The sequence below is a fragment of the Epinephelus lanceolatus genome, chromosome 1, assembly GCF_041903045.1.
Source record: "Epinephelus lanceolatus isolate andai-2023 chromosome 1, ASM4190304v1, whole genome shotgun sequence".
In the NCBI taxonomy this organism is placed as follows: Eukaryota; Metazoa; Chordata; class Actinopteri; order Perciformes; family Serranidae; genus Epinephelus; species Epinephelus lanceolatus.
The window spans coordinates 33,102,759-33,391,116 of NC_135734.1; the positions used below are offsets into that span (position 1 = coordinate 33,102,759).

The following is a 288,358-nucleotide window of genomic DNA, read 5'->3' on the forward strand; positions in this document are numbered from 1 at the left end:
TTTTGAAGCGGCTATGTTGAATTTTTTTGTTTCTAAACAAAACCGCTGCGAGGGTGTGGTTGGGTTTAGGCACAAAAACGACTTGGTTATGGTTCCGAAAAGATTGTGTTTTGACTTAAAACTCACGATTGGTGGCTATAATGGCGCTGGGAAGCGCTGCGATGTGTCACAAAAAACACCCAGGTTCAGTGGCTCAAATTCCCCCAGGAAATGCCATAATGTGTCTGTGAAAAACACCCAGGGTTTGTGCCACAAACACCGGTGGAAACAACACAAAAGGTCACCAAAAAACAACCGGTATTGTTTGCTGGTCTCGAACAATGGTCTGCAGCTTGGCAGGCATCTCACCTAGGTGTCACACCATCAACTTTCCCCTCCACATCCTGATAACAAAGTCTGCTCATATACTATGTCACTTTAGAAACGTTGGCGTGATACGTATGAAATATACAACTTTAAAGGCTCTCTAAGTCTTCCTAAGCTTGAAAAATTTTTGTCATGTACAGCAAACATCTCCTCACGATCCGCTAGCTACATGTCCTCTGAATATGCTCTGAAAAGGTCCAGTCTCTGTAGGCAGCCCAGGCTCCGCAAATGGCAACAAAAGCACTTCACTCCTGTTTACGTTCAACAATGTTATCAAACACAGCGGAGCTAGCTCGGCTTTTAGCCTCATTGTAGCCTGTAGCTCAAACTGCCTCTCTGGGCACCGCGTTCATGTGTGTGTGCTTGCTTTCGTTGGTCTGGCGCTGGCTGGTTGGTGCAGCCTGGACCACAATGTTTTTGTTGCCATTTGCGGAGCCTGGGCTGCCTACAGAGACCGGACTTTTTCACAGCATATTCAGAGGACATGTAGCTAGCGGATCGTGAGAAGATGTTTGCTGTATGTGACAAAAACTTTTCAAGCTTAGGAAGACTTAGAGAGCCGTTAACAAATCAATAGTTTGTAGAAACGTACAAAGCGAACATATTTTTCCTTGTGACCCGGCTGTTTGACAGGTTGGAACAGGCTCATTTTTGTCATTCTCCCTAGAAAAATGAACGAAAAATTGACGAATAAAATCGTTGATTCATTTTCTTCCAGTTTACTCATTAAACAACTGATCACTGCAGCTATAAACTCCATTGTGCAGGATGTTATGAACTTTTGTGGCATGAAGACAAAGTATGAAATTTGCTCTTTTTTTAGACTGATCTCAGGTGCTTACCTGTTCTACTACGTGACCAAATGTTAATATATGTACAACTTAAGGTGACTGTAAGTTAACTTTTATAACTTTATGGACTATTAAGTGTGCGGTAACCACATTAACTAATATTTCTCTTAGTATTTAATATTGAGTTGTGGGACTTCAAAACACTTTTTTCTATCATTATCATGCAGCAACTGCTATGCATCACTTGTGTATTTAAACACATATACCCTTATCATAAAGTATTTGTGGTGTAAGCTCATTGTCGCTTTCTGTCTTTTTTATTCCTCACATTAACATTTTAACATTTTGTTTGTGTCAGCGAAATGAGATTGCTTATCCTAAAAGTAACTTTTTGTGTCTGTGGTAGTGTGTAAGTTTTGTATTTTATCATATTTCCACAACCTAAGAACACTGTCTAATGTACATAATCACCACACTTATGTACCCTTGTAAAACATGACAGTGTCTGTTATTTTTCTGCACAGCAGCACTTGTTAGAATACAGGGTATAACACTTTGCAGCAGGTTATTTATTGTGCACAGGTCACAGACCCACTTGGCGAATAGAAGAAGCGCCTTCAATTAGCGGAACGAAGTGATTCTGACATCGCTATGCTTTCGATGAACAAGGCGGGGGAGAAAGTGGGATGGCACCAAAGTTAGAAGGGGGGTATTCAGTTTTTTTGGGTTCAGTAGCAGCACGTGGAGAAAGGAGTGGTCTGGGACTGGAATAATGGAACCTGGGAGACAGAATGGGAGGGAAACGGGGCTCAGATTTCAGCCTGACGGGGGGTAAGGGGCCGGGCTGATATTTGGGAATATACGAAGATTCATTGAAGGCAACGGGGACATAAAACTACAGCGTCTGGCCCGAAGCGGTCGGTGCTGACTTTCTGCTGCAGGTCCGGGTCCTGCCGCTGGATTCCCCCCATCGGTTTTTGGGAACTGTGAATGTCGAATTCGGCTTTGTAACTGGGGACACACACACTAAATACTGAGAGAAGCCTCCGATAACTTCGCACCTTTCTTTTTTCCCTCACGGGCCCTGCATGTCTAATATTTAGACATGTTGAGCTTTATGGATTCCCGGACTGTACTGCTACTTGTAGCAACCCAAGTCTGTCTATTAGCCGTTGTAAGATGTCAAGAGGACGACCGTAAGTGACAGTTTTATTTCTCTTACAGAGCTGTAATCAAGAAAGTTGTCCTAAGGTGCATAAAGAGAGTTCTTCTGCAACTGGTTTATCTTTGCGCACAGCACCTGAGCTTTAAAGAGTTCAGTGCTTGTGTTGGTACTCGGAGTGATTTGGTTATTATATCGCAACTTTTACGCATAGAAAGTTCATGATCGTTTGGATATTCTGTTGTATGAAAACTTCTCTGATTAATGATAACTGTGGACCTTCTGTCTACCAAGAGTGCTGATCTTACTGTACCTGCAAGGTGTGATAAAACTGCATATCAGAGCTGTGGACGTGCGTAAAAGTGATGAAACGGATGGGGAGATGTGGCAAGTTTGCGCAAAATGACTCGCACAGAGCTGGAGCTGTTTGTTTTCTGGCTTCTGTGGAGTTATTTTTTATCTAAGTCATTTCATTGTTGCAGTATTTATTAATTGTCCTTGAGGTTTACATTCTGGAAAGCGAAAATAATACGATTTTGATCCCTTACTGTAGAGCTCACTGCCTTACCCTACCTCCCCCTTCTGCCTTAGGTTAAGCTGCCGGACACCTGTGGGTGCTTTAGAGGCCTTGACAGACTCCTTTTAGCTGCAGATTCACTTAATATAGAGGGTGAGAGGGGGAGGGGATGCGCGAAAAGTGAAAGGTGGTCAGGCTCAGGGGCCTTTGGTGAAAAGTGTTCACATTCCATTGCTGTCAGAGGGCATCCAGGCGGATCGTGGCTTGTTGGGGCGGAGAGGTGGACTAATGGGCGAAATTTCCATAATAAATTGTTTTTAAAGTCATCATTTTAATATTCTCCCCCATTAAGAATCCAAGAGCCCTTATATAACTCTTCATACCTGCAGACTGTCTACTGTCTCTGCGGGTTTCTTTTTTGGAATAAAATTGGGATTATTCCTCATCATTATTGATTTTAGTATCCACAAGAGACATTTGAGACATTTGAGAGTGAAGGTACGCCAGCAGATTGGAGCCAGAAATAATGTTCCATATGATTTCAGGATTTCCATCTGCGTAAAAGATTACCCATAAGCTGTGACAGTCAGCCCAGAGAGAGACAGAGCCAAGGTGCCAGAGATAGGTGATTGGAAAAATATAAGCGACCTTATTATTGCAACTCTGAGGAATCCTAGCTCCAGTGAGTCAAGCTTAGCAAACTTTTAAAGCAAAGAAAATGTGTATTCTCAAAGAAGAAGGAGAAAAATGGTGGAAATACTCTCAGGTTATGCTTTCAGCAGTTTAGTCACCTGGATATAATGCTCTCATTCCTCAGCGTTAACTGGAGGCAGAAATGTATCTGGGGGACACTGAGGTGGTGAAGAGGTCTGATTGTGACCTCAGCATAGCAGGCTTAATGGCCTAAAATCACTCAGAGGGGACAGGGGTCAGTTCTTAAACTCAATTTTGAGGCCACTGACTGAGCATTCACGCAGGCAAGGAGGCCAGAAAGTTAATCTGATGAGGGAAGAAGAGATTTAGGGCCTAAAAGTCACTTAAACACAGTGAAAACAGAGATGACTCCACTGTCCTCGGAGTACACCTGGATTCACTTTACAATTTCATTGTTCATTTTACTCCCCTGGAAAACAGCATGGCTGCCAACACATGGGAGAGAGGAGACTTACAAATTATCCTCAGTGACGAAAAGCCAGCTTTCTATCAGCTCTGCAGCACACAGAGGAGCCCTTGTCCCCAGAATATCAGGAGAATCTTTCATATTTGAGTCAATGGACAAAGGACAGGTGCAGTCTTTTGACAGAGCATCCAGGCCTGTAGAACTAAATGTCAAAACCCACAAGGTATGAGCATGAAAGCTGAGCATTTTTATTTTCTCCTACGTGTTTGAATTGGCATCTGACACAGCTATGGCTTCCAGATGGGGTTTAAAATGTGCCCCATGTTTATACAAGGCGATAGTTTGTGAATTGCCCACTCTGTCCCGTTCCAGAAAGACCTCTTTCATTGCTGCTGAGGTCCGTCAGGTTACCTAGACTTAAGCAGTGCTCAAAGGTAAATATAGCTACTGTACTTGCGCCTTCTCCTCTCACACTCTCAGCAGTCTGAACCCTGAGGCCTTTCTTTTGGTGCGTCGACCACTCTCACCCCTCGGTGCAGGTTCAGTGGCTCCAATCAGAGCATTTCTTTGAGCAACTGTTTGGCCTTCTGTTGACTTTTTAAGGAAGCTGTCAGACTGGAAAATGAGCAGGAATATGGCTAATTACTGAGTTCATTGTTAAATTCTCTTGAGTGGTGTGATTTAAAGCGAGTACAGTACCTGTATTGAAACAGGCCCCACCTCCATCACGTTCAGCTTGGCTCTCTTTGCCAAGCTGTGGACACAAAAATCCAAACATTTTTCATGTACTGAATGCAAACTCTGTCTCCTTTGCAGTGAATTAGGGAGTCTCCCGCAATGTAAACTGGCCCTATATTTAACTTGTCGAGGAATTTGGGTCTCTCCAGCTCCTGTGAAGTTATTGGAGGTTTCCTGCAGCTGCACTGTGATTCTGTGATGTTAGACTGCCACCCTGAGGCTGTTTGAGAGGTTGCATGATTGTGCATTAATTCAATAACTGGACTCAGTGTTGGTTATTGATAAATGGAATGATGGCTAGATTTTTTTTTTAGTTTTAAGATGACTTTTGGGACATTTTAGTCTTTATTTGATAGTGTATAGTCGAAAAGAAGACACAAAAGGGGGTGCAACAGCTGGATTTGAACAGCAAAAGTTGCGGTTTACGTAGAATAAAGCTGCAACAATTAGATGATAAATCCATTAGCCAATTGGCAAAACATTATCTGCAACTATTTTGTTAATCGATTTGTTATTTTAGTAATTTTTCAAGCAATAAACAGCAAATAACCTCTCAGATGTGACAGTTTGATGCTCTTATTTTTCATAATAGTTATGTGAATATGTTTTGGTTTTGGACTGTTAAACTGTTGCTGAATTAAACAGGCAAATTAAATACATCACTTTGGACATTTTTTCACTATTTTCTGACACTGATGGACAAAATCATTAATGGATTAAATAAGAAGATAACAGGCAGAATAATTTGCTAATGAAAATAATAGTCTGTTGAAGTCCTAACGTAGATGCTCCTTAGCCCATAGGCCACTGTGACACCCCAGAAGACGTATTTGTATTTGTATAAGTTATATTGACAAGAAGATATCTAAATTAAGCATTAATAGATTTGTCATCTACATGAAATGGGTAGATTAGTAATACTCAACATATGGACAGTGGGCCAAATCTGGCACACAATGGGGTACCAGGTTGCCTGCTGACCATTTCATAATTCACATTAGAAATAAAATTCATTATCAAATTTTTTTGTACTTTGATTGTATATAAGGTGCCAGAGTACATAAAAAGACATAGAGCTTGTTTATTGGAAAGAAAAGTGCCAGAGGAGGATTCCTCGGACCCCCAACAGAGGTCCAGGCTGAGCCCCGAATATCCACAAATCCTAGAAGTGCCCCTGTACACACCTGACCTGCAGGGAGCTGCTGTAACTAGATTTGCCTCCTGACAAAGAGTGAGGAAAGCCAATGTCAAAAAGTTTGTTCTTTATTAACTGGCCCCTGGATCCCAGTCATTTTGCAAAAGTGGCCCCTGGGCAAAGCAAGTTGAGTATCTGTGAGGGTGATCACAGTCAGGGTTCCTTTGTAACCTGCCTATCCTAACCAGTTCAGTGAAATATCAAATTCAATTCTTATTAAGAGGAATATGTTTTGGGGTTATTTTTTTATTAAAGTCTAAGCTTTCAACATGTTTAACAATTTGGATACCTGCTGATGCACTCTGTGTATATTTAACACCTAAACAAAACATTATTTGCTTTGTTTATATATGTTTATAAGTTACTTTGCTTTTAAACAACAACAGTAGTTGTTGTTTATGAGCAACACATTGCAGTGACTGCTATTCATGCCTGATGCATAATCTCCTTTTTCCTCCCACCATCTACCTGCCTGGGCCTCTGTGTGTCCCTCGCTCTGACCTCACACACAGAGGATGAGTTTAGCTGTATACAAGATGGACAGCGCTATAGTGACAAGGACGTATGGAAACCAGAGCCTTGTCGCATCTGTGTGTGTGACACTGGAACCGTCCTGTGTGATGAAATTGTCTGCGAGGAGCTAAAAGACTGCCCCAAACCTGAAATCCCATTCGGAGAGTGTTGCCCCATCTGCGCAGCTGACCAGCCTCCACCCATTGGTCGTAATTTATTTATCTCACACCTCTTCATAAATAAATTACTCTACGAGATCATGTTGTTTATTTTGGGGAGAAAATGACACAAGGACGATTTGGTATTAATCAAAGGTTGGCCATTAACTATTTAACATGTTGAATCAGGCCGTTAGTGTACGTGAGCCTTTGATTTGAATACAGTTTTCTGTCCCCAAAGCAAACAAATGATGCAAAATCAACAACAACAGTGACACATCTGAGCAGATTTCAGTGAAATGCTACCTCAACATCATTTTTCCATAGCTGGCTCACCTTGGCCCCATCTTGTTTGAATACTCTCTCCTTCCCTGAGTATCATGAAAACATGTGGGAGTCATTAAGGAAATACCTCAGTCAAGCAGACACGGCCTCACATTTCTACTCTATATCCTCTCTGAGGATTTCTGCAGATCTGATGGCAACAAAAACTGTGACGCTCTGCTATAATATTTGCCACACTTTAAAATGGCCATTTTGTCCAGATAAAAAAGGAACTCTTTGGTCAGCTTTGGAAATATAGGCACAGCCAGTTGAGGAGCATACGTGAAATCAGATGTCTCACTGTTTGCAATGCATGCTTGTGGATTAAAGTGCTTTATAAAATGCTTATCTTCATAGAAGTATATAACATGTACAGCCTCTTTTTAAAGTCATCAACCACCTAAAAATAGGGCTGGCTATTGAACCTCAATACTTTACTCAATACTACCTGAAATGTGTCCACTGACCACTGACAGTGGAACACTGTCAAGTGCTGAATGCTGTTTACACAGTGTGTGACCAGGTAGTTCCTGGTTAACATCAAAATTTTGCTGGTTTTAGACTATTTTATGGAGATATTTGCCTTGTATGGCTGTTTGAATTGTTATGTTATCAGTCCTCAATAGTAAGAATCGTATCAGCACCAGCATCAAGAATTCATTTTAATTCTCAACGATACCCAGCCCTGCCTAAAACAAATGTCATAACTTATTAATACTGCTACTTAACAGAGCTTATTAAAATGATTTAAAATATGAAAAACAAAAATCCAACCGTGGTCTACGTCAGATTTAATATTCTGAAATCCGCTATTACAATTATTTTGCTTCCTATTGTTGCCTTTTACCTGCAGCTGCTTTGCTTTTGCTTTGCTTAAGATGGTGATTCACCCAACACTTTTTTCAATCCTGATGGGCTCTTTGGGTGCAACACATATGATTTGGTGGTGGTCGTTAGAGTAGGTTAAGAAAGTACAATTGGCAATCAGCACGTAGAGACTTTCTGGGGTTCTATGAAAGACTGTATAGCGCTCATGAATTGCTTGTGTGTAAACCACTGTGCTAACTGTGATCTGTTTCTCCCCTCAAACCTGCCTCTCCACATAACAGGAGTTCCTGGAGCCAAGGTAAGACACCGGAGGGTATTAATAAGATGCTCTGTGTGTTTGTATGAATCGAAGCTGTCCAACACCTGCAATTAAATCTGTATCTGTCCCAGACTCGTATCAGTGCTGCAGGACTTCCCTGTAGTTTATGGATTTAGATGATGCTTTGATATGAACGACCTTCGCCAGACAGATAATGGTTATTTCCTCCTCGACACTGTGTGTGCCATATTTATGTTTCTAACGATACTGTGGGGGATACTTATTTTCAACCTTTGCTCTTGACCAGTTCCCTCAAACTTATCTTAATGGTCACTCAGGAGCAGGGTTGTAAAATATGTGTGAGAAAAGACGTAACTGAAAAATGTTGGAAAATCTTTTCATACCTCTAATCCTGATGCATTTATGCTTTATCTTCTCAACACCAGGGTCAGAAAGGTGAACCCGGAGACATTACCGATGTAAGTACAACACCACACAACACTAAATCTTTACTAGTCAATAGTTGTGGACTTTAAAATCTGCGATAAAGATCTCTTTTAGCCTCACATGGAACACTTACAACCTCTTAACAGTGGCCAGTGGTGGACGGAGTATTCAGATCCTTTACTTGATGGTGGAGAATGTGATTCTGGAGAATGATAGTGGATTGTTCAGGCTCGTCCTCAGGGCGTCAAATGCAGATGCTTTGAGTTAGTGGTTCAGTCCAAATACCAACCAAAGTGTTGGTATTTGACGAGCTGGGAATGGCAATCAACTATCTTTGTCCAGACTCGCACAATACATGAATACACCATTACAAGTAAATGTACTGTCACATAAGTATAAGTATTATTTGCAAAATGTACTTAAAGTATTAAATGTAAGAGGACTAAGTGCAAATAATGGACTCTGTGAGGGTTATTTTATTAGATATACTATTGGATTTTTACCAATACATGAATGTGAAAGTATGCTAGCATGCTACTGTCAACTTTTTAAGCACTGATGGGCATTTTAATATAGACCAGTGTATCCTATTTTATAAACTCATCATATGCTCTGTGTGTAAAATCTGAATCTGAAAAGTAAGCTGTCAAATAAATATATTGGATAGGGGTGTAAATCACAGGTTTCATCATGATGCGATATTGTATCAATTTTTTCAACAACAATACAATATTTGCTGATATTCCAAAGTCTGCTACGATACGATTCAATTCAATTCAGGGGCCTGCCTGCGATATGAGACGATATTACTATATATCGTCATTGTCTTTTTCTTGGCTGCTCGTCATTGTCTGCCTGATGCTTGGTCTCTAGCACTGTTTAAATGTTAAGGATGCAGGTGCGCTTGGACGGAAACGGCGACACAGATGTGCCATGGAAATTACAAAACAAAGGCGTATCTTAAAGATGGCGATATGTGTCAATGTTTTCACCATCAGTGATATTAAGTCAATATATCAATCCAGATTGATTTACTGTTACACCTAGAGATGTTCCGCTACTGTTTTTCCTACCCAATACTGATTCCAATACCTAAACCATTGCGTTAATAAAAAAAATGTAATCAGCTGTATACCAGCCCTGTACGGATGTGAAATACCTGCTATCATTGTTGTATGGCATGAATCAGGTTGAACCCTTTGTGGAAAATGAGTAAATACATGTAAGGGATGAAAGCCATGGAACTTTCTTTTTTTCCGGTGTAAAATATTGCCAAATTGCTGACATGTGCTCACAGCTTATGTTACACTATTTACCGGAAATCAATTTGTCTTTGCCACTCTAAGACAGCAGTTGTCAGTGACTGTTGGTAACCGTTTTAGAGCAGCAAAGAAGAATCAGTTTCTGGGAAAACTGCCTTTTTATCCAAGTGTGACACTACTACAATTTATTGATAAATAATGTGGTATTGGATCCATGCATAGACTTGCATACCAGCTGATACCCTATGTAGCATTTAAGGCATTACCGGAGGCATTTCCAATACTGGTATAGGTGTCAGAACACCCTAGCTACACCCCTAATACTGGAGTAGAAAGTACAATATTTCCATCTGAAATGTAGTGGAGTAGAACTATAAAGTAGTTTGAAATGGAAATAGTTAAGTTCCTCATTTTTGTAAATGCACTTGGTCACATTTTACCACAGTTGGCAGCAGATCATCCCTGTCTGTGGATGTGTGTACACAATGTTTTTAGTAATTAGAGAAATACCTTGAAGAACTCAAAGCGTAAATACCAGCAGTCTAAGAAAGTAAGAAGGCTGAGTCAGAGAGAGAGAAGAGGCAGGTCTGTTAGCCCACTCATCAGGAAGACAGCCAAGCACAATAAGGCCTCCATACAATCCTCCATAACGAGCTCCATAGTGGAGAGAGAGAGTAAACTCCCTGCTCCTGCTGCTGCTGCTGCTGCTGCTGCTGCAGAGCTGCACCTGGAAATGCTTTACCCCTCTGGGGGAATACAAGTTCATGGCAGGAAATAAGAAGGCATTGTTTATTGTATGTTTCTTATAATGCTTTGCCCAAAGAGATTAGCAATTAACAAGCCTGCTCTGATGGGGGAAAGATAATGTTTCCCCTCCGTGTGCAAAGAGAGCTAAACCTCACGTGTGCAAATACATCTGGTGAATGTAAGCTTTAGTAGCAGGATGAAATTTAAAGAGGATTCAGTTTGCCCAACGAGCCTATATATGCTATGTTTACACGACCTCAGAGATTAAAGGTAACACTTTCTAACATCTTACATTTCCTCTGTTTTCTTTCTTTTGCTTGACCAGGTTGTAGGACCAAGAGGACCAGCTGGCCCAATGGTATGCACCAATTTCTCCATTTCTATGTCTTTCCTTTGAAAGCTTCCACAGTTTGCTTCATGCATAGTTGAATACAGATAGAAAAAGACAGCATTTACAGTGGAGTAACCATATTAAATATAACTGGCAGTCAGAGTGACGGAATATGGAATCTGATCTGACAGAACAGTAGCGGAGCTCACAGCAGCTGCTGCAGCTCACGTGTAGATGAGGTAACACCTGAAGTTACTGACTACTTCACTGTCTCCTGTCCACCAGGGCCCACCAGGAGAGCAAGGACCCCGCGGATCAAGAGGAGACAAGGGAGAGAAGGTCAGTTTGAAAAATAAGAAATAAAAAAAATCACTCCCACTCATCCTGTCATTTTCACGCCACAGACGGGATCCACACTGCGCTCCCCTTAAGTAATACAGTATGTCCTGTTGAATCTGATAGCTCTAGGTCTTTGGAGGGTGAGGTGGGTGGATGGGGTATCTGCTACAGCTTGCAGGTTTGCAGAATGGGAGCCTTTCATTGAGCAGCTCAGTCTAACTAGTCATGTGTCATTTCCATTAGGCTGTGTGGTCTGGGTTGTTTAACAGATGTGGGACTGTCGGAGACTCATAATGTAAACCCTCCACTTCTCTCAAAGGCCTCAAGTCAGTCAGTGTGGGAAATCAGCGTCGCCACACTTACCAGGCTTTGATCATTGCATTAATGTAACAACACTTAGATGTGATAATGGCTGCAGGCGAGGAGTTTATGTCTTGTAGTTATCTTGTTTATGCAGATTTGAGCACAAGGCGGGCTGTGTTTTGGCGAGCACAGGTTGAGCAGCCTTTTAGGTGTTCAGCACATTCTTTGCTCAGGATCTCCTTGCAGGGTAATTTGTCACTACATGCACAGAGGTATGCCAGGTAGTCTGATTTGGTCTGATAAATCATCAGCATGCTCTACAACCTCTGTATCTTGTTTTGAGTTGGATATTTGGCAGTGCTGTAAGTGTCTAAGCTCTTTTTTTGGGTTGTTTTCACCTTTAAATGTCCAGTTGTGTTTGAGACAGACTTCAGCCCTGATGGTTCTCTGTGTGCCACCAGCCGGTCAGGTGTAGTCCAGTTCACTCCTGTAGGCCATCAGTGCAGTTTGGACAAGGTTCAACTGAGCATTAGGCTTCTGTCAACAAGATCTGACAAATGTAGTCCAGTGGTGCATCGTCTGCCAACAACCGTGTAATGATTTATCCAAAGTACTTCTCAGTTCAAATATTGGCACAAAGGCCTGACATTAATCAATGGGGACTTGAAACATTTATTATTTAACACTTTCCTGTGCAAATATATACTTATAAAGTCAGTCGGATTTAGCTTGGTGTGTTTGAAGTTAATATAACAACAAATTGAGATGATATTTATTTAATGAAATGTGATTTCCATTTGTGTTTTGTATGAAATCGGTGGTCTTAGTCGTCAAAAGCACATTACATAATCTGCATATTTGAGTAAAGCTAAAATTATTGGTAGTAATCAATAAGTTGATCAACAGAAAATTAAAAAGTTATTTTTTTCCTTGTGTCCTGTGATACAAACTTAATCTATTTTGGTTTTGGACTGTTTTTGGGACAAACAAGACATTTGAAAATGTCAACTTGATCTTTTGGAAATTGTCATTTCCAATTTTTTTTTATATTTTTCCCACTTTTTATATACCAAATGATATTTAGATTTGACTTATTGTTAAAGGAATACTTCACCCCCAAAATGACCATCAATTACAATCAGTTACTCATTGTGTGTTACTTTGAATTTGTGAAGAAAACTGTGTTTTTTCACTTGCCTCCACAGTGACTGGAGAATCAAAAAAAGGCAAATATTCTTCATGAATTGAAGTCAATAGGGACCACGTTTAACAACAGCAAAACTATATCAGAACATCAGTTTATAAACGTATACAACTCGTGCAGTATAATCCAAGTCTCATTTATCCAGTCGTATATTCAGTACTTCCCAAACACATGCATTTTTCCTAAATATTATGATTTTTTAAACAGAATAATGCAAACAGTCTCATGTATGGCTGCTCATGTGTATGCACATGCTCTTGGGTTGTGTTAGTATGAGATTTTCACAGTACGATAACCGACCGTCTTAGAAAATATTGCAGTTTCACAATATCATGGTATTATATAATTGATATTATTAACAGTCAGAGTGACCCTAAAAGAAAAGAAAACAGAAGGGTTATTTTTGGTTGAACAAATGTTTTATTACTACAACTAAAATTTGAAACAGTTTTGCTAATAAAAGTATGTGTAAAAAGTTTCAACTACTCAACTGCTACTACTGTAAGTGGAGATTCTACATCCGGTTGCATTTTTTTTTTTTTTTCAATATCGTAAATGTGAATCAAATGTGCACGATATGATAACCATCAACTTTTATATCACGGTATACCTTATATCGCTGCAACCCTAGCATGCTCGGACACGCTCAGGCGCCCTGCTTGTTGGCGGAAGTGTTTTATATTGTAACATTTTAGTGAAAATGTAGTACTGAGTATACGACTGGATAAATGAGACTTGGGTTATACTGCACGAGATGTGTGAGAGTTTGTAAACTGATGTTTTAATGTTATTGTTTAACATGGCCCCCTATGACTTCAAGACATCAAGAATTTTCTCAGTTTTTGGATTCTTCGTTCACTGTAAAGGCATGCAAGAATAACACATTTTTGTTCACAAACTCAATGTAACACAGGGTGATTAACTGATGTGCAAATGATCATTTGGCAGGTGAATTATTCCTTTAAGAGCTTACATTATTTGGTCATGTCAGTTTACAACTCAGACTCAGATTGATCATGTGGTATGAGTCACAACAAAAGCCAAGCGCTCACACTGATGTAACTTTGGGTCGCATTCCTGTCCTTTTAATATATTTTATGGATTCTAATATTATCTATCCATTTCAGGGAAGCCCTGGTCCCCGTGGCAGAGATGGTGAGCCTGGCACCCCCGGAAACCCCGGCCCCCCTGGACCTCCAGGACCTAATGGACCCCCTGGCCTTGGTGGAGTAAGTATCCCATGACAAGTAGGGGTGGGGTTGCATTCACTGAAGGCATAGGAGCTGACAGGTTGAACACTGATGCAAGGCCAAGAATGGGTTCGCTCTGACTGGATGGAATAAGCAGAGAGAATGGGAAAAATGGAGCAAGGAAAGAATCCAAAAGCACAAAAGATGTGGGAAATCGCTGGCGTTGGGAGGAGGCAGAAAGACAACAGCGAGTAGATGCAGAGAGGGAGAATAGATCGAATGCCTCTCATTCTTTGGAGGAGAAAAGGAGGGAGGAGGTGGATTGTGGGGAGGGGAGGTGGAAGGGCAGGAGGCGGCATGATAGACTTGGGGAGGGGAGGTGGGGAGGACTTTTTAGGGGGGGAGAAACAAGGAGGCTCTTTGTGAAGGAGAGAGAGATGAAAAGTGTCCACATACCCTCTGTCTCTCCTCTGTCTGCATCAGGATTCACTTAATAAGCTCTGCTGCTCACTATATATTAAAAGCTGATCCTCTCTCCTACCAGAGTGACACAGCATCCTCCTGAGTCTGCAAATAAATGACAGGCTTCCAAGATAAATATTTGAATTTTGCATTATAAACACTGAAACAAAAGCTCAAAGCTTACAGCTGGTGCAACCACACTGCTCACTTTCTGTTGGCCTTCTGTAGGCAAGAGAATGAGATTTCTGGATGAACATCAGACAGACTTTTTCAACTCAAGTTAATTATTATTATTATATAATTTATTTGTAATTTTGTGTGTAGCATAAAGGGACCACAACTACTAGCATTTCGTTATACAACCCTGTGTTGCAGAATGATGAATTAATGAACCTTGTATCCATAGTTCCTAGGGCTGCCTCCGACTAAGAATTTTTCTAGTTGACCAATAGTCGTCATTTAGGGCCATTAGTCGACTCGTTGCTGGCATGTTTACGATATTAATTTGATTATTAAATGATATATTTTGGGCGGGGCAACCCAATGGTTTGAGTTGAAGGTGTGAGAAAGAATAGTATCAGTAACATTGTTAACACTGTGCTACATCACAGAGAAATACCAAACCGTACTAATGAACCTTCATTAATATAGGCCTATATTTTATCTACAAGTGCACGTCACACACTGAGTGAGCCGCCTGTTAATGACGCTGTTGGCAAAGCAGTAATGATTGTGCTAAGTGGCTAATGGGCATGTAACTACTTCCATGTTTCAGATGATACGTCATGTTTGTAGTCGACGAATGATAGGCAAATATTTGCGGGCATATTTTACCTGTTGGCAGTTTTAGGTATGCAGCGACCCCTGGCGGTTCTCGTGTTAAAAGCTTAATGTCACTGAGATGTTATAATATGTACGAAAGACACCTAAACAAGCTTTGAATATCTGAATAAAAATTCTAACGATCTATTTTCTTTTGTCCTTTCCAGAACTTTGCTGCTCAGATGGCTAGTGGCTTCGACGAGAAGGCTGGCGGCGCACAGATGGGTGTGATGCAAGGACCAATGGTGAGCGAGCGACGATGAGGCCTGCTGCCATTTCCATGTTATTTTTTGTTTTTACAGCCGGCTGCTCACGCACTGCCTGGATGCTACAGTCTCAGACGGGTCAGAAGTAAGAAGAAATTACTGCACAGTCAGTCTTTTCACTTGAAAACCCAGGTTTAAGATCTGTGCTGGCACGCATCTGCCCTCTGACCCTTCTGAAGCATCTTTAAACAAAACTCTGAATTCCTACCAGTTTCATTTTTTGTTAATTTTACCTTTCTGGAAAGGCACATAAACTTTCTCTTATGAGGAAAAGAAGCATCACATGGTTATCAAATATGAAAACTGCAAGATGGATGTCATCATCTTCATTCTTCACCAGGAGAGAAGAGACCCATGTAGGATTTAAAAATCATGGAAGACGACCAATTCAAGACTAACCCCAGTAATTTGTAGCAACACCTATGTTTTTCTCCCCTCCTTTGTTCACTGTTTTGGGAGATATCAAGAGATCAACAGTCATCCCCCCAGTGTTGGAGACAAGAAACTGCAAAGTTCTGGGTCCTGATGGAAAATAAACACCTCACACGGAGTACAGAGGGGTAATTTTATAAATTGAGGAAGCAGCCATTGATCATCATTATATTTCAAGCCCATGAAAAACCACTGCTGCTGTTGGTTAGCTGGCATGGCAGCCTGCCCGAGACGGAGCGAGGAGCACACTGGGAGCTATTTTGGTTGAGAGAGCCGCAGCGCAGCTTGGCAGAGTCTCAGCCCAGCAGAGGTTTGAGAAGCCAGGAAGGGGGGGAATGAGAAGGGGGGTTGATCAGATCCTCACAGCTAGCAGCAGCCTGTGTGGCTTCACTCCTGTCCTGTCCTTCCACATGTCTGTCTGAGAGCTCACCACAATACTGGGTCCTTTTGATGGCGGCCCATGTTTACTTTGGCGTTTTTTTTTTGGGGGGGGGGGGGGGGGGGGGGGGGGGCAGAACAGACTGGACTGATGTTAAATCACAAGTCGAGCTTATAACCCCTTATACACCTCCCCAAATCCGTACACCTCCATACCAAACAACGCTCCTGTTGAAATGTATGCACATATACATATACGCACACATTCAAAAGACCTGCATATACAGTATAGAGCCCCATTGATAGGTCTCTACCTACTGTGGTTAAAGGCTTCCCACACCCACTGAAAGGTGACTTTCATTCATTTCTGAGAACCCCTGTGCTGCGCTGTGACGTTTTCTTTGGCCGCCATCCCTGATTTTTTTTTTTTTTGGTTAAGTGTAACCATGATGCTTAAAAAGCGGGTTTATAAAAGCAAGCCAGCTGAAATTAATATGTTTTTATCCAAGAGGAAAAGCTGTCACAAGTAATCTGCATCATGGCATTTTTCACTGAAACTTTTAACAGTTCCTGTCGTTCCTTGAGCAGCTGATTTTCTCTGTGTATGTGTGTGTGGGATAGAAAATAAGAGAGAGGGAAAAAAGCAATGAGGATTTGGCTCATCACCTCCACAGAATGTTATTTTCTCTTGTTGAGTGGTGATGCATGAAGTTGAAGCAAAAATGACTTTGCCGTGTGACTTCAGTAACGTTCAGTCGCAGAGGAGTTAGTTGAAGAGATCTCGATTCCTGTTTTGATGCCTCAAGTCTAAAATTAGTGATGAAAAATTTCTAAAACACTTCAGTTGTATGTTGTTTTTCAATCCATCTCAAAGTGTAAGAAGTCATGTAGAGTTCAAACACTCCTCTTAAGAGTACAGCGCTACTACTGGTGACCTTTCAACTACAGAAACACACAACAGGTGGGAAAAAGCTGAGAGGAAGAAGAAGGAGGGGGCTTTGACACTGAAAAGAAAGAGGGAGCAGGAGAAAGTCTAAATGCTGCTGAGGAATTTTAAACGATTTATGGATTTGACAAGTCGAGCCGTTAAGTTTTGTGTAGCTTCAGGCAAAAGCAGGTGATTTCTTTTATAGCTTCTCACAGAATTCAAGTAGACAAAAATTCGTCCTTTCCCCTCAAAACCCACACATGCAAAATGTAGAAAAAATAACTCAAGCCTGTTTTATGTGTCTATGTGGATTAAATGTGTGTATTTGTGAAGGATGTGATTATATGTTGTTAGACTGATGTTGTGTCTTGTCTCTTTTCTATCCTCAGGGCCCTATGGGTCCTAGAGGACCACCTGGCCCCACCGGATCACCTGTAAGTACCTCCTGTTCACCTCAGACAACACACAAGCCGGGTGCACCTGTAGACTAGAGCCTGTGTCCAGCCACAGACAGGCTGAGCTAAATCTCATAATTGTAATGTGCTTGCTGTTGTGTACATACACCACATTGTCTACTTCATAACAGTAATGACCCCAAAATGACCGCTGACTTTGAAAACTCCAACAAGGCAAGCATACCACAGGCTGTCAGAGATAAGTGTTTACACACAGCCATGTTTTAACTGCAAGCGTCTGACACAGCTGCAGGCTGCGGGGCTTTTTCCTCTGCCTGGGCAGACTGTGGAACACCTGACAATTTACCTTTCACAGAGCTTACTGGGTTTACACACTGCGCACACACACACACACACACACACACACACACACACACACACGCACACCCCGCCTTTTCCTGCTCTTGCCCGCAACCAAGATCTACCTGTAGTTCTTTGAGCCCTCCCATCCTCTTGAGGAAAGCTATTAAGTCGTAGGCGATGCCAGCTGACGTGCCTCAACTTGATGGTTTAATCACCCTGAGCCGACATTTGTAGAGAAAGATTTTCTGCTTGGACACCTTTGACTGCTTTAGAAAGGATTCAAACAGGCTAGACTCCCTCAAAAGAGATAACATGACATTTGTAGAGAAGTAGTGTAATTCGAGTAGCTGCAGTGTGTAACAGAGACAAAACAGACACCAAGATACAGTGTTCAGTTGTATAAAGAAATAATTTTGTAAACTGTTGGTGTAGTTTTACTTGTTACTGCCACACATACTGCATATATGTAGTATTTACTGCATTTTAACTAACTTTCATTTCAATCAAACTGCAAATTAAGATATACAATTCAATTAGCTACAAATTAAACAGATTTACTACAAACCAGTCTGTAATATAACCTTTATGCCAGTTGTCACACAATAACATATGTCATTACGAGTAAGATTTACAGCTGCAACTAATGATTTATTTTCATAATCAGCTGCTCTGACAGTTATTTCTTTACTGATTATTCACTGATAATAGGTTTCCTCAAGCCCAAGTTGACTTACCGGTATTCAAATAGCTTGTTTTGTGTGACCAACAGAACAAAACCCAAATATATTAAATTATCTATTAAATCATAGCAGACAAATTCTGAGAAGTTGTAGCCAGTAAGCTTTTTTCTTACTTTCTGTCATATATATAAAGTTACAGTGTCAGGTGTTCGTATTAAACATGGCCAAAGTTTCAAAAAATAAGATAGAGCTGGGCAATATATTGTTATTATATAGATATCGTGATATGTGACAAGATATCATCTTAGGTTTTAGATATAATATCGTAAGTGTTGTCTTTTCCTGTTTTTAAAGGCTGCATTACATTACAGCAAAGTGATGTGTAGCCACTTTATAACTTGCTGTCAGTCATTATATCCACATTACTAATGATTATTGATCAAAAATCTCATTGCATTAGAATTTTGTGAAAGCACCAACAGTCAACCTACAATATTGTTGCAATAGTGATAAGAGGAATTTGGTCAACAATATTGTGATATTTGATTTACTCCATATTGCCCAGCCCTACCATGATGTAAGCAAAGTAATCCCTGTGAGGAAAAGCCTCAGGCTACAGAACGTTCTGAGTACTCCCTTTCTGACGGTTTCCTCCTTTCATGACAAGGTGACATCAGATCATGATTGATTACTTTGTTAGGTAATCTGCTTCAGGCATGTGACTAAAAATGTTTACATTACATAGCCTACATTGCTACATGTAGCTACATGCTAATGTCAGGGAAATACGTAATCTTGGTTACAGATGTTTTCCACTTCTCCTCAATTATAGGTCATATCCCTGCTATTATTGGTGATTTTTCACAATAGATAGTGCCGCTATACATTGTTACAGTAATACCCTGGGCTGCAATGACGGTGCAGAGACACTGAGATACAGAGGACCCTGCAACAATCACAGCAGACTGGGGTTTTTGGGTGGGGGGCTTGAAGAGACAGGCGCTTAAATGGAGCGTTTCAGACAAAGCGGTGAAAACAAGTGTTCCAGCATAGAAAATTAAGTGTTTGTTGCACATTAAAGCATGTAAACATGTGCTAGGAGAAATCTAAAATACAAGTATGAACCAAAAAATTAGCATAATAGGTACCCATTAAAGTTATTACTTAAATGATAATTCAATTATCAAAACAGTTCGTGATTCATTTTCGACTAAGTGACCTATTGTTTGAGTTTTAGTTTTAATTTAGCTCCTCTCGGGCACTACATATTAAAAAAGCTTCGCTCTCTTCAAACAGCCTCTCTCTTCTTTGTACATCACAGGGCCCACAAGGTTTCCAAGGCAACCCAGGAGAGGCTGGAGAGCCCGGACAATCTGTAAGTATCCCACACAGTGCCAGTCCATCCAGTCCTCACTTTTTATAAATACTACTCTAAAGCCTCTAAACCTCCTCTCCTTTTTTAAATCATTTCTTCTTCATGTGGAAACTTCAGCCACTCACTACCTCACTGTAGCTGAACTACATCTCCATAAAGTCTCCTAACACCTTCTAACCTTTCATTGCTCACCGCTAACTTCTATATCCTTCTCTTTTTGACCAGACAGCTCCTTCAGTTTCAGCACTCACAATCCTCTAGAGTCAGTTCTTACAGTGCTCATGTCTCAAACCCAAACCTGACATCTAATGGTACAAGCTCAGGGTAATGAATTAGCCCTCTGCTGTTGGACTTGCTTCTTTGCAGTTTTCTCATGCTTCTCTTTTCCTGTTTTTACCCATCGTCTCGCTGACAGTTTCTAATGTTAATCATAGCTCTCCTGCTCTGTTATATCGTCCCTCAGATAATCTCTTACCCTTCACATAACTCCTCTCTGACTGAAGGCCAACTCATTTCCTTCAGTTTTCATTTTCTGTTCTTCCTACAAAGTTTTACTTGTAGTTTTCTACCTGCGCGCTGATCCTTACTCACCTCTAAGAGAAGCTTCCAGAAATCATAGCACCACCCTCCCCTGTCCTTCCCGTTCCCTCAGCAGGTAGACAATGCAGGGTCACTGCTGTGTTAATCTGCTCCTGTGGAGTTATGCAGCCTCTGAGGTGCCTTCTCTTTTTAAAGCGTTCCAGTGCATCATTATGTGTGATTAAAATCAAGCCTCCTTCCAGAAAATAAGTTGACAGTTGTAGAGGGGTCACAGAGGTGTTGGTGAAGACCAGAGATGATTTGTTTAGCCTTTGAGTTCACAAGAGCAGAAAATTACCAACAAGATGCCTTTAATTATCTAAATCAGACTGGTATTGTTAATATAACATCACTTGTACTGCTGCAGGTCAGTGTTTTATTCAATATTAGCAATTTAAAGATGTTTTTTGTTTAGTCAATGACAGACTAACACAGTGAAAAAGAAAGACTAAAGTGGTTCACCTGTATTTGACATTTGATATCAACACACATTAAGTGAAAATGCTAAAAGAGAAACTAGCAGACAGAAAAAAGATGGACACATCTAAACTTTGTAGGAAGGATTTTGGAGGAGGATACTTAAGTATTTGTTCCAACTGTTTGGCCTATCTTGCCTACACATGTTGCTGACTATGATTTCTACTCATCAAAAACATACTGTCATCTAGAATCTTGCTGTTGTTATTGTTTAGGAATGTTAATTCCTTTTATGAGCTTTTGTGCAATTAGATTAACAAATTAGAAATCCTGGTTCAATCTGTTTCAGATTCAGGTTGTAAAGTTAAAGGGAGCAGGAGTTGTCACCACCTGCTAAGACTTATGAGTCAAACTGTGTAACGCTGCCCTCTGTTGGTTATGAATGGAATCTTGTGTCTCACCTTTGCTGTTTTTGCTTCACTTCAAGGGCCCCATGGGTCCCCGTGGCCCCCCTGGACCTTCTGGAAAACCTGGCGATGATGTAAGTGCATCTGTCACAACTTTATAAAACTGTAAATACATTCCCAACACGTATAAATTGTGACAAGGCTGATACATAGTGAAGCTTAACTACTGTCCTCATATCATCTGTTCTGGGTTTATCCTTTAAGATATCAACTCAATTTGGCCCAAAAATAGATAAATGAATGCTTGTGGCCTTTTCTGACTCCACCCACAGACATACTATGTCACTCGTGATTATTATACTGTAGGGGACTTATGATGAGTATTAATTACCCTCGTGAAAACCCATTTTTATTTTTGTCTGTTTGATTAAGGATACTATCATAAAGTATAAAGCACAGTGTTCCCATTATAAATTATTGTATTGTCCTCTATTACCCCCTCATGTAGTATTTTTACAAACATAACTACATTATTCTAGTTTACTGGTCTACCATTTTGTACCTTTGAGTTTTGAATACTGAAATACTTTCAACACCTTATTGGTCTTTCTAAGCCATATCTACAGTGTCTGTTTTTTTTCCCTTAGTGTTATTGCAGCTTTAATTCCATTGACAATATGGGGCTTAAGTAAATGTGCAAATGTTCTTTTCATTATACTGTCAAAACAGTTTAAATCCAAAAAGAACAGTCCTCACATAACAACTATGTAGGAATTTTTGGTTGATGTTTGCAAACAGTAGCACAAGCAAAAGTGTAACTGAGTCCGCACCATTATCATGCTGGCGTACACCTGTGTTGCGCCAAGTAGGTGGAGTCTGGACACCATTTGACAGTTATTGTAGCTGATATATCCGCTAGATCCACTGTTTAGTTTCAGTGGCGGGAGCACCATTTGCATCACAACATGGCCCATACAAACACAAACAAGTCAGTGTCATTCAGTCTTACATAAAATCATTTTTGAAAATCACTGCACATGCCGGCAATTGTTTGTCAACTAGGAAATTCACTATGGCTTTTTCCCTGTGGGCGGACGTTGTTTATCAGCTGATAAACACTGGCCACTGGCTGACAAATTACACTCAGTGGAAGCCAACCCGATTCACTCTTGCTTTGGAACGAGCTTCATCCGCTTGCCATTTCACCTCGCTATATATGAGTTTTTTCTGCGCTGTGTCCACTATTTTCATAGCTTTCTCTTGAATGAGTGCTACTTACAGTTTGGCACCAGGTCACTACCCTTTTATAAAGTTTAAACCTCACCTGCGCCCAGGAATGTCCAAAACACAGCAAAATAATAAGAAAATGAGATACAGGCAGAGGGCAGAGTCTCTGCAGATAAATACACTGCCACACATTGTGGGTGGTTTATAAGTAATGACTGAGAGGAATCACCTTTGTATAAGTCCATACACTATTTTTTTTTTTTTTATGAAAATCCTATATAGTATACCTTTAAATTATATATTACTTGCCAAACTGTATCAGTCAGTCATAGACACAACCTGCCATGTTACTTATGTCTCTTGCAGCTGGTTATTTTGACCTAACACAGCACTCAAAGTTCACTAATGGATGGATCTTTAACATATTTTTTTAATTCATTTATCTGTGTTTGAAATGCTACAGTAAACTGACACATTTACTGCTTAGTCATCTGACGCAGAGATCAGACTTCAAAGTGTAATTCCTACTTTTAGCCACATGATGGCAGCAGACAAGACATGTCACAATGTGTCCACTAGGAGTGCACACTCTATCCATCACATCAACTACAACAAATACACTGCAGAGTATTTTCTATTTCGAACATTGAACACTTACAGGAAATTCATTAATTGATAATTTCATAAAATAATAATCTGTTTCTGTTTTTAGGGTGAGGCTGGCAAACCTGGCAAATCAGGCGAACGTGGACCTGCTGGACCTCAGGTGAGATTTCTCAGGCTGTTGATTCATTCTGGTTGTTTTAAAAGTTTGTTTAATTACTGAGCTGTTTGCTGAAGAGGAGTCACATTTGATATACTGTAAGGTTTTATTTTGTTTGTCTCTCTGGTGGACAGCAACCAGCCTGATAACAGGCCTGATTTATCTGAAGTTCTACACTCTAATGTACTTCACATGCAGTTACAGTGATGCTGTCACATGAGAATAACATAATCACCTCACATTTCCTGAGCACTTTTACACTTTGCATTGATTATACAATAAAGCAGCTCACATAACTGACAGAAATAATGGATCACTGTATAGACTGAGCCTTTCTATATTATTAGAGAGTTAATATCTGTAAATGACTTTAATGATAATTACATTATGAGTTACAGATGGAGTCATTTATCATATAAAGCCAGGGATCAGAGCTTTTTTTTCTTGGTCTGAAGATCCCATGTGTACAGTATTAGAGAGCCAAAACTGGAAATAGGTTAACTGCTTTTAAATGTGTTAAATCTTACTTAACCAATGTGGAGGGGGATATCTATCCTGATTTAATATGTCTCACTGGCTCCTACCTAGAGGAAGAAATCTTGATAGCTTATACTCCTAGCTTTACCTGCTTTCCTTCTACTGCCCGGCAGTATGTGACATCATGTCCCTGGCCAATAGGCTTGAGTGGTATCAAGGTACTACAGTACGCGGGAGTATTTACAAATCCCAAAAATATGATTTACAATACCGTCAAAAATACAAACATTTCTTTTCCTCTTAAACTGATACATAGATGCTGTATAGACAAAATATATTGTAGTGCACAGCATGCGCCACCAGAGGTCAGTCTCTACTGGTGAAACAGGCAGCTGAACTGAGAAAGATGGCTACTGTGAGTGGTGAGGAAAACAGAAAACTGCCTCAGCCCCTGTTTGGGAGTATTGCCACATATAACTTCATCTTGAGATGAATTCTTCCATCTACAAAAGCAGTTTTTAGCCACATTAATTTACTCAACACATCATCACTGTTCAGTCCAGTGATGTGTCAGTATCCGCTGCAGCAACAAGTGTTCGAGGTTCTACAGCAAGAAGAGCAATGTTTTTCTATCTATTCATTATTATACGGGACATAAGTATCTAAGGGATGACTTCTATCATCAGAAAGGTATGAAGGTATGAAAAAAGAGATACCGCCCAAGCCTACTAGCCAAAAATGTTCCTGGTCAGATGCCAAAAACTGCAATGCAGTTATGATGCAGACGGACAGGTGGCGACTTTGTTTTCAAATGCATGCAGATACTTTTTTGGTTTACATATAACATTTTATTGACAATTTGTCTATCTAATTGTGAAATGGTTGTGATCAGACAGCCACACTGTGACGTCCACTCCACACCCAAACACTAGTATTAAGCAACAACCATTTTTTAAACATAAAAAAGATGTTTATGGCATTTATGTATTTCTACATGATTAATAATCCTGTCTCATCATTTTAAGTCTGTGGTGTGTGTAAGAGTCAAAAGTCTTTATCCAAGCTGACTCTGATCGCACACTGGAGGATAGCCTTCAGGGCTTTTTGCCAGAAAGTTAGGTAACGTACTACAAAGATAAGGTTGTGGTTGACGAATGGATAAAGCAGTATTTCACCCAGGGGACCGGGAGTCTCATGTGGGTCAATATTTATGTATTTAGAAGGACATCCAGCTAACAGCCATGTGACATCTGCAAAACATTCATTTTAGAACTATTTTGAACCATAATGGGATGTCTTGATTGGACATTCAAACAAAGGTCATTCAGCATGTCAGTGTTTGCTGTCTCTATATTAATGTCCTGCATCCTGTCTCCTCTTGAATCATAGGGAGCTCGTGGATTCCCAGGAACTCCTGGCCTGCCTGGCATCAAGGGACACAGAGTGAGTTTGTTTTTCTATTAATGTTTTCCAGGAATATTAGCTGGTTGTTTATCATTTTCCTAACTGTGCATTGCCTCTCTGCTTTTTCTTTCAGGGCTATCCAGGTCTTGATGGTGCAAAGGGAGAGACTGGAGCTGTTGGGGCTAAGGTGGGATTTCACTTCTGCAGTTAATTAAGGCATCACTTCTGTTTCTCTTTCCTCCCTGTGTTGACCCAAGTAGAGAGGGTTTAGCAAAACATCAGCAACAATTTATATGAAATGGTATTTCATTGATTCAAGGAAGAGTAATTGTTGCCAAGATAACTAATTAAAATATTTCTTTCTGTCTTTAGGGTGAGGCTGGTGCTCCTGGTGAGAATGGCGCTCCTGGACCAATGGTGTGTAACTGTGAACATTTAACAACAACACATGAAAACAAAAATGACATGCAAATGTCGTTTCAGTTATGATGGTAAAGTGATTGATAAGGTTTCTTGTTATCTCCCTCACCTACACAGGGACCTCGCGGTTTGCCTGGTGAGAGAGGCCGTCCTGGACCCAGTGGAGTTGCTGTGAGTGTCGTCTCTTATCTAAAAATTATCTTCTGATTCACAATAGATGGATTAAATCAGTGGTTCTCAACTTTTCTTGTGTTAACGACTCCTACATTGATACACATATTGGACCCCCATTTGATAAGATGTCACTTCAAAGATTTTGGTTGTTACAGTAGATATGATTTAGACCAGAATAGAATACTTGTCACCTACAGTTGAGGAGATAACTGTGGAGGAAGTGAAACCTATTATCATAATACTCACTATGAATACTAGGGTTGGGAACCAAACTCAGTACTTCTAAGGTTATCAACCAAATTATGTTGATTCTACGGAGTACAGATTCACGTTAAATCCATCGACGTTTTTGTACCTGAGAGCGCGTCTAGGTGAAAATGGTGGGGTTGAGGGTTAGCTATGGAGCTCTGTCGGCCACTGTCGGCCATTATTTTAGTAATTGCCTAGTAGCACTGCTAGATCAGCACACACACATACACACATATATACACAATAGGGTTGCAAGTGTGTGAGATTTTCATAGTACGATATAACCATCTCTGAAGATATCCCGGTATCACAGTATTAAAGAATTTATATTATTATCAGTCAGAATGAGCCTTAAAGCAATGAAAATGGAAGGGTTATTTTTGGTCAAACAAACTTTTCATGACTATAATTGAAACTCTAAGCCATTTTGTTAGTGGAAATATATGTGAAAAGTGTCCTCTTTGAAAGTAACTAAAATAAAGGGGAGATTTTCCATCCAGTTGCAATTTTTTTTCAATATCGTAGATGAGCAAATGTACACAGTACGATAACCATTAACTTTTATATCACAGTATACTTTAAAACCAGTATATCACTGCAACCCTAATACACAAGCAGACAGACAGAGACAGAAGATTATCTGTATGTGTGATACACTGCCTCTGCAGCTAGTTTGAAACTTACATTTTGATTATTACAAAGAAGGTAAAGTACCAAAAAAGGTGCTGCTGAGTAATGGTACCAAATTACAGGTCCTGTACTGGTTCAAATGTGAACGGTACCCAACCCTAATGACTACTACTACTTGACTGTGACTTTTACTGACAATGGTTTCACTTTTAGAGCGAATTATATAGTGAAAACAAACCCCTGGTTGAGAACCATTAGATAAGATGTTGTGGAGCATATTCTTTGAGTATATTCTAAATCAGATTATTTCTTTTACTTGTTAACTGGCACTTGCTAACAAAATAATTGCACTATAATTCAAAGGACTTCAATATGTCAGGTGTAATAATGTACTCCCCTGTAAGTGTCCTGATCTGAATAGTTTGTCTAAAACAGGGCCAAAGTTTTTGATGCCATGTGTTGCTAATGTGTTTATTTCAGGGTGCACGTGGAAATGATGGCTTGCCCGGTCCTGCTGGTCCCCCTGTAAGTATCATTTTTATCTTCATTTAATTCATTTTAATCCTTTGAGATTTAGTAAGAAATGCTGCATATGAAATCTATCCCCATGTCTTCACACACAACCCCCACTGCAGTATGATTGTAGTCTCTTCACCTCCACACCTGGATGTGTCAGTTATTAATAGCTGAGCTGACAAACTGTCTTTCCCTCTCTGTAGGGCCCTGTCGGTCCCTCTGGAGCTCCAGGCTTCCCTGGCTCTCCTGGCTCAAAGGTAAGTCACCCTGACTTCCTCTTCCTCTTCTCCTGTGTTGTGTTTGTTCTGTGAATCAGAGTAAGTAACCGTGTCTGTATCTGTCCCTTCCTTTCTATGAGAAAACTAACCACACAATTGATCTTCCGCCCTCTTACCTTAGACTTTTTCACAACAAAAACAAAGTTGCGTGTAAAGCAGGTGCAAAATCGTGGGTTTTATGAATTCTGTGTATAAGACTTCCTTCAATCAAATTTTAAAAAGTTAATATCTCAGAAAATGGCGGCACGCAGCTCAGGGAGGATTTTGTGGGGACAAGTTGAAATGCTTAAGTGAAATCTGAGACGGCTGCTCTGCATTGAAAAGTGCTTTAAGCCTCCATCTGTGTGGAAAATTAGGGAGGAGGGGGGTTTAAAGTGTTACTCTCCCTCTCTCACTCCCTCTTACTGTCTTTTTCTTCTTTTCTCTCCCTGCTTTGTACCTGATTTATTCCTCCTGCACTGGCAGACAGGCTGAGCTCTGTGCTCCAGGGCCCAGAGCTGGTGGTTTGTTTTCTTCTGCAGGCTCCTTGATAGTTTGGGAAATCTTTTAGGAATTACAAATAGAGTATCTCTTTACAAAATCCAGGAGTTTCCCTTGAAGTAATCGAGGCAAGCTACACTCAAGATGTGAAAATGTGTGTCTGTGTGTGTGTTTATGTATAGTATCAACTTACAACCATAAACACTTTATGCCTGTCTGCAGGAGAGTTTGTGAACCTGTGTGTGAATGTGTGTCTTTGTGCGACTTGCTAATATTCGAGGAAGTGTCCCATGGTGAGATATGTTAAAACTCTCCTATAACGTTATTGTGTTGTACCTTCAACAGCCTGAGAGCTCATGAAAAACAGCCTCGTTTTAGTCATTTCCTTTCTGCTCTCTATGAGCGAGGCTTTGCAGTATAAACAAGACCCAAGACTAACACAGTAAAAAGCTAGTTAGACAAAAACAACACGCCTATTTGAACCTCCACTGAATAAACTGCGCTCCTGAACTGAGAGGATGTAACCCAACTGTGAACCCACTGTGACATCACCCAACCAACCACCCGTTGGTTTGTGGACTCCTGTTTTTAAGCCTTGAGTGTGGCAAAGAGACAGAGTGCAATTAAATCCCACCCACACCAGAGGGGAAAACAACTCATCGCTTTCAGTGACCTTGGTATTATGTGAATGTGCTTCCTTGTCACTTTCCTCTGCAAGCAAACAACAGAAAATGCCTAAAAGCTGCTGTGTGGTGGGTAAAGAACCCAGAACTAAGATTTTAGCTTTTAGGAAGACAAATGTGGATACAAGCTGCAATAAGAAAAGTAGCACCAGCAGGAAGAATGGGAAAAGTAAGGGATCCTGACACTCACAAAAAAGTTAATTGCTAAATTGGCCAGACAAAGCAGAGAGTTTGATGCAAGGCCTGGTTCTGATCTTACATGATCTTAGCAGGTGATTTGATCAATAATTTCAAATTCTGACCATTCAGTGGGATCATTCCTTCAATATAAGCGAGGCAGGGAAAGGGGACACTGAGATAAATTGACAATATTGAGTTTGTCAATATACATTTTCCTCTCTGCTAGACATTTGTTGCTTAAATAATGGCATGCTGAAATCTGATGTTTTAGCTAGTGACAGACATTTAGTTAGTGTTTCAGCCCCTTCCAGTGGGCTTGGTTTTCAGAGTATGAAAGTGTTGCACTCACTCTATTTTGGCCGTTGCCATCTTGTTTTTTTTCGGAGCCAGAAGTGACTGTATTTGGATGAGAGGGTGGAGCTAGGGAGGAGCTGGGTTAGATCTGACTGAGAACCTGAAGACACCGCCATGGTAGCAACTTCTCACGTGAGACACCTAGAGATGAAACGATATGAAAATTTCATATCATTATAGTGACCAAAATTATCACGTTAATCAGGATTATCACAGTGTAGTTAAAATGTGCATAAAAGGTACTGATACCCGGGCAGCGGTAGCTTAGTGGATAGTGCCTGCGCCCCAAGCACAGAGGCACCACCTTGCTGATGAGGCCGCAGGCTCGACTCCAGCCTGCAGCCCCCTGCCACACGCCATCCCCCACTCCCCCTCCCCCCACCCCACACCGTCCCATCCAATAAAGGCAAAAGGCCCAAAAAATAATCTTAAAAAAAGGTACTGATATCAACACTGAAATCATTTCAACAATTTTTACTCCAAAACCACAAATAAAATTAGAAGCACTTTTTGGTTTGCATAAACATTATAATAATAACTTACCCCCAATACCTTATGTAACCATGTGAAAACTATATCAAGTGTGCATTAACATTAGAAATGTTTTTTAAAAGCTTGCTTGGGTATTTTTGTCACAGCAGGGGACAAGAAAACAAGAGACAAGTACAATCGCTGGGTTTGCCTGCTGCATGCCTACTCTAGACACAAGGGAGTAGCAAAACAAACCTGTGTTGCTGCACCTGCGTTTGCATCTGTTTAGACTGTTGCTAACTTTGATTGATGAGTATTTACCATCAGTTTTTCAAAGCATGGTAATTAAACACGATTTTATTGTTTATTAAAATTGAAATGGTAATACTAATTGACAGGAATTACACTACAGTGGTTAATTGTAAAACAGGTACCTGTTTCATCCCTAGCCACGCCCTATGGCATACCCCGCTTTATCATGTATTTTTTTTACTTTAAATGGGATCAAAATTTCCACATCCTACTGTATTGAAGAAGACTTGAAACTAGCAACTGAGACCATAAACTTCACATGTTTACTAAGGTAATAAATCAAGTGAGTCATTTTCTCATAGACCTCTATACAATCTGACATTTTTTGCAACCAGTGGAGTCGCCCCCTGCTGACCATAAGAAAGAATGCAGGTTTAAGGCACTTCACATTGACCTCACTTTTCAGACCCAGATGCATCCACTTTTTTTGACAGTCTGTGATCTAACCAAGACAACTTTTGCCCAGCTCCTGTTGTTATTTATAAAAGCAAAGCTACTGTCTCTAAGATTTTTTCCATAACTTTTCATAAAACTGCCAGATGTTCCTTCCAGTGTCCCACATTTCACCTTAGTCTCAGAGCCAGTAAAATACTGGCCCTGACAGTGAGCTTAGGGAAAAGACCAATTCAGTTTACTACATCATCATTTTTGTTAACACTCTATTATGTCATACTATTGAGTCTGAGAAGTCTACAAAGCTGCAGCAACAGCAAAGGAATTCCATTCACCAACATGCTGAAAAGCTGCACACCACCTGTGTGGTAACATCTGTGGCTGGGGTCCAAAGGGAGGCCAGAGCTTGAAATATCGACCTCTGAATGGTGGATCAAGTCTTACTGTTATACTGAACCAGAGGGTCTGCAAAACATTATGCACCTGGCTTTGGATAACACGCTTTGTAACGACATTAAAGAGACAGTCAGTACATTATTTTGTCCACTTAAAGGTGGAGTCAGCAAATCTGGAGACAGTATGTTGATATTTGAACCTAACACCCAAACAAATACACCACTCCTGTTAGAACTCCTTCAGAAGCTCCAGTAATAACTCCTATGCATTTCATAACTCTCATGGTACAGCTCCACTCCTCATAGGTGAGGGCATGGAAGAGGGAGACAAGCTGGCATAATGTTGTTTAGCTTGGTCCAAGCCACTTTACTTTACAGTATATTGTGTCTATGCTAAGCCCTCATTGTACAGTACATAGTAAACTGAGATGGACCTAAATTCATCAGTGGGCTAAAAAGAATATAATTATGACTTACACTTTAGGTAGCAAGCAATTTCTAATTACAATTATGAAAAGCAGCATATGGAAAAAATAAGGCTGTCACTGTGTGCAGCAGCAGTATAAACCATAAACAGCATAACTCAGATGCAAGTAGTGCGGTAACTGTCACATCATTGAAATCATAAAGCAAACTGTCACATCATTGAAATATGCTGTCTAACAGCATGGCAACTTCGCAGTTCACATAACAAACAGCAACCACAAGGTACATCACATAGGATGATGACATTCACACAAGATTAGAAATTAGCCAACAGCAGCAGAAGCTAGCACTCTAAAGCAGAAGGCAGAAACACATAAATTCATTGAAACAGAGCCAACAGACATCTACTCATAACTTACTGTGTAACAGTTCATGTTAGTAGAAATAGAAAATAGTGTTACTAACCTGCTGAAGTGAAACAGAGCGCTCCATGTTGAGTCACGTCAAAGTTGCAGCGTCCTCAAACTGTCCACACTTGACAGGGAAAACATAGCTTCCGGTAACACCGGTGTATGGCGAAGTTTGTTACCCTGCCGATATCTGTATCTACCCTACCTCAACTCTCGCGACATTTAAGGTGGAGTTGCAGCAGGGAATTCGATTAGCTCCTTAAGCTAAACCGTCATATTGAGCCAGCTAGCTAGCTTGTGAAATGCTACATCAGCAGGTGTAGGCTAACGGTAGGTTAGCATAAATGTTTATAGCAGTTAGGCTAGGTTAAAAGTGGACACTACAGAAAAGCATTAGTATATTTTACTTCAGTAAAAGTAGAAATAAAAATTAAATTAAAAATACTTTGTGACAAATTAACATTACTTAAGTAAAAGATACTAAAGCTACTTAAATAGAGTATGTAGGTTAGGCCTAAATATTATCAGGGAAATGTACTTTAGGTGTAAAAGTAAAAGGAACTCACTATAACGTTACCGCCAAAGTGGTTTCTCTCAGTGTTGCATTGAATGCATTGTTATTGTTATTATTATTATTATTGATGCATTAACATGGAAGCACAATTTCAATATCGTAGCCACTGCGCTACAGCTAATTTTTAGTCACTTTATATACTTCTCAGTTGGCTTCACTTAGCCTACTGTATAACAATGCCTTGTATTTATGTAAATTCTTCATCTGCAAAGTAACTGCAACAAAAAGTAACTCTTCTATTGAAGTGGGTAAAAGTGGCATAAATTTAAAATTTTCAAGTAAATAATAATAATAATAATAATAATAATAATTAAAAAAATGTGAAAGCTCTCTAAGGCCCTTCTTGCCACTCAAAGACACAAAATGGTTTATGCCCCCTGCTGCACTAGGATTTGTCTCTAAATGCAGCTAGAGCTGAGTGAGTGATCACCAGTGTGCCATGTCTTTTATCAAGAAAGGGAAACCTGGTTTCCAAAGAAAAGAAAAGAAAGAAAGCAAACAGACTCTGTTAAAAAAAATTCAAAAGGTGTGTGAGAGAGATATGGATCGAGAGGAAGGGTGGGGACCCCTCAGGGAAAACTTATGCATAGGCTCCAGAATTTGGTGCTACGCTCCTGCTGAATGGATTTATCATGTGGCAACATTGATATCTCACTTCCTGTTTTAGTAGCCTATCACAACCTCTTCATTTATCAGAGTTCAAGTTTGTTGTTCTTGGGCTGCTCTTCTTTCTTCACTTATTTACAATATGGGGGGTGTCTTTGATTCTATACCTTATATTCACACTATATTTGCAGTATTTACACTTTTCTGACTCTGCACCCTTGCAGCTAATGTTACATATATTTTTAATACCCTCTTTCATTCTGTATGTTTTAAGATTTATCAAACCTATTAGATGAGCTCCTCTTTGACACTTAACTCATTTTTAATGTGGTGATTTTCAAAGTGTTTTGCTGTTTTCTTATTTAAAGTTTAGACACTTATAAATACTTTTGAGCAAAATTCAATGCTAGAAATACACATGTCATATTGTGTATTACAACTTTCTAAGACCTTTGCTTAAATGTCATCTCTTTTCTTTCCTCTCTTTTGCTAACCAGGGAGAAGCCGGTCCTACTGGTGCTCGTGGACCTGAGGGTGCTCAGGGACCCCGTGGAGAGTCTGGCACCCCTGGATCATCCGGACCTTCTGGTGCTTCTGTAAGTGATGCCATAAACATGGATTTAAAAGGGAAAACATAGTATATTAGCCATAGGGGGGCTGTGTAAGGTTGAGTTTTTATCCATACAATGCCCAACACCACTGTATTCTATTTGTTTATATATTGGTGGTGTGCATATTTCTTGATGTATTTTTCAGGCTTTTTAATGCACTGACACCCCTTTTCCACCAAAGCAGTTCCAGTGCTGAGAGAACGAAGCTGTAGAAAGGCTGTTAATGATTACGTGATTTAACATTGTAGATTAGGACAATCACTCACAGTACAATAACTGAATCAGGGCCAGTTATGATTTTTGCAGTGCATTCACTTGCTTTGTCTTTTTTCCTCTACAGGGAAACCCTGGTACTGATGGTATCCCCGGAGCCAAAGGATCAGCTGTAAGTTTTAAACTCTTGCTTGTCTGTATTTCAAACTTTCACCCACCTACAGAGGTGCTGATAATCTGCCTTGAGCACCTCCGTGATCAAGTCCAGCCACTGCTTGGTCCTCTTGTCCTAAATATTAATAGCACTGCTGTGGGTTGTTATCTTCTATATTGAGCCAAGCTTTGGACATAACACAAAAACCATGGTACAATCATGTCTCCACCGACTCAGGAATATTCCCAAGATCAGAACAATGTGATGTTTTAGCAGTACAGAAAAAATGCTATTATTTCCTGACGCCTGGAGTATTTTAACGGCTTGTACTGCGTCAGTGCCTGAGATGTAGCTCAACATCAGACTGTGCAGAATTCTGCAGCCAGACTTCTGACGAAGACCAAATGTTCTTTTGACATCGACCCAGTTTTAGCCTCCCTGCACTGGTTACCAAATTGCTTAGAAATCATTTTGAAATTTTACTCATCACTTATAAGGCTTTACACGGACAGGCATCAGAGTACATCACTTAAATCTGAACTCCTTCCTGTCCAAAAAGGCCTCTCAGATCTGCTGGGTTAGGTCTACTAGCTGTTCCACAGTCCAGGTTAAGGTCAAAGGGTGATAGAGTGTTATACTGTCACAGCTTTGGATCAGTCTCCCAGTTAGTATTCTATCAGCAGACACTGTTTCTGCATTTAAAGCTTGTCTTAAAGACACATTTTTACAGACTTGCCTTTTCACCTGACAGCTAGTCTTATTCATTTTACATAATACAGCTCTGTGGTGCAGCCATCTGATTTTAAGTTTATTTTAATATTATATTATATATTATATTTTCTCACACACTCTGTTTTAGAGGTATGCATGAAGTTAGTATGCCTAAGTTGCATATCTAATACGTTTGCTTTTAAAATACAGAAGGCCAGGACTTTTGTATCATAAATGATCGTAATACATTTCAAATCACCAAAGTACACACTCCGCAGTCTTGCAAGCAGCAGGCTGGCACATGAATTACGAAAACCTGGACAGCCAAAATCAGAGGCACTCTAATCATATCTGTTCGATGAACAGTTCAAACTCCATTCAGGCTTCTCATTGCATCTTGAAAACTTGATATGAGACTCTTCTTCACTGCCTAAGTCAGTGGTTTTGAGTTAAACATTGCAGTTTTAGACACAGTTGTCACTGAGGCTTTTGTAGTGCAGAAGTTAGACCATTTCACAAACCAGTGTCTTCTTATGTACACCGATCAAAGGATAATTCTGACGTCATGTCTCTTCCTGTGTAGGGTGCTCCTGGTATTGCTGGTGCTCCTGGTTTCCCTGGACCTCGTGGGCCTCCTGGGCCTCAGGGAGCGACTGGACCTCTTGGGCCCAAAGGAACATCCGTATGTTCTCACTGAATCATTCATTAACTGCAGATAGCCCCTTTTATTACAGTTGTGTGCAAACAGTCTGGGTCCAAGTTTGCAATTTGTTGCTCATTATATGTTCCAGATAATACCATGGCACAGACAACATGACATCAACGTGTCTCTTTGTCTCACTGTCTTTTGTTTGTCCTTCCATCGTTGTTTAGGGAGACCCAGGTATCCCAGGGTTCAAGGGCGAGGCTGGACCCAAAGGAGAAATTGTGAGTATTCCGTCATTGTTCATCTAGTCAACTTCCCTGATGTTATTCAACTTGGATGAGTGGGCAGATTCAAAGGCCTGGACCCAGGCAACTATTCAACTAAATCCAAACATGGATATCCCCCATACACTGTATCTAGCAAAATAATAAGTGTCACTTCAGTTTGAAATCAGTGAGTTAAAGATACTTCAAATTAAATTATGTGAACAAATCTGGTACTTCTGAAGCTTTTTCATTTATTCTGAGAAATAAAAAACATGTGAACCCAAATTAATGAGCTTTTCTTAATTAGATAGTATTCCTCACATAATTATTTGCATGTGCAGGAGTTACAAATAGTCAGACTCTTCTTAAAATTCACTTTCTTGTTTGGCTTTTTCTTAACTGATGGTATTAATTGTTACTCTTTAAACTATTTTATCCTGTTTTGCATCTTGTACATGTTTTTCTAGCTTTATTCTTGTTTTTATTGTGAAGCACTTTGTAACCTAGTTTTGACAGGTGTTGTATAAAGACATTATGACCATTGGTATTCATTTATATTTAATATCTGTATTTTTTTTTTTGTAAGTCTTTCTTCCTGTAGTAACGTGGTCATTTTCGTATGTGTTTTCCAGGGACCAGGTGGTGTTCAGGGACCTCCTGGCCCACAAGGAGAAGAGGGCAAGAGAGGACCCAGGGGTGAGCCTGGTGCTGCTGGACCACTTGGACCTCCTGGAGAGAGAGTGAGTACTATTGAACTGGTTAAAAACAAGTTATTTTATAGCTTAAGTAAATGTATGCTGCTTGGAAACACTCTGCTGTAGCACCCCAGTGAATAACAGAATAGCAGGTTTCCTCCTGTGTAGATTTGTATATCAAAGGCGGTCAAATATTTCAATATTGTACATCTCTTACTATACACATGGAATGGCCCATTTATTAAGTCTTTGTCCCAAAACAAAAATGTTTTTGTTGCTTTTGAATCAGCAATGAGCTGTTTAAATGTGTATATTACACATTTGGAAAATGTTGGAGCGTGTGAAGCTGTTTCTCCATTTTTAATAAGGATAATTTCAATCAAATTTTAATTTGAATAAAATGCGTTTTTTAATAAACTTTATTTTCATGGTCACCACCTGGGAACCTGTTTAGGGACCACAGTGAGATTCAGAGACTTACAGATATTGTTGTTATAATCATAACAATGACTGTGGTTTTGTGTTTTCTGTAGGGAGCCCCCGGTAACCGTGGTTTCCCTGGTCAAGACGGTCTGGCTGGTCCCAAGGTGAGTATCATCACAGTTACACTCGTTCCTGAAAGATATCTTTATTACTGCTGTTGGAGCAGAGAATATGCTCTGAAACAGAAAATAAACACGGATGTGTTTAGAGGAAACAGACCTGGCAGAGGAAGAAAGAGATAAGGAAATTTATGCAGCTGATGCATCAGTAGTTACTGGTGTAAATCTGTGAAACAGACAATTAACTTACTCCATCTGCTGCATGTTGCATTTGGAAATTACTGTTAAGAAAGGCTTGGTTCCATATTGTGATTGGTTTCTATTTATTCTTGACTGCTGCAGTGAGATGATAACATTTCTGAATCATCTAATAACAATGTTGTCACACACTGTAGGACTCACACTGCTTAAAAATCACATCACCATGAATATTTAAATCCAACCATGGAAAAGATAAGGCTCTCACAATTCTAGCACAGTAGTGTACTGTTGTGTCATCACAACGTGCAAATCCTTCTTTGCAGAATATGAGAACTGACATTATTCTGCAGTGGCACTTTTTAGAGAACAGAGAGTCAGCACTCTTTGGGCCTCTAACTGGCCGGTGTACAGTTCTGTAGGCTCTCCTTCTCGCCAGGAAATGAATCCACTTCAACACAACTTTACAGCTCTTCGGGTGGTGAGCCTCTGCAGAATAGGGTGGGACTTTTCTTTTTGTCAGTTGCAGTTGATCCTGTGCAGCCCACCACTTTAACACAAACTGGGCAAAATGTTTCCAAAATGGAGTATTTCCACCTTTAGGCACCTTTAAAGTACAAACAGTAGCGGCAATAACAGAAACTGTAAAAAGTCATATTAATTTAGTTAAAGGTCCAGTGTGTAGGATTTAGGGGACATATTGGGAGAAATGGAATATATTATTTATAACTATGTTTCCATTGGTTTATAACCACCTGAAAATACAAATTGTGTTTTTGTTACCTTGAAATGAGCCGTTTATATCTACATACGGTGCACACTCTTTTCCACAGAGTCAGCCATCTTGTCTTACAGTAGCCCAAAACGGACAAACTAAAAATTGCTCTCCATAGTGCTTATAAATAGTTTACAGTATTCCTTAATAATAAACAATGAGCTCTACAAAATTGTAATGTTTTGCATAATTTAAAAAAAAAATGCATCTTATTGTAAAACCTTGATTTTCCCAATTTAATGTGTCACTGATATGTTGTAATTGACAAATGTCTTTCAGAGGCATATTCATTGTTAAAGAATACATAGATATTGAGCATTTCAAAGCACAAACAGAGTTGGAGATCTATCTTATTTTTGGGAATACAGAACGGATAATTTGGGAATTACTTAAAAGCAATTTCATTAGTCATTAGTTGTTTCTAATCACACTGTGGAAAGGGAAAACAAAAAAAATCAAATGGCAAAAGCTTTCACTGAGCATTTTATTGACTCATTTGTCCCTGATGATCTCTAGAAGTTAATTTTTCTCTAATTAACTCATAATAATTCTCACATCAAGCTTAACTGCACAAAGTTTTGATATCATTTGTTCAGTGAGGTGCATAAATTCATCAGCACACTTGTTTCCTCATCACTTTATCTGAGGATCATTTTCAGGCAGCAGTGATACATGTAATTCCACCTTTTGGCCACAGGATGGCAGCATAGCTCAGTACCCCATCATGCACCAGTGACCTACATGTCCCATATTACCAGACCCAGTACCTCATTTAACGTTATCTTCCCCGACAATTTCCTTTGTACCAAAATGAATCTGTCAGACTTTAATCTTCTCATCTCCTGCAGGTCAATGAAACTCCTTCGCCCTGTCTAAAGGGAAACTTATTTCCTCTGTGGTTTGAGAATTAAAGTGTCACCTCCTTGGTGACTGACTGAGTGACCAACCCATGTTTTCTTTCTCTCTATGAACACAGGGAGCCCCTGGTGAGCGTGGACCCTCTGGTGCCAGTGGTCCTAAGGGTGCTAACGGTGACCCTGGCCGCCCTGGAGAGTCTGGTCTGCCCGGTGCCAGAGTAAGCACTTCACTTATTTACAGTACCACAGATCTGGATGTTGATTACCTGCCAAAATATGCTGCAAAACATGCAGAAATAAGAAAATAATATGTTTTTTTAGATGGATTCCAATCACCACATCAATGCATATCAATGCTTTTTAAATACACTATTTAGCTTCGTTACCTAGTTGTGCAGCTTTTGTATGCATCAATGTCAAAACAACACATACAATGTCAGGCGTCATCCATTCTGTGGAAACATTTAATATATTATTATCTAGCTGAAGATATCAGCCAGTCATATCTTGTTGCTGTGTTTTAACTCTCAGCTGATAGAACCATTGCTGTCTTGTGAAAACCATCTGTCTCCTTAAAGTAATTTTTTTCTGAGGCCAAGGCATGGATATATGAAGCGAACTGGATACAGTGTCGGAGGCAGGGCCCCGTTCATTCCTATGAAAGTTGCTCAGTGGTGCATGAAGCCAAAAAAAAGTTCAACTGCCGCATATGAAATTACTTGGATGATCAGCGCTGCTTCCATGCCGTGTGGCCCAGAGGAGGCACAATAGAGCCAGCTACTTCCGATTTAGCGCTTCACCAACTTGAATGGGGATAAAATAATTCAACCGTATGGCTTTTTCGAGACTCTCTAAATGTTACTGGACTGAACAGATCACATTCTAATAGTAAAATGAGTCATTTGGCAGGCGTTGTGACACTCCAAAAAATTATCCACTAATTTACAGACATCTCTTTCACCATGTAAATCAATGGGGAAAAGTCTTCTTGGGCCACAGGACATCACATGATATGTGATATTACACTGTTGGGTGACAGTTTTTGAGTTAATCCAATAGCTTTTTGAATTGTTAATTTAACTTAATGAGTAAGAACATTTTCTCAGCTCAGAAATTAACACTTAAAGTGGCGCTCCAGTGATTTACTGTTGCACTTCCTTAAAGTTTGGAGACTCAAAAGAGATTCAGAGAAAGAGTTAGAATTGAATCAGCGAAGGCTCAGATATCCTTAGTTTTAGTTCCTTGTTCCAGAAAACGCTGGATCCTACATTTGGACAAAGCAACTGACTTCATTTGTCCATAAAATCCTACCTGCCTGATAAACAACCTTTCCAGTTTGCAGCGCTACCTCTCTGTTAAAAGAGTATTCCATCAATTTAGCATTGCACCATAAGATAACACATAAGAAGTGGTGAACCAGAGATTTAATCTCTTTTATTCAACATGTTCTTCCTTCTTGCCTGGTGCCTGTGTTACTCACTATGCAACTTGACCCCTTGACAGTTTGGTCAGTGATAGGGCTGTATTATGCCAGTGGCAGATAATGTAGCCTTGAGTGGCTAGCCTCCAGCAGAGATGATGGGTGGGCTACACAGATGTCTGATAAGCTCACTTCTTTCTAACTTTTTTCAAACTTGTAGTCCTCAGCTGCATCCGACTCTGATTCAAGTGACATATGACTTCATTTTTCAGACTTTGTGGAGCTCCCTCTGGAGCCACAAAAGACTTGAGGCTATACAACTTTTTCTGCGTATGCACTCGTACCCCCCCAAGACCTGTAAACAGACTTTGATGTTTAAAATTGGTGGAGATCCCCTTTGAACTTTGAAATCTCTGTCCCCAAGTTGAGATAAGACTTGACAAAGCATCTCCAGAGCCACAGAAAACATTATGCAACTGTTTTCAGAAGGTGTGTCATACCCCCATGCGGAACAAACTGATGTATAAATTTGCATTACCCTTTAAATTCACCAGTCACCAGTTTGGGAGATGCATGGTTTTCACTCACAGCATTTGTACTTCCACCTGGAAGGATTTCGTTTCCCAGCAGCAATATAATTGGTGTTATATCACCACAGAGGAAGTTTGAACAAACCACCTGTAGAAAACAGAGCCCATTTACGTCAGTAACCTAAAATACGCTCTCATTCACATTTTACATTTCCATTAGGAGGCAGTGAACAGTTGCTTGTGGCACACAGGGCCAATTGGAGGTGTAAATTCAGTCTCCCAGGGTGCCGTATGTTCCCACCTTCCTCTGGCGTTTGTCTTCATAGAGGTGTCTGATGACTCGTGGATTTTGTCTGTGTTTCCGTTCTCTCCCTCTCTGACAGGGCCTGACTGGACGCCCTGGTGACGCTGGTCCTCAAGGCAAAGTTGGACCTTCTGTGAGTGCACATTTCTTTGTTGTAATTCCATTGTTTTGTTTTTGTGAATCAATAAAAAGCATCACACCGCATGTATCCACCCTCAGCATGTCTCCTCACAGGATAGGAGCTGTTTGCTTTTTTAAATATCACATGCAGAACAATCAGGGAGAGACTTGTAATTTTACCAAATGTGCTTTCATCACGTAATGACTCATAAGTGGTTTCATCAAATTGAATTGCAGGAGATTTATCCACCCATTATCCATCAGGCTCATCCCCAGTGGTGTTTGTGTTTCAAATAAGTGCAACTGTCTCATTTTTTAGAGTGACAAAGTCTCACATACTGTAGATTGATTATAGATTTGTTTCCTCTTGGAAGGGTTCCTGTTGTCATCATTTCTTATCTGCGTGTAAAGTCCTCTAAAAGTGTTTACACCGAAACTGAAACCTCTATAAACAGGATTATTATTTAATCCATACAATTTCTTGTTAAACTTGAAACTAGGGATGCACCGAATATTTGGTAACCGAATATATTCGGCCGAATATTACAAAAAAACACACATTCGGTATTCAGTAATAAGTTAAAAGCAAGGCCGAATAATAGCAGTGTGTTTTGATAACGCAATCAAACAGCGTGCCGTGACGCGCGGAGTAAAATGTCGGCAGTGTGGTGATCCGCCCAATCACTGCACTCGCATTTGCGACTAAAAATAGTTTTGAGCGAGCAAAATAGGCTTAAATCATTCAGCACGCTGTGCGAGCATCCTACAGATTTCAACCAGCAGCAGAAACGAAAGGCGAATCCCACCGATTGTGGGTTGAACGGGGGTCACAGACACAGACAGTAATGTATTCCTGTCAAATACGGTGGCCATCGGCTTACCGGCAATGGAGAAGTCGGCTCCACTAATATCCTCTTCTTGGCGTCATGACTGCCCAGAAGTACCTGAACAGCCGAGCCAGCCAAACACAGGTATGTGATGTGTCAGAGGAGAAACGAGTCGTTCACGGCCCACAAACCTCACTGCAGTTTAGGGCCTGTTCTTTACTTATGAAGGGACTTGTCAGGGGAGGAGGATGGCTGGTTGATTTTCATTTTATTTATTTATTTTATTTTGATCCCCCCTGTGTTCATCACTAATTGATGCTGCTTTTGAAGTATGAATAAGTCAATAAGTAATTTATTCCATTGAAATATCATTGATGTAGCCTATAATAGAAAAGTGATTTATCTTTTCATAAATGACAAAAGGCACATCTGCCTCATTTTCGCTGTGGTATCGTGATACTACTCAGAACCATGATATTTTCATTGGTATCGTACAGTGGGATCCAATATTGGTACCGTGACAACACTAATCTGGAGGGGGTTCATCTGCAAAAACTAATGAAAAACTAAACAACGATATTTGCTATTCGGTACTCGGTATTCGGCCAAGCGTTTAATATTATACAGCTTTGGCATCGGCCACAAATTTTCATTTCGGTGCATCCCTACTTGAAACACTGATAATAGAAAGCAGTGCTGTGTTTTTTCATGTTGGCAACGTGAACATTTGGCTTTTCTTTGATTATATTTCATTTAAAACATCATGGTTTACTGACAGACTGACTGAGGGACTGGCATGTGGTCAGGCTGATTATGATCGACAGATTATTTGATCTGTTATTTCTTTGCTTCCTGACTTTCCTAGTTTACTCCTGTGGGTTTTTAAAATGTGTTTATTTATTTATTATGGGCAATGAACATTTCAACAAATTGACTAACTGTTGCGTATCCTTGGGCCATGCTGGACATTTCTCTGCTAGACCCAACTCCATACCCATTTACCAGTTGAAATCCAAGTGTGATTTAACATTCTTCATGGCTGGCCCTTACCGCTCACTATCACACTCATATTTTTACAACTGCCTTTACTTTTCACAGATGTTATTATGGCCACATGGTTGCTCATAGACTGCTTAAGGACCAGACACACCAAACCATCATCAAATAACTAGCAGGGACAAAGGCCAGCTGTTAAGTTGCCTCACGTCACCTGTGTCTCAGCCAAAAAATGAGCACTTGAACACATTGTAAAGATTACAGCTAACAGCCAGCTAGCACATACATTTAGCACCTGTGTGAGAGGACATAACTCTCCATACCAGCAGGCAGCAGTAGTCTATTCATCAGTCAAAAAGGGAAACTGGTTAGACTGTAAGGGTGGATTCAAGATGCTAGTTCGCCAGTAAACACATCAACAACACAACCTGGTGTGTTGTCAGTGGCTAAAAAAAAATAATCACACTTTTTATTACAAGTTTGTTCCAATGTTACACCCTCTTGACTTTAGCTGTTTGTTTGCCTTCCTCACTTCTGTTTCCCTTGAACTGCCAATCAGAGTGATTTCTCCAACTGACAGGCTCCACCGTCTCTGATGCTGATTCAACATGCTTAGTCAGCCAAAAAATTCCTACAAGGGCCAACACGGGCCGACATAAGTGCCAACGATGCAGGACACACTGCAAAACTAGGGCCACAGACACTCACCGATGGCTGACCGTTGGCCTAGTGTGTCAGGGCCCTTAGATTATCTTGTTAGATTTTTCCGTAAAGCAATTTTTGGTCATCATTTGCAGTTCTTAAAGTGAAAACAGTTTACTTTTTAACTCTTAGCCCCCCTTAGTGTTTCCAAGTGGTATGACTGTTAGCGCAACTGTTGCAAAGACAACTGGATCACTTTCTGTTCTCCTAAAAGTCTAGCAACCTACACAGTTTCCACAGTTACTTCGGTTGTTCCGCTGTCCGCCATTTCCACCACTGGGGATAGTAACTGCAAAGAACTTACATTGGTGTTCTTTGGTACCTGGGGATAGCTAACGATAGCTATCAGGGAAAGCAAAAGTGCTATCCTATTCCCGTTTTGGTTGAGCAATGGTTGACAAACTTCCTTCGTGCCACAAATTGAGCCTTCATTTTCCCGGATGATCGTCCTTGGTGGCAGACAGAATAATGTAGTGAAAGCAAGGCTTATAGGGAACTGATCTAAATGAAGCAGATTGCATTATTCTTTAGCCATAACATTGTAAAATCAGTACTACTTCATAATGATAAGTTAAAACAAAAGATGTCTATTTCACATTCACTGTGTTCCATAATTAAATTACAATACTTTACTTGACCAGGGAGCTGCTGGTGAGGACGGTCGCCCAGGACCCCCCGGCCCACAGGGAGCCCGTGGACAGCCTGGTGTGATGGGATTCCCCGGACCCAAGGGAGCAACTGTGAGTAATTAAATAAAAATAATGAATTGTGAATGTGCAACCAAGATAAAGGTGATATCTATATAGGAATAAATCCACACCTGTTTAAACATAATAGATTTTGGGGCCAGTAGAACTTCTTTTGCTGTCTTTGTTGTTTTATTTGTCCTTTTCTGAAAAATAAGTCCCTGAATCAAGAATAGAAACTCCACACGATCAACACCTGGAGTACTGCTGAACAATTTCATGCCATTTGGTGTGCACGCTTACATTCACACTCCGTCCTCTCGAAATAGATGCATGACCAAGCAAATCAGCAGCGGCTCTGTGACTAACGGCTGCATTTCGTTTCTGTCGTGATTAGGGTGAGCCTGGCAAGTCTGGAGAGAAAGGACTGGGTGGAGCTCCTGGTCTGAGAGTAAGTTATTCACCTTTCCTGCCTTCAGATGGAGCCTCACTTTGAAAATGTGAAAACCATTCAGCTGATATCACCACGTTTCTGAATATCCTATTTACACATTAATTTCATTAATACATAGTCATATAAATCGTTAATTAATCAGGTACATAACAAAAGGCTGTTCTGGAATATACAACATAAAGAAAACACTATAAAAAACTGGAAAAATAGACGTAGCTGCTGAAGAAGCGTAGACTGTGTTTTTCTGTGATTATATTAATATCTGAATGATCAAACAGATTAAATATAATCATTTTCCAGTGGGTTGTTTTGTATTCTCTGGTTACTGTGACTCACCACTGATCTACTGTTATTTCTGTAGTTCAGCTTCCACATGAGAAGCTTAGTTATAGCTATCAGATATCTATCTACTTTATAGCGTCACCTTTGGCTTAACTGTTGATATCTATCTGTTTGTTTTCTCCCCGTCCTGCGTCTTCCCCCCTCCTCCCTCTCGTCCTTCCTCTCTGCAGGGTCTGCCTGGCAAAGATGGAGAAACCGGCCCTGCTGGACCCCCCGGCCCCGCCGTACGTATCTCTATCTCCCCCCATCCCACTCCATATAGCGTCAACACTGATATTATCTTTCTGCCTTTTCTCAGTCTGCACTTAGAAGCCACCCTCGGTATCTCCATTTCCCAGACTGCCTCGACTATAGCTCTGTCTGGAAAGAAAAAAAAAGTCCTTGACACTAATCTCTGGACATTGTAAGACGGCGTCACTGACTCACAGACTGTCAGTTTGTTTTCAAGTGTGTGTTTCAATGAGCTTACGAAAATAAAGCTTGTTTACCCTGAAAAAAACAGCAACATGTAAAAATCCCCTAATTATCCCCATGTTGATACATAAAATCAAACCAATAATTTTCCACCATCTTAAACATCTAAATCATGATATTCCTAACATGTAGTGTATGATAGAAGTTGATTGTGATTATTATTGATTATCTATTTAGGGCCCTGCTGGAGAGAGAGGAGAGCAAGGACAGCCCGGTCCCTCAGGTTTCCAGGTGAGTCTGTCTGCACAAACCTTTACCTGAAATGACCTGTTCAGGTTTATATATAAAGGCAGACATTTCTCCAAGTATGTCTGTAAGTGCACTGAAATGTTTCAGGCTGCATAAATATTCTGTTAACCAACACGTGCTGATTTATTGGTGCATGTGAATTTGTTACAGTTTTTGTTTATTTCTGACTCAGTGTTGGTTTTCGTTTACATCTTTTTTGTTTCTTCGCTGTGCTCAGGGTCTGCCTGGACCTCCTGGCCCCCCTGGTGAGGGAGGCAAACCTGGAGACCAGGTGAGTGCACTTTTTTGTGAAATATAGCTTATTCATTCTTGAGAATTGGGACAAAACCTACTCTTTTGGAGGGTTCAATTTTTACTCTATAATTAGGCAATAAAATATTTTTTAAAAGATCAAAGTCTTGACTATTAAACCTTATAATGGGCCAGCATCCCAGTGATTCAGTTTTTTCTTGTATAGCTACATGATTGATGTCAGAGGTAAGATCTTTGACGAAGTTGACGTCTTACGGATTTGACAAAAAGAGTGCCCATTTTGTTTTTCAAAGTTTGCTACGAGTTTTCTTAACCCTGTTCAAAATACTCATTTTAAACCTTATTTCTTATTTAGTTTTGACTTGAAAGGGCAGCAGAGTTGACATGTTATGGTTGAGACACATCTGATGGCAATATTATTTAATGGATTTATCAAAAACTAGAAAGCTTACCTGTACTTGAGCAACATTTCTGCCTTTTTTGGAAACCAGGAAGTCAAACAGGAGTCCTTAGGATATAGCTTACCCCTTTTATGCCTGATTATATAATATTTTTGCAGAAATCTGACAGAGTTGACAAAAGGCCAACATTTTTACCATTTATTATACTATCACATAAAAGTGGAGTTCAGTTGTGAAGATTATCTTACTGAACAAATCGTGCAAGTATCACAAATGTTTGTGTGCCACGGAGCTTATTCTTTACAATAATCCAAAATCCAATGGAAAAATCCTATAGGCTTTTTGACGAGAGAACCAGGGCGACGCTAACTTCTGCGTTGGCTGACAGAAATTTGTGTGTAAAAAAACAATAATTAAAGTTTGTAAAAAAAATAAATAAATAAATTAAAAAAAAGTTTGCTAAAAATAAAATTAGTTCTTTGCTCCACCATTTCAATGGTGCTGAACATTTTATTCCATAAATTAAATTAAATTAATAAATTATTATTATTTTTTAATGAATTAATGATCAATAAATGAAATTATGAAATAAATAAATTAAAATTAAATGCTACCTGAAATATTGTTTTGTACTGAAGAAACATCTTCCTATTAAAACATTTTCATTTATTTCCAGAGTCATCTTACCATTCAAATCATTTCTGCATTGCTGTGAATGGAAAAGTGTAGCATTGAGATGTTTATATCCAGGTCCATGGTCCCTTTAATATATGTTTTTATACTTAATACATCCTGCTAATATCTTGCGCTTTCTCATACTTTCGGGTTAGCTTGGCCACTGCTGTAACCCAAGAAACAATAGTATGTAGTAGTAGTAGTCGTACATTCATGGCCTGATTTGTCATATACTGATCCTGCACGTCTTCCTTGTCTCCTTTAAGGGTGTTCCTGGAGAGGGTGGAGCTGCTGGTGCTACTGGACCCAGAGTGAGTTGACAGTCTGTCTTTAACCTCACTTTTGTTTGACTGACTGATTGTCAAACATGCCGCTGATTGTCACTGTGTCGCCGTTCAGGGAGAACGTGGTTTCCCTGGAGAGAGAGGAGCTGCCGGCCCCCAGGGTTTGCAGGGACCTCGTGGTCTGCCAGGAACTCCTGGAACTGACGGACCCAAGGTGAGTCCAGCATCTGGTGGAAAACCATCAAATTATGAAACGGTATCGCCTGAGGTGCAATCACACTGCTGGCAATTAATCCTCTGTGGTCCCACTGCCAGTCTGTCCTTATCACATGCAGCAGCAACAATAATGTGTGTGTGTGTGTAATTAAATTATTATACCTCAGGTGTTTGTGAGTTGAGCTGTGTTGAATGCATTCAGTGTTCTCCCAAAAAAGTTTTTTATTTGAAGTGGTTAGCTGCCCAGATCCTCACATATCTTGTCTGTGATTTTTGGCTAGTAGATGATAATCTAATAAAAGTTTATATGGGTTTTTTTGTATGAAATAGCACCTCTGCTCAGTTAAACTGAAGGTAAATGTCAAATTTTTATGATAGTGTATTAATTTTTGGGCGTCTGAGGGATGTCAAGATGAATACAGCATAGAAATAAGTTTCTGCTGCAGAAATTTACGCTTATTCTTTTCAGACTTTGGTCTCATTTTTGCTTCTTTTTCCTGTAAATTACTGGATTTAACTCATTTTTTCAAGACTTATGTTGAACTGGTTACAACCCTTGGATATATGCAACATGTGACAATCAGGCATTGCTTTGTTTTTGAGTGCCAACTATGAACTAAATACCCTCAGTCTGATTCTGGCCAGAGAGCTCAGTTGCGAGTCACTCCCATCTCTTGCCCCTCATTTCCTGTTGGGTCTCTACTGTTCATAAAGGCATACAAATGACACTGAAAAGTAATTTTTTAACAAGAAAATATAAGTATACATGTGAGCATACAGCACTGTCACCAGTGTGGGAAAGTTATTTTTAAAATGTATTTCACTACAGATTACTGAATGCATGCCCTAAAATGTAAGTGATGTATTCTAAATACTTTGGATTATTCTCCCCTCAGCCAGCTGGAACCTTGTTTAGGTTTTGCATTTAACTGATGAGGTGTCATGTAGATAACTTCTCATTTGAGCTTCATAAATCAGCCATTCCTCATCCTGCAAAGCTTTCAGATCAAGCAACAGGAATTAACAGACAGGGCTTCCCACAAAAGTTCAGTTCAAAATAGCAGCACAGCGTCGCTCATGGCCAGTTGGAACATTCCTATAGAAAAAAATGCAATCAAACTGACACTCACTTATGTTGCATTCAGCTAGGACACAATGATAGAGCAAATAAACACAATAAATAAAGTAATCCCTTTGAGCCATCTATTTTGACAGACAGTAAAAGTAACAGAATACAGTTACTCATATTTTGTATTGTAAATGCGTCATTTACTCACTTGTATTCCATTACTTACCAGCCCTGCTAGTCACATATACATATAGATGATCAGGCTTGGTCATTGTACAGTAGGGCCGCAAATACTGATTATTTTCATTGTTGATTCATCTGTCAAATATTGTCTCGATTAATCACTTAGTTGTTTGGTCTATAAAATGTCAGTAAATGATGAAGAATGTCGAACGGTGTTTCCCAAAGCCCATGATGATTTCCTCAGAAGTCTTGTTTTGTCCACAACACACGAAGATATTCAGTTTACTGTCAGAGGAGTGAAGAGATCAGAAAATATTCACATTTAAGAAGCTGCGATCATAAAAGTTTGGCTTTTTTATCTTAAAAAATTGCACAAAGTGATTAATCTGTAATCAGATTAGTTGCAGATTAATTTAATAGTTGACAACTCATTTATTTATCGTTGCAATGCTATTGCACAAACAGTTTGTATATAGAAGCATACACACTCGGCACACACATATCTGGACATAAACATTACTAAATGATGGATATTGTACATATAAATAAGACAAACAAACAAGAGCAAACAAAAAGTTTTGTTGGACTGGTTGTTTTTTTTGTTGTAGGTGTTCATTTTTTATGACATTAGCAGATACAACAGTCTTTATTTCAGGCGAGGCTTCTTACCTCTATTAAAAACATGTGGGAAACCTTGCGCAGAGTATTTATCATTTTAATAGAGGACTGCTTTGATACTCACAATCAGAATTAAGTTTATTGCCAAGTAGGTTTTCACGTACAAGAAATTTGCTTTGGTGTTTTGCTGCATGACATAAACATAAAGATGAAATTAAGAATAAAAACATATCAAACAAATCAAGAAACATAAATGTAGAACAGAATAAAATTACAATAAAAATATAGATCAATTCGGTTGTTTCTCTTTATCTGCATTCAAATGCTACATTTAGTGAGTTTATAAAATGTGACTATTTTTTTTATTTTTTTTTTTTATTAAGAATAAGATCTTCTGGTACCTCGGCGTATTTCCAATCAGGCTAGACAGTCACCTGCTTATCAGCCATCAACAAATTCCAGTCAGTGCAGGTAGTCGTCCCAACTGCACTGTGAGTGCAGGAAGAGCTCAAAGTGGCTAAAATTCTTACTTTTGGTCTGTTATCTGGTCAGATTTTAATCCCAGTTCATAGGTTTTCTACCCTGAAGGTCAGACAGGAGGGGATAGAGAAGATGAGGATTATAGAGCTGGCATGATGGTGATGGCAGACAGACGAGCAGACAGTTTGAGGATCTCGATTCTGAGAAAGATGCAGAGATGATGTGTTGCAAAAAGCAAATTGTACATTTGGCCGCTGCATTAGCAATGCAGTTTGAATGTGTTCGCAGCCAGCGTGCCCTGTGGTTACAGCTAAATGAGTGGAGACAGACAGCTGAGGCGGTGTTTGTGTGTCTGATCTCCAGGCTGAGGCTGCAGTAGAAAGCACTGCTGATAAGCCTGACAACTTCTGACCAGGAGTGGGCCCGCTGGAGCCACTTAAAAAAAATCAAAGTCTGTTTTTCCTTTCAGTACCTTGGCTTTGTTATGATTTTTTTTTAAAAAATGATTTCTTATTAAATTACTAAATTAAATGTCAAAATGTTGAATCAAAAGGAGTAAGAGGGATTTGAGATATTTTTAATGTCTGGCAAAGTTTATTTGTCTGCACTTAAATTAAATTGATCTGGTCAACAAAGTTGGCAAAAGGTTATTTTAGTCCAGCAACTGAACAACCTGTGTCAGGTGAATAATATTAAACTGAGCTGTTTTAATTCTGTCAGTCCTCTGAGCAGAGCACGCTTAAACAAAGATGGCTGTAGGTTGAATAAGTCGAAGCCTTCTTACTCTGTGGCAGCACCATTTTTGTGTTTTTGACTCATGTATAAGTAAACACAGAATCTCTGCAAAAGCAATCTGAAAACACCCTCACACACCTGAAGCAGGCGCTTGCACACAGTTATATAATAGAATACAATGACCCTGAAGTAACTTGGCTGTCACTGCCTAATCATTTACTCCTGCTCCACATTAGGGAGCCATCGGACCTGCTGGTGCTGGTGGAGCTCAGGGACCCCCCGGCCTGCAGGGTATGCCTGGAGAGAGAGGAGCTGCCGGCATTCCTGGACCCAAAGGAGACAGAGTAAGCCACAATGGGAGCTAATGATTGAATATTTAAACATTTAATATGCAGAGTTTTCTCTCTTGATGTTAAATTGTGTGTCTATGCTTTTGTCAGGTGACTGACTTGTATTTATGTTCCCATAGGGTGACATTGGAGAGAAAGGACCCGAAGGTGCTCCCGGCAAAGACGGTGGTAGAGTAAGTGAATGTCATTGTGATAACAATAATTTCTCAGTGTGGCAGCAGCTCCACTCACATATTCATAAATGTTCAATCCTTTAACATAGTTAGAATATTTGTTCCTACAAAGGGGAGTGTTACATTTTTACACTCATACGGTTTCCTGTTTCAGGGTCTCACTGGTCCCATTGGTCCTCCTGGTCCTGGTGGTCCCAATGGTGAGAAGGTGAGTGTTATATCATTTTGATTATTATATATTTATTGGCAGTTTCTTGTATTAATTTATTATTAAACATGGGGCTTATCCAACTGTTTTTGACTGCACATCTATCTGAACCCACTGTTCACAGTTTAGCATGTGTTCCTGATGCTACTGTGTTTTCTATAGGGTGAAGCTGGTCCTGCTGGTCCCTCTGGAGCTCCTGGTACCCGCGGTGCTCCTGTAAGTGACACAGTTTAACCAGTATCAATTCATTCATATAATGGGATGCCATTTCATTAGATAAAAGCTTGAAGGAGGATTTTTTTATATACAATGATTAAACCTGATTTATAAGTAGGTTTTTGCGTAGAGACAATCATTTTGTAAGAGTACAGATTATAGGTATAAAATAGTAGCTGTCTGTGTTGAATTTTTTAACCCATTACCTTCCTTTCAGTGAGCACTGCAGCGTGAACTAATGTCTGAGTGTTTGTTGCCTCTCTTTCCTCCTCTTTCAGGGTGACAGGGGTGAGACTGGACCTCCTGGGCCTGCTGGATTTGCTGGACCTCCTGTAAGTAACACTAACAACACCAACCAGCACTCTGCTCTGCAGAGGTCTGAAGAGCATGACTCCAGGGCTGTAAACTAGGACATATACATGACGGCCCTGTAGTCTTGTTCTTGACATGTCTACAAATCTTGAAATCTTAATTTTAAAACAAATGTTATATTGTAGATATCTTTGTAGATTTTCTGTTCAGTCATAAATATTTCTAAGCTTAAGGTGGCATATATAACTCTGGAGAAAGATAAATGATGCTGAGTCTCATTCCAAGGTTGTCAAATACCAAAGCTGTGAGTTAACGGTTCAATCCGACTGCCAGCACAAACCATAGACATTTGACGACCTGGGAATTTATTTTTTATTTTACCAGGAAGTCCCATTGAGATCAAAATCTTTTCAAGAGAGACCTGGGCAAGGTAGGAGCTGTGCAGAATCACAGCATAAAATACAACATACACAACATGATATTAAAAAAAAAATCAAAATAAAACAGGAGAACAGCTGTGATCCCTCAAGAAGAGCAACCTCATGCCTCCATCACCAAGTTCTTTATGATGGAGGGAGACTCGATGATAGACCGTTTATCTCCACAGTCACAGACAGCACCTTAAAGGATATTTTACCAATACTCTCACCTTACTTTTTATGATCTGAGGTGAATCTATTTAGAGGACAGAATATAAGAATTGCATCTTATAAATACTGCTAAGTAACACTCAGTATATGTGTGAATTCAGTTAGAATCAAATGTACCTCAAGCCCCCCAGTTGCTCAGTGGGTAGGGTGGTCGTCCCATGTATAAAGGCAGCATACTTGCCACAGTGGCTGCAGGTTTGATTCCAGCCTGCGACCCTTTGCTGCAGGTCATCTCTTCTCTCTACCCCCATTTCACACTTAAAATACTGTCATGTTTAATAAAGGCAAACACCAAAAAAAATGTAAAAATACTTTTGCATGAATTAAACCTAACAATACAAAAAGTTGCACACTTTTTAAAACTATTAACATAAAAGGAAAAATTAAAGGATCTGATTAAAGCACAGCGGATATATAAAACATAACCTAAACACTAGACAATTATATTTATTATTTCATTCTCTCGATAAGAAAATGGATGGAAGACCTCACCTCATGTTTTGTTACCTGACAAATAAGACGCCATCTTAAATGGATTATTTTCTTTCATCAAAAGAGTTATGAGCTGAGAGACGACACACATCAACATTACACAGCTTTTCTTATTTCAGACCTGTCTATTATTATTATCTGGAACCACCTGGATATCTAATTGTCTTTACTTCTGTTTGAGGCCTCTGTGAGTCATTTTGTGTGTTGAAATATGTCTTGTCATCCTCAGTGTGTTAGTCTGTGGAGAGAAATTAGAGTGTAGACAGTTGGAAGTCTTCACATCACTCATCCATTTAGTTCCTCTCCAAAAACTCCAGGCAGACACTGAATAAATGTTTTTAATAAGCTGCATCCTTTCAAATGGATTTTCATCAATAGTTTTGTGACAACACAATTTATCTTTTTTGTCTCGGTCGCGCTGTGATTAATTATTGAATTTATGTCAGGATGAATAACTCCACAAGGTGTCTAAATCATTTTTGGTTCACAGCTAACAGACTGTAACATCACAGCTCATCACCACACAGACTGAAAACAGACATGAGTGCTACGTAAAACATCGGCAGCTCTTATTAAATATTTTGAAATCAGTGTTCACACTTCTGTCGCACTCACTTCATCCTCAGTCATGTTTTGTGTGAAAGAAAAATCACCAGAGAGGGAAAAGGAAAAGAAAGTTTATGAGTGTATTTCCTCTACAGTAAACAGCTGCCACTTTGAAGGAAGTGTGTGTAACTTATGCTGAAGTGAACTGCCCATTGGTTCGACATCCCATTGTTCCGACCATATTAAACTCATTGTTCCGAAGTCTGTTCCGAAATCATCATGATGCCCTGTGGTTAAGGTCTGGTTAGGTTTAGGCACAAAAACCACTTGGTTAGGGTCAGGAAAAGATCATGGTGTGGGTTAAAATGAAAAAGAAAGTGACACATAAGCCGTGAGCCTGCTCCGCCTCAAGCCGGTCGCGGCGCACCATACGCCCGCCGCGAGCCGTTCAGCACCGCGGACAGTCGGACTAATGGGATGTCGAACCAATGGGCTGTCGAACCAATGGGCTGTCGAACCAATGACATGGACCCATGCTGAACACCAGCCGCTCAGGCCACAAGTAACAGTCACACAATAATAATAAAATTCACAGCATGTTTTAACCTGACAATATATTCCACTTCAGTCCACATTTGCTCGTGTTTAGCCTTTCAAAAGAAACATTTTACCACAGTCCAAAAACTTTGCTCTCCCACTTGCCACCCACAAAGGGAGGCATGCACCTGGGGGCAGCAGCAAAATAACAGCACAATAAATTACTTTTATTCATTAAAGTAAATTGATTTAATTTTCTTTTTAAATAAGGAGGCTAACTCATTTAATCCAATGAATCACTTTATTCAAATTGAGGATTTTGTTCAAGGATTTTTTAGGGTGGTGACATAAAATATGACAATAGACACTGGAAATTTGAAGGTTCATTCGAAACCCTTAATACAACTGTCAAATGAACTGTCAAAAAACAAACAAACTTGTATTGCACCTTCCTAGTCTTCCAACCACTCAAAGCGCTTTTTCACTATGTTACATTCACCCATTCACACACTGGCAGCCGAGGCTACCATACACGCTGCCAACATTCACATACTCTCACACACCAATGGAACAGCCAATCGAGAGCAATTTAGGGTTCAATATCCTGCCCTATCCTACTTCAACATGCAGACCAGAGGAGCCAGGCATCGAACCCCGGATCTTCCAATAGGTGGACAACTGGCTCTACCTCTGAGCCACAGCCGCCCTATGACTGTAATCGTAACTGTACAGTATCTAACTAGTGTGTAATAAAGTGAGCATGAGTTTGTTTTATTGCTCATGACTCCAGCTTTTTTATTTAGAAGATTTAGAGGAGGAAGAATATGTTATTTCTTCTTTCAAAATTTACATAGTCTCACTTAAAATTTCTGAGAGTTCAAATCTTCAGTGTAGATTAGTAAAATATGATCTGAGTCTCATTTATCAGTCGTATGCTCGGTACTTCCCAAACATGCATTTTTGCTAAAACTTTACTACCTAAAACTGAACTGAAAATTAAACTTTTCTATGCTTTCTTCAAAGCCAGACTCCAGCACCAAGGTTTTTAGCAAAAATACATTGTTGAGGAAGAACTGAACACACGACTGGATAAATGAGATTTAGATTATTCTGTCACCGTTTTCCGTGGAGTCATGTGAGAAAAACAAAGTTGCCGTTACAAATTCAACGTAACACGACAGTTATTGCTTTACAAATGGTCATTCTGTGGGTGACTTATTTCTTTAAGAGATTTAATGTGTCTTGGCTTCTTATTGGCCACTGATGATTTGATTGGGATTTAAAGGATACATTTCTGTATGCATAGCTCAAGCATTGCACTTCTACAAAGTTGGGAGGCATGAGGCAGAAGGTGCATTAAAACAACTGAAAAAGCAGCAGAAAATAAGATATCCTGACTTTTTGTCCTTTGAATATGTCATGCCCCAAACTCAAGCATCTTTCCAGGGCCATTGAAGACATTATATTAGTGTTTTCACAGGCTGAGCTGTATGAACAATCACTATTAAACTGACCTTTATGTGTAAAATCAGTGGTGTCCCCTTATAACTTAAGTTTTGTAGGGAACCATGAAGAACCATCAACCTCAATTTTAAACAAACTGCTCAAATATTTGTTTTGTTAACAGCTGAATTATTAATATTTAATTTATTCAGCTCTTTCTGTCTTGTTATTTCAGGGTGCTGACGGTCAGCCAGGACTCAAGGGAGAGCAGGGAGAATCTGGACAGAAGGGTGACGCTGGTGCCCCTGGACCCCAAGGACCCTCTGGTGCCCCCGGACCTGCAGTGGGTGTTTTTGTTTTCTTGCTTTGCCTAAAACCTAAATTATCAGGGTTTATAACTTATGTGGGGTTAAAATTCAGATTTATTATTAATAAAACATAAAATAAATGCCAGACAGTAACCTACAGTTTTCTGTTCCAGGGTCCTACCGGTGTTTCTGGACCCAAAGGTGCTCGTGGTGCTCAGGGACCTCCTGTAAGTGACCTTTTAAAATTATCTTTATTGTTAGAAGTGTTTTATTTTTGTCTCACAGTCACACATGCAGTGAATAAAGTAGCTGAAAGCCATATTTGAGTAAAAGCACAGATATCTTACCAGAAAATGACTCACATATTAGAATATTACTTGAGTAAAAGTCTTAGAATATCTGATATTTACTGTACTTAAGTATCATAAGTAATTTTATTATATTAAATGTAACAAAGTATTGAAACGAAAAGTACAGGTAAATGCTGGTAATAAGAAAGCAAGCAGTCAGGATTCTGAGGATTATGAAGTTTATTTCTTTTTAACAGGTACACCACCATAAAAATGGAGTGCACATTACACTTTAAGAAAAACAAGGTCTTTTTCACACCTTAAAGGATTTGAAGTAAACCTTTGACCTCCAGGGCTGACACACTGCAGTGGAGCAGTCACCCCGTAGTTACCTGTCACAAATCTTTATCTCCTTCAATCATGACTCAGCACCTCTGCTGTGGGACGCCATTTTCTGCTTCCATCATGACGCCGGTCTCGTTGTCAAGTGGAATGTAGTCGCTAGCGTGTACCAGCTAATCTGACATGCAGATCAGCCGCCTGGGCTCAACTGCAAATCCAAATTTAAGTCTTGTTTACACCTGCCCTTATGTGATTAACCTTTGATCTGACCAAAAGACCAAAGCTTCCGGTCTTATTTTGTAGCAATGAGTAACAACAAGCCTTAGGAAGTAGAAATAACATCAGCACTGGAGTAAGATGCTTTTACTCCAATACATAGAAATGTTTTAGAATAAAACAATATATTTTATTTAGGAAATATAGTGAAGTAAAAGTGAATTTTGACTGAAATATAAAAACTCAAGTAAAGTATAGATACTCAACTTTGTTTCATATCACTACTGAGCACATGCACAATTTGTTTCTTTCTGGCTTTTTGTAACGAACCTTTCTCTTGCAGGGTGCCACTGGTTTCCCTGGAGCTGCTGGCCGAGTTGGACCCCCTGGTCCCAATGTAAGTTCACAAATACACCCAACTGCTTTGGCCTGGTCCATGTCCATAGAATAGATAGAGATGCTGATATTGCTACATATTTTTTAAAAAAAAGTTTGTAGTCTACCATATTTTAACCTGGACTTCTAGAATAGGTAAACATAATTCAACCTTCAGTGGGCTTCATTTATGTTTTGTAAGCAAAGGTGCAGCAGAGCAGATACAGGAATGTTTTCTAAATGCCACCTGACTTACTGTCACTTAAGATGTCTTTTTAATTTGCACCTGTGCAGCATTTATTCATGCAGTTTCAACACCTTCACACTACCAAAACAGTATGTCTGACACAGTGGCAGCTGTTCACAGTTAATATAAGATATGTGTTATCAAAAGTAATTTAGAGATGCACAGACACCCAGGAGCTCATTAAGGTTATAGAAATGTAACATCTGTGTTTCAATAATCCCGCAGGCTCTGTCTGTAGACACAGTGTGTGGATGTGTATGGAAGCTTGTGCACAAAAGAAATTACATGTATTACAATGTAGACTTATTTCATGCTTGTCATCTCATTTCATGTATGTTAAATTATTCTCCTCACATGTTCTAGGGTAATCCTGGACCTGCTGGTCCTGCTGGCCCCCCTGGTAAAGATGGACCCAAGGGTGTGAGGGGTGATGGTGGACCCCCAGGCAGACAGGGTGACGCTGGGCTCCGTGGCCCTGCTGGGACTCCTGGAGAGAAGGGAGATGCTGGAGAGGATGGTCCCCCTGTGAGTTTGTCATGACTTAATCATATTCCTCCGTATAACACTTGAGACGCTTGTAGGCTTTTACATAAGCTCTAACTTCTTGACCTTGTGACACTTGAAATGCCACTCCAATCCCTCCAGCACCCACATATTTACCCACTCGCTCTCTTCCTCTCCAGACAGCACATCCCCTTGAACAAGTCAAGGTGAACATAGGTGTCCATTATAGAGAGGGAAAAAATGGTTAAATGTGTTTGTTTTCTACATTTCTGTCGACTTTTACGTAGCCCTGTCAGCCGAAAGAGCCAATTTCATCAGTAATGGACAGCAGCCGAGCAAACTCTCCATTAATACACAGAGCTGTCAGTGTCCATCACAGGCTGTAATAGCAGACCAAGACATATGACGACACAGGGCAGCACAGGCTCAGTGACAGACTAATGACAGGACCCCAGGCTTTTACCTTGCCATGCGACACACACACACACACACACACACACACACACACATATACACAAACATACCCCTCATAAAGGCATGTCGAGTCCCTGTCAAGGTAATGACAAACCACAGATGATTGCATACTCACACGTGAAGATAGCTGCTGCGTTGACACGCTCCCTATCTATAGATCACATATATGAAATCTTAAACCATTTATCAGCACATCAAGTCTTTGTCAGTTGAACGATCACATCTCAGGTGTCAGTCAGCATTTATCGAGATCATGGGTTCAGGGAGCTTTCACTGTGCCACCGCAGGATGTGTGGCAGACTGTGCCGTGGTGTTGATGAAGCAGACCTGAGAGCTGACTGAGAGATCAATGTTGATGTTTGTTGTTGTGAAAATCTCAGGTGAAGCGAATAACATGAGATATAAATCAAGTACAGAAAACAGAATGACTGAAGCAGAAATTCCCAAAAAAAGAACAGAATGAAAATAAAACACAGTCATAAAGTTGGCTACACTCTGTTGTGTTGAGCACATGTCAACAAATGTTGCCTGGCAACTGACGACAAAACTCCAGGAAGTCACTGCTCCTGGCCAAGAAATAGTCTGGCACATAATCCCCTTTAAAACCACAAATTATAGTAATTAAACTACAGGATTTTTACAGATTAAATGAGCGGGATGTAACATGTTAATCAGTGAGGTTTACAGGTGCTGGTAGGTACAGAGTCATACTAGCTGTTTCACACATTGAAATAAATGGGATAGAGAGGACACTGAGCTGTTTCCTGTGGTCATTTGTCTAGTACAACAGAAAACAGTGACTGTTGTTAGCTGTTATGGTGACATCTCACGTCAGTCAGGCCGTAAAGTGTGTCAAACTTACTAGTTTGAGAACACTGTGTGCTGAGCGGTGGCTGTCCCTCCTTTTTCAGAGGCCAGGCTTTTAACTAGAACCAAAAGACTTGATGACATCACTCCAGTTTTAGCCTCTTCACACTGGCTCCCAGTATGTTTTAGAATAGAAAAAAGATTTTACTGATTACTCTTAAGGCTCTTCATGGTCTGTGTCCCAGCTATATCTCCGACTTCTTAGTACCATACACACCAGGATGTACTTTGAGGTCCTCGGGCAGAGTTCTTTTGTCTGTTCCAGAGGCCCGGCTTCAAAGTAAAGGGGACAGTGTTTGCTGTCAGGGCCCCGAGGCTCTGGAACAGTCTGCCCGAGGAAATCGGGTCAGCTGAGTCAGTGATCTCTTTTAAGTCCCTTCTTGAAACATACTTTTATCGGAGAGAGCCTTTCCTGATTTTACTTAAGTTTTAAGATCATTTAGTTTTAGTTTTAGTGTACTAAATTGTTTTTATCAGTTCTTTTAAAAGTTGTTTTAATGTCTTGTCTGTTTTAATTATTGACATGTAAAACACGTTTTAACTGTTTTGAAAAGCACTTTTAAGGCAGCTACAGCTCGAACACACATGAAATTAGTGGCAACAAAAGAAACAGGTCAATAACAGTTACAGTAATAAACTGAAAGAAGCAGAATGCTCATTTTAAAATGTACTACTTTACAGCTTGTTTTGTTGTCACTGTCAAACCCTCACCTTAGTGAGTTCACAACTTGCTGCAGTTTGGTTTGTTTATACCGGAGTTTATAAGAAACTTTGCCCGCTACAACAGTTGCAGTGGTGAAATATGTGCCCTGACCACCTTTCTAGTCCGTTCTACTCTCATTTATTTCTATGATTTCCCCTTAGCTGTCATTAGTCTTTGTGCTAAGCTGAGCTGAGACTGTAGCTTCATCTTTATGTACAAATGAGAGTGGCATTGAGTGAATAAGCGTCTTGCCCAGAGTGTCAAACTGTTTCTTCAAGATGTGGATACCTTCTTGTGTTAAAAAATGTCACACTATTATAGGTATTAGAAAATTGTGTGTGTTAAGGTTAGGTCCAGACAGCTGTGTAGTTACAACATTAGTTTTTTTTATCATTTATATTTATTTGAGTTATTTGTGTTGTATATTGAAATGGACCGAGGGGGTGTATCGTCTTATATTAGCTCATCACAGATACATTGTACAGAGCATCTGTGTCAGTGACAAGATATTTCAGTACAGAAATGCCACAGAGGTAATGTAGTAATGAGAGGTCGTTTAAAACTGTTTCAGTACAGTACAGTCCACCAGAAAGCATTCTGGCTATCAGAATTTGTCAGTATAGTTGTATATTATGTCTGTAATAACAAGACTGTTCTATACATGATGAAAATAAAGACAAAAAACACAACCATTGATAAATCATACCAAATATTTTTACTGTTGATACATTTACCACACATTAATTCCCCCTTTTCTTCTTCTCCTCTATCAGGGTCCCCTGGGTCCTTCAGGTCCTCAGGGTCTGGCTGGTCAGCGTGGTATCGTCGGTCTGCCCGGACAGCGTGGTGAGAGAGGTTTCCCTGGTCTTCCCGGACCTTCTGTAAGTAACATGCTGTTTGCGTTGTCATTTATGTTGATGTCCAAATTAGGGCTGCAACTTATATTTATTTTCAGTATTGATGACCTCAGAGCCCAACGGGGCATCTTCAAATGTATTGATTTGTGGGAGTGTACAACATATTCAATTCAAAATAATTGAGCTAAAACATTTTGATTAATCAATAGAATACTGATTCAAGTCATCCAAATGATTGACAGAATATTGTAACAATTATTTTGCTGATTAATTTACAATCTCACAGTACGTTTTTTTTTAGCAAAAATCCCAAAATCCTCAGCTTAACTGTGCGTATTTGCTGCTTTTCTTTGTCTTACATGACTGTGACTTTAAGTTCTGCAACTGAGGATGTCCACTGCCACTTTAACACTTCATGGATCAAAGGATCAATGACTAATTGAGAAAATGACAGAATAACTGATGCTGAACATGATAGTAAATTGCAGCCTAATACAGTAATATGATGTGGTAAAAAAAAGGAGAAAAGCAGGCAGTTATCACAGTTGAGAAACTGGAACTCACAAATATTTGGCTTTTTTTTGCTTGAGAAGAGATTGATCGATGACAAAAACTGTTGTCAATTATAGGGCTGCACGATATAAGGAAAATATATACAATAATATTTAATGTCGTGATCATGATATTACTTGCAATCAGGGCTGTCAAGCGATTTTAAAAATTAATCTAATTAATTACATGCTCTGTGATTAGTTAATCTAAATTAATCGCATACATCAACTTTTGCTGTGAAAGTATTTAAAAAATGTCAGTTCCAATGAATTTTGGCAGATGCGTCGTAGTACAGCTGCTGGGTTTTGGACACAATTGTTCCCCCTTTCCTCCACCAGGTTGGCTGCTAAATGCTTTGCGTTGAGGTGATTATTTCAGGCCTGAAGTACTCCAATGGTACAAGAATTCCTTACTGCAGAAATTGCAGAGAACGTTGACCCTATTAACAGTGTCATTTCAGCATTTTTTTTTTTTTTTTTTTAAATTTAAACGTTCATTCACATTCATTCATTCAGCGTTGTCTCGTCTATGTCCATCATGTGACAAAGCCACTGTGGCACACATTATTGTTTCTGTGATTAATTGATTGAAATGAGTGCTTTTTTTGATAGCCGTACTCGCGATATAAATACATATCTTAAAATGCACTCAGTTCTGCCTTTATCATGCTTTCAGTATACTGCTAAAATACAATAAATTGCTAGCTGAATTAAAAAATGAAATTATTTTCAACATTCTTTTATTGAACTAACTGAAAAGTGAACTGAAGCACAAAAGGCACCAATAAAAAAATTATATGTTGAAGTCCAAGCGAACTCAAAAAATCTCTTAGTGCAGTATTGCAGCCTTTCACAATATAAAAACAGTATTTTGTGGAGCCAAGTTGATTACGTGTCTGCCAGCCGCGTGTTTCAGCACTAGAGCAAAGTACTCCTACTGACATCTTTATTGGTTGAAGGGAAGATTTCTAAACGGTGGACAGTAAATGCAGAGTTTATTACAACATGAGATGCTTCTCTTTGCAGCGAGTGACACTGTCAGCTGCTAACCTTAGATAACAAAAGAGGCTGTAAACTAAAAATGTACTCATGAGTCTACCCTAAGTGCACAATGCCTAATGTTTTGTTACTTGGTACAAGAGAAAGTAGACACAGACGGGCCCTGGACTGTCAGTCTGCTGTGGCCTAATTGGATCACAGTTACATCACGTCACGCATGAGAGCAGCCAGGACTTTTCTCCTGGTGAACTGACTCTATTTGATGTACAGTGTGACATGTGACAAGAAGGCTCCCTTGCTCACATCTCACACTATTTGATATGTGACATGAGCCACGTCCCCGACTTACAGCATCTCAGTGGGCATGTCCTTACCGTTAATTATTCATCAGTACGCATAAAAGGGATGCCAAGAAAGAAGCGATGACACCAAAAATTACTCAGGAATGTTTCAAACAGAGAAGATGCTTTTAATAGCAGAAGGTTTAACTACAGATACACTTAAGGTTTTGTTTCCTCCCTCTGAAGGAAGCAGGTGCTGCGAGTTTTAGCCTGTCCTCAAACCACTGTTTCTTGATTGAGGAAATATTTCGTGCTATGTTCAATAAAGCAGTCTGGCAATCAATTTTCAGGTCACTGACTGTCATCAGGCTCGGTCATGGCTGAATTTGCATTTCAGATGAGCTGTGTAAAAGATAATTGATGGTTTTCTCCTTCATTAAGGCGTCAACATGAACTTTCCAACACCTGACTGGAAGTAAACACCACCAGAGCTTTGATTGATTGATAAGCCAAGCAGTTGGCAAAATCATACTGTATATTATATCATAATAGAACAGCCTTTGGGGCTGTGTGGTGTCTATGTTTTATTTACCTGGCGAACATCCGACTGGGACCAAAATGTTTATGCATTTAAGTAACTTTGCTGTTTGGAGTCAGCCATTCGTCGCCGCTCTTTTCATCGATGATCTGGATACGTATCCAAAACTACTGATCAATATGTTTCTAAATAAATCTGGGAAGACTAAAAGGCCAAGCAGTTTCAAAAACATGCTGCATTTCTACCTAGTTTTAATTGCTGTTAACAGGGAGTCTAGGGAGGCAGCAGTGGTGTCCCCATCTAAATGTTTGCTGATGGATCTGGTACTAGGGATTGGAACTGATAAGACTTTATTGATACCAGTGCCATTATCAGTTCTGCTTATCGGTTTGATTCTTGATCAGTTTACTTTGTGGAAAAAAAGTAGGCCTACAAAAGTTTTCTACGTCAAAGTTTCCTTGCTTCATCTCCCTCCCTGTGCAGCAAGCATGGAAGGTCAAGCTAATGGCCGAGTCGAGCTGGCTGTAGCAACAGTCATCATCTAAAATTAATTAAATGAGAGAAAATTTGTACAGCATTTGTTTTCATGTAGGTTTTGGAAGCAGTGGCACTCTTGCGTAGAGTTCCTGGAATTAAAGCCCATGATGTATAGAAAGATGTTTTGGGATATTACTGTTGTTTCCATCCTTACCTGGAACATTACAAGCAGCATTGTTGCCATCTTTTTTTGCAAAATGAAGCCACGCTTTGGACCGTTTCTGTCTTCCCGCCATGACTCCTTGTTGCAAGTTTCCAGCATAGACATCAGTTTGACGTCATTGTTTTGCAATGTGCGATTTCAGAAAAATTACGGCAGAATCAATAAAGGGAACTGATGAGCTCGGACCCATATAATTCCGATGGATCCGACTATCTGGAAGCGGTTTTTAACAGGAACCCGTTTTGATTCCCAGAATCTGATCGGCCTAACTGAATATATCTGATGTGTTGTTTTCGGATTTCAATTTTGCAGCAAAACCTAAGCTTTTAAGATGTATACAGGCTGTGCAACAACAAGGCTTTTTGACATGAATTTTATTGTTGTCATTGTGGAAAAAACTCTGAAATGGATTAAGACCATCAGATTTTCAAGCTGTTCTGTTAACCTGCGGTTATAAGTGTAGCAGGTCTTTACCCAGGGGTCACTGCTGATTTTACAGAAAGCAACCACTCAAAATGTTTAAAATAATATATGTTAGAAAAATGTATATATCAACCAGTGGGTGAGGTGATCTGACCTCAGCTAGTCACTGAGACGTTTCCAAAACCAGGGATTCACTCGGATGTTAGACTAAATATGTAATTACAAAAGTGTCAGTGGGTGAATTACATGATGTCTTAAAATTTAACAAATTTAGTCTATGTGTCTAAATGAGTCCTCTTCTCTCCTTCCAGGGTGAGCCCGGAAAGCAGGGAGCTCCTGGTGGCAGCGGAGACCGTGGACCCCCTGGACCTGTTGGACCACCTGGACTCACTGGACCTGCAGGAGAGCCTGGCAGAGAGGTCAGAGAGTGGGCAACACACACCCTGTGTGGTTCACATTTGCCACATTGTATTCAGTCTCTTTGTATACCACGACTGAAACGGTAGAATTTTGGCCTGGAGGCCAAGTCGATTAAAATTCAGAGCTATTTGCATCATGTATACATTTGCATTGTGTTTACACTGTATTATGAATGTGTTTCGCTGGAGCAGGGTTCATTATGCAGCTGATCAGTATTCAATAGGACATCTGGCTTGGTGGAGGTGGAAGCTATTAACACTTGAAATTGTCATGTGACAGGGCAACCCTGGATCTGATGGCCCTCCTGGTAGAGATGGTGCAACTGGAATCAAGGTGAGAAAAACACAATCAGCTCACATAAGACACAGTAGATCAGAACCTCTGTGCTGTAGGATACTGCTCCCGTTCTGTGGCATCAGTTTTCAAATAAGCTTTTGCTCAGGATAGGGATTATGCTCTTATGTGTTGCAAATGTGAAGAAATTTGAATTGCATTAGTGACAGAAATAGGTTTGTAATTGGACTGGCTGACAATACCATCTGATTCAAATCACGTAAACCTGCTGCATGGAGAGTTTCCATTCAGCGTGTTACGCCTAATTTCCCCACATGGGTTGAATATTAGTATTATTTAAGTGTGAAGCCAATCAGCACTGGTGGGATTGAATATCTGAAACTGCCTGTGAAATACGTGACTTGGTATTAATAACCATTTTATTCAACTATCTGAGCAAAATCTTAATTTCATGATCATTATACATCTGAATTGATACACAGTAACCGTGTACACAGGGATGAAATTAATATTCTCCACAATATTATTATTGTTATCTCAACATTTCTAAATCTCTAAACCTTTCTGCTGTCCTGCTCTCTGTGCTTCAGGGTGATCGTGGTAACACCGGTCCTGCTGGTGCTCCTGGTGCTCCAGGCGCTCCTGGTGCTGGCGGCCCAGTCGGTCCCACCGGCAAACAGGGCGACAGAGGAGAGGCTGTGAGTAGGAACTTCAACACTTGTGACACAGTCTATAAAAATACAGCGATGTCTCTTTCTGAGCATGAAGTTTGTTTCTTCCTGTTTATTAAAGAGCAGGCATCATTTATAAGAAGTAGTTTTTCACCTGCTGGGGATAGCCGACATACAGAGGAGGATGTCTCAAGTGTTTCATCCTTGACTGACTGGCCTGAGGTTAAAGTGAAAAAATAGCCCCTGTATTTACTTTTCTCATTTACATGGCATTTATTCAGGGTATGTCTGCAGAGGCGTACCACTGTTTCACCATTTTGTTGTTACTTGATTATGCACCTTATTGTCTCGTGTAAATGTTTCTTATTCTAGAGGACATGATTGACCTTAAGGGTTAACCGACTGCTTTTAGAAAGTTGCACTCTGTTCTTAAGTTACAGCGGAACTGACTGAGTCATAGAGGTAGATGACGACACCATCTAAACACTGACTTAGCTGAGAAAATATTAATAGCCAATTTAAAAAGGGAAATTATGGGAGCAATCCACAGACATATATAGTTCATTTTAACAGCAAACAAGGGTCTGTCAGTAATTTGTGTTTGTACTGTAACATCAAAACCTTCAATTTGTTTCTCTCTCTCACAGGGTGCACAAGGACCCTCTGGACCTCCAGGACCTGCTGGAGCCAGAGGAATGCCTGTATGTATCTTTCTTAACAGGAACACACACAGTTTTAAATTATGTATAAAACAAAAATGAAAATAGGATTGATGTATGCATTGTAAAAGTGAAATTAAGCTTCGAAAGTCAGCCTGCCAATCTAAGGCCTAGTCCACAGTACACGAGTGTTTTTGACAACAGGGTTTTTCCTCTTTTATTAAAAAAAAGTATCCACACAAGGACTGTTTGAGAAAATGTCTGTCCAATGAAGATGCAAAAACACAATTTAAGCACTCTCAACAGCAAACATACATGCGATGATATTACTCTAACCCTAAAACAAGTTTGGCCAATCCCGTAAAGAAGAAGAAGATGATGCTGGCAAATCAAAAACCTGAGTAAAGTGTAGCAGGGGCCTCCATGATGCATTCTGATGTCTCTGTTCCTCAATATAGTGGAAGAGTAACTGTGCAGTTATGTGTAGACATGTAAGAAGTCCTGTTGGCGAGGTTAGAGCAGGCACTGCTTTGACCATGTCCACCACTGGCAAAATGTCACCTCATTCGCGGCACCACACAAAGGAGAACCAAAGCGCACACTCTGCCGTCTGAAGCCAAAAACTTAGTTTCCCCTGTCTACACATCAACACTGAAAACAGTCTCTGAACATCTTCTTTCAAAAGGTCAACTTTCAGTGACTTAAAACAGTTTGTGTGTGGATGAAAGGTCCAAAATGCAGAGAGACAGCTACGTTTTAAAAGTACCCGTGTACATGTGGACTCTGCCTAAGACAAAATTGCTAAAATCGTGCTGTTGGAAGGCAACAAGAGAAATACATTACTGTAAGTTTTCCTAATTAGGTTGTTTTCCACTTGTTCTCAGGGACCTCAAGGACCCCGCGGTGACAAGGGTGAGGCTGGAGAGTCCGGTGAGCGAGGACAGAAGGGACACAGAGGCTTCACTGGTCTGCAGGGTCTGCCCGGACCTCCGGTAAGCATCCAGGCTGAATGTAAATCTATCTATGCTCAGACCTTTTTGTAATACGGGTCAAACTACTGAAGATGATCCTTGTCTTACCTTTAATGGATTAATTTCTTGTCGTCATCACTTTGATAGTAATAATATAGTATTTATCAGGATATCTGCCTTTGTTGTCACTTACCCAGATCCAGGTTGCAGGAATTTAATGAATTATATCATTAGAATTTGTTACATACTTCTGGGAAGTGCCACAAAAAGGTATATAATAATAAGTCAGAAATGTTAATGTATGAATGTCTTTATTATCTGTTCAGGGTCAAGCTGGAGACCAGGGTGCTACTGGACCTGCTGGACCTGCTGGACAAAGAGTGAGTACTAACGCCAGCAAAATATTTGGGTGTAATATTCTGAATATTACTTTGAATTAAACAAACTAATGAAATGTTTCCTCACACGCGGTGTCTGTGATGCTTAACATCAAGAGTTTTGCTCCATCTGTGTGTGTAGGGACCACCCGGCCCTGTTGGCCCTGCTGGAAAGGATGGTGGAAATGGTCTGCCAGGACCCATCGGACCCCCTGGACCTCGTGGTCGCAGTGGAGAGACCGGTCCCGCTGTGAGTAACCTCTAGAGCTGTTGCATTGATCTTCCACTGAAAACAGGCTAAAAATATCTCTTAGCCAGCAAATGTAGCTCAAGTAATATTTTTTGAATTACCGTTGGTTACAACCCGACACTGTGTATAATATGTTACACGTATGTTACATGCACATGACCAATTATGCATTCAGGAATTTGAAACACCCTTAGACTAAGCAAAATCAGTAAGCAGGTCTAAGTCATGCTGTTACAGGATATGAATTGAACGTAGTGTTTAAATACATCCCATGTGATGGGACCTGCTAACATACTGAACATCACTGAGTCACCTTTATAAATAGATCCGATTAAAGCAAATACAGAAATTAAAAAGGTGATATTTAAATGGATACATAAAAACAGGAGGGAAGGCAAAACTTCCTTTAAGGTTAAATTAAAAAGATGAAGGAGGGACTCCAGTTGGCAGCACTTGAGCTTGTTTGCGACATGTGCATTGTTGAAACCAAGAGTGAAGTCCTAGACAAGAGAACAGATTGCAGAACAGATTGCAACGTTTCCTGCACCCACTGTGGGAGATGAGGGGGACTTTTCGAGTCTGACTGTGAAGACAGAATTATCCACCGTTTGTGAGAAATGAGACTACAACCCTCCATCTTCTTCTCCTCTCAGGGTCCCCCCGGAAACCCTGGACCCCCCGGTCCTCCTGGCCCCCCCGGCCCTGGCATTGACATGTCCGCCTTCGCTGGACTGGGTCAGACTGAGAAGTCCCCCGATCCTCTCAGGTACATGAGGGCCGACCAGGCTTCCGGAAACCTCCGTCAGCACGACGCCGAGGTCGACGCCACGCTCAAATCTCTCAACAACCAGATTGAGAACATCCGCAGCCCCGAGGGATCCAAGAAGAACCCGGCTCGCACCTGCAGAGACCTGAAGCTGTGCCATCCTGACTGGAAGAGCGGTGAGTGACACCGAGGGGAATTGGTCAAATTGGGATGAGGTGATAAAGTTGGCTGGAGTTAGGTGACATTTTACATCAGCAGCTCAGATTTGGTGAAGTCATTATTTAGGTTAAATATAGTTTGTGTAGTCTGGCGGTGTTTGGATGTGGCTGATTCAGAGTCTGTTTTTGAGATATGAGGATTACACAGCATTCCATAGCGTCATGTGATAAGATGTCAGCTTTTTATGCAGCCAAAGAGAAGGTTTAATACGAAACTGATGTGTTTTTGTTGTTTTCCTCCTGTAGGAGAGTACTGGATTGATCCTAATCAGGGCTGCACCATCGATGCAATCAAGGTTTTCTGCAACATGGAGACAGGAGAGTCCTGCGTCAAACCTAAGCCTGCAAGCATCCCTCGCAAGAACTGGTGGTCCAGCAAGAGCAAGGACCGCAAACACATCTGGTTCGGAGAGACAATGAATGGAGGATTCCACGTAAGTGGCACCATAGTATTTATCTTTCTGCACAGTTGAAATACACCCTCTTCTACCATTAGTACTGTAATGTAGTCACAGTCTTGCACACCAAGTCCGTATTTTTTTGTATGTATTAAGTCTGGTGCATGTTTTTGTTTCATTTGTTGCTAAAATTCACAATATGAGACAAAATAGAGCTGTAAAGCAGTGACGATGATCTTATGGTCCTCTTACTTCTTGAAAGTAGAAAACAAAGGAAATCTAAACCAGAAAATGTGTCCAGAGCAATGAGAGTTGTACCTGCTGATAACTGAGCTGCAGAATTATCCCGATCATTTGCAGGTGACTGTTTCACAATGTCAGTGGTCCACTTTGATACGCTGCTAACATTCAAAAGAAGACCACCAGTTTCTGTGATCCAATTGGTCCTGAACAGGACGGATGTGAAAAAATACAGAAAATCAAACCTGTTCTGAAAACTGAAATGCCAAAGTGTAAACACTGTGTAAACAAATACGCAACATGAGGTTGTATTTATTTTTAAATGTGCAGCAATTTCTGACAAAAAATCAGAAAAACAGACTTGGTGTGTGAAGGCTTTAACTCTTGACATTAGGCTTTTTATTGGAAATATGGCTCAAGTCTTTTTTACAAAAAGAAAAAAGGAAATTTATCCATTTCAATTTTGATTATTTATTACCACCTAATGTGTGTTGGGATCAGCTTTGTGACCCTACACGATAAGTGGGTATAGATACGTTTCTCTAAAGACAAAATGTTGAAACCAAAAAGATAAGCCTTACTTGTCAAGGAATCCATAACAATTTATATATGCAAAAAAACATACCAACAACAAAGACATTAACTATTCTTCTCACTTCCTCCTCTTTACCTGCGGCCCATTGCAGTTCAACTATGGTGACGACAGCCTGGCACCCAACACCGCTGCCATTCAGATGACTTTCCTGAGACTATTGTCCACCGAGGCTTCTCAGAACCTCACCTACCACTGTAAGAACAGCGTGGCCTACATGGACGCCTCAGCGGGCAACCTGAAGAAGGCCGTGCTGCTGCAGGGCTCCAACGACGTGGAGATCAGAGCCGAGGGCAACAGCCGCTTCACTTACAGCGTGATGGAGGACGGCTGCACGGTAAGACTGGACAGAATCAACACACACGTACAGTGCACACAATATCTCATGTGAATTTTTTATGTATGTACTGAATCAGGCGCACATCAGCATAGATACAGCAGGTGTCTAGTTATTGTTAGGGAGTGGGATCACCAAGGGGGAAAACTGTCCTCTCACCCAGGCTGTAAATGCTTGGAAAGCATGGTTTTTTAAACTCACATAAGAAACACTTACTTAAGATATAATTAATTAAACCTACCATAATATCAGTACCCTACAGCCATTAGCACTATGATGTCATAGACCACCCTGTTTTAGTGAATCCCATGCATGTTGTGAGATGGTATAGCAGCACTAATGTTATGTAATGCCTTTAGCGTATGTTTTGATGATGTGCTATAACGTTGTCACACAGGGATTTGCAACCTTACAAACTACAGGTCCTTTGAGGCTCAACAATCTAACACTGTTTGGATAAAGCATTAGATCATTTTTGTTGAACCAGACAGAGCCCCAAAGTTAAAGTAGCCTTTAACTCTGGATTTTTAAGTCTATTTGACATGCAGAAAGCCACACAGCAACTCTTTAGCACGGAAGTGAAGGTTTTTCCCCTCGGTGTAAAATATTATGTGGCGTTTTGTGAGCATTTCCACAAATACCATCTGTATCTTTGATATAATCATATTGAAATTACTCAATTCACTTTCCCTTCATGATGGACAGCATCCTCTCTCTCTCCAGTGTTTAGTCAGCTCACAAAACCAATTAATTCTGTGCAATTTTGGAGAAAGTCATAGGTTATCTAACAGCCAGTGTGTTTCCTCCCTCTGCACAGAAACACACGGGACAGTGGGGCAAGACAGTGATTGAATACAGATCGCAGAAGACCTCTCGTCTGCCCATTGTAGACATTGCCCCCATGGATATTGGTGGAGCAGACCAGGAGTTCGGAGTGGAAGTCGGGGCGGTCTGCTTCTTGTAAAGAGCGAGGGATCGAAAAGAAGACAGAGAAGAAGTGGAAATTTGCAAGAAATGAAACGAAAGAGGAGCACACTTCAGAAAGAGGAGGAGAGAAAAAGAAAAAAATCAAGACACTTTTTTTAAAATGGGACTTTTTTTCTAAGTAAAAAAGTGCTTTTTCCAAGTCGAACTCCGTAGGATATCTGCACTGAATGGCACCAGCAACTGTCATCTGTGATCCATCCAGCATTGCACCCTGCCCCCTATGGACTCCCCAAAAGCCCCCACTTCACCCTGGGTGAACAGCAACCCCCATCAACATCACCTCCCCCACCCCATGAACAAGATGGAGGAAGTATGAGGAGAGTAGGGGAACATACCAGGGAACTAGAGAGAGAAAAATGTGCTGGTGTTATTTATTTATTGTTTAGGTTTGGGTCCCCGGTGTGATAGGACTGAATTTGTTGCTAAGTGATAAAAAAGCCCACTTACACATATTTAAACAAATAACCATATCCACCAGCTTCCTCTCCTACTTCCTCCTCTTTTCTAATCACCCCCACCACTCCTGTACCATCTCCACTAAAGCATACATATCTCTTTGAAACCAAAAATCTAGCTTCATAGAAAGTGCAGGTGTTCCTATTTCTACCACCACAGTGTGTATCAAAAAGTTACTGTGTATTATAATAAAAGTCAATGGTGCTATTGTTGTAAAACAGTCTGTATTTTTTAAAAACAACCAGATACTCAAATGTAGTGATCTGTATATATGTATATATATGTATATGTGTGTATACATATATATACAGTTTCTCAGAGAGAGCATTTCGCCCTGGGATTTTTTGATTTCAGGGTGATAAATGTCCCTGCCTCGCCCCACCCTCCTGCTTCAACCCCCACAAATGTGCCCATGATGATTTTTCACGATCACGCCATGTCCAATTTTGAGTTAATACTAAATTTCCTTTTTTAGTTTTGATATTTTAAAGCTACCTCACACTAAAAAAACATGACAAATCAAACTGAGGCCTTCTCCCCCTGAAGCTTTGTATACAAAACCCTTCATTTTCATATAAATATGACCATTAGGAGCTCGGTCATGAAAGCCCACTCTGCTGCCCCCACCCGCCTACGCATTTGCTGTGACCCCCATCCCTCTCTACTTCCTCCCATCAGTCCCCTCACACAGGGCGTGCCCTCTGCCTCGGCGCACACACTCTCACTCACACACACTTGAAGAGATCCAGTGTTTGACTTTGTTGCTCCAGTTCCGCAGCCAGCGCAGAGGGCTCGTTTGTGTGAGGTTGTGTATATTTTTTATTATTAATAATAGTATTATTATTAATAATAATAGCATTATTATATTATTATTATGATCATGACTTGTTTTTGTTACGTTTTAATTAATGTAAATTGGAAATAAAAGACAAAACCAAGTAACAGGCTGAAGTTGCTTTTTATTTATGTCCTGTTTTTGTTCTCCCCCCTGTTGAAAGATCTGGGGCAGTCAGTGGTTTGGACTCATCCCTAAGGAAATTCATTTTGAAAAAAAAAAAAAAAGTCACATCTAAACATTTCACTGTGCCCTGCTGCCACTGTGTTTTTGTGGTGATGTCCGGATTATATTTCCAGGGGGAGAAACACCTCGGAGAGATGAATAAATGCGGGGGCCATTTTTGATTTTGTTGGTGATTTGTGGAGCCAAAAAAAAAGGAAAAGTTGAAGGTGGAGGTGGTGAAAGTCTATATCATGTACTTCTTTTATATATGTAAGATAGTTCTTCAATCATTTCCTTTAGCTTTAACGCATGGTAGAGTAGAAATAGGAAACACTGCCGACCATGATTAGCTCGTTCTGTGAATTCATAATGTCTTCCTGTACTTCTACACTTCTCTATATCTTCCTGCCTTTTTTCAACTTACAGTAGCAATAAAAGGTAGAAGCATTTCTATGAACAAAGTAGAGCAATGTTTCTTTTATTTATTTTTTCATATATTTGTTGTTTTTCCTAAAATCACCTTTTGATAGCTCATTTAATGCAATGGTTTCCGATCTATGACTTTATCCTTGTTTGAATAATTATTGGCATACAAACAGGAGAGAAAACATCACTGGGACAGAAACACGTCACCAATAAAAAGAATACCTGCAGAAAAATCTACACACAGAGGGCATGCTTGTTTCTTGATCAGCATCGATGTAGTTTAAAAGCCAAAGTAGTTTAGAGATTGTATTAAAGGGTCTGAGATGCATTTGGAGAAACTGACACATTAACATTAGATGTTGTGACAGACAGATAAACATTCAGGAAAGTATGTAAAGTTACACCAACAGTGCATCACAAGTTTATCCACAGAGACAGAACAAATATCCAACTTCTTTTTTCCACTCTTTTAGCCTGTGGTCTACCAACCAAAACCAGGTTTTAACATGGACCAGTTATCATAACAACATCGACATTTTTGTACTCACAGTTGAACTGACTCTAGCTCTAATTCACAGTATTTCTTCATCCTGAACAACGTTAACTTCAACCAGTCTTTCTCTGTAAATTACAAAGCACACACACACATTTAGCACAGTACACTACACAGAAAGATGTCTTATTCTAGGTTTTGCCTCAGCTCACCACTTTCCCAACTCAATTTTTGATAAAATGGGGCACTAATGTTTTATTACATGTATGAACATTTATAAGTTTGCAAAACAAACCTGTCGCGGATTAAAGACACACGGCTGAGAGTCTACAGCCATGCTAGCGTCCCTGTGACGCTGCACTTCGGCACCATGGTGCACTGAGCTAAATGCTAATGTCAGCATACTAACATGCTCATGATAACAATGCTAACATGCGGATGTTTAGCAGGTTTAGTGTTTACCATGTTAACCAACCTAGCTTGTTAGCATGCTAAAGTTGGTTGTTAGCACTAAATACAGAGAAAAACAAAAAAAAGACATCGCTGAAGTTATTAGAGTTCATCTAGAGGGGAACATTAACATCTGTACCAAATTTAATCCATCCAATACATGACCAACAGTTCCCCCCTATAGGGCCGCGCTGCTAGCATGGCTAAAAACATGCTGGTAAACCAGTGGTTCCCAATCTATTTGGCTTGTGACCCCTTTAAACAAAAGTTACGATGGCGTGTGACACTCCTATAGCCTTATGCCGCATTTGTTTGGCAATCCAGGCCGGTCGTTCCTTGTCGAATTTATATGAACGTATGACACGTCTGATCTGAATGCGTTTCATTGCAACAGTTCGGAAAACACGGCGGCCTGCCATAAGTTTGTTTTTGTTTGCATGGTTGCTGAGCAACGGAGATTTTGCTGGTTCAAACGACTTTAGGCTACAACGGGCTTGCACAGACTTTTTTTCCAACACAAATCAACAGTGGAAATAGAAATGCCATTGCAAAGTACTTGTATGATTTTTACAACACAAACGTTTAATTAAACAGCATATATGAGGACAAATTGAGGACAAATAACTTTGTTTACCATTCACAATGTGTGCAGCCATCTTCGTCGTGACGTCAATTCTACCGACTCGGTCTACCTGGACCTTGCCCGAGTTTGATGACGAGACCTCCGGGTAGAACGGGTGTTCTTTTGTACCTTTCCGGACTGGAAACCGTATCAATCCTAGTTCCGGCTACCAGTAGAATGCAGCATTAATCTCTTAGATAGCCAATAAAGTGGTGCAGGAATGAGTCCTAAAACATTAAAATGAGTTAGCATTTTAGCCCTCCCAAATTTCTCATCTTGAAGTTAATGGATTTTTTTGCATGGGTTTTAGGGTTAGATGCCTGAAATAAGGTCTGTGGTTAACACAAGCTTAAGATATTTACATGTTTTGTTCTACGACATAAAATATGTCAGTAAATACCCCGCTCAGTTTGAAGCTTTTACGTGTCTTAAAAAAGGCGGTTGCTAACAAGTAGGTGACTACAGAACGTCATCACGCCGAACACAGCTTTACAGCTTTGAGGTTAATTAATGAGGTTAATTGATTAAAAGATTATTTTGCTAGTCAAGAAAGTTGCAGTTCCTCTGTTGAAGGCTGTGAAAATATATAATGAGAATGACCACCCAGAAGTCACATAAATAACATCATAATTTTATCTCACTGAAGCTGTGATACCTGTGTGTGTCGTACCCAGCAGGGTGTATTCACGTAAGTGATAGGTCTTGCTTGTTCTTTTACTTCCCAACTGATAAAAAGACCAGAAGTCACTGGATAAAACACACCAGGTAAGATGATGTTACATTTGTGCCAAGGTAACGGACTTGTGGGTGTTGGTGCCATGTAGTGTGCCAGATAAGAGATTAACTACAACAAACCTAAAGTGCGACTTTCTTGGCTTGCAAAATTACCTTTTAATTTGACAAACATCATATGTGTAATTCATGGTACACTTTAAACAGGACCAAAAAATAATTTGTCTCTTTCAATTGCCTGACATATCTTTTTCCAAAATAAGTTCCAGGCTTCTGGGAAATGCACCAGGCTTTGAAGCCATTTTTTGTGGAAGGAGAGGGACTTTGTCTTACTATATCTGCTTGACCAAAGAGTGATTATTTTCCTGTTTTGTTTAAATATTTGTAAAAGGTTAGAAACTCTTTGGACTTCAGTGTATTACAAGAAAAAGTGAAGTTAATTTTGTGTTGTAAAAATATGTTCTTCCTGTTTTAATATCCTGTCAATAATCTCGTGACCCTTCACACTGAATTTGTGAGCTCTTGTTGGGGTCCTGATCCTCAGATTGGGAACCACTTTCCCGAACACACATTAAATGTTGCTGACTATCAAGCTGAGAGAGACCTTTTACAGTTTCTATCTGTAAACATTGAAAAATGACAAATGCTCATACATTAATCACACAATACACCCTCTTCTCAGAGAATAATGCTCCACTCAAGTGAAATCAAAATAAGTGGCTGTTGCTCAGTCAGGCTTTGTTTCATAGTCAGTGCACATAGAGTATATGCATCAGGAATGGCATTAATCTTGACATTACAGGCGTTAAATGTACTAACTGAGGAAAATATTCCATTTATTAACAAAATGTTTTTGCTTATTTTTTACAGTGGCTTGAAAAGGAATCAATTATGATAAAGCCGATGTGGAAAATGGGAGACGGGACAATTTGTACACAGCAATCAGTGCAGAGAGGACTGAAAGGAGGACTCGAGAGATTAATTACAGCTAAACTAACAGCTTCTCTCGGGATAAATGGCTATACTAATCTAATTTATGACAACGATCCATTTCTAAATCTAGCTGAAAAATTCTCTGTACCAATCAGTGACAAGCTGTCCAGATATTTTAGAGCTGATTGCTGCAGCTTGGAGACAAAACAGTTCACCTGCAGCTCTAATGGCTTCCTGAGAGGACTAAATTTAGATCAGCAGTTCTCCACTGGCACCGAAACCACTGGCTTAGTGACCGTGGATTGGGACAGGCCTAAATAGCATCCGTGCAAAATCAATGTTATCAAAGTAAAAATGGCCCGTAACAATGCGCGAAAACACTCCACACACACTCGCACACGCACAAACGAAACAAGCAATTAGATGAGGACACACATTTGAATTTGCACGCTCTCCCTCTTTGACCTGGTACACACACTCCAGCTGATTACTGGCTTTCAAGTTTTCATTAACGGTCAGTTGGTCAAAGACTCCTAATTAGCGCTTAATGAAAGATAAAAGACCACAGTATGGGGCATGGAGGGAGAAGAATAGAGAAGGAAAGAAGGAGTGCAGAGGGAGATGGAAGGTTATAAAAGTTCAAAGAACTTCCTTTTTTTCCTCCAAAGACTTACGTCATCCTTTCATCTTCTACTGCTGAACTTTTCATTTTCACTCTTTTCTTTCAGTGCACAATGAGTACACAAATATTCTTCATTAAAGGGACAGTGTTTAAGATTTACGGGGATTTAGTGGCATCTAGTGGTGATGACTGCCGACTGCAACCAGCTAAAACTTCTCTCGGTTAGAATTCCTTCAGTGTTCATTGTTCAGGAGGTTTTCAGGAGCTGAATTATCCACATAGGTCTCCTCCTCTCCAAAACAAACAGACACAGTGATTTAAAAATCAGGGTTTCTCCTCCACTGTTTGGGACACAGATGGGCTGCTAGCACCACACCTACTAATGTGAGCTCGCCTTTTTTCTCTGATAACTTAAGATCCAATTAAGAGGCTTTTACCAGGAGCCGAATTATCCACAGTAGTCTCGCCACCAGACAATCAGAGATCTCCGCCTTCTGATAGTCTGGGGACACTCCTTTCTAAAGTGTGTTTAACACACCAGCGAAAACGGCCGGCAACAAAGCAACACCTCTTGCATTTTTGAAAAGGACACGCCTTCTCGGAAACGTGCGCTCCCCCTTTTCTCGTCCGCAAGGAAACAAACACACAGAGAGCTTGAAAATGGATGCCGAGAGATTAACGTGTTATCAAACGTGTGCTCATCTGTGTGCTCATCAGTGAAGAAAATATTTTTTCCAGCGGATGCCTTAGTTACAACATGATTGAGCTAACTCGAGTAGTTTCATGTCGTATCCGACAACGGGAGGCTTTTAACAGATGACGTCCTGATGTTAGCTTTGCTGCTAGTGTTAGCTGTCCCTGTCAGCTGCAGCCACTGATGCTTTCTAGACATCGTGATTTCCCAAAACTGAATAAATACCACACATAGCAACACAAAACTGCTTTGCTAGCCAATCATGTTGTAACTAAGATATCCGCTGGAAAAGATATTTTTTTCACGGACCGTTTAATGAGTTATTACCTATTACAGACAGACATAGTAATGTTTGTTCAGTCATTGTGTTTATAGACTTTACAAACATCGGATTAGTCTAAACGGTGATACAGTGATGTGAAAAATGTGATTTATATATATATATGTAGCTAAAAGCTCTGCTGGATTTCTACCCGGAAGTATTTGTAAACAGCAAGGCGATTCCCTCTATAGTCTGGCCGGACGGATGAGTCATGGCCTTGTAAAAGATTATGTTTGTTTCTTTTAGTTGGCGAGAATGTGTCGCCACAAACGCGACAAACATCCACTAACTTTGACGGCGTTTTCTGCGAGCGCGGCTGAGCCATTTTTTACCGCTACATGTGTTTCTAGTGGGACTATGTCTACGAGCACAAGAGTTCAGCGAGCCACCGAAGGACCGCCCTGCAGATTTACTATTGGTTCTGCAACGTAGGGAGTTTTTTTAAACTCTGAAATTGTATCCGCCCATCTAAACACAAAATCAGGGAGAAAGTCATCAGTCGTTAGTTAAGCAAAGCGTCTAAAGACTGACTTGTGAGTTTATATACACAGAGGCCTTTTCCTCTCCAAAACAAAGAGACACAGTGATTTAAACCAGGAGAAACACTGAATAAAGGCGTTTCACCTTTAAAAAATAAGTGTTTCTCCTATGCTGTTAGGCATGTTACAGAAGGGCCAATAATGCAGCACCTGCCAACGTGAGCGCCCCTTTTTTTCTCTGATAACTTAAGATCCAGACAGTTAGGAGGTTTTGACTGGGAGCTGAATTATCCGCAGAGGTCTCTTCCTCTCTAAAACAAACGGACCCTGTGATTTAAACCGGTAGAAACCCTGAGTAAAGCATTTTCATATTTAAAAAATCAGTGTTTTGACGTTATTATCACAGAGGGGCTGCTAACTATGGTGGCCAATGCAAAAACATGAGATGCAAACGCAAATGGCTCTACCTAGAGCCAGTATTTGGTTTGTCCATTCCTGGCTACTGTAGAAACAAAATGGTGGACTCCATAGAAAAGGAGCCGCTTCCTATGCAGATATAAGCAGCTCATTCTAAGGTAACAAAAACACAATTATTCTTATTTTCAGGTGACTATATGCGACAGAAATCATACCTATTATATTCCATTTCTGGCAATATATCCCCTAAATCCCACACACTGTACCTTTAAATTAAGAAAAGTATAATAGGTAAAGAAATCTAAAGAACAATGTGGTAGGTGGGCTCAATTGTAACAAATATAAAGAAATATTACAGTCACAAAAGACAGCTGTAAAGGGTTCATTTCCTCTGGATGAGCATCTTCCAGTAACTCCATATAGCAAGTTGTGGAATTTTATCAGTCGCTCTCCATAAAAATTCCATTTTCATGTTATTCCATTGAAGTTGAAGCTGAGCAGGAGTTTAGAAACCAGTGCTCAGAGTGTCTGTCTCTGTGGGGGTCTTGCGTGGGCTGGGCAGGCTCTTCAGGTACTCCAAATGCCTGCGGGCCTCAGCTTGGTTCTGCCTCACGTAGTACACGACATACACGATGACCATGAAGAACCATACAAACATTGTCACCAGCATGGCTACATCAGTGGTTTTCCTCTGCAGGCTGCAGAAATTCACCCCAGAATCCAACAGTTTGACCATCGGTTGACCTGCGTGCTCGCCCTGTGACCCCGGGTCCTCCCACCTGCTGCCCTCACCCACCCCCCTCACAGAGCTCTCACAAACAATCCCATTCACTGTCTCGGGCTCCAGGTACAGAGTCTCCATCAGCTCCTGGAGGGCGCAGTCACAGTGCCAGGGGTTGTGGTAGAGGCGTGTCTTTGCACGGGTGGAGCCGAACTCCTCCTTGCTGGCCTGCCTCAGCTGGTTGTGTGAGAGGTCGAGCAGGCGGAGCTCGGGACCCAGGTGCTGCAGGGCCCCCGAGGCGAGTGAGTCGATGCGGTTGTGGGAAAGGTACAGGTCACGCAGGTGGACCAGATCGCTGAAGGCACTCTGGGGGATGTTTCGGATGTAGTTGCGTTCCAGATGGAGGGAGACAGTATCTGGTGGGATCCCCTCTGGGATTTCCCGCAGCCCGGCGTCTGAGCACAGCACCGTGGCCGTGTCCCAGGCACAGTGGCAGCTGTCCGGGCACTGGGGGAACACTTGGCCCCACAGAGCCGAGAACAGGAGCGAGACGCGCAGCCATGAATGAAAATGCACTCCTTTACCTCTCTGTCTTCCTCCACTGACGATGGTAGACATCTCTCCTTGTGCCAGCCTGTGCACATCGCCTCACCATAGCACCCTGACACACACCAGGTCCCAATCACACACACACACAAACAGTCGCACCTGGAGGATCTGACAGATTGAGAGAAAAAAGGGGTCAGTGTGGAAAAGATGACGCTCTCTCTCTGTCTCTCTTTACAAACCCTTCAAACAAATGCAATCAAAATACTGACAGGTGAGATTATGATGCTGAGCAGGAGCAGAAAAAGGTCAGTGGGTAAAAACGCATGGAGAGACACAAAGAGGACAACCATTTCTGTTCAAGGAGACCATCCCTTGTTATTCACAGCAGCAGCAATGACAGTAAAAGTCATCTAATGAGGTTGAAACAACTCTCGTATTCCTGCATTAAAAGGACATGAATCATTATACATGATTATCTGTAGTCCTGGCTGTGTCTTTTGTGCCTCTCCAATTTGAAACCAGAAGAAAAGCATCACATTACACCCATCAATACGTGTTCATCTCATTTATCCCTCTATTTATTTTCCCATGATGCCATAGCCCCTTAATCATATTCCACGGGTGGAGACAGAGTGCACTGTAGGGATGGAGGATAGAGAAAGGGGGTGGGATCGATAGCCCCAAGTATTGCCTGCTACACTATTAACGGCAAGAACATCAATCCTGCCTGTGTCCCACAGTGTCAATAAGTGACAGAGCTGGGGAAAAAAAAATAAGCCAGCAGTGGTCTGGTGTTAGCAGCTGCTCAGCGCTCCTGCAGTGAGGAAGCAAAAGTTAAGGAAAAAAAAAAAAAAGCAATCTGGCTAGACTCTGCATCCCGCCGACAAAACCACTGGAGAATACATTACATGTGTTATGTGTGTTATGCTATTAGAGCTGCTCAGGCTCATCTGTTTTGTTTTTTTTAATCCATATGTGGGTCTGTAAATGGTGTCGGCTTATCCAGACAATCCAATCAGGCGCTTTTAGAACATTTTTGTAGGACGGAAATCAAAACACTCTCCTTGAATTGGATTAAAAGAACATCCTCTTAAATGTTAAGCACACTCTGCTTTCTTTAAAGGTATCAACACCCTCATGTGTCTCTATTGTCCTGCACGGAAAGCATATACGAACAGTGGCCTGGGTTTTGGCTGATGTGCCTTAAAATGACTCACTGATTGACTGACACAAGAGTGTAAGTTTGTTTAAACATTGAAACAAGGAGTTTGGGGTCCTCTACCAGCAAATTGTGGCATCAAACTCATCATTTCTTGCATTCCTATTCATTTAAATGCCCCAATGTCTGCTTTTTGTGCATCAATTCATGGTGTTCATGTCTTTTTGTCAAACTTAAAGTCCTCTGCTACTTTTATGTTGTCACTGCACATGTTCTAAATATTAAGAGGGACACGTCCCCTCGCACACACCCAAAATCTACACCCATGGACAGACAGCCCTGGTCCAGTGTGTTTTATAAGCATAAGTGAGGATTTAGTCCACCACTCATTAACCAGCCCGTTATTAACGTCCTGAATGCAGATGCATGCAAATCCCCAATTAAGAAAAATAATCATCATGAATGTGAATGGGAATGAGAAAGGTTTGCAAAGACAGGGTTGGGAGCAGAGAGGGACTCCCAAAGCAAATACAGATGGCACAGTGTGTTACTGCTGCAGTTTCCAATTATTTTTAATATTCCTCCTTCATTCTTAAAGTAAAGGGCATCATTTAAATGAGAAAATAACCCAGAGACTCTGCTCCCTGAGTCTGCTCCAGGATCAGACCTGATCAGATTAACCTGCACTGATATCAGAACATTTACCAAGACATGTTGTTTATTGTAAATTAGGGACATTAATGTGGGGGGAAGCAGGTCAACTGGACAGTCGGGAGGCAATGAAACCTCTGTATTAGCTTTTCGGTAAATGAAAGCGACTTTTGGGTGACAAAAATGAAGTTTGTGAAGGGTTAAAATAAAGCTTTCTCTCTGTTATTAAAAAGTTAATGCGAATTAAATACACTATAAGCGACTGCAACAACAATGTGCTCACGATTGCCACATAAGAATATAACAGTGACTTATTTTATATACATAAAAGACATAATTATACACAAACTTACCTGTGAAACTGTTTCCTGTGAAGTTTAAGATCCAGAAAACGGATAAAGATATTTTTCTGTCTTTGTTTTAGACTCCGTTTGCAGTTTTCCTCCGGTTTCCTCCCGACAGCTCACAGGACACCTTCCTCCTCTCCTTTAATGTTGATTATGGACAAACTCTGTGAGGAGCATCAGAGGTGGATCCGTGTGGTGTGTCGCCTGCAGACGGCTTCATCATCCCCGCCTGTCGTAACACAGAGTAGTTATAGCAACTAAGATGTGGGGCAAACTCTCTCCTCTCCCTCCCTCTCCCTCTTGGAGTGCACGTGTGATTGTGTGCGCGCGTGTGTACGAGACAAGAGACCAACACGAGGTGTGTCACCAGGAGTCCTTGTTGTCTCCACACATGGCATCAGTCCCTCGGATTTCTGGGAAGACACGGGCTATACCTCCATATGAGATATTAACTTAATTACCTATAGGTGTAATTTGATTCTTGCTGTCTGCGCTTCCTGCAGAGCTTGATTGAATCCCAGGAGGGTCCAGGTGAAGACACATTTACACTGTGCGGTTTTTTATACCTGTAATATGAAACCTCACCTGTAAACAGGCTGTTTAGGAAAGTATTATTTTCCATTTGAGGCTGTCATGGTGAGACAAATAGGATAAGTGAGTGATAGGGCTGAAAGGAAACATTAAAGGGAGGGTGTGTCTCCTTCAGTCACTCATGTGTTATTTATCCAGATTAAATATCAGAGGTCACAAAAGAGAGAAGACCTTATCTATCAAAACTATAGAGATGAATATCACAATAAAAATGAGAGACTGACACAAACATATAAGTAACGCCACTCAGTGTTGGGAGGTTACTTTCCAAATGAAACAGGTTACAGAATCCTATTTATCCTATTAAAAAGGTATTAAGTATTTTTTATTTTAATTCACCCTTCGCTAAGTCCCGCCCCTGGGTGCAGACTGGTCAATCAGAACATAGCATCAGGCGGGTCACACCAGGGTCCAACAACACAGCTGTGTGCCATTGACTCTAATGCAGTTGTTTCAGATTTCCTTCATTTTCAGGCTGGTTTTGTGGATTTGGAGCTAAATGTTGTGCCTGGGGCACGTCGTGTATTAATGATACTCATTACCTGGAGAGGTTGGAAAAAGATATACGTTTCTTCCCTGTTCCAAAACCAAAATCAAACCCTGAAAAGTGTAGGGTTAGCTAGCTAGCTACTGAAGATATAGTCTACTGAATGTATACACATGCTGCTTTTACTTTTTAATGATTATAACAGTGAAACAAAGACCGACCCTGCTGTACAGGAACCAGTGAAGGGAAGCAGGGAAACTTTGCTGATATTCAACCAGCTGTGTGTCATCACATTGTGCGCAGATGAATGTTGTTTGACATTCCAAATAGCCAACATCTATAACAGCTAAATCTGGGCCAGATATGGCAAAAATCAACAGGCAAAGGTGGCTCACATTGGCATCGTGGAGCTGGAACGCAGCAGAGTCAGACGGCACTCAGCCACAAATCATTCTTAGGTTTACTTCCTTAGGTTTACACAACAAAAGCATGTTGTTTGATTTAAAAAAAAAAACATAATGGTTGGCTGATCCGCACAAAGCGATCTTTCTTGCTCCTTGTACTGCAGTTGTTGCCCAGAGCTTCAAGAAACGCCACCAGGGCCACTCATACTGCCACTAAAGGGTGCCTCTGTGCATCAGTGTCTAATGCTGGTGGGCCACTGACAAAGCGTCGGTATTTGACAAGTTGGGAGTGAGACTGGGTTGATGTAACCCCTTTGTAGTCACCAATATTTTATTAGTAACTGTAATTGAATTAGATTTTTTTCCCCAGTTACTGTAACAGTTTACAATAACTTTTATTTCGCAATTTTAATCCATATGTATTGTAGTGTAATATGTAACTAGTTAGTCCCTGACACTGACGCCACTACATGCATACAAATTCATACATTCACAAACACGGACAGGTTGGACATGAGGCAGCCTTGACACCCACTCACACACTTACCAAGGTCACAAATTTCCATATGAATAACAAGAACATAAACACAAACACACACACTGTGACACAAATTACCCATAGTATACAGAATATGTTATTCATGGTGGTTTAGGATGAGTGCCCTGCTCTTCTATTTTTTTTTTTCTTACCATGAGCAGTAAGAAATATCTGCCGCTCTACAGAAGAGCCCTCAGGGGGGGAAGGATGGGTCTGACAGGCATGATGGCACCTCGTATCCCTCCTCTGGCTCCCCAGCCTGTCCTGCTCCCGTCAAACCTGCTCAAAAACACTGACATTTCCACTCCTGACAAATACAATACACAGTGCTGCGAGTATAATTTACAACAAATTTTTGGGAATGTTTTGCCCTTGACTAGTGATTGTCCTCCTGGTTGTCAAAGACGGGGCTGCGGACGAGCTTAGTTTTGTGGTTTCTCGGATACAAAACACGAGACAAAGGGGTGCATAATGAGACAGCACATGATGACACAGAAAAAAAATTCACCCCACAAAAAAACAGTATTACACATTGCCTGTTTTTTCAGGTCCCTGAATAGCCTGATGATGGGTGAGAAGTTCAAATTGCAGCAAGAAAATGGGAGAAATAAAATGAGCTGAGGGAGTTGGTTATGTAGCGTCTTTTTGGATGTTCTCAGAGGAAGCAGTTCAAAAAGATGTACTTGCCTAGGAGCATTTTGTTGATGGCGATGTTGACAATGTGAACTCTACCGGAAAACCTGACTTCAGTGAAGTGAAGCAGTTTGGCATCATCTGTTTAGTTTGGCTGTAGTCCTCGGAGGGGAGAAGTGAATGAACCTTGCACAAATTTGTAAACAGATAGAGGCAAGTGGAAAAGATGTGACAGCCAGTGGCAGAAATTTGCTCCTCCAAAACACAAAGTGCAGGTACGGTTATGATTTTGTCTATTATCTGTGCCGTGTAAAAGAGGACAAAAACCAGAGCGTATGTGTCCTTGCTGCATGTCGAGAATGCCGGATGGAGTGGGAGAGAGGGAGATAAAAAAGCCGTGGAGCATTGCTTGTAACTAGCCTGTCATTCTCTTGGGATTGAATTCACTAACAACAGGTCAGGCTGGGGGCAGGTGTTCTGCTGAGACTCTCAGTAGCCATTTTTCCACAGCGTGGCCAACTGGGACTTGCCAAGGCTGGAGACGTCTAAAACTGCTTACGACCGAGGACCAACACAAAGGTTCAGTCTCTGCTGCTGTGTCATTAGAAACCACAATGCAGACGGAAAAAAAATATCCCTGCTGACAAAACAAAGTATTAAAAAAATGTTGCTTTGTAGGTAATTTGGGTGACAAGAAACGACTTAGTGCTGGCAAGTTTGTCCAGTTCTGTAGGGGGAAAAAACAGTGCACAGGCTAAACTTACAAAAAAATGCAGGAGAAGGCTTTTCGAGGGTGCTTTGAATTTTAAAATAGTCAGAGCATCTTGTGATTTTCAGTGCCCCTCAATCAGGCAAGTGCACTTGATCATGAATAAGCCTAGGATTGTGCATGCAAGGGTAAAGTAGTGGCTGGAAACTCAAATCAATACATATCAGGATACAAGTCCTGCTTCCATCTCATGTTTCTCTCAAAGTGTCTGTGATTAATAGCGCTGTAGTGAGTGCACCTTTAAGTGAAGTATAGGATGGGGAAAAGAGTTATCTTCTGTGTCTACCAAAACAACACAGCACAGGTTGGCACAGATTACAATACGAAGCATGTGACTGTAAAAGGCTGTCACAAATGTATATAGATTGAATTGAGACCTTGGCTAAGGTCCAGCACAATGCACAGCGCAGTAATAATACTAAAATGTGTGAGCGTGCATGTGAGGCAAAGGTAGTGTGGAAAACAAGATGTAAGAGCAGGAGTACCTTTTCAGTGCTATTCAAAATAGTTGATGCACTCTCAGCTAAAAGGAAAGTAATAAGTCAGCAGCTGAAACTTGAGACCAAATATAGATCAGATGATACACTAAGAGCTTTAATGTTATGGCCATCTATGTAAATGTCAAATGTTTGTACTTCTGAGCAGGATCCACTCCAAGCGTAACAAGCTTCTCTGTTTCAATTAAGAGTGGCGAAGAAAGGCTGTAAAAGGGTCCGCACCACTGAACACGACGAGGAAAAGAGGAAACAACATTAAAAGCTCTAAGTAACAACTCATGAATTATTTTTTTCACTCCTGTGACATTTGCATGGCGATGCCGGCACTGATGGAAATAAAATGCACGGCAATGAAATTATAGAGCAATATGTTGCACAGGGCAAGAGCGGCGGAAGGGCAGCCTCGTGGAGAATGCAATAAGGGAAGAGTAACAGGTAGAGATAAGGGGGGAAGAAAATCTGGAGTATTCATGAGAAAATTCAAGGCACATCCCCGCGACTTTATTACAGGGAAATTGACTGTACAGCTCGTCCCACTGCCAGTAACCTTGTCACGACACTGGCTGCCATACCAAGCGCCTCTTTGTGGCGTTTGGAAATTTAATTTCTCAGAATTAATCAGGCCTCATTATTGGCGCTTTGATCTGGCAGCCAGCGGAAGTAGCCTCTGTATCTCTTTGTAGTGCTACAGTTAATGTCAGCATGCTGGAAATGAAAGGGTGAACCACTGGCCAGATGTCTATATAAAATCGACCCTTGAAAGGTAAGGCCATGGTATTCACAGGCTTTGAAGACGCCGGAGTTGGATCAGCCAGACTGTGCGTTGTATTTCCTGCACGGTGAAAGAAGAGAGGTGCGAGCAGAATTGGAAAATCAGTCACTTTAATAATGGATTTATCCTCATGAAATGTTTACAAAATTTAATCCAAATAGTATTTTATTGCAAATGAACAACAAACAGACCCACATTTATGAGAAAACAGAGAAGAAGAATAACGAGCCTGTGTTGGAATATACATATTAGGGGAAGTGGTCCAAGGTTACCTGGCTGCCATTTCCATACCGTCACCATCATGGCGAGGTAGAACAGAACAACATTAGCCCTGACTGGGAAGGACAAGCTGCAAGACAGAAAACTAAGATTTAAATCCTTGCTATCCTTTCTAAAGACTGCCCCCCCCCCCCGCCCCGAGAACAAAATGTGCTGTTGGCTTTCCTCTCTGACCCTTTAGCTGCTTCCGTTTGTGGCCTGAGCGGCAGCCTGCAGGGTCCTCCGAGCCATCTCCAGGGCTCCTTCCTGGTTCTTGTTCCCGCCAATAAAGCCTCCAGCGTGGACAAAGATGCAGCCCTCGATCCCACTGAGCTCTGACAGTGCTGCATCTCGAACGCCGCGCCACTCTTCTAGCAGGGACAGCCTGGTGCAGGGAGGACAGAAGGGCATGTTGGCTTACAGATGGACACTGTGTGGTCACATGCTTATGTCCTGTTGACACTTTGGCAAAACACACTGTGCTGAACATGTATACACAACCAGGAGAACAACAGTCAAACGCAGTTCTGGACTGCTGCATAGATCATCAAATTATCCATAAAAGAACAGAATAAAACCAATATAACTCTGCAACAATTAGACAACTGACTTCAGTCAATGAGTCACTTTTCAAGCAATTAAACTAAACAAGTACTGGAGTGGATTTGCTCCTTTTGTTTTTTTACCTTGTATGAGAGTAAACTGAATATCTTTGGGGTTTGGACTGTTAGTTTGACAGGAAAAGCAACTAAAATGTCACCTTGGATTTTAGGAAATTGTGATGTGATGTGTGATGCATTATGCCCACTTTTTATTAATTATTAATTACTTGAGAAAGCACTGCAAAATAACTGATCATGAAATTAGAGTTTCTTTATTTATTTCAGTGAGGCTTTGCACTAGCGGTGGCCCTAGCACATCTGGTGTCCTAACTAACAATAAAAAATAAGATAAAAATAAATTTGCTAGCTAATTTGCTTCAGGTAACATTCTGCAGTCTTATAATAATCATATAAATCAATAATCATTAAAAAAAATTACAACTTAACTAGCACAGAAGAATAAACAATAATATATGACATTGTAAAATTATAAAATGTACAAATTAACTTTCAATTGAACTAAAGATGCATCGATTTTGAAATTCTGGTTCGATGCTAATACCAATATTTAAAATAACAATTTACTGCCATGAAAATTTCAACTGTTTCTTCCCGTATTTATTTTAGTATTTATTTAAGTTTTTTGCCAAAAGCTACATATTACAAGATTACATTGAACACATCATGAGTACGTTATAATTTACCTTCGCCAAGTACTAATATTTACTGAATAGAGCTTAAATGCTTCACAATGTAAATCAATGTAACCTCTGAGCAGCTGTTGGTTGCAGCCACCAGTTGCTCAGAGGCAATGATAACTAGCTCTGCTCCTGTTGCTTTCAACACAGATTTGTTGGTTTTTCATTTTCCTTCTCTCTATATCCCCTCCTTGCAGTGACTTTGGATAATCCGCCCATCTCCCCCAGAGAGCAGGTAAAGTGTATGAGCTGGGGAGGGGGGTTGGGAAAAAAGGCCTTTCTGTTATTCAGTAGGCTTTGCTATGTAGGTATGTTGTTGTGGCCTAACGTACTATTTCAAAATAATGGATGACAATGCTGTTAGCTTTCGCCTATAATCACTATGCTGTGGGCCGGCACTGCTTTACACATAGGTTTGGGCCCAAACCCGATCACTCCGTGCCCCTACCACTTAGCCCTAAGCCCTCACTTTTGAACATTCACATCTAGGCGTAGGGCATTCTCGGAACCCATCGGCTGTATTCGGCGTCTGACTTCCGGCAGGCGGCGATACAGCCTCTGGGGGCAGACCCCCGATTTTTTGGCATTCCGGTTTGATTTGGACGGAGGAGGCAAATTTCCCTTTCCGACTTCCATTTATGTATAAGTAAATATGCTGAACCACTGCGATGGTTTCAGAGTTTGCAGTGACGCCAATTGTGTTCAGCCATTTTTTACTTCACCGCACGGACTGTTTAACCTGGCAATAACTGCAGCCAGCTCAAACATGATTGGTCAATATCATGCGGACTACAAACAGCCTACAACCGGAAACCAGGGCTCTTCCGCTCTTCTTCCGGAGGCAAGATCTCCGGGGTTTGCCTACAGACTCTACATTCACTGAATGTAGAGTCTGTATATAGAGACTAGGCGTAGGGTGTCCCAATGCTTGTTGGGATAGAGGGGTAGGGAGAACTGTTGGGGCTACATGGCCCTCCAAATGGAGGTTTTTCAGCGGCACACTTCAAACCAAGTGTAATGAGAAATCATTGGCAAGAGGGCTGCACAGGCAACAAAAGAAACCCACAAATTTAGTTTCTTTTGTTAACAAAGATTTTAAAATTACAATAACTATTGCATTATCTAAATTTCATGTTATTCCAATACATTACCCTTTCCTTTGTAAAAAGAATGAAACACTAGTATGCTGATGTGTCGGTAGCTAACTAGCTCGCTAGCTAAAATTACATTGTTTGGGCTGGTTTGTATGACAGTCCTGCATGCAGTGCGGTAATGAAGCAGGACAAATCACAGAAACAGAAGACAACTATTCGCAATAACACTCATCATTTGTTTGCATAAACGGCAGCATTGATACCTACGTATCAGGGTCTCCAAGGGTTGTCCCATTTCATAGGGAAGATTTAAACCACTGCCATTTGTATCTCTGTTCCGAGGGGCAAGGCGGCAGTTGAAAATGAGGGGTCCGGGTAAAAATGAGAAAGGGGACTGGCCTTGGATTACTCTGGTTATTTAAGATTCCATGATGAGAATGACCTGAGGTGAACTGCTGCCATCCAAGGTTAACCGCAGTGACCCTGATGCACACAAAACCTCTACAATCAGCCCCAGGAAACAGACCAATACAAATCAGCTCGATTCTTCACCAGTAATGTGGAAAATCACAGATCATTTGTATTTCAAAAAGCCATACGATGGCAGCGGAGTCAACGGGCAATCTTACAAAGTGGGGAAAAGATTGGCTCTGCGAGGGTTCATGAGGTGACCTCGACAAAGTGTCTCTGGATGTAGTGTTCAGAGGCTGAAAATTCATAAAAATGTAGAGCAGCTCATTTACCACCCACTGCATGTGGCATGCACCTCTGTCTCCAGCCTGCTGTGTCATTTAAAACACATTACCAGTTCTCTGTTGTGTGTGTGCGCAAATGTGTCATTTTTGCCTTGATGGGGTCATTATCTCGATTACCTCACCACTGTTCATCTTAAAGTGTTGACATATTTAGCAATGGCTCTGACTCTATTCTGATTCATCACCTCGCCTCTCGCCCTTCGACTGCTTTTGAAATAGACTTTAAATGCCTAAAAAAACTGGCTAAGCCTGCTAAAAGCATCAGATTTTTTTTTTAAAGTCATGCCAACCTCAGGCTTCTCTTCCTCTCTGTCACATGCTTGATGAATCATGGAACTGTACAGTCTAACCTGTCAGAAATGAAGTGACATACGGTTGTCGAACACAGCTGCATCTTGAAAAGTGTTTTAAGTAGTTCTTGATTGTGAAGGGTTTCACTCCCAAACTTTCTGCTTCTTTTTGAGTATTACTGCCATCCTCAATAACATCCTCTAAAATGGTAATAGTCAGAGAATGAGTTGCTTCATGTGAACCATAATGTCAAATGATCCACATGTACATGTGCACTGAAACGCTGACATCTACTCTCCATGCCATTAGCTCCAGTCTACACGGTCTTATGCCTATTAAGACCATCACTGGGCAACCTGGGGAGAAAAGCATGGCGAACCCCTAATCCCTGTAAAATGAATTAAACCAATCGATAGCTCCACAGTACGGCTGGAAAACAAGCTCAAGAGGAAAGGTCAACAGGGCTGATAATGAGAGAAGGAGTAGGAGGGGGAAGACTTGTTGTTATGACAGGCCAGGAAGCTCTGATTCTCAAGATGGCCGGTCTAAAAATAAGACTACAATTATCAAATTAACCTCCCAAGACCCTTAACTATACCATCATAAGACAGACACTGGTAAGTGGTGCATCAAGAGGAAAAAATGTACTCAAGATTTGACATACTGGAGATAACAGGTCTTCAGAAGAGAAAATATTAACTGCATGTCTTCAGTGTATTACAGAGCTTGAACCTTCCGTTCAGTCTTCTTCTCCAAGACGATAACAAGAGAGACAAACACAAACATCCTTTTAAAGAGGACCTATAGTGGTCATCATCAGGGTCATGTTTCTGTTTTGGATTTCTACTAGATCATGTTTACATGCTTCAATGGCCAAAAAACATTTTATTTTTCTCATTCTGTCTGTGCTGGAACGCCTGAATTCACCCGCTGATGTCAGTGCATCTCAAAATTAGAAAAAAAACATCAAAAAAACAGTATTCAGAGCCGTCTGAGGCTTGAGGATTCTGCCCAAAGAGTTTTACTTTTTCATGTGTTTGCCTCATTATTTGAACCACATTATGTGCATATTTGTGCTAAGGAACATTACAGATTGGAAGAGACTGAAAGATGTAACACCACCCCAGAGGAGGACAGAATTTGTTTGTTGTGTAATTTAAGTGAAGCTGAGAATGAGGTTCACTTCTTGTTTTACTACCCTGTATATCCTCCTGAGACCCGTTGTCCTCATATGAGGACATCACATTTTGGGTTTACTGGACCTTATACATTAATTCAGCTTAACTTAAGCCTGTCGTCCTCGTCCGTGGACACATTTTGTGCTATCTAGTGGTAGTAAGAACACAATACACTAATCCATGCAAAAACAAGATGGTAGCCATCTCTGCCAAGTCAGTCAAGGTACAAAACCTGATCATATTTAATGATTGAAACTTGTCTATTTATGATAAATAATGTTTGTAGTTTGATATGACAAGAAATTTGACCAATTTTAGCAACAGTACCAAGACATTGCTAATTAGAAAGTAATCCTTTGAGGACATTGGGACGTTTTTATCATCTCGTTTAAGGACGTTGGGACTTTATTATTGTCTCGTTTGAGGACATCTGGGCTTATTTAGGTTTTAATACTTATCAGGTCCTACTAATCCCAAATAGCTAGGAGAAATTAAAAATGCATATCAAACAAAAGTCCAGGTCTCAGGAGGACATGAAGACATAAGGAATGTACTTTACAGTAAAATGACCTCTATCTATGTTGCTTTTTTTTGACTGGATGAAAAAATTTGAGCTTTGTTTCAGGAAGGTTATCTTTTTGTGGCTGAATCTCTTTGCCAGGCCTGGGACAGAGGGCAGAGTATTCTGTTTCTGGACGGTTTAGTTAATTAACTTGACTTTTTGATTGTTACTGCAACGTCATTGTAATGGTGTCTTGTAAACCCACGAGAGTTGGGCACATGTAAGTGTGCATGACACCAAAAAAAAATCAATCAATCAATGTGGTGAAACTTCATTTTGATGTAGAGCAACTGGTAGCTTAGCTCACTACGTTTTCCAAGTAAGTTGCCCAACACTGGATGTCGCACAGATTAAACTGGTTAGTCAACCGACAAAAAAAAAAAAAATCTGCAACTATTTTGATAATCTAAAAATCATTTTCTTTTAAACATTTTCTAGTTCCAGCTTTTTTATGTCAAGAACTGCTAATCACCTTTCACTCATGTGACAGTTAAGTGATATCTTTAGCTTTTGGACTGTCTGTCAGACATTTAAAAATGTCACCTAGTGGCTTTTGGAAATAGTTACCGTCATTTTTCAATATTTTCTGACACGTTGAAAAAAAGGCTAATTAAGTAATCAGCTAATGACCATTAGCTGCAGCCCTAATGGAGAGGCACAGCAGATAAGTGTGACAGCAGCCAGTGTGTTTGTCCAGAAATAGAGTTATATGTTCTGGTTAGGCTCACATTGCTGTCAACCTACAGTATTATCCTATACTGTGCATCTCGGAGGAAGGACTGCTTCCACTCCTATCTTCCTCCTCCCGGCTCACATTTCCTTAGCAATGTGATGCTGATAAAAATAGACCTTCCCTCCCCCCAGGTGCAGGAGAAGAGACACAGGTGATAACAACACCCTTTTCGCAGAGTCGGCACATGCCCACTGGGAGGAAGCAGGCCACCCAGAGAAAGAGCCATCTGGAGCTATGTTGTTTTATCCATCTCACAAGCCATTGTTCTCATGTAGCGCCGCACCAACCGCCATGTTTGCATTAAATTAAATCTCTGAAGTTGTCCGCCACCCTAAGCAGGTGCCTGTCTTTTTGGTTGAAAGAGCTACCGCCTGATGAGATTCTGCAGTGGAGTGGAAAAAAAAGTCCAGCAGCGGGGAGGCGGAAGGTGTGAAAGGTGAGACAGGATGGATGAGGGGGGAGAAATAGGATTAATGGGAAGAGAGCAAGACAGATGGGAAAATGGAAGAGGGTGATTATAGGACAGAGACAGAAATACTGTACATAAGAGAGAGAGAGGCAGAGAGGCAGAAGAGAATCACTAATGGGAGGGTGAGCAAGGCGACCTCATGGAAAGAGATGGAAATAGAAAGCATGTAACTGAGCAGCCTCTGGTCAGATCAGGACTACAATCACAAAGCTATTCCACCCTCTTCCTGTGTCTGTGGACAACCCACAGTGTACCAATAATGAGAGGAGTCAAGCCCAGGATAAAAGCAAAAGGGCACATACTGTCAGGGAATGTGGTGGCGAGATGGACTCGTGGCTTAGAGACCATCTGCTGTGACAGTGAAGTCTCAAGCTATGCATTAAATCTATATGAGATATCACATCTGAAAAGTCAATTGGATTTACAGACACCACAAGCACACATTTATCTTAGAGAGCTTTACAATCTGTAAAACACATGACACCTTGAATCTTTAGACCGATAGTTTAGAGTAAGGAAACCTCAGGAAGAATTTGAAATTACTGAAAGGAGAGCCCCTTGAGATGTGGCATCGTTTTCAAGAAGTCCTCTAGACACAAATACAGAACAAAACTGCATTACATAACAAACATAAACTACAAATACACCGATACAGACACATCGCTCACCATCTCTCACACACACCCCATGCTCTCAGCTGTTGTATGAGAAAATTTAGACTTGGATACGGTTACATAGCAGTTTTGAGTACTTAAAAACATGAGCAAGTTGTTTTGAGATGTGAATATAGTCCTGAAGTAGCAGAAAGAGGTGACAGATCTCAAGAAAAGAGGAAGTTTATCACAATCAGACAGGTAGGTTAGCCAGAGGACATTCAACAGATGCCACATGTACACAGCAGACAGAGGCAGCGGCAGTAGAATTACTGTGTGGGGAATTAGAATGACAGTACAACAGGTACAATCCTTATGTTTTAATTACATCACAATATGTTTTTGATACTGTTTATGCAATAGCAATTCAATGTATTCTCTATATCAGTAGCTCTGTGCCAGATATTGACTGTACTTAAAGGGCCAGTGTGTAAAATGGGTTGAAATCAGTGGTCAAATTCTAGATTGCAGGGCTCACTCGCTCACCCCTCCCGTTGGATAAATGACAGTGGCCTCGTAGGGACAAAAAGCCTTGCGCATGAGTTTTTCAGGAGTAGGTCTATCTAGCCACGAGACGAATATTTATTTAGAAATCTAAACCATGTTACAATATTGTAATGAATCCCTCACGAGCAGGAGACCAGAGTAGCGTTCGGGAAAAAGGCCCGTTTATTTGAGCACTCCAAAAACTCCGGTAACACTCCAGGGGGTAAAAGACTCCGTCCCAAACTCTGACTCATCTAGCGTAACAGACACACTCCATACACACATACTCGTTTACAATACCTAGCGGGCACCCCCTCCCCTCTCTGCTCCACCAATCTCCAGCCCGCACACTGACTGACAGCGTAGCCTGTAAACAGAGCTCAGCTGTTTATTTAGCCTAGCAATATCTCCGGACTATAGTAGCTGCAATGGACGACTTTGAACGCGATTTTGAAGAGTTTCTTGTAGCGGACACAGACCCAGAGCCATACCTGTTTGAGCTGGAGTACACAGATGAGGAACTCCATGTGTTTGATGCTGAGGTGAGAAGAGAGGCTGAATGCACAGAATGGGATTCGGTGCTACTGCTACCATCACTGGGGAGATATATCATCAGGAGGAAAAGCGCTGCAGAGAGTGCATCACAAGGAGTGAAGCTGCATCTTCTTTTCCTCGCAGATGACGGTTCGGGTTCATTCTCTCCTGTTGCGTGGTAAGTGTGGTCCATTCGCAAACTTTATAACTAAAAAAACTTTTCACTACTCTCTATCCACGAACTACTAACACTCTCTGCTGTTTCCTCCTCCTTCTTCCTTTCTTCCGCTGTCTTCGTTGGTTTATTTATACACGTGAAATGCGTTCTCTGGCTGGCTGGATTGTCCGCTCGGTCTGCCGTACATACATGGCGGCGCAAGATGGCGACCTCTCTAAAGCAAGGCCCTTGCTATATATATATATAAAAGCATAATTATAAGGCTACGAAAACCAAACGAATTTTATTTTATAGCGATTATACACTTATATAAACATATTAATGGGTAGAATATTCAGATTCACATTCAGATTGACAATAAACCATGCCAAATATTACACACTGGGCCTTTAAAAACAAAGTGTGTTTTTAACAAACTTCCCATTTTTGCAATCACTTACAGTCCAAAATTCGCTTGTGGCAGAGTTGGGTTTGAGCTTAAACCTGTTTCATTTGATCTAAACTGACTGAGGTGGCATTTGTTGTTGTGACACAACCTATACTGATGATGTCACAGTGCTAAATCCAACTTGTATTGAACTAGTTATAAGCAATACGGTGATGTGATTAAAATAATATTCTGATTGTTAAAAACAGACTAACAGAGCCACGAGTGTCCAACAGTCTTTGAGCCGAGCAGGGCAACATGAAGGAGATCAAATTTTAGATGAGCAGCGCACAGTGTGTTTGATCACTAAAAAGTTCATGTTTTATTTTGATGATGACATTTCGGATTTGAAGCTGACGAAACAGCAAGGTACGTTGTTTGGAGCTCAACTGTTGTCTAATGCCTTGTTTCTTTCTATTCCTGTAGCTTGATTTGAAAGCGCCATGATGGACGAGGTACAGGCGATTCATTAAACTGAAATGAGGAAGTACCTACATCCCAAATGCAATTAAATATAACCATTTTTTGAATACTTTAAAAAACAGCTGAAAAAATGAATACTGAGTATGAAAGACACATCCTTCTTGCTGTGGTTTCTGAATTTTAGTGGGTTTTATTTATTGTCTTTTTGTCTTATTGACTGCACAACATTGACTGGGTTTTTTTGGGGGTGTATTAGTATAAATATGGTGTATTAGTAGCATATACATGTCATTCACTTTTTCTGCCTACCTCCTAGCTTGGGCTTCAGGATTGCAATGAAAATACGTCATGTGACTTTACTGTGATATCCTGATGAATTTTAGTATTGTGTGCATGCAATCCAGAATAACTGTTTTTAATTCTGACTCACTGATATCAGCCTCACTGCTCACTGTTAACTCTCATATTGCTGTATCAGAGTTGTATTACGTTACTGCTAATACAAACTGAACACTTCCGACAAACTGGCAAAACACAGAGTGACTTTTATTCTGGTCACAGGAAACACAATACGTTTGTCACCATGGTTAGTACATAAAGTTTAGTGAGTAATTGTAGTAATTATTTAGTGGGATAAATTTTGAGTTTCAGTGCATTTGTTTATGTGACAAATGCAAATGTGTTTATTATGACAAATTTCAAATTTAATTAACTTACATTTTACAATAATTTGTCATAATAAGTTTTGCTCAGGGTAATTTCTACGAACAAAAATGCCTTAAATCCAGGAAGGGGAAACTATATAGAAAATGTCACAGCTGTGAACAAAATTATCTTCTTTTTTTATAACTTAATGAAATTTTTTTTTTACATTTTCTATTAAATTTTGGCTTGGGGTCAGTTTGCATTGGACGTGAATAAAATCTGCATCCTAAAATCATCCAGTTGTGGGGGCTGGGATAAACAGATATTAAATAAGTTGCAATAATAATTTCTCACCCACAAAAAAAAAATGTAATTGAAAGCTGAATGATTTGCATGATTTGTGCTTCAGGGGGAGTAGCAAATAAGAATGACAATGTCAGACAATGCGGTAGGATTTAATTTTATTTTGTGCCAAAGGCCAATTTATTATTTGCTACAGGCCTGAATGACCCTGAACGATTGAGCAGAGTGCATACAAAAAGTGTGCTGATTCTTCTCTAATCCTTTACATAAGCGAGAGAACAGTGTATGCTCACTGCAAGCGAAGATGAAAGCAAAATAACATTTATTTCAATTTCCTATGATTCATACAGCTAGGAGATGAACACACACACACACAGAAAACTGGGTCTGACCGACTTCATCAGTTGATCCACATGCAGCACCGATGACTATTTCTGTTGCATGGGAGGTACATTCCTTCCTCATTTCCTCAACCATTACCTGCATTCATTTCCACAAAGCTACAAGTTGCTGTCTCTGCTGTGGGCAACACTGGGGAACAGGGTTTGACACCATTTCACGGATAGTTCTGGTCCCTGATTATAATTTGCTGAGCCATGTTCAAAGCCATTACAAAATACTTTATAAACACATAGCTGCATCACAGTTTTAGTATTACTGCACCAGTTAGTCACCTGTTGTCACACTGTATGGGACGCAGAACTAAAAAGGGCAACCGCCAACTAAAGCCTGAATAATTCATCTTCCACTAGGACAAGAACAGGCAGAAATACTCAACACAGTCATTCAGTTAATGCATAATCATAAAAGTCTGCCATTATGGATTTTTTTTTTTGCCAATTTGCATAATGTGAGAAACAGGAAAATGAACAAACCACGAAGACGCTGGTGAAAGAAACAAACAGGGCCTATAGGGATTTATGAACCCACTGTGTCCTATGACTTCAGTGGTGTCGTTGCTGCCACCCAATCCACTGGCCCTTTATCTCCATCCAAAGCTGACCAATGACCTCAACAATCTATGTTGGTCGACAATGTAACTTCAGTTAGCTCGCGTGTTTTTATCTGAAGCCATTATGCTCGCGTTTCTCTAGCTTTCGCTATGTTTTGTAAAATGTGACATTATTTAAAAAATGATGTCGCTGGCAAGAGACAACAGCTCAGGGAAAGTGAGCACAATTGTTACTGATGGTAGATACATATCATGTAATTATAAACTCCTGTAACTTCCTTCCTAATATTAGGTACAGATCACAATATTTATTTACAATAACTTCCATGTAGAAAATTGTAGCATCATGTACATTAAAATCAAACAGCGCTGAGCGGATGTTGCCTTAATTAGTTAGTTTTTAGCCACCTACAAAAGACCCACCAAAAAAATCAATACCAGTTTAGGTGAACTCTATATTTAGAATATTTTCACCACTTCACCCTGCCATCAGACATCCTTTTTCTGGCAGGTAACTGAAGCCATCGAATCAACGTTACCAGACTCCAATGATAAAAACAGTAATTTCAGGTATGGATACTTGAGTTTCTGGTCTACCGCTACCTCAGTTGGTTAGTGTGTAAGGTGAAAGTATTTAAATATAGTGTTTTTTTAGGTGGCCAAAATACGTTTTTCCTGCAACCCTGTCCACAGCAGTATACTGTTCAGCTTCCATGCCAGTAGATTCTAATATGATAAAGTGACAAGGTCATAAAATAAGCACATCAGAAACATCAGATAGGTCGGACCACTGAGTTTAACTATATGTGTTTAAATAATACAGTTACAGCTGAAAATGACAATAGAAATCAACAAGTTTGCCACAACTGTATTCAAGCCATGGGAAGGAACATCTTTGACTCCATGTTGCCACTGATTTTTTTAATCAATAAATGATTGCATCTTTACGTTGCTGTGTATTTATTTTATGAACCATTACCAGTTATCTGTAGTAGCTGTTCTATAAAAGCAAAAGACACTTCTCCACTCTGCGTCTTGACTAACAACAATCACCCCTTAGCTGTACTATAATCCCTGTAAACCACAGCCTCTTGAGGCTAACAGCTTAAACTGAATCCTACTGTTGAATGTTATTAAAATTATTTTTTACACATTTGCAAATAACTAAAGGCTTAAATAATTATAACTCTATGTCTAATCACCTTTTGTCAGCTGAAAAGGCAAAAGCACAAATGCTTTTATTGGCGGCCTAATTCATGATCACAACTTGTCACCTAGATTTGAAAATATGATGAAACAGTGATTAAATGTATCTGAGAGAAGAGTCAGTCAAAGGATCCCTGCTGAACTGAAAAAACACACAGTCCACTCATGGTGTCACACAGTTTTGTTACAGAGTGATGCGTCTTTTCACTCAATCAATCTTTGGCTGAACAAAGACACCGGCTGCACATTAACCACAGAACATCCAAGCTTTTTATTTTAGCTGTTACTAAATTAATGTTGATAGGCTGCAGCTGATCTAATGTGCCTCCAGTGATGTCTGTCATTTTGACCAGCGGACACTGGATCAAAATGACATTCCTTAAGGGCCCGAGCTTAAACTGTTAGCATTCATCTCCCCTCACTGCTAATATTCTTCCACCTCAGTCACTCGCTGGTGCTTAAATGCACATGGTGAAGACTCACTGCTACCACTTTGAGAAGCAGCGCACATCATCAAACCTCGAAGCATGAGAACAAAATCCAGCATGGAAAAAAGAAATAAAAACATCAAGGAATCAAAATGGCTGCTGGAGGTATTTTCTGTACCAAATGTAAAATGGAGTACTCCATGCAACAGCTCATGTTCAGTCACTATCTGGTGAAAGATAAAGCTGAAAATGTATTTTTGTGGATGACAATGCTACAAAGCAAGCAGCAAGAAAGGCAAGTATCTCCACAAATGATACGGAACAAGCCTGGAGCACGTTTCCTTGGTCATACATTCATAAAGTGTGCTGTATGCCGGGATGCAGTCAAACAACACACCAACCGCTGCACTCCAGTGGGGATGCTGATGACGTTATTAGAGCAGCGTTGTGGGTCGCAGCGCAAGAGGCTCTTCACGTAAACAAATCCCCTCAAGAGCCTCCAGAGGTAACAAACACAGACTTCAGAGGTGTTAACCATCTGACAAATTCACACAGAGAGTCTTTGTCCTGTCATCACTGTCATTATGTACAGAGCGGCAAGACAAGAATACTAATATGATTTAATGAGCATGGATGGAGGCATCTTTCACTTAAGTGTCAGGCTCCAGGGTTTGGGGGACCTCATTATTGCTAAAACATTCAGAGATGCTCCACAACAACAGCAGCAGGGGCTGGTGCAGCAGGCAAGGAGAGGCAAGATATTTATATGTATGCCACAAACACAATTCAAAGGGATTTACAATACATAAGGCATAAATGCATTAAAAGTTTAAAAGACCATGAGAAGGAAAAATAAATTAGCATAGAATGAAAGGAGGGAAAATACACAAGCATGATGGATAAGAGAATAAAAGTAGAGCAGTTTCAGAAAAGAATGGCCTAAAATGTTAACATAAGTATCGGCAAACACTAAATTAAAAGCAGTAAGAGTTGGAGCAGAAACTAAATGCTGCTTCACCCTGTTTTATAAGCTATCTAAGATGAACTGAGATTTCTAGAGAATCAGATAACAGTACTTCTTTGTCCATAATCAATTAGGCGCCTTACAAAAAAGTAAAAGCATCTCAAAGTCAATATGTTGGCACACAGGTAGACGGTGCAGTGATCTGAGGACTGGAGCGAAGCGCTCTACTTTCTTAGTGAGTGAACAAGCCACAGCTGTCCGATGCAATGCAGCCATCCAGAGTACCAAAAATAAACATGTGGCCCGGCTTTTTAATCATGCCAGCAGCATCACTATAGGGATACTGACGTCAGTCTGCAGGTAGGCCGACCGCTTTGATCCAGACTGAAATATCTCAACAAATATTTGATGGATTGCCATGATATTTGTTGGAGAACATTCGTGGTCCTCAGAGGATTAGTCCTGCTTACCTTGATGATTTGTAGTTTTTAGTGAAATGGCTTTACTGTTAAATGGTTTACTGTAAAATTTGGAACTTACATTCATGTTCCAGACAGGACGAATTCTGTGTCATCAGGTCTGTCAGATACTTTGATTTATGACCAAACAACTGCAAAACTAATGACCTTCCCTTAAGCCTCAGCTGTACTTTGTGTTTCATGCTAATTAACAATTGTTAGGCTGCTGGAATGCTACACTAAGATAGTGAACATGGTAAACATTAGACTCGCTGAACATCAGCATGTTAACATTGTCACTGTGAGCATGTTAGCATGCCGATGTTTGTATGTAGCCTAAAGCATCGCTGTGCCTCAGCTCCTACTTAAGCCTCATTTTCACTGCATGGTCCGTATAGACTCAGTTTAACTCAGCTCACTTTTTGTTCCAGGTCCATTTCTCCATTTCATCTTCCACTGTAAATAGTGCGCTCTCAGTACAGGCAGGATTCTCAGCTGATTGCCATAGTGATGCCGTGTGAACTCGCCAAGACATCATCTTTAACGTGACACTCCCTGAATTTTGTCATTGGCAACCCAAGAGAGGAACATCTGCACCTCATCACTTGTACACCATAATGTACAGCAAATTTTTGTGGGCTTCCATTTTCCAAAATCTGAGTTGGGTGAATTAAAAAATTGCAGTTGCTATTGTCAGTAACTATTTTAAAATGGGCTTGTGCAAGATGTCCTATGACATGTCTCTCTGACTAATCAGTGGTCTGCAGTGTGTTATTCCTATCCTCTAGTGCCGGCTCAGTGTGCTTGGAACATCAACTGAGATGGTACCTAAAAAAGTAACAGGTACTATCTGCAACTTTTGCTAATGGAAAACCAAAAATGAGTGAGTCAAGCAAGTGCTGCAGTGGTCCAGAATGGACCAAAGGTAAATGACAGTTTGGCTGTTAAAATGTAGGTCTGACTCTATTTACTACACCAACATTGCTAATTTGATTTTAAGCCGGCAGAAAGAGGGATTCAAGGTCAGCGCTGATATTTGACCTCTCTCTTTTGACATCCAAAAAAAAATTTTTTTTGTTAAACTTGAGCACACTGGCATATCCAACCAGTGATTTCTCTTTAGTGCTTTTATTTAAGGATTTAATTGGACTGTTAACACTCCTAAAACATACTCATATTACGAGAGGGTCATGAGTAGATGTAATGGTAATTGTGTCGCAACAGTAATAATATGGGTGAGAACTTAATCGTTCAATAAAGCATTTGACGCTCATTAAAATTCTTGGCTTACTGTATTGGAGCGGAAGGTGTATTACACATCAGGAGAAGAAAAACACCTGAGTGAGAGGGGCGGGCAGGGAGAAAGGGCTCAGGTGTCTCTGTTTAGGTGTTAAGAGTGTTTACATCCTTTCAACTCCTCAGAGAGAAATGTGAGAACAAAACCCCGGCTTTAACTAAAGGATCATCTTCATCCGACAAACAAGGATTTCTATTCAAGCAGGAGTCAGTCTCTCACTGGGAGACATGTCAATCCTCCGTGAGCAGTTGTCAAATGGTCCGATAAGCATGAAAGCCAAATCATACATCATGATTCTTCTCCATCACCAGACCTCAACTTCTTCCAACACGTCTGGGAGACTGGAGCTGTGACTGTGGAGTTGTGACTGTCATTGTGTTTTCCGCCGACGTTTAAAAAAAAAAAAAAACCTGCCTTGGAGAACTTCTTGTGTGTGAGTCAGTGTCACAACATCCCTGCGTGTTCTGCATGTTTAATTTCTGCCAGGGTAACTCATGTGAGGTGCTCCCTCCGCACATGAGATCACATGAAGCAGAAATGTCGTTTTAATAACCTTTAATGAAATCCTACTAAAAATAGACTTTGGGTGAAGTCGTACTTGTGGTTCAATTATTTAGAATAAAAAATTACCTGTTCTGGAAGGTGTTGAGCCCGGCGGGGACACACTGGACCCTCCACTGCCCATTCTGGTCGGGGTAAAGGACAAACTTGATGGGCGCCTCTATCTTGAGCTCCTTCTCCAGGGCAAACAGATGCTCCTTCCAGGGACACCCGCCCTGGGAGAACAACACCACCTCCCCACTGGGATCTACCTGGAAACGAGAAGAGGACCAGAAAAACTGTGTGTAACTAGCGTGCAAGGTAGAAGATCGTGGAGAGGAAACAGCAGTTTACTGTGTAATTTAGGATTTAAAAGTAAAATACATGATCTAACTGGAAAAATAAGAAGCCAGAAAAGAGTCTTTAGTTTTTGGCACTATAAATACAGTTTGCCGATGAAATGAAAACTTGAACTGAACAAGGAAACACTGGCACTGAAAAACTTGTATTACCACAGAAAAGAAAAGTACTGTCATTAAAATAAGTTGTACTGGAAAAAACAAAACAAAAAAAAAAAAAACAGGATCAAATATGAAAATCCTGCAGCGCCCCTATGTCCCTCCACTCTATACCATAACAGTGACAGAGAATCAAAATGGAAACTGTCACTGAAAAATACACAAGATACACAAACCCGTCACTGACAAAACATCGCCACATTGAAAACACTGGAAACATGTGCGTCATTCTTTATCAAAAGCTACATTGTTTTTATACCCGTGTATTATCTTTTCAGGTGAAAAGCTTTTTAATGACAATTTATTTTCCAAGTTTTTCAATGCCAAATTGTATCTTTAATGCCTAAAACTAAAGACTCTTCTCTGACTCCAAACTCTTGACAGTTTATCTCTCAATTCACCAGGAGCAACAAAGAGACACAGGAGGTTTGTAGGAATCTCACATCTATAATAGATGTTAGATCAATAATTATTTGGTCCAGCACTGCATTAATACTGTACTGTACAACTCAACAAATACTCATATAAGGAAAAAGCACAAGAAAAGGGAGAATCACGTTACTGCTGATTGATAATGAACTATAAAAGGACTGCTTTAATACTTTATTTATATACTAACCCATAAAATAATCATTTGTATATCAATAACTCACCCCGTGTTACTTTGAATTTGTGAAGAAAACGTTTTTGCTCACATGCCTTAAAGGTAGGGTCTGGAGGATTTTCCAGTTGCTGTTTGTAAACACACATTCAAATTTGGCCCCTCCTATCAGGCTCAACTCTCCCGGGTGTACGGACCCCGGAGGTACGGAAGAAGGCTTCACAGAAGAGGTTCAGGCAAGGCTCGCGATGGTGCACGCTCGGACACGCTTGGGCATGGCACCTGCGCTCTCTCATTGGCTGGGGAAATCTCCGCCCAGAAGTGGTCCAAGCTCACAAAAACATCAAAATACAGTTAAAGGGCAGGAGCTCTGCAAACAGAGTCACCACCACACATGAGTAGAAACCCATAGTTGATGATTAAGCAGGATTTCATTTGTATGTCTATATTTTGTTTTGTTTGAAAATCCTCCAGATCCTACCTTTAACAGTGAACAAAGAATCCAAAAAATTCTAGATGCACTGAGGTAAACAGGGTCTATGTTTAACACAAGCAAAACTATATCACTATAACTATATATTTGAAAGACCCTTTTGCATATGAGTAGCACATCTGCCCATGTGTTCCAGCTTTGCCTTGCATTGAACAGAGCTCACATGCACACGCTTGCAGAGGTGCGCTATACTTTTTACGGGAGGTGTTTTAAATAGGAAGGTTTTAGCAACAATGCATGTGTTTGAGAGATACTGAAAACAGGACTGGATAAATGAGACTTGGATTTTACTGCACGAGATTGTACGCAGATGTTCTGATATTTTGCTGGTGTTAAAACATAGCCCCCAGTGACTTCAATTCATCAAGAATTTTTTTTCAGTTTTTGGATTCTTCATTCACAGTTGAGGCATGCGAGAAAAACTGTTTTCTCCATGACTTCAACGTAACATGGGGTGAGTAACTGATATACATTGATCATTTTGTGGATGAAGTATTCCTTTAACTATTTTACTGCTTGCAGTCTTTAAAAATAAAGTTACATGATCGATGGAAAATCAATCCTGACAGCTTCAGAAATGTCTTTTTTTTGGGACCTACGTGCTAAGTTACTATGCTTATAAAGGACTAAAAAAATAAATCCAAAAATGCACACACTAGATTGGACAGTCTTGTACCTCATGCCTCTTGTTAACAGCTTCCTCCACCACCGCACGAGCTGGTAACCAGGCAGACTGGTAGTACTCCAGGCGGTCCAGGAACTCCTCCCCAACCATCTTCATAGCCTTTTTGAAACCCTCCTTGTAAAAACATGAACACACAACATGCATCAAATCTGGTTTAAAAATATGAGAGCATACTGTAACATATTATGAAGGCAGAAATAGAGTTGTTTTGTGAAACTGATTAGCCTTTAGATGTCAAGTTGATGAATAAAAACTGCTCATGGTTCAAAATCCTTTAAGCTGATGATCATTCACACATTTTGTCACTACTGCCCTGTCTCTGAATCCCAATACAGTTTGATGTCAATAAGTGAGACTGTGTGCCAGATAAACCAGCCATCTCCACACTAATCCTCGCAGCCCTGCTTCATCAGCCTCCTGTCATGTCCTGCACAAACCCGTCTGACCTCGCTCTTTCATCGTGTCTTGAGCAGAAACTCAAGAGAGAATAAGACAAACACATGCACACACAGACACGCACAATTTGAAAGGCAGAAGCCTAATCTGCATGCATCTGATTGTGGAGGTTGTAGTGTCCCTGAATTTTAACTGTCGTGGATAGAGAGGATGAAAATCCATTAGGTTGTTCAATTATCACAAACAGCCACTGTTGAGAGTTCACCAGGTCAGTCTACCATCAAAACATTTTTTTTCTATAAAAAGCTTTCTCATTTTTTTCTGATCCCTCAGAGCTATCTTGCCTCGCGGTGTGACTTAGAAGGGGAATTGGAGGCAAACTGCCAGGACAAGAATCATAATCATGTGAAATGAAATGCAGGCCAGCTACTCCACTGAGACAGCACAGACGATGGAAAAAAAAATTGGTCAACATATATGCAAAGCCAGGCGGCAGGTATCATCATGCAGAAAACAGGTGCTGTTTCCCCGCAGGCATTCCCCTCCTGCTCTAATGAGAGACAGAGAAGAACAACAACTGCGCTACATTGCAACCGTCGTGTTGACCACAACAGTCTTAACCTATCTTTTGTTTCACTGATGGCTACCTATTGTGTGTGACTATCATTTAATGATGTAGCAAAACACCCCTTTTTTATCCTAGGGTCCTCCAGTTAAATATCAGGGTATCAAAAACAAAAGGGAGTTCAAGATAGGGCTTAGTCCTGGTGCTAAATGACAGGTTATTGAGTAATCAACTAGAGAGGTTGCTTGAGCCATCAATTAGATGTTATTTTATTGTTGTATTTGACATTTTGTATTCTTGATGTAACTTGGATTTTTAAGACTTTTTGACATCAAAATCAAAAATACATAATTGTACATACATATCTGTGTACAGATTGTTGATAATACCGGCTGTAGAGATGTCTGCCTTCTCTTCAATATAATGGAACTAGATGGCACTCAGCTTGTGGTGCTCAAAGCACCAAAAAATACATTTGAAAAAATAAACAGCAATGTTTCTTTCCAGAAATGATGGCCTGGTTACTTAAGATAATCCACAGACCTTGTTGTGAGCAGTTTCACTTAGAGACAATTTTCTTTCTACCAAACTACATCCACCAATAGGGTTGCCACATCTGATTTGTGAAAAACCAGGACATTTGACGTGTGACCCAGGGCGTTAAATATAAAATATACTAACAGTTGCAAGACTCCTTGTTGCCTCTCTTAACTCTATTTGTCCTGACGTGCAGCCAAGCTGCTAACACTTTGGGTTTATACCATGTCTGTGACAAAAAACAAGAGCGCATAATCTCCACTCACTCTTTAATGGGTTTAAGAGACTGGTTGCCATGGATACAGACGCACAGACCAAGTACATCAGTGGCTGAAAAATAACTGATCATACAGTCGACAAACTTAAAGACACCTTCGAACTGTTTTGGTCAAGTCATTTCATAGCAATCCAGGCTTTTGATGCACACTTTTTTTTTTTAATTTAAATTTTTTAAATTGTATATACTTTATTAATCCCCAAAGGGAAATTCAATTTTTTCACTCTGTTGTCAATTACAGGACAGGACCTATACATGCACTAAGTGGAGAGATGTCAGAGTGGGCTGCCCATGACAGGCGCTCAGAGCGGTTGGGGGGTTCAGTGCCTTGCTCAAGGGCACCTCAGCAGTGCCCAGGAGGTGAACTGGCACCTCTCCAGCTCCCAGTCCACGCTCCATATTTTGGTCCAGACGGGGACTTGAACTGGCGACCCAAGTCCCTATGGACTGAGCAATTTGTGATTTCTTTCTCATCCCAACAGCAGCACGAAACACTAGAGTAGCCTAACTGTGACATCCAATCAGGGACTTGCAGAATAAAATAATTGCTGCACTCTGATGTGTCAGTTGTAAAGTGTAAAGCTCTAACAGCATGGTGGGGAATACAGTAGCCTACTAACTGCACAAAATAATGTGAAATGACTGGATAGCCTACCTAAGTCAACAACAGCCCATGCAGCAGTTGCTAGGTGATAAGATAAACTACTGTAAGTGCACGCATATGGCCAGTCGTCGCTGTGTTCTACTCATTTTTACCCCTTTACAGACACAGGTTTGGATGTCTAAACGTAAAAGGGAAAAAACAGAACAGCAGTAGAAGAATCTTGTTTTATTTGGTACTCTGGCATTTCAAATTAGAAGTATATTTTCACAAAAAACAGGGACAGTTTGTGTCCTGGGAAAGAATAGCCATTTTCCAGGGCAGTCACTGAAAAAAGAGAACCAGGAAAACCAGAACGTGAACCCACCAACCTGATCACCACGTAGAAGGAAGTGTGCATCTACTGCTAGCTTACCCAGCACCACTGAGCTAGCTTACGTTACAGCTCTGTCTAGGTGGACGCCAATGTTTATATTTCGCCCTGTCAGGAGCACGAGCCTCTCATCCATGAGTAGATGCATGTTTCCTATGCTGTGATACAGTTGGCAGGTGTAGTAGAAAAGCTCCTACATGAAACTGCTCACAACAAGGTCTGTGGATTAACCTGAGTAACCAGGTCACGATTTCTGGAAAGAGACATTGCTGTTGAGTTGTTGTTTTTTTTGCCATTTGAGCACCACAACCAAAGTGCCGTCTACTTCCGTTACACTGGAGAGAAGGCAGACATCTCTACAGTCAAAATCTCCATCACTCAGCATCTCACACCGAAACAATCTAGACTGATAAACAGCACTACAGATAAAAGGAAAAATATGTATTTTGATGTTGGGGAGAACTGTCCCTCTAAGTTTATGTTTTTTGTTATCATCTATCTGTGCCTATGTTCGATATAATAGGGCTGAAACATTCAGGCAATTAAGCTTGAAAAATTCAATGAGCAACAACTTACGCAACCACTTTGATAAATCAATGAATCGTTAGTGTCGCTTTTCAAGCGAAACATGTGCACCCAGTGTCATCCTCTCTAATGTGAGGATTTGTTGCTCTTCTTTCTCTTATGCAATAGTTTTTCTCTGTAAATAACAATGTATTAATATGTAACTTAAGTGTTTACTCATTTTACTTATATTCATACTTTCATACTCTTTCATACTCTCATTCATACTACAAGATAGCAGGACAAGTTGATTATCTGGTAATTATTATTATATACCGTTACCGTTATTTTGTGTGACAAAATTAAAAGGGAATAACAATGGTATATTTAGAAAAGTTTAAGGTATAGGTTTATCTATATAAGGAAGCTGTCTGTTTCATTTCACTCGATGACTTAATGAGAAGGGATGAGACTTCATACATTTATACTTCCTCCCACTTCTTTTTGGATGTGTACATCAAAGTATCTATTCATGAACAAGTGCTTTTACATTATACTTTTCATTATTTGGAAATTTTATTTCTGTCTGTCTGCTTGTCTGTATTTTCATGTCTTTTTTTACATGTTAGACATAAATATCAAATATGATTATCAAGAAATAAATAGTAACTCAGTGTTTGGACTGTTAGTAGGTCAGACAAATGCAATTTGAATACGTCAGCTTGAGCTGCAGATATTATTTTTCATCGACCAAGCAAATAATTGGGAAACTAATCCCAATATTAAATTCATGTTCACATTTTAACATGTTATACCTTGGATTCAAGTAGTCTTGTAGCTCCACAAATAAATCAGCATTTAAAAATCGCCTCTTTGGATATTTAATATATATACTGATCTCAGTAGACCGATGTCCTTGGAATAATATGGTTGCGATTAAAGAATATCAGCATCACAGTGTTATGTGTCTTATGTTTTTACCTTGGACAGATAAAAAGTAACATACACAGAGTAACAGACAGTGCCCACGAGTCATACTGTAGAAATCCAGGCAATTATAAAACACATGTGCACTGTATCCAAAGAGCACAGCCTTTGATGCTGCTGTTAAGTATCCCGCTGTGATTCTCACATGTTCTCACACCTCCCTCTGATGAAATGTCTTGTGATGCTGCAAGGACAATTTATTTACAGTGACCCTCTCACTGAAGTCATTCGCTCTTTCTATTAAGACGACAGGACCCTTATATCTCCTCATAGGATCTTATGTCACAGATACAGGCCCACACACATTAGATGTAATCTGTGACCTTGAGTTTAAAAGACATGTAATATAAAAGCTGCATCAGACCAGTCTGTGTGCTAAGTGAAAGTGTACATTCACACTCGTGCAATCCCTCACCTCAGTGTCCTGATTCTTGCTGTTCCAGCGTGGGTTCAGGTGGCTGACACGTGCGCTCAGCGTGGTGGAGACAGAGTAGCGGGCCTCCCCATCACACTGTGAAATGCCGTTGTCTACAGCATCCACCTCCTCCACGAAGTTCTCATACAGCTGCGAGGAATTAAAAGAGACATGTGACAGGGGAGGTTAGGAACCTGTAATGACATGGGAATTGGCTGTTTTATGTTCATGCTAATTTTGAAAAAGGACGAACTTGCAGTGAATCCCTTTTTCGAGCCAGGGAAGTTCAGAAAGACGGGACTTTCAGGAGAGAGCAATGTACTGGGATTACATTATTCTGATTGAAATCCATTTGGTCACAGTGTGTGGGCAGTTACTGAGGGCTAGAGTGCATGGCTAGGTCGTAAAACCAAGAGGAGGAGACAAATTGCTGCTATTTTACAGTTAAATGGCAAAGCTCCAGGAAGATGTGGAAGAGGAGCAGAGAAGTGGAGACATATTTAGGGCTGAAAAGCCTCAGTGCATCGGAAGGCCAATCACCACACAGCTGACATTTTACAAGTGGCTTACGAGTGGAACTAAGTTTTGGGGCACAGATAGAGATTCAGTTTGTCTGAACTGGCTGAGGACAACACAAGCAGCATCCTAAAATAAATAAAGCCCCAGCCGTGAGTAAAAGGATTACTCTGGGCTTAAAACAAACTGACACATCAAAAGGCCAATGATAATGTGAGTTAATGGTGCTAATATTTATGGTGACCTAAGATTTGGCTGGATTAATGTGCCTGGCCATCAAAATATTATATGCGCTCAGGCCTGGAACAGGAACTTTGCCACATCTCTGTCCTCAGTATGTCTTCCTATTTATGCTTGGACTCTGCTGCCAACTGCTAAAGGCAAAATGTCACAAACTAAACTTTAACGTTAACATTTTGCATGCGCTTTACACTGTCACTGTCACTGATGTCCCTCCTCCTCTTCCTCTTGCCTCTAATGACATTTTTTTTGTTAAAATCGGCTCCCAGAAAACAACAGATTAGAGCCAAGGATTGTCAATCACGTCAATAATTGTTTGTTAAATGCCGTCAAACTGGTTTCTGTAACTGAATTGTCTATTTCTCGCTTCAAATTATTTCAGAAACATTTTTTAGTGTACTTTTTAGCTGTAAAATGAGAAAGTTGGTCCGGCCAGTGGACAGCAGTTTCCAACACGGCAGCCAGGTCACAAACTTTCTCTTTTACAGCTAAACAGTACACTTAAATATATTTCTAATAACATTTGAGGCGAGAAATAGTCAGCGCAGTAAACAGAATTTTGATTCATATTTGATCAGTGCTGCCTAGTTGAATTGTTTGACCGCAGTTCATAAGCAGTGACTGACATGATTGACAGCTGCATTAGAGACTCCTCGACTCTGATTGGTTGTTTATGTTTGCAGTACGACTATTAGAAGCCATTCAAGAAGGCAGAGGATTTTCTTCCCTCTGTCTCATGTCTTAATGTGTGAATATAGTGACAATTTCAGCAAATACGACAAAAAGATATATTTATAAAGGTTAGGAATATCTGAGTATTTAGTTCACCATGGTCAGAGGCTTCATGGTGTCTATTTTAAAACAGCCAAGGAGTAAGCAAAGTGCAGCGCACAGACATAAGTGTCCTTTGATTCTTTTGTGATTCATGATGAAATCGACTTTGCCCGCTAATCCGTCATCCTCTCCCTCTCACCTTATCGTAGAGCACCTCCAGCTGCTTGTCACCCTCCTTCAGCTGCGTCAGCTGGGCCAGCAGCTGACGACCGAAGTGCAGGTAGACCAGGCCGGCTGAGCTGAGCTTGGTCACCCATGGCTTCTCTGGACACAGGCTGTGGAAGCTCTCTGCAAAGGTCCTGGACAAAGAGAGGGTATTATGTTAGCTGACTGCAACAGAAAAGCCTTTTAACAACAACACAATATTCTGTTCACAGTGGATGGAAAAGGTTGTAATGTAAAAACTGTCTAAAGCTTGCACATGTATGATGTTTTGAAACAGATGCCAGCCCCACATATTAGCCTTTACTGTATGTAATTGGTGCATAATGCAGTGAGATTGTGCTGCTGCAAATGGTGTTAAAAGAAATAAAGATAAACAATAAGTAGTATACAGAATTGTGCTGTAACTTAAAATCATTATAAATACATCGAGTAATTTGTTTTTCAGTTGATCCATTAATCATGTAGTTTATAAAATGTCCTGTTTTATATCATTGTAAACTAAATATCTTTGGCTTACAGACTGTTGGTCTGACAAAGAAAGCAATTTGGAAACATCAGCTTGAGCTTTGGGGACACTTTGATAGATATTTTTAACTTTTTTTTTTTTTTTTACATTTTATAAGACAAAGCCAACAATCAATGACGGAAATAATTTAAAACATATTCCCTCCTTAACAAATTTAGTAGTGACAATAACATGCAGATAGTAGATTTACTTATGTAATAAAACAATTTAATCTAAACATGAGCTGAGATGATTGGCATGTTTGCTGACATGTGTCACAGCAGTATACTTGTATTGTCTACCATGTCTCCAACATCAAAGGGGAATGTGAAACAGCTTATATTAGTGCTAAAAAGAGCGAAAACACTGTGTGGTCTGTAGGCAGACAATATCCAATCAATCAATACCAAAGCCAGTCAAGTAACTGAACACAGACTGACACCCGAAGCATCCAGGTTGTAAGTAAAAATCCTTTACTAATGGTTTTTAATATAAAGGAGTTTTACTGACAGTCAGAGTGCCTCAGATGCTTTTTAAACTGTAGACCTTTACCATGGATTAACCATGGAAGTTAAGTTAAGTAAGCTGGACAGTCATTGGGCATCATGCAGGAAGCAATATATGAACAGATTTTCCCCAGTTTTTTGTTCATATCCACGTGATTTGTTCTGATTTTGTTAGTACCCACTGAATTCTGGGATTCACTAATGTTTTCAAATTTTTGCTCTTCTCTTAGGTAAGAGAAAATTTGAGTGGTCGGGAGCGCTCTTACAAAGATGAGAGAAAAACATTTAGTTTTCACAATCCACGAATTGTCTGTATGCTGCAAGGAAACACAATATTTTTTTTAAATGTTCTGAGTAACATATAAAAAAAAGAATGTATTTCATGTTATCAAATTTTGATTATATTTTAGAGCAATCATAATGATTGGATTATTACACTTCAGGGCTGAGGAAATACTACTTCAGGGCTGAGGAAATACTACTGATCCCACTTACTGTAATTGCAGATACTGTACATCCCTCTACATTTACTCAAGTACTGGACCTAAGTACAAAAGTACTTTTACGTTACTTGAGTATTGTGATCTCGTGATACTTTCTACTTCTACTCCACTACACTTCAGATGATAATATTGTACTTCTTACTCCACTACAATAATTTCATAACTTTAGTTACCACTTTACAAATACACAAGTACAGCTGAAACGATTAGTCGATTGATTAGAACATTAACTGTCAACTATTTTAATAATCGTTTCAGTCATTTTCTAATGCAAATACATTTCATGGTTCCAGCTGCTAAATATGAGAATCTACTGCCTTTAATTTACAATATTTTCATTTATTAAATTGATTTACAGTTTTCTGCACTGAGTACTTTTACTTTTAATACTTAAATACATTTTCTTGATTGTACTTACATACTTTGACTCAAGCAACATTTTCAATGCAGGACTTTTAGTTTTAACAGGGTATTTTTACAGAGTGGTATTAGTACTTTTAGTAGTAACAATTACCACTGCTTCTTACACAACATTTACATCATCACTAATGTTTTGCCATTCCTGGGTTTTTTTATTTTCTGTAACACCTGTACCGACACTCTTCTTCTTCTTCTTCTTCGGTGGCATCTCTCCGATTCTTGGGCATGTGCCAGAGTATCAGCACACCTGCCCTTACATAGTGTTTAGGGGGTGTTACCTATGCTGAAAGGTTACTTATGAGCAAGTGGGATTCATCATTCAGCGCACCTGAGTAAGAGCAAATCTGGATGGTTAAGACCATTTGGTGCATCTGGAGTCGACTTCTCTAATTTCAACTCTTAACCAAAAATTAAGAGAAAATATATAAAGGAAACTTAAGAGTTTGTTACTGCAACAGGCCTCTCCTTTCCTGTTCTTACGTGACGACTTGACATATCCTCGAAGAGCACCTGATTTTTTACTATAAATTAATAAATTATATTCATCTAAGCTCCAGGGTGACCTTGCATTGACCAGAAAGAGAGAGAGAAAGCATGCATGCGCTGGCGTGTTAGTCAGCGTGAGCACACACGAATAAAAGCCACCGGAGGTCTCTTCTCAGCCACGTGCTGAGATGGGTGGGCTCCAGTGCCCAGCCACCGCTGGTCATTTAATTCAGGCTTAATTAGGATGCTTGGGCTGTGGCACAGCGGAAAACAGACCGTCAAATGAATGACTGACATGCTAGGGAAGCAGGGGGTAATCACAGCCATTAAAGGACTAATTGGCCAAGCTGAGGCATTTCTATGCTGATTACCAGGAGATGGGAGTGAATGAGCGAGAGGAAAATGACACGGAGAAATGGAGAATAGCTGAAAAAGAGAGAAGTCATCAAACTCAGTGTGAAGTCACACATGGTAAACTTGCCATACAGAACTACATTAATATATGTTAGTAAGGAAGAATATAAACCAAGAGTTGGAAATACTTTGGCAAGAATTAAGTATTACTGACTACGATTTCCATATTGCACCAGCTGCATCACTTCCTTATGCTTACAATAAACAATGGCTTTATTGCATCCTATTTACCGTGTGCACAAAATAAAGCTTCATGAATATATTTCTTACTTGAAGCCTCAGAGGAGCTATTCAAGCACTTTCTGAAAAAAAAAAAAATGTACTGGCAGGTAATTTCCTGTCATTCTGTGCACAGTAGTGCCTTAAAATGATAGGAAATTTGTGAAAGTGTAAAAGAGCACAGTGTGGCCTTTCACAAGCTTTGGAAGTCGACTTTTCAAAAGAATTGGCCTGATACAGCAACATTCTCTTAAATTTCTATATCTTCTCTTTAATTTTCCACCAAAAGAAAAACAAGAGAAGTAAACTCCAGATGCATCAAACGTTCTTAACCATCCAAATCTGCTCTCACTCAGGTGTTCTGAATGATGAATCCCACTTGATTTTAAGTAACCTTTAAACATAGCTGACGCCCCTTAAACACTATATAAGAGCAGGTGTGGTGCTGTGTGTAAAGACTTTGGCACATGAATCAGGGAACTGGAGAGACGCCACCGAAAAAGGCTGTAAGAACTTCTGCAGTAGTGACATTGATGTACTGTTAAATAAACCTAACCAAAGTGAACATGTAATTTTCCAGAGGGTCAGTACTGGTGTTACAGGAAAAAATAAAAATGAAGAGAATGAACAGAAAAGGCAAAGGATTTGTGATGCTGTCAATGTCGTTTCAGCAGCAATGATGCAGGAAGTATTCAGATCCTTAAAAGTACTTATACTACATTGTAAAAACACTCTGTTACAAGTAAAAGTCCTGCACTGAAAATGTTACTTAAGAAAAAGAAAAACATACTAAGTATTAAAGTAAGAGCGCTCAATGCAGAACATTTTTAATCAATTTAATAAATCAAATTAATTAAAATAACTGAAAGGAAAAGCAGCAATGACATCATGTTTGAGAAGCTGGAGCCATTAAATGTTTCTGCATTAAAATAATTGTTGTGTGCAAAAAATCTTAATTCATAAAGTAACAAGTAACTTAAGTTATTAAATGATTGTAGTGGAGTAAAAAGTACAAAATTTCCATCTGAAATGTAGTGAAGTAGAAGTAGAAAGTTGCAGAAAGTTTTTTATACTGTACTTGAGTATATGTACTTAGTTAGTCCCTGCAAAGTCTTAGGGCTGCTGTGCATCTGTGCCTTCTTGGGGAAACAAAAGTTTGTCTTGGGTGCATCGTACAGTAAACAAACAAGAAAGGACAACAGAGAAGATACCTGCACACCAATGTAACTGGGCTAGAAAGCCACAAAAAGGTCCACAAGCTGGGATCAGTGCAAAAATAGTCTATTCATTTAAGACATCAGTGCACAAAAAATGATACTCAAAGTGCAAAAAAATAAGTAAAAACAGCAGTAAACGTTTCAGTCCTTGACTATCATCAGTGCTACTTAGTTAATCAGCAGAAAGATGCACAGTAAGTGAAATTACAGTAATTAGGATCATTGGACCAAGTATAGTATGATTTCTTTAGCCCTCAAATTTAATAGTTCAATCATTATAGTGACTCTAAAACACAATAATCTAAATCTGATTATATAACATTCATGCATTTTTTATGTTCCTAAAACTTATTTATTTGGACTAATAATTTGTGAACTGTGAAAGCATGTTTTTTTCCTCATATCTTGGTAAAAGTGCTCTTGACCACATGTAAAATTGTCTCTTACCGAAGAGAAGAGCAAAAATAAGAAAACATTAGTGAATCCCAGAAATAGATTGGTACTGACAAAATAAGAACAAATAGTGGATAGTGGAAAAATGAAAGGAAATATGTCCATGATATGACAAAAAGGGCTTCATTGCTCCTGTCATAATGACCTTGATTGGTATTATGTCATTCACTGAGAACATATTGACAATCGTCTGTGCTTCTACTGGTGCTTTCCTTCTTGCTGTAAACAAATAAAGGTCAGAGTGTTCTTGACCCCTTGTACTGTATCCTGCTAATGACTGGCTCATCTCCAAAACATCTTTTTCCCCTTTGGTTTAAAAAGATTCAGACTAAGAATCTATTTATGTATTTTGAGATATTTCAATCTGGTTAGGAGCGTTCAGGGAATGTTCCTTTTTAATTCATTTAGATCTCACTGTGACCCTCGGTACTGCAGAGACGATCCAAATCACTTTATAGGAGCGCTTCAGAAAGTGTAATGGTCTCTGGCTCACTGCTGGCTTAACCCCTTCTTTTCTGGGAAAATGATTTTAGTAAGATTTGAGAACAAATTAATATTTGTAACTAAGTGCTGCGAGATTAGGGACGGCGCCAAATATGTTATATCACATTTATAGGAGAGGAATTATCAAGGCCTGTGTTTATTTTTACAGTGACATATTGAGTTACATACAAGATATAAATTATCTTTACAGATGACACACAAAACTTTAATGCCAATTTAACTGGCATTAAAGTGGGGGTTTTTTTGCATTACGAGAATAAAGCCAAAATATTGGGATTAAAGTTTATATGACTAAACCTGACATTTCGACAATTCAAGTCAAACTTTTGAGAGGATAAATCAAACTGCTAGCATTTGCCCATATGGCTGCCTCTACAAAATGCTTTGTGTGGGTGAATTGGTGAAATTGTACTTCAGAATCAGTTTAAAAAATAAGGCGATTTCTTTTCCTTTAGTGCATAAATATAGTGTGGTCATAAGTATCAGGATTTTGAAGAGATTGTGCCGAAAACTGTGTCTGTTCAGAAGGCGAAACCACGCAAATGTAGAAGAGGTGGCTGCATTTGTGCAAACTGAAATATCTGGCAATGGACAGATGCAAGGTTATCGATGGTTACACCTGCCTGCAATCCAGAGGGGATATGTTGTATCACAAGATATGATGTGATGGACCAGAGGAGTTGATTTAATTCTCGACATTTAAACTTTATTCACAACAATACGACTTCATTCTTGTAATGCAAAATAAAAATAAAAAGTCCTCATCTCATTTTCTCCCCTTACGCCTGGCCTTAATACTCTTCTGTGTCTGTGGCCATGTTATCATGCATTACAGAGTTTTGGTGAATTCAGGGGAAGTGGACGCCTCCTCCATCAGTGAATCCACACAGCCAGCAGCAGAAAACTTAAATTACGTCACAACACAAAACTGCATGAAAACAGATTATCTACATTTCTCTGCTGATGGTAGGTGCTGCGAAATGCACAACGCATTCATCTCTGCTGTAAACTCATATTTGCTTACTTTTATTTATTTCCTGAGTGGGAGCACTGAGTGCAGTTCTTACTGTGAGCAACCACAAACGCATTCCCTGCCAGATCTAATCCACTGTGCTTTATTAACCTTCAGTCAGTGTTTGGAGAACATTTCTCAGGCCTCCAACTCTTACAGGCATTTTATTCCCTGCTTAAGAAACTTAAGAAAAACTTAAGAAAATAAAAATGTCTATAAAAATAAAAATTCTTTTTGTTTTGAGGCATTAGTTTGAGGGGAAATCATTTGTAATCGCATATAGGATTGTCTGTTCCAAAGTTTAGATGAAAAACAAGCAAAGATGGCCTAATAACTGTCCATTAGGAAAGAGACGTCTGTAAATCAGTGGATACATTTTTTTGTCCTATTAGGATGTGATACATTCAGTCTGATAACATTTTGAAAGCCTGAGCCACATAATTCAATCATTTTATCAAATCATCATTTTACTTTTTATACTCTGGTGTCTCTGGTGCACCTCCTCTATGAGCCCAAAGATGTCAGTGATCTGGGTAATTTTACACCAAGGAAGTTGAACTCTTTTGGCTTCACGAGCCAACACTGTATACAGTCTTTTCACACATCTATGGCGCCCGTACAACCCTCTGACCCAACACAGACTGACACACACAGTTGTCGATCATGATATCACTCCCCCTTTTTATAGCATCAAATAACTAATAAAGACCACACTTATCAAAAAAAAAAAAAAACATTTGAAAATTCATCAGTGTGATAAGAAACCATCTTTAAAAAAGTTTGACGTGTACTATAATTTTTTTCTTATTTGGGCCAGTGTCCCATCTGCTAACATGGAGGGGGCATCAGCCAGCCACTAGGGGGTGATCAAGATGTTTTGGCTTCACTTTTGGGGTGCTGTCATGCCATCCCTCTTTATATACACTGTGTCACATCGACTGAGCTGCAGCCACCCGACAGGTTTACAGCTTGTTGAAAGCTGATGGACAGCTCATGACAGCTTTCAGAAGCTGCAGAGACAGATGACAGCACATTCACCTGACTGATGAATAGTAAAAATAGGAATATTAATTGTTAAGTAAACAAAATAATCATAAAGATTAGCAACAACAGAAGGACTATGGAAATAACAATGACACATGAAATATGAAACGCATACGTAATTTCACTGTCATGAATATGTTAGAATCTACAATGTATGTCTCCACAGTAACGGATATGTAAGAAAGAGGGACAAAGTTCGGGGCAGGTTTAGTTGCCTTTGGATAGAGGTGTACATATGCTAAGCTAAGCTAGCAGGCTGCTGGTGCCAGCTTCATGTTAAACAGACCGATCTGACAGTGGTGTCAATCTTCTCATCTAACTCTCGACAAAAAAAGCAGATAAGAGTATTTCCCAAAATGCCTAACTCCTCCTCCTATGTTTTAATTTCAGGCTCCTTCTTACTGTGATGTACTGATGCTGCTGCCAACTTCATCTGTGCACTGTTACTAATTTTAAATTAATATGAGGACTCCGATTGTTCTCCAACTTCCTCCAGCACCCGAGCCCACTTACATCCACGCCTGCCATCACAACCATCTTGCCCCCATCGGCGCGTGTGAGTGACAGCCACATTCTCCTGCGGCCCCTCGCGGTGTCGTGGCAGCCTCTGTGCCTCGTGAACCAGCAGCAGGGGAGCATTCAATTGAAAGAGCGCTAATTATCACTAACCACCTGCCAGGAAGAGAGCCCTGGCATATCTTTATCACCGTGGTCATAAAAGCTATCTCTGATTATCATCAGGACATTAAGCTGACAAGACATCTGGAATAGGCTGATTACTCAACGTGATGAGACTTTGAGTGAATGCAATCATTCAGAAGGAACTTTGGCAGAAAATTTAGCAGTAAACAGAGCGTGTTCCTGCTGGATTACTGAGGCGGATACTGATATTAATATCACAGTGTTTTAAAAAATTGACAATGATATATTAGCCTGTAAAATCTTTTTTTTGCATTAAAATATTATATAAGAATATTTTTTAGAAGAATCCCTTGCTTGTTACTAAGATATGTGCATTTTGCAGTTGAAAAATTTCTCATCTCTCTCGTGGATAAACTATGCAATGTTGTTTTCTGGTTTTAAATTTCTATGGCAATCAGTTACTGTACTAATCAAGCGGCAACTTAAGAGGCTGGAAAAGACGCCAATATGGAAGTGCCAAAAACTGCCGTTCATCTAATGGCCAATTGAGCTGGCTCCAAATCAGAGTAAATCTCCGTAGACCCCCATTTTAAAATGCCCAACTTTACAGCTGAAATAAACATGTTTATAGCCTGGTACTAAAAACGGTTTGGGTCTCTGTAGATAATTTCCCCTTCCTGACAACTGTACAGGGGTGAATTTCTATATAACTCAAGGGTTTACATTTTATAAGACCTAAAGTTATGCATATTTCAGGGAGGGGCCACGTGAGTGACAGGCAATGAGTCTATGAGTCAGATCCACCCCTCGCTCCTCCACAGCGCCAACCTTTTGTCCAAATACGGCCTCTTCTGGCTCCAAAAATCCATGATAGTGACCGGAGAAATGCCTAAGTTGAGGCTTCAATACGTCAGTCAACAAACCAATGGGTGACGTCACGGACGTAACAGTTATGTTACTAATCTGCCAAATTTGTTGATTATTGAGCTGCAATGAAATACTAAAATCATTACTGATTAATCGGCCATTTAGTTTCTCAGTAGAGTAGTTGTTTTGCAAAAAAAGCCCAAGGTGACATTTTCACAGGACAGCTACTACATATTGCTTTCATTATTGATTAATCTGACAATTATTTTCTTGTTTAATCATTTTGCCTACAAAAAATAAAATAGTTTTAAAAAATGCCCATTGTTTTCCAGTCTCTAAGGAGACTTCTTCACTTAGCTTTATTTGTCTGATCAATAGTCCAAAACCAAAAGATATTCCATTTAAAATGACTCTCATTTGCAAATGACTTTTTTTGGTTTGAAAATGTACCTGTACGACCAAATCACTTATCAAAATAGCTGCCACTAAACTTTCCATTGCTCCATTAACCAATTACACAAGTGTTTCAGCTACAGCTCTGATGAACACCAAGACAGTTGCTCTTTTTCATCTCAAACACTATGACAGGTTAAAACAGGAGAAGCCCAGGTGTAACTCAATAGATTCATTATGGTGGCTGGCTCGATGACATAACTAACTGGTACATCTAAATGGCTAAGCCGTCATTAATAATATTAGTTACCCTGTGCTTCACAGCTATGACATTTTAAAAATGGCTGACATGAAAGACACATATTTTACGATGCTTGTAAGTAGTAGTAAGTAATCTGAGTGAAAAAACAAACCTTACTCCAACACTGATTCAAATGTATATTACACTGTTTATGCAAAGAATATAACATCACCGTCTTTGGTGGAAGTGGAGTACATGATAGTTTAAAGTAAAATTTCGGTAGGCATTAAACATTTCACTAAACTTCTCTGTGAGAAAGTAAGTTGTGTTTTTAAAAGTATTAATTCAGTATTGATTCAAGAAGAAACACTGTATCACGCTTTGCTTTATTAAAATAAACCCACAATGTGATTACCATGACAGGTGATGAACAATAACTATTAATATGTTCCCCTGTCTTACTTCATAATATCCTAACATTTATTGAAGTCAAAAACTTAATCAACTCAGTCTCTTTGCTGCAGCTTACTGCAAAATTTGTACCTCTGATGATGGTCATAGCGATGCCTCTTTGGGTCAAACTCTCCCCCCACGTCCACAACGATGTCGCACTCTGCCAGCTGTGTCGGGTCCCTGGTCCGAATGATCTCTGCATCCTGTGCAATGAATAGAAAGTTTGTCAGAACTGCAATCATCTATAATCAGGCATCCGATTTCCAGGAAAGAAATGACATCTGGATTTTATGTATAGGCCTCATTTAGGTTTTCTGAACTGTTCAATCAAAGAGCCAAATGCATTTAAATGAATTCCACCAAGACCGTTAATTATGACAAGAGTGTGACCCTAATTGGACCCGCTGGAAGCAGGACTATAGCAGGGTTTGAGCTTGAACAGGCACAAATTGTAATTTTTGCTCACATGCACTGCCGTTCAAAAGTTTGTAATCGCCTTGATTGGGTATAGAATGTTCCCAATCAAGCTTTACTGTACTGTACAGTAAGATGGCTGAGAGGACAACTCTATATTTGTGAACAGATGTTATTATGTATGAAAGTTTTGCAAAAGAAGTTATGTTTTGTAAATAAAGAACAAAACGCTGTATGTTTCAACCAGACTGACAACTGAGAGAGCAGAGAGAGGCAAAGATCCTCCTGAGCAGCAGTTGCATAAGAAGAGAAGAAGTCCGCAGGCATTGGTAAAAGAAACTGGAAGCTTCGCATCAAAATGTGCACAGACTTAAAGGGGAACATAACAGGTTCCTGTTTCAGTGTCAAGTGCACAATAGTAACTTAAACAAGCTGTAATTTATAATAGTGTTGCTTTAGCAAAGCTATTCTTTAAACTTTACAATAGAAACATAAGGTAACTCTAGAGTTCACATTACTTGAATTGTATCAGGGAATATCTGTTAAACACAATCGAAACTAATAAGTCATAGTTTAAATGTATTCAATTTAACCATTGAGTAGACTGCAGAGGGCTGAAAGAAAACATTTAGAGCTTAAAAGCACAGTTACAACTTAATAATAATCTCAGGTCACATATGCTTTTTCCCAGACTGGAAAAGAAATTCACACTTACAGGGAAATGGTTATAACAGGCTTTACCCTTGTCATGCAACACAGTGGGGACATCCATTAAATGCAAGTTTTAATAATTTAATTCTTCTTTTACGGTCAAAACTATTCCAAATGCGCCCCATGTACAAGGCTGTTGCCGCAGCGGCTCGGGTTCGAGTCCAGCCTGTGGCCCTTTGCTGCATGTCATCCCCTCTCTCTCTCCCCCTTTCACACTTAACTGTCCTGTCCATTAAAGGCAAAAAATGCCCCCAAAAATATCTTTAAAAAAAAAAAAAAAAAAAACTATTCCGGATGTTGATAAAACAACTGATATCTGAATTGTACTGTCTTTATCTCTGTTTTATTGAAGGAAAGAAGAAAAAAAATCGATATAAAAAATGAAGCCAAATTTTTGAAGGGTGGTGTAAATTGTAGGGATGTACGATAATATCGGTACATCATCGGTATCGGACGATACTGGCTTTAAAATGAACTATTGGAATCACCCAACATGCTTTTTCTGATTTCACAGGATGAATAAATATTACATATACTGACAAATATAAAGAACTGCATTTCAGGTCTCCATCATCACGATAAGAGTATATATGCATAATCTGATGTTAATTCCACAACAGAGGAGACTTGATGATCACTGAAATTAGGTGGGAAAAAAAGTAGATATATCAGTGCCAGTTTCGGTAATCGGCCAAATGAGTTGTTATATATCAGCATATTGGATATCAGCAAAGAAAGAAATACCGTGCATCCCTTGAAAATTGCATGTGGTTATGTTACATATGTAATTAAAGAGTCTTTTTCAAATATGAATAATAAACATCCTGTGATCATCATCTAGGCTACATCATTGTTACTCAAAAAACATCTGAAAAGGACTCTGATTTGCAAAGACACTTAACACTTTATTGATTTATTTGTAATTCGTTTGTGTTTTTTTATGTGTTGGTGTTGTAAATTGTACATCTTTAACAATTTTGTAATATTTCTTAGTCTGAAACTCTTATTCAATTAAGCAATCTTTGTTTTTATCTTTTTCTTTTTATGCGATGAAGTGCCTTGATGTGTTAGGTATTTAACTTGCGAGGGAGATCAGCCCAATAATTTCTCAATTCATTGTCTAGAAAAATTACTGTATCAACATATACAGTAAATGGAAATCATCATATGAAATTATATATCCTGTGAGTGAGGACTGTATCATCCATTTGCATAGTGGTGTCTGAAGTTTTTAGGTGGGGCTTAGTTTACATTTGAGACAGGGATTGTGCCCTATATAAACACTGGGGAAATCTCAGTTATGCTGGATTGATGTTGTAATTCTGCTTATTAGTACAAAATGAAGGCATGTTCAGTTAATAAGTTACATTAAAATGTGTCTGTACCCCTAAAGGGGAATGTGGGAACATTTTTACAGCGGTGTAACGTTTGTGTTTATTTTATTGACCTTTTTCTGTGGCATTTTCTCCTAAAATGTATGATTACACTAAAATTATTATAAATCTATAATGTTATGATATTCCTGTGAGCTCCATCATCTGTGCAACAGCACCCCCGTCTGGAGTCTTACAACATGACATGAGATGTATGACAGAAACATAAAAATAAAAATGTACTTAAAACTCAGCCAATGCAGACACAAGGATCATTTTTAAAGAGCGGTTTTAACAACAAGGGTTTAGAGTAAGTAACGTTATTAGCTACACAGACTACACTTAAACAGCAGCAGTTAAGGGAACAATACAAACACATATCATCTCTCTTTAACCCACAATGGCAGCACACTGAGCCTACCTTGTACTCAGGTAGCTGACGGAGGAAGAAACAGGCCAGAACTTCATCACAGTGGAAGGTTCCGTTGTGGGTTCCGATCTTTTTAATGGTCATGTTGTCAGTGCAGAGTCTCTTCGGTTCACTTGACATGTATCGTGGTGCTGTGACGTGCACGGAGAGAAAAACACTGCAGTTAGCCTGTGAAGTCAGTAGTCGAAAAACACTTGCTTGTTTGCTTAAGTTTATTAGAGGGGTAGTTTTTGTTAATTTTAGTGCTATGATGTGTACACGCCACATTCAAGCACGACTTGCTTTACACGAGACGCGCCGGGTGACGGACGGATTTGGCAGCCGGACCGGACCGGAAATGGTGCGTCCGTTTTGTGAACCGGTGAAACAAAAATGTTGTTTTGTTTTCTTTTCTATTTAATTAATCTTACTTCAAATATAACATTATATTGTAAATATATAAAATTATAAAAAAAAATACAAAAATAATATTTCATATAATAACGTCAAAAAACTATTATTTTAACTCCATATATGAAACAATAATATCAAGCATAATTTTTTGAAAATAGCTTAAATCGAAAAACAAATACCTACATTAAACTGCACGAGGATTAATAAACGTGGATTCAATATACCTCATTTGTGTTGATTACATATAATTTTTCCGATTATTTGAGGGGTTTTATCAACTTTCTTGTTCGTTCTTATCTTAGAAACAGAGTCAACGAGATAACGTGGTTCAAAACAATACACTTTGTACAGTACACAATATATTTGCCAACAAGACAGACAAGTTTGAGTGTATTGTTAGTAGATTGTGAGCCTGTATTAATATTAAAAATCAAGACCATACCTTCTAATTTTGGTGACAGTCTATTAAAACGTAGATAAATCAATAGAGTAAGTTCAACCCGGGCTTCTTGAGAGTAAGTAAAAAGTGAGAAATTGATTCAGTTTCTGTTTTAAAGAAAGAACACGATGGAAAAATATGCTTTAAATATATGTAATCATGTATAACAGGGATAGTGTCTATGTAATATCTTCAAGTGAACTTCTTATTTGAAATGAGGAATTTATTAGGGTCTCACCAAGGAAACTATAAATTATATATACTTTATAGTTTCCTTGGGTCTGACCAAACCAAATGTTATCTTTGAAAAAGATTTTATTTCCATTTTAATGGAACAATTTGCTGCTCACTTTTCAGAATGCATGTAGTGTATAATGACAGACAGCAGAGGGCGCTGAAGGCAGTGAAAAACCTCAGTTTAAACCCTCAGAGTTGTGGCTGTTATATGTTTCAACATTTCTACAGTGCGAAACTATGAACACCTTGAGGAAGATTTGGTAGCCTGTATAGATATCCCTTAAAAACAAACTAAATAATGTCCTAATATGATTTTTACAGTTACATGTTATTTAAGAAAAGATAAAGAAGTCTGCACAATCATGAATAACAAACAGGATTTGAAATAAGCATCAGCCACCAATGCTGGTAAACTATGCAAGTGACTGGTAGATTTGCTTCACTCACCAGCCAGACAAACAATGGTGATCTCATGAGTGGCTGGTAGATTTAGCAAAAAAAGTTAATTTTCAACGCTGATAACAAATTATGTATTATTTGGCTGGATTACAAACTGGCCAAATTTGTCAACTGCCCAGACCCAGAGGGGCCTCAAATTCACTGTAGCAGTTAGGTTATTTCAATTTAAGGAACAGTGTGTAAGATTTAGAAGAGTTTATTGGCATCTAGTGCTGAGGATAGCAGATTGCAACCAGCCGAAACTTGTCCTGCTTAGAATTCCTTCAATGTTTATTGTTCACGAGGTCACAGAGGTCTACTCCTCTCCAAAACAGCAAATCAGGTCATTAAAATCTGTAAGATAAAGCAGTTTCACATTCAAAATCTGTGTTTCTCCTGCACTGTTTGGCTTGTTGGAGATGGGCCACCAGCCCTGCACCTGCTGATGTGCGCTCACTTTTTTTCTCTGATAACTCAAGAGCCAGACATTGGGAAGTTTTCAGTGAAAGCCACATTGTCTGAAATAAAAAAAGAAAGAAACGCTGAATTAAAATAATAATAGTAGTATTTTTTTCTGACGCTCTCATCACAGAGGGGCTGCTAACTATGGTGGCCAACATGAAAACGCAAATGCCCTTATCTAGAGCAAGTGTCTGGTTTGTCCATTCTGGGCCACTGTAAAAACAGGGCAGTGCAACATGGTGATCTCCGTAGAAGTGGACCATGTTGCATGGCTCATTCTAAGGCAACAAAAACACAACCTTTCTTATTTTCAGGTGATTATACCTACACTTAAAAAAACTATTGTATCATATTGCATTTCTGCCAATATATCCTCCTAAAATCCTACACACTGGACCTTTAATTAACTGCACATTTGTTTGATAACATGCACCAAACTACTGACATAGAATATAAACTGTGATTAAGGGTCCTTTGGCAGGTCATGCATCCTTTAGCTAATCTAGAGGCCATGTGTCAAAGTCAAGTGTTAAAACCTTTATTATCATAATTGCATGTATGTGGTTGGTATAAAAATGTGCATTTAATCATAGTGAGTTAAGTAATTATATTTAATTAATGCAAATACAGGTAAATATGAGCTGCAACGTCAGAATTGAAATGGTATCGTTAAGGAGGGTCAGCCTCCAATCTCACGCCCAACTCTCATTCTCGCGGTATTACCTTCAAGGTTTATTGACAAGATAATTAGCCAGATGGGACCTCCGTAGTAGTCACACTGAAGAAGAGCAGTGTTAAGGCTTTCAGCGTTTTCTCGTGTGGAAAACTGTCATTAACACGGACCCACCAGCGAAAACCAAACGGCCCAGCGTGTCACTGTATTCAACACCGAGCCTGCAAACGGTAGGTTTCCCTATTTTAATTATAAATCCAGAATATGTTTCCTTCAGAGCATGATTTATCCCTCCGATGCTTTGCATCCTGCTCACTGTTTATGCACTGGTCTGATATTGTGTGCGCACTTAGCACCAGCAACAATGCGCATACAAATAAGCTGCTTTGACTTTTAGAGATGCCATTTCCGTCGGTCGGGACAATGGGGAGTCTTTCAAGGCCACAACCACGAGATTTAAATCAGTAAATCAAATCGTAAAACATTTGAAACGATGTAGGTTAAATGTATAACAGCCAGGTGGCGCTGTAGGTCAATTATCCTGAGGAGCTGCTCGGTCTTGGTCGCATAACACGTTGACAGCTCTTTATGTCAGCTTAATGAAATCAATAAACATTGATTTGAGAGGGGGCTTCCATTTCCCTGAGTGGGTGAGGGTGTAGGGTTTCTCTTGAAAACACGACCCATCTCCTTCTTGTAAAAATCCAACATGTCGCCTCTAATTTGTCCAAAACAAATCACCTGTATGTCGTTTAAAATGTTTGGAAGGTTTGGAGGTTTTTTTTTTTAGTAATATGTCTGAGGGCTGCAGAAGTTGTCCAGCCTATTGGTCTTTTATTGAGCCTTAAAAGCTATTTTTTTGCCAATATAGAAAATGTGTTTCAGTTACAGTTTCACAATCTAAAAAAAACAAAAACTTTTATTTAAATCTGGAAATAGCCATCAAGTTGATACCACTTCTAAAACACTAAATTTCATTTTCAGAAAAAAACAGTTTATTCTCTCTGTTGGAGCCACAATACAGTTTTGTTTCTTTATTCTATCCTTATCTAAATAAGGTAAATATGAATATAGCCTACAAATGTACTTATTAAGCTGAACACAGGGTGGAGCGTTCATGTGAATGGCGTATAGGTAAGCTCCAGCTAATGAGAATCAGGTGTGTGGAATGGGAGGCAAACAGTTTTTGACCGTGTTGTGGAAGCATGTTAAAAAGCTTGAAGTATTAGTGTATAAACTGAATTGCTGAATGGAATAATGATTAGATATGGACGATGCTGTGTTTTGTTTAGTTAAAAAGTCACTACAATTTACTCTCTTTTACCCAGAAAAATCAGATGATGAAATTACAAACACTAAAAACTAACTATGGTTAATTCCAACTTCCCACCAGTTTCCACAGCTCAATAATCCCATTGACAAGCATTTGCCATCATGGCCTCACAGCCCCAATCAGCACCATGGACAGCGCACTGCACTGACACAGGCTGAACTGGCCGGCTCATGTTACACTATGTATGTGTCTCTGATGTGGGCTACTTGTATTCCAGGCAACAAAAGTCTCTTTCACTTGTCAGTTATATCCTCTCATTCCAAATGTCACATCACGTCCATCACAGTTTTATAACAAATGATAATTGGTCTTTTTAATTCAGCCGAATAAATGACTCTTAATACAGTTAATATGTGATCCAGTCAAGTGGGTAATTTGCATAACTCTGTCTAATGGGTGACTGGTATTGCTCCAGAATACAAATTTACAAAGCAATGCCACTACCTCTTATTATTCTGAATATATTAGGCAAATGAGTGAAAGATCATCTCATCTTTAAACAAGTCATGTGTGCTGACGGAACATTGCTGGACATCTGCAGCTGCCTAATAAATCAGACACGTGTGGGTCAGTTAAATGTAAATGTGAGGGATCACAAAGGCAAACACCTTTAAACTTATCTGACTAATAATAGAATGTATTTAAACATAGATGGTATTTGTATGTGAAATATAGTTATCTCTGTCTTAGGTGTCTAAAAATGAAATAATATGAGAGGAAAAAAATCACTTTTTAGTCGAGCTGCTCGTAAAGATCAGGAGATATCTGGTTTCTTTTGATTTGCCTTGGAGGGTACTGTAGCTGCCCCTTTTTCCCAAAAATTGAATGAGTCACCATCACAGGCAAACTGAAATAAACAAGCCTGAAAGTAATGCTCATCAGCCAGCCTCCATCCTCGCTGACCAGCCAGCACTGTACCAGATAGCCGGCTCCCCCCCCCCGATTGGCTCGGCCCGAACCATGAGATACAGTTGTGGGTGGTTGCTGAGAAAACGTCACAGTGCCTGTGATCTTCCCTGCTGCTTCCAGTTTTACATGCAGCGCTGATGGGAAATGAGGCTGCCCTGGCTCTCCTTAAAAGGAAGAGCGAAACGGCGCTCAGTCAGAAAGTCAATTATTTGCTACAGGGCAAGTGTATGTCACATTTCCCTGAGTTATAGCACCGCAGTGGCTGCTCCGATTTGCAGAAAGTATGTTGTCTCGGTGGTGGATGTCAGATAGAGAACTGGAAAACAGAAATATGATAATATGATGGTTTTGTGAGGAAAAAAACATATTTTAAAAAAATGTAACAACTGGGCATTGATGATATTAAGGATTACACAGATAAAAAAAAAGCTTACAATTTTTTTGTTATAAAAGTTAAATCAGTTTATATAACCAAGTCTCCCCTAAAATAAAATAAAAAATCTATATATAGACATAGGATGATGTAAGATTTTATTCTTCCAATGACCTTTACATTATAACATTAATAATTCATGACCATAAAATGAACAAAATTACTCCAGCTTCTGCCACTTCATCACTTAAGATTCACTGTAATTGCCTCCATGTGTTTTATTACAGTATTAGGGGAAACACTAGATGTATGCATTGCATGAATTAGAGAAGTATCTCACTGCTGGAAAGATGGTCTTTTCATACAAATGGGCTGTCTGTGTAGCAGGAAGATGCAAATACATGACCAGAGAAAACAGGAGGGAAAGTGCTGTGGCATTTGCTTTTGCTCAAGAGGCAGAAAACCTACAACTACCAGAATGCTCTGTGCTGCTTTGCATCACTGAATGCTCCTGCTGGTGGGTGATGTATTGTGAGTTGTTCATCCAAAAACAATATGGTCGCAAATGATTATGTATTACAGTAAGTAAGTAAGTTAGCTGAGATATGTTGAAAACATTCTAGGCAAGAAATAGGAAACACAGTAACAGAATCTTGGTTCATATTTCACCAGCGCTACCTGGTTTTACTGTTTGATCTCAGTATTTTCAGCCTCCATTTTCACTATGCAGGAAACAGTATGGCACCCACTTCTTGTACACATACTCTCGCATTACAGCCAAACAGTGCACTAGAAAATATAAATCTGGAGACATCTAAAGCCCAGTTCTGACCAATGATTCGTGACGAGACTAAACAGTTTTTAGAATATTGCAGAGAAAAGTTGCAGCGGTGTGAACTGGCCGTCTGACCTTGACTCAAGCCAGCTGATGATGTCACTTGCAACTGAAGTGGTCAAATCGCTTGCAGCTGGTTTTAGAACATAAATCTCGTCACCTGTTTCTACAGCCAGTCGGCTTGTAGTGAAGTCTGCTGGTCAAGTCAAAATGAACGTAGACAGTCTGTTTATGTCCTCATGTGTGCTGGTTTCGGACAGTGGGTCCCTGCTGCTGCTTGCTGTATGTGCTATGCCCCCCCCCCCCTCCCCCCCACCCACACACACACACACACATTCTTACTGACTGATTAATTAGTGCTGGTTTTTAATATTATTGTGACATATTTATTATGAGTACTGTCCATTTCATCACTACTACAAATGCAACTGTAGCCAGTATCTCACTTTCACTATCCTCGTTCATATTTTAAGAAGCTATAAAATTATATTCAGCCACAAAAAGCCTGAAAAGCTGGAAATCAGAATGGAAGTACAGAGATGTTGCATAGAGATGATACACCATCTCATCTAGTTGCATAAGTGTGAACTGGCCGGTTTGTAGAACGTTGCAGAACAGTGCATTATAAGTAGCTGCATGTTTAAACTTGTCTCGTCGCTAATAATCTTTGGTCTGAACTAGGCTTTAGGTTAGAAATAGGCCACACAGTGATTTTTTGCCGTTTTTGCCTTTACGATAGCACAGCTGAAGACAGGAAAGGTGGACATGACATACAGCAAAGGGCAGCGGGTCAGAATCAAATTGGATGGCTGCAAAGGACACAGCATAATGGCGCGCGCACTCTTAACAGATGAGCTAGAGGTCGCTGCCTAGTCGTACCGTTTCATCTGAGTTTGGTCGGCATTTGAGAGAGGGATGGATCTCTTGATCGATCCACTTCTAGACTCTTTGTGTCCATGGTGGCAGGCATACGAAAATGAGGATAGTCGAGATAGAATCTGTAGTACGTGGAGCAACCCTAGAGTCAGCAAGTGTTTCACATCGTCCAGCGGATTTGAGCTGAGAGATGAGCAGAGAGATCTAGGGGTTGATTGAAAATCCATAAACATAGTGACTTCACCCATTTTATCGTCTTATTCTCTCTGCCAAGTGTGCTGGCTGTTGTGATGATTGTCACCTCTGCCGACCCTGAGGCATCACATATCTCATATTTTTTTGATCGTTAGGATTCACATTTGTGCGTTTTGAGGAAAATATCTGTTTACCGCATTTGCTTTCTTGTTCCGCATCCTGAGAGAAAAGTTCATTAACATGGACGACTTCCTCACAACAGATCTAATGAGATACAAACTGATCCCCCCGCAGCCAAAAGAGAAGACCCCCAAAACAACAGCCTCAAAAATGCTCCGCATAATTATTGAGACTTCCCCTGTAACAGCTGGTGAGCCTCTACACTTAAGGGCATTTGGGAAGTGTAGTTAATCCAATGATAATCTTGAGCATGGTTTACACATATTATCACTTTAATTGCTACGTGTGCTGTGCAATTATACCGTCACCAATTACATGGCTATAGTTTACTAGCCTGTCTAAGCATTTGGTTCCCTCTAATAGACGCCCTTTATCAACGAATGCATGTGAAGCCATCAAGATGAGCGCTAATGGATCTTCCATTGACATAATGAATTAATTATATGTTATGAAATAGAGTGGTGCGGGATACTGCTGAGCCATGCTGTACAGTAGTGGATGTATAGTGGAGTGAAATGGGAGATTCTAACATAAGGAAGGGACGGTAGATGATGTAGCCAGTGAAGGTGTGTGTGTGTGTGTGTGTGTGTGTGTGTGTGTGTGAGTGAGTGAGTACGTCCACATGTGGGTCCATCCATTAGAATGCAGAGTGCGTCCTCCAGTGTGAGTCACCCCCCCTCCCAAACTCCCCTTCCCCACCCATCCACCCACCTCACACCACCAGCAGCATCTAACTGCAGTCACCGCCTAATATTACGCCTCTGACTTCACACCGGCCAACTGAGGATTCTGTTTCTACGGCAACACGCTCAAGACTCCTCCCCCGGTCTGTCCCCACATCCCCCTCCCTCCACTCCTCCACCCCCGCTTCCCAGCACAAACCATGTGACTTTCAGGAAGGCTTCTCCAACCTCCCCTTTATTGTTATTAACCCTCTCCTGACCAGACTGCTGCCAGAGGCTCCCCACAGCAGGCTGCCTGGCTGGCTGCTCGCCTCTCGGAGGTTTCAAAGGGAAATCAGACGCATCGCTAATCTCCCTGGAAGATCAAAGCAGTGCTTGATCTAAATGTTGGATTTGCATATGTTAGAGCATGACAGAATGAGTCAATATGGTTCCTATATTGTCTGGGATGCATCTTGGGACAATTGGAAAGCAGCTATAGTCAGTATGTTCCTATTAAAGGAATACTTCACCCCACAAACGATCATTTGTGTATTAATTACTCACCCTGTGTAACACTAAATTTGGGAAGAAAACTTTGTTTTTCTCGCATGCCTCCACGGTGGACAAAAAAAATCCAAAAACGGAGAATGTTCTTGATGAATTGAAGTTGTAGGGGTGCTTTTAACAACAGCGAAACTTACTATGTCACAAATGATTTATCCAGTCCAATGCTCAGTACTTCCCAAACACATGCATTTTGGCAAAACCTTACAGTTTAAAATCACTTCGGCATAAACAATCTCACACATGGACAACTGGTGTGTTTTAACTGTTTATGCAAAAATGTTTTAAATACCGTACCTAGTCCCTTTACTAGCCTGGTGTAGCTACACATTGTGACAAATAAATCAATTAGAGGCCTGGTCTGGTTTCCAAGCCACTCATTTTTGTAGAATTTATCAGGATGTATTAAACCGGATTGTTGATGACCCACTTGAACTAACGTTAATTGGCTGTTTAGATCCCACATACAGATATGAATGTTTAAACTTTTGTCAGTATGGAGATGCTACACATTGTTAGTTTGGTTCAGTTCATTTTACTGAAACCATGAGCACCAGAAGACAGTAATTCATTCAGATTTACCGGCATGATGAAAAAATAAGCAGTGACCGCCTACCATTGAAACGGTCATTGAGTCAGAATATGTATCCATTCCTCGATTACTTGGTAAGTTATTCATATTCCTTCAGTCCGTAAGGGTCCACCGATCAAAAGAATCAAAAGTGGGTTTTCATAAAATTAATCCAAGTTATGAATATTGTTTTAACAGGATGAAGTGCCATGAAACGAATATCATAATGTAACAGAATAAATCGGTTAGTCAAAGCCTAATTTTAAGTAATATTTATACTGGTTCAAATAAACATTTGATCATATTTGCCATCTTTGCTGAGCAAAAGTTTTTGTGTAAAAGGAATTAAAAGCCTGTCCCAGATATAGGCCTGTAGAGTAGGCCCGGCCTACTAATTGAAGTTTTACAGCATACAGTTTCAGTGAGAATGCATGTGTTTGGGAAGCACAGAGCACCAACAAATGAGACTTGGATTACACTGCACGAGTTGTGTGTGAGTATGTAAATAGATGTTCTGATATAGTTTTGCTGTTGGTAAATGCAGACTCCCTATGTCTTCAATTCATCGAGAATTTTCCCTGTTTTTGGATTCTTCGTTCACCGTGGAGGCATGCAAGAAAACATTTTTTTACCGAATTCAACGTAACATGGGGTGAGTAATTGACTTACAAATGATCATTTGGGGATGAAGTATTCCTCTAACACTACCTCAGATTGTTATCTATCATCAGTCATTTGACTCGTCCATGCCAACATAATAACTTAATGCTAGCATACACACAAAGAACACCCTATGACATGCATGGAGTCATCAAGGGCACACAGCTAGCATCGACTGTTTTCCTAAAAAATTGCAATATATCACCTTTTTCTTTTTCTTTTTTAACAGCAACACAGTATATTGAATAATAACCCCTGTATCCCAGTATGTATCATAGTGCCAGGTCCTTGCCATCACACAGCCTTAGAACATAGTGGAGCATTTAGCAGCTTAAGAGCCACATATTTCAATCAGGAGTTGGTGGAGACCAAAACAGAGCTAAAATAATAGTTAATTTTTGGTTAAGATTAATCCAGAAAAACCCCTCCAGCTGAATTCAAATATTGTTCCATGTTTTGCTGGATGAGGAAACTGCTTGCCAACATGTTCACAAGTTAAACTTAAAAGCTGATAATATGTCAGTGTTGCGAGAATTTTTGGAGAATTTGTAAATGTGCACAAGCCGTATATGATTTAAGATACGCAAGTTTGTTTATCTCTCTTATTCAATGAGTTTTCAGTCAGTTTATCTATCATGACGTCTTCTTTCCGTTCCTGAGTATGCAGTATTTTAATGCAGGCAAGGTCGAATGATGCAAGGCCTCAAACATCCTTTATAGAGTTTTAAACGGAAAGAGGAACCTTGGCGTCCGGTGGTGATCTCACCTGAACATTGCCTCATTGGCTCAACTGTCTCCTCAGCATCCCATTGGGAGATGCATTGGTTGTGTATGTGTATGTGCATGCACGTGCCTGATCATGCATGTGTGTGTGTGTGTGTGAATGGATGAAGTTTATGAATGAAAACTCTTCTTCCTGAGCTGCAGACAGGAGGTGAGATCATCTTGTGGAAATGGAGAATCCCCCACCCCCCAACCCCCTTCTGCCCGCCCACCAATGCTGGTTGGCGCCAATCTTAATGAATCCCATCAGTGGGCGAAAAGTAGTGGCAACCTGATTGATAACAACACCATCCAATATCAGCTTCCCCCCATCCGACAGACGGGAAGGGATCATTCCATCGTGTATATTCACATAGACATACATATGCATACACAAATACAGAGACGCACTTACTGCCTCCTTTCATCAGAAATATGAAAGATATCTCTGGTATTCTGCTTTTAGCTTTCATTCAATATGATGTCAGAGCAGAGTGCCAATTATCTCTGCTTCTTTTGTTCACGTTCCCACTCAGGAACAGAGTTGAGTGGATTTGATGATTGGCCACCTATTCAGCAGCATGTGAGCGAAAGTGACAATGAGTAACACAAGGGGCTCTCGATGAGGATCCATAAATAGACTCTCCGAAGAGCCAGGAGCTGTCCTCCCCCTCATTCCCTGCACACAAACACACACACCTCTACTCTACCCCCTTCCCCCGCAACCGGACTGAGACAATCTGTGACCATTTGGCACCGGGCCTTTGACAACATACTGTACACTCACAGTCAAAGGTATGTATACACACATGCACACACACATGTACACACATGGCATTCCTCTTAGCATCCTTCACTGCAGGATTCTGTTAATTCCCTCCTACAGATTAGGAGGCATGTTGCCAAACAATGCAGCATTTTACATCGGCCATTCGACTGGATACCACAGAGTGATGTACAGTCATTCCTGCAGTAGTCCAACTAAGGCCCTGTCTACACATAAACAGATATTTTCAAAAAAGGATATATTATCTAAAAAGTTTTGTCTACACAGTTATCGTTTTCAAAATATCTCTGTACACACTACAGTGCAAGCAGTCTCTTCTTCCTGAAGCTAGTGAAGTGCACAGGTTAATGTTACCTTTTTCAAATCTCATCACCGTTGATTCCCCTATGATATAGACCCTTTTACTGTCAGTAAACAGTGTGACGGTTTTTGGTGGGCGCGGCTTAAAGCGCACTCTGGCACAAACTTGACTATTCGTAAATTTGTATCGCCGTCATAATGTACCATTCAGTTACTCAAAGCAGTTCACTCTTGGAGCAGCAAAATGTCGAGCGGAGTGAATGTGTGATTAACTTAACTTAGTGTAGAGCGTCACACTAAATATCTGAATGCACCATGTCAGGTCACCCACTCTCTGGGACCGCTAGTGTTACTTGAATAAGTAAACACTGACCAACGGGACCAGACTCGCCAACCCGCATGCTCTCACTCAGTGGATGGATGGTTTGACGGGATTACTGAACGTGGGATGGCCGGCTTTGTGGTTGATTATTATGCCAATTTTACAAAGGAGGACGACACTTGAATGGTTTCCTCCAGTTTGTTTTGCTATCAAAGCTAATGTGCTAAAAAGTTAAGTGTTATGGAGAAATCCAACATTCCTCTTCATACCTCCCCAATTTCTGATTAGGTAGACATGATAACCCTTAATACACATAACGTTATTCATCCCTACAACAGGAAAGACTTTTTCCCTAACCTGATATGAAGTGTGCGCTGCCAGGGAGCATTTTTAATGAACGCCTCCATTCAGTCCTTTTGTCTTATTGCATTTACCCATAGTTGTCTTTGTTTTTGTTGACAGGCAGTGGCGGCTGGTACGGGATAAAATTTTAGACTCTTAAGTAGCCTATAGCCCTGAGAGTTTGTTTTGCCTCCAGCTAATAATATGGCATCTAAAAAGGTCCATAAGGACTGAGGAACTCACTTAATGATACAAGTGATGCTCTGGACATGTGAAAGTTTTCCTTTAACTCCTCATTGACAACAATCCCACTCTTGCAATCATCCAGCCATCCGCTGGTTCAACCAGGGCTGATTCAAAACTGTCATTTCTGGCAGCCCAAATAACACTGGGTGCATCCATTTGTGCAGAGGAGGTGCAGCAGTGTAAAGTTTAAATGAAAAGTCATCATTGGACAAAATAGTGCTGACAAAACGTAAGCAAAGTCTGCAGACATGCGCAAAATGAAATGACGTCATCGTTTCCCAAATGCTCCATTTCACGTCCTCACAGACACAAAGTAACCAGAGTTTTTTTTTAAAAAAATCTTTGTTTTAGTGATGTAAAGCTCAGTGTGCATGTGGACGAGACACCAAAAATCCGTATACGTGTAGAGGGCCTAAAGCTTTGCAGTTCTAATTGTGCACATTTTCTCTTGAATTGCATGATTGTCTGTGCATGTATATGCAGTGGGTATATAACATGTCAGGAGACTAAACGTAGCTCATTTTGAATCCACCGTGCAATCTTTGGAAATCAATGGGAGTCCCACTGAATATATTTTTTTAAAAAGGCGGTCACTTTGTAGATTTGAGGTTTTTATCTGATTTATCTTATTTTTATCTCCTGTGCTTGTTTCTGCTGGAGTAACCACAACACAAGCAGAAGCTGTGTCGGTGGACATCAGAGGCAGCTGCACGGACCCTCAGAGGACTGAACATCCCAGTCGAGGAGCCATCCTGCAACTACAAGCACAGATAAATAAATCATGAAGAAAGTTTTAAGGAAAGGATAGAAATAGAGCTGAGGACGTGCTGTTTGATTCAGACCGCCTTAAGACAGAATTCTAGATATGGATGGCATAAAATAGCAAGAATGATTAAAGCCGCTGATTTTTTTTCTCCAGTTTTTCTATTTCATGTGATATTAAAGCCAACGTTAAACATTAATAAACCATTTTTTGGCAAGGGTTCTTTGAATATTCATTTGGGAACTTGAAGATAATGTTCCAGTAGATTACAAAATTAAAATATAAGCGGTCAAAAATAATTTTAGAAATGCAACAATTCCCTGACAGTGTCCCGCTGTGATGGCTGTTAGACTATGTTGCATGAAAGGTGGTTAAACATTTAATTACTTGCATAAAGCAGGGATATGATTATTTTGCTGCTGCTCTTTGTTTCCCCTTGGTGGGTCTGAAATTGTAGTTATAAAAAACCTCTTGTTATGGTGCCTCTGTATCACTTCACATGGAGAGAGCAACACAATACAAAAAGCTCAGAGAAAAATTTCATTAGGCAAGGCTTCATGTGGAGGCAGGAGGTGGAGGGTGACTCAAAAGATGAATAAATGAAAACAGAAGCAATCAGTTTTTCCTAACTGTAATTTCAGCAGAGATATCAAACTCAGTCAGTGCAACGTTCATTTTATTCATCAGAATTTCATAAAGCTCTGCAGAGAGAAGAAAAAGGGGGAGGATTTGAATATTTATGTACTGTGCAGGTTTGTCAGTCTCACATGGTCGGTCTGTGCACTAGTTGGGGTTTCCCCCACTGTCTGCAAGCAGCGCGATGAGGTCATCGTTAGGGTTTAAGCCCTACACGAGCTTAATCTGGGAGATAAGGGCTGGATTTGGATTTAGCACTCAAAAAGGGTCATGTAGCTACAACCATTATGACTGTCACAGTAAATACGCAGCTCAGACGCGGGATCGCCAGCTGTTCCACAAACGCACATCTTCCCCAGTGTCAGCCAAATAGTTTGACTCTTGGAAGATTCTGCGGTGTTTACAGTGATTTCATGATCTCCCAGTTGGCCTGCAGAGTTACGCTGGCATCCATTCATGCTGGATTTCTCTGACTTGAATGTGTGAGCTGTGTGATTTGGGAGTAGTGAATGAGTCCCATTTTCTTTTTTATTGTTCCTGCTAGGGCTGGCACAATATCAGATTTTCACTGTGTGATTTTCACAATAATGATAGTATCACAATATCTGAAATTTTGGAAGAAAAAAAGTCAAATTCATCTTTAACTTTGTTTATTGTGTATTTTATCTCTTCTTGTGGGGAAATTAATTACACTCAAAATACAACTGTAGAGAGTTGAAGAGGGAAACAAAGCAGGAATGGAAAAGAGCAAATGATTTAAAGGTCCAGTATGTAGGATTTAGGAGGCAGAGATGGAATATAATTATGTTTTCTTCAGTTTATAATTTCATGAAAATAAGAAGTGTTTTTGTTCCCCTTAAAATGGGCTATTTATATCTACATAGGGAGAGGGACCTCGTTCATGGAGTTCATTTTTCAACAGTAGCCCAAAACGGACAAACCAAACACCAGCTCTAGACAGAGCCATTTGCGTTTTTCTTTTTCACATCAGCCACTGTAGTTTGCAGCCCCTCCACAACAAGAGGGCCTGTAAAACAATGACTTTTTAAAAACGTGAAACTGCTTTATTCAGTGCTTTATGGGTTTTGATCACCTGGTCTCTTTGTTTTAGTGAGGATGAGACCTCTGCAGATCATTTGGCTCCCAGATAAAACCTCCTCAACATCTCGATAAGAAATAAGATGAGCACACATTGCATCATCACAGAAAATAGGCGAGTACACTTCAGCAGGCGCTGGGCTAGCAGCATGGCAAACAGCATTGAAGAAACATTGATTTGTAACATGAAATTGCTTTGTTTAGTGTTTCTACTGGTCTAAATCTCCTGTTCCATTTGGTTTTGAGAGGAGGAGACCTCTGCAGATAATTCGGCTCCTGGTAAAAACCTCCTGAACAAGTGGCACCCCTAGTATGTACTAAAGGCTTAGAGTGATGGTTTCATGTCAATTGCCTGTGAAATTGCTCAACAAAACTCCAAAATATTCTAAAATTGTAATGGTTGTTTGGTTTTGATGTGTTCAAGTGCACAAATTTCATCTTAAAAGCTGTGAAAAGACAGCAAAATGATTTATCGAATTAATATCTAGGATTTCTCCAATATTACACAGTACAAGTGTTTACTGCCAGTGACTTTGTGATTTTGTTTGAGACAGAAAGGTCATAAGCAGCACTCTGAATGTGGTTTCTATGACTTTGTGGTGTCTTGTAAGCCTGTGTTTGCATAGTTGTATTCATGACACAAGTATATAAACTTAATTTATTCATGTATGTTGGCAGGAATGCCAGGCCTTGGAAATAGCACCTGAAATAATAGCTGTATAAACCGTTGAATATATTCCCACAGTGGGATTTATGCTGGAATATGACAGTTGTTTGAACGAGTGGGATGTTTTATTTCATTCAGGTTAATTAAAGTCGCTGAGGGAAACAAATCATGCCCGGGGAAAGTCCCATTTAGGTCCTGTGCCGTCCCACTCTCCCTGTATGAGAGAAATGGGTCAGTAGAGATTGGAGAGGATAATAATAAAAAACGACCTGCCGTCCTTCCTTCGTGTCCCCTCCGTGGCAGACGGAGGAGTGCTCACAGATTATGCACCAATTACACGCGATACAGCCGGCGTTAATAGGGTTTGAAGGGATTTACACGGCGCTGTCCAGGCAAATGCGGCATGCTTTGGGGATGACATCATTTTGATCACCTCACACCGGCTGACCACCCTACCTCCCTGCCTAAGACTAACCTCACTCGCTCACAAACCCGTTTTTACCTGCGGTTGTCCCGTGTCTCACCGGACTGCGCTCGTCACAGCACATTTCTCCGCTGATAGGAGGACTCTGCTGCCCCCCTCCTCTCCTCTCTCCTCCAGCTCCACTGTCGTGTTTACTATAGGTGAGACAGGCCGTATAAATTCCTGAGTGTGCGCAGATCGCATCCTCAGAGGAGAATGGAAAAGAAGAAGGAGGAGGAGGAGGTGTAAGGAGCAGGAAAAACAAGCGAACCAAGGGAGCGGGGCTGTAGATGTGTTTACTGCTCACTGCTGGGAGAAGCGCAGGAGGAGACGCAGACTTCCAGTCATCCAGGGCGGAGAGACATCAGTGGATGCAGAGAGGAGGCGGAGGAGGAGGAGTGAGCGTGGATGCTGATTATAGAGACAAACCCAAAGAGGACGAATTATCAGGCGGTTGTTATTAATCATAGACTATTAAGTGGAATAAGCTTTTGCAGTCAGCGATGGACTTTAGCTGTGCGCACTGAGGTAGGAAACGTTGGCTTTATATTGGCAGCATTCAGTCGGATGCGAAGGCACATCCTCTCTAGCTTATCCCATCCCTAAACAACCCACCCCCTTCTTTATTATTCAAATATAAACTGTAATACTGTGTTTGACTGTAACTTGAGTGTTGTCAGTGATGCTCCACCGGTGCGCCGGGGATCTTAGCCGCAGCAGGAGGTGCGAGGAGACGCGATGATGCGCACACAAGAAACCCCTCCGACACATCCACAATGCACTGGCCTGCAACAGAGCGTAGCCTGCTCCTGCAGCTCCCGCAGCTGATACCTCCAAATAAATCAAGTGGGAGCCGGAGCAGGACTATTATCAGGCAGGATCAGTCGGATGTGAATGATTATTCCAAATTTTAGACACCAGATGTGTCTCAGTGGTTTGGTTTCTCTCTCTGCGGAAAATTATAATGACTTTGAGCTGTATGGTTTGGTTGATGCATCCTCCAAGCTGTCTCGTTTTTGACTGTATCTACATGATTTCTCTCTCCATGTATTATAAATTATGGATGGTTACACACAGCTATACCTTGGGCTGGTACCTCATACATCAGATTCCAAGTGCATTACTTGTGGTGAGACTAATTGCCACAGTAGGGTGGTCGATAGTCATAATAGCATGTTAATAAATTTAGTAATTTGACAAAATGACCTTCAAGCTGATACAACAGCAGATGTGAGATACCTTAAATTCCCCTCGAAATGAGTACATGATAACCGGCTCCATGTTTGGGATTTTCTCAAAGAAAACACATGTTTGTTTTGCACAGCAGGACAGACATGCTGCCACAGTTAAGGGTTTTGATCTGTATCATTATTTTACAAAGCCGGTAAAACCTGTCACCTCGTAGTCGCTCCTGTCAGAGATAGCAGAGGAGGAGTGGATTTCTTAAAAAGGCCCCTGACAAGAAATAATGCATTTTCATTCTCAGCTGAGCGTGTATGTGCTGTCGTCCTTGGAGAAATGACAAGCTTTGAAGAGGCTTGCCGAATTCTCTCGTTATTACACAGCCATCATTTGATCTCATCCATTTTAATACACCGGTGATGCTGCTCCAGCAGGATGTAAATAACCAGCTGTGGCACCAGTCTGCCTGTAAAGGTTTGTCAATCAGGAGTGTGCTAAACCAAAAGCAATGCAATATTATATGTAATATTCTGTAAGATGTAAGGAAGTCACTTAATTGAGGTACTGCAATGCTGTGGCTCCTATGTGAGGTTGACAAGTTTGCCCTATGATAGAGGGGGTCTGATATTATTTGTTGTGCACTTCATTACTGGGGGGTTTATGATTTATGGTCCAGACAGGCTGCTCTTTTGTCCTTTATCCGCATGTCCTGAATCATGTTTCACATTCTTGTATTGATTTGATATCTTCAGAGATCAGACACCATGACTCATAAGTTAATGTCATTGTTCTGTTCACTAGATACGAGGGTTGCAGTGAAAGCGTATACTGTGGTATGAAATTTGACAGTTATCATACCGTGTACATTTGTCTATCTATGGTAACCAGATGGAGAATCTCACCTGCATGTGGCCATCTCCTTTCCTCCATGACTGCCTGTCAGACTTTATACACGTTTTTATTTTCAATAACTGGTTTACAGTTTAAATTGTAATAAGGCATTTGATCAACCTTCAGTGTTAGTTTATTTAAGGGTCTTTGACAAATAATAATTGTAATAATAATTGTGTACCGTGACACCATGATGTTCTTTGAGAAGGTTATCATACAGTGAAAATCTCATGCCATTGCAACCCAACTAACATGCAGTGACAACCACTATGATCTTATCTTGATTATATATTTAATTGTACAAATCCATTTTGACATCTGTGTTGTGAGAAATGGAAAAATATTGAATTACGATTATTCTCTTCTATGCTGATAATAAACAGTTTAGTAAAACTGCCAGTTTTTTGTTGTAGTGTTCTCCCACTATAGACCCCTGCACAGTCCTTTCAGTCCTTAGAAAGTTGCAAAGCACTTTCTATAATAAACTGACTTGAGCCAGAGGAGCATCAGACCTATGGATGCGCATGTCTTTGATATTGATCACAGCTTAAGGGAGGTTTGCCTTCTTGTCTGTCTGAATTTGCAGATGATTCAGAGCTGCATGGCTCAGAGCTGCAGTTCTTGGGTAGCCACTCCGCTGAGATCCCCTGCCACTTATGATAACTTATAGCTCAAGGTTGTACTTATAGGAGGCCTAAATAATATTCCTCCAGAGATGACACTTTCTTACAGACTCCGCATTTAGCTGAATCAGCCTTCATGGCTCCCAGCAGGCAAGAGAAGGCTTTTAAATTTGATTTGATTCTTAACAACTTCCCCTTCTCTTTTTCCCTCTTCCTCTCTCTCTGTGTTTGGTCTTGTCAAGGCTCCCTGTTCTCTCGTTGTTCTGACGACCACAGGCCCTCATGGCTCTCGTTCATGAACCTCGTGCCCCCTCTCCGTCTCTCTCCGGCTTCAACACACCCCTCTCCGATCCTCCATCCTTTCGCCGCCTCGATGCCGAAACACCATGCACTCCAGAAATGGACCTGACGCCGACCCAGTGCGTCTTACGTAATGTCCTCTCCATAGACACCGGTGGTGCCGTCGAGCCCGGGGGTGGAGGAGGAGAGGGGCAGACTGCCGGGCACAACCAGACACCAGGCGAGGAACAACAGGAGCACTTTGCCAACAGTGTCCTGAAGCTCCACGAGCATGATGGGAGTCCCGGAAGGACGGAGGGAGAGGGGCAGGAAATGGACAGCAATGCCGTCAGGAGCCAGGCGGATGACGCCAGGCTACAGTGCCAGTCTACTGGGGGAGGGTTTCTGGAGGGGTTGTTTGGGTGTCTGCGGCCCGTCTGGACTATGATTGGCAAAGCCTATTCTACAGAGCACAAACATGGCCTGGATGGTAAGTCAAATCCATTTCAGTAGAAACACATTTACACACACTGGCATTAATGGTCGCTTATAGTTTTCCAATAAAAGCAAGCACCAGCTCCCATTTAATTCCAGTCCGAAGCTTTGATATGCTAATTAAATGAGCTTATCCCCCACTTTAATTACATTAAACAGTTGGTAGAAAAATGACTCCCACAAAGGCCATGTTGTAAACAAACACTTTCCTTGACGTGAAGAGCTGCAGCCAGAGAGCGAGAGACTCTATCAAAGCTGCAAAGGGCTTATTTTCCCCTGATATTTTCCCCCCACATCCCTTCGCCTGCTCGTGCCCACCCCACCTCCTCCCCACTACCACCCCCCAGTGAAACTAGCTCCCTGTGACGCTGTGTTGTTTATGTCTGCGGCCACTACAATAGCGCAGAGCTCCCCCGGGACTCCTCTGCCAAATCTGCTCCATGAATTATGCATGGCCACGCTCTGACCCTGCGCCTCTCATCTCTATTAACGCAAACCTGACACACGCACACACACATATGGGAGCGCAAGTACGACTGCAAGCACACATAAACACATCCACAAATAAAAACATTTAGCCCTGACACAGACACATAAAGTTAAGATGAGAGCCAGAAACAAACTTGATAGGATAAATTCGCATCTGGCTTGAAGGTGACAGATTTATAAGTCTCCTTGTCTTTACATCTTTCTGATATTTTATCACCCGTTTGACTTCCACATCTCCCCTCCACTCCCCTCCTCCTTCCATCTCTCATTGTCTCCTTTCCTCTCCTTTTCATCCTGTGCTGTTATCACTCCCAGCCCATCTGCACCTCGCTGCTCCCCTCCTCCGTGCGGCATCACAGGGAGTCACACACACACACCAAGGAGAGCAAAACGGATATTATAAAAGTGACATAAATAGGGGTACTGCAACTGAATGCCATATCACAATGCTCCATTCTTAAGCTGTGATTGGAAGGCACAATGCAGCACAATAGAAAGCAGGAAAACTGTCCGTCCTTTATTGATTCTGAAGGACTGTGGGGTTACTGGCAATGTTCTAAATGTCCTCAATTTTTAGATCAAACAAAGCAGACCTGGTGATATTCTGGTGTGTCAGATTCGGCTTTATGTCTTTACTGTGAGGGTCTCATTAGAGGCCGAGTCCTCAATCTATCACCAGAGAGCATAAATCATTCATATCATCCTTATTAATATGACAAATGTCTCTAAATCTTCTTTCCGCCAGTTAAGAACAGCAGCAGGATGGGCTGTATATTTTCTGTATATTAACAGTCTGTCTTTGGCCGCACGGACCCCTGCCGACCCGTGGGGAATCCCTCGCCCTCCTTTTTTCTTTACGCACACACATACAGAGCTACCATCCGCATTAGGCTCTCAAATCCGCTCCCTCTTCAGCCCCCCCTCTCCTTAGCGTTGGACCCCTGTTTCGCGTCAGCCCCACAATGGCACTAAGCAGGATTTAGGAGGCTGAGGGAGAATTACCCACAGGAGATTAGAGCTCCCTGTCTGTCTGCATACAGACCCAGAGCCTTAGGTGAAGGTGAGGTTCAACAACCGCAAAATATATCAACTTAGGCTCTGTGTTGACTGTGAAGAGCCAGGGCTTACAACAGGTTTACTGTTACACATCTAACCCATTCTTCTGTGCTGTGTACACCCTGCTACTATCTTTAGTTCACGTACAGGCTCTCTGATTGTTTTTCCCTGTTGTGATTTTAATGTCTAAACTTTTGATTATAAAGTTAAAGCAATAAAGTATTAGAAAAGCAACAACAAAACAACAATCAACAATTTAACTGACACACTACAACCAAGACAATCAACGCACAATCAGAAAGAAGAATACACTAATGAACGCAACCATTCGATGGCCATAGAGAGGCCATGTACAAATGTTTGCTATAATACAGAAAGGAACAAATAAATATAGAAGATACAGTATATTATAGGTACAGAATAGGAGAATCTGAGACATCTGAAACTTAGGGAGATATGTATAAGTATGTTTTCTCGTGTATAATCACCTGAAAATAAGGATTGTTAAGGGTTTTTTTGTCTTGAAATGAGCCATTTATATCTACATAGGGAGCAGGTCCTCGTCCACAGCGATCGCCATGTTGCACCATGATGTTTCTACAGTAGCCCAGAAAGGACATTGAGCGTACATTAGCGAGTGCTAGGCTAGCGGCCATCTGCAATGAGCCAAACACCGCCAGAAAAACATTGAGTTGTAGCGTGAAACTGCTTTACCCAGCGATGTTAGCAGTTCAAATCACCAGGTCCATTTGTTTGAGAGGAAGAGACCTCTGTGGATAATTGACTCCTTGTAAAAACCTCCTGAACAATGAACACTGAAGGAATTCACAAGGGAGAAGTCTTAGCTGGTTGCAGTTTGCAATCCTCAACACTAGTTGCCACTAAATCCCATGCACTGCTCCTTTAGAACAAGAAGAAAGTCACTTCTAAACATGAAAAATGATAGTAAGGATCATATGTTTGAAGTTATTCCAGTCTGAAGAGCCTTAAACTCTGTCTTTGCATTTAATTTAATGATCTATTAGGGAATGTGGTACCAAAAACTGTTGTAGGATAATGGAGATGTAGCTATACATGTAAAAGATGAGTTACAGCCAGTGAATGTGTCTTCTTATATTGAGTGGAGGCCATTGAAGTTACACAAGCAACATCCAAAAACAGATCTACAGAGATTATTGTATGCTATATTGAGGGGTAGAAGGTTAGCTGCAGGTTAGCTACTTTTTCTATAGATATTTGGACGAAATTAGCGTTTTGTTTTTTAATTTTATGAACATAACGTCTCATCATGTCGACAGATTAAAAGAATAGGTCGACATTTTTGAGAAAAAGCTTATTTGCTTACTTGTTGAGAGATGAGAATATCCTCATGTCGGTATGGTAAATATGAAGCTAGCATTAGCAGCCAGTTAGCTTAGCTTCGCACAAAGACTGAAAATAGGGGGAATCAGCTGGCCTTGCTCTCTTGAAAGGTAAAAAATCTGCCTAACAGCCCCTCTAGAGCTCGCTAGTTAACACATTATTTGTGGTTTGTTTAAATTATACAAAAACCAAAGAGTATAAATGACACCTTATGGTAATGGGGGTTATGTGCTGGTCTATTTCTTGAAGTTGTCAGGCAAATGGGGGATTGAACCATGAAAATATAATCTTATTTGATGAGATTTAGGTGGTGGTTGGCAGTTTTTGTTCCCTTCAATGGAGCTAGGCTAGCTGTTTCCTCCTGTTTACAGTCTGTATGCTAAGCTAAGCTACGCTAAGCTAACCAGCTGCTAGCTGTAGCTTCATCAGAGATACTGGATAGAGGAGATACCCCACCATAGGCTTATCCAATGTTAAGAAAACGGTTACTCTTCCTGTCTCCTAAGTGGGCGTGGTTAGCTCTCCCTCCAATCAGAGCCTGTTCTCCCTCACCCCCTCCACCACCGTGTTGAACAGAAGCTCTGTGGATGTCTGTGTATGCGGATCAAGAAGCAGGTGGAATGAAAATACATTTTTCCTATTATTGCAGCCTATTGCTGCACAAAGCTTGGGCATTTTTTATTTATTACTAGCGGTAAATAACTGTTTGTAAGCTAACTGTGATTTTACCGCCTGTTTATCGAGATCACGAGATCTCGCGAGAACTTGTTTTCTGAGATGGACAGGGCTCAAACAAAGTTAACTTTCTCTTGATCTGTGCGGATGAAAAATGCAGCTTTAGTGTCAGAATGTTGGTAAGATGTGTGGCTTGTGGAAAATGAACCCAATATTTACTTTAGTGACTATAGGGCAAAAGAATTGACCATAAATTGTGATCACGTTCATTTTCCTCATTGACGACAATACATTCAGAGCTGCCGCAAGTCTCCTATGGGGGCGTGGCGCTGACATCACTGAATCAGGAAGTGAGCTGAGTGGGGTATCTCGCTTTATCCAATATCTCTGGCTTCATATAGACTGGACAGACATGAGAGTGCTATCAGTCTTCTTATCTAAATGTTAGCAAGAAAGCAAATATGCTTATTTCCAAAAATGTCAAGCTATTCCTATGAAGACAGTGACTTCAAAATAACTCATGTAGACTAGTTACCTTTGTAACCAGACATGTCTGTAATAAAGCGATATGAGTCACTCATGAATCATCATTACTCATTGCCGCAGTGATTAATAATTGTCTGGTGTGCAGTTATGTTTTGAAACAACAGCTTCCTCATCCAAGTTGGTGAAAATAACCTGCAGTCGGTGCTTTCAGGTTAATTATCACCCTACTCTATATGCATGACTGGCATGCTACTACACCGATAAACTCAGCAACTACTTTGCCTTGTTTTTTTCCCAATCTCAGAGGCGTGGGAGGTCCCATTCGAGGAGATATCTGACCTGCAGTGGGTGGGCAGCGGGGCCCAGGGCGCCGTCTTTCTGGGCAAACTGCACGGACAGGAAGTGGCTGTAAAGAAAGTGCGGAACATCAAAGAGACGGACATCAAGCACTTGCGGAAGCTCAAACACCCCAACATCATCACTTTCAAGTTAGTAGGAATGATAAGCTGGCTTATTAGATCACAAGATGCACAACCAAAAACCTTTTCCATTTATTACTGTGACTATAACAACTCTAATCTGTTCTATCTGCACTTCTCTACACTCTCAGAGGTATTTGCACCCAGGCTCCGTGTTACTGCATCATCATGGAGTACTGTGCCCAGGGACAGCTGTATGAGGTGCTGAGAGCAGGCAGGAAGATCCAGCCCTCCCTGCTCATGGACTGGGCCATGGGCATCGCCGGGGGCATGAACTATCTTCACCTCCACAAGATCATCCACAGAGACCTCAAGTCACCAAAGTGAGTTTTTTAGACCAGAAGTAAATCAATTGTGTGGTTACAACTCTCTAATTCAAACGTGAATGATAATGTTGAAGCAAACAGGTCACTAAATAGTTACGGTTAATGGAGCTGTATGTGACATTCAGAGCATATCTATGATTTAGAGTTTGGGGCAGTATAGTCTTCACTCAGCTCTCAACATGGAGGTGGCTAAGCTGGTGGCTAGCAGCTAATGATGCTAACTCAATAAACAGTGCTAACAATTGCAACAGTGCTGACAGAGCTAACATTGTTGACCTGGGAGGAAACAAGATGATGGGTGCTATGCTTCTACAATGACGCCATCGTGATTGCAAATTTGCAAATCCTAGAATAGTAAAGGAATGGTTTGCTTTCCTTTTTTTTAACTTTACTGCCTCTGATTGGCTTATTTTGACATTCTTATCTTAACCTTAACCAATTCCACTCCTCTTCCCTAAACCTAAATAATCCAACCAACAAAGGCAACGAGTACTAGCCAGACCCTCAGATTTATCTTGTTACCTGCAGTGGGGGTCTTACTGCTTTACAAAATAAAATTGATTGGCCAAATTTAGATGCTCAAATTACTTGGCAAATTTCTAACTCTGCAAGACATTAAGTGCCACACCACATGACTCCAGTGATCACTTACTGGCCTAATGATCGGTTTGAATAATTATACAATTAGTTTTGAGCTGATTTTGCTGTTTTGCAACCAGATGAACTCAAATATAAACTTGACGTCCAATATTTCATTCCAGCATGCTGATCACTTACGACGACGCAGTAAAGATTTCTGATTTTGGTACGTCCAAGGAGCTCAGCGACAAGAGCACCAAGATGTCCTTTGCCGGTACGGTGGCCTGGATGGCTCCTGAGGTCATACGCAACGAACCTGTCTCAGAGAAAGTGGATATTTGGTAGGTGTCATAACCCTTTATACGCAGTCCTTTTGCACTTGTGATCCTTTGCAATTTTCCCTTATCATTTGTCTTGTCTGTCATGGAATCAACATAGAATCTCATTAGTTGCAGCCTACTACAGTAAAGAGCGCAGGATCCTATTTCCAGAAAATCTATCGAGTATTATGTGCAATATCTCATTACATGAAATTCTATAGGGCCTCGGCCATATCTGATGGGTTGCCCTGTGTTAAGCCCTGATCTTCCCCAATACATCTCCCCTCCCTGTCTCTCTCATCCTACATCCCTCCATCACTCTTCCTCTTCGTCCTGAAAGGAACGCCAGCTAATTTAATAATTGATTTGCCAGATGCTGCAGTGCTCAGGAGAGGGCTGGAATAACCTTCCAAGCCTGCGGATGGTTTGGCCCCAGGCCAGCAGTGCATTAGCAGAGAAGTGAAAATAGGATTAAAAAGCTTTTCATGTGGAAAGAAAGCAAAGCATGCATGTAGACTCTACAGTTTTGTTTAAATGTATGTAAATTATGTTGTAGTCCACAAAAACAGTGAGAGAAGCAGAGGCTGTGTTGAAGTATTAGGTTGTGTTTATTTTGTCTTGCTTTGTGCTGACATACTTTGACAGATGGTACAACTCCTCTTCCTGTCTGATTATATTATAGACAAACTATACAAAGGTAGCCACAGGTAGAATTAACATAACCACATTTTAAAGTGAATTAAATTTACCGAATAAAATGTAACCTTTCTTGACTTTAACTCAATTCAATCCACTTCTATTTATTCCTGTAAGGGTGATTTTATGCAGCAGCTCACCACTTAGGTCAACAAATAAACACACAATAAATTGCAGAAGGAAGAAAAAAAAACTGTTAATTGCGAAGATTAACAATGAATTAAAGGCTGTAAACTAAAACCTGTTTGTGTAACTGGTAGTAAATAAATATAGATGTCTAAAAAACAAAACAAAAAACGACATAAGAAAATGTTAGTTACTGTAACACCAGCGCATAGGCTCACAAAATGGAAACTACATATTGACTGGCCGTTTTTTATTACATTGTTTTAGTGAGTCACACACATGAGACTGCAATAAATCAAGCTAATAAAAAATGTGTCAGGAGAGGTCAAGAAGCCATAAGCTTATTCAGCAGCCCTCCCCTTAATTTAGAGGTTCAGTGTGTAGGATTTAGGAGGCTATACTAGCTGAAATAAAATATAGTAAGTATGTTTTCTTTAGTATACCTTAAAATAAGACTCGTAGTGTTTTGCGTTACCACAGAATGAGCTGTTTATATCTAAATAGGTCTCTCTCTCCCTCCTTCACGCTTAACTGTCCTATCTATAAAGGCAAAAAATGCCCAAAAGATATCTTAAAAAAAAGGAAAAACACTTATGCGTAACATGAAACTGCTTTATTCCATGTTTTCATTGTTTTAATCACCTGTATTTTAAGTATAATGCATTACTTGTATATATATTACTTTATATATATCTTTATTTTACTACTTTAAGACACTGAATTGACAAACGGGCAACTTATTATATTACTGAATGATATCACACTGTACAGAAACAAATGAATAACCTAGTTGTAACCCATCATCTAGTCAACAGCTAATATTTAACCTGGTGGTAAAAAAAACAACAACACATACAGTGCCTTGAAATAAACTCCCTCATCTTATATCCCAAATCATAAACAAGGAGACAGAGAGACTCTAAAAATACACATGTAAACACAACCTCACACACCTCCTCAATGCTGCATGTGATGCTATTGGCGCCTAGGATACTGTATAGGGTCACCATGGCAACCCAGAGAGTCACCAACCAACAACAGACTTTCCTTAGATACCTTCCCCATGGGCCTGCAGTCTTGCTCCCCCAACAAACAGAGGTAGAGCTGGATGTCATCAATGAAACACTGGTGTAGTGAAATACAGCAACATGTTTTGGATTCATACGTGACCAATTACTGTATGTTTTGAGCTGTGATTTATTCATCAGGGCATAAATAAAAAATAAAAACATGCGTATGTACATCGAAGCAGTTGCTATGAATCAGCAAGACACTGTGCCTTATTTGTACCTTAAGATCCCAGTGATAGAGAATTGTTAGCAGTCACAAAACTTTGCATAGTACCAAACTGATTACACATTGATGACATTAGAAGGGACAGTTCACCCGAAAATCAAAAATGCATATTTTACCTCTTACCTGTAGTGCTGTTTATCAGTCTAGATTGTTTTGGTGTGAGCTGCTGAGTGTTGGAGATATCAGCTGTAGAGATGTCTGCCTTCTCATGAATACAATGGAATTAGATGGTATTCGGCTTGTGGTGCTCAGTGCAGCAAAAAATACATTTGAAAAACTCAACAGCAGTGTCTCTTTTCATAAATCATGACCCGGTTACTCAAGATAATCCACAGACCTTGTTGTGAGCAGTTTCATGTAGGAACTATTTTCTTTCTACCAAACTACACTTGCCAACTGTATCACTGCAAAGAAGGAAGCGTGCATTCACTGCGAGCTCACTGTAATCTTCATCAATGTGTCTGACAACAAACAATTCCACATATCTCTGCAGGTCATTCGGTGTCGTGCTGTGGGAGATGCTGACAGGAGAGGTGCCCTATAAGGACGTGGACTCCTCCGCTATCATCTGGGGAGTGGGCAACAACAGTCTGCATCTGCCTGTACCTGATGGCTGTCCAGACAGCTTCAAACTGCTGCTGAGGCAATGCTGGTGAGTAGAGGGGAGGGGAGGGAAGAAGGAGGCAGAGAGAAATGGAGAAAAGAGGGATGATATGAAAAAAGAAAGTTGAAGCCTCAGCACTGAGAATATATTGAATTTATAAGCTGTAGGAATGCTGAGAGAGTAAAAGTTGTCTATTTTATTAAGAGGAAACTCATTTTAACAGAGGAAAGGTAATTTTCTTCCATGTTTCTTGTAGGGACTCACCGAATAGTAGCTTTACTCGCAATGCTGACATTCGAATTCTTAATGAATACTTTAACAGCACCATAAATCACATGTATTCATTGAAGGCCCAGTGTGTAGGATTTAGGGGGATATACTTGCAGAAATGGAATATAATATAAAAAGTATGTTTTCTTTAGTGTCTAATCACCTGAAGTGGTGTTTATGTCACCATACAATGCGCCATTAATATCTTTATTGGGAGCGGTCCTCTTTCTATGAGTACACCATGTTCCTACAGTAGCCCACAGTGGACAAACCAAACACTGGCTCTAGATGGGATTATTTGTGCTTTATTTATTCAGTGTTTTTGCTGATTTTAATCACCTGGTCCATTTGTTTTGGAGAGGAGGAAACCTCTGTGCATCATTCAGCTCCGTGTAAAAACCTGCTGAATGTCTGGATCTTAAGTTATTAGAGAGAAAAGGTGAGCACAATTTTGCAGCCGCTAGGCTAGTGTCGCATCTCTGAAAGGTTTTAATCACCTAGGGTCTCATTTATAAAACAATGCGTAGGATCCATACTAAAAATATACATAGACACAAAACCAAAAAATGGTGTGCACAAAAAATATTTGACAGTTTCTACAACCAGGCCGTCTCCAAAATGTTCATAAGCATGGGTCAAAGTTTCTCCCATCAAGTCTGTTTTTATAGATCACAAGAGGTGGTGTATGCCTCTTTCAGGCCTCGTTTTGTGCATATGCAATATTTATAAATGAGACCCCTGGTCCATTTGTTTTGTAGAGGAGGAGACGTCTGCAGATGATTTAGCTCCTGGTAAAAACCTCCTGAGCAATAAACACTGAAGCTGCTTGCAATCTGTAGTCCTCACCACTTGATGCCACTAAATCCCCCTTGATTTTACACACTGCTCCTTTAAAGAAAGTGAATTTGACAATAAAAAAGGACAAACTCATTTATTCCAATGAATTACTTAATTCAAATTGTGTTTGAATGAACATCGTTTTCAAGGATTTTTTATTTTTTATTCATGGTGATGACATCATAAAATATGACGACAGACGTTCAAGCTTCATTCAAAAATTTCAATAGAAGCTTCAAAAAGATATTCAGTACAGCCCTAGTTTTTTTTTTCATCTCTGACAAAACATTTGTCGAAATTGTCCACAGGAACTGCAAGCCAAGAAACAGGCCTTCATTCCGACAGATTCTCCTGCATCTGGACATCGCCTCAGCAGATATCTTATCGACTCCACAAGAAACCTACTTTCAGTCTCAGGTAAGCTTCCTTTATCTCTGCCAGCAGTCAGAAGCTACTTTGATATCCTAGTGATGGGTAAAACTTGATTTAATTACATTTTTAGACAGACAGTTTAGACAGTACAGAGAAAGGCAGAGACAGAAAAGGAGGATGACGTCAAACAGCACCTAATTCACAGTCTTGTTCAAACACTGTATGTGTACAATTAAGAAAAATATGATTAAGAACCGTAATTTCTCAAGTCACAGTCTCCCTTATCAAATAGATATAATAAATAGACATCAGATGAGGTATACATATGCTATATATGTCTCTTCCTCCTGTCAACAGTGGCCAGTATCTCCAATAGTCATTTTGCTGTCACCCCGCTGCCATTTGTTTCCAGTCTGCTGCAGTAACTGCAGGCAGTGCAGCTGCACCGGGGGCCCCAGGCCTCTCGGGAGCCCTCTAATAATACCTGTCCTCTCAGTCACAACATATTATTGCTTTCTTGGTCTTTGTTCTTTGTCACATGTGAGACATTTTTTGACCTTCTTTATATCAAAGCGTGATGGAGAAGGTCTGTGTGATTGAGAGGGAGGGTGTGCCCGTGATAGGGTGGGGGATGGGTGGGGGGTCAGGCCAATGACAAATATGTACGACCACTGCGAGCCCACACAGATGAAGGACAGGAGAGGTATAATTGTGTGGAAGATATGTCTTTACTCAGCCGTGCAGAACCACAGATCCATTTATAACTCAAGCGTGTATAATTGTGAGGCACACAAGCACACAAACTGAATAAGATTTCATTTCCCCTTCGCAACAGCCCACCGCCTCTTCCTTCTTTTATACCTCATGATGCAAAATACAAACCTCTTTCACTCTCTCCACTTATCCTTGATCCTTTATTTCTCCCTGTTCCCCTTCCCTCCCACTGCAGCCCTCCCCAGTTTCTCTCCTCTCTGCCCCATAATGGATTTTTCTTGTGACGTTAGAAAGAAGTATTTGCTGTTGGAGTGTATTGATTGCTTTAATGGTAGGGCGCAGAGAGCAAAGAGAGAGGAGAAAGAGGGGACTGGAGGCATAGAAGAGTGCACACAAGAGTCCATTAGCTTAATAAGAAGAGCATCATTCATGCACAGAAAGAAATACACACACACACACACACCAGTGGTGCACACACATGCATGGACGTGCACAGGCTCATATATCAGACTTCCTTTGTCCTTTGATATGACAGGTATCAGATAACAGCTGTCACGCTCCGCTGTGTACAAGAAAATGCCCACGCTGCATCTTTTTTTGTGCTCATGTCATGTCGGTTCATGTTCAGTTCGCTCCTTGTGTATTGATCATCATCCGACAGCTTAATGGGTTCTGTTGCACACGAACCCTCGGTCGCTCTGCAAATTAAGAGCTTTTTTACTCTATCAAGGTGCAACGGAGTTTATTCTCAATATTGATATCATTTGTTGTTGATATAATTACTCAAATGAAGTCTAGTCATACTTTATTATCCCAGTGAAACACACAGGAAATGGCAGCAGTTTCGAAAAGCACAGTGCGCACACAGAGTGGATTATCCATTAATTGGAAGGCCAGTGGTTCAATCCCCAGCTCCTGGGGTGCAGCATCTTGAGCAAGATACTGCAGCATCTTGAGCAAGATACTGAACCCCAATTTGCTCCTGGTGGCTGTTCCATTGGTGTGTGAGTGTGTTAAAAACTGAGTAGCAGGTGGCACCTTGTATGGTAGCCTCAGCCACCAGTGTATGAATGTGTGTTTGAATGGTTAATGTGACTACTATACAAGAGTCTGGCGCTATACAAGTGCTGGTCCATTACCATTTACCATGTTTGAATATACTGGGGGGGATGTGTCGTTCCCAGTATATATTATAATTACTGCCTTGAGTTACAGGCTTGAGAGTAGAAGCATTGATCATTGTAGTAGTGGTGGCAGTAGTAATATCAGAAGATGCCATTTGTAGTTTTAAATTATCTGAACCCTTTTAACCACAGACACTCTTTTGCTTGTCGGCATCAATACAGTTTTTATTATTGTACCTGTAAAATGGTGAAACATTCAGTGACTGTAAGTCATTAATACGTGCTCTAATGGATCTGTTTTATGTGTCTCACCAGGCGGAGTGGAGGGACGAGGTGAGGCACCACTTTGAGAAGATCAAATCCGAGGGGACGTGTCTTCACAGGCTGGACGAGGAGCTGATCAAACGACGCAGGGAGGAACTCAGGTTAGCAAAGACATTATAACATGGACACATAAAGAGGATGAACATCTTGATATACAGATGTGGAGATATATAGAGAATCGCTACACCACTTACAAAGATACAAGGATAAACTAACTATTAATAAATCAAACAATTATGTTAGTAGATAAATGTATTAAAGCCCTTCTCCCTCTCCACACAGACATGCGCTGGACATCAGGGAGCACTACGAGAGGAAGCTGGAGAGAGCCAACAATCTCTACATGGAGCTCAACGCCATCATGCTGCAGCTGGAAATCAAAGAGAAAGAACTGCACAAGTATGAAAATTATCCACTGATTTACAGTACCTATAAACCCCTCGGAAGTTTTCATGCTTTATTGCTTTGCGACATTCAGTCAAAGGGAATTTAATGGGGCTTTTGGCACTGATCAACAGTTAAACAGGTCTCTACAAAGTACTCCAAATTAATTAGAAACATAAAATACAAAATACTTGTTTGCATAAGTATGCCCTTTGCACATTTGGACATTTTCCTAATTTCTCTTTGCCAAATACTCAACTCCTGTCAGAGTGGAAAGCCTTTTACAAGTCCAGCCAAAGTAACACATGTAAGTCATTTTCTAGTTAGCGTAAAATGTATGGCACTGTAGCAACAGGAAAACTAGGGTTGTAATTATTCAAATACTTTGCACTAATAGCTTTATCCATCAACATTAGTTAAGCAGTGTTTTTGTAATGGGAGAGCAGGGAAAAGGTCATCCGTGATGTGAAATGAGGGGCCATTACACCCAGTCACACAGGGCCACTACATGTAACAAAGTGCTCTCTTATGCCACACTGAGTATCCATTGACATCCATTAAACAAGTATTGGCTCTGTGTTTAAACATCAGGAGGGAGCAGTCACTGGACAAGAAGTACCCCGGCTGCTTCAAGCACCACAGCTCCAGACAGTCGGCCTCCTCCAACTCCATGGAGAAGCTCATGAAGAAACGCAACGTACCTCAGAAGCTGCCTTCACACAGCAAGAGGTGAGACGGCGAGGAGTTATTTAAATGTGCAGCGTTAATTTGTGGATGTTCTGATCAAGTTGCCCTTGAATATATGTATGTGCGCTCCTCCCACTTTGTTTTGTGACTGCTGCAGCAATTTCCCTCAGGATAAATAGAGTTTAATCTATCTTATCTCGAATGTTATGTAGTATCCAAGGCAATGTTAAAGGTGCCAGTCTATAGCTTATTATTGTCAACAAATCCAATGAAGAGACCAACACCAACAATAAATCGAGCCTTCTAACAAGTATTTCTTGTGTTTCCTGTGCAGAAACTACTAAAACCACACTGTTGAACTGGGTGCTCACTAGTGCACCAAACCCACAGTTTGAAATAGGCCCCAATAAATACGCTATTTACTCCTATTAGAGTAATGTTTGTTATAAACAGGGCTGCTGCTGGCCATTTGTGTGCTCAAAGCAAAACTGCTTTGTGGTTCCTCCCCTTCTTTTGGCTTTTTTCCAACGTAGGATATTTAATTAGTAAAAGTAGAAGCAGTAAATGAACATTGAAATTAATTTGCCCCATCATAGCTTCACGTCGGCATCCCCTACATACAACCAACAATTGCAACACCTACACAGACTGAGACTGTGGACTATTGCATGCAGTGTTTTTGTGCGTTATTAATAACTTAGAACGCTGCTTTGTCACTTTTTGACCCACCTGCCTGAAGCACTGTCCCTGGTACTGAATGAAGCAGAGGAGAGACAGACATATCACATCACTTAGGTTCAGCCATGCTCGCTTTCTGTGATGGTAATGTAAATTGCGGCCCAAATTCTATTTGTTTCATCACCGGACACAGGACAACGTCTGATGCCATCGTTAATTGATGTAGAATACTGATGACAGATGACTTTGATATTTTGTTGGTTTTAAGCTGTGTTGTTAAGTAACCAAAATCCAACGTCTTCCAAATGTCTCATGCCAACATCATCTTCACATAGACTACCACCATTTGGTCGTATGGTATAAAGAACAAACCACAGCATCTGCAAAACGTCATGTTAACATCTAGACAACGTGAAATTCTATGTCGTTAGATGTTTTAAATATCATCAACCTGATTTTCATTCAAATCAAAATTGAATGCCTAACGGACATAAGAGGTCAACGTCTTTCTGACGTCAGTTTGACGTCTGGTGCCAGCAGAGCTTGTAACTATGCACAGAATAATGACAGGGAAATTAAATTTTGGTTAACGAGGGGGAGACAGAGCAGGAGAGCTACCTGGCATGGACAGAAAGACACATTCTACTTTTCATTCATTTTAATTCATAATTAATTTTATTATTTAACGCAGTTATGTATATCACATTGCCTATAATGGTCTAAATGTGTCTATTGTAGTTTTGATTCAAATTTAAATAGTTCATTATTATGATTACTGAACATTAGCTGTTTTGGTGCCCCCTCTAGCACTTGATGCCCTACACACAATCAGTGTTGAGCCTGTACTAATGGGCTGAAGACTTAGTGACACAAACGGGATAAAGGTGTTCAAAGTATTCACAGTGAATTTATTGACAATAACAAAATTAAAGAATATCACCAGCCTTATCCTTCAATTTAAAAAGTGAAGAGTGCACAACATGAACTAGCATCTGTCCGGCAATAAATATATTTAAAAGTTATTTTTTTCCTCCTGTTTAATATTTGTTCTGTCCCTGTCCTCTCCAGGCCAGACTTACTAAAGTCAGAGGTCATCCTCCCCAAACTGGACTCTTCCATGACCCAGGTCACAATCCCCAACAAGGGCTCTACCTCCCCCGGCCGCTCACGCCGAGGAAAACCCCGCTACAGGAAGGCTGGTAAAGGCAGCAGCGGGGACTTGGCTCAGCTGAAAGCCACACTCTCCTCTTCATTAGCCATGGTCAACGCCACCTCATCTGTTCCCAGCAGCAAGCAGCATCTAGACCCCAGTGCGGCCCTCAGAGGCCTGCAGCACGATCTGCTGCTCAAGAAGATGTACTCCTCAAGCCCGGATCTCATTTCAACCACATTGGAGGCTGAAGGCCGGAGGAAGGGGCAGGTCGGGCCGGGGCTGGACAGAGCGGGCAGCCAGAGCGCCTCAGCTGGGCTGGGGGAGAGCAGAAGGACTGGAGGGCAGGAGGAGGGGCCGGATGTGGGTGTAGGGACTGACGACCTGGCAGAAACACCTCCACGCAGTGACACGCCCAGCGAGGATGCAGCTTCTATCCCGTTCTCCAGTAGCCCTGACTCACCGTGCGGCAGGGGAGCGGCTGCAGGGAGGGCGTCTGTGCTCGGGAACTCTCGTGTTTCTCATGAGGGTGAGGAGAAGGAGGAGGGGACGGTGATCACACGCTCACCAAGGAGTCAGCGCCTCACTCCTGCAGCACTGCTCTACAGGGCAGCAGTCACACGCAGTCAGGTGAGACTTTAACAGCATTGTTTAGGACACAATGAGACAAGGCAGCGTCTAATCCTAGCCCAGTTTCATGAAATCATTTTGACTTAAGTTCTGCAACCTCACTGCTAGATGCCACTAAATCTTACACACTGGACCTTTAATTAGCTGTGAGAGGCTGCACTGGTCCAAATCAGCACCTGCAGAGATGTCAAACAAGAGAAAAATGCTGCTGTGATGATTTAATGTATTTGCTTTAATAATTGCCACTAACTAAGTCCAGATAGTCAAAACATTGTGGTCTGTAATTTGCTGAATATAATTGCCACCACTCCATTAGGTACAGTCCTCATTTTTATGCTACAAATACGGATAACACACGCACACAAAAAAACCCCACACAGAGTGCGTTGGATGTTTAAGTGGTTAATTACAGGCCACTTAATTAGTGGTTACTGCCACCTGTGCCTTTGTCAGTAGCTGTAGTTGCAACTTCAGTTTTCTGTTTAATACATTAACTGAGGGTATTTGCATGTTTCATAAGTTAGAGATAAGTGATGGACATGTTTAAGTAGCCAAAGACATTGATGATTCAGTCGTCCCCAAACCTCAGTAACTTTGGCTCCCTCAAAGTGGCACCATGTACAGTTTGTACCCAGGGTGTCTTCAGGGTCGTATCTTACCAGACAGCTCAGGAATCTTGGCAGGAATGAGGGTAGTTAATGCACACCAAAACAGGGAATTGCTGGGTTTCATACATGCTGTTAATTTTCTCCACAGAGACGTGGGGTGTCATCAGAGGAAGAGGAAGGAGAAGTGGACAGCGAAGTGGAGTTGCCAAGGAGACGGTACGAGTTGTTAAGCACACTGAATATAATTATTGAAGATCCACTTTATTTACATTTCCATCTGCGCACCCATATAAAACAGTTCATTTTCATCTTCCTAACACAATGAGAAATTTACATTTTAAACACGTGTGGGCGTGCAGGGCCTTTAACACACAGTATGTGAATATTAGCAGCACACAATGAAGTGTGATCCTTATATTTATAATATAATGCCACATGTGGCTGAAGAGACAGAAACGAAAGCATTGTTGTAACTTAAAGTGGTATTTTTCAACCTGAACTTGTTTTTCGACTCCTAAGCAACTCCTCGAAACAACAATTTTTGGAACTGGCCCAGTATTGAGGGGGAGCGCTGCAACCACGGCCGCAAAACTGGCTGCAGTTTAACCACTCAGGGCAGGTGCACCCATTCAGTTTACGTCCATTAAAAGTGCTTGTTTTTGCCATTAACAGGCTCAGATTGTTATAATGAGTGTCTTACAAAATACGGAAAGGACACTACAGAGAAATTAAATGTTTTTTTTTTTCCATACCTTTTCACTCGTTCCAGTCTGTTTTGTGTCCAAGTGTCCAAGGAGAAATGTCATTGAAATCTCACATGATTTGACTTAATGCAGGAAGAAAAAAATGGAGAGAGGAGTGCCAGGAAGAGTATGTTGTGTTGAAGTACAGAGAGCATATCTAAGTCTTATCCAAACTAACTTAAATGTCAATGTCATCTTTTTTCATCCATCATTTCTCTCTTTAAATGCAGAAACACCATTAAAAATAGAGAATGTTTGTCAATATACTGTATTTTTCTCTTTCCTATTACATTACCAGGCGTCCCGTGAGCATGAGTAAGTGCCAGTCCCTGTCCACCTTCAGCTCAGAGAACTTGTCGGTCTCAGACGGCGAGGAGGGAAACACCACCGACCACTCCCACAGTGGCACACCGGACGTCGTCAGCACCAACACCGACGAGCGTCTGGACGACAAGAGCGACGACTTGCTGTCTCAGGGCTCGGAGATTCCCGCCGACCCGTCTGACCCGACCCAGCTGGGCTCTGACGGGCTGTCTGAGAAGGAAGCTATTCTTAGACAAGTCAAGACCCAGCTCGCTAGTAACGACCATAATTACGAGGTAGGCAGCAGAGAGCGAATAAAAGGGGAATGCATGATATGGATTAATATATAGGGACATAGAGATATTACTAATAGATACTAAGATGCAGATAATAGATCAGGATCGAAATTTTGTGGTCAGAATGATGCTTGTATATCAGTTACTCACCCTGTGTTGTTTTGGAGGCTAGTAAAAAGTGCATTACAGTAGTCACGTCGGCTTGAAATAAAGGCAATCAATTTCTTGGCATCTTTTTCATTCAGAAATGGTCGTACCTTATGTACAAATGATCATTTTGTGGGTGAAGTACTTCCTTTAAAGACTCTCTTACTGTTCTAACTCAGATGATTTGTGTTTTTGCTTCACACCAGGGCCTGTATGACGACTCAGACTGTGACAGCGCAGAGCTGGACCACTCAGGCAGTGCAGAGCCCAGCCAACCACCAGCCAACTGGTGAAAATCTGACACCTCAACCTACTCAAAACTCCTGCCGATCGGCCTGTGAATGTCTCTTTTATTCTGAAAGACAGAGTCATGATCGGGGACATTGCAGAGAGGCCTGTATCCGTTATCACAAGCAGGAACATAAAACAAATCCTCAGTGAGTGGTGTCAAATCCTGGGGAAAAAACACAGGCAGAAAATCCCATTTCATTTGAGATAAATGCATCACAGTGATGTGAAACTGAATTGGGGCACTAGCCGAGCTGACGGAGCAGCAGCCACCACAGCAACTGGCCCAAGATCAGCTTTGCAAAAACACCTCAGCGTCAGAAGCCTCGGTCAAAGAGGTCATCCACAGGACTGTCTATTAATGTCTCTCATCATCTTCCATGTCAATATTTTTACCTCCGTTAGGAAAATGTGTCATGTTACATTACATTGTGTCATATGAGAACATCTAAGATCCTATCAGGGCGTCATTATATTTTATGTCTTTATTATCAACATCACCAGGACTGTCACTGATGTTGCTGCTTGCACTTACTTTATGAAATGATTTCCTCGTGATCATCGTGTCATATTGCATTTCCACTCAAAACGTTATGCACTGACTAATTTATTCTTATTTTACAGCGAATTCATTGACATTCTTTACAAAAAAAACACGTTTACATTTTTTATTTATATTTATGTCATGGATTACGTTTCCATTTTCTACTCCTGCGTTTTAATATCAGTGTAAATATGTGATGTTGTAAAATGAACAAATTTTTAAAATGTGAGATTGTATAATTTAAAGGTGCTGATGTTTCTAATTAGGTGGCGCTATTCTATTTGAACCTCAAAAAAGCTTATGGTAGGAGGATGTACTGTAGCTGCTGTTTATGTCTGAGCATCGAAACACAGATATAAAGAGGAACGTGTGAACAAAGAAAAAGCAATATGTCTGCTCTGGTACAGCTGAGTTCATTCAGGACTGATGGGCTTTTTTTATTAGTATTGCAGTGTTTACTGTATTAAAATGCAATACCAGTTTGAAAATCCCTCTCTGAGCATCTAGGGGTGTATATAGCATCAGAAAAGCATGCCTGTGATAAAGTACAATGTTTGTGACTCAGATCAAAATGAAATATTAGATCCATGCAGCAGGAGAAAGACTGTAGATTTCTGACAGCGACTGAAGGTACATGGATGACAGGGACACAAAACATCAAAATGGATCTCAGAATAACTGAGAATGATCACATTCATGGTTTTCTGCTTTCTCTCAGTTCTACCACATAATGTTTGCAGTGTACCAGCACAGAGGAGCTGATTAGTGTTTAGATTATTTTGGGGAAAACTTAACGATGTGGCTCATTTAGTCAAACATCCTTTTCTCGTGTTGTTTTAGTACGTACATCACAGAGAAATCACAGGTTTATCTGTGGCAGGAGACTTCAGCTCAGTGTTGTAGTACTTAATATCATACTTAGTCTCAAGACCACTTTTTGAAGGCAGCGGTTGGACCAAGTCATTGTTGTGCAAGACTCAAGTCAAGACATGCAAGTCCCAAGTCAAGTCCTAAATCAAGACTGGCAAGTTCCAAGTCATAAAGTTTGAGTCTCGAGTCCTCAACAAGTCATAATGCACTCTTCACAAAATGTAATGCCGTTTTAACAAAGAAATAATATATGTATATACAATATACAAAAAAAAATTACTACTACTACTTGTTTTGCTTACTGCAGTATTTTTTTTTTAAATTGACCACCACATAGTTTTTTGTACATGAACAGAATTATCTTTGGTATTATTTTTACTAACTAGCGCTCAGTAACATAACTTCTCCAACGTTCTCTCCTGCAACTTGATTGGATGCTGTAAAAAAAAAAACGAAAAGGTTGATATGGGATTTCAGTGTCGACTTGCTGGGAATGAGTAGCATTTAGTTAATTGATTCAGAAAATGAAGGGAATCACAACATACTTTTTAATCTTTGGATCTGGGCAAAGTATCAAGTATTTTAAAGTCACATGGCTCAAGTCCAAGTGAAGTCACTAATCATTGGTGTTTAAATTCAAGTGGAGTAACAAGTGTTTTTTGATTTTGTCTAGTCTAAAGTCATCAGATTTGTGACTAGAGTCATTCTTGTTAGACTCGTGACTCATCTGTTTGAAGTTCTCATTGTGGACTCAACCACATTTTTACTCAGTCTTGGACAAAGAGGACTGGGAATTTTATTTCAAGACCAGTCGAGACCAAAACTGCGAGGATATCACTCAACTGCCTGTGCAAAAATGGTGTGATAGATAAAGCTTAAATCCATTTTGGAGATCAATTTGAGGAGTGCCTATGGGTTTGCATGTTCCACTCTCTACGTGTGTAATGCAATGCAGAACTCTGGTCTGTTTTTGGTCTCGTCTGTCTCGATACACTCTGGTCCTGGTCATGACTTGGTCTCAGTTTAGATGGTCTTGACTGAAGCACTGATTTAGCTTAGTCAATAATGCTGGAAAAAAAGGGAACTTTTATTCCCCCTTTCCACTCGTAAAATCAATTTCCACCTAAAAATGAGGGCTGTGATGTCATGACTGTTTTCCCTCAAAACAGCAGATTAATCCAGATAGTGAAGCTTTACAAGCCCATAATGTGGTTCCTCCGTTTCCAGACAGCTCACTGACATTTTCAGCAGCTAAAATTTTGGCCACCAGATGTTCATCTTACATTAATGTGTAAGGGCTCTCTCTCATAACAGACATACAACTCTGGTTTTGATGTACTTAATGTCCCTTGACGTGCTTTCTTATACACACGTGGTTCAATTTGACTGTACAACAGCACATTGCATCCTGTTCCATTAATTTAAGACTAATCAGGTCCCACTCAATAAGCTACAAATGGCAGCTTCTGTTTCTTATTTATCTGGTGTTAAACTTTCAATTTTTAAAGCATTTTAAACTGATTGTGCCCCCAAGATTTGAAGCTAGAGATCCTCCTGCAGGAAAAAATGTTGCCAAAAAGCAAGACTACTGCCCTCTAGTGTCTCAAATGTGGAGGTACTTGTGTTCCCCCAATGATGCTGATTGCAACAACCCTGTATAAACTGAAACGTTTGCTTTTTATATCACTGTACCTGTACAATAAATATATTTAAGAAACAATTTAAAATAAAATCAAACATGAAAATCCTTAACTTGTGTGCTCAGTGTGCTTTGTATGGTGACAAACCGCTCAAGACAAGTTGTGGTTTGAGCATTTCACATCTTTATTTCTGTATTTTTTAAACAATGTTGTGGCACCCAGGTCTACAGTCTCAAAAAACGTGCACAAAAGTTTTTTTTTCTTTCCTGCAAATAAAAAATAAAATAATTTTCTTGACTTGAGCAAAGCAAAGAGCAGGAAACTAGTGTTAAACTCACAACCCTTTTCTTTGTCTAGTTCCAGAGCTTCAATGATTTCAGGTCTCAGCCTCATCACATTTAATAGACAGATCAGTCAGTGTCCAGGAGTTAATCCCCCTTTGGTAGTTTAAAAAAAAATATTTCCTCCGTTTAAAACAAATATTCCAACATTTTTTTTATTTTTTTTTAGTATATATCAGTCTTTACAAAAAAAGCGAGGAGAACCCTCTGCTTCCGATCCCTAGAGCCAAGCCCCGATCCCCCAAAAACCTCCCATCCCAGCAAAATATCAACACATGATCTCAGGACTAGGAGAGGGGAAAAACAGGAATGACATGTAGAGGAGGGGAAAAGTGACATGCGTAGTCATACACATCTTAAATTATCTGGATAAATTCAATCGTGAGCATTAGAACATTTGTCGTCATAACCAAATATAAATCGGTGACAGTGCGTTGTACAGCTACGTATTCTCCTCAGTGACACGAGTGTAATCCATGTTACAAGCACTTCAAATTGAAAAGGTGACAAAGGGGGAGAATGCTGTGTATATTTAAAGCAAGTGAGTATGGACATAAAATGGACAGACCGACTTTGTGGAACTGGGTGAGGAAAAGAGGAGGGGTAGGGCGTGTATATATAAACAGAATAAAACAGTCACTCTATTCTTATTTTTGATACTTTTTTTTAATTTTTCCTTTTTTGTCTTTTTCTTTTTAAAGAAAAAAACTGACTGTACAGAACTAAATCTATATGCCTATTCAGAGTTTTCCAACTCTACTCATCTGTGGTGGCAAAGAAAGAAGGGGAAAAGAGCAAGGGATCCATAATAATAATAATAATAATAATAAAAAAAAGTCTAATAACAAATCATTAAAACCTCCAACTCGACTCAAAAGGGGGAATTAAAAACCTAATTGTTTGCTTCTTTCGACTAAAACCAAAAAACAAATGAAATAAATAATGAACTCAGCGGATCAAATCAGTGGCGGTTGACATGATTTTCAAAATGAGGAAGAGGCAGCAATAATATATAAACTCTTAAGTTGGATAGTTGCATTGACTGCTTTATGGTGGCCGATGATATAAAAGTGAGATTTAGTGCAGATGCAGTGTCTTATCAGTTGGCTGCCAGTCCTGTGGCCTCAGAGGAAAGCCTGGAGAGACAGAGAGAGACACCCGGAGGCCAGGGAGGGGAGAGAGAATAAGGCATGCAATCAGACAGACAGGATAAATGTCATTTACTGTACATTACATTAGTAGAATAAAATGCTAGATAAGGAGATATATTATTAAATTTATTCGAGGAAATGTATGCTCTGACATAAATTAAAAGATCATTAGTTCTGTTCGGCTGCTCCTCTCGTCAATAATTTCTCAACCAACAGCTGTTCAGAGTCAGATCTCAAACTCATACTTAATGGCCTGTGGATTAATGGAGCTGTTTTAAATTTTGATATCATAACTCTTATTTGCTTTCTTGTAGAGTAGAGAAGTTTGATAGCAGCCAGTTAGCTTAGCTTAGCATGAAGCAGTGGAAACGGGTCAAAACAGCTAGACTGGCTCTCTACAAAGATGGCAAAATCTGACTCGGCACCTTTAAGGCTCATCTGATTTGTTTAATCCATGGAAAATTATAAATAAATAAATAAATAAATAAAATAAAAATAAAACAAAATTTTTAAAAAGTTACTCCAGGGCCCAGCTGTTCAAAAAATAAATAAATAAATAAATAAATAAATAAATAAATAAATAAATAAATAAATAAATCAAATATTTATTTAAAAAAAAAAAAAAAAAAATCAGCTAATTCATCTTACTTGTGTGCATGAGTTTACTTAGTGTTTTTATTTTATGAGACAGTAAACAGAATGGGGGATGCAATTATATAAAGTAATTTTGACTGTGTCTTTGTTATTAATATGAAGTAATAAATTGAAGTTAAAATTAAGTAATTTTCCTTTGATACTGACAGCTATTTGGGGGATTATTTTAAAATGTTTTTTTTAAACTTTACTGTACTGAGAGACTTCATATTTAGCCTTAGGTGTATTTGATCACAGGCATGGTTAATTAATCAGGTGTACAATCTAAATAAATGCATGTATATTTGACTTATTTAACAGTTGTATTGCATTTTGTTCCTGAAATCCAGCCTGAATCCACCCTTCTGCTGTAATCAGGATAATCCCAATTTTGATTTGGATCACAGGTATCGCAATCCTACTAAAAACTTTTAGCATAAACTGAGGGTTTGAACCAGACTGAAACACAAACTTGATTACATGATCTAACACGATTTCTGAATTGTTTTTTTCTCCTTTTGATCAACACGTTTTCATGATCTGATCCTAGCCAATAGCCGAAATCCGATCAGGTAACTTCTTAAAAACTGGGCCCAGGAAGTCACTGCTCCTGGCCAGCACTGTGTTGTTTTTACACGACTTTATACAGATTACACAAACAAGATAAAACCTGTTGATTACTAATCTTTAGAGGTGCTGGTAGTCTGATTTTATTACCTTTGGACAGAGCCAGGGCCGCTGTTTTCCTGCCGTTGTGCTTAACTAAGCTAACAAGCTGCTGGCTCTTGCTACATATTCAATGTGCAGACATGAGAGCAGATTCATCTTCTCATCTAACTCTTGACCAGAAAGCAGAGTGTTTAACTGTCCTTTAAAATTAAGCTAAAGTGGTTGGATGTTTTTGTGTTGTTTACATCAACAAAATGACCTAAATAAAGGGTGGTTGGGTGCCGTTGATACCTGAGGGCAGATTTACTTGGAACTGAAATTACAATTGCTTCTTATACAAGCTAAAATAAAATCATCATGATACATATACTCTTCATCATAACAGCCAACAATAGTCACTTAAAATTCACTACAATAAAACTATTCCCATAAATACGATGTGACATCTTAAAGAGAGCCGCTACCTGAGCAGAGCTTACACAAAGAGAGAAATGCTTCAGTAAATCAGCAAAGTGATTCACCGTCCATGCAAAGTTCAAAGTCATTTAAAAATATAATGCACTCAACATGTCATTTCTTTGAGAGACAGGCCAAATCAAGCTACAGATATCTATTTTATAAATATGGCAGCAACCACCTGTCTGGCTGTTTAACACTTGTTTGTGTGCATTTGTTTTGTGTAGTAAGCGTGGCATGGCACAGCCAGATACAAAAGCGAGTGCAGGTACAGACAACAAAGAGCTTTGTCAGTACTTTAGTAGTAGATGACTTATGTTTCCTTCGTTAGTAAGGGGAGAGCCTTCGCCTTTTAGACTTGGAGCTCAGCTCTGGGGCGATTTTGGGCTCAGCGGGTATTGGGTGAGCGGGGTTACTGGCCCCGCTGACAACATGGAGGGCCAGGAGAGGGAGGGGCTTGAGACTGAGGAGACTTGACACACAGGCAGGAGAGCTGGGGAGCAGGGAGTCAGTGGAGGAGGAAGAGGAGGAGGAAGAGGAGGGAGGAGGCGGCCCTGGAGCCAACAAGGACAGAGGGATGGAGGCTGAGGGGGGCACCACACAGGAGGAAGAGGAGGAGGAGGAAGAGATAGCAGCAGAGGAGGTGGTGGTAGTAGTAGTAGTAGTGGTAGTAGTAGTAGTAGAGGTGGAGGGAGGGCACAGGCTGGTCTGTTCAGGGTTCAAGGAGGAGGAGGAGGGAGGAGGTTTAGAGGACTCTACACTGTAGAAAGAGAGACAAGGAGAGAGGGACAACACAGTCGGGATGGGTCACAGGGCAGGCTGGTGAGCAGTGGGTGAGGGTGGCGGGGGGGTTAGGAGGTAGGAGGGGGGGTGAGGGAGGTGTGAGGGGGGAAATCACTCACAAGACAACAAGCTTCATCAGAAATGAATGTGTCAACCCAAAAGGTAAAAAGAGGATTAAAAAAAAAGAATCACATCTCTGGTGATGGATTGATGTGGAGCCAAGAGAAGGGGAGAATAAGGGAAAAAGCACAAGTGCAGACTGACAGAGAGCTAGCAACACCAGTGATGATTAGCAGTAGCCAAAAATACCATTAACCAAATCATTTGAATTTGAACACAAATCCAAACTAGAAAAAGAGCAGCAGGTAGGCCTGTCATGTATCTGCATGATATTAGCTTCATTAAATATTTTATTCTTTTGTGGATTACTGCAGGACTGTGACATTAGGAAGAATCTGATTAGTTAGGCCAAAGTCAGTGGAGTTTTTCATTAACATTTATAAACTACCAATTCAAACAAACTGTAACTGCACAACACATTCAACGTTTGGACTTTTTTTAAAGCCTGTGACTGCATCAATCACCTGTTGGGAACTAACGTAGTATTTAACTGGTTATCTCACCTGGCGTTGATGAGGTACTCCGCCAGACTGATGCTGGCAGGTGAGCCTGTGATGGTGACCTGGCGGTCAGTCGATCCATCCACTGGATTTGCAATCTTGATCTGGGCGCCCGACATTTGCCTGATCTCGTTGATCTTAGCTCCCTGGCGGCCAATGATGCACCCAATAAGCTGCAGTGGAGAAGAGCAGGAGGTTGAGCGGTAGGAATACTTAATAGACTCTGAAGGATGCAATGAATATGTGTCTCTGGTAAAGGTAGATCCTTGGATTTGACAGGCTTGAATTAAGATCGCACTGATTGTGAAATTCTGGGCCTTTTCTGCTGTTATTTATTTTGTTTTTGTTGTTATTTACTCGCCTTTTGTCCCAGGGAAAGGGAGAAATCTTCATCATGAAAAAATAACCAAGCTGTTTTAAAGTCATTAAGCCATTTACTACACTTTTTTGACTGAGCATTACCTTTAATATAACCTTTCACATGAAAAGATCTTTAAAAAAAAAAAAACGCTTAGCCTTTTTACTATTTATAAAGATAACAAAATTCTCTAATATCTATTTTATATTACTGTAAAAACATCAACAAATCTCTCCTTCAAACAACTGTATTTATCCAGGTTTCAGGCCAAAAACTACATTTTACAAGATAACATTTGAACACATTATGTTAGCATTGTAATTCACCTTCTACTGATTTTTACTAAACAGAGCTCAAACGCATTGTAATGTAACTTAATGCAACCTCCTTCAGCCATTAGTTTCTGCCACCAGCTGCTAACAGCTAACATTTACTAGCTCTCCTCTTGCTGATGTCAACACAAATTTGTTGTTCACACTGTAGCATTATTTGGAAAACAACTGGGTGCGTTCTCTGACGCAACAATAGTGAGTATACTGCGGCAGTGATAGCATTCCAGGGAAGATCTCTGTTCATCCCGAAGACATTTTCTATTGTCTCTGAGACACCATCAGTGTCAAGCCTTGCTTTTTAGCCTGTGAAAAATTGATGTAACACAACAGAAAAACATTGGCCACGGCCATCTGTGAATGTCATCTTATTTGCTGACAGGCCAATGGCAGACAACAAGGCGAATATCGGCCGATGTCGATGTTCAGCCAGTAAATCAGTGCATCCTTAGCTTGAATAAAGCTTTTTCTACACAAAAGGTGGCCGTATACCTTTAATACCTTTACCTCTATTGGAGACAGAAATTAAATTATTGAAGCACTTACATCATTTGGAATGGTCATCTCATGGGAACTGGTTTGAGCAGAAGCATCCATCCCTGAAAAACAAATAAACAAGAGAAATGATGACCAAATATTATTAAATAACCAAGACTGTAAGTTCAAATGTGCAAATCAATCAGAATGCACCATGAAGTGTGTAGAACTTTGATGACAGAACATCAAATGTTTTTATCAATATTCAGAAGTTATTGAGGTTAAAAGCCCCAAATTCTGACAGGGCAGTTCTGAAGCGATATAGATTAGCCGTACACGTACAGTGATATCACTATCACAGACAGTGAACACAACACTCAGAGATGTTAAACTACACTAATTATAGAAAGGAAAGGATGTGATATTTGTGATAGAGCACTCATATTGTTCTCATTCCATATTTATCCATCCTATCTTCACTGAAACCTTAAGATTAGGATTTACCCCCTTTCCCTAAATTCTGGTGTGAGGTCTGAGTTTTTGCGCTGGATTACATTATAATGTGTTACATGCCAGTGAGATGGACAAAATATTAAGAGCACCTTTTAATTTAATGCAGTCAGATACAACACTACAATGTACAGATTGAAAAAATAAACAGCTGAATGCTGCTGGGATTACATCAAAAAACTACAATTGCTCGTTTTTGCATAGGATTGCTTTCCAGTGTATCATGGGTTGCGACATTTCTGGTCAAACAGTGTACCTGAGGCATCAAAACAACCTGTAAGATTTTGTGCTCATGTTCAACAAATTCTGTCATTTGCGGCAAACGACATCTTGCATTGAAAGCTGATGTGCATTGCTGTGCTGCATACCAGTGAATCCCTGGTTGCTTGGTGCGATGGGGAAGGGGCTCTGCTGCATAGCCAGCTGGTGAAGCTTGGTGAGCTGTGGAGAGATAGCAGCAGAGGAAGACTGTGAGAGTGAGAGAGAAGGCAGGGAGAGAAATGGAGGAAATGGAAAACACAGGAAGAGGGAAGAACAGAACAAAACAAATCACAGTCAGTACAGACAGCTACACAAAGAGCCTCCACACAGAAACACTACCGCGTGCAGATCTCTTATCCTTTCACAAAGCTCTACTCAGATGATAATCCGTGTGTTTTATGGCTGGTCTATGCGGGGTACCCCATAGGTATTCCTCCAAAGTGCAGGCTGCATCTCTTGGTAATGATTTCTCGCGGTCTTCAAGGTCAGGGCAGAGTCATAATACATAAGAAAGGGAGCTCCTGATATGCAGGTGATCTTCTAATCACCAATACAAAACCCAAACATGACTATCTCAACTTAACATCACACTTTGCTAGTTATCACCACTACAGCTGTAAGGGAAGATTTAAAGGGACAGCAGGGCTATTTATCAGTCTAGATTGTTTTGGTGTGAGTTGCCAAGTGTTGGAGATATTGTCCATAGAGATGTCTGCCTTCTCTCCAATATAATGGAACTAAATGGCACTCAGCTTGTTACCCTGATACTCAAGATAATCCACAGACCTTGATGTGAGTAGTTTCATGTAGGAACTATTTTCTGTCTACAGAACTACACCTGTATCACCGCACAGAAAGAAGTGTGCATCTACTTTTAGTTCACCTTGCACCACAGAGCAAGTTTATGTTACAGCTCAGCTGAGGAGGATGACATTAATGTTTGTAACTCATGCTGTCGAGTAAGAGCCTCTCGTCCATGAGCAGAGGGTTCCCTCTATACATCGATACAGTTGGCAGGTGTAAATCAATAGAAAGAAAAGAGCTCCTACATGAAACTGCTCACAACAAGGCCTGTGGATTATCTTGAGTAACTGGGTCATGATTTCTGGAAAGAGACATTGTTGGTGAGTTTTTAAAATGTATTTTAAGTCTCTTTGAGCACCACAAGCTGAGTGCCATCTAGTTCCATTACATTAAAGAGAAGGCAGACATCTCTTCGGCCGATATCTCCAACATTCAACAGCTCACACCAACACAACGTAGACAGATAAACAGCACTACGGGCTAAGGGAAAAATCAAAGTGTTTTGATTTGAGTTGAACTCTCCCTTTAAGAAAGATGACAGGTTTTTGTGTCACTCTATGAACATATTCTTGTCTTAATAAACTGTCCTAACAGTGACAAACTAATTACACTAACATAATCACACTGAAGTATATAAATAATGACCAAGTTTTAGACCATATCTGACTGACACTGCTTTGCTCTGTTGCCAATACTCAGTGGCAAATGAGACTAATAATACACACTCTATCACATCCAATGCTCCTGATGGAACATCTAAAGCTCATTAAAAAGAGAGAGAAAGATTAATTTAGTGAGCAGAGCACAAAGTAATAAATGAAGGGTTAATGAAGAGGGGGGGAGAAGAGCCCAACATATTTATCTGGGACAGACTAATGAATGAGGCATGTACAACAAGACAGAACAAAAAGGGAAAAAACAGAAAGGAGTGAGCAGCAGGAACAGATAATTATTCATGGAACAGTGGAGAGTCTGGACAAACACAAACAACAAATGTCAGTCTAATTAAGAACTGACTGCCAGTCGACTGAGAAATTACACAAATATGAAGTACTAAGACTGCTGCTCTCTAAGTGGTTACAAAGTCTGATAATAGTAGATCAACACTAAAATTAAGGGCAAGTTTAGCTACAGTTATAGGCTGTAAAATGAGGCGTGGGAGGGCGGGAGGTATGCACATTTTGGAAGAGGACAGTTGTAATTATGGGTGGGTGTGGTAGGGGTGGGGGGTCATGTAAAAATGTCTACTGCACTTACATCTGGCTGTGGAATCGCGTGCTGTCCTTGTACGGCATATGCCTGAAACAAATGAAAACAAAGCTTTCATAGGCCTCACATCTGATTTAGATTTTGGTCAGGTTACCTCACCAGCTACGTCTCTCCTAATATATAAATACCTCTTGAAGACTCTCAACACATCAAAGCCTGAACTAGCATCATTTAAGAGCATCAACACATATGTCTTGTCCAAAGTCTCCACATTTCTGGGGGAAAAAGAAGTCTTCAGAGACATAGTGGAATTAGGGAAAATCGAAAGGAGAGATTTACTTTTACAAAGAAATTTAAAAAAAAAAGGTATTTAGAAAGATCAAAGATCTTGCAATGTTAAGCCAACAAGCACCAGAAAGCATTGTGGTTCAGACCAACAATAGCAGGAAACAGGCCAGCACACTTCTGAAAAAAGAATGCTCAAAACAAGAAAACAAATTCTGGGGAAATGCACAAAGAGAAGGCCCTGGGACAAACTGCCTCTTGGGAAAACGCTTTTGGTCACTGGAGTACTGTAGCTGTTGATACTCTATTGAAACAGTTTGCAAAATCAACTCTGGTTGCAGCCATTTTCTAAACTTAAATAACCTCCACAGCTACTCTGAACTATTATGGCCTTGCTCAATCATATACATGCATCATTTTCAGAGCCTTTGAGTACACATTTCCAAGAATATAATATTCTGCAGGGATACACATTACACTCAGACAATTGGGACAATCAATACTAGGGCTGGAAACCGAACTCAGCACTTCCAAGGGTACAGACAGAGTTATGCTGGTACCACCTACCGACTACCAATTCATGTCAATTATATTTGCTACAGCTTCAATCCTTCTGTTCTTACCTTTCACAAAAAAAGCCATAGACATATACACTGCATCACTGCTTACCAGAGGGAATTTAAATGCTCTCAGAGCATCCTCCCCAAAACATTATGAATAAAAAAGGTAGCATCCCGTGTCGTACATACCTGTCCGCCTGCAAAGATAACGGGGGATCCTGAAGGCTTGGGTCGGTAGGGGATAGTGACCCCCTTAGGGGGAGACTGTAGAGAGGATAAAGAGGGTGGATGTGTAGTTAAATTACCACCCATGTCATCATACAATTGTTGCAAAATCTGAAAATAGTGTTCGAATTCATTTTTTATATTACACATGTAGTGCATCACTGCTTGTACTAGCAATAACTGTGCTTCGGAAACAGCATCAGATTTAACGGCCAAGTTGGTGAGTACACACACATGGAATTTGACTCCATTTTTTGTGCTTTCAATGTACACACACAGAAATAGGCTTGCATTAAAATTAGCCAGTGGAAGACACACATGCACCAAGGCCGGCTTACCACAACAAACCACAGAGAAGCTCGAATTACAACACACACAGATGAAGTGTGATTTCATTCTCTGCTCAAAACACCATTACTGCACTATATATTTACATAGCATAAACTGGTTTGCTGCTATATCAATGCTGAGTATTACCTAGAGAACCTGTAAAAAAGCCCAAGCATTATACAGGGGATCTCTCAATTGAGTTTTTGTTTAGGTTTTTTCCCCCCGCCCCAATCCCAACCACAATACTGTGAGTATTGTCCAGTATGGAGTCTCAATCTGATGTTTATATTTTGCTGTAGGAGCAGCATTTTGGATAGTAGCCCCCCCCCCCCCCCCCAAAAAAAAAAGACAGACAAAAAATTAACTTCAAATGAAACAAACTTTTAAATATATTAAACAGCTCCAACATGTCGGATTATGAATGTATGGGCAATATTAAAGTCCTCCATAATATTCTGTTCACTGCCCTATCATGATTTTACAATTACTGTAAAATATTACAGCTGCAATCCTGTGGACTGGCTCCAAACATCCCTGGTCCAAAACCCAACACACAGCAGCCAAAAACCAAAAGATCACACTATTCCACATCATTCATTTACGGGTCAACAGCTGCCACTTCATTTGCTCCACGGCTTTTATGAGTCCACTTACCTCAAGCATGACCACACAGATCTGCTTCACACACTCAATTATCGACTGGGGAGTACCAGCGATGGTGATGGCTCTCTCTGTGGAGTTGGGGAGCATGTCTCCTGCCACTTGTACCTGAGCACCAGTTGACTGGAACACAAAACAGGAGTGAAATGACCTTCAGTGTATCCGTTTTTGATGTGCTGAATTCCACAGGTAGAAAGCTAATGCTGGAGGGAATGGGGCTTGCATGGTTTTGTATTACACTCTCTTTTCTTCGCATACCTCTCGAATTTCCTTGATCTTGCAGCCACCTTTCCCAATGAGAGAGCCACACTGGCTGGCAGGGACCACAATGCGTAGGGTCACTGGGGGCTTGCTGGTAGCTGTGCTGTTTGTCATTGAGCTGCTTATGTCCTGGAAAAAAGATACAGAGGCAAAGGTTAATCTAGTTTGCGTTTGGGATGGTTGCTGCCAGCCTGGGAATCCATTAGTCAGCATATATTGTGACCTACCTCTTCCAGCTTTTCAATGATCATGGAGAATGCTTTAAAGATGGCGGTGGTTGGACCTGCCAAAGTAATGATCCTCTCAGGACAATTGCCCTCAGAGATGTTGATGCGAGCCCCGCTCTACGGACAAAGAGAAAAGCAAGAAATTATAAGAAGCAATTTGGAAGGCTTCCTATAGTAAAGACAAACTGTGCCAATCTGCTAACTGTGGCTTCTTAGTATTCATTTACACTGAGTAAAGAAAGAAGACCTCACCTCTTCTCTCATCTTCTTCACAGATTCACCTTTCTATAAGCAAGAGAATCAAATCACAGTCAGACTCATTATGACCTTAACACACAGACCTTCAAATCATGACAATCAAATATCAGTATTATTAAACAGCAGCTTACCTTTCCAATAATACTTCCGACTTCCTAAAATAGAAAAAGAGGTAACGATTTATTGGGTTGATTAATCATCTTTTTACACCTGTCATTGTTTCCTAACACTCTGGCTACAGCAAGCCTTGTTTACCAGGCAATGAAAACCCTTCAATAAGTGAAGCTATATGGTTTCCTAACACTTGGACAAGAAGAACAGTTGTCACTGTAAGCAGTGTAAACACTCAAACAGCCTGATCCATCAAGAACTCCCCAACAGTTTTTATTTCTGTCTCATCCCACACAGACTCAAGATGGTGCTGTTGACCACAGAGAGATCCAGGATGCAGTCAAGCACACAGTATCTGTAGGCTGCTGATGCCTAGCTAGTGCTGGGGCCTCTTTTGGGATGCTATGCGCTAACAGAGCTTTTGGGGGATAATTTTTTGGATATATCACAGTTTGGTATGCCTGTGGTAAAAGATGACATGTCAGAGTTGGATTTTGAGCCGGCACTTCTTGCCACGTGGCATCTCAGTATTTGAAGCCACAACAACAACAACAACAACAGGCCACAGTGGGACTGAAAGATGCAACAAGTGTGTGGCTGTGCTGCCGTCATGAAAGCCGGATGGTTTGGTGATGATGGCAAATGCAGTGTCATGCCTCCTGGTTGCAAATTTCTACCTAGTGTCCAATGCAGAAATGGCAGCTTGTGATATAACTTGATCTTTCAAGCTGCTCTGTGATTATTCAGAGAGGCATGTGAGGGTTTAACTCTCAGTAAATCAGCCCTGTTTATTTCTGGAAAAAACTAAAGAGCAGCCAAGAGAAACATAGTCATGTTTTAGCAAAATATGTTCAACTTGGGAGATAACACAATTAGACATGAGGCAAATGTAGTCTCCGATACAAAAGCTCAAACAGAGTAACATGCCAAAACACCACTCCACTTGTCTTTGTGACACAGGATCCCATCACCCAGTCAATACCCTTAGTCATCACATAGTCCCTGCCCTTTAAACATCCCCGGGGAGCTTCATTTCCATAAACATAATGTCATAGACTATTAGATTGCCGACACAAGCAGCTGATGGGTGATCTCACCTTGCCATGCATGAGCAGCCTGATGGTAAGGGTGACATTGAGGCCTCCTTCAATCACACCGGAGTCCATAACTGCAACCTTGGTGTCCGTACAGAACTGGGGTCTTTGGTCACCGAGATGGATCTAAAGGCACATAGCAGACAAGAAATTACATACAGAGGATGATCATGTGTGAAGACTGACTTGCAGCTCAGTAAAGAAAACTGATACTTAACATTGGTGCACATTAGGGATAACAAAAGGTATACCTCTAAAACTGAAGTGGCCTGATAACACTGACTTCCACATGGTTAACAAGGTGGTAAACACTAAATATGTCTCCTCAGCATTGAGTTACAGGAACATTCCCAACCACAGAGATTAATAGTAACCTTCATTTATATCCTAGTGTTGGCAACTATACAGAGGTCCATTTACCTAGTTCGCAAACTAATTATCTTAATAGGCTGTGTTAAAATAAAACATCAAGTTAAATCAAACCAGATCATGTAACATACTTTGGCTCAATGTCCAACGCTTAAAATGTGCAAATGTATGATGTGTATACTTCCATTACACACATTTCTTCTCAATGAACCTATTCAAACAGGAGATGATAAATCTGTGTCACAGCTCATGCTAACGGAAAACTGGTGCGTACTACGATGAATCATAAAAAAAATAGCTAAGGACTCACTGTGACTGTGCCAACTACACGCTGCTGGTTGGGTGCATTAATTTTCAAACATCTCAATGCTGCTCCGACACAAGTTACCTGACTCCAAACAAGCTAACTGCCACTGAATTCACCTACATGCTAACTAAAAAAAAACATATGGCTTGTATGCTAACGACGTCTTCATCATTAGCGTTGAATCAAGTTTAACAACAAATGTGCGTGCAATTACTCCCCCGTTGCTACAGTTAGACCTAAATCTCGTAAAGTACATTCACAAGTATGTTTGGTGTGAAAAGCTGATATGTAAATGCTTACTTCGCGTGTGTTGCTTAGTTTAAAGTAAGTCCATTAACTATTAACGCTTCTTGTAAGTCTGTTAGCCGTTTAGCATGTTGGTTGCTCACCGTGCTGGGGAAATGAATGGAGCATGCGTGCGCTACTTAGCAAAGCTAGCTAGTTAGCGTAATTAGTCAACGTTAGTAACAGCTGACCAAATATCAGAAGCATTCGTGGCATTGTAGTTAGGTCCTCTTTGATGAAGTACAAGCGCTAAAGAGGAGACGGCGTTTTTAAAAGCAACATTTAAAATCAAACTTCTCGGTGGCTAGCTAAGCTAGCTCCGTACGCAGACTGTGCGTGCTTATCACGGTGCGGCCTGTTAGCATGCTGGACAAGCGGCGAGCTAGCTGCTGGGCGCGATTTCTTTCCGCTATACTTCTGATCACAACAGAAAAACATAAAAACACCAAACATCAGAGTAAAACTCACCTGAGTCGTGTGCTGATACGTGACCGGGGGGAGGGTTGGGGTTGTAAGGGTAGAAGGGGAGAGGTTCGGGAGGGTAGAAACCCGGGGGAGAGTTTAGAAAGGACTCGGGGAAGAGGGAAGAGTGATGTGAGATCGAGCTCCACTCCTTTACACAAAGACAACAAAATTATAACCTCTGAACTTTCCCCTTTCACCCAACCCAAACCCCCAACCTCACTTTGACCAGAGGCTGCCCCGAAATCACATCCACGAAATAAACATGTTATAGCACATTTGTAGGACACAATATCACATGGGAATGAAAGGATATCATTAAAAAATAAGTTATTGCGCACAATAAAAACATTGTTGAATTGGTTTAAAACGTCACAACAGGAAGCGACTGTTGTTGAAATTTACTGATGGCCCACGTGTTTTATATGTAGTCAAACATATATTATAAAACTGACGTATGCTTTACAAATGTCTCTAATATGTTCATATTTACAAACTTTAATAAAATACTTGTTTATAGGGACACTAGTGGGCGTAAAGTGTACTGCAACTCAGCTTTTATTTATTTAACATCATAGTGACGACACATCTTTGAGTTTTTACATAGATCTATTTATGGAGCCGGATTAATTGAAGATCCATTACATGTAATTATGATTAGTGCAGATACAAAGCAATACAGAATAACTATTTTCTGCAGTCATGTAGTGGTCAACATTAAAGGAAAAAATCAACAGGCTTAAATGAATACATTTAATATCGTTCTCCACCTCTATAGTAGGGCTGCAAGTAAAGATTATTTTCATTGTCGACTAATCTGTCGATTATTTCTTCGATTAGTCGACTAATCATTTTCTCAAAAAATGTGTTAAAATGTTGAAAAATGTCGGTCTGTCTCTCCCAAACCCCAAAATTATGTCATCTAATGTCTTGTTTCATACTCACGCCAAAGGGTTTTAGTTCACTGTCACGGGAGAGTGTATAAAGCTGCCAGTATCTGAACGTAAGAAGCTGCAATAAGAGTATTTTGGGGTACTTTTATAGTACTTTTCTATGAAAAATGACTCAAACCGATTAGTCGACTACTAAAATAGTCACCGATTATTTTAATAGATGATTAGTCATTGATTAGTCAAATAATCATTGCAGCCCTACTCTACAGTAGGTTAATCTTAATGAAAAATGAAAAAACTTAATATACATATGCTTTTTTACTAAATCACAGTGTTAGATTTTCTTTTAAAAACATTATGGCACTCCCTCTTCAAATGATTTCAATATGTTTGTACACGTGTATTTGTTGCATATTTACACTGTTGTACAGAAACCGTAACAGTGAAATATCTGACATAAACACCACAAAATAAAAAGGAAACAAAAATGCAAACGCTGCCAAATGCTCACAGCAACAGTATATGCATGCATTTCTAGTATAAATAGCCCATTTAAGATATAATACATCTCTGCATTTTCATTTTTACAACCTGTTATAAGTGTTTAATATGACTTTAGTGTGTTTATTTTTAATAGTCAGGTTGCCCTTTTGTAAAGTGACATTTCCGTGAGAGCCTTGTCTTGAACTGGTCACATCACTCTTCGTCACTGCTGCTGCTGCTACTGCTGCTGCTGCTGCTGCTGCTGGAGGAGGACTGTGGAGAGACACAGAAAGATTTATATGAATTCATATTAATACAGCTTAAATGACAGTTTTAAACACAAACAGCAAGGGTTTACTTTAATACGAGATGCTTTTTATTAAACACAAAATTAATTAAGCATTTTTAAGATGGAACTTTGGGGCTCTGGGAACCTGTGACAGGCATTTTTTTTACTGTGTTCTAACATTTCTTCTGCACATTAATCAACAATAAAAAATAATCTGCAGTTGAATCACTAATTACCTCAAATGGTGTAGAAAACAAATGACTTTCCATTAGTACTATTTACATCAAGTGTTTTGTCTGTGCTCATAAGGCATCATCATGTTTCATAATACAATCTACTAACGTGTTATTGTTTGTTTTGATGTGCCGTGATGATATCATTAATCTCAGTGATAATAATTACTATCTCTTCAAGTAAAACCTAAACCATGTTGATCCCTGACGGTGCTGTGACTCTTCAGCTGTGCTGTGCTTTGCACACATTGAGTCACGACTGAATTGGCATTGTTTGGTGATGGTGTGTGTTCGCAGCACTGACTGACGTGAAGTTAGAGGCCCTGAGGCTGAGGGGCGTAGGCAGGTTCAAGTTTCATCTTTTTATCTGGCACTGGCGTTAATACTTCACCTACAGGAGGAGCCGTTTCAAACAATTCTAATGTGGCCTGCCTTACAGCTAAAGCTCACCTTGCCGTGTTTGAAGCCCTTGGGTCCTTTCTTCATCTTCTTCATCTTCTTCATTTTTTTGTGGGCTTTATGTCCGACCAAACCCATGCCCATTCCAGCCAATCCTCCGGCGCATGCTCCAGCCATGGGATTTAACCCTCCAGGATAATGACCTTTGTGTTTATCCTTGTGTTTATCCTTGTGGCCTTTGTGGGCTTTATGGCCTTTTGGGGAGTGTGGATACGGACCAGGGTGAACACCTGCCGGAGGGACTACTGGATATCCACCTGGAGCTGCAGGATAAACCCCTGGAGGTCGATAAGGCATCGCTCCAGGTGCATTTGGTACCATGGCTGGGTGCATGCCAGCCGGGTATTGACCAGCTGGGTATGGCCCAGCCGGGTACGCTGGATGTGGAGCTTGGGGGAAGGCACCTGATGGGGGTGCAGTAGGATATGCAGGGTTGTAGCCAGGTGGGAAGACAGGGTTTGGTGGACCCACTGGAGGAGGAGGACCTGGTATACATAAAAGCACACATACACACTTTCTTCTTTACAACACCAGGCATAAGACAAAATAACTGTATGCTTATTAAGTATGATTCTCACCTTGATTTGGCCACATGGTGTTATGTTTTTTGACCTGACAGGTCAAATACTTCAGGTCTCTGAGGGAACAATAAGAAAGAAAATGCACTTAATGTTAAGTATAAATACATCTCATGTTAAAAGCAACCATTATTAGAAGTGTTACTACACTGTAACGTATTATATAACTTAATATGTAGGTGTAGATTCAATTTTTTTTTCCAAACAATGTAGTTCTGTAGTTTCTGAGAGGATATCCTCTGTATCTGTCTCCACATTTGGTTGTTATACATGTTATATCTGCTATAAGTGTGCCATGTAAAAAGTGTTTGACCAAAACTCAGAAAATTTAAATCAGTTTTACAGGTCCCAATATTACAATACATTTTGCCAGGGGGCTGTACTCTGTAATTTATCATACAGTATCAGAAGAGCAAAAATCTCTAGTATTACTTTTTAAATATTTGTAAGTATTTGTGTCTCATTGTAACTTGGTGGTGAGCATATATAGCTGTCTTTCTGGGTGTTTTTTTTTCCATCCCACCTGTACATTTTTTATGTCACAGTATTCTTTTTGTCTTTTGTCTTATTTAATCATATGTTTTAATTAATAATTGTTTTGTCCAACAAGATTTACAATACACAACATTTAGAGAAGTAGCAAATGTTCACATTTTAGGACCTTAAATTATTTCTAAATGTTCAAAACTGTTGATGATTCATTGATGGAATAATTGTTTCAGCACTTGTGTATAGAAAATGTGGCGACCACCATACTATATATATCAACATAAATTTTACAAAAGGGTACATGGTGTCACAACCTGTGTTGGGGAAGCTACTTTGAAAGCACAGCTTCGCAAGCTAATGATTACTTTACACTGGAAGGCGTTGAACTACAGCAAAGATAACCTTGACATAGATAGTTTGTTAACTAAAGCCTCCTATTTAAAAATAAATAAATATAATCCTCATCAAATTGACATGTAGCCTACCTAATATACAAAATTATAACAAAATATTCCACAAAAAAGGTCACATGCCACTGATGCCAACATAAATGCCACTTAATTGAGTTTACTGCAGAGTGTCCACTTGTTTACAGGTCACACACACAGTGCAGGAATGCCAGCTTGGGTTTTGTACACAGTGTCCATCAGTCAGACACCTGTCTTCAGAAACCAGGTGTAGTAAATGCACCAAGCACGGTGAATCAGTTAGTCAGGTAACTTCTAAAATAGCATGCAACACCTTCTCTGAACATTTATTAACTAGCAGTAATCAAAATTTATGATTAATACAGGTGAAGGGAGTCCCAAATTGTTTGTAGTTTCTGTAGTTAACTATATTTTAAAAAGGCAAAAAAAGTTATCAGCTATTTGAATCCCTATGCAAATATAAATATAACTTGACTACCAGCAAACTATGGCAAAATATGGTTAAACTACTAGTTTAATTACATGTACTTCACTACTCCCCAACACTGTCATACAACAGTATTGTAATAAAGCAAAACTTTATTACAACTACTAACAAAATACTTGAATAAAAACTATACCTCTTGCTAACATAATTTAGCCATTTTCAGACACATTATATAAACACACTTATGACAGTTAATGACGTGACATAAACTGTAGTCTCGTGCCTCAACAAGTATCAGTAATTTCGCAACACTTTCTCCATTCAGCTCCACATTACAGGTATGATATGACAGAAATCACAATGACTCTAAATCATGTCATTATTGTAGTTTCTCGTTGTTTTGTCCCACAGACGCCATTTGTACTCACTGTGTGTCAGCATTAAAGTCTTACCGTGGAAACTCGCCTCAGGTCCGATTAAAGTTTATCAGGAATTCTGAGCTTCGTGTTTTTCTTCCGCATTGAGACCAGAAAAAAACAGACACATCAGGAAGCCACGCCCGTTGTTAAAGGGTGCGTACGTCATTTACGTCATGGCAAAAGTCCAGCTGCAGGCTTTGGATGAAAAGTTGGTCTACGTGTTTCTATGGTACAAAAGATAATGATAATGGAATCGATGTTTACTCCCAACCATTGTTATATTGTTATATTTAAAAGGCAACACACACAGGCCTGACTTTGAGTTATTGACTCACTTCAGTGTCACACATATTTCCATTTTATCATGGAGTAACAGTTATATAAATAGCTACATAGAGTTTTCTACAGCTTAAATTAATGTAATTTAACCAAAAATAAATAACTAAACCAATCTATGCAGAACAATCTTTTAATAATTTTAAAGAAGACATTACTCAGATGTTTTTAATCTCTTATTATGTTTGTAAATTTAATGAATGGCCCTCAGTGTCCTAATTTCTAATTTCTCTGTGTTGTATCTCTACCTCTGTCCGTGTTTTTCAAAGTCAAGGAAGGATCCTTAAATGGCTGAATTTCAAGGATGCTACATCATCAAATCCCATCTAAGGACTGTTCCAGTGTTAAGGATATTTCAAATTCTACCGAGGACTGAGTCCTTCATTCAGAGAATTTTCAAGGATCCACGTGTGTATCCTCAGCAGGTGTAAAGTACCCACGATGCTTTGTCATTTATTTGGATTAATATCTCTAGGAGTTTTTAATCATACAAGCATAAAAAAATACTACTACATAAACCCCATACTTTACACTTTCCAATATGTCAACTAATAAGATTTTTAAAATACAGTGATTAACCTAAAACATAAATGTTTTTAACTTAATTATTTACGAGAGTGATAGAGTGTTAAGTGCCACAAAAGTTTCATTTAGCCTACCTATTTGTTTTTTTTAGTATAATCCAGAAATATTTTCTCCCTAAAAGTCACACGACTTTGAAAATACTGCTACATTTGCTCAAATTGTACAACATTAGAGAGTGCCAAAATGATCACAGTATCCTAAAACCACCTCATTGCTTGGTAGGAAGGATCCTTGACTTTGAGAAACACCTCACGTGTCTCTGTCTAAATTAGCAGTTTTCTGATGTCTTTATTTTGTGCCAGTATCCAAAACTGCCAATTTTTTACATTGTTTTATTTATTTGTGTGTGCGCACTCACCATATTTTGTGTTTTTGGAAATAAAGTCAATCAATTGTATTTCTGCCCCATATGTTCATCACTGTAATTCCCCTATCTCTCATATGCACTGATGTTACTCAAGAAAAATGTGTTTTTTGTCAAGTATATTTATTGATTTTTCTCCTTTTTATAAACAACATCAAACAGCTCAGCACAACGCTGGTCCGCGCAACCATTAAGAATTAAAATGATGAAACCTTTAGATATGAATTTAAAACAACGGTACATTCCATAGGTGCAGTGTCTTTAAGTCAGTCGAGGAAAATGCGTGCAAGTGTTGAAGCCACAGTATAGTTTGAGAAATGGAGGTATAAAGGAAAGATTCAATTCTCAATTATTATGGAAAATATGGAAGCATAAAATTTGGCTTGAAAAGGAAACATTGGCAGTGAAAAAAATTAATTATACAAATATTAATAAGATTTTTTAAAGCAGACATTTTGACATGTTCATGATAGAAAAAGCACAGCTGCAGCTAATACAAATAATGATAGCTGTGTTCAGTTTAGGTATGTTCACTCCAGGGTTCAAGGTAAAAGCCCGTTTTAATAGGAGGAGCACAGGTGTTACTTATCACGTTAATGATTGTTGTGCTCACTTGTAAGCCATGACAGCATCACAGTGAGTCAACATGCACAGTGCCAGGAAGTCAGCAGTTAAATGAAATTCAGCCATCATTAATTTTATTGTACTTTTTCTACTGTGACATTTAAAAAAAATGTTTTCAATTAAAAAGGGCCTGTTGTGCACACTCGCTCACTGGTGTATTAAATGTAACAGAGCCATCATTAACAGTAATGGCTCCAGCTGTTATTTTTTTGCTATGACAAGTCAGAGTGTCTGCTGTGAAAAAGGAATAATACTGTAAATAACTAGAAGTATCTTTGTCTTTTTAATAATTAGCGTATTATTTAAATACAAAACCAAAATCACTTTTATAGTTAAATAAAATTAGGCAAACAATACAAACTAACCAACTGCTGAGAGTGAAGGAGGAACATTTTCTTTTCTTGCAAAAACAATTGTGTGTATTCAAGTGAAACCGTTGACGTCCTGGGATGAAAGACAAATTTCTTTTTTTTTTCTGACAATAATGTGAAATCAAATCAAATTATGCCATTATAGACACACTTTTTAATCTTATATTATGTAGCTGGATTATAAATCATTAATCCAGTTGTAGTTTTTAGTAGAAAGAGAGAGTGTAATGGAAACATGTCCAAGTCAAAAAGAAAAAGAAATCATACTTAAACAAGGGGCAGCTGCACAGTTCAATCTGATAAATATATATATGTACTGAAAAGCTAAACAGTAGGTAGTGTTGTCACGATCCTAGGATTTCAAACTTTGATACAATACCTTGAAAAACATCTACCAGTATATTCAATACCATATTCGAAACCACAGTTTCTTTTAAAAACAAGGGAAGAAGGCAATGAGCAACAAAAGATGATATGACCCAAAAAATTAACAGGAAATTTGTGAAAAGAGAAAATTAAAAACAAGAAAATTAGTAAAAGAAAAAGAAAGAACATTAAAAACAAACAAGGACATTATAAAAGTCTGTTAAATAATTTGAAAGTGTAATAATCACAATAATAAATATAGTTTTCCCCTAGCTTTTATCTTTGCTGTTTTCTTCTTCTCCCTCTCTGCATTGTTTGCCTTCTTATGAATGATTTCATTTTTTCCCCCCTATTTTTTCTTCCATAAATAATTTTCTAAATCTGTTACAATTGTGCAATTTCTGGGACATTTCTCATTAGGTTAATTATTGCCTTTTTTCTTATGTTTTTGAAAGAAACCACACCAATTTGCTCAAGGTTCAAAGGTTTAAATACTTGCAGAAGGCGTTTCAAAGGGTTAAAGATAAATATATCAAGGTTATGACATGACAATGGCTTTTCTCTTCTTGGTTAGTAGCAGAGAGCAGCAGAATGACTGTAATAATCATTAACAAGAGAAAGCGAGAAAGTGCAGGTGATATATGTGTATGGATACTGTGGAAAATGAGTATTAAAACTGTTTCAAAGATTCAGAATCGATGTATCGATAAATCACTAATTTTGAAACACTAAAAAACAGAGACACAAAGAGCACAGTTCAAATGCTTGATATGTAGATTACAACAGGTCAACTTAAAAAGTCATGGAGAGTAAAAAGACTGAAGAGAGATTAATCTGTCCACAACACAGCGAGCAGTCAGTCGGGCGTCTGGGTCACCGTCCCAACAGTCTGTCAGGAGCTCCTGCAGCACAGAGCCCTGAAGGTTATGCAAATGTTGTCAGTACATTAACAAACCCAGCTAAATATCATCAATATTTGCATGAGCTATCCAGTAGATTTATCATCATTGCTGCCTAGCGAGTAGTAACCAAAAAAAGTATGGTCAAGTTAGAGGCACCTGTGTAAGAATACCTGTGGTAGCAGTTCCCAGTGTTTAGGTATGGAGGGTCTCTTGTCCATGTGAAACACATATCGGATGAGGCTGTCCAGTGTCACATCGGCTCCCAGCTCAGACTCGTAAGGCAGCAGATGCTGTGGAGCGATGCCGCCTGCAGATGGAGACATACACATGACTTTTAACATCCATTTATTACCGCAGGATACTGTCTATAGGTAAAGTGTATTCAAATTGTGAAAATCTGACAGCATTGATTGATGCAATATTTATTAGCTTTGATTAATTATGATGATGAGTGGTGTTCTTTGGCTGAAAAATCTATCACACTCTCATCCACCAGTATCTTCCTAAGTTGTTTTCTTAAATTTGTCTTTGAGAAACGTCCTGAGAAAATGTTGGTGAAGATTCTTAGTCATCCAGGTCATGGTAATCTTAAGTGCTATATCGTAGGAAGCTAGACTTGCTTGAGTTTCTTGAAGACGTTTCAGCTCTCATCCAAGAAGCTTCTTCAGTTCTAACAGACTCTGTAAGGGTTCACACCCACACAGGGTTTAAAGCCTGTGACTCCGCACCAGTCTATTAGAACTGAAGAAGCCTCCTGGATGAGAGGTGAAACCGTGGCTGGATCAATTGGGAACCACTGAGGTACAGAGTTTCTGTGGATTACAGTAGGTGGAGCATTAGACACCCTCTTCAGTTACTAATGGCTTTCCATGAATGTCTGATCAGTGAAGTTTACCTTCAAATAAATCAGAGCAGCGCATCCAGATCTCCCACAGCAGCAGTCCCAAAGCGTAGATGTCCGCCTGCATGAGACACCAGCTGCTGCTCAGGTTTACAGAGCCCTCCAGGATCTCAGGGGACATGTAGCGCAGCGTGCCCAACTGAGCATGACCCTGCAGATAGATAGTAATGTCAGTGTGTCCACATATTAGATGTTGTTCTATGTTTTTATTTCTTCTGGGAGAAATTTTAATGAACACAAAAGCAGTCATATTTTACAAAGATGACTACTCACCTTTTTATAATTTCACTGTACCATGAATTAACCATAATTTGTGGCTCCACCTGGGTCTTACCTTCATGTTTGTTGCATGGCTCTGCCAGCAGCGACGTCCCGAACAAGAACACAGGATGGTTGAGCATCCGAAATCACACAGCACACAGGTACCATCTGCTCTCACGAGCACGTTGGAGCTGCTTAAGTCTCTGTGGGCCACAGGAGGTTTATGCACATCTGCAGGAAATTACACGCATGTATAATAATTAGCAGATTTTCATTTATTTAGTTGAAGAAATACTCAAACCTCATTCGTCAAGCATATCAGCCTCCCAAAGGCTGGCAAGACTAGCAGGCACTACAGGTGAGATGACACAAAATAATTCAAATCTCACCCTCTCAGCAATATTGTTTAACTGTGAAGTCTGCTTCATGTTTATAATCAAAAAATCCCGTAATACGTGAGCTGTTTGTGTGCAGCCAGATTTTGAAAATCAGCATTCACCTGAAGAATTCTCCCCTGGATGTATTTAATTCTGTTTGATAAAAACTGTTCTAATTATTAATCATGTTTGATATTTTAGCTACAATGTGCACACAGACTCACATGACAATACGGGGATGACTTTCTGTATTGGTCTACAACAACACAAACATGCAGGCACACATTTGTTCACAAAAACATTTGGACCAATACCATGTCTGTGAAGGTCAGAGTGGAGATAGGAAAGTCCCTGCGATAAAGACTGGCACAACTTCAGTGACATCATCCAGTTGGTGGTGTATTTAGACAGATAGGAGTGGAGAGAACCCTGAAATCAAAGGGACGCCAGTTATTTCTGTCCAAGAACGTGAACACTAAAGAGTTCAAAGCGTCTGGCCACATCGGCTTCACATGTACAGTAAGGACAGGAGTGTGAGAGACGATAGAAGTTGAGCTAGATTTCTAGAAATCATGTATCCACCTTTTAGGTTGGTATGGTGAAATTGTTAGTAAACAGTTGCCTGTTTCCAAATCCAGCAGATACAGAGCAACTTTATTATTCATTTGAAGTCGTGTTTGTGTCCACCTGATGAATTTAAGTCCACTATTCACTCACTTTTAGGTCTCTACCAAATCCTGAGGGAAACATGGGGCTTTTTAGCTGCTAAATGTTCCACTATGTTCATCAGCTAGTCTCCAACTGTGTCTGTCTGCTGATTGGTGCGGAGCAGGTAGTATACAGTGAGATTTTAGAGCTTTTTCTCTGAAACCAGCTGCCTGCTTGTGCAGGCCGAACAGTTTAACAATAAGCTGAAACTTACTGTAAAGCTGCAGATTCATGTGATAAGCCTCTGTAGTTCATGACTATGAGTGACCACATTCACAGTCTTTACACTGGGCCTCATTCACTAATATGTGCATAGAAATGCTCTTACTACTTGCATAAGGTAAATGTGCATGCACAACTACCGTCAGATTCATGAATCTGTTGGCTCTGTGTGTATAGTACTATATCTGGATGATTCAAAATTGAAAGGTGCGTTCCCGCTATCAGCAATCAGCATCCTGCCACGCTCCCATTTCTCAATATAAAGAAATACCTTTGCCCAAAAGCATATTATGGAGAAAGCAGTTAAGTTGATTCTATGCGCACACTAAGGCCCAGACACACCAGTGTCAGGCCGCCTTTAAGTGTCTTTAAATGTCTTGGCAGCCGGAAACAGCTGATAAGCCATTTCTTGTTCTCTTCAAATATGTTATGTCGGTCTCTGATGCGCGCTCTCCTGAAGGCACACAGTGCAGCATCTTCCAGTAAGGCTAGATAAGATTAAGATATACTTTATTGATCTCCCAGAGGGGAAATTCAAATGTCACAGCAGCATGAGACAAAAACAAAAAGACATTAAATAGAATAAAGATAAGAGAGAAAAAAAAAATTAAAATAAAATAAAATTGCTACATAAAGATGAATAAAGTGACTAAAAATGGCAGACAAAGTGTTGAATAAGAAGAATGCCATCCTAGCACCTGCTTCAAGGTAAATCAGAATATTTCACATACCATGGATGCCTGTTTATATCAACAAGAAAAACAACAATAGTAATAATAATATTAATGATAACTTCATGACACTAAAAATTGGTGGTAGTAGCCGTCATTACAGGCAGATTCAATAAAAACAATGGAAACCAAAACTGTTACATTTCAGTATGGACACACTCATATACTCCACTGTAAGCTAGGACTGTGACACTTTTTTATAGTCAAACATTTTAATTATGACAATAATTGATGAGGATGAAAGGGCGTCAAATAAGTGCATGCTTTCTTAAATGAACCGTTTTAAATATTTTTATCTATTAAAGACTTTTTAATGAATGTGGTTTTGAAATCCTATGTATTAAAGTTGTGTGTTTACATTTTCTAAAATTGCCAGGTCTTTATCAGTTGTGTGCACGCATAGTCTGAGGCGGTTCTCAACTTGATCACGAAGTGAGAACAAATTCAGGTAGAAAAACACTGATGAATTCCAGTTTTGAGTGTAAAACGTTCATAGGCACACTTCAAGCACAGATTTCTGCGTACACACTCTTTATGAACGAGGCCCAGTGTTTTCACATTCTCATTTGATTGTTAGTATAAAAATGTTGATTATGGCCACTTACAGCATTCAGTTGTGGTCAAATGTCACATTTTTTTAAGAATTAATTTGCTTATGAGAGTTAAATACTTCTATAATGACTGGTTGCCACTCACATATTCAGCAAATTGCAGGACGATGAGCCAGCTCCCTCCATCCTGTTTCCTGCCAGTACCCAGGAAGTGGACAATCCCAGCATGCTTCATCAGTGGGAGCTCATAGACCGCCTTCTCTGCAGTAAATTTATGTTTCCAGCCTCCAGGGAAAACTTTCACCGCCACCATGGATCCCTGGTATTTCCCCTGCCAAACAGTTGCAAAATGCCCATGGCCCACAATCTGGAAAATGCAGATACAGGTCACATGCAGGTAAAATGACATTACTATATTACTTATCTATATTTTGCAAACAGTTCACCATACAGTATGAATCCATGTGATAGCTGAGCTTACCTGCTGCAATTCAAGGTCAGCAACGTCAATCTCAGAGGTTGTTGTTGTTGTTTGGCAGGAGCACAGCCGTGAGACACTGTAATCATCGAGGAGAGGTGGATTCTTCTCTAAAATAATGAGAGTAGACAGGTCTTGTAATGAACACTCACATTGAAGGTAAGCTGACAATAAAGTCACTGTTAATTTTCTCTGCTAGCTCGAGTGAAAAGCCATAGAAATCTGAGTGAGAGCAACAAAGGACAGAGGTAAAAGGGAGTGTTACAGTGGAGATAAACACCAAGGTCAGATGAGAATGAAACAGTTACAAGGTCAAACAAAGACATCATGAGAATCTGAGGTTAGAAAATGTGGAAACATGACTGAACAATGTTTTTCTCTCATCCTTTGAGAAACATAGAACACAGAGACGACAAAATCTTTTTACCCGTTTAAGGGCAACAGCTAAACAGCCTGTCTGATCTGAATCCATTATTGAGCCACTAAAGATGATCATTCAGCAGCTGTAATCCCCTAACTCCATTTTCCCATGATGAGTCAGTCATGTGGGAGTGGGGATTTTTTTTTGGATGAAGTTTGTTATCTATATCTGAGGAATCAAGACAAACTCCTCTTGTGTGTGCTCTCAGGCAACACCTGCAAACATCAACAGCTGACTCACTGCAAAGGCATCTATTGTAGAGACAGGAAAGGTGGGAAAGAGAGGGGAATGACATGCAGCAAAGGGCCACAGGTTGGATTCAAACCCTGGCCTGCTGCAAAGGACTCAGCCTATATGGGGTGCACTCTCTACCAGGTGCACTAGAAGTCGCGCCCAAGTGAAATTAATAAATATATTTTGTAATTTCTAACTTGATATTGAAAAAAAGGATCTTACTTTTCTTTTTAAATAGGCTCCTTTGTTTGGCAGCAATGATCATGAAGCACAGCAAAACTCCAGTCAGAATTATTACAACAGCTTTCATGTTGTTACCTAAGAAGAAAACAAAGAGTGTATGTTAATATTATCTGTGAATGATGAAAAACACACCGCTTAAGTCAATCAAATGTACTTCTTACTTGACATGTTTCCTTATAAAATGAAAATAGTATATTAAAAACTAGAATTAGCCCCTCATGACTGTTTGCCTTCGCTAACCAGTCAGGTTGCAGTTTACATCCATGTCTGTCCAGACTCATATATGTAGTGAGGACTTTAATGGAACTTAAAGAAAGTTATTAAGTGTGTTTTTTTAGGCATAATATGATTGATTGATATGATGATTCCTATACATCTTCACCCGGCAGCACAGAGGATCAATACAATCAGCACAGTTTCAAGATTAGTGTCACCAATTGATTATCTGACCAAGTGTCTCCCCTTCTGTTCCTGTGATATAATGTTAAATAATGGTCAGATAAGTGTTTTTGCAGAACATAGTGATGTCACAGTGAAGTTGACCTTTGACCTTTTGGATATAAACTCTCATCACCTCATCATTTTACTCTATTTGATGTTTGTGTGAAACTTTGTCATAATTAGCATATGAATTTTTGAGTTGTGGCCAAAAACATGTTACAGTGACGTTTGACGTTCAACCACCTAATTCTAATCAGATCATGATATAATTTTATTGGAAGATCCCTTAGCATTTCTTCAAACTGTCAAACTTCAAATTAAAGGGGAGTAGAAGGCTGGTCTCAAGCTCGGAGAAAAAAACAAACACTTAATGGCACTTTTCCACTAAACAAAAGGTCTTAAAGTTCCCATCCCTGTAACGTCATTCTGCAATATAATCTCCTGACCTTTGACCTGTGTTGTGCTGATGCTGGTTTATTGTACAAAGTGATCAGTCATCTGTTTCGTATCGCATTAAAAGAGTTTCTATTGCTACGGTCAGATAATGGGAGGACAACGTCAACCAAAAGACTGTGCAATACAGCACAGATCTACTAAGTTCAGCAGATCAGCCGTCTGCATTAGAGCAACAAATCTTTGGTGCTCAGTCACTACCAGTTTATACAAGGCAGTGCTGCTGCTTTGCTTATTTTAAATTCAGGATAAATTCATGTGTGGTACTTGACATTTGTTCCAAACTCTTGTTTAAAAAATATCCAGTTTTGTCACTACAAACACTGCTGGAAATGTCCCGAACTTTCATTAAAAAATACACTGCTTGGTCTCACACTATCCAACACCCCCCCCTCCTCTTGATGAGAAACTCAGCTCAGGTACAAGTAATCTGAACTATGTCACATTAGATATGTTGCTATGATATGTACAATGAAATGTAACATATCTCTGGTTTGCAGAAGTGCACGATGCCAACATTTTATTCTGGCAACTTGGCTGTTAACAGAGATGTTATTCTCTGTTTCCTGCCCAGGGACTACAGATGTAAATCAGCTTATAGCTAACTCTGCCACAGCTAAGACAGTGTGCATTGCCCCTGTCAAATAAATAAAGATTTTCTGTGATGAAAAGACAAATACCCCACTCTCGTCAGGATCTGATTTCATCACCAAGTTGTTTGCAAGTTGATCAGTGAGTGGTAGCAGTCTTAATGTTATCATACCTACAGAATAAGAGTAGGTGGGTCGAGGCTCTTCTGACTCTGTGGTCCATGTGATGTTGGTGTTGCAGAGGTCTGTGTTGCACACACATTTGATGAGTCGACTGTTGTGTGTTTTTGCCTTGCAGGTTGCATCTGGGCATGACTTTTCAGCCATGTCACAAGCTGCAAGAAAAAAATCAGTAACACAATTAAAGAAAATCAATTAAACCAGAATAGATTCTAAATCATTTGATAAAATTTGAAGTGCAAAAATGTGTAGGACTCTTATAATGGTACAAGAAAAGAATCCAGACCAGTCCAAACATCTTAAGTTTTTACCACATTTTCTTACCGAGAAGGTCAACCTCTGGGTGACCATCGATGATCAGAAAATAGCCCACGCAGCATTTGGAGTCCTCACAGAGCTGCACAGACCCATTCACATTGCCAGCAGTTATGTATTTGTTGTTCTGAGGAGTCACTTGAAATGCACACCGTCTCTTCTGAGGAAACGACTGGCCTGAGATGCATGTAAAGATGCATTCTGTAAGGAAGGAGAGAGACAAACAGCTGCTGTAGATGTGGTTTATCTGGACAAATATGACCTCCCTCAAGTATTTTCTTGATGCTTGTTGACGCAAGTGATATGCTCCACTAAAGAAACACTCTTTCCAGGAACATTTTATCAGCGCAGTAGTTGCAGGGCATACGCTGGTGGCATTTATTGCAGCATTTGGCAAAAACAAGACTCAAAGGAGGTCGACATATTCGTATCTACATCCACTCCTGCAGGATTAAAATGTGGTCGGGGGGTCTGTTACCTTATTTACATTCAAAGAACATGACTTAACATTTTATTGTGGGTTACTCTCAAACAACCCAAAAGACAGAGAGAAAGACACACACACATGCAGCTTAAGAGTTTTAAAAGGAAGAATTTCCGATCGCAAGTTCACTCACCCACAGCCAAAATCAGCCACCACAGTTGCAGGATCATGGTCACTAAGCCAGGACCGGCCAAGCAGGGAGTGTTTATCAGTCCTGGGAATGTGAGAGGAGTTTCCCACGTTTCCCAGCATCACTCCCACTGCCACACACCTGCATGTACAACATATACTGTGCGCATAAACCACCATTCAATATTATTCAATCAATATTATCATCTCCCACTGTTAAGGAATATCATCTGTACTCAACTAGAGGGATGCCTTCACTGCAGCTGCTGATCTAGTCCTTTTGGGCCACAGGTAAACTTAAAGCAAAGAGGTTTCAGACAAATTCACTGGGGCCACAGAACGAGGCACTTTAACCTGCACTGGTTTCCTTTTTTAGAATACAATTCAAAATTTTGGTTTACAAAGCATATATTAGCACATATAGCTCATATTATTATAGCCCCTCACAAACATATGGAAGCCCAGTAATACCAGTAAATTAAAATTATGAGATTATGTGCCAGGATTTACTAAATCAAAACCATAAAATACTTAATAAAAGTTCATCCATCCATTTTCATCCCTCTCCAGCTTCTCCTGGGGGACCCCAAGGCGTTCCCTGGCCAGATGAGATATGTAGTCCCTCCAGGGTGTTCTGGGTCTGCCCCGGGGCCTCCTCCTTAACAAAAGTTCTGACTTTTTAAATAAAAATTTAGAATGAATTAATTCTGTGTAATTATCTTGGCTAAATGTTCATCATCAAGTCTAAATTTTAATATGTAGCCCACAACACTTTGTTTTACGATCAAACACCTGCAAAACAGATGACATTCCCATTATCCAGAGTAACTTGGAAATAAAGGTTGGAGTTCCCAGTGAATAAATGTGTAGGAAAAAATATGTAGAAACTAGATTTTCAAAATACATAGAGACTGCAGTCCACACACATTATGAGACAATGGGCCCCTGAGCACAGATATACAAAGGACCACACAACATCTCCTTCACAGGAGCAAGATACAGCCTTTAGATGGCTTTGCATCTCTTTGTAGTTATTATGCATCCTTTTGAGGTGTTGTCTCTTATTGTGGTCATTTTGTGTCTCCTTTTGGTAGTTTTGTGTGACTTGAGGGACATTTCGTCTTTTTAGGCCTCCATTTTGTGCATCTTTGTAGTTGTTTGTGGCCTGTTGAAGTAATTTTGTGTCTCCTTGTGGTCATTTTGTGTCTCTTTGTAATTGTTTTGCCCGTTTTTGCCATTATTTTGCATGTCCTTTCAGTTCCTTTGCATTTCTTTGTGGTCAGTTAGAGTCTCTTTTCAGGCAGTATGTCTTACGTTTGGTGACATTTTGATGTAAAGGCCAGTGGGGGCCCCTGACACTTTGGGCCCCTAGGCCTGTGCCTGGTAGACCCGTTCAGTAATCAATCCATGACACTACAGACAGGATGTTTATGAGAGAATTCTTGAAAACTACTTTTTCCTCAGAATTTCTGCCCTTATGTCTTGCAAAACATATGAAATCCTATTTAAGTTTTAGGCCAAATGATCATTTCCAGTTAATTATAAATGCAGTAATAAAAAAATCAACTTAAAATTTGCTGTTATGTGTTTTTTGTTATGTGTGTTTTGTTAGTATGCTAACATGCTAAACTTTGAGCATGGTAAACCCATTGGGTAACACATTATTCTTGCTAAACATTTTCAGCACTGTCATTGTGAGCTTGTTAGCATAACTGCAAACTATTATTGTTACAACTACATATTTTGTCTTGTCAGTTTTTACTTTTTTTTCCGAATTTTGACGTTCATTTTAAATCTCATAATATTTATTTACCTGAATATTATCTTGACCTCTGAACAAACTCACCTCTGCCCAGACGCCATTTCCTGTGTGTTTGGCACTGTCTTTGAATCTTGAGAGGCGACATGTTTTTGTTATCAGGTCACCCCTTGAGGGCGGAGTTTAAAAAGCGACATTGTATGCGGCTGATCCTGTTAATCCGTGCTGCCTCGAGCTACAAAACACGCACACCTAATTGTCAATCAGGCTAATTGTAACGAACCTGTGTGCGGGCGGTACGTTAGCTAGCTAAACTTCAGAAGCTAATAGGTTGCGGGCATCCAGAAAAAAAATGGTAAAGTAACTTAATTGTACTTACTTATCAGACTAAATACGTCATATAGATTAATTTTAAGTTTGTTGTTGTATCTTTTCTCAGGCGGGGGTTTTAGGAATGAACGCCATGACAGAGAAGCTAGCTTTAGCCGATGTGTTTGCGGAGGATTCTGATAATGAGCGGACATTTTATGGCTTTTCTGACAGTGAGATCAACGACCTCTGTGATAAGGTGAGTAATTTGGCTTAAATTCAGACCTCCATATTGCCAGACACAGCATTAGATTTGAAAGATAAGTGTTAATTTACATCTCAAATTAGGAAAACATTAAATTTTCTCAAATTAAGAATATTGCCTTGTAGGGATTTGTCATACTTGAATGCATCTGACAGGCTGTGCTTTTTATGCTCTGCTACAACACAAACTTTTGACAAAACAGATCAGTTTTACTGGAAAAAGTGTAAGACATTAAGCATTTGCCAGATTTGAAATCACATCTATTTGTGATATGTCCAACAGAATTCAGATTTCGAAGATGAAGCCCAGCCTGACCTTTCCCCCAAGCATCAGAAAGCCATGTCTAAACCATCCTCCGGTGCCCAAACCTTCAGGCTGAGGGTGGCCCTCCGCTCCACTCCCTCTACTCAGCAGTGCACTGATGATGATGAGAAGGAAGAAGAGATGACAGAAAAGAGAGGGGTGAAGCGGGCAGGAAAGACCAGCCAGGCAAAGAAGAACAGACATGTGAAATTTGATGATGAAGAGACAGCAGTGGCTCCCTCGAAAGAGCGTGGATCTGATTCAGAAGAAAATGTATCACTGTCGTTCCTCGCCAAGAGAGAACAGAACATCAAGGCCAACAAAGCAATGGTAAACAAGAAACACAGAGCCATCATAGTGTAGTAATGTTTGGAAACTGACAGGCTGATGTAACAAACTGAATTCAAAGTTGTGGTTCCCAGACTTGTGCAGAGGAATACCTAGGGTTCAAAACAGAATTAAAGTTCAGACTTAAGGTACTTTCATTGCATGTGACTGCAAAGAGAGAGCTATTAATATTATCCATCATAGATCTTTTCGAACAGTAGAAATAGACATAAGTCATAGCTGCAGGACACATGGCTTTGACTTGGTTCATGAATATCAATGGTTTTAGATTTGACATGACAATATGAAAAACGTTTAGTAAACTGTGACATTAGTGCCATGCCAAAATGCTTAGTTTCAAGTGCTGAAAAGTTTGCCCTGCTAGACTGGCTCGAGAATATGTTTATTTGCTGTGTCCCTTATCCTTTTCTCCTCTGTTCTCATACAGCTGGCTCAGCTGATGGCAGACCTGCAGAAGATGCCAGGAGGTGCAGGGATTCTGAGAAAACAAGCGGCCAAACAGAAGACAAAAGAGAAGAGCTCTGTGAGTACAAGACGATAAAAAAATCTCTGTCACAGTGTGAGTTTTTGCAGTTATTTATATTTAATATGAGTGAGCAAAAGGTCGAACAACATACTTGGCTAATGCCTACAGTTTGTCTGACACCCTCTCACATCTAAAGACCATGAGCTTTTATTCATACAATGTAAGATTTTGCAAAGACTGGAGATCTTGCAGGGTCATGATTTCCAAGACTGTAACCAAATTGCTTTTGAGATTGTTTCCCATCCTGCTCCTGCTGTAAAATATTATGCCAAACTCCCTTTAAAAAATATGTGTCCACAGAAATGCATAATTCTAGAAACACAAGATAAAAGGTATATGGCAACAGTATTCTTGTCAATTCAACATTAATCCATAAAGAAACTGTATCTGTGTACAAATTTAATATTTGGATTTTGTTGGCTCAACCCGCTACCAGCCTTTGTTGGTTAGCGTAATTTTAGTGGGAAGAGAGCATGGGAATGAGATGCAGGCTGTTTTAAAAATTAATATTTCTCACTAAAATAAGTGCAGGTTGGGGGATCAGATACACACCAAATTAACCGACTCTTGGTCACTCCACAACGCCACCAGTTTCTGCTCACGGGGCGGCGTTGGAGGACTCCAGGGTTTTTTTGGACCTAATTGTATTGCGGAGTTTTGCACAGCGGCAACTTTGCTCTCAAACCACAAAAAAATGTGTTGGCACAACAGTCTCCTTCAGTACATTATTCTATGCTTTCTTTCCAAAAGAAACTTGTTGAAACTTTAAACAATAAGTTATTGTACAAAACGGGGGAAACAAACGTTGACAAAAACGGTTCTATAATTCATATTAAATTCAAAAGATAACGAAAAAACAGCTACAAGTTAGAGGGAATAGTGATAAAGTGGTAAAACTTGGCATTGATCCACAGCCTCAGACAGATGCGCTCAAGCGTGCCGTGCGCACAAGCTCTGTTGGTAGGCTATACTATATTTTCACATTTTTGATAATGCAGTTTAAAAGTTTTGATTTTTATTGATAACCTACATGTACCAACAACAAAAAGACTACATTTAGCACCAAAAAAATATGTAAAAATTTTTTTTAAAAAAAGTAAATAAAAAAACAAATATCGAATACCAAATTTTCATAACGAATACCTACCCATAGAAACGAATATCTGAATATTAGGGTACAGCCCTACCTTTAAGTTGTTGACAATATTCATGTCATTGAACTTAAGTCTTTGCATGCACCAAGACTAAAAGCTTGTTAAACATGTTTGATTTTGTTGGAATGTCAAGATCAAAAAAAGACTTACAACAGCTTGAACTGAGTTGAATTTCCACCTTACATCAAACAGTTGAGATCAATCACATACTAACTGAGGTAAAACTCTCATTTTACTCTGACATTGGAAATTTGTCTGCAACAGTGAAATCGAAATTGTAAGGCTGGGGTAACAAGCTAGCCACTCTTCTTTCTCTTCAGAAGTCAGTAGAATTTTGAATAATCGTGTTTCTAAATAGATGTACTACTGAGATGATTTTATCTACCATTGCCTGCAGCGTCCACCACGCTCTGGAGGAGAGTCCAGGAAGAACCCAGAGCGAGCTTCTCGCAGACAGACCCGCTCTATGGGGGGAAGTGAAGATCTATCAGTCCCTAAGGAGGAAGAGCTGGAGTTCAGCTTGGAGGAGGAGCTGCTGGAGGTCAGCTCTGTTGTTTAAATGAAAATCTGGGGCCGGTTGCACCAACTGGTCTTAAGCCTGGTCTTAAGCTAAGTCGGTCGTAACTTGGCGTTCTAAGTCCGACCTTATAGTTACGCCGGTTGCACCAACAGGGCGTAAGCCTTCTTCTCTCTAAGACCGGGCGTAAATCTTACGCCTAGTCAAGAGCAGGCGTAAGGTCATTATCAAGCTGCTCTCATGCGCTCTAGAGCGCAGAGAGCGCAACTTGGTTATGGCACGTCTCATCCACCGTCTGTATACGAGCGGGCATTTAGACGGGAGAGGGTAATTAGGGACAGAAGCAATTGGACATAGCCTATATAATGACGAGGAGCTGATTGAGAGGTTTCAGAGAGATCAGTTTGAACTTATTGAAGAGCTGTCACCGAATTTACAGTTTGTGTTGGGCTGCAACACAGCACTACCACCAGCCTTCCCACCAGGCAGGGGAATCCTCCCCAAATACGTCAACAATGATGTCACTGTAAATTGAGGTTTTTGGGGAGGACCCCTGCCAGTTGGATGATTTTTTTTGGAGATGATGTATTTTTTGCCTTGCTGAGAAGATCTTTCCACTTCTTCCTCATGTCAGCCTCTGTATGAAGGCAGCCAGAGTCTGAACACGTATTGATGTGCCCCGTTATCTCTGCCCATACCGAGTGTTTTTTCTTAATTGTGATACGTCTCTGCTGGCTGTACAGCTTGATTAATTTTCTAATTTCAGTGTCGGTAAAGTTTTTCATTGATCTTTAATGTTTTCTTCAAATCTTAAACTGTAAATAAACTGTCAACACAGATGAGAGGGGCTGTCAACTGTCAATTGTCATCTGTCAAGCACACGGGGTGATTCAGCGGCGCATCATTTAACGTCACCGGGCTCCTCTAGGCAGGCCGCGTGGGGCATTCCAGGGGCATTCACATGGACGCGCACAGCTAAAACCAGCATAGCTAAGACCAGGCGTAAGCCCTGCTGGTGCAACCGGCGTAAGTCCACTCCTTAAGACTGGTCTTAACAAAGACCGTCTTAGGAGTTACGCCCAGGCTTAGTAAAGACCAGTTGGTGCAACCGACCCCTGGAGTCTTAATATTGTATATGTGTGTTTTAACTTCCAAATTCCTTCATCCAATCCATCCATCATTTTATTTGTGATACTGTGTAATGGTTAGAAGCTGCCATGTGTTGGTCTTGTTGTAGGTCTGTGTTTTGTTGACTGACTCTTTAACTTGTCAATTTCTGTGTAAAGCTTAAAGCTAAATAAGTCGTTATCATCGTCTTTGTGTGTCAGGTACGCAGAGCCCCACAGCGCCGTGGCACCCCACGGCCTAATCAGTGCAAACCTCATCAGATCCGTCCTGTGGAGGAAATCACAGAGGACGAGATTCAGCTGGTCGCAGACAACATGACTGATAAAGTCTACAACAGTGTCACAGTGAGTTCTCAGCTGCACGCTTCCTCTGTATTACTTAAGTCTAAAATTGGCAGAATATGCATGAAATGTTATAAAAGTCAGCACACCTGTCGCCCATCTCTAGTTTAGGTTTCTGTGTGTGTTTTTTTTTTTTTTTTTCCCCCAGGGCTCCACGTGTCATCAGTGCCGTCAGAAAACTGTTGACACTAAGACGTGCTGCCGCAGTGAAGGCTGTCGAGGCATTCAGGGTCAGTTCTGTGGGCCGTGTCTGAGGAACAGATACGGAGAGGATGTCAGGAAGGCGCTGCTTGATCCGGTCAGACTGCTGACACACCAGCACACACTCTACACCTCTGTAGAGGCACAAAAGAGACATTTTCCTCACATACCCTTCAGTATTTCAGTCAGTTAATGTTCAGGCTTGCATTGGGACAGATTTTATATATACATACATATATTTGTACCAGCAACTCTTGAGTAGCAAAACAAAAAGAGTAACTTTCTTAACAGTACTTACAGGAAGACAGAGTTATACTCTTGTACGCTGGTTTTGTTTCTCTGTGCTGTTTGTCATTTTCAGCTTTAAGTAAGCAACCCTGCAGGCGTAAATCTCGAAGTAGTGGCACTTGACTGGAATCTGAGAAAGACCAGAGTAAAAAAACACACTAGCAAAAAGATTTAATAAAACATAACAGTATTTAACTTAAAAGAGAAGTCCGGTATTTTGCACTTTGAGCCCCATTTCTGGTTTGCTTATGATGAAATAGAGTGGTTAAGACCAAAATAGTGGTAGTATTTTGGTCTTAACCACTCTGTTTCATCATAAACAACCCAGAAATGGGGCTCAAAGTGCAAAATATTGGACTTCTCCTTTAACAGTACATTTTAGAGTTTAACCATTTGTGGCCTGTTCTTTGAACTTCTTCTAAACTGTGGCTTCTTAACAGGGCTCTGCATCTTGACTTGACTACACAGCAGTCGTTGATTCTGTTGCCTTCATTTGCTGATTTATTCTCACTTTAAATAAAATGACTAAAACATTCTCAAGGCAAATGTTAGGTGCCAGACTGTAGTGATGCCCCAATTTGTACACATTTCCTGTTTGCTAAAGAAAATAATTGGGACTCAGTGCCGCCCCCTTCTTCTATCACAACTGTTGATCTGATTAATCACAGTCTTAAAATAATTGCTTAGAATATTATTCTTAAATTTTAAACTTTAGACAAAAGACGATCTCTATATACCCTACATAAATAAAGAAAATTGTGACTCCACGCTTTCCAGTCAACACAAAAATGGCTCCAACACCATTGGTTATCTCCTCAGGAGTGGAAGTGTCCTCCCTGCCGTGGCATTTGCAACTGCAGCTTCTGCCGCCAGCGTGAAGGCCGCTGCCCGACTGGCATCCTGTTCCCCCTGGCTCAGTACCACGGCTTCTCCGACGTCCACTCCTACCTCACCAGGTGAGGGAACTACACCATGAGATTTGATAAATTCAGGTGTTGTCAATGAGCTAACTACTGTAACAGCAACATATTCACATAGCCCCTTTTTGTACAATGGAAAATACTTGTTTGTGTCTTTACACGGGCCCTGCCAGGTCTGACAGAGGCTCATGGTGGGTCCTTGCAGGGTCAGGCTCATTATGCTGCTGCTAAAGCATCTTAATGAACGACAGTAAGGTTTGAAGCTGACAAAACATCAACACTGTTTTATTTCTCTCCTGCAGCCTCCGTAACAAACTCAAGAATGAGGATGACCATGATGTGGAGATGTGATGTCAACACTAGGTGGCACAATTGTTCATACTGTTTCATTTTCTGCTTCAAGTTTTTAATCTGTTTTAATCTAACTTAAACACACAGCACCTGTGATTTTATACAAATAAAGTATTTTTTTTATCAGTGATTGATGTGTGTTAAATTGACATGTTTGCAAAGAACAGAGACAAAGTATATTTAATCTTAATTTTAATCCAGCTGTTGGCATCTGCAGTAGTTGTATACACACAATATAAAATCCCTTATTTAAAACGGGGCAGAAAAGTAAGAGCACTTGTTGTCCAATGAACTTATAGTCTATAGAGTTTCAAAGGAGAGCTTTTAAAGATACATTTACTGACGTAATACAAGTTACAATTATCTTTTGCAAATAAAGCAGAATTCTGAAGCAAAGAAAATTATTTAATCAGTGGTGGGAAGCATCTTTCCAGAAAAAAGTTGACCCTTAGTACATTTGCAACTTATTTATTTGGACAACAAAGGGATGTGTGTCCGGTGCCTGCCTCGAGCTGGATCTCTTCCAGTTAGAACTTTAACATATGTATTACAAGAGTAAAAATGATTAGAAAGTTCACGGACCAAAGAAAGATTTCCTAGTTTCGTTTATAAAATGAGTATGAACCTTTGGTTTGGAGCTTACATATTTATGCTGTCTGGACATTATTACAAAATACTTGACTCTGACCAGATATGACCAAAGAAAACACGGTTTTCCACCGAAAGAAAACAAAGCGATGAGACTGCAAGGCAAAGGTAAGTATAGCATAGGGGAAAAGAAGAACTGGGAAGATCTGGACTGTATAGAATACGTTATTCTATGACAGAAAGGCTCTTAAATTTAGACATTTAATCTACATATATATATATATAAAAAAGTAACAACATTAGATTAAGATTGATTGTGCATGAGAGGTTCATACAACTGAAAGGCAATCTCTTGAAATCATGTAAGATGATCCTGCCTACACTAAGAATTCCTGTAGCCTTTACATTACCAAAATATATATGTACATAAAAAAAAAAAATCAAAATGTTTTTTTGCTATGATAAACATATCAAAGCATGATGGCTTGAATGTGTGTACCTACATAAGAGGTTAAAGAGTTAATTCTCAGGATGTCAGTGCCCTGACACACAGACGTCCTCACACTGATTAGTGCCTCTGGCTCTGACCTGGTTGTGACCTTGTGTATTTGAGCCCTTCTCCAAACACCCTGAAACGCTTCTGTTATTCCTATGATAATGGGGTTGTTAGTTTGTTAACACATTTGATTCTCCCATAACTGCGACCACAGGAATGTGAGAACCAACAATATGCTTTCATAACGTGAATTTCGCATCATGGGCTCGTTGATGAGCCTGATACAGCAGCCCAGTCTGAGAGGGCAGGGAACACCTGAGGTGAAGATGGAAGCCCACAGCCTTGGAAACAAGGGAGAGTCTGACTTAGTAGTGTCCAGGGTTGGAAATCTTTGGTCCACCTGCCCTTCTGGTCGGTGGATTCCAAACACTACCAGCTACTTAACAGATTACCATGATTTTATGACTGGTTAGCAAAGCAAATCTAGAAGCCGCTGCATATTTTACCAGCATTTTGCTAATTTCCAACCCTGGTAGTGTCATCTCTTTACTAGAGAAGCATGTAGAGAAGATATTACTAGCTACCAATTTCAACACCAAAAGTGCCAGTCTGTGTGTGTTATTGCAATCCCACCATCAAGTAAGATTGAGTCTTTATGTGGGACAAAATAATGTTAGTGTTGTGCCATTTCCGTTCAGGGGAAATAAGATTTCATGATTTCTCTAGTCTAACATTTTCATCCGACTCTGACCCTTAAATGCCACAGGTGTCTAAATACATGATGGAGATCCGTATTCGTGCTTTAGTTCTCAAATTTAATAGTGTCTGTTGTGTTGCATCTGTGACCGCCTCTCCTGTTTGAAGCCCTTGTGAGGTTCTGTGTCTGCAGTCAGACATGCCCTTTTTAACCCCAAATGTCCGAATGCGACATCCACCGAGGCCCGCCTCCCTCCGCTGTCCTCAGTAGCTGTTGCCATTAATTTGGTGAAGGTCCACCTGCATCATGTTGATCCCGCTGCTGGCTAATCGAGCTATGCTCTCTGCAGATAAGGTTTCCATGGTGACGATGGTGTGCTGGTCGTTGGCCGACACTGCTCCTGTGCCGACTTTTGTTCCTGCTGTAGGGGAAGCGGCGTCACTGGAGACTGTGGTGCTGGTGGTGGCAGCGACTGCCTTCTTGTTCAAGTGGGTTTTGATGTGCTTGGAGAGGTGATCGCTGCGCATGAAGCGTTTGGGACACTCTGGGCAGGCAAACCGCTTCTCACCTGAAAAGGAGGGAGATATAAAAATCTGTATAAAAATAGCAGCATCAACTTATACATCCCTATTTTTACATCAAGGACTTTGCCATCATTGACATCCTTCAGTTGTGATATTCTACGTCCTTGTCTTACGGTCATCTCAACTACACCCTCACCTGTGTGCGTCCTCTTGTGGCGCTGAAGCTCATCTGAACGGGTGAATCGTTTGCCACAGAAAGACCAGCTGCAAACGAAGGGTCGTTCTCCTGTGTGCCAACGCAGGTGAGCTCTCAGGTGGGATGTCTTGCCGTAGATCTTTCCACAGCCGGAGATGTGACAAATGTGCTGCTTCTTTTTAGTCGGGTCGCTGCTTGATATAGAAAAAAAAACACAATCAGATGGACAGAGTTGGAGGGTAACTGACTTTTCCATGAGATATTCAGAGGTTAAATACGATCAGCTGAAAACAGAAATATAGTCTATCTGTGAAGCCCCATTTACACAGGATGTTCGAGATGGGAATATTGCGTTGTTCTTCTGCCTCGCCACTCTGTATAAAACGTACAAACACAGAATGGGGGTGCAGGAGCTGGCAGGATGGGATACAAGTGTGTGACACTAGGCGTCACTGCTGTTGTACATATTATGCCCATATTATGTGGCAGTATTGCGAGTCTGTTTAAAAAGTGCTAGAGATACTCTTCAGAAAAAATACGCTTTACTACACTTTAAGTTTCAATTTTGTAGCTCTGGATAACAGTTCTAATAAACTTTGGTTTTCCTTTAAGTAAGAACATTAATGACAAAAGGCAAACTAAGGCAAAATCTTACACACTTGCAGCTAACAGTACAGATAACAGTATGTTATATAATACTGGAAGGGCATTCGGAGAGCACCGACCTCAACCAAGGCCAAATGCAATATCTCTCACTTATAACAACTGCAAAAAATAGTTTGTGTACTGGCCCTGTGATTTGGACCTGCTCCTAAATTTTATGGGTTCTTCTGTGACCTATGCTACACCCTTCCAAGTTTCATGAAAATTGGGCCAGTAGTTTTTCTGTAATCCTGCTGACAAACAGACAAACAAACCAAACCAAAAACACGCCTCCTTGGCAGAGGTCATAATATAATATCAACATGATCTCTCACATGATATTAGAAAAAAACATTTAGATGTCATACTAAATCACATTCTAAATAAGCACAATATACACTCAGTGACCACATCAGGTGCTGTAATATATATCTCTACTGAGCTAATAATGTTCAGTATTTGGAAAGCGGTTCAAAGACATACCGTCCTTCTCCATCCTTGCAGAAGGGGCAGGTACACGCTTCCCTGCGGTTACGTCGTCCTTGAGGCTGTGGGCTTATATCCTCGTCATCCATGGCTGTGCTGTCATCCAAACTATCTCCGCCTGTCTGTAGCGCCTGCTCTCCTGTAGGAGTGGAATAGAAAATACTTGTGTGAGATAATTTCTTTTTGGTTTATACATATTTCATCAATCAAGTTCAGAGCAAACTCAGGGCAATTCATTCATACATCAAGTTTTTATGCTATCTTTCCAGCAAGAAAATCCATCCCATTCCTCAGAGAGATTACAGCTTAAAATGTCAAACATTCAGCTGGTGCAGGATCCCTAAATTACTGCTTTTAAATATAACAAGGAGACCCACTAAAAGAGTGAGCCACTTACATCCATATACATTCAAACGTGTGCTAGCCTCCACTTTACTCTGCATTTCTGATAAGTAATACAGCAAGTAATTTCCATGGACATAGAGTCAAGAACTTCACCTGTTACTTTCTAATATTTCCTTATTTAATGGCATTCACAATAGCTTATTGTACCAGTGAGACATCCTATTTGAAGATGACTATATAAGAAACACAACAATGAACAGTTAAACGATAGCCTGAGCCCTCCAGGCTTTAACTACCATACTAAAGTAAATGTTTATAATGTCAGCACAGACACTGATGTGTAGCATGTCTTACAGTCAGTACTGCTGATATCTAAACCTGCTACATACTGTACGTAACTGATAAGACGTACATGAATCATAACAAGGATAACAGAGCAAATTACATGCCCCAAAAACAGATCCAATGATTCCTCACAAATGTCACACATGTTGACTAGCAAGTGCATGAACAGAACGCAAGAGGCTGCCATAAACAGAGCTAAAGAGGGGTTTCGACATGATAACAGTCACTATAAGATGGGTGAGGTCGAGTTACACCCCTGCTATGACACAGAAGTTGTGGCTAACCCACAAATAAAGAACTATAATGTGATCATCGTGTGAGGAAATGCAGCGTCACCAAGGAAAGAAAAATAAAATTCAGCAGGACCACAACACATACAGTACAGAAAAGAGCTCAGGAAAACACTGGGCCAGCTGAACTCGTTAAACCAGTATAGTGCACTAGACACACAAAGAGTGAAAGAGATCAAATCCAGGGACACAAGATACTTTGCATTTCAGTCTGGGGGGAGTAACGTCAACACATCAAGCAAACCTAATTTAACATATTGACTCAACCCAACTGCCAGCTAGCCTACTGCAGAACAATGACTGGGTACTGCAATAGGTATTTGTGTTGCCTAAAATAACTAAGGTTAACACAATCAAAAGGTTAATTTTAACCTCTGTTACTCTGATTACAGACAAAATAAAGGTCCAAGATGTCTGAAAAGTAATGACCACAAACAGCAAATAACATATAAATCAATTAAAATTTAGAAATATGGATACAGGACTGCATAAGGATTGTTGCCTGGGTCCAGACCTTTGAATAAGTCCACTGCACTAAATTGAATGTGGAACTTATACTTCTGCGTTGAATTGACGCCATAGCTAGTAGGTGCTGCTTGACATGGAGCCTACGTGGTAACCTACGCTGTAGCCTAAGCCGTAGCCTGACGTGCACAGAAATGTAACTACACATCGCGGCAGTGCAGACCTCCTGTCTCTTTTTGTATGATGAAACCATGTCCCTCAGTGGAAACGAAGCTTTTATTTACTTTCATTTCAGAGATAAGAAACTATAAATTATGAAGACGATAAAGCCTCCACAGAAATAGCATTTTATGTAATTTATCCTTCAGGGATTTATACTTAGGGATTTATCCTGGCTTCACATGAGCAGAGGAAATCTCCGCTCGTCGCTAGGCTAATTTATATAGTGGAAAATGCCACAGGCTAATAGCGTTAACATGTTGTAATTGTTTGGAAAACGTGTTTAGTATGAGACAGTTGTTTTGTCGGTGAACCTTGTGAGTGGTCACGGAGCCAAATTATGTAACATTACCTTTGTTAAATGTTGCCGTTGCCTGGTTTTGTATGAGTAGAGGAAATCTCCGCTCGTCGCTAGGCTAATTTATACAATGTAAAATGCCATATACTTGTGCTAATAATGTTAGTATGTTGTATTAGTGGGGAAAATGTGTCCAGATAAAGACAAGTGTTTGTCTGTGAATGCTGCGAGTTATTTTGAAGCTGATTTGTGTACTTGTGTTTGAAACTGTCGCAATTAAGCCATATTTAATGTGTGTTTTAAATCAACTAAACTTTACAGCACTTCACAGAAACCCAGCCGCTGACTAGTGTTTTGGAGGTGTAACAGTGTAGGCGACGTGCGTAGGCTACAGTGTAGGGTCTGCCGCACTAGTATAAATCCCGCTTGATGAAGATGGAAATGGACTCAAACAAGTTGACTATTCCATCTGGTATCAGGCAGTAAGGACTGTAAAATTTAGTTTGAATTAAGTCCTTTATCAAACAGGTTTTCCTGAGTTACTGACAGCTCAAAGTGCAACAACTGTTTATTTAATGCACTCCATGTTCATATATCACACTTACCAAAATATTATGCAAATGCTATGTATACATGTTTAATCCCTAACATCAATTATTCCTGGAAAGTAGGCTACTGACTGACCTGCTGTGCCAGTAAGGGTGATGGGAACAGTCTGCAGCTGGTGCATCTGCAGCCCAGAGCCTCCGAGTGTGTTGAGATTTATGGTCTGGATGCCTGGGATCTGCACCGTGTTGACAGACACTCCTCCAGCTGCAGCAGCACCCTGAGCCTGACCAAGTTGGGGGAGAGACTGCATCGGGGCCAGGGTGATCTGTGGTCCTGTGGGACTCTGGATTTGAATGGTCTGCCAGCTCACCTGGCCATTGGGGCCGACAGTGCGCAGGAGGATGGGGCCTGTGTTTGGCATAATTTGAAGATTTTGAAGCCCTTCTTGGCTGAGCGTCGGAGTCGCAAACACCTGACCCCCCGTAACGGTACTAGCCTGGATGGCCTGGAGGGGTGTTCCACCTTGGATAACCTGCTGAGGCTGGATAAGGATCTGCTGTGGCTGCTGCCCGTCTCTGTTGTCTGGCTGTATTGGGACACCCAGAGAAGCTGCTGTGTTCTGCTGGAATGTGATTCCGTTGCTGTTCTGCGTCTGTGCCATACCATACGTAGAGGAGGCCTGCGTGGTGACAGAGGCCGCACTTGTCATGTAACCTGCTCCGCTGGACACAGGATGTTGCTGCTGCTGTATGAGCTGGTTTCCCCCTGCATCCCCTCCACTATTTGACTCTCCACCTCCGCTTGCTCCAGTGCTGACGGGCAACAAGGTGATGTTTCCATTCAGTGACACAGGCATATTTGCCAGGAACTGGGGCTGGTTTTGTAACATGCCATTGCCTAAGCTTATATTTTGAATGGGGATGGCTCCCTGAAGGAGACTGGGCATTGTTATGATGTTTCCTGCTGCACCGGCTCTGTTGGTTGCAGCTATGATCTGCTGGCCATTAGAGGATGACACAATCTGAAACTGCTGCCCAGCTCCTGCAGCGGCAGGTACAGCAGATTCCTGCTGAGCATGTGCGAGCTGCAGTGGCTGGCCATCTACTGTCTGAAACTGGGGAATAACCTGGTACTGAATGTTGGGCATTACACCTGATATGGTGGTAAGCACCTGCTGGCCCTGCATCGATGGTGCCTGAGCTATTACAAACTGCTGTGGCTGCTGCTGCTGCTGTCCCTGAGTGCTCACCACAGCCGCTGATGGTGACAGCACCTGTCTGCTCTTGCCTGCGTCTCCCCCTGTCATCACCCCTGAGGAGTCGGTGGTGATGGTGTTAGTGCCAGAGGTTGCTTGAACGCTAAGAGGGACGACCTGCCAGCCGTTGGCACTGGAGGTGAAAACACCCTGGTTTAGGTCCAGCTGTTGCTGCTGGTTTTGTTGTTGGTCTGAAGGTGAATCGTTCTCTCCTGGGGTGTCAATTCGACTGCATGTGGCGGCCAACAAGGCCAGAGGAGATGGCTGCTGTGAGTCCTGGAAAGGAAATACATGAAAGGACATGAGAATTAATTCATACAGTTAAAGTACATTTACTATCTAACATACATATTATCCATTGTGTTGGATTTAGGGGCATCTATTGATGGAAATGGAACATAATATTCATAACAATACTTTCATTAGTTTATGATAACCTGAAAATAAGAACTGCAGTGTTTTCGTTACCGGATGAGTCGTTTATATCTACATACACGTTGTTTCTGAAGTAGTGCAACACTGGATCACCACTAGATGCAACTAAATGCTTCATACTGTATCTTTAATGCTTCTGCAAGACAAAAATACAGCCTAAATGGCAGACAAAATGTCCACTCATTAAATTTACTGAGGTAGTAATTAGTGTACTATAAAGAAATAATAATGCCAACATAGTGACACAAAATATTATTTCTAGAGCACTTTCATAAGCACATGTAAAAATTGCTTTACAATAAACAGCAGAATAAAATAAATAATTGTAATAAATAAAAGGAGGGTGACTGCACAAGTGATAAAAACAAACAATAAAAGCAAGCTACACTGTTAAAGGGGAACTACAACCATTTTAAAAATGCATACATCGTATTCCTGTGGTCAAAGACAGTCCAAAAATATTAGTAAACATGAACAACTCTCTTCTAAATCAAAAAACTGAAGTGCTAAAACTCAAATTTATGATGTCATAGGATATAAAGTTTGAAGCTGATCCATAGAACTAGTAATAGGTGTAATAGATGACACTGAGAGCACCCAGGGGAATGTTCTGAGTATGTCGGTACATTTTCTGTGTAAGGACTGAGAACATTACAATACAATGAAGCTCATTTTGGGTATAAAAAAGGAAAATAAACATTCTGTGGCTCCACAAAAACAATCTCAGACTTTATACCCAATGACATCACAAGTTTGAGACTTAGGGGCCGTACACATGCCATGTTTTTTGCACCCTCAAATTCACTTCAATGTAAACGCTCAGCAGACGCGCTCAAACGCCAGAGCGCTGCCGTTGCAGCACGCATTCCCAAGGGCCTATTTTGCAGGGCCCGAAGGTTGCATCCTGAGATAAACAGATTGCAACTTCTGGAATGCAGCAGCGTGCACTGCATGTCATGTGAAGAGGAACAACCAATCACAGCCAACGGATATCTTTCCCTTCTTCCATTAATATCAGTCTGTGGTAACTATGGAGGAGACTATATCATTTTAGTGCAGGGCTACCCAGAGCTTTACATCTGTCCCACGGCCTAATACACACTTACAAAACAATACCTGGGAGAACATCATCTCTGCACTCAGGATTTCTGGTAAGTAGGCTAAGATATGATGCTATTTATGGTCGCCTAGCAACCTGCCCCTGCGCCCTTTAAAGAGTAGGCACAAGAGTAACGCCCAGCATCCAACCTTGCGTTTTCTAGGTGGTTGAAGACACGGCATTTGTATGGCCCCTTAGCTCTGGTTTCTGACTTTGAGAGAGAGTAGCTCATATTCACGGGTATTAATTGAACTGTCCTAGGCCATGGAAATTACATGATGGAATTCTTAATTTGGGTGGTGCTCCCCTTTAAAGTAAAAGCGCCATAAAAGTGGACCAGATAAAACAAGGTTTTAGTTGGAGAGTCTGGACTGATGAGGCCAAGGATGGTTTTAGAATAAAATAAACATTCTGAGTTTGATTTTAAAAAACTGATTTCCAAATGGCTGGCTTTGAAAATAACAATCTAACCATGATATACTGCCACACTCCCAAAACGCTATTTATCACTCCTTTATTTTTTTATATTGTCATGCAGGTCTCTGTCCAGCACTCCACACAGTGGGGCTGTAGTATGAAGCCCGAGGGGAAGCAGGGTGGGAGAGTATGGGAGGGACCACATTTTTTTCCAAAGCCGCGGCGGGCTCGGCTTCCCCTCCCCCCAAACCCACCCATCTCCCTCCCACACTTTTATTTTGCCCTATAAACTGACACACTCTTCTAGCCACCCCCTCCAAGGCCAGCCAAATGGGCCGAGCGAAATGCACATGAAGTGCCGGGGTTTGACGGGAACACCCCGTGTGGGCGAAATTTACCTGCCCATTCCCCACCCCGGTGACATGTGCTCCGGAGAGAAAATCAACAACCCGTAGTCCCGACAGAGATGGACGACACAATCACACAAACTAACGGGGGATACACAAACAGGGGCAGTGGGTATGAGTGGGGAGTATAGGTAACGTTTCTCATTGACAATCATCTGATTCATGGAAACAGCGAAAGTGAACCTACTTGTGAATTTGTGTTTCGCTTTTGACTGTAGCTTCCACCGCTCTCCGCAGCGGCCATTTCACCCTGCTGCTGATCTGCGGAAGAAGAGTTGGTAAGATCACTTGTGTTAAAGTGTGAAACACAACACCATCACACTGATAACATTCAACACTGGGGGAACAACACAGTTCACACACGGTCGACCTCACATAAATAACTAAACTCTAAGAAATGTTTAAGCTATAACCAAACCAGTTAAGAAATGTGAGGAAATCCAAGCTACAAGTGCTCGGAAGGGCCAGCTAGCTTGTCAGCTAAGCTAACATGAACTCCCCACAACTACTGTAGAGGAAAACAGCTAAGTATCAGCTGAAGCGAGCGGCATAGTTTCAACTGTACCACTAAATATAACTCAGCTATCTCACGTGAATTTGATAAAGTTCAATTATTGTGTTAGTGTGTTACGTTAGTGTCAATTAGCGACAGAAGTTACGTTACTGTTACACAGTTAGCTAAGTACCGACAATTAGCAGTTAAGTAGTTGGTCACTTTTAAACTGCCAGAAAACAAAACAGTATCGTACTTACAACTGTGAATACATTTAAAACATTGTTCTGTAATTCTTCTCCTAACTGTTAACGCTATGCTTCGTTCACATCATGCCGCTGAGTTTTAAAAGTTCACTTACTGCTCATAATTTGAAGACGGGAGGAGTTTCTCTGCTCTTTTTTCGGGTTGACAACTTTTCAGAACTTCACACTAACTTGACGAGCTCCCCCTATGAAGGAGACAGATGGGTGCGTCCGATTTATGGACCCGGGTATCCTGGCAGCTGAGCGGGGCAACAACATTCAAGCTAATGGGACATTCTGCTGAGACCATGCTATTTACATGTTACTTTTCAAAATTAAAATTGTTAAGCATTTTTTCAGCACTGTATCTACGAACACAGGCTACATGCCAGCAAACTTTTTTGTTTCCCCCTTAATAAACTCAACTCAACTTTATTTATATACCTTTCATACGAACATGCAGCCCAAAGTGCTTCACATGGCAAAATTGGAATGACACAGACACAAAACAATAAAATAATATAAAAAAAGCAAACCAACCAAAACAGAACAAACTAACAAAAAAGATTATTAAGAATAAAAAGAGAGTAAATAAATATATAAAATAGAATAAAAATGAACAGGAGCGATAAAAGACAGTAATAAAATAAAAATAAAAAATGGTTAAAACTTAAAAATCAAGACTGTAATGTTACTCCACATTAAAAGTGGGTAATTTAAATACAGATGTAGTTACATGTTCAAAAAATATATGTATCTGTAGATAAATAGTCACAATACATGCAGGTAAAATTATTATTATTATTATTATTGTTTAAATTTAAACAGTCATTTTTCATTTTTAAAGGAAACCCCAACCTCAAAAATTATAATGTAATTTATCAAACAGTTGTTTAAATGGTTTACCAAAAAAATTGAAGAATAAATGGTTCATCTTTTAATTTTTTTCTAAATTAAAAAAAACAGCTATATATATATGGCACGCCATTTAAGTTAATATTAAATACCTACGTACATAAAAAACATTGTGTTGAAAATTCAGCTTTATTTATTTTTTATTTACTTTTTTATTTGACAGGGACAAATACATAAGACATAAGCCTCATGTGTACAATACAAAGTACAGGCAATGCATACAGGTTTCTATCCCTGTCCCTACTTAGGCTTTTAGAGTTAAACCGGTACGTGTAAGATTAATGAGCATGGAGTAATTTAATAAAATAATATAAAACAACACATGCAGAAAGTACAGTACTTAATTCTACTGTTCTCTGGCACCTGGTTACTGTACTGTCGCGCTGCCTCAACAGCTAAAAGAAGCGCGCTCCTCTGAGAGCTACATGCGAAGGATTGCTGCTTTCCTCCAATGAAAAAGGTCGTTTCTGCCAACCAGAACGGACCAGCCAATCTAATTGGCTCAAAGGCGGAGAAATGGGCGGGACCAAGCATGGTAGGTTGTACGCCTGAGTATGATTGACGTTGGGTTATCTGTTTTCCGCTTAAATGGCGCCATGAGTAAATATGTTTACGTAAATAACGATATTTCCCGTTAATCCTCCTGTGACTTCGTCTCATCGCTCACCAGTGTGAAGATGTTACGGCTCATGTCCTGCTTTGTACACGGAGGTGGGGAAGGAGGAAGGCGGACTGGGTATTTAAGTCTTGCCTCCGTGGCCGCTGGCCACTCCCTGGTGGCGCCCTGTGGGCTGGGAAACAGCAAGGAGGCGGGAGGAGTCCGCCAGGGTGGAGGAGAAGAGACCCCATCACACTCAAACACTGGCTGCAACCGCGCTGGGAGGAGAAAATGGCTCGCATGTGGGAGGGCTTTTATTATTGGGATGTGCGAGGGGGCTGTCAGTGAAGCAGCACATGTGCCCATGTAAACAGGACAGAGGGTGGAGTCCGTCCTCAGGCCAAGCCTGCATCCACCCTACTGTGTGGAGTCACACACTCTCTGATGTTAGATGGGACTGTTTCTCTTTTATTCATTTCCAACCCCGCCTACACACAAACACACACCTAATCAGGTCTGACAATGTATAGTTGGTGTCAGGGCACCATCTGCTAATTTCCCTTAGCAGAGGAAGAAGAGTTTAGATCCTGACGAAGAAGAAGAAAGAATATCACATGTTAATACTAAATAACAAGGAAAAGTCCACATTTCAAACTTTACTAAAGTAAAATGATGTTATGAATGTGCTAAAAGTAGCCTACTCATCATCCAGCAGAATAAAATAAGACAAAATAGGCCTTTGTTTATCCCCAGATGGAAATTAAGGTGTTCACAAAGACAGATAAATAGAGAGGCAATAACAACAATAGTAATATTAACAAAGGGCCTTAATAGAAATCATACATAGAAACTATTTAGGAGCAATTAAAGGCAAAGTTACATGTGACAATAGTGTGACTAATAGCAGCAAGTCAGCAAGAATGCCCACTGTGTTGTTATTATATATAATTGCATCCATTATTACTGATGCATTAATATGTAACCAGCACACTGGACCTGTAGTTTGTCAAAGGGAAGCTCATTTTAACTACTTTTTACATTGTTGGGTAATTTTAAAAAGCAACATATTTTACAAGCATATCATTTCCATTTCATTGTAGTGAGATCATTTCTTTGAAATGGACACTGTGTAAAATGACCTACAGTGACCTCTAGGAGAATCACAGCCACATGAAACATTGCAGCCACAAACTAGAGACCTGGGACATTCTCAGTGTGTATGGCTTTCACAGGTATATTTACAGTAAGTGGGTCTCTGAGAAGTTTCCAGAACAGAAGCGCTCCTCATTCAGAGGCCAAAAAAATACCATTCGTACATAAATCTCCAAATGCCAAAAGTATTTGATACCAAATCACCACATGGATTTTTCTGTGGTGTTCCTCCTCATTTTCTGTGGTAATTTAGAGGGAGTTTTGACAAAACAAAACAAATGTAACAAATGGTATCAACCCAAAAATTGGGCAACAACTTACCATGTCCCCCTGAGACCCTGTGTCCTCATATGAGGACATCACATTCAGGACCTTATACTTTATTCTGCTTCACTTAGGCCTGTTGTCCTCGTTTGTGGACACTTTTTTGTGCCATCTAGTGGCAGTAAGAGCACATTACACTAATCCATGTAAAAACAAGATGGTGTCTGCCAAGTTAGTCCGCAGCAAGGTCCAAAACCTGATCAAATTTAATGGTTGAACTTTGTTTGTTTATGATTAATAATGTTTATAGTTTGATATGGCAACACATTTTACCAATTTTAACAATGGCAACAAGCTAGGTAGCTGTTAATTAGAAAGTGCTCATTAAAGGACATTGGGACTTTATTATCATCTCGTTTGAGGACATTGGGACTTTATTATTGTTAACAATGTTACGTTTTGTATACTTGTCAGGTCCTACTAATCCCAAATAGCTAGGAGAAATAATTAAAAGATGCAAACAAAAGCTCAGGTCTCAGGAGGATATATGAGACATAAATGAGCATGTGAATGGCCATCATATACTCCCATTATAATGCTCTAACCCCTTATACACTCTAAACTTTAACATTTGTTTGTTACAGAGAGTAGATTGAGGAAAACTTGACACAAAGTGCTGAGCTTCAGGTTCCCAGCTTTCAGATAATCTGCTTCTAAATTCTCTTCTATGTGGCATATACTGCTGATTTGCTGTTTCCTGCTTAAGATCCCGGGTTTATGTGGGTCTCAGAGGGTTAATATTCACAGAGTGTCAGGGGTTTCTTATTCTAATAAGCCATTAAGGAAGTTTCTTGCTTTCTAATGAGTCATCAGTAACATTTATAGAGCCATCTGTAAATGTAAATGTTTATAATTCTTTGACAAAGGGATCTTGCAGAGATGCAGCCCTATTAAATGTTAATGAACAAATTGTAGTTCAGGCAGTAGCTCTGCAGTCTATTGGCTGTAGTTTGACTATCAAGTGAACTGACTTGTTATAATGATCATAATCACCCTGCTGTACACTCATTTACCTCTGACATTTCCAAACAACCTGCTCCGACTCTCTGTGCTCTGTGTGTTTTCTGCAGGATGTGTCACAGCTGCGTCCCACGCTGATACAACTGCTGTACTTGAGCTGAGATGTAAAGTCACTTCCTTCAGTGTGCTCAGGCTCCATCTCCTGCGATCATCCGCGATAATTCAGCCACACGGAGCAGACAGAAGTTAACCAGAAACTCGTCATCGCGAAGTGATCACTGGGCTGATCAGCCTGAAGGAGGCTGGATGCAGATTGAGAGTTTGCTGAAGGCTGCAGATCACGGTCACATTATCCGCTCTGACTGCAGCGACAACAGGAAACCAGAGAAAGAGCGGCACTGACAGAACTGAAACCTGCGTCCATGAAGGTACAGCTGCTTTTCTTACTCACTCTTTGATCGCTAAATTTGCCTTAAACAGAAATATCTCAGTAGGACTGCTTAATTCATCTTATGACACAGAATAGAGACAGTTTCATAGCTGGTTGTGGAGAAAATCTTATTTTGGATGACTTTACACAGCGTAACCTTTACTGTGAAGCATCCATATTTTCAAAAATGTATATCTATATATCCCTTTTGAGTCATAATCACATGCATGTTTTCTGTTCTCCAAAACTATATTTGTCTAAACTAACCAGATGGCTGATTGGGCTCATCAAAAATAGACTTTTACATAGGCATTCATTCTCTTTTACTTTTTTTACTTCTACTTTTATTGGATTTTGCTGGCTCTATCTGTGTATATTGTCTTTTATATGAACTTCAGACATTTTATGGCACTTGGGTTTTCACCTGTACAGTTTACAGATAGCCATTTTAATTCAAACTTTACCTTGATGCTTAAACTTGATGCAGCATATATGCACTCTATGTAAGAGTTTGATTTTTATGGTTAGACTGATATTTGGTCAAGGTTGGCTTTTAAAGGTGCCATATTTTACACTTTTCCTGTGTTTTATTTTAAGTTTTGCAATCCATAAGAAGATATATTTGTGGTTTTAAGAACCAAAAACAATTTCAGTATAGTTTTCCATCCCCTTTCTCACACTTCTCTGAGGAGCTTAAACAAGAACATGGTGTTTTAAGGCTCATTAATACTGTCAGTGAATGTCATCCACAGAAATTAGAGCTGCAGCGATTAAAAGATAATCGATCGGCTGTCAACTATTAAATTAATCGCCAACTAATTTGATAATCAATCAATTCTCTCATTCCAGCTCCTTAAATGTGAATATTTTCTGTTTCTTTACTCCTCTTTAACAGTAAACTGAATATCCTCGGGTTGTGGACAAAACAAGACATTTAAGGACGTCATTTTGGGCTTTGGAAAACACTCATAGACATTGTTCACCATTTTTTGACACTTTATAAGCCAAAAAACGAATCGACTAATTGATAAATTAATCAACAGATTAACTGACAATAAAAATAATTGTTAGTTGCAGCCCTAATAGAAATATATTTATATGAAAAGGTGTTCCTAAGTAATGTTTTTAGATGGAGAAATATTAATTTAAAAGCAGTAATGCAGTCAGGGGTGTAAATATAGACAGTGCAGGCAGTGTGATTACACTGGAGCCTGTGAGGTGGGGGGCCCACAGAGAGAGTGGGCCCCTATGAGTAATTGCCACCTTGAAAATATGCCTGTGTACAAAGAAGAGCTCTCATTAAATTAAAAACATTTTCTATATATACCCATATAAAGGCAAACCCATCTCTGTCATGTTTATTTTTTCTTTATTTGTAAAACAGTCAGTAGCATTTACAACAGAATTATATGCTTATTCTATGACTATAAATCAACTATTAAAATTGTTAGATTAATAATTTCTTATTTTATTTGGCATTTATTGTCATATCCAGATATGCAGTGATGATTGCTGGGTAATATGTATGCTGATGTTATCCAACATCAGGTCTCTGATCATGTGATGGGACGATATGTGCACAATAGCGTACACTGGGTCCCATCATAGCTACCTTACACCACTGAATGCAGTAATGGTGATGGCTGCTAATGTGAAACAATGATCTGTCAGAGTTTCAGTGTCTCACACAGTCTACTGTTTCAAAGGCTCAACTAGCTTAAATAGAGAAAGAATACACTCTATGAGGAAGCATCCTGCTGCTTTACTGATAAAGGATTCTGACACAGAACAGTGGACATCCTGGAAAAATGTTTTCAGCTCATCCTTTTAGACTCAACATCAGATGAAAAACTAAAACATATTGTCCTGTTTTTGTGCCTCTGTAGCTTCGACTCCACCATGTTCCCTGACTGTCTGTGAACTGAGGCGATGGACAGCCCGTCGCCCACAGAGAGGCGGCAAGCCTGGATCAACAGCTGCCGACGCTCGCCCACTCTGGAGGAGCAGATGTGCAGCCTCCGCTCGGCCTCTATAGCTGACGATGATGTCTTTTCTGATGGTGAGTACGGACTTAGGAGTGTGTGTGTGTGTGTGTGTGTGTGTGTGTATTGCATGTACAGTAAGTGAGTCACATGACTTGGACTTGAGTCGGGCTCAATCACAAATTTGATGACTTTAGACCAGGCTTGACAAAATCAAACAGGACTTGCAACTCAACTTGGACTTTAACACTAATGACTTCACTTGGACTTGAAAATGCTTGACATCTTCCTCCAAGCCCAAAGATGAAAAAGTATGTTAATTAAAAACTATGCCACAAATCACTTCATCTCCCTTCATTTCCTGAAACATGCAAGAGCTAACAACATCACTTTTAAGGAAGAATAGTCTTTGTTTTTGTAAATTTGATAAATCATTACTTTGTTGGTGACGGTCTACTATGTAGAATTTAGGATTTAGTTCTAAAGGTTAGGTTGCAGAAGTTAGATTTCTCCCATGTGCCGAGCTTGTAGGACAGAGGTCGGCAACCTTTACTGTTAAAAGAGCCATTATTGGCTAAAAAAGAAAAAAAATGCCTGGAGCTGCAAAACATATTTGAATAAAGGTAACAGCATATTAAGTCTAAATTAGCTCATTAACATTACCAATGTAATGTTAATGTTAAATGTTAAATGAGCACTCATTAATATGATTTGTTACAAGATGGCTACTCTGCAGTAGGCCATTTCTAAGTATTTAGTACTTTAAATTTGCAGCGTTGGTGGTGAAAGGAAACTGAATCACTCCACACATTACATAATTACCATAAGTCACTAAGAATGTCATAAGAATGACAAATGAAAGTCTAAATGTTAGAATATAACCGTTATCCATTTCTATATAATTTTATGTTGAAGCCACAGGGAGCCAGTGGAGAAGGTCCGAAGAGCCTCAGGTTGCCTACCCTTGGTGTAGAAGACCTGTGGTGGGTGAAAATCTAATGGCCCTATAGAGCCAGTGTTTGATTTGTCCATTCTGGGCTACTGTAGAAACAACATGGTGGACTCCGTGGAAGAGGACACGCTTTGTATGTAGACATAATCAGCTCATTCTGAGTTAACGAATAAACACAACAATTCTTAAATTTGGATGATTATACACCAGGGTTGTCCAAACTGTTTTGAATGGGGGCCACATTAGATATTGTGAAAAACACCCGGGGGCCAGCTGCTTCTCAAGTCATATGGGTTGTTAAAAAAAAATCATAAACAAACGAGACAAACGCAACAATTTAAGCAGTGATCCTCACTGTCGTCCTTACACTTCTTTGCTGTGGCCATGTCTGCCACCTAGCAGGAAACGTCTGCTGTTAGGTAACCGTTCATTTGCTTGTTCACCATCTGTTAATGAAAACACATTAGTTCTGCCTGCGTAGGTCCTATTGGTGCATGTCAACAAACTGTGTGATAGTCCTGCTATTGTGAGGTGAACAGAAAAATGCAAAATCATCTTGCTTGGTTAAACAGTAGGCCTTATTGTGTGGCAGGGTGCCTATGGAGTCAAGCTGAGGGCCGTTTAAAATTCATCCGCAGGCCACGATAGGCCCCGGACGTGCCTGTTATACGCTAATGAAAACATAGCTATGAATATTATATTTCATTTCTGCCAATAGATGCTCCTAATCCTACGCACTGGACCTTTAAGATGGCATTACATTTGGTGAAAAGCGCATTATGACTTGTTTAGGACGGGAAACTCAAAGTTTAGGAATTGGGACTTGATTTGGATTTGAGTGCAAGGACTTGAGACTTACTTATGACTTGGAAAGTAATGACTTGGTCTCACATCTTAAATTAAGTTAACTTACAACTTTATTGTGTTATCCTCTGTATTTTAAATTAATATGTATTTGTTGCAGTGTTGATATGTCAAATAAATCCAAGTATAGATTTTAGGGTAACTAGTTGGAGATTTTGTGACCCCAGTTTAAGGTCACTGTAAAAGCCTGAACTGAAAAGGGATGCACATAATAAACAGAATATATCCATGGTTAGTATTTACAGTTTGCACGTTAGTTACAAAGCCAGCTGTGAAATGGAATAAAAGAACATGATGAGTTGTTTATCTAGGATTACTCATAAATGTTGTATATGTGTGATTTCCACAGGATGCTACACAGAAAAGATTGAGAGCTGGTTCCTGGGTTGTGGGTGAGTCAGCTCGCTTTACTACTCTGTTTTTCTGTGAGATGATATTATTTGAGCGCAGGCTCTGGAGGACAAGGTGTCAGTCAATGGAAACTGCTCTAACGCACAGTGAAGTAGAAAGTGGAAACTCTTTGAGGTCAGGTGTTCCAGGAAGATGGCGTGGTGAGGTAGCCACAGCATTGTTTTCACCACAATGATCTTAGATGATGTATTTTTACAGTTCGCTTTGGGAAAAATAAACTTATTTTAGCTCTATAAAACCATAACATTAGAGCGCTCTGAACTGAGATCTGCCAGTGTTGAATGTCAGATGTTTTTCTAGGTCACGACATGATGCAAACAACATTGTACGGCAAGGTTGCCTTTGGTGAGAAACATGTCACTGCAAACACTTGAGCAGGTCCTCCAGTCTGCAGGTTGTTTAACCAAGAATACATACAACTATGAGCCCTTTGACCTTTCCAAAATTCCCCTGTGGTTTAGAGTAAATTATTATATAACAAAAAGAAAATACAAGTTCCTTCTTCCTGCTGTGAAACTGACTGGAGGAAGGAGGTCAGCACACGCAGACATTATTTAATGTCTCTTACATCAGTCACTAAGGGGGAAGTAGCACTGTCAGTGATGTACTGTACAGTGTGTCAGCATCTAAAAGGCTCCTAACACTAAGGACCACAGTAAAAAAGAGTGACTTGATGATTTATGCATTCTGAGAACTTGACATTAAAATGACTACATCACTTTGGTTGTGTTAACCTTAATGCTGCTCAGCATGTGAACATTTCTACAAAAGGAAGTTGGCGTACGTCATCAGCTGCCTGTTGAGAGCTGATTAGGGAGGCGATCTCACAAGCGTGTGCTGTAGCTAGGCTGCTATCGGCCACCTATGCAAACACATTGACTTATTTGGTAGCAGAAGCATGCAAATGACACTGTGTGTGTGTCTGCACATTAAATATTGGGATATATCCTACAGGTCAGAGGCCTCCTCGGAAAAGACGGGTCAGCTGAGTTTAGGTGAGTATGAAACTGAAACAGTAATGAATAACAATGTGTTATTTACGGATCCTGTGATGCACTTCAAATATTTACGGTTGCATGTTGTTAATGCAAATCAACCCAAATGTGTAAACACTTCTATTTGGTCTTAAACCCTGTCTAGACACGCCAGCAGTGTTGAGGGAGGTATCCAGGTCCTTTACTTCAGTAGAAGTAGAATTACGGCAAAAAAAAAATACTCCAGTACAATAAAAGTTACAGTCAGTTAATCAATCCATCATTTATTTGTGATGTGAAGACATACTTGGTACAACTCCAGTAAAATATAGGCCTGTCAGCTGCTTCAACTTGTGCGTTGCAGTTTAGTCCTTTTTTTGCCTCTTCTTACATTCTTATAGTTAATTGTTGATGTGTCTGGATGGTTTGGTAATCCATGTTTACTGGTTCTGGAATGATTTAACTGTAGTTTTGGGAAAGGAAACTATAAAGCCGCTTTCCACTGCACAAAAAAATCTGCTAACACCCGCTAACATCTGGCTTTGTAATGTAACAGGAAAGATAACAATCAGCATTCACACCCAGGTCAGTTGACTCTGCAGTAGTCATGAATATTTATCGGCTCAGATCAGCACTGACGGAAATACAATTGAGTTTGAAAGAAAGATTGAATAAGTAAGCAGCTCTGGTGCACTGGCAATGGGAAAGGAGTCTATCACCTATTTTTATCGGGTTTACCTGTGTTTAAAGACATGCTCTGATTTTGTTGGAAAAGGGGTATAAAAGAAGGAAAGGACATGACGTCAGTGACAGCGTTTAAATTTTGCATTGGAGCCAGAGTATGGTGCCGATCCCGTTCTTTTCCTGTAATGACTGACAGAGTCATGATCTGTTTGAAGATCAATTGTTTTACATTGTTGGGTATTCACTGCCTGCGTCTTACTTGTCCTGCATAATGCTGCCCTACTCCTCTCAGCTTTTTATCCTGTCAGCTGTTCATGTTTTGCTTTCTCCGGTTGTAATTGTACATGTTGTGTGGTTTATTTGTTGTCATGACGGCCAATTTAACATCAGGCCAAGGGGCAAAGTTGAAAATGAAATCTTGGCTACCACTGGTTCATTTACAGTGATGTTGATTGATGTGCATTGTCCCTGAGAATAAATAAATAAAAGTAATAAAAGCGGTCATATAAAATATAGTAGAGTGAAAAGTACAATGCTTCCCTTTGAATTGTCCTGGAGTAGAAGTATGAAGTAGCATGAAATGGAAATACAAATACCTTAATATTATTCTTGAGTACAGTACTCGAATAATTACACAATTACACCACTGCACACTGATGACACACGCAAGCAAGATTTTAAAGCAGAAATTTGTCTGTTCTTCAGTTGATAATTTCAGAAAATTAAGATATAAAGTACAACCATGTGAAAATCATTAAATCATGACTGTGTGTCTTTTCTACAGAGTCTGCACTGAAAGTCGGCAACTTCGACGATGAGCTGAGTCTTGGTGCTGATGGTACGTGCACACACACACACACACACACACACACACAAAGGAAAGTAACAAAGCAGGAAACGTCCCTGCAGGAAAATGAGGTGTGCATCATGACTGTTTTTCTTTATTCTCTGCTCAAGCTTACATTTGTTCTGTTTGTAATACTGCTGACACAGACAGACAGACAGAGACTGACCCGTGTGTGTGTGTCATTGTGTCATTGTAATAAGTCAGAGAAATGTCCAGTGTTACGCAGTATGACTGTTCCTCTGCCAAGTTGGAGGGTATTTTCTAAGAAGGGGAAGTAGGGTAGAAAGTTCCTTCTCAAAAGTTAATAACTCATAAAAGATTTCTGCTTGTATGAAATGTAACCACACTTAACCATCCAGTTTTTATATCAGAAATTAAATATTTTTATTATTTTTAGGTCAAAACATCAGACTGTTTATAATTTAGATGGCAAGACTAATATCTCTGGGTGTAACAGCAGGTTAAAGAATTACATGATGCCTTTATTTTCACTGCTTAGAGCCTTTAAGTGAAGATATGTTTTTTGCACAAAATAATAACTGTAACATGATTCCCTTTGTACTGAACATGACTTATGAAGTCATCCTTAAAGGGACAGTTCACCCCAAATCAAAAATCCATATTCTTCCTCTCACCTCCAGACTGTTTGGACATGAGATGCCAAGTGAGGGGATATTGGCTGTAGAGATGTCTGCCTTCTCTTGAATATAATGGCACTAGATGGCACTCAGCTTGTGGTGCTCAAAGCCCCAAAAAATACATTTGAAAAACTCAACAGCAGTGTCTCTTTGCATAAATCATGACCCAGTTACTCAAGATAATCCACAGACCTTGTTGTGAGCAATTTCATGCAGGAACTATTTTCTTTCTACTGAACTACACCCCCAAACTATACGAGGCTCTTGCTCGTGACAGAGCGAGATGTACACATTCATGGCATCTTCCTCATATGAGCTGTGATGTTAGCTAGCTTAGTGGTGCTAGGTGAGCTTGCAGTAGATGCACGCTTCCTTCTGCGTGATGATACAGCGTGTGGGTGTAGTTTGGTAGAAAGAAAATAGTTCCTACATGAAACTGCTCACAACAAGGTCTGTGGATGATCTTGAGTAACTGGGTCTGAACTGAACTTGGCTTTTAAGAGGAAGTTGTATTTTTGATTTGGGGGTGAACTGTCCCTATAAGTGGCCTCCTGGTACAGTACAAGTTGTTCATTACTTCGGCAGCTGTGTGTCAGCGTCTGTCCACATGATGAGGCACAAAGTGATATGAGTGTATGACTGGAAGTGCTGTTAGTCTAAATATAAACACATATGCACAGAGACATATCTGTGTGGGCACAGGTTGGCAAATAAACTGTGAAAGTCACATTCAGATGCATATTAACATTTTCCTCTTTCATTCTCAAATTATTCCTTTTTTTATTTCAGCTTCTTTGTTCGGTGGCGGAGAGATTACAACTCCAGCTGGGTGAGTAGGAACTGACCTCTTAGAATCACAGTGATGAAAAACAAGGAATGCGGTGATACTGAATTAGGGAATGTTAGTTAATTTAAGCTCATGTTTTAATCATTATACTGACTGTATATTTACATCAGTTTCCTACTTTCCACACACAGATCATTTAGGAGAGAGATTAACTGTCTTTATTGTGTTTAGTCAGAGGCATATGAGCCACACCTCCAGTCCACAATGTAACTCCCCCAACACACCAACTCTAGCTCTCTGTGGTGATATTTTTATGTCCTTGTTACACCCCTGCATATGTCGGCTGTTTGTTGTGAAATGATTCAGATGCGTAGATGAGAGAGCGCTCATTTATCACATGATTGGCTGGACACTTTTTTTAGTTTTCAAAGACAGTTTGAAGACATTTGACTTTCTGTATGTACTAAATCAACACTACAGAATGGGCTGTTGATATTTTTCTTCTTTCCCTCACGACCATGTAGCTTCGTACAGCATCCTTTCTCCAATGAAGGTCTTAGCACACTCACCAGGTCAGTGGATGACGACTTCTTCTTTAGCTCAAAATGAACAGATCAGAAAAATAAAAGAAAAAAGTGGTACATAAAAAGAAATGTTTGTCTTTTTACTTTTCTTAAATTAAGTATACTAACTAAACTATAGGTTTTGCGATATTATGAGGTGAATGCTTAAGATATTTCTAAATGTTCCATGTCATTTGCATCATACCTTTTTACACATCTTGTCCACAGTACGCCTCGTCAGGGACTATATCTGCCGTCACTGAACTTGGGCCACAGCATGGCCTCCAGCTGCCTCTCCTCCTCCACCTGTAAAACTACATCAAGGTATAATGATTTATTCTGTATGGCTGAAGGTAACAAGGCTTTTTACTCTTGAATGAGCTGCTTAACAAGCTGTAGCTTTTCAAATCAGCTTTCCTCTCGAAGATTTCTCGCTTTCATTTCTCCTTTTCTGGCCTGTTTTACCTGAATAATATATTTTGTTTTTGCTCTATTTAATAGCATTTCATCCTATTTCTTCTTCGTTTATTGTTTTCATTTGTATTTTTTGGTTTCATTCTTTTGTAAAGCACTCTGCAACTCTCTAAATAAGCATTACACATCATGCTTGAATTGTACTTCAATCAGGAGAGACTCATTTTTTATAGTTAAAGGAACATTTATCAACACGTGCACATAAGAAAATGTGAGAAGTCTTTGGCGATTAGACCCCATCGAGATGGTATATTTTTAAGGAGGGTGATGAATCCATAGTTTAACAGGAAACCCCCACAGGGTCTAGACGCTGGTGGTGGTAGAGGTGGTGAAGATGAGATGAGAAAAAGATATGGAGAAAATGGAAAAGTGCTGATGATCAGGATGAGTAGAGGAATGAGCCTTTGTTGAGCTCGTCCTGGACTCTGGATACGATGGCTGGAGGTGAACGGGGTGGAGGAGGGGCACGAAGATTCTGCCTAAAATGACAGCTGACAGCGGCAGAGGAGAGAGCAGATTTAAAATTTTGCAGTGGCATCCTGATTAGCTGATAGAGATCGTGGCGACGTTTGACTGGGTAACTAGAAGAGTGAACACCCATAGTCCGCTGATAAAATAAGATAATTCCTGATTGAGCTTCATTTATAAAACCCCAAATTCACAAATTTGCCTCAAAGAGCTTTACAAAAAAACAAAATTACTATTCTTATATCATTAAGTCACAATGTTTCACATTAAATTCCTGAAGAAAACTTTGTTTTTTTCACATGCCTCCATGGAAAACAGCTAACATATTGATTTATCGATTGAGTAAGGATCACATTTAACAAAAGCAAAACTATATCAAAACATCTATTGCAAACTCTCATACAATTTGTACAGTGTAATCCAAGTCTTATCTGTCCAGTCATATGCTCAGAACTTCCCAAACACATGCATTTTTGCTAAGACAAAAGCTTAGCATTTGAGTCCAGCTTAGAAGAGAGCATCATAGTTGTCACTGTCAGCTCAGTTTTTAAAAGCAATGTGTAGTTGTTTGTGATGTACTGAACATACGACTGGATAAATGAGACTTGGATTACACTGCTCCAGCTGCGTGAGGATTTGTTAACGGATGCTTTGATATAGTTCATCTGTTGCTAATCATGGTCCCCAGTCAAGTTTTCATCACAAATTCAAGATAACAGGGCATGACTGATATACAAATGGTCATTTTGTTGGTAAGGTATTCCTTAATATGAAAAAAAACAAAAAACTTTATCTTTCCTTTTTTGTCACATGTACATCAGTATATCGGAGGTCCTGCAGATGTGTTCGGAGGATGCAGAGGAGACGCTTTACGAGCTGGGTTTCGGCTGCGATGAGCCTCAGGTCACTGTCCGCATCCCTCCTCGCTTCTTCACCTTCCCCTCTATGACTCAGGGCATCAACTTCCGCCTCTTCCTGGACTCGCAGATACGCCGAATACGAGAGGAAGACCCCAGCCTCTCTCTTGCTAGTAAGACTATGAAGTTATTAACTGCTGTATAATATTGTTCGATGTGTGATAAAAGGAAATCAATCTGGGATGTAGGAGGTGAGATCCATATTTCATGTTTTAATTCACATGTTATTTTCTCCGCAGGTCGTTTCAGACAAGTGCAAGTGCTCACAGCAATGGCCAACGCTTTCTACTCCCTCTACTCTCACGTGTCCCGCACTCCTCTACAGAAACTGGCCACACCAGAGTTCACCTTCTCCTCGTCTCCTGTGGAGAGGTTCGAACGGTTCAGGGGCAGCGTTCGCAGCGAGCCACGCTCTCCGGTGGAGAGACTGAAGGACACCGTCTCCAAGATGTGTCTCTACACAGGCTCTCCTCGCGGCTCAGACTCCACCTCTCCGCAGCCCTCACCCAGCAAAAGGTCCAGCCTCCCTGATGTTGTGGATGTAGTCCTGGACAAAGTCAAGACTGGGGCGACCAAGAAACTGCAAATGGGGGAATATAATACGAGTAATTCAGCCGTGGATGACAGGCTAATAATGGATGGTGATAAATTGTGTAACAGTGGGAAAGGGGAGCAAACACAGCAGGCTGTGTCAGACACAGACATTCTTCGAAGCGGAGATAAGATCTGTCAGGAGATGCAGGGCAGCAAACAGACTGATAATGTTGATGCAGATGAAAAAGCTGTCAGACCAGCAGATCTTGAAGGCAGGACTGAGAGTGTAAGAACATCTCTAGCATCATCATTGTCAGGAGAAACTGTGATAGAAACAGATCGTCAGTGTCTATCAACTCACTGTGACACAAGGAATGCTGATCTGAAACCAGCTGCCAAGGTTACGTATGATGTAATCTCCCCGCAGATAGTCGAGAGCATACACCAGGCGCCCTTCTGCTGTCAACACACACATTGTCCAAAAGCAAAAGATTTACCCCCTATCTCCCCAGAGACAGAGAGCATAGATAGATCACACCCTGGATCCCATGAACTTGAAACACAAACCCCTATCTCTGAGCCTGATGGTAGGCAGCTGGATGCATCTAGACCACTTCCTGTCCTGGCCCCCAGTGGTAGCTACACCCAGTGCTGCATCACTGTGACCGGCTGGGATGGGGAGGACGTCTCTTCCTGTCACTCCAACACACCAGGTTCAGGTCTTACTTCAACTGTCACACCTATCCAGACGTGTGAGGAGTCATTCATCGAGGGGAAAAGACGATACCTGAATCCACTGATACATCGGGGCCTGGGGCACGACTCCAACAACCTGCAACAGGTTAACTCCTTTGAGCTGGAGGAGGTACGGCAGCAACAGTTTTTCGAGAATTATCTCAAGTGCACCTCTGTTTTATACAACATATGAGGTAGAGAGTCCCTGCTCCGTCCCTTTTTCAGTTAAGGGGCCCTTGGCCTAAAAAAAAACATTAAATACCCCTGGTATAGCATCTATACTAGTAGTATACTAGCTCTCTAGTCTTTTGATGATTCAAAGCACTTTAAAACAACCCATTCACTATCGTACAAGGCATGGTGGCATACAAGGTGCCACCTTCTTATCAGTTAAACATCCACACACACTCACCATTTGAGGTTCAGTATCTTGCCCAAGGGATTGATTAGTGGATGATGTACTCTACCTCCTGAGCCATAGCAGCCCCCATGATAATACTATAATACTAATTATAAACTCTAAAAAAAGAGGCCCCTTACATTATAAAAATTAAGCTAAATAAAACAGGAGGTTTCAAATGAGTATTGTCCAGTTTAAACTATCATCGTAGTTGCATCCAAAATTCACTCTTTCCACAGTCGATGTGCGGTTTTAGTCCATTGTACGTGGCTCTTTGGTGTGTTGTCGCATAGTTTGGTTAAATAAATTCAGTTGCCTCGTGTTGTGTTAACAGTGGCCAAGCATTGACCACAGTGAATGTTATTGCTTCAGAGCATTTTCATTAAACCCCACATTTTTTTCTTAAAAACTTATCAAGAAGAAGGAAGAAACTGTTAAAAGTAAAGATTGCCTGTTTTTTAAAAAAAAATATTTTCAGCAGTCCACTCTCAGAATGATTTTGATTGGTTAATTTGCCATGCAAGCAAAGCATACTTCCATAAACCAAACAAAATGTAATTAGATCTGGCTAAAGGGTAGCATGTTATATTTTCACATGGACTGGACTGTTTGTCTTTAAGATTAGAAATGAAAAACGAACAAGTGATATCACTGAATCACTGATATTCTATCAGAAAATGTGTACACTGTGCAAACACTACATTGTTCAGCTCTTATGGTGTATCATTTTCATTATTTTGTTTCCTAATTATAAGTGTGTCAAAACAGGCGTACAGTTTATAATATATACTTCATACCTGTTGTCTCCGCAGGTGCATAGTGCAGGAGAGGAAGATTTTGGAACAACAACCTCCCCATTGTCCAGAAAGCGTCGATACAAAGGTATATTTATATTTTACTTGTGTGGGTGACATTGTTTGCATGAACACAGGTCACTAGCAGTGGTTACAGGAACATGACGTCATAATTACGAAATAGCTGTTTCTAATACACTAATTGGCAGATGCTGACTCTATTTAAAATAAAAACAGCATTCACACAGTTCAGAAGGTTATAAATGTGTTAAAAAAAAAGGGTAATTCCAGGTTACTCTGGAACAGTTTACACAAATATGTTTATGGAAATGCACAACCAAGTTTGTTTGTGGACAATGTCTTGCCAAACTTGAATGTTTTACTCTTGCTGCACTGTAGGTCACGTAAGCAGGTCAGATATCACCTGTGGGGAACTGAATTGTTTAGACAAATTTATTTAGAGAAGGATGTACGTGTGACCACGTATGTACACGTCACTGTGCAGGTGTATTTGACACCAGGAACCTACTGTGTGTGTATTCAGGTCAGACTGCAGCTGTATTTGTGCAGTGGTCTACAGTTCATGGAGTTGTTGCCTGACTGTTTGTGTCGTTGTGCAGGTGAGATGGCTCGGGGCGACAGCGTGCAGTCAGACAGCAGCGGCTACGCAGAAGAAGAAGTCAGCCCCACGTCAAACATGGCAGATGACAGAAAACCTAGAACTCCATGTAAACAACATTGAAATTTGTTCTCGACTGTGAACTTTTTCCTACACTGAAGATTTGAGCCTCCAAGCAAGGAGGCCTCCAGTCGAACAGGCCTTAAAGATTAAAGGGACAGTTCAACCTAAAATCAAAAACACATTTTTCCTCTTACCTGTAGTGCTATGTATCAGTCTAGATTGTTTTGGTGTGAGTTGCTGAGTGCCAGAGATATCAGCTGTAGAGATGTCTGTCGCCTCATGACTAGATAGCTTGTGGTGAAAAACTCAACAGCAATGTCTCTTTCCAAAGATCATGACCCGGTTACTGATAATCCACAGACCTTGTTGTGAGCAGTTTCATGTAGGAACTATTTTCTTTCGACCAAACTACACCCACCTACCCTTTTACTGTGCAGAAGGAAGCATGCATCTACTGTTAGCTCACCTAGCACAACTGAGCTAGCTAACACCATTAATGTTTACATCTCGTGCTATCATGAGCACAAGCCTCTTGTCCTTGAGTAGAGGCACACTTCCTTTTTCGTGGTGATACGGCTGGAGAGTGTAGTTCAGTAGAAATAAAGTAGTTCCTACAAGAAACTGCTCACAACAAGGTCTGTGGATTACCTTGATAACTGGGTCATGATTTCTGAAAACACAGCCCTGTTGTTGAGTTTTCAAATGTGTGTTTTTGGCACTTTGAGCACTGCAAGCCAAGTGCCATCTAGTTCCATTATATTGGAGAGGAGGCAGACATCTCTATAGCCGATATCTCCAACACTCAGCAACTCACACCAAAACAATCTAGGCTGATAAACAGTGCCACAAATAAAAGGAAAAATATGTAGTTTCAATTTTGGGGTGAACTGTCCCTTTGAAGTGTTAGGGTACTGTAAGAGACTTAGTCACATGTGAAACTTTCAGAGACTTAAGAAGCTTTTTTCCAGAGTTTCAGATATTGCAATCCCCAGTGCCCCTACTGAACACAGAATATTGTAAATAAGTGATGAAACATTAAAACTGTTTAAGTTCAAGTTCTTGATGAAATACTGTGTGGACCATAATTTCCGCATTCAAGTGACTACAACAACAACACTTGGCAGAAAAATATACAAAAATGTTTTATTGGAAACAAAGTCAATTTCACATTGTTTCTCTACAACAGGGGCAACGTCTTCTACTGACACAACGATAAGTCTTAAACGTATGGATGTCAGCATCGACATCAGTGGGGTTTTTAAGTTCCTTATTCAAATTCACACAAGATACAGATCTGCCTTTTCACAGAATGAGGTTAACATTAAACACACCGGAAACTTGGTCAGCCTGCAATGTGCAAAGGACATTATCTTTTAAAGAAGTGCAAACTGTTGACTATTCTCAATACTTACTCCAGCTAAGTGCAAGGCTGTATATATGAAAATACACTGAGGTGGGTCGGAATGAATCCTTACACCAAGACACAGCAAGAGGTTAGAGAAAATAATCAGATATCATTACAGAAATCAGTCACATTAACAAAAAGTGACAGGGGTTTAAAATATATATGAAACAATACTGGGAATAAAGAGCACAAGAAACATTGAAACTCTACATAACAAGATGTGGTAGCGTTGTTTGAGTGGTCTATGATTATGGAAGTCAAAATGAACAGGAACAATGCTTTATCAGAAGAGTCACAGTAGTGTTTTCCTCTTTCATCCTAATCATTAACTCATTTTTCTCTTACACTGAAATGGATTTAATCCCCCTGGAATGACTGTGTTTTTTGCCCATTCAGGGGTAAATGGGACCAATGAGTCAATTTTAAATTTAATTATAATGTTGTACATGTAGTGTGTAGTATTTTTCTTGTTCTCACAATCAAAAAGACACACAGTATGAGTTAATTTCTCTCTTACTGTTCCGAAAGCCATCAACATGAGCCTTGTCAGGTCTTCAATAAAGGGGCAAATCTGCCCACATTATAAAGACAATTCATCAGTCAGTCATTTTCAATCATCTGACAGTTTTTACTTTGGGAACGCCAAACAGAAACATGATTGGAAAAGCTAAATTTTCAAAACTTAAACCCTATTTGAGTTCATAATGTTAAACAAATTTCACAAGGTGAGTTTCAACTGATCGTAATCTTGACCTGGGTATTTAAACAAGAGGAAAAAATGACCAAATTAAAATCTTTAAAGCCCAACATTCACAGTGTTAAAGAGATAAACAATTTGTGTTTTTAGGATTGAAATGAATAAACAACAAAAGCCACATTTCTTCAAACAAGTTAATCTGAAAACAGGGCAGTCTTTACAATAATTATCATCCGATATCTTTTTAGCAGAGTCCTTTTCTCTCCACGTTTCGGCACATGGCTCGAAATTTTTCTTCTGGTCATCCATGTGAACGTGGGGGTTCAACAAAGCACCAAAAATTGCTGATTCCATAGTCCAATTTCTACAACCCCCTTGCGACGTTTTGTTGCAGCATAATTTGTCTGCAGTTATTTGGGAACTCACTGCACGAGCACCATTTATGATTTCAGATAAAGTCTTTTTAAACTTTGGATTCTCGGGTAAATACAGCACTGCGGAATGCCGAGCAAACAAAAACCGGAAATGCATTTTTAAAAAAAATTGTGACAAATATGCAAAATGTCCATGACAGGGGCACACAGTTTTTGGGCAACTAAATCTTCATTGGCAACAAAAAGGACGTGACCAAAAAACAACAACAACAAAAAAAAAAACAAAGCTCCAGGGTTCATTTGGGGGGTTTAAAAAAAAAGTCTCTATTTCCAATATTTGAGGTAATCTGCGTTATTTGAACTCATCACAAAAGTGATCCGTCATCCGTCATCCGAAGAGGAAATTCATCCTGGCATTATGTGGTAGCGAGTTCGAGTCCGTGAAGAGGAAGATGACATCACTTCCCTCCAGCCATGATTTTGAGGTACTGCAGTGCATTGTGGGCCGCATTGGCTCGAGCGGCGTCTATGCTCGGAGCAAAGCCATGGCACACTGTGATTGGCTGCGTGGACAGCTCCACTAGACACTGGCACAGGCCGCTCAGACTGCGCTCCTCTGAAAGGAGAAAGAACAAGAATGTTAAGTCTTAATGGTGATTTTGTTTGTTTGCTTCAACGGCAGAGTTCAGCAACATTTTGACTATAAAACAGAGATTGTCACCATCACTGCTGCTTTAGAAACATCCCTGGAAGTTAAAGAACAACTCTCTAATGCAATATCAAACGTGATTGAACACTGAAGCAGCTTTTCCAAGATGGAGAGAGCTACGGGGCCTGGAGGGACTCAAAACTGATGCATGCTTGGTTTAACTCTCGTTTTACGTTGCTTTTCATTGTTGATCCTCCCCTGTTTACTTGTCTTTGCTGTGTACACTGTTGTTGGCAAAGAGCGAATGGGCTGTTTCTGTCATTGCTGGTTGTTGTTTCTCAGCTATTGTGTTTGCAAAGCTCCTCCTGAAGCTGCACACTGAAGATACTGAGCTTGACTGCGCTGCACTGTGTGCACATGCAGTGACTGACACGGCATTAGAGACTCTTCCGCTGTTATTGGTTGTTTTCAATAAGGTGCGGTGGATTCTTGCACATGCCATCGGGAGGACTAGGAAGAGCAAGAGGGGCCTAATTTTGTCAAAGATTACCTGTCTCATGTCTACTTTCAGGAGGCTATAGTGTCAGTTTCAGAAAATATGACAAAAAGTTATATCTATAAAGGTTACCTACTGACCTTTAATCCTATAAAACAGAGACAAAAAAACAACTCTCTGACTCTGTAACCCTCAAATGTTTAGTATTATTACTACTTGATATCATTAGAATTTAATAGAGAAATTATACAAACACAAATCTGTCAGTCTCAGAGTCACTGAGTGCTGTGGCTCCTCAACAAAATAAAGCACAAATAGCAAACAATTATAAATAATTCAAAGAGTAAATTCAGCTCTAAACCAACAAAAGCCTGTCATCTTTTAAATGTTGGTCCCTCTGGGAAGTGCTGTCCACATTCACAATTGTTCACCAGCACTGAACTGTGACAACATGATGCTGTGAGCTACTTCCTCTTTATCTGATGGCAGTAATACTAACCACACAGCATGACATTTGTATTCTGTATGCTGCCATCATTATGACTCCATTATGCTGTGGAAGTTTGTGCAGAGGCTTCCACACCAGACAAAAATAATGCACCCTAATGAATTTATTATATGCACTGAGTAAACTCAACTAATTCATTCCATTTACATGCTCTTAACTAAAATGCAGCTCTTCATGAATGCAGACACGTAGCCAGTGATGACCACTGACTCCACATTTCCTCTTAATGTTCCAATGGTAAACCCTACTTGAGTTTCCACTGTAATCACACTGTGGTGCTCTGCAGAAGTGAATGCAACTGTAATTTATTCACCTAGATCCAGGTAGCTGACGTCAAAGCGCTGCTCCACAGACAGGTCACTCAGCAAAGAGCAGAAGTTGGAGTCAGTGGGCATGCCCAGAGGGTGGCTGCGGAGCTGGAGGATCTTCTCTCCAGCCGAGTTACGCAGAGAGTCCCACGTGCAGCTGAAGCCTTTACTTTTGCCTGTCTCAGCTCTGCTCCCCATGTGCTGTGTGAGCAAGGGAGGTTAATTTCATAGCAGTTAATAAACAATGTTATCTGCCTGCAAGGTTTATATGTAAGAAAAGGGGTGATGGGGTGCATTGCTCATGGTATTCTGCATTATATTCTATTCAGCGCTACGCAATGCAAATACAGCATTTGCATGTGTTGCACTGTTGCACATCCTTTCCTGTATTGTGCCAAATAATTCAACAAGCAGGACTGTCATGACCTTTGTCAACTGGTGCACACCGAAAGTCTATTTCTGTTTGTTTCTCACCATGTTGAACGTGTCCTCTTCTGCGTCGGCGTCATTGCTGGTCCTCAGGTCGACTGGGACATCGTGTATACGTGATAACATCTTAGCTGCAGCGTTTCTCTTGGCTAGCTTCTTGGAGGTTCCACTTCCTAGAAAGGAACACGAGATTATTTAATACTGAGTAATGTTGCATAAGTAATGACCACTGATTGATGATGAGACCAACTTACTGATATTCATTCAGTAAGACTTTGATAGGCAGCAACCGCAAGCTTTACTTGATAACCACTCCAACTTAGCCTAATCTGTATCCAATGCTATTTTAATTTCCAGTAGCAGCTCTAAACTGTGACAGAGACCTGTCAATGCTATGTTATTGGTATGGGTCAATGAAGGTCAGAAATTACTTGGCAACCCTGTAAAAGGCAGCACATATGATTTTCTTCAACTTTAATGAGTGTTTATTTTCTGAGTTTTGAGTTTTCTGTCAGCGTCCCTGGTTTGAACCCGCTGGCTGGAATTCAACAGCTTCCTCCCACAGTCCAAAGACAGGTGACTCAGTTGGTGACTCTAAATTGCCCAAGCATGTATGGTTGTCGCTCTCTCTATGTGTCAGCCCTATGAGCCCTATGAAAACCTGTAAATATACTCAAAAGAATCTCCAAAAATGAAACTATGCTTTTTACCGATTTCCACAAATCTCTCAACTCTGCAGGTCATGGTGAACTCTTTTCGATGTGCTGGGCCAGACTCCTGGGTGACTGTGTACTCTGGCAATCGCCATCCTTTCTGCACCACCAATTCCTGGCAAAGACGTACACAGAATACTTGTACACATACTTCTAAAAACAAAAGGCATGCAACTATAAACTATGCAGATATTGCTTGTAACAAAAAACTGGGAGGGACTGATGAAACAGTCAAAGAGCAAAATAAACCCTTATGCAACAGGAGTTTGTTTATTCACCTGCAGAGCTCCTACAGGATTACATTCCGACTGCTGAGAACTGCCTGAGGTCTTCATCTCTGACTGGGAGCTGCACAGAAGATGAGATAAAACAAGCAGAAGAGGAAGTAATGAAACCAGAAACACGACCTCTATCTCACATCTGATCAGTGCTTAGATGCACAGAGCAAACTGAGATGTTTTATTGGATGCTGGCATCACGTGTCTATCTGTGTATCATTTAAGCTTCAGAGCCAGTGTAAAAAAAAAAAAATAGAAAAACTAAATAAGAAACTGACCTATCTCCATCAGTAGACACGTCAACCCCAATAAATCCGTCTGCTCCAACACCAACTCCGGCGGGACCTCCAAGACCTCCCTTGAGCATCTTCAGAGCAGCCTCGGCTGCTTTGTGCTTGGCTGCCTTCTTGCTGGGCCCTTGGCCGGTGCAGCTGATCTCTCCGACGGAGACACGGAACGTGAAGTTGGGCTGGTGGGCCTGTCCCTCGGCCTTCAGCAGGTCATACACTGGGGTCTTGCCTATCCGCGTTCCATACTCCTGCAGCAGACTGATGGGCGTCTTTCCGGGATTCACAGCCAGCATTTGCTCAATACTAAATAAAAGAAAGACCCAACATGAGAGGGGCTGTTGAACAACTGCTGATTAATATACAAAGGTCTCTAGAAAATAGTGTCATTGAGACCATTCATGAAACATTTCATAGAATAGTCAGAAATGTGTTCTTATCCATATGATAACCCTTTTCACAGTCTTTCTATTAAACAGACATCACTGCACTGACTAAACTGAGGCTAGTGTAATTACTGAGTCCTTCACTTAAATTACAAAAGGTTTTGAGACATCAAAGCCACCACCCCAATATAACATGGTTCCTTTTCAAAAGGCATTAATGTTGCAGTGTCCATCCAGAAAAAATGTCCAGCTTACTCAAATCTATAAAACTCATTGTGAAAGTAAACTAAAAGTCCCTTTACCTCTTTTACATTGTGGCAACAGAAATCTAAACAGCTCAAATCTAAAACTTAAGCAAATAAAATCAAAAACATCTGTATCACTATATATCACTAGAGTTGGTTTTAGATGAAGTCACACTATATATAATTTTCCAAGCATGATTATTTCACCTCAAAAAAATGCTTAAATACATAAGAAAATATGGAAAAACAATTCTATGGGAAAAAATGGCCATGGAAATGTATGTACAGGCAGATCTGCAAGGTGGCACATAAGCTTACCGAATTGAACTGTAGTGTACCGTACTGCTCGGTGGAAGTGCAGGTAATTACTGTAACTGAATCTCATGCAGTCAACATTCCTGCAGTAAATACTACTTCCAAGAAAGTTATAATGTTCAGTTTAGGGTTGCATATACCAGTTTTAAGGTATACCGTGATTTAAAATTTGACGGTTGACATACCATGTTCACAGCTTATCTACAATTTTGGAAAAAAAAAAGCAACTGGACAGAGAATCGCCCCTTAATTTTAGTTATTTTCAGTGGGGAGACTTTTTACACATACTTCCATTGACAAAATAGTTTCAGGTTCCAGTTATAGTAATAAAACGTTTGTTCAACCAAGAATCACCCTTCCATTTTCCTTCCTTTAAGGGTCATTCTGATTTATAATAGAAATTCTGTAATACCTTGATATTTTCAGAGACGGCTATTATACTGTGAATATCCCATACCATTGCAATCTTAGTTCAGTGTTAGCTGAGGTGTTGATTCAACTGTGCGGTTATTTTGGAGGCTGCAGATTGTGGTGCTGCTGAATTATAAAGCATAATACTGACAGGTGTTCATCAGTGAGGGTAGGCTAAATAACACGAGCAGTTCTCTTGTTTAGTTTTAACTATGTAAGCCTGATAAAAACTATAACCACAACAGCCTACTGCTTTAAGTCTGGGCTTCTTCTCTATAGGGGACTATGTTATGTACACTATGTACAGTGTTGCACAGTGCCATATCAATTAAGTTTGTTCTTGTGGATGTAACTTGGGCTATGAACACTAAACAGCATGGTCTCTTGATGCCACTAGCAAATCAGTAAGTACACAGTGATCAACTGTAATTTAATAAATGACCAAAATGGGTCATGCATGTCTAAATATAAGTTAAATGACAATGACAGTAACTGAGGTTGGCAGGTGGATCTCTTTCAATCTTTGAAGCTAGCTGAGTTAAGTTTATATCAACAAAATGTCGGTGTGTTAGCCAGAGATGAAACCAGAGGCTTTGCTGTGGCAGACACTCAGAAAACCTATCAATAAAAAGGGTCTGTTTATCAGTTAGGCGCCCTGCTAGCCACTATGCTAAGCTAGCTTTAGCTTCTGTGCAGCTTCACACCTGGAGCACCCGGAGTTTCTCTTCCAGCTGTCCGATGCTGTCTCGTCGTTCATTCCCTATTTCACGCAGACAGAGCCGATCGGTATCGGATGGTTAATCCCCCCACCACAACAGACACTTGCTTTCATTAGCCGGTATTTTCTCAGACGGATGATGAGGCAACGGCATGTGAAGAGCAGACGAAGCCCCCTCCGCTCCGGCAGAATGCAGCGGGGTCCTGTTTGCAGCACAGATATGACGTAACACGGAGTCCCGCGAAACTCGAATTCTCATTGGTCCGTGGACGCTTCGGATTTGTTCGGTTTGAACACCGGAAAACGCCGAGTGATAGCAAGTTTGTCAGGGACGGTGTGTCAGAGGCTGCAGGTACTTTGATCACAGCAGAGACAGGTGAAAAGTCACTTAGTCTTAACAGATTGGAAACATTAGTTTCCAGAGAGAAAGTAAAAATATGCCATCAAGAGTTAAAACCGTTTAAAATAGTGTATAAAGTAGAAATTATGGTGCAGCTAAGGGACTGTTCATTACTTGTGAGGGGGGAGGGAGTGGTGCAAGAAAGGGGAAGGCATGTCAAATAATTTTTAAGCACTGGGGAGGGACTTATGATTTTTATTTTGGCTGAAAGAAGGGGCATACAAATTTAAATGGTTGTATTTTGTATTTAGTTTACAGTAGATTTATAATGTAAAACATGCCTTTCGAACCCATGGGCACGTTTGGAAGGCATGTGTTGGAGTCATTTGAAGCAAGTCCTAGTTTCCTATTATATTTTGAGTCAGTCCAATGCACCACCTGACCTGGCATTTCGGGAACCTTTAATCAAAAGCCCCTTTTACACAGCCAGATTTTCGGCGAATGTTGGGCCGTTTTGAAGGCAAGCTTTTAGACACACAGAACGGGATTGGCGAGTTGATCCGAGGTGACCAATTTTCCACCGTGTCGGGGTAAACATATTGGCAGCACCTTTTTGGTTTAAAAAGAATGAGGCGCCCTTCCACCAGGGGGCTGTTGATGACTATTGTGGGAGGAGCTGTTGATGACGCTGCACGTGCGACCCACTGGTGGTGGACTAACAGAAAACAGCTGATAGCAGGAATGAGCAGCTAGTAGCAAGAGGGAAATGCAAACCTGAAAGACAGTGTAAAGATGAGCAACTGGGGAGACAAGGAATTGCGCGTCCTCCTTGCCCTCGCAAAGGAAGAGGCCATTAACCATCAAATGACAGAACGGTGAAGGATGGGCCAACTTATGAGAGAATCGTCGAAGGACTGACCAGCCGCGCGTTCCCTCCCACGTCAATGTTTACGTCACACACTGAGCTACACGTTTTGTTACTTGCTCACGCCCCCCATTGCCCCGAAAAAGGCATGTTCTGTATGAACAAAGGTAGGTAGGTGGCATTTCGCTGCACTCCCCGATTTTGTTTTTTACTGCCAATGCTGAAAAAAGACTGATTGGGCTTTCCTGCAGATTTGCACAATTCCTATTTAAAAAGGGCTAAAGGCAGGTGTGCTGAAGTGAGTGTGGAGCGTGGAAGATGCGACAGAGTTAAAGTCTTTAACCGCTGTGTGTTTGTTAATTTTAGTTTTTTATTGTTTGATGAAGTAGTTTTATACCCCGTTGAGTTGAACTCTGTTTTTGTAAAGAACTGTTTATTTGGGGAATACCTGTTTGGGGATTTTGTTTTCCTTTTTTTAAAATGCGATAGTCAAGACAATCAGTTCCTAATGTCATCTTGCAGCTTTCCATACATCCTGCAAATCAGTCAACCCTTACACCAACTGAGACACCCTGACTCATTAAACAGTGAGTAAAACTAAACCAAAGACAGTGAGTTCATCATATCTCCCCTTATGGCATCTGTGGGCGGCTATTTTTGAATTTATTTGGAAGCTGCAATAGCATGTTTTACACCATTTATCATAGTCAGCTATAAGTCAACTGTAAAAACAGAAAATTTCGGGATTTTTTAAAAATTTCCAACGATCCTTGAACATCTCATGTGTTACTAACATTAAAAATTATACTAACCAGCACACACAACAAAAGTGACAAATCCAGGCTTTTTTTTTTAAACACCAGGATTTCATCTTCAACTTTTAATTTTTAACTTTTAAACATCAAAGGGTATATTTAAAAATAATAATAATAATAATTTATGGTGGAGGAAGAGTCATACCTTTTCCACCAGTGACTCAGGGTGGCTCAAGAAAAAATATTTGCATTTTCAAATCTTTGGGGAGGGTCAAATAAAGAAAACCCATATGTAACAGACTGTTTTACATTGTCTGTCCCTCTTGAGTTGCCGTAGAGCAGAGAAAGTTTTGGGGTGACATTCTGCAGTTTTAGGGCAATTGTGCATGTGTGAGTTTTGGTGGGAAGAAAAATAAATGGGCAGTTGGAGCTGTTACGCCATCTTCCATCCCATTTATTATTTTAATAATTATTTATTTAGTTTTGCTGATTGGCTACATTGGTGGCAACTTTTCCTGCCTATGGCAACTCAAGAGGTACACATAATAATAAAGAACAGTCCCTAACGTTAACGTTACCGTTACCTTCTTTCCGTTAAGATGAACGAGACGTTATTTATCCCAAAGATAATACCGACAGGAAACTTCTTTTAGGGAAATGGTCCTCTTCACGGTTTTAAAATGATTAATGTCAGCACAGGAACTGCTGAATTAACGGTTAAAATTAAACAAACATACTTTCTTTGTTTAACGTTTTTTGTGTTTTGTTACGCAGCTAGCTAACCTTAGCCAACAAGCTAGCTGATAAGACAACTGCATTCGATGAGAAAGGACCAGAAAATCAAAGTATTCAGGTAAGTGCTAATACCAACTGTAACTTACCTGAGTTAATGTTAGTTGTTTCTGCCTCATTTTGTTCTGCGTGTGAGAAAGTAATTATCCTACTTTCTATAACGTTTTCTGCGTTAAGTAGCAGGTTCAACCGGTTGGTTCTCTTAATTACAGGTTACACAGTGATTTGTTTGTGTCGACAGCTTCCATTGCATCTTTGCTCTGTGTGAAATCATTTATTGTGACTCAAAGGAACCAGAAGAGGGCGACAGTCTGTCACTGATATCCCCATCTGACAAGCCTCTCTGTCCGGGTTTTGTTAGGGCTTTGGGGCCTTGGGCTGCCTGGCACCTGCCATCTCCACTATGGACCCACACGGAGACACACATGGACCATCATAAAGCTAAAAGTCAAGGTTTGTACCCAAAATAACTGCGGCGTGTCTACTCAAAGATAATCACCTCTTTTATAAGTAATAACAACAAACTTTATGTACACAGCCCCCTTCAAAACAAAGATACAAAGTGTTTACATGGCAAAAATCAAGATTAAGATATTGCAATACAATTAAATAACGCAATTAAAGTACAAAAAGATGAGAATCAAAGTGGTGCAACACAAGTCTCAAAACAAAATTCAACAATAAGTAAATACAGAGAAGAATCTGTTGAAATGATAAAAGCTCTATCTAGCCTACATTGCATAACCAAATTTAACCCTTCAGTGTGTGTAGGGGTTAGGAATGTTGTGTTCATTTGTAATATGGGCAAGCAAAAAGTTATGGTATTGAAATTAATTGTAGGATAAGATTACGGACCGACAACTCTAATTTTGTGGGATTTTCTCTGCTTAGTTTGGATCCCCCTACTTTGGTGAATACCCAGAGGAGTCATGCAGAGTCAGACCCTTAAAATCCTCTGGACCCACAAGTTCAGAACCTCCTGCCCAACTAATAAAGCAGCACTTCCATTAAATATTTCAGTACATTTTCCACCTTTCCATCACTTCCTTTATTTCTGTGGCTCGACAATTAATCCCATGATGGTTTGCCTGTAAACCCCCGCTGGCCACCGTTGAAACACAGCTCGGATTCTGATGGCTTCATTCACTGGCATCAGCGTGTCGGTGTGGATAAGCATGTTTTGCCAAGTGCAACACAAAGTGAACCGGCCATGACAATGAGTAAAGTTGTCTCCCACTTGAACTCCCAAACCTACAATCACAGCAGTATGATTTATCTGTGACCAGAGTATATACCCCTCCTGCTCATTATTCATACTCTCAGAGTTAATTCGCCATGTTCTCGGGACCTTCATTTGTCAGTTGAAAGCCTAAATTTATTGACCTTTAACGTGATAATGTAAGTGTTTTTATTGAGCCTGTGGTTGAATCACTGACTGAATGAGATCAGAAAATGAATACCATCTTAGCAGTACATCCAAAATGTATGCACACGTTGACACACACATCCACAAACACACTTTCCTTTTCCCAGTCTTGGCCTGGTGCATTATGTGTGGTTCTTTGGTTGCCAAAATCATCAGTAGATATCTTCAAGCATGGAGCGGTATGAATGCTCTTTTTCCCTCCTTCCACAATATGATGTGTTTCCTTTTTTGTGTGTGTTTTGATCCCTCTCTTGCGGCCAAGCTGTGCTGTGGTGAGGCGCGGGTTCGAGTGGCGCTCCTGTGTTATTTTTGGCAGCAGCAGTGGTTGGTGGCTGTTGAGGAGAGAGGAGACAGAAGGGGGATAGCATGAAGCCCAAAAACCGAGGCTGTTTAAGGGATTTCTGTCTGAAGGAATTGCTTTGTAATGATCAGAGACTCATTATGGATGTGTGCGTGTGTGTGCACCCATGCATGAATGCACACACCCAGAAAAAGACTGGCATGCACATTCATTCATTTAGCACTTCACAAACACCTCATATACATGTTCTCATTCTCAGACCACACACTCAGAGTTGCTAAATTGCTTAACATGTGAAGTGCATAGTTTTTTATAGAATCAACGCCGTCCATGGATGATTGAGCCGACATTTTAATCTGCCAGCACATGTAGATGTTTGGCCTTATTTATTTTTCATAGCCCATCCGTTCCTGTCACATGGGAACTATTTCTTGTTTGTCAACCACTTTTGGTAATGCTCTCTCTCCTCTGTGGGAGTCAGTCTGAGACATACCGCCCGCTCAGGCAACATGCAGTGTCAGACATTCACGCTCCTCCCTCTACGCTTCTGAAAACACCATTTGAAAAAGATTTTCTCCAACTCTATTCTTGGCCACAGATCAAGAGAACGTTATTACTCTACTTTATTTATTTATATATTGTGGTGGTAATGTGTGTGAATGTATGCGTGCGTGCATGTGTGTGTGTGTGCGGGTGAGTGATATGTAATTGTGTATGTATGTGTGTTAAAGCCACAAAGATATTTCAATTTCTTCAGAATATTAAATAAACATGCAGCAGCAGCAGCAGCAGCTTCAGTGAAGCGCTGCCTGCCAGTGGGTTTTGGGTTGGATGGGTGGCGGTGCTGGTGGTGAAGGGGGAGAGGGGGTTTGTGGCCGTGGCTCTGGGGGGGTGAGGCAGCTCATGGTCAGGGCCCCCGCCGGACACACTGGCGCCTCGCGCTGGAGGACTTCTGAACCACCACACTCCTCCACCAAAACCCTGCCAACTCTGGCTTGCTGCTCTTGCTTCCAACCCAAATCACTCAGTTCTCTTTCTGCATTTTGACTCTCTCTCCCTCTCCCCGTCTGTCTTGCTGTCTCTCTTTCTCCTCTCCCTCCTTCCTCTTTTTCTTTCTTCAGTATCCTCATCCAGCTGATCCAAATCCAGATTCATTTGCTTCGTGGCCGCCTTCTCTTTTATCACTTACCGCTATACTTTTAGCGGCAGGTCTATGTGATTGTGTTTTTCTCTACCTTTGCTCCTGCGTGTTTTGTGTTTTTAGTTTTCTGCCATCCCTTTTTCTGCACCGTCTCTCTTAAATCCCTTCACTTAAAATGTTCCAAGGAAGTATTTAGTGGCTTGAAAAAAGAAAACAAGAATGGTTTGGGCTGTATGTCAGTCAGAATACCATCATGCCATCAAGATAGTAAGCATTTTCAAAAGGAAAGAACAGTTTATGGGCACTCTAGATGTTTGTAAGGGTATTAGGTTATAATTGGCCACCAAGTGTTTTTCCAACCATCTCCAATACATATAAGGCTGCTCCTTATGTTAATGAAGAAAAAACTTCCACTGTGGTTAAAATGAAATGAACCACACCAGCTTTACTGTACTCTCACTATAGATCCCCATAAGTGACCTTAAATCTGAAATGTTTATGTAAAAATATATAATTTGTAACAATTAGTAAATGTACATTACATGGGGAGAAATGCTAGTGATCACTGATAAAGAACCAAAGTGTGGACTTTAATCTTGCCTTAAGGGACAAATGTGGTCTCGAAAAAAAATTCCTAACTGCACCTACTGCTGCGTATAATTGAATTATGGATGTCAAACATCTTAAGTAGAGTAGATATGTCTTTATGTGTCACACATGCAATTTTCTTAACTTAATTTTCCCCTGGAAGCAATTTGTCATCCGGAGGCCATTAAATGGGAAGCATATTATCTTTTTAAAGGGGCACAGAGTCACCCACAACCCTCCCACAGTTCCTATAAACAAAATGGCCTCATTTAGTGCCGCATTTGGCGCATCGGGCAGCGAGGGAGGACTCCCTTTAAACTTTAAAGGCAGTCCTGGGCTAGAAACGGCTGTGACATTGTGTGATTAGAGCTGGAAGTATGAAAAGCAGCGAGTTTGATGATGCAAGCCACACAGACTGCTGTTTGTACTGTCAAAAGTGAGAGGGTGGTCTAACCTCCGTCACCACTGTAATAATGACTCAGTGAAGAGAGATAGGAAGCAATACTGCAAGATATAAGATTGTTGCATCATCTGGACTCAAATGCGTGTGTGCATGAAGGAAAGCACTTAGGCACATCCATTGTACTTTTCTGTAAACTTTGAACCCATTGGCTATCGGTCTAATGACAATAGGCCTGTGGGGACGAGGGCTAATATTTCAGGCTGATCCAGTGTAGACTTCCTCTTCTGTCATTTTGGCTTATGTCTGTCATAGGCTGTATATAGTTGAACGACATGAGTGCTCCCCAAGAGTGAAGCCAAAATACCTCAATCGCCCCCTGGTGGCTGGCTGCAGTATAGGTCATAAATCCCACCCCCTCTATGTTAGCATATGGGGCATGGGCCAAACTAAAACCTAAAGTACACATCAAATAAATTTTTCCTATTTTTCTGCCATTTTAAGTAGTTTTTATCACACTGATCAATTGTTCATTTTCCAGATAAGTTTAATTTTAGTGTGTGCCAACTGGTGTGCTCGCAATCAGTGGCACCAGTTGCGATTGGTCAGACAGGTGTATTAGCGGGAACTCGATACTGCAGAGACTGCTGCTGCGCAGACTCTGGCTCTAATTGACGCCACCAGCACATGATGGCAGCAGCCGTATCCGGAATATTTTAGCTTCATTTTTGTACAGTGGGAGGAAGTTGTCCATCTTTATACAGTCATTAATCACTATGAGCAGATATCTAGATATGAATGCAGGTAGATTTGAAAAAAAAGCTAATATAAGCTAACTTGTCGTCAGACATGAGCTGATGTGTTCTAAAATTGCATTTTGCCAAACGTGTTCAGCCTCTATACCCAGTCTGTTTACCTGCCGTTCAACTGTGATTAGTCTGTACTACTCAGATTACAAATGGAAACCAGAGCACCTCTGATATTTTTGATACGGAAATCTTGTTGCCTTGCAAGGGCTGCACAATCACTTGAAATATTATTGAAATCAAAAAATGGCCAGAGATGCCTTGGCCTACAAATCACGTTCCAGGGAACACACTTGTTGGGTACAGACCTCATCAAAACTCACATCATCATCGTCTTATCTTTTTTCAGTGAAAATGAAATGTAAACTTTGCCATTTCTTCCTAAAATCACAACACATATCGCAATTGCAATGTGACTTTTTTTGCAACGTGTCACCTGCAGATTCTGCATACGTATGCAGATATCTGTCTATAGAGATAAGCTCTTTGTAACATGGTGCTGTTTCCTTTCCTGACATGTACATGATGGCTACAAATGATAAGCAAGGTAGACATAAAGTACAGCTGTATGATAGCCTGACCTTTTTACCTCTTGCCCTCTCTTATCTGTTATGTTTTCCTCTTAAACCTCTGTCTTATTTAGCACGACCTCTCCTTCTTTTCAGGTCATGTTATGGTTCACTAAGGTCACTTTACCTTTTCCCTATACCAAAAAGCCTTATCTTGTTTTTACTTATGGCCTGACTGCTGAGCCTCTGGGTGTGCTGACATTCTTTTCCCTTTCTCCCCCCCTGCTCCGTCACACCTGCAGACACCTGTGCTTTTGTCCCGCATCCCACAAACCCACAAACCCCCCTGCCCTCCCTGCACTCCCTGTGCCTGTGGCTATGTCACAGCACAGTCCCATTGTTTTACTTGACTATTCAGTTAGGACCAGATAATAACAGGAAAAGGGGGTTCATTAGCATTTGCTTCAACACATCATGATGAGTTGTTCTCCCATTTTAAGCAGCTGGGATCTCAGAAAGTTTGAACTCCCTGGAGTAACTCATTAAGTTTATGTAACTCATCAAGTCTTATGGCTAAACCAAACACTGCTTGAGTGGATGTTTTAAAATTGCCTCTTCGTGTTAGTTAGGTCGGAAATGGGCTGTGTGATGGCTTTAACTGGTGTGTCTGGGATCCTCTGGAATAACCTTTTTGGTCCTAACAAGTCTGGGTGTATTGCAGCGATTTGTTTCTGTAAATGGAGTACAGGGGCACAAGTGGGCAAACCATATGGAACAGATTGTCCAGCTTCTTCTTTTGCCCCTATGTGTCACTACATGTATATTTTTCTTTTTATGACCGTATTTGAAGCAACACTTAATGTTTCCTGGCTTTCTAAATAAAAGAAGTAAAAATAAAGTTAAGGCTACAGTACGCCACCACCACTGCTGAGGGATTTAAAAACGGCAGAAAATACCAGTAGCAGCAGAGGTTTTAAAAGCCACTGACCGTCTTCTTAACCCCCCACCCTCGCTCGCTGGCCTGACACACCCTACCCATACCCCATTCTCCCTGTTTGCCTTTTATGTTGTGGACTCGACCGTGCGCCCACTTCAGACCACCATAAACATGTCGGTCCCTGATGACAGAGTCGGCCCTGGGACGTTTTATATAAATTGACCTCAACTACAGCTCATTAGAAGCCCTAGATTGGAACCATGCAGCCTGGGAAGTGTAAATGTTACAACAGGAGAGTCAGTAGCTTCAGGGGGGTTCCAGCTGCACAGGTCTTCACTTCTGTCTGTGATGAAATTCTTCACTTTCATGTAAAAAAAAATATTGTTATCCATTGTGTTTATTCTTTTTTTTTTTTAGGACTGGTTAAATTGTATAGCTTATGGGGATGTTGGTGCAACATATTTCTGAAACTGTTTATGTGCTCATCATCTATTTCAACCATCACCTGTTCTTCACATATTATCAAGATTCCCCCTTTGAGCAGTTATTTGTCTGAAGCCAATATAGTACACAACACTTCTGCTGTAGGCGTCATTTCCTTAGGCTATCGCTCTTTTAATGCAGAGTGGAAAGTCCACCCACCTCAAGTATTTTTATTAGTCTGCAATATAACCCGATTGACCCGACTGGGCAGAAAGACACACCAGTGTTTTAACTTTAACTCACACTAACGCAGGAAATCTCCTGTGGCAGCACGGTCTCAAATTGGAAGATTTTTGACAGACTGTGAAACATACTCGAGGCTCAGCTCAGCCTCTAGTATCTCCATATCACGTCTTTCGTCCTGCATCCTGCCTTAATTGGGGTCCTTTGTTTGACCGCCTCCCTCAATAAACAATACAACCACAGCTCCCCTGTCCTAATCCCCTCTTCTCCTCTCTCCTGATTCTGCTGGAGCATCGCTCTCAGTAATTACCCCTCTCAAGCTGGAGAGTGGAGTAATTGTCTTGAGTGTAACTACAGTGGCTCTCTGAAAGGGGGTCATTGTGTGGAGTTAAGACTTCACTTCAGTGGACGGCTTTGTTTGTGCTGCAAAAGATAATGAAAGTATTTGGTTGGCCATGGTGAGATGGAAATATAGTAAGATATGAAAAGAATGACAGTGTGTGAGGAGAGGAGGGGATGAGGTGTGGAGGAGAGAGCTTCATGCTCAAGGAATGACTCCTTTTCTTTTTTTGCATTTTAAAACACCTTTACATACAAATAACACCAGTAAAAAAAATCCTTTTGAAATTTCTTTACTTTAGAAAGCACCAACATTGTCATGATTTCACACCACAACTTTTACAGGTTTACCCTTACGAGGTTTAATGCTTTATCAGTATTTACAGTACCTTATACACTACTTTCACAACTCAGCAAACAGTGGTAGCTCAATTCTACAATGAGCAAAATTATGGACAACAAATTAAGCTCTTATGTTTAACTTTATACTGATGCAACTTAGAGATCTTTTTTTGTCTTGGAAAGTTACACAAAATATAGAAAATACATAAAAAAGTACAAAAATAACACACCTAACAATATCTATATATTGTTGTAAATATATAGTATGTACAAACAAGGAGAAGCCCTTATTAATCATAACTTTGCCAGGTGTGGAAGACTTCACAATTAAAAGAGTATACTGAAATAGTTTACACGCACATCTAACTTCAGGATCTATAAATAAATCTTTAAAAACACAGCCCCAAACTCCACCTTATAACTAATAAATAAGAGAAAAAAAGTCTTAATTTAAAGCATTTTCTTTTCATTTTGGCCAGCTTCAACCATCTTGCATTTATTCAGGCATTATATTTCCTGCAGGGTGCAAGATTATCTTCCATGTGTATAATTTAAGACATAAATTAGATTATTTATGTAAATATGAAATTAAATTAGACATATAAGAAGCAAACAGCAAACAAAAGTAAAATGCAAAACCTTTTACATCAAGACATCTTTGGCAATACGAAGCAGACTGTCCATTGATTGTTTCAAGAATAATGAATAAGTATCAAAGTACAGCTGTAAATCAGATTTTTCTTTAGGCATGCAATGCTCCATCAACTCCACCATTCTAACCATAAGTCTCCTTCTAAAACTACTTTCCTTTTGCGGCTTCAGAGCTCTTTTCCTTCTGCTTTTGCAGATTAAATTTCCCCAGTGGTTTGTCTCATTTGAAAGGCAGAAAATGTGTGCATGAGTGTGTTTACTTGTGTGAGTGTGTGTGCGTGTATGTATGAATTCTATATGCTTGCACATTTGCTCACAGTTATTTCTGTGCTCGTGTATGTGCACATGCGCGTGTTATATTTGTTTCCATGTACATCATGGCTCGGTTGCTCATATTTATGTGTGCGTTTGTGTCTGCCTCCGTACATTTGTGCATTTGTGTGTGTGTTTGCAGGCTTTAGTTTCCTTTTATTGGCGTGTGTGTGGTCCACAGATAATGAAGTGATTGCTACCTGCAACATGCTCAGTCATTTATCATATCAAGTCTTTTCAAACATAGTCTGATATCCTTTGTATGTCTTGAAACAAAATACTGTCTTTTCTTACTTAAAAGGTGAATTTTTTCCACCATAAAAATTTAACGAACCACGTCTCACAATAGCACTGGATACAAGTCTTAACAAAGTCAGATCTCCAACAGTCCACTGCTGTTCTCCACTCCATTAGGTGTGCCAGTCTTCTCATCTCCATTGGTGATTTGGTCAGCAACAGGATTGTTGGGCACAGCGCTGGCGTTGAGCTCTGTGGTCTCCTCACTCCGAGGATCTGTCTCTCCCTCCACAGCTACAGCTTTCCCCTGCATTGCAGAATCCGCGTGGGTCTTCTGGTGCTTGGAGAGGTGGTCGCTGCGTGTGAAACGCTTGTTACACAGTAGGCAGGTGAACTTCTTCTCCCGCGTGTGGGTGCGCACGTGCCTCTCCAGTTCGTCCGAGCGGGTGAAACGCTTCCCGCAGAACAGCCAGTTGCAAACAAAGGGCCGCTCACCAGTGTGCCAGCGCAGGTGGGCTTTGAGGTGGGAGGCCTTGCCGTAGACCTTCCCACAGCCTGGGATGTGGCAGCTGTGGACGGGCTTCTTCCTCAGGGATGCAGCCGAGGCCCCCAGCCTCTCCAGCTCCTGGCAGTTGGGGCAGTCACATGAGGACCTGGTGGGTGCACCTCCTCCGCTGTAGCCCCCTGATCCCCTAGCAGGCTTTAGGCCCATGGGGCTCTCAATCAGCCCTGCACTTTGCACAGGCTTGGGCTTGTACATGTCCTGGGGCAGCATGTGTTGAGAGGGCTGGAGGAGGTGTGAGGAGGAGCCCAGTCCCACAGAGGGGTAAGGAGCTGGGTTGAGTGGCGTAAAGTCGGTGCTGTAACTGGGCAGCTGTGGGCTAAGGGAGGCCTGGGGTGCCACAGGCTGCAGGGAGGCCTGGAGACCTCCGTCCGTCTGAGGCTGAGTTGATGACAGCCAGTTGGAGTTAGGGTGGACATCCCACCAGGAGGACGTGGCATTCGCGGGAGCAGCAGTAATGCCAGGGTGGATACCGGCTTTATACCAGGAGCCATAGGGGTGTGTCATATCCAGCGAGGTATAGACGCTGGTGAGGCAGTCGGCTGTAGCGTGGGCCTTAGACACTAAAAGAGACGGGTCCTGGGAGATGGAGGTTTGGAAAGAGTGGGAGAAGGGGTTATATTCTGTAGTGTAGCCTCCGGCTGAAGGAGGGGGGCTTCCAGTGGGGGTAAGCAGCCCGCCACCTCCTCCTCCTCCTCCAGCTGTGGTGAAGGAGCCAGTGTAGGAGTCCGCCAGGCCACTGCCGTCTGCGGTCCGTCCGTTCTTAGCTGTCTGAAGGTCAGAGGTCATGATGTAGGGCTTCTTTACTGGAGTAGCGCTGCCGGTCTTACCGGGTGTAGCCGAATCCCTGACGGGGCTTGTGCTGCCAAACTTGTTACAGGTAGCAGTTAACATAGCCAGAGGACTGGAGCCATAGCGTGCGTCTTCCTGGGGAGGAGGAGACAAGGGAGAAAATGAGACTGTCTGTCTGCAGGAAATGGCTTCTTGCTGCTGCCGCTGCTGTCAGTGTCAACTCTAATAAAAAACTTATGTCAGACTGCCACCGCTGGCTTTTCCTGCTCTCTCCGTTTTCAAAGTGGTCAGGGCAATTTGAAGCAGCGAATGTTTACGCTTGTGAAGGTTCTGCTCTGCTCAGCAAAGGAGGAATTCCCTCAGTCTTTTGTTTCACTTAAACCACTCTCTACATGCTATTCTTAATTTTGCATTCATGTTTGCTTTTAACTTTTTCCACCTGTCTACATGGTCTCCAACATACATAAACATATGTAGTGTAAACATGTGTAGGCGCTGTACTATTAGCAGTAACTGTGTCTCATTCAAAGCAGATCCGTATGTCTTGTCAAAACTGTTTATTTTCTTAAGGGGTCAAAGACAAGCGAATGGTACATTGTGTCACACAGTCTCACCATTCTTCCATTTCATTTTCTTACAAATTTGTATGTACCATTATCTCTTATTGTCATATTGATTATAAGTTTGTGACATTTCATGTGAACATGCAGAATCTTCAAAATATTTTTCACGTTTGGATTATATCTGACTGAAACTTACTCCCAAAATATTTTCACTTTACATAAAAAATATATGTGATACCTCTTTTTCTAGTGTTATGCTTTTTCATGTGGCAGGTAACTAAACACCATAGCAAAAAATATCAGAGCCGCCGTGACTGACTTTGCTACCACACACTGTACACGTGGATGTAACAAATGAAAATTACAAAATTCCCACACTAATATTATTGCACTCTAAACTGTATGTTACCTGTTGTGGTATACTGTGGTAATTCTGTGGGGATTAGATATGTTGTAAAGTTTCAGTCCAGTCTTAGCCTGTAACTTTGAATACGTGTGAACAGAAGGTTATCATATATCTAAGACATGAATCATGGTCTTTCCATTCAGACTAACTCTCCATTCAGAGGTGATTAGTGGTTATCTGTTTCTCTTCCAACAAGCCCCGGGGTCAGACCAGTTTTCAGGTTTCATCACAGACTTTTAGTTCTTTTACAGCTCCTACAATCTCTACTGCTCGTCATTTCTTGCGCCTTCGAACAACTGCACAGCTTCTCATGGCCATGTGAGATATCTTGTACTTAAACAATTTTTATGACTCTCTCTCAGATATAGAATTTATTCCTATGCCTAGAGGAGATGTAAATACTAAGCTTATTCAGAGAAAAACAGAGGTTAAACTGTGAGTTGTAAAGTTTCATGGTACTGAGCCAAACTCTGTCAGCAGCTCACCCTTAAGTTGCTTCAAATCAAGATCTTTCTTTATTAATGCACATTCTGATTTTCATGATCCTGTTATGTCACAGATTTATAATCAGTCTTATATTATTCATCAGTAGTCAGATACCTTTAAACCAAACTGGGATGTAGGCTGCCTCACTTCAACTTCAGTATAAATTCTAGCTGGAAATTCAACAACATGCACATCATAAAAGTTGAGTTTGTGTTAAAGAAAAAAAGAAGAAGAAAAATCTACTTACAATCACATTCCCTACCTCCAGAATAGATGCGGCCATCCCTGAGAAACAAAATCCTTAGGAAGCTGAGGGGAGCGGGAGAAGCGCAGCTCGGAGTCCCGGGACAGTTTGGAAGAAGTTGGGCACTCACGCGGGGAAGTGTTTTGAGGCACGGGGAGCCCGCCCCCTAATTACAGGCTATGGGCCCTTTGAAGACTCGCTAAGAGGCAATAAAAGCTCAGAGATGGAGGGAACTGGATGGAGATTGGTGGATAGGAAGAGGACATCCCACCTCCCCAAACGGAGAGTGTCGAATCATTTTTCAAGATAAATGCATGAATGGGTTACTCATCAATCACCATGTGGACATTATTTCAGTTTCACTGGCATTATTTTTTCCACTGGGATTAGTCCAGTGGAGTCTGAGGGGAAAGACTACAGTTTAACATCATCTCACGGAGAATTATCTTGCCGGATAACAGATTTAGACACACTGTAAAATGTGTTCATGCTGTTAGACACATTACTATAGGAGCACTGTAAATAAGGAGTGAAACACCAACTAAAGCTCTGTCCTCCGGAGAGAGGAAGAATAACAAAAGAACATGTAGCCTCGGCCTGCGCCACATAAATAAAAAAAAATTAAGCTGACTGAGTCTGTGGTTTCCATCCGAGATTTTATTATTCTGGTTTCAACCCTCTCTCTGTTTCCAATATTCTTAAATGCAGTTAACTGCCTTTTTAGACATTAACTATGATGGTTAAAGAGACTGAACTACAGAGACAAGCGAAGCAGGAAAGGATCAAGTCATTAAATAAAATAAAGAAGAGATTATCACATCAAATAAAATGAATCCAAACAGGGAATTTAGGACGGTGGAAAAAACTGGCAAAGATTGTTTCCTATAGTAAGACGTCTGATGAAAAGAAGGAGAAATGAGAGAGGAAAGCTCACAAAAAGTTTGAAAATGTAAAATATATAAAGTCTTGCCAAAACTGGTTACAAAGTGGTATTTCAGAATTGTCCAAATAACTTTCTGTCATTATCGATTTTTGAGAATGGGATACAAGTCTTTCAGAGGAAAATATGAAAATAGGCATTGGCTTTATTTTGCTGACAATTTAATATACATTTTGTCCCCAGACTCCATGTGAGCCAGTGGCAGTGGTCTCTTGCCAGTTAAACTAAATGTAAACCATTTTAAAATCATGATAAAAGTCATAACTCTCGGTGATTGATTATGAAACTTTAGGTTCTTAAAAATATATTTATATTATTTAAATATATATTTAAATACAAAATATTCACACAAACCCACCAAAGTTTATCTCTCTTCCCTTTTATAACACAATTTTATATTCCATAAATTTACATATTCATACACATCATAGTAGAAAGAAACACGTATATGTAAGTTACATTTAAAAATCTGGCCTTAAAATGCATTAATTCTACTTTGTTCCCATACAGTGTAACACCAATGTCACAATGAACATACAGAGAAGAAAAAACATCATCTTGTGAGAGAAAATGTCATTTCAAAAACACCAATTTGAAAATAAATCTGTATTTAGTAAAAAGAATCTGCTTTTATTCCACAACTTTAAAATAATCTTGTTTATTAAGCTACAAAGCGAAGATACGTTTCAGGAGGTGGATTATATTTTGTCTGTCCGGTTCATTAGGTTAAACGCATTTTAGAATTTCATTTATTGGTTGAAAAAACTAAGAAACTCAACTTTCAGTCTCGGGTGAGACAGATTCTCAGCGCCTTTTTGTGGGCGTCTCGTTTTCTGAAGGAGAGCACAGAAGATTAAAATTGTTGTCAAAAATAAACATATAATTTCTGTCCTTATTTTCTCCTCAATTACAGGGCATGGTCAGAGCTGGGCTTGTCGTTCTGGAGAGTCTGGCCCTCACATGAACACAGCGGCTATATTTGGCAGTCTGCTCTCCAACTGACCTTCATCCCTTTATTTTCTTATTCCATAAGGGGTGTGAGTAGAAGAACAAAGGCCGCTACATGTAGCAGCTTACACTGTCACACACTCCTACGGGATTGTGCTCGCAATCATATAAACTTATTAACCTCACCTCAAACTGAGGGCTATCTATCTATCTATCTATCTATCTATGTCTATCTGTCTATATGTCTATCTATCTATATGTGCTAAACGTGGTAGTCTTTTCACACTTTCTTAGGTACGGTATTTCCCTCCCCTCTCATTTGACACATGGTGCATTACTGGTGTAAATCTTTAAGTGAAGTGTTCCTTTTCTTCTTAGCGTTCATTAATGCTTTATGTTTTACATTTAAGTGAAATGAGAGGGGAGGTATAAAGCTCCTAAACTGCCACAAAAGTGGTCTGCAACAGACCGCTTTTCCTCATTTTTATAAGACTTGTCGTAATCTAAAACTTTGGCGTGTTCCCATTTACAGTTCTCTTCAAAAGAGAGCAAGTGAGATCTATAATTAGAGAATTCGTTAAGCTCTTAACAGCCTCTTCAAAAAGCTTTCTCTGCTGTATTTACTATTTTCTACTCTGTGTGGTTTGGATTTTTGGGTAGGTACAGTAGGCACTGCAGGCTTGATGAACCTCGGGGCGTTGGGTGGGCATGATTATGTTCCCCAGGGACTGATTATACGTTTCGTATGGATAGTTATTGTCCATATGACAGCTATCAGTTGCATTAGTAGTTGCAGGTTTTTGTAGTGTTGCTAGCTCATTAGCTCGAGCTTGTATGAGTGCAACAAGTGGCACGCGAGTAGTTGACTTTGATCCAAATAGGCGATTGATGACATACATTTAACTTCAGCAAACATGCACATTTTACTTACCATGCGGAGAGTTGCCCAAAGAGGATTCTGGGTATAGATCCCAGTCAACTCCTTAGATCTCTGAACTGTGTCTAAGTACTTAGTTTTTGACTTGTAAAAGTGTGTTTGGTAGCTGATGAGTGTTCTTAAAGTGATACTTTGCCAATTTCCAACTAGCTTTGTATTATAATATGGGTAGTGTGTGTAAATGAACTGTGGTAAACTCCCCTCCATCTTACTAGTGCCCAGATCTCCCTGCTAATCTTTTAGCTCAAATCCACCAGATTCCGTGTCATCCGGTGGATTTTCACTGGCTTAAGGGCTGTTGCTTGAGCTATAGATTGTACGAAGGCATTTTGATATGTCCGCCACCATGAACACAAAGAGTATAGAAGCGAATCGAGAGTGACAGCTGCTCTACTGTCTCCCTCCCTTTCTCAAACTCAGATTAAACTGTAAAACTAGGCAGTGCTGATCAAATATAAACCAGAATTCTGGTACTATATCACCTATTTCTCACCTAAAATGTCCCCAGAAACATATTTTAGTGTACTGTGGGGGCCATACCGTTTCCTGTATTGCTGAAAATTGAGGCTGAAAAAACTGAGATCAAGTGGTAAACTAGGCAGGGTTGATCAAATATGAACCAAAACTCTGTTACTATGTCACCTATTGTTGTTGCCAGCCGGCTGCCATATTGTTTCCTGTGGAAAAAACAGCCATGCTCGCATTACGTCACCCATGAGCAACAGCGTTTATTGGTCCAGTGTGGTGCAGTGCATTCTAGGAGTGATAGGTTTTTTACTTCTTGAGCAAATGCAAATGCCACAGCCCTTCTCCTGTGTTGTCCCTGCTGTTATAGTACCAATTTCAAAAGTATTTGCATCTTCCTTCCTTCTCCATACTGCATTACCTTGTTTTAGTCAGATTCTCCATATCATGTAAAACAGCATTTTCTCCTGATATGGGATTGTTTGAACCTTGGCTACAGCTTCTTCAAAAGCCTGGATCCAGTAGCACAAACCTTGGCAATTTGAAAAAGCAAATCGTAAGACAATACGTACTTGATTACTGAAGTTCTATACAGGCATATAATGTAGCTGTGCATGTACAACATGATGACATTTCATTACTCACAATGACTGTATTGTGTGTTCAGGCTGCGTGCTATACACCAGATTGTCACAATTTTTCAGAACCATCAATAGCAGACACAGTTTGCTGTGTTTTATTTTGTTTTTTGAAGATAAATTATGATGTATTTTCAAAGCTTTGGCATTACTGGCACACTTTGTAGCCTTGTTTTGTTTGTTTTCAGAAAATGTTTCACTTTGGTTAAAAAGCAGGAAGCAATAAGGACTGTCTCTAACATCGTCTGTCTCCATCATGTTCACCAGTGGTCAACTTTTCCGTGCAAACCTTCTGGTTGAGCCGTTTCACGCTGGCAGTGATTCTTCCTCTGGTTGCTAAGCTCTATAGAAAATGAAACCACTCCCAGTAACAAGTTTGATTGAAGTGATGGCAGTGAGTTTATTTGCCCACAGAGGAGATTGCATGAGTCCACTCCTTGTCTCGGCAGAGTTCAGCTTATACTCTTGTCAACATAGGGAAGGAAAACTCGTTGGTGAAATGTTAAGTGGCGTTGTGTGCCAAACATTTAAGTGTGTGAAAGGGAATAAGAAGACAGAGGTGATAAAGCATGCAATGGGAAATGCCTAATTACATACACTCCTCTGACTTTTTTATTTTCTAAGTACTGAACGAAATGTTTTCTGTAGCAGCCTGTATAGAAAACTGTCTGGTACCAGCCCCAGTGATGAATGCTTGGTCTTGTTTAGTTGTTCTTTGATCAGACATTTCCTGATGTAACCATAAGTTTGCTAATTTTAGACTGTATTAAATTAAGCTCTTGTATAGCTGCTTTATGTTGAGACAGGAGTAAACACTGATTCGTCTAAGTTTTTAGTTTTCTGTTAAATGTAAGTTGAAAAACATGTTTATAATCTTCAAATTAAGGTCTATGAAAAAGCATATTTTTAGCATCGGTGTCAAAACTCAGACATTACATTAGAGACGTTATCTGAACATTTCAAACAATATCAAGTCCTGTCCGTTGTTGTAAATGGCTTTGTGTGTAGTGCTTTTTGAATGTTTTTACTTAAGCGTATTTAATAACTGTTGAAATCACATCTCTTGCACAAGACAGTGTTGACAGCCTGAGAAACTGGGCAACTGTGAGGCAGCTTACATTCAAAAGTCAGCCAGAGGACAAGAGACAAATAATCTCACTTGACTTTGTTTCTCTCTTAGAAAAAAAAAAAAAAAAAAAATCAGATTTTCCCACATAAAACAATTTGAACTCTTTCCACTCAATGTGTAATGCCTGGCAAAGCCTCCAAAGAAATAAGGGGCGGCAATTCACCGATCTACTACTAGGTCCATACAATCTAAATTTACAGTGACTTAAAAAAAGCAAAATATAAACAGCAGGGCAAGAATATGAATTATCCAACCAAACTGCTGAAAATCTGACAGCCAATCAAAATAACACTTATATCTGTGGCATCAGCTAATTGTTTAGGTTATAATAATACTGATACCTTTATTCTTAAAGCACTGTTAAAAACAGAGTTTACAAAGTGCTTTGACAAACAAAGCAAACTTAGAAACATGATACCCAGAAGGCAATATGGTAACAGAGAGCTAAACAGTCCAATCAAAACATAAGTGAGACAAAGCTAAGGTAAAGCTAGGATAAGTTAAAACAAGAAGAAAATAAATGCAAAGCGCAAGACAAAATGTCAATATAAATAAATACAAATTCAAAGAATTAAAGCAACAAGGCTCAAGGCAGCTCTACTTCTTTATTCTCTCATGCTGGACTGAGGACAGACAACTCACTGTCGCCCTCTTGAGGCATGAGTGGTATTACAAAGCAGGACGGGTCGGGGCTAGTCTCTATATACAGACTCTACATTGAGTGAATGTAGAGTCTGTAGGCAAACCCCAGAGATCTTGCCTCAAGGCTATTCAAGAGAAGGCTGAGACACGGGGTCAAACATGGGGGGATTGCAGATGCGCAGTTTAACTTGAGCTGCGATGCTGGAGGGTGACAGCAGGGGCGCTAGATAAAAAGTGCAGGATCCGCTCAGGCGATCAAGGAGTGCGCTTGGTGCGGTCTGCTTGGACTTTTGGACGGCGGCTGCCTGAAGTTGTCGGAATTGCATCTCTGTCATTCTCACCCACAACGCAGGCCACCAGTGACAGTCCAGTAATAAGCTGTGAAAATGACATGCATGCACATCCCCCTTATTCCGCGGTCTCACGCCATCTACTGAGCCTTTGAGGAAGTGCAGAGAGGATTTTACTGCGCATGTGCAACCCCCCCATGTTTGGCCCCATGTCTCAGCCTTCTCTTGAATAGCCTTGTCTTGCCCCCGGAAGAAGAGCGGAAGAGCCCTGGTTTCCGGTGCTAGGCTGTTTGTAGTCCGCGTGATATTGACCAGTCACGTTTGAGCCGGCTGCAGTTGTTGCCAGGTTAAACGGTCTGTGCGGTGAACTAACGAGGCGTAACATAATTGCCGTCACTGCAAACTCTGAATCCATCGCAATGGTTCAGCATATTTACTTATATATAAACGGAAGTCAGAAACGGAAATTCGCCTCCTCCGCCCAAATCAAACCTGAATGCCAAAAAATCGGGGGTCTGCCCCCAGAGGCTGTATCACTGTCTGCTGGAAGTCAGACGCTGAATACAGCCGATGGATTCCGAGAATGGGTCGGGGCTAGCTGGTTAGCGTGGTCATTTTGGTTAACATTTCTGCAAGACAACACAGAGGCGTTTTTGACATAACATCAAAACTGTTACTTCTTCACTTTCTGTTGATAATGTTAGTTCACAGTTTGAATAATTTAAACTTAAGTTCTGACCATATCGTACACATTGTACCTTTGAGCTTTCAAAGTCATGGTGTCTTCACTTACAGTAAGTCTCAGTAAAGTTTATTACAAAATATATTCAGAGAATGTTTTAGATCTTCTATTATGTTGAGTAGGAATTTAAAGTAGTCTCTCCAGCACTGCAGGCATGCAGTACTACACTGCCAGTCGCTCCATTTTGTATACTCTAGTACAAGCAAGTTCATCCAGCAGGCATCTTTCTTGAAATAGTAGTGAAAGGTTTGCCAGATAGTTTGTCTTGGTGGTAACACGAAAGCTCAGCAGCAGCACAAACAAGCATGAAACAAAGCAGTGGGACTCCTCAGATGTAAGGCCATGTCTATACATCGACATCACATGCTCTGCTTTTAATGTATCCTTCTTTTGGGGGGTTAATGGCCTTCTGTTTTCTACATTGGTATTAAATTGGCCTCTTGGTATCATTAGGTCATTACGGCAACCAAGTAAGTGTGTATAATGGTGGATCAATGGAATATCTCGCCATAATGCATTTCCCTTGACATTCCCCTCTGGGCTGCAACCCTCAGAAAATTAACAATGTTAATAATACTGCGACGGAGGGGGAAAATTGAAATGATTAGATGTGTTTTACTTCGCTGCTGATGGAAATGTGGTGAGAGGGAATCAGGGTCAGGGATAGACTTGCCTTGCAGCATGACTCCGTGCTATTTTTCCAGGCTGTGTGGTCAAAGATTCAGAGAGCTTGTCAACGGAAAATGAGAGAGCGAGAGAAGTGGGGGAGAAGAGAGAAAGAGGGAGACGTATAGACAGACAGACTGGGAGAAGGAGAGAGGGTGGTGGGTTATACAACGCACCAGTGAATATCATGTTCATTTGCGCTGCCGTTGATGCTGCTGATTACGGCATCACAAGTTAGTCACTTATGCCTTTTTGAGTCAGACATGAAATGCGACAACATGCTTTTAATAAAATGACCTGCCCGGCTCGAGTGGTCTGTCTCTGCTTTGGGGCATGTTGGTGGTTTTGAGTAATTCAACCACCAACAGGCTGCATTTCAACCAGTGGACAGAACATATTCAGTCACCAGACATGGTGGTAATCACATGTAGCAACGAGGAGAAAGTAATCCTTTCCCCATATAAATGCAAATAGAAAAAGAAGCTAAATGTTTCCTGCTGCTTAGTACTTTGAATATTGTTTCTAAAGAGCAACATAATTTCAGTCTGACATCCCCCACCCCCCCAGCAGAGTTCATTCCCGTCTCGCTGTGATGTCTCAGTGACCACACGTCAGAAATAATCCCACATGGCACTGGGGAGACATTAATTTTTTTCCCCCTATGAAGAATTTTTTTACTGTTCGCAGAATGACAGAGTTATTATCCCACTTTGGAATCATAAATGTTGCAGTGCAGGGTATTACATGCAAGTATCAGCTCTAGAAACACAGAAGTCCATCTACTCCCAAACAAATCCCAGTCCACCTCCTTCTTGCTGTATACAAACTGACATCTGGCCTGTAATCTCCCCGTCTGTCGAGGAGACCTGCGGCCACCTAATGACCCCAACAGGCGTCGTGCATGCAATTGCTCAGGATGGCGCAATGACAGTCTCTTTCAATATCTCTTTATACTTACTTTGTGAAATGAAAGGGACTTTGAGGAGTACTACGCTTTTCACTGGACACTACAGGTTGTCCGGAGACCAACATACATGCAGTGTGTCACAGCTGGCCATGTGGTTGGTTCTTTATATTATATAAAGACTATGCACACTAGGATTTCTTTTAAACTGATTTTGTCGTTAATTTGTGAAAAAAATGTTTGTTTTTATGTTGGAATAAACTTTAGTTGTAAATGACAGTGCTGTACACATGATACTCAAACTCTGACTTAATTCAGATTTGACTTCCTTAAGACTAAGGTGGAATTATATACTTCTGCATTGAATCGGCGCCATATCTACAGCTTAGGCTCTGCGTGGACGTAGAGCCTGCGCTGAGCCTGAAATGTAACTACACGTTGCAGCGAAGAAGACCTCCTGTCTGTTTTTGTAAGCTGAAACCATTTCGCTCAAAGGAAATGAAGCTTTTATTCACTTTCATTTCACAGACAAGAAACAATAAATTGTGAAGACAATAAAGCCTCCATAGAAATAGCCTTTTAAGTCTTTAAGCCTTGGAAATCTCTGCTCGTCGCTAGGCTAATTTATACAATGTAAAATGCAATAGGCTTGTGCTAATAATGTTAGCATGTTGTATTTGTTTGGAAAACTTTGCCGCACAAGTATAAATCCCCTTTTAATTTGACTTGATACTTAGAGGAAATCAAAAACAAAATATTTATTAATATGACCTGTGCATTGCTAGTCTCAGTTTGGGAAAGGTTACTATTACTGGAACCCCATTTTGAAAGGAAAATGTTCAAATAATGTGGCATTGTTGTGGTTGGCATTTACTTGCAATTTTCCTTTGAAGACTCATGACTGGACTCACCCTCACAGACTTCAAGTATTTAGTTTGTTTTGGACAAATACAAATGATTCTCTTCTACTGATACTTTCACAAGTTCATCTGCATTGTTATGTACAGCCTGCAGGAAATAGCCACATGTTCACACTGTAAAGTCAGACATGTACAAAGGCTCTCACCTTGTTGCACCTACTCAGTTTTGATATGTTCAAAACTCACTGCCAGTCATATAAATGACAGAGTTTCGGAAGCGTTCTCAATTACTGTAAATATTCTGTTAGGTTTATGTGAGGTTGGCGTCTGGGTAGAGCATGCAGATGGCAGGACATGACGTGGATTATACCGCAGTCACGAAATTATGTAGGTTTGTAATTTGGACATAAAGAATAGAGTCTCTCACTTCTAACTGATAAGTTGAGAGTTGATAAGTTGAGATAAGTTCCCGAATCTCAACATGTCTCCATTGAGACATTTTTGTTGCTGTCTTCATTAATGACCCTTCATCTTCACCGTCAGATGTTTGTTTTTTTCTAGTTGCACATGAGCCTCACGCTAGGAATGTCATTAACACACCCATTTGCTCACTGTGAAGTTATTGGACAACTACCCGCTTTATCAACACATGGGCTCAATCGGGCATTACAAGAACTTTGTACTAGCGAGCTGGGAAGGTAAAGGCCATTTAACGTTCGATCCAACTTGTTCGGACATTTGCGTTCTCACAAATAACCCCCCTGAGTAACGATAATGTCAGGTTTGCAGTGCATTTGTGAAAGGGGCCTTTAACTTGTCTTAAGTAAAAGGCAAGTAAACAAGGCAAGGCAAGAAAACAAAACAAAAAGATCTCAAAATATTGGCAACACTTAATAGTCTACACCTGGGTATACAGAGGCAGCACAACACTCTGTCCTACTATAGTTTTAGTATACCTTTAAACCAGGGCTGTATATGCAAACATATGTAAAACCCCTTCCTTCTACGAAACTGACTGTGTTGAACAAGGCTAACGACTTAATTCAGTTGGCTGGGTGTGCAGAAGTTAAGAAGTAGGTAGAATTTACAGTCCTCTCTCAAACTGATTTTCTTTTTTCTTTTTATTCTTCCTGCAACTTCTGCCACTTTTCGTGCATACAAATAAGTGCAATACCATGAATGCCTTTGTGAAAACACCTTCCAAGTGTGTGTGATCTTATTCCCGGTTGTATGATTATTTCAGCAGACTTTTCGTCCCACTTTAAAGTGTGGTGGTTTGGAACTGCTATAAAGAATTTGCTCTCAGACATGGTCAGAAGACACTTGACTTGATACATGATCATATTGACCTCTGACTTGTTCGTAACCAGTGTAGGACAATTAAGATTAAAAAAAAATCATCACAAAGCCCTGTAAAAATTCTTCAGCATGGTGGGCCACGAACAGAGTCACATAAGAAACCACATAAATACTTTATTTGATTAAGCCATGTGTGGTTGAGTCTGGGGGGCAGAAATAACTTGTATGTGTGAGTTTAAGTCCATGTTAATATACAGCACATGCTCCCAAGCATATCATCTGAGTTATCAATAAGCTTGTTTCCTTGCAGTGATCATTCTGATCAATTAGCTTGTCTTTGCATTCACATGTTAACTTATATTAATTTCTTTTAACTCTGCTGTGTCAGAAGGTGCAGAGCTGCACCCCACAGGGCAGCCCACCACCTTCCCCTCTCCCCCTGCTGGTTTATACATATTTAGTCAGTGCCCCCAGACCCTGACAGCAGCTGGTGCTGAGGTTTGGGTGGGAGCTCATTACTCTTTGGTGGAGCCCTGCCAAAATGAGGGGAGGGTTTTTTAAAGGGAGTAAATTGAGGTTTTCTTTTTTGGGTTACTTTATTTCGTACGGGCAAATCCGACTCCATGCGTCGTGTGATCTGTTCCATGTGTCGCGTGTGTGCCACCAGCAGTCATCTCTGGTCTCCTCGCCCTGGAAATAACTTCCGCCTAACTTCCTCGATTTAATGAACTCCTCTCTTGGATGTGCTTATTTCACTGAAATAACTAGAATTTTACTCTGTATTTGCTCTGTATTTGGTAAAACCTCCTCACTACTGGAGAGGGGTTTTTTTTCTATTGATGATTTTTTTTTCAGCTTTAAACCTTCTGACATGACATTTCCCTTAGTTTTATGTAAAAAAAAAATGAAAGGTTTACCATAGTGATATCAACAGATAATCTAATAGAAAAACTTTAATATAACTTAAATACTTAAGTTCGGCTTGTCGTGGAGGCGCTGCTAGCCCAGCACCTGCTAATATGTGCTCACCTTTTTTCCCTGATAACTTAAGATCCAGATGTTCAGTAGGGTTTTACCGGGAGCTGAATTATCCTCAGAGGTCTCCTCCTCTCTGAAACAAACAGAACTGGTGATTTAAACAAGTAAAAACACTGAATAAAGCAACATCATTCGGCACTGCAGGGCTGGAGCTGAGCTGCTGCTAACATTTGTTCAGCTTGATCCTCTGATAACTTGAGATCCAGAGGCCAATGACGAAAATCCTTATCTGGTTAAAACATTTTGTTAAAAACAAACAATATCTAAAAAGTGTAAAGTGTATCCTAAAAACAAAAGGGAGATATGACACCACTGACTGACAACGGTGACCACATAACATGGACCATGTCCTTAATTAAATTACAGATTTCTCTGGGTTTGAACTGTGCACAACTCAACAAAACATATCATTTGTCTAGTCGTTTTTAGACGTTTTAATGCAGAAAAGTTTCATATTATATCTTTATATAGAATAATAACTTGTACTTATATGCTCAAGTATAATAACTTTAACTTTACTTGAGTATTTACATTTTATGCCACCTCATACTTTTACTTCATGGCATTTCAGAGGTTGTATTGTTCTTTTTACTACTCAAACAATCATCTGACAGCTGCAGTTACTATCTGCTTTTCAGGTTCACATTTTACATAAAAAAAATGTCAGAATTTAAAATAAAATGCCTGTTGCAGATTAAATCAGGGGCCTCTATCCTTTTTGGCTTGTGACCACTTATAAAAATGTTTGGGCCTTTTGTCATGTTTCAGAAGTCTGTTGACAAAGAGACGTTTCCCCTCTTAACTTGTCAGATGGTTTCATTTATTCACAAAAATCAAGAGTTAAAGAAAAAAAGGCTAAATATTCATTTAGAACTTTGTTTTTTATTTTCTACCTCATTCATTTATCAAGTCTTTTACTTGTAATGCAGTATTTTTAAATTGTTGTATTCGTACTTCTACTTAAGTAAAGAATCTGAATATTTCTTCCACCACTTTTACTTTAACAGGCTTAACATATTTTTTTTTTTTTTTTACAAAATGCAAACAAGCACACAGTGAAGGCCTGTGGCACTTTAACTGTGTTTCTTTCGGTATACAATTTTTATCCTCCCTCATGAGATCCGTGGTCTGCCACTCACAAGACAAAGCCTCCATCTTTCTATGTCTTTTAGTCCCAACAGAGGATCGTTCAGAGCTTTACATTTGATGTCTTAGTGCCATAACAATGTGGTCTGGAGGGCTGTTTATTTATGAGAGACATATTGAGCTGCAGGAGAGGGATAATATCTTCAAGTGGGTCAAGAGAGTGCGTTCGTCTCTACGTTCTGACTGGTGACCAAGAGTATCAGATGTCCCCGTCTATTGAGTGATTGTGTGGAATAGAAGTGAAGTGTTCTTGACTTGTGTTTCCTCCTCTGGAGAGTAGACTGATGTGGGGACTTCCTGGAGATACTGATCAAGAAGAGAGATGGGGATCAGAATGGGGTTAGAAATAGAGGCTTTGTGGATTAAAGCAGGATTCAGAACTGTCAAAACTGTTGCTTGATAGATGCAAAAGGTTTAGAGTTTGAGTGTGCAGCCGGCTGGAGCTGGAAAAAGACTGTAAGGATTCATAGAAATGGTGAAAGGAGTGTGCAGGGTGTGCAACACAGAAATAGAATGACATTATAGGTAGGTAAAATAAGCACGGTGTACCTAAAGGGGACTTTATTACTTATAACCTAAAACCCCTAAAATCAAAACAAAAAGGCCAAGCCGCACCATATGTGTGCAAGAGGAAGCTCAAGTCTTCTCTCCTTTTAGACCACCCAACGCTTCACCCACACACTCTCCTGAAAAACACTGAGACTGTGCAGGACTGAATCTACCAAACTTCACATATTTCACAAGGTGTTGGAACTAAGTTTAATACTTTCAGTTCATTTGTTCTTCCCTGATTAGGAGACCAAACCACACGACTAAAAACAGATGGATTAAAGGTACTAGAATGTGCAGGTTTACTTCTATTGGATAAAAAGTGTTGTTGTTGAACAAAAGTTGGGACAAAAGTTTAATCAGGAAGCAAGATGGGAAATTCAATCCAAGAGATGAACAATTTCTCCACCCTGATTCAGTCTACTGGAGTGCAAATGTAGAAATTCTCCCAAAGCCCATGGCGCTTTGACTGAAAATAAAGAAGAAACCTTCCTTCCCCCCACTTGCCTGAAGCCACAGCATGTGGTCTACTCTGTTGCTGCTCTAAAAATGGCAGGCGGGCGGCCTCGGGAGAAGCCCAGAACAGCCTCCACCGTAATGGCCGTGTGGGTGTGGCCCCTCGTAGATGGCTTTTGAGGGGGCCCCTCCCGGACGCCCGCACCCCTTGCCAGCGCCCAAGGGCTCCAGGCTGCCTGACCAGAGACACCGCGATGCGGCCCACGCTGAACCCAGGCCGAGCCGGGCTAGGGTGGGCTGGGCTAGGCCAGGACAGGCTGCACAGCTGCTTCATGGCAGGTTCATGTGCTCCTGCCCTCTGCTGGGGTCACAGAGAAATAAGACAACAACAAAAAATGTGCGAAAAAAAAGAAAACAGTTCATACTTATGAAAACCTGACAAACACAGCCAGGTCTCTCCATGTATATGTTGTTCTAACTTACTTAACAAAACTTTTTCAAAGCTTTGGCTCAATGTTGTGAAACTTTTGATGCCATTTGTTTGTACAGTTGCATTATGGTGCAATTTAACTAAGTACACTGATTCATGTACTGTAGTAAGCATCATTTTAAGGCACTTGTACTTAACTCTGTATTTTCATTTTATTCTCCATCATTGTACTGAGGGAAATATATTATATTTGTTTTGACAGCCACAGTCACCAGTTATTTAAAGATTAAAACCTGACATACAAAACCTTTGATGAGTCTGTAAAATATGACGCATTTCAGTAGATTAAACCAGTAGTTCTCAACCAGGGGTCCTGGAGCAAGTTCCAGGGGGTCGCCAAAAAAATAGGGAATAGTTTAATTTCACTATTTAATTCACTAGAATAATAGAGTAAGACCTACACAATCAGCTTTTCTAATCATAGGTTTCACTTTCTCCACTTATATATCATAATCTAGTTGAGTTGACTATTCTGGTCTTAATCATATCTAACAACAAAAATCTTTTCAGATGGAGGTCCCTGAAATGAAATCATATCAAATGGGAATCATTTAGGGGTCCTTGGCAAGAAAAAGGTTGAGAACCACTGTATTAGACTACCAAACAAAAAATAAAATAGGTCAAACACTGTCAAAAAAACCAAACAGAAAAAAGAACAGTTTTAACTCAAAAAGTATAATCAGCAAATGCAGTGTTAATAAAAAAAGTGTTTCTTTTGAATTATTATTATTGCTACATTCATATATATGAATGTAGCAATAATAATAATTCAAAAGAAACACTTTTTTTCTTTTGAATTATTATTATTGCTACATTCATATATATGAATGTAGCAATAATAATAATTCAAAAGAAACACTTTTTTTATTAACACTGCATTTGCTGATTATACTTTTTGAGTTAAAATCTGAGAGCAGAACTTTTACTTGAAATGCGTATTTTTATACTGTGGTGTCGCTACTTTTAGCAACAATATATGAGCACTACTTCCACCAATGCAACAATTGAAGTAAAAACAAACACAGACAGTATGTGAAGTCAGAAGTAGATGCCTGGCAAAGACTGACGCCAAAAATGAGAGAATGAAACGAGCTGGTACGCTATGTGCTACCATTTCCACTGTTTTAATGTGGTGAAGAAAAGGCTTTAATCCCCAAAAGGATCTTTGGCAGGTCAAACAAACACAGTGCAATTCCATGTACGCATCCTGTAGAGGAGTAGCCTGTCATTGAAAGAAACATACAGCAACAAACCCCTGAAGAACACTGTCCATCTGAGCTCATTTTTCACATCTTAAAGCCCTGTAATACAAGGGAAGCTGAAGTTTTCAATGAAGCTTTGGCATGCAGCATTCCTCTGATGTGTTGATTCTTAACGCCCAGGCCTGTACGGTCGGCCGATATGCACCAACCATGTGTAATACATCATCGCGCAGGGTTGAGTTTTGCAAGTAAAACTGCACATGTGATGGTAATGCCGCCTGAATGGTGATAGTGAGTGATAGGGTGAAGCCAGCCAGTCACCTTCTGGTTTGAATCAGCGGAAGGGAATCGGAGGGGGTTGCTCTCAGTAGGTTGGCTTTTATTGCTTCTCCCCTTTGGTTTTAAACAGATCTGCCTGTTTGTGGAAGTGTGGCTGGCGGTCGGGCTCCTCAGCTGGCAAGGCAGCGGCGTTTAATTGCTCTTTGTTGTGGCGGGTTGGGGGAGAAGGAGGCCCTGCGGTCGCCGCTGCACAATGGCGCTCTGGCCTGCCAGCACAGACACGCACAAACACACACGTGTTGAGACACACATGGATGCACCTACACACTCACACAAGCATGCTGTTGAACACACACATTGGATAGCATGCAAGAACAGATGCACATATACCCAAACTAAGTATATTTTTGTTAAAATTCACATTTCTTAATAGCTACGTATTCTTTATTTTCCTGTCTTTAGCTTTTTGAAGTAAAAAAATACATGTTACCACTCACAAGCCACCATATAATAGAACACATAGGAAACAGCTTAGTGTAACAATGTTGGTTTATAATGGATTAACTAAGTGTTGGGGGAAATAAAAGAGGAATTAGGGGGAGAATAAACAGAAGCAGCATGGTTTGTATATTTGTGCTGTTCTGTGAATGGGCAAGCATATAATTATCACATTTACAGGGAAGAGCTGCTGAATAATGGGTCACAGTGGGTGTAGCAGTAGGGCAGTGTATCCTCCCTGATTGGCCCCTCCCAATGTGTGTGTGTGTGTGTGTGTGTGTGAGAGGGAGAGAGAGAGTGAAACCTGAAGACATTTGATTACAGTCAGGGTTAAAGGTTCAGTGTGTAGGGTTTTGGGATATATTGGCATAAATGGAATGTAATATAGTATGTGTGTTTTCTATAGTGTATAAGCACCTGAAAATAAGAATCATTGTGTTTTTGTTACCTTAGCATGAGCGTATATCTACACAGGGAGCGGGTCCTCATTGATGGAGTTTGCCCTGTTGCACCACCATGTTTCTACAGTAGCCCAGAACAGACAAACCAAACATTGGCTCTAGGTAGGGCCATTTATGTTTTCACGTCGGCCACTACAGTTAACAGTCCCTCAGTGTTTTCACCGATTTAAATCACTGGGTCCATTTGTTTTGGAGAGGAAGTGACCTCTGGGGACAGTTCGGCTCCTCATAAAAATCTCTTGAACACCTGGATCTGAAGTTATAAGAGAAAAAATGTGATTACCAGTGATGCGCGGGTCAGGGTTTTTTAAAGCCTGTACCAACCTGCCCCATTATTTGAACCAGTCCTCCCCGCCCGACCCAAAAACATATGCGTTAATCAATGACCCGAACCCAAACTACGAACCTGCAAACCGGAGCTGAAAGTTTCTGGTAATAACCTACTTGCTGTTAACCACATTTTCTGTCATATCCAGTGAATATCACAATATAAAATGTGTGTTTTCTGTTTAAAGAGTAGCCTACAGGGGCGTCGGTAGCGTAGTGGATAGTGCCAGCGCCCCATGTACAGAGGCATTGCCTTGCTGCAGCGGCTGTGGGCTCAAATCCGGCTCGCAGCATGTCATTCCCCACTCTCTCTCTGTCTCCCCATTTCACTCTGTCCTGTCATTAAAGGCAAAAAGCCCACAAAAATAATCTTTAAAAAAAAAAAGAAAAAAAGAGTAGCCTACAAAGGTAGGAAGATGGCAAGTACTCACCCATGTCTTAAGTGGTTACATCTTAAGTATTATCTCATGCGCACATCTGATTATTTGACGTTACAGAAGTGCAGATTTAACTGAGTCAGTGTGGACAGAGAGGCATTTGTCCGCTGTTAGGCCTACCTATTTGCAGAGGGAAATATTCTTATTGCATGATGATAAAGCTGTTTGCTGTGTGAGAGAGGCAATAGAGAGAGACGGCAATAGAGGTTGGAAGTTGGGTTATTGCACAGTGTTTCTGAAAGTTATTAATAAGTTACTTAGGAAACGTGTAATATTTTCTAACAAATTTACCCAATCCATCTGGGCAACCCTGCAGGCTGTGGGGTCAACCCATGTATCACTAGTGAGCATACATAAGCAGGTGCTAGGCTAATGGCCTAGATGCCAAATGATATCAGCGAAATACTGATTTATAATATGAAACTGCTTTATTCAGTGCTTTTACTGGTCTTAATCATCTGGTCCGTTTGTTTCAGAGAGGAAGAGACCTCTGTGGATAATTCAGCTCCCGATAAAAACCTCCTGAACAGTGAACACTGAAGGAATTCTAACCAGGACAAGTTTCAGCTGGTTGCAATCTACAGTCCTCACCGCTAGATGCCACTAAAGCCCCGTAAATCTTACACACTGGACTTTTAGGGTAGTATATCACATGATGAGCTAATGTTTGTATAGCGAACAGCATTTACACGCTCCTCCAAGCCAGATCACATTCTGATTCTGTGACCTTGTGGATGACACAGTACAGTTTATTGCAGCTTTACCTCCTTCTCAACTTCACTGTCTCCACCGATGCATTTGCTGTAGCCAAAAATTTCTTTGCCTTGTTTACTTTTCCTGCAGCCCCTGCACGTGTGTTTATCCAAATCTAAAGTATTCTTTTTTTTCTGCTCCTCCGTCACGGTGGCTTTTTGTGCTCAGCTGTGGTGAGTTTTGTGTATTTTTGTGTAATTTACTCCTACAATTGGACGAATGATGTGCTCTTGTGCTAGGCCCTCCCCCCCTCCGAGAGAGGTTCTTTTTTTTCCATTGATGCACTTACTGTAAAGTGTTCCCTCTGCCTCCATCGCTGACCACATCAACTTGGCCAATCACTGATGACTCATTATACACACATAAACAGAACAAAGCACAAACAGTCATCGCGGAGTTACTGCATACGTTTACACATGCAGCACGGCACAGTGTCTCTCAGCTCTATCTCTGTTTTTCTTTTTCACCCCCCCCTTCTCTTTATTTCTCTCTCCAACACACACACACACGCAGCATGGATGCACGCAGAATGAACAGAACGCTACGCCACTGTAATTTTTGGAAATGAAAATGGAAACTGGCACCAATTAGGGAAACCAATAAAGTAACCTCAGTTCTATACGTCTGCCAAGTGGTAGAGGGGATTCAACTGGAGAGTATAGAGTTACATCCAGCCTTTAGGTTATCATCCAGATAGCATCATCCAGTTATGTACTGTGGACGCAATTACATCCCTCCTCTCTGTCTTTACAGGAGCAGGACATCATATAAAACAGATTGTGTACCACTCGGGATGAGCTTGTTGATTTTATTATCCCAGTTTTTCTCAACAAGACAATATAATCCAGCCAGCCTTTCATTAGGTAAGTCAATGCTTACATCCACTGGCAGCACAGCTAACTAACAGTGGATCAGCAAGAGGGACATGTTTTGATTTAGCTAAACGCTTACTAATTGTGACCCTCATGGCTGCTGCGATTAATTGGTTCCTGCAGAACGCTGTATATAAGAAAGGAGTTAAGAAAGGGAGGCAGATGGGGCGGTAAGTTAAATCCTGCCTCTGGTAGAGACACGGTAATTGGGTAATGATCCTGCGGCCCTCTGGTGCTGATGTGGTGTTGAGAGAGCAAAGGAGAAAGGAAAAGAGAGAGAGACCTGAGCTTCAGGAGAACCACTAAATGCTGCCACATTCATCCACGGCAGTGACGCCATGCCACACGCCAGTCACACAATCAGCCACACACACACACACACACACACACACACACACACACACACACACACACACAATCTCTCTTTTTCTCCTTCTTAAGAGCACACCTCATGTACAGTGGCCTACAAACACCCATCCATTTTGACAACACATTGAAACAAATAAATGTTACAAGCCCCCCCCCCCCCCCCCCCGAAAACATGGGCAACACTGCAATTCTTACAAAACAACAGCGGTTTGACAAACAATCCCGCCTCAGGGTCCACTTACTAACTTTTTTAACCATATCACATGGTCTTAAGCTGATGGAGGAGACTGTAGTAATAATGATGGAAGCAAAGGATACAATGGGCTTATTATAGTGGTTCAAAGTCCACGTAGGAGGAAGATCAGGGTGGATGGATGGGTTAAAAAACATCATTGCTCTTTAATACGGGAGACTGCTGTTCACTTCCTGTTTCCAACCAATAGTGCTTATTTTAACCTAAACCATGATCTTTCCATAAATCTAACCAAGTCATTTTAACCTCACCAACTGTGTTGTCACATCATAAAACAGATTTTGCACTGTAACATAAGGCGCAGTCAAAGTATGTTGTCCTGCCGTTATGGGAACAGAAAACACATCTGTGTGTCCCTCTCAGTGTTGGGCTTGTTACCCAAAAATGCAATTTATTACTCACTGCTCATTACACTTTTGAAAAGTTGTTATTACTTTACTTATTACTCTCTGCCAACAGTAAACAGTCACACTACTCATAATATTACCTTTCTGTTACTCCCCACAAAATTGATAATTGTGTCCTTTCTCCTCAAAATTGAGACTTTGCATGTCCACCTCTGTGTGAATGTCAAGGTAACCGGCTAAGGCTATCTTTTTATTTCTGCAGCTTTTGAATCCGTAAGTTGCAGGCTAAATAAAAGGCACACCCGGCTCAAACTGATGATGACTGATATGGTCTATCTTTTTAAATATTTTCAGCTTCCATCAATGTGTGTTCCTTTTCTTGTTGCAAATGATGGTCTTCTGTTCCCTATGACCGGCACATTTTAATGTGTCACATAAACAGCCACAAGCTTCATTGGCACTTTGTTGCTTTTGGTCTGCTGTCCACAATCCTGTTTTGGTTGTTTATCCGTTGTGGGGCTACACAATCATCCAGAGGGCTCACCTTTGATGGGGTGTATTGCCATGAGCTTCACATTGTTGTCCTGTGGTAGTAGGTGTTTTGGGAGGTTTAAGGTTGGGTATTTTCCAGTGCTAGAGTCTTAGTATCACTACCTGAGCACAATTTAATTTGACAACAGTGTTCTTGTCATCTTTTTTCTTGCCAAAACCAACGTAATGGGAATATTTCCAGCTGCTGAATGTAAGCATTTACATCTTCGGAGCTAGCTTGTTGCTTGGTGACATGCATGAGTGAAAATTACGAAAATGAAAGTATAGTTTGTTACACTACCCCCTACTTGAGAAAATTATATTATAACTGTATTGCATCATTGCTTGGTCATTTTAGAGGACATAGACAAACAGTGTATTCTGTCGTTTAGTGTGGAGGACTTGTTGAGATATTGGCCATACACTTAGCATCTACCTTTCACTAATCAGCTTTTTGGTCCCCTGTTCTCATTTATGTGCATGACTGCAGTGTATATGTGGCATGTGTCTTTGCTTGTGTTTTATGTAAATGCAGCATTTTTTTGTAAATGCAGCATATGTGTTTGAAAATATTTTCTACATTTTTTGTTGCTTTGCCCACTGTGTTGCTTAAGTTGCAATGCACTAAGCTGTCTTGGCTACATTCATATATTTCTGCATGTGAATACACACGTTAAATGCAACGAGACAGTATGCCTACATGCCGCACAATTATGCAAGAACACACATGCAGAGACCAGACTCAAAGAGTTTTCTATACACAGATTTAATCAAATGAAAGAGTTAGGGTTGTGTTGCATTTAAGTCACAGGAAAAGACACACAGAGATGTGCAAACATCCAGTCCACAGTAACGCCGTTCTGGGTGATGCAAATATATGCACAGTCACAAACTTCTCTGTGTTTTCCCTTCATGAAGCCTCCCTCACAATGACTCATGTATCCACTAAAATATTTTTGTATTATAAAAACAATTTCATTCCGGACAGTAGTTTGTTTTTCAAAAGGAAAAGTCCCAAAACCAGTTCTCTGTGGCTCTTTGTGAGCACCCGTTTAGCCATATCCTGACGTTCACTTCCTTTATTGCTCTTTTCTTCCCTCTGGGCTGTCACTCCCCCTCAGCTCCTCCTGTTCTATACCATCTACCGTTTCCTGTCTCTTTACTCCTTTCCTGTCTTCCATCCCTCCTTCAGTCTCTCCATCCCTGCCACCCCCTCTGTCTCTTTCTCTCCCCCAGTCTTCCTGGCCTCTCTGTCTCCCTCTCCCTCTCAGTTGGACTCATGTGGGACTGATTGAGCTTGAGGATCCAGCCCTCATCAAAGGCCGAGTGTGGTTGAATGCGAGCAAGCCACTGAGGCTCCAATCTCGCACTGGTTAATGAGCCCCCTCTCCCCCCCTTCCTCCTCCTCCTCTTCTTCCTCACCTCCCCCCAGCTCTAGCATCCCTCCAGCGGCAAGATCATGCGACACAACCGCGCCCCCCCCCTCTCTTTTTCCTTTTTCTCCTCCTTCCTTCCTCCTTCCCCCAGCTTCTCCACACTTCAGTACTCTTATATCGCTCTCCTTTGCTGCTGCGTCTTTCAGCTCATTCATTGCTAATACAGCTTCCTCTGTCATTCATCTATACTCAGCATTTCAGTTCCCAAATTTTGTCCTCCTTTCCTCTTCTCCCTTTCTCCCTCGTTCCCCAGTCCCTCCGCTCTCCATCAGCCACAGTCCCTCCTCAGGCTCAGCTCCAAACCAAGGCTGGCGTCTGTCTCTCTGTGTCCGACCCTCCTCCTCCTCCTCCTCCTCCTCCTCCTCCTCCTCCTGCTCCTCTTAACCACCACCACCATCGCCACACTGATGATACACACACTCACTCACTCTCTCTCTGTGGACCCCGGCTTTAATCACTGCAAGCACTCTGGCCGCACACTTGTGCAAGTGCACATACTTTGTGCACACGCATAAGCAAAAGCTGCACACAGGTGGGCAGCTTTCAAGCTGCTGTATTTATGCACACGTGCTTGTAAACACACATTGGCATAATTTTACTTAGGCATACATGAATAATTTATTATTTCCGCCACTGGTTCTGTTTCACGGTACTGAAGTAAGAAAAATGCCACAATACATGAATTTACATGAATGCAGTAAGTCAGTGGTACAAAGGAACCACTTCTGATTCTAGTCCAGATGGTAACTTGAGTTTTTGGTCATTAAAATTCAAAATGACTTCATGGGACAGCAGTGAAAAGATGGTACAAACTGATTAAATATTATGTGTGATAAAGTTCACTGTAACTGCCGGGGAAGTGAGAGAAACTGCATTAGTAAATAAAGCAAGATATAGTCGTTTAAACATAAAGAGATGAGGCATTGATCACTATAAATTCCAGAGAAAGTAGTTACATGAAGCCTATAAACAAGTCAACTACAGTAATACATGAATGGGTTTTCACTTGGATTCATAACATATGTTCTCTATCTGTGTATTTCCTACATTATTTATCTGCATCAGTAAATCTTAAACTTCACGACATAAGACATGATCATTTATTAATCACACATTTTATAAAGCCTCACACAGAATCACACATGACTACTTTGTTATTAGGAAATTAGCTTTTTCAGACATTTTTATCAAATTATTTAATACTTCATATTAATTTACACTTATAGCTACACCTTAATCTAACAGCAGGTTATTAACATGTTGCTTATAACTTAACTTCGAACAGCAGAACTTAGTGACAAACATACCAAGGCACTGTCTTATGGAAAAAGCTTCTCACATCATAGCTTCTTATGGTGCAAAAAAATAACGTGGTTTACCTTCGGAGAATTCTTTTATCAAAACAAACAAAAAAAGAAGTGTTAAAATTTTGAATAACTAATAATTAGGTTAATATATTAGAAATGAGTCATACATTTGAAAAACTCAACAGCAATGTCTCTTTCAAGAAATCATGACCCGTTTACTCAAGATAATTCACAGACCATGTTGTGAGTAGTTTTATTGAGGAACGATTTTCTTTCTATCCAACTACACACACCAACTGTATCATCATCTACTGCTAGCTCTCCTCGCACCACTGAGTTAGCTAACGTTACAGCTCAGCTAAGGAGGACGCCATTAATGTTTACATCTTGTGCTGTCACAAGCACAAGCCTCTCTTCCATGAGGAGATGCATGCTTCCCTTTGTGCAGTGTTATGGTTTGCGGGTGTAGTTCAGTAGAAATAAAATAGTCTGTGGATATCTTGAGTGACTGAGTCATGATTTCTTGAAAGAGACATTGCTGTTGAGTTTTTCACAGATTTTTTTGGCGCTTTGAGCACCACAAGTCGAGTGCCATCTCTTTGATATGACATTGTTAAAAGTTTAACTGAGAGACTCCAACAACTGTCTGTAACATTGGACTACTACCTAAAGTAGTTTCTACCATTTTTGTCCCGGGCATGTTTACCACACTGTGTGCCTGGAATGATGAGTCGTGATCTAACTGAATTGAAATGTGATGTGTAATTTTCACGTTTAGATGCGGTTAGATTATTGTTGTAGAGAAATAACTTTTGACTCACCACTCTGCCAGATGGTTTTAGGGACAACAGAGACACACAGTCCAGTCTGGTGTGTCTTTCTTTAGGGAATCATCTTGGGCAGAGGACTCAGACGTGGTACCAGCATCAGCATGCAGAGCACATTCGACAAACAACAACAGCCAAGAGCTCCATTTTATAGTCTGGCCAACTCACCAGATTAATTAGTTACAGTGCCAATCCAGTGCCTTTTAATGCCATGTGTGATAGATGTCTAAAATAAACGATCTACTATCTTTAAACATAGTTACTATAAGTTGTTACATACAACCTCTCTGTTTTTTTTTTTTTGTTTGTTTGTTTTTTTTTGTGAAACATACAATTGCCAACAACCATCATTCTCCTCCACAGTTATTTGCTTTTGTTTGGTTTTATTCCATCTTTAAACAATATGTACATTCCACACTTGAAAAACTATACACAATGGAAAACCCCAGTTATTACTTTCATACAATGCCTATGGTCCATTGTGTCATCTGCATTTGTTTAGTGTTTGCTAGTTGCCGTCTTTCTTCCATAAAATACTGCCAGTCGGCTTCAAAACACTGCCCATGTATCATCACCTTCGCACTCAGCCTCACACCATTTCTGGCCCATCTCCCGTCTTTGTTGTGTGTGGTTGTCTGGATGAGGCAGAGGGGGAAGACCAGCAGTCAGACCACTGCATATGTTTCTAATTCCCCCCTTGCAGACCTTCCCTCTCCTCTCGTGGCCTCCTCGTGCCCTCCCATCACCGCTCTTTCCTCTCCTCTGCTCTCTATGCGTCTTTCTCTCTCCATGTCCACCAAATTGCCCATTAGACTTTCTATTTGTCTATCTGCCGGCCTGCCTGTCTGTGGCGTGGCAGCCAGCTAAAACTATGCTCCAGTCCGTGCCAATTACACCATGGGAGACCACTTCTAACATTTTATACTACATGGCTGCTAGAAGCCAACTTCCCACACACACACACACACACACACACACACACAAACACACATGCTTAGAAGGAACTATTTATTGGGATTGTGCAACATGCACATACTTCAGTGTCTTTTTGTAGTATCCACAAAATTCACACCCAATGACAGAAAAACATCCTACTGGTATTTGGTAAACAGATGCAACATTTTGTGATGTAAATGTCTTTTGTAAGGCTGTACCCGACTCAGAGTTATGTCACTTTAATCAGATTTGGCTGTATACATAGCTGTAGATTTTGCCAAGGGACGCAGTCCCCTTCATAGTTAGAACATGTGCATTTGTCCTTCCCAATAGTGGTGGCAGAGGTGTTTTATTATGACAAAATTAAAGACATTTACATCATAAACTGATGGAGGCAATGCACACACTGGTGAATAAAAAGTCACCAGAATACAGGAAATTAAGCATTTGATGCTCAAAATTTTCTGGCATAGGACCCCAACCCCCACATTTCATATGTGTGTCCCCCAGTGCTGAAACAAAATCTACGCCTTTGGCTTTTCAATACGAACATTCGACCGTTCCTTACTTTTTTCAGAATTTGAGACTTTGAACAGAGTTTGACAGGACGTTCAGGGTTACAGCGACATTCACATAATATAATACACAAGCCAAGTTAGCCCTTCAAGCTAATGTGTGCTAACTGCGGATTTGAAATGTGCCAGATAATTTTTTGCCAACAAACAAAAGCCACAGACTGTAACGTATTAAGTTGCTGCGAGATACTAAATAACTTCTCCCCTTCTACGCAGAAAGCAGAAGATGTCGTTATCTTGGAGCCATCAATGGGCAAAGGCTGTCTTCCTTTGGGTAGCTGCCTCTGTCTCATGCCTGGCTTCCACACAGTTTTGTTCTGTGTCCGTTTTTCTGTATATTATACGGAGTGCGCCCCCCCAGTGTTCAACACAAAGAAATGCATCTCCTTATGGATGGATAAAAAACGCCACTGCAGAACAGTCTTGTGCAGTCTTGTGGAATATGCACATGGAGCAGTACAGAGATAAAAACAGGGGCATTAATGAATGGCAATGAATGAGTGACGCGGTCTATCTGTTGGGTGTGTGGCCAGTTTTGTAAAATATTTTGGTAAATGACGTATGATCCAGTATGCATGCACTCTATATGTTATACAGCTGTCAAACCCTTACTTAGAAAAATATATAAATAGAGCTATTATACATACATTTATGCTAACTTCCTGTAGTACAGTGCACTTGGTCTGTCTGAAATTTGCCGCAAAACTTTTTCGCAATGGAGACCACGGAGGTTCTCATGGGATGGAATGGACCTCTGGTTCCTTCCAGACTTCCTCACCTCCTATGTCGAAACGAGGCGTCACTCAGACTCACTCTGGGTCTGGGTCTGCAGCTGCCTGTATCAGAGAGTAGTATGAAAGTGGGGAGCACTCACTCACTAGCTACATCTGGGGGCCGAAATGTCCCCAGGAGTACACTGTACACTGTCTGACAAAACAAACAAACAAAAAAAACGACTCCTCAACTTGAGGGATTGCAACAGACTGAGTGGTCTCTGACTGATGATTTAAATCTTGGACTTTCAGGGGGCAGACACAGGTTTATATGTTCATCATATAGCTGAACATAAAACTGTAAAAACATAGTTCATATGGGCATGACATTACATCTGGTTTTACCCTCATGGAGTCTCACATGTATGTTCTAAATATGTTCTTATTGCTTCTTTCTTTTACATCTCTTTAATGAGACGCTTGAAAAAGTAAAAAGTTCTCTTTTCCAAGAAAAACTGACTGATCAACCTCACACATTTCCAGTCCCAGACAGTGACCAAAAGAAGTCAAACGATGCGGTCAAATGCTTAGCTAAACATTGTTGTTGCATTCGGTAATAAAGAGAGGAAACCTACAAAACCAAAGGCCCTCCGAGAGAAAGTTATTAATATCCTGTCAGCAGTAAATTAGCCATACGTGTCCATGTCCCTGCTCCTTCTCTTTGTTTTGTCTAGCAGTCGTCCTTCCATCACCACCACTGGCTGAGTGTGTGTCCCCTGTAGTGGTGAGACTGAGACAGCATGGTGATAAAACTGCAGACAGAACTGGAGAACAAATGGAGCCCATATATAGAACATGTGTACGTGTTTGACTTGTGGATGGTTGAGCTATAGTCGGTACCAGTATGTGTTTGTATGTATGGTTTCTATATGTAAGGGAAATAAACCAAGGAAGCTTTACAGGCCAAGTCATACTTAAAAACCACGTCTGACATGAGACACCAAGAGACAAAGGCTGTGTCTGTCTTTGCCAATGAAAATAAATTTAAACCTAGATAAATGAAAAAAAAAGGTGCCCATCTATGTCTATACCTACTGTGTGAACCGATGCCACACACGGTGAAAAGATCTTCTTGACAGTCACGGTGAGGTCCCTCCGATGACAGGGGTGTTTGCTGACTGTAGTGACTGTAGTACAAAGTAATTAGAGGCAGTCTCCAGTAGGTCACAGTTTAGTCTGTAGCGGCCTTAAAAGAGACAGTGTGGGAGTGAGTGCACAAAGAAGAAGGTGAGAGGAAGAACAAGGAACAAAACTGGGAGGAAGATGTAATGAAGCTCGTTCATAGCGTTGACAGATTTTGTTCTGATGCAATGATGGAAGAAGGATTCAAATCCTTTACGGAAAGCTGCAATCATCAATGTTCTTCTGTAACCAATGGATCAAATGACTGCATCCAATGTGAAAGGTGTCAGTTGTAGGGAGAATTACCACCCGAGTCTTTAGCTACCCAACTCTGCTTTCCTCAGTTTCATTTTCAGCTGCAGCAGGCAGCTGTTTTCAGCAGAAAAAACAGAAGCTCTGATTAACTAAATCTGTACCTGCTCAGCAGGCAAAGGTAGTGATTAGCGGATTAAAAAAGTCAAACAACCAGCAAGCTAGAGACAAACACTTCCCTCGAGAGTTGGTGGAAACTAAAACATTGCTAAAAGTAAGGTGAATATTGGATTTGTATTTATCGTGTGGCCAGAGATACATCAAATACAAATATGTCTGATGGATTTGTAAAATTATAAGGCAATTATTTGATAAAACATTTGCCATAACAACTTTTTAAGATGATAATAGGTCAGATATTGTTTATTCAGGTGGTGTTGCTGCCCCCAAGTGGCAAAATATCTAATAATACAGGTTTAAGTAAAAATAGTGTCTAACCAAGTCTCGCTCAAGGTTCTGAATTCTCACGAGTTGTTGCAAGAAGAGAGTAATAAACAGACTGGATCAAGCAAAAAGAAAATAGAAATGTTTTATATCCCTGTAGGGTCCAATTTTGGGCCTGTTAGTGGCAAAAACAAGCAAATTAATGGTGCTCTGTTGCCCAGAGTGGTTACATTGCAGCCTGTTCCCTGGCTGCCAGCTGCAGCCTTCTTGCTCAATACTGGACCAAAAATTGTTGTTCCCATTAGTCACTTAGACACAAAAACATGGGAAAACAGGGTCTATTTTGAAAAATACCTAGTTTCCTTCTAAGTGTTCTACTTGAAATGTACACTTTCTGACGGAATATATAAAAGCTATACTTGACATCTGACAAACCTTAGAAGAAGTAAATGTTCGAATTGAAAAACTAGAGGAGTTTGGGATTTTAAGATCTCCTGTCATAAGTAATACACAGACATGTGCACAACACACTCAGATTGTAGCTTTTAGAGGTTTTATTCCCTGGAAGCGGATCAGACTACATCATGCTCTAAATGTCCAACTCGGTTAAAACATTGCGATACATTGGAAGCCATAAGACTGAGGAAGTTTACTCTGCATGAGTGCCATCCCTCAGTGCTGGTGTAGGCTCCTGCTGAAGTCTGCATATCCTGCTCGCCGCCTTGTTAACCCAGAATACCCTAATGACTTCCCCTTTCTCGCTGCCGAGCCACACTGTGAAGTCATCCATGTTTCCATGTAGCCTAAAGTGAGGAGAGGAGAGGAAACTAAAGGATGGAAGACAACTGGTACCACTAATGAGGTGTGCTCTGATGGCATAAATCCTCCTTAAAATAAGTAGCATCTGAGTGGCTCTATGTACCAATGAACATACATTATGCTCATAACCATGTATAGGAGCAACTCCCGCCTCACTCAGCTGTAATGTTTCTCCATTTTTCTACTCTAAGCTTTAATATTTCTCCTGACTCCACTTAAAGTGCGGAAAAATAGTCAAATAACTGATTAGGCTCATTTATTGCCTTTCCTTTGAGGGAAATTGAAAAAAGGAGACAGAGAAGGCGGGAATGTAGCAGCGCGGCCTTTGCAGGCCACAGAAATGTTAGCTGGGTTTTATCGCTGTTTTACATCACTGTCAGCTCGTGAACATTGTTGTTGCAGAAACCTCACATACTGTTTGGATGATTCAGGGTGTAGGAGCTAAGAACTAAAAACTGGAAATTGGATATCAATATGTAAGGACAGTATACTTTCACAAAAAAAGTTGAATTCATTCTGTATCAGTGTGTTATCCTTCTAGTGGTAGCACCGACACACAACAAGTCTGTTTCTCTATTTTTATATTCTTATCCTGTTATTTTGAAATTGTACATACAGTCTATGTTCTTGATGTTGTGGATGTTTGGAGCTCTCAGTAATGCAATTGGATGTCGCCACCTTGTGGTTGAATAAGACCATCTCTAACACAATTTTTCATGTACTTGATTCATGCATGACACAAATGTAAGCAAGCTTGCTTACACACGAATGCTCACATGTATGAAGACATGAGGCATGTGCATTAAAAAGGCACAAATGCAAGAGAAATACACAAACATGCACTTGCATGACAGGACTCACTGATACGCAGCAGACATTTAGACTTTTCATAGCATGAAAGCATAGGTGTTTTTAATAACATTAACAGTGTCTTCATTGTATTTAAATGTCCCAGTCACTGCTGACAGCGTGACAGTGAGCTGGCATGCACAACCCCAGAACCCTGAAACTGAAGCAGCTAAATGGAATTCAGCCATCATTAATTTTATTATTAATACTTGGCTCGGCTTTTTCTACTGTGACACATCGAATGTCCTCAGTTTAAAAGGCCCGTGAAAGCATAACACACACACACATACATGTGCGGCCATGCATGCAGTAAAAGCCAAGCATTTCCTTGAAGGATTGGAAATGCCTATCTCACAGGGATTCTAGAAATAACACCCTATACTAGTGTGACATGCATGTGTCACATGTCGACATTATAGATATAGATAGAGAGAAGGGTTATAATATGCAGGAGTACAACACAGTGAATAATGTGTATTGTGAGAAACAGAGAACTTAACAGCTTTAAATGAGATTCTGAGTAGATGGTTATCTGTCATGTTTCTGTGTATTACCTGTTATTAAACTAATACCCAGCTTACACCAATTCCCCTCTACTATGTAAACAACGTATTTATTTATTTGTCTTGGAATTAGCTCATATAATAAAACTCAAATGCAAGAGCCAGGTTTTAGGTGTGTTGGTGAAGATTCTCAGTCATCCAGGACATGGTAACCTTAAATGCTATATCGTAGGCAACTGGACTTGCTTGAGTTTCTTGAAGACGTTTCACCTCTCATCCAAGAGGCTTCTTCATTTCTAATGGACTGGTGCAAAGTTGCAGGCTTTAAATTCTGTGTGGGTATGAACCCTTTCAGAGTCCTAAGGTCACATGTTAGTGTGTCATCAGGGTTAGATGGATTAAGGTGTGAATGGGTGTTAAGTTGTCTGGGGAGGGATCCTTGCACTGCATTGTGATAAGTGGTGTCGTAGTTTCCAGGTAGGTTATTATATACCTAATTAAAAAAACGACAATACCGTTTCCTGATTCAGTTTCATCATAATAATAGAATAGATATACCTGTGAGTACTCTGTTACCCAAAGAGTTTGTTTGTGGCAGCAGTGATGTATTTTTAAACATGAAAATGAAACTTGGATTTACACTATTTGTTTTAATTTTGGAATTTAGTCATTCATCACTTGTAAAGCAAATAGATACTTATTAAAGGGTTCAGTTTTCATTATACTCTAAACAATATAAATGCAACATTTGGTTTTGCTCACATTTATATTAATTGAAATAAAAGATCTAACATTTTTTCTTTGCACATAAAAGGCTTAGTCAAATATTGTTTGAGAGGACTAAGCCTTCTCAAATAAGCTTAAATCCCTGTTAGTAAGCACTTTGCCAATACAATCCATAATCCATCCACCTGACAGGTGTGGCCTATCAGGATGCTCATTAACAGCCTCATTAGTAATACTCCTCAGGTGTGCCTTGTGATGGTCACTGCTCTAAAATGTGCAGTTTGATCACACATCACAGTGCAACAGAGGTTGCAGATTTTTAGGGAGCAGTGCCCTGATTGCTTAATGTTCACCAGATTGTTGCCCATAAACCTAATGTTCATTTCATTACCATAAGCCAACTCTGATGTTGTTTAACAGAATATGGCAGTATGTACATTTGGCTACACATTCGCAGACCATTTGTAACAACACCAAATCAAGACCTCCACATTCAGCATCTTCACCAGCAAGACCATCTGAGACCAGCCACCCGCACAGCTGATGCAACAGTTGGTTTGCACAGCTGAAGAATTTCTGCACAAACACTTGCACAGTCTTCCAGGTGAAGACGCTGGAGGTGGAGGTCCTAGGGTGGCCCACTTGACCAATTGGATGTACTGCCAGATTCTTGGAAAATACATTGGACACGGCTTATGGTAGTGAAATGAACATTCAGTTCACGGACAACAGCTGTGGTGGACATTCCTGCTATCAGTCTGCATGCCACTGGCACTGCTCCCTCAAAACATCTATGGCATTGTGTTGTGTGTGCAAACTGCACATTTTAGGGTGGGCTTTTATTGTGACCATCCAAAGGCACACCTGTGTTGTGATCATGTTGTGTTTAATCAGCATTTTGATATGCAACACCTGTTGGTGGATGGATTATATTGCAAAGTGCTCACTGAGAAGGATTTAAACAAATTTGGGGACAAAATTTGAGAGAATTTAGCCTTTTGAGTGCACAGAAAAAGTCCTAAATATCCTAAATCAAAACTAAAAGTTTTGCTTTTACATTTTTGTTCAGTTGCATCTGTTTTCTGCAGAGAAAGGACTCCCACTTTTGATACAGTATTTTAAGTACATTTTGCTGGAAATACTTGTGCACTTTTGCTTAAGTTGGCTTTTTAATGCTCGAGTTAAACTTGCAATGAAGTATTTTAAGCTTGTTATGTTGGTATGTTTACTTTGGTAAAGAATGTGAGGACTTATTGTCAACAACATGGCAGTTATAAATCATTAACCCACCTGACAAGGCCATACAAACAGGGTCAGACTGTATGTTTTGCTGTGGCGCCCTCTTGTGGTTCAACGCTGCTGTTTCAACCTCTTTCCAACACTATTATCATTGGTTCAAAATGTCACCGTCGCTGTCTTAACCAATGGCACCAGTTTAATTCGTCCCTTGGGGCCTTTTTTGCATGCATGCTCCTCCCTGTTTTGTTAGCAACCACTCCTCCTCCTCCATACACACCCCCCTCCCCACACACACCAACCCCCTGTGATGCCAACCCCTCCATGGCTGGGCTGGACGGCGTGTCTGTCGAGGCGGTATAATCTAAAACCAAACCGGGCTATTATTATGGAGCAGACGGGGTGTTGACGGAGATGCGACGGTGCATGATAAAGGTGATTAAATTTGCAGCTCTGCACGTTGTCTCCACATCCACTGATATTCCTCCGCCTTGTAGTTAGCTGATGGCGCTAACTCTCTCCTCTCTGTGTGCATCGGTGTATGGCTCCACTGTTGCAGGTTATCATTTCTTTTTCCTTCACAAGATCATCCCATCATGTGTGTCGTTTTGATTTCTGAAGACAGTTGGTCTGCAACGGCGGGATGAAGCATGATCGGCGATAAACGCGCAGGGGAACACGAAGAGAGAAATCTGAGTCAACATAATCCATCTGGACATCGGGGGGGAAGATGAGGACCATGATGGCTTCGATGAAAACAGCATTATTCGTTTTTCTACAATGGGGTGAGTGCAGCCAGTGCAGTGTTTGCTCTGCACACAAAACCGCCTCGCCATCTGTCACTAGGAGGCACATTTGTATGATTGTGTGCCGAGCAATCAGACTATTAATTTAAATACCATTTGTAGCCTGTAGCTTTAGTTTCATGATTTGGCCTGCTGTTATTTTCTGCCTGTGGATGCCTGTTATTTTATTACCTCATACTCAAATACAGAGGTGATTAACTCCACTATCAAACACAAAAATCACTTGCCTGCTATTTGATGAATGTGGAGATGG

At 40.4% G+C, this 288,358-nt stretch overlaps 13 protein-coding genes across 27 annotated transcripts in view; 5 read left to right on the plus strand and 8 right to left on the minus strand.

Moving 5' to 3' along the window:
• The first annotated feature begins 2,032 nt into the window (after window positions 1-2,032).
• Window positions 2,033-74,191, plus strand: col2a1b (collagen, type II, alpha 1b). 2 transcript variants are annotated; one of them, XM_033626350.2, is made up of 54 exons: window positions 2,033-2,353; window positions 6,402-6,608; window positions 7,994-8,010; window positions 8,418-8,450; window positions 10,753-10,785; window positions 11,044-11,097; window positions 13,732-13,833; window positions 15,246-15,323; window positions 17,472-17,516; window positions 19,842-19,895; window positions 21,379-21,432; window positions 23,238-23,291; window positions 25,155-25,208; window positions 25,303-25,356; window positions 25,542-25,586; window positions 25,707-25,760; window positions 27,123-27,167; window positions 27,362-27,415; window positions 33,218-33,316; window positions 33,672-33,716; window positions 34,993-35,091; window positions 35,283-35,336; window positions 35,954-36,061; window positions 36,550-36,603; window positions 38,508-38,606; window positions 40,722-40,775; window positions 43,929-44,027; window positions 44,371-44,424; window positions 44,940-44,993; window positions 45,421-45,474; window positions 45,710-45,763; window positions 47,087-47,131; window positions 47,220-47,318; window positions 50,642-50,749; window positions 50,875-50,928; window positions 51,083-51,136; window positions 51,299-51,352; window positions 51,631-51,684; window positions 55,568-55,675; window positions 55,814-55,867; window positions 56,832-56,885; window positions 57,474-57,635; window positions 60,432-60,539; window positions 64,319-64,426; window positions 64,707-64,760; window positions 65,312-65,419; window positions 66,040-66,093; window positions 66,936-67,043; window positions 67,349-67,402; window positions 67,542-67,649; window positions 68,303-68,591; window positions 68,880-69,067; window positions 69,958-70,200; window positions 71,018-74,191. In XM_033626350.2, the coding sequence occupies exons 1-54, from the start codon at window positions 2,263-2,265 to the stop codon at window positions 71,162-71,164; spliced, it is 4,470 nt and encodes a 1,489-aa protein (XP_033482241.2). In that variant the 5' UTR covers window positions 2,033-2,262; the 3' UTR covers window positions 71,165-74,191. The 2 variants fall into 2 exon arrangements, with proteins under 2 accessions (XP_033482241.2, XP_033482242.2); XM_033626351.2 differs by lacking the exon at window positions 6,402-6,608.
• LOC117256592 (leucine-rich repeat-containing protein 3-like) lies at window positions 73,091-86,102 on the minus strand. The gene is made up of 3 exons (XM_033626095.2): window positions 84,433-86,102; window positions 82,267-82,489; window positions 73,091-80,271 (listed from the first exon to the last, which is right to left on the minus strand). Exon 3 carries the CDS (start codon window positions 80,170-80,172, stop codon window positions 79,339-79,341), a length of 834 nt encoding a protein of 277 aa, XP_033481986.2. The 5' UTR covers window positions 80,173-80,271; window positions 82,267-82,489; window positions 84,433-86,102; the 3' UTR covers window positions 73,091-79,338.
• Window positions 86,103-87,044: 942 nt separating this feature from the next.
• Window positions 87,045-124,921, minus strand: myg1 (myg1 exonuclease). 2 transcript variants are annotated; one of them, XM_033625976.2, is made up of 8 exons: window positions 124,591-124,921; window positions 121,762-121,874; window positions 111,767-111,926; window positions 110,038-110,187; window positions 105,374-105,496; window positions 103,176-103,357; window positions 87,405-87,594; window positions 87,045-87,300 (listed from the first exon to the last, which is right to left on the minus strand). In XM_033625976.2, exons 1-7 carry the CDS (start codon window positions 124,864-124,866, stop codon window positions 87,408-87,410), a joined length of 1,191 nt encoding a protein of 396 aa, XP_033481867.1. In that variant the 5' UTR covers window positions 124,867-124,921; the 3' UTR covers window positions 87,045-87,300; window positions 87,405-87,407. The 2 variants fall into 2 exon arrangements, with proteins under 2 accessions (XP_033481867.1, XP_033481866.1); XM_033625975.2 differs by having other exon boundaries at window positions 87,045-87,594.
• Window positions 124,922-127,333: 2,412 nt separating this feature from the next.
• On the plus strand, window positions 127,334-163,965 carry LOC117257283 (mitogen-activated protein kinase kinase kinase 12-like). 2 transcript variants are annotated; one of them, XM_033627359.2, is made up of 14 exons: window positions 127,334-127,471; window positions 143,727-144,253; window positions 148,631-148,814; window positions 148,937-149,128; window positions 149,893-150,051; window positions 152,642-152,800; window positions 154,168-154,276; window positions 156,385-156,494; window positions 156,676-156,792; window positions 157,369-157,506; window positions 159,211-159,922; window positions 160,679-160,746; window positions 161,572-161,872; window positions 162,226-163,965. In XM_033627359.2, exons 2-14 carry the CDS (start codon window positions 143,767-143,769, stop codon window positions 162,310-162,312), a joined length of 2,823 nt encoding a protein of 940 aa, XP_033483250.1. In that variant the 5' UTR covers window positions 127,334-127,471; window positions 143,727-143,766; the 3' UTR covers window positions 162,313-163,965. The 2 variants fall into 2 exon arrangements, with proteins under 2 accessions (XP_033483250.1, XP_033483249.1); XM_033627358.2 differs by lacking the exon at window positions 127,334-127,471 and adding an exon at window positions 141,179-141,316.
• A 1,562-nt stretch (window positions 163,966-165,527) lies between these two features.
• LOC117257027 (poly(rC)-binding protein 2) lies at window positions 165,528-179,571 on the minus strand. 4 transcript variants are annotated; one of them, XM_033626848.2, is made up of 13 exons: window positions 179,403-179,571; window positions 177,977-178,099; window positions 176,900-176,923; window positions 176,763-176,795; window positions 176,511-176,627; window positions 176,281-176,412; window positions 176,017-176,145; window positions 174,997-175,071; window positions 174,011-174,052; window positions 172,057-172,129; window positions 171,248-171,300; window positions 170,018-170,187; window positions 165,528-166,838 (listed from the first exon to the last, which is right to left on the minus strand). In XM_033626848.2, the coding sequence occupies exons 2-13, from the start codon at window positions 178,043-178,045 to the stop codon at window positions 166,802-166,804; spliced, it is 954 nt and encodes a 317-aa protein (XP_033482739.1). In that variant the 5' UTR covers window positions 178,046-178,099; window positions 179,403-179,571; the 3' UTR covers window positions 165,528-166,801. The 4 variants fall into 4 exon arrangements, with proteins under 4 accessions (XP_033482739.1, XP_033482737.1, XP_033482741.1 ...); XM_033626846.2 differs by having other exon boundaries at window positions 172,057-172,156; window positions 179,403-179,570; XM_033626850.2 differs by lacking the exon at window positions 174,011-174,052.
• Window positions 179,572-179,936: 365 nt separating this feature from the next.
• Window positions 179,937-184,258, minus strand: prr13 (proline rich 13). Its single transcript, XM_033625750.2, has 4 exons — window positions 184,128-184,258; window positions 182,332-182,390; window positions 181,745-182,238; window positions 179,937-181,045 (listed from the first exon to the last, which is right to left on the minus strand). The coding sequence occupies exons 2-4, from the start codon at window positions 182,345-182,347 to the stop codon at window positions 180,986-180,988; spliced, it is 570 nt and encodes a 189-aa protein (XP_033481641.1). The 5' UTR covers window positions 182,348-182,390; window positions 184,128-184,258; the 3' UTR covers window positions 179,937-180,985.
• Window positions 184,259-185,497: 1,239 nt separating this feature from the next.
• Window positions 185,498-197,238, minus strand: LOC117256370 (anti-Muellerian hormone type-2 receptor-like). The gene is made up of 12 exons (XM_033625747.2): window positions 197,208-197,238; window positions 195,366-195,503; window positions 194,758-194,949; window positions 194,427-194,588; window positions 192,749-192,844; window positions 191,875-191,981; window positions 191,539-191,760; window positions 189,496-189,610; window positions 188,878-189,035; window positions 188,538-188,694; window positions 187,813-187,949; window positions 185,498-187,657 (listed from the first exon to the last, which is right to left on the minus strand). Exons 2-12 carry the CDS (start codon window positions 195,400-195,402, stop codon window positions 187,541-187,543), a joined length of 1,500 nt encoding a protein of 499 aa, XP_033481638.1. The 5' UTR covers window positions 195,403-195,503; window positions 197,208-197,238; the 3' UTR covers window positions 185,498-187,540.
• Window positions 197,239-197,339: 101 nt separating this feature from the next.
• On the plus strand, window positions 197,340-203,864 carry LOC117256365 (cell division cycle-associated protein 7-like). Its single transcript, XM_033625736.2, has 9 exons — window positions 197,340-197,475; window positions 197,560-197,688; window positions 197,977-198,327; window positions 198,773-198,868; window positions 200,423-200,566; window positions 201,871-202,014; window positions 202,160-202,309; window positions 203,320-203,456; window positions 203,723-203,864. Exons 1-9 carry the CDS (start codon window positions 197,473-197,475, stop codon window positions 203,769-203,771), a joined length of 1,203 nt encoding a protein of 400 aa, XP_033481627.1. The 5' UTR covers window positions 197,340-197,472; the 3' UTR covers window positions 203,772-203,864.
• An 82-nt stretch (window positions 203,865-203,946) lies between these two features.
• sp1 (sp1 transcription factor) lies at window positions 203,947-214,530 on the minus strand. 3 transcript variants are annotated; one of them, XM_033625729.2, is made up of 6 exons: window positions 214,379-214,530; window positions 213,712-213,785; window positions 210,047-211,442; window positions 207,398-207,539; window positions 206,273-206,466; window positions 203,947-206,120 (listed from the first exon to the last, which is right to left on the minus strand). In XM_033625729.2, the coding sequence occupies exons 1-6, from the start codon at window positions 214,383-214,385 to the stop codon at window positions 205,816-205,818; spliced, it is 2,118 nt and encodes a 705-aa protein (XP_033481620.1). In that variant the 5' UTR covers window positions 214,386-214,530; the 3' UTR covers window positions 203,947-205,815. The 3 variants fall into 3 exon arrangements, with proteins under 3 accessions (XP_033481620.1, XP_033481621.1, XP_033481622.1); XM_033625730.2 differs by having other exon boundaries at window positions 206,273-206,463; window positions 214,379-214,529; XM_033625731.2 differs by having other exon boundaries at window positions 214,278-214,383.
• Window positions 213,720-233,415, plus strand: tespa1 (thymocyte expressed, positive selection associated 1). Its single transcript, XM_033625732.2, has 13 exons — window positions 213,720-213,802; window positions 218,322-218,639; window positions 220,528-220,700; window positions 222,789-222,831; window positions 223,805-223,845; window positions 225,293-225,346; window positions 226,783-226,822; window positions 227,305-227,352; window positions 227,572-227,667; window positions 229,107-229,315; window positions 229,442-230,601; window positions 231,684-231,753; window positions 232,286-233,415. Exons 3-13 carry the CDS (start codon window positions 220,571-220,573, stop codon window positions 232,405-232,407), a joined length of 2,013 nt encoding a protein of 670 aa, XP_033481623.1. The 5' UTR covers window positions 213,720-213,802; window positions 218,322-218,639; window positions 220,528-220,570; the 3' UTR covers window positions 232,408-233,415.
• Window positions 233,416-233,478: 63 nt separating this feature from the next.
• On the minus strand, window positions 233,479-243,508 carry tarbp2 (TAR (HIV) RNA binding protein 2). 2 transcript variants are annotated; one of them, XM_033625739.2, is made up of 7 exons: window positions 243,408-243,508; window positions 238,483-238,797; window positions 238,205-238,274; window positions 237,924-238,041; window positions 237,259-237,386; window positions 236,790-236,985; window positions 233,479-235,439 (listed from the first exon to the last, which is right to left on the minus strand). In XM_033625739.2, the coding sequence occupies exons 2-7, from the start codon at window positions 238,785-238,787 to the stop codon at window positions 235,282-235,284; spliced, it is 975 nt and encodes a 324-aa protein (XP_033481630.1). In that variant the 5' UTR covers window positions 238,788-238,797; window positions 243,408-243,508; the 3' UTR covers window positions 233,479-235,281. The 2 variants fall into 2 exon arrangements, with proteins under 2 accessions (XP_033481630.1, XP_033481629.1); XM_033625738.2 differs by lacking the exon at window positions 243,408-243,508 and adding an exon at window positions 240,553-240,776.
• A 7,200-nt stretch (window positions 243,509-250,708) lies between these two features.
• sp7 (Sp7 transcription factor) lies at window positions 250,709-255,147 on the minus strand. Of its 2 annotated transcripts, none has more exons than XM_033625734.2 (2): window positions 255,030-255,147; window positions 250,709-253,462 (listed from the first exon to the last, which is right to left on the minus strand). In XM_033625734.2, the coding sequence occupies exons 1-2, from the start codon at window positions 255,063-255,065 to the stop codon at window positions 252,110-252,112; spliced, it is 1,389 nt and encodes a 462-aa protein (XP_033481625.1). In that variant the 5' UTR covers window positions 255,066-255,147; the 3' UTR covers window positions 250,709-252,109. The 2 variants fall into 2 exon arrangements, with proteins under 2 accessions (XP_033481625.1, XP_033481626.1); XM_033625735.2 differs by having other exon boundaries at window positions 255,045-255,129.
• Window positions 255,148-287,575: 32,428 nt separating this feature from the next.
• Window positions 287,576-288,358, plus strand: part of igsf8 (immunoglobulin superfamily, member 8) — a 19,056-nt gene continuing 18,273 nt past the window's right edge. For 2 of the 5 annotated variants that reach the window (XM_033627286.2, XM_078169676.1), the window contains exons 1-2: window positions 287,576-287,734; window positions 287,921-288,084. In XM_033627286.2, coding sequence (XP_033483177.1) covers window positions 288,030-288,084 — 55 coding nt within the window. In that variant the 5' untranslated portion in view covers window positions 287,576-287,734; window positions 287,921-288,029. Of the gene's footprint in view, window positions 287,735-287,858; window positions 288,085-288,358 lie in introns of all 5 variants that reach the window. The other 3 variants (XM_033627285.2, XM_033627287.2, XM_033627288.2) reach the window with 3 other exon arrangements.

Coding starts and splice junctions, on each gene's coding strand:
- LOC117257283 (XM_033627359.2), top strand. CDS start 143,767: ATGGCTCTCGTTCATGAACCTCGTGCCCCCTCTCCGTCTCTCTCCGGC. Junction 150,052..152,641: donor TCAGAGAAAGTGGATATTTG/GTAGGTGTCATA, acceptor ATATCTCTGCAG/GTCATTCGGTGTCGTGCTGT. Junction 156,793..157,368: donor AAAGAGAAAGAACTGCACAA/GTATGAAAATTA, acceptor TTTAAACATCAG/GAGGGAGCAGTCACTGGACA.
- sp1 (XM_033625729.2), bottom strand. Junction 211,443..213,711: donor AGCGAAACACAAATTCACAA/GTAGGTTCACTT, acceptor TTTCCTTTCCAG/GACTCACAGCAGCCATCTCC. Junction 206,121..206,272: donor CCACAAGAGGACGCACACAG/GTGAGGGTGTAG, acceptor CCTCCTTTTCAG/GTGAGAAGCGGTTTGCCTGC.
- prr13 (XM_033625750.2), bottom strand. Junction 181,046..181,744: donor AGGGCTTCAAACACGGCAAG/GTGAGCTTTAGC, acceptor GTCTCTCCACAG/TCCTCCTCCAGCAGCAGCAG.
- LOC117256370 (XM_033625747.2), bottom strand. CDS start 195,402: ATGATCCTGCAACTGTGGTGGCTGATTTTGGCTGTGG. Junction 194,589..194,757: donor CCCAGAGGTTGACCTTCTCG/GTAAGAAAATGT, acceptor TTTTTCTTGCAG/CTTGTGACATGGCTGAAAAG. Junction 188,695..188,877: donor GCCATGCAACAAACATGAAG/GTAAGACCCAGG, acceptor ATCTATCTGCAG/GGTCATGCTCAGTTGGGCAC.
- LOC117256592 (XM_033626095.2), bottom strand. CDS start 80,172: ATGTCTACCATCGTCAGTGGAGGAAGACAGAGAGGTAAAGGAGTGCAT.
- tespa1 (XM_033625732.2), top strand. CDS start 220,571: ATGGACAGCCCGTCGCCCACAGAGAGGCGGCAAGCCTGGATCAACAGC. Junction 220,701..222,788: donor CGATGATGTCTTTTCTGATG/GTGAGTACGGAC, acceptor TGATTTCCACAG/GATGCTACACAGAAAAGATT. Junction 226,823..227,304: donor GAGATTACAACTCCAGCTGG/GTGAGTAGGAAC, acceptor ACGACCATGTAG/CTTCGTACAGCATCCTTTCT.
- myg1 (XM_033625976.2), bottom strand. CDS start 124,866: ATGTGGCGTGTACACATCATAGCACTAAAATTAACAAAAACTACCCCT. Junction 121,875..124,590: donor GTCAGCTACCTGAGTACAAG/GTAGGCTCAGTG, acceptor TTCATTGCACAG/GATGCAGAGATCATTCGGAC. Junction 105,497..110,037: donor GCAAGAATCAGGACACTGAG/GTGAGGGATTGC, acceptor TGTTTTTACAAG/GAGGGTTTCAAAAAGGCTAT.
- LOC117256365 (XM_033625736.2), top strand. Junction 198,869..200,422: donor AGACAAAAGAGAAGAGCTCT/GTGAGTACAAGA, acceptor CATTGCCTGCAG/CGTCCACCACGCTCTGGAGG. Junction 203,457..203,722: donor GTCCACTCCTACCTCACCAG/GTGAGGGAACTA, acceptor TCTCTCCTGCAG/CCTCCGTAACAAACTCAAGA.
- col2a1b (XM_033626350.2), top strand. CDS start 2,263: ATGTTGAGCTTTATGGATTCCCGGACTGTACTGCTACTTGTAGCAACC. Junction 60,540..64,318: donor CTGGTCTTCCCGGACCTTCT/GTAAGTAACATG, acceptor CTCTCCTTCCAG/GGTGAGCCCGGAAAGCAGGG. Junction 64,427..64,706: donor CAGGAGAGCCTGGCAGAGAG/GTCAGAGAGTGG, acceptor GTCATGTGACAG/GGCAACCCTGGATCTGATGG.
- tarbp2 (XM_033625738.2), bottom strand. CDS start 240,605: ATGAACGACGAGACAGCATCGGACAGCTGGAAGAGAAACTCCGGGTGC. Junction 237,387..237,923: donor TGAGAGATTTGTGGAAATCG/GTAAAAAGCATA, acceptor GTTCCTTTCTAG/GAAGTGGAACCTCCAAGAAG. Junction 236,986..237,258: donor AAGAGGACACGTTCAACATG/GTGAGAAACAAA, acceptor TTGCTCACACAG/CACATGGGGAGCAGAGCTGA.
- sp7 (XM_033625734.2), bottom strand. CDS start 255,065: ATGGCCGCATCTATTCTGGAGGTAGGGAATGTGATT. Junction 253,463..255,029: donor TGGAGGTAGGGAATGTGATT/GTAAGTAGATTT, acceptor CCTCCTCCCCAG/GAAGACGCACGCTATGGCTC.
- LOC117257027 (XM_033626846.2), bottom strand. CDS start 178,045: ATGGACTCCGGTGTGATTGAAGGAGGCCTCAATGTCACCCTTACCATC. Junction 174,053..174,996: donor TTATCTTTGCAGGCGGACAG/GTATGTACGACA, acceptor CATTTGTTTCAG/GCATATGCCGTACAAGGACA. Junction 170,188..171,247: donor AGATGACCATTCCAAATGAT/GTAAGTGCTTCA, acceptor TCTCCACTGCAG/CTTATTGGGTGCATCATTGG.